At 50.8% G+C, this 281,199-nt stretch overlaps 9 protein-coding genes across 17 annotated transcripts; 5 read left to right on the top strand and 4 right to left on the bottom strand.

Moving 5' to 3' along the window:
- The first annotated feature begins 44,996 nt into the window (after positions 1–44,996).
- Positions 44,997–56,903, top strand: KCNG4 (potassium voltage-gated channel modifier subfamily G member 4). Its single transcript, XM_058528637.1, has 2 exons — positions 44,997–45,752; positions 56,133–56,903. Exons 1-2 carry the CDS (start codon positions 45,003–45,005, stop codon positions 56,901–56,903), a joined length of 1,521 nt encoding a protein of 506 aa, XP_058384620.1. The 5' UTR covers positions 44,997–45,002.
- A 14,855-nt stretch (positions 56,904–71,758) lies between these two features.
- On the bottom strand, positions 71,759–77,811 carry ADAD2 (adenosine deaminase domain containing 2). The gene is made up of 11 exons (XM_058528382.1): positions 77,453–77,811; positions 77,201–77,344; positions 74,213–74,353; positions 73,818–73,865; positions 73,603–73,728; positions 73,369–73,519; positions 73,121–73,288; positions 72,788–73,017; positions 72,441–72,684; positions 72,024–72,144; positions 71,759–71,938 (listed from the first exon to the last, which is right to left on the bottom strand). The coding sequence occupies exons 1-11, from the start codon at positions 77,655–77,657 to the stop codon at positions 71,834–71,836; spliced, it is 1,683 nt and encodes a 560-aa protein (XP_058384365.1). The 5' UTR covers positions 77,658–77,811; the 3' UTR covers positions 71,759–71,833.
- Positions 77,812–82,176: 4,365 nt separating this feature from the next.
- On the top strand, positions 82,177–91,455 carry TAF1C (TATA-box binding protein associated factor, RNA polymerase I subunit C). Of its 6 annotated transcripts, XM_058528374.1 has the most exons (16): positions 82,177–82,324; positions 84,685–84,823; positions 85,953–86,034; positions 86,186–86,283; positions 86,360–86,449; positions 86,545–86,629; positions 86,763–86,832; positions 87,254–87,492; positions 87,614–87,730; positions 87,828–87,945; positions 88,030–88,101; positions 88,287–88,422; positions 88,598–88,741; positions 89,414–89,588; positions 89,678–89,815; positions 89,892–91,455. In XM_058528374.1, exons 2-16 carry the CDS (start codon positions 84,686–84,688, stop codon positions 90,872–90,874), a joined length of 2,685 nt encoding a protein of 894 aa, XP_058384357.1. In that variant the 5' UTR covers positions 82,177–82,324; position 84,685; the 3' UTR covers positions 90,875–91,455. The 6 variants fall into 6 exon arrangements, with proteins under 6 accessions (XP_058384357.1, XP_058384358.1, XP_058384359.1 ...); XM_058528375.1 differs by lacking the exon at positions 86,763–86,832 and having other exon boundaries at positions 86,545–86,618; XM_058528376.1 differs by lacking the exons at positions 85,953–86,034; positions 86,186–86,283.
- A 321-nt stretch (positions 91,456–91,776) lies between these two features.
- On the bottom strand, positions 91,777–115,294 carry DNAAF1 (dynein axonemal assembly factor 1). The gene is made up of 12 exons (XM_058528380.1): positions 115,095–115,294; positions 112,794–112,929; positions 112,203–112,294; positions 110,366–110,587; positions 110,060–110,226; positions 106,975–107,096; positions 102,473–102,639; positions 100,282–100,545; positions 96,065–96,174; positions 94,369–94,425; positions 93,040–93,406; positions 91,777–92,160 (listed from the first exon to the last, which is right to left on the bottom strand). Exons 1-12 carry the CDS (start codon positions 115,228–115,230, stop codon positions 92,054–92,056), a joined length of 1,947 nt encoding a protein of 648 aa, XP_058384363.1. The 5' UTR covers positions 115,231–115,294; the 3' UTR covers positions 91,777–92,053.
- A 215-nt stretch (positions 115,295–115,509) lies between these two features.
- On the top strand, positions 115,510–136,625 carry HSDL1 (hydroxysteroid dehydrogenase like 1). 2 transcript variants are annotated; one of them, XM_058528372.1, is made up of 6 exons: positions 115,510–115,581; positions 123,332–123,392; positions 126,287–126,512; positions 127,206–127,651; positions 127,863–128,090; positions 133,842–136,625. In XM_058528372.1, the coding sequence occupies exons 3-6, from the start codon at positions 126,293–126,295 to the stop codon at positions 133,938–133,940; spliced, it is 993 nt and encodes a 330-aa protein (XP_058384355.1). In that variant the 5' UTR covers positions 115,510–115,581; positions 123,332–123,392; positions 126,287–126,292; the 3' UTR covers positions 133,941–136,625. The 2 variants fall into 2 exon arrangements, with proteins under 2 accessions (XP_058384355.1, XP_058384356.1); XM_058528373.1 differs by lacking the exon at positions 115,510–115,581 and adding an exon at positions 122,469–122,808.
- Positions 136,626–138,228: 1,603 nt separating this feature from the next.
- MBTPS1 (membrane bound transcription factor peptidase, site 1) lies at positions 138,229–193,259 on the top strand. 2 transcript variants are annotated; one of them, XM_058528369.1, is made up of 23 exons: positions 138,230–138,336; positions 150,369–150,854; positions 151,586–151,843; positions 154,723–154,926; positions 156,634–156,744; positions 157,206–157,315; positions 158,515–158,631; positions 159,097–159,164; positions 162,873–162,975; positions 165,067–165,218; positions 168,091–168,252; positions 173,086–173,230; positions 176,444–176,632; positions 177,165–177,337; positions 178,751–178,866; positions 179,408–179,564; positions 180,330–180,454; positions 181,164–181,241; positions 184,002–184,142; positions 186,067–186,198; positions 187,441–187,567; positions 190,851–190,981; positions 192,377–193,259. In XM_058528369.1, the coding sequence occupies exons 2-23, from the start codon at positions 150,686–150,688 to the stop codon at positions 192,571–192,573; spliced, it is 3,165 nt and encodes a 1,054-aa protein (XP_058384352.1). In that variant the 5' UTR covers positions 138,230–138,336; positions 150,369–150,685; the 3' UTR covers positions 192,574–193,259. The 2 variants fall into 2 exon arrangements, with proteins under 2 accessions (XP_058384353.1, XP_058384352.1); XM_058528370.1 differs by lacking the exon at positions 176,444–176,632 and having other exon boundaries at positions 138,229–138,336.
- Positions 193,260–203,155: 9,896 nt separating this feature from the next.
- SLC38A8 (solute carrier family 38 member 8) lies at positions 203,156–224,530 on the top strand. The gene is made up of 10 exons (XM_058528368.1): positions 203,156–203,344; positions 207,148–207,346; positions 210,686–210,827; positions 211,510–211,611; positions 214,277–214,334; positions 218,438–218,552; positions 219,933–220,080; positions 220,501–220,709; positions 222,016–222,067; positions 224,339–224,530. The coding sequence occupies exons 1-10, from the start codon at positions 203,156–203,158 to the stop codon at positions 224,430–224,432; spliced, it is 1,308 nt and encodes a 435-aa protein (XP_058384351.1). The 3' UTR covers positions 224,433–224,530.
- Positions 224,531–230,566: 6,036 nt separating this feature from the next.
- Positions 230,567–260,891, bottom strand: NECAB2 (N-terminal EF-hand calcium binding protein 2). 2 transcript variants are annotated; one of them, XM_058528366.1, is made up of 13 exons: positions 260,673–260,891; positions 258,081–258,105; positions 252,540–252,648; positions 250,449–250,474; positions 250,201–250,298; positions 242,338–242,474; positions 239,651–239,769; positions 239,368–239,447; positions 236,231–236,284; positions 235,234–235,346; positions 232,462–232,539; positions 231,828–231,919; positions 230,567–231,102 (listed from the first exon to the last, which is right to left on the bottom strand). In XM_058528366.1, exons 1-13 carry the CDS (start codon positions 260,889–260,891, stop codon positions 231,074–231,076), a joined length of 1,179 nt encoding a protein of 392 aa, XP_058384349.1. In that variant the 3' UTR covers positions 230,567–231,073. The 2 variants fall into 2 exon arrangements, with proteins under 2 accessions (XP_058384349.1, XP_058384350.1); XM_058528367.1 differs by lacking the exon at positions 232,462–232,539.
- A 1,348-nt stretch (positions 260,892–262,239) lies between these two features.
- OSGIN1 (oxidative stress induced growth inhibitor 1) lies at positions 262,240–273,470 on the bottom strand. Its single transcript, XM_058528365.1, has 6 exons — positions 273,310–273,470; positions 269,093–269,197; positions 267,436–267,572; positions 266,359–266,550; positions 266,035–266,126; positions 262,240–263,600 (listed from the first exon to the last, which is right to left on the bottom strand). The coding sequence occupies exons 2-6, from the start codon at positions 269,157–269,159 to the stop codon at positions 262,652–262,654; spliced, it is 1,437 nt and encodes a 478-aa protein (XP_058384348.1). The 5' UTR covers positions 269,160–269,197; positions 273,310–273,470; the 3' UTR covers positions 262,240–262,651.
- Between the last annotated feature and the right edge of the window lie 7,729 nt (positions 273,471–281,199).

The following is a 281,199-nucleotide window of genomic DNA, read 5'->3' as shown; positions in this document are numbered from 1 at the left end:
GTGTTCTCCCACCACCCCCACCAGTTGTGACAACCAACAGTGTCTCTAGACATTACCAAACGTCCCCTCGTCAGGCGGCCAAATCGCCCCCCAGTTGCGAATGCCTGCACTGCGGTCACAGAGTTGACCATCTCACAGTAAAACAGAGTGTGGTCGGGAGGCTGGCTTACGGTTATTGGTAAACTGTCCATATATGTTACATGCACTTCTGTGTATGTGTGTTATAACTCGTGCGCGCGCGCACACACACACACACACACACACACACACACACAAAGGTAAAAGAAAAAAACCCACCAGACTGGAATAAACTCTGCCAGGAAGCATGAACCTGAGGTTAAGGCATGGAAGTCTGGCTAAGGTCCCCCTCCTGCTTCCCCTGGGTGACTGTAGTGAATTCCTCTGTCTTCCCAAGGCCTCTGCCCCTCATCTGTAAAGCAGCCCCTCGCTCACTGGGTTATTGAACTCACATTGAGGCCAAGTGTGACTTATCAGTAGTGTCACCAACGTCACTCCAACAATCCAGTTCTGCATATATTGCTGTTCTGGGGACTTGCCACTCAAACAGAGCAGGCGAGGACCCAACTGGAGCAGGGTGCAAGCCACTGGTGGATTTGGAGACAGAGCATCTTGAAGTTTCTTGTGGCGTTCTCGCAATTTTTCTGTTTGAATTATATCAAAATAAAGAGGCATAAAAATTAAAAGGGCAGACTATATACAGAATTCTTGCAACCCAACAACAAAAAGACAAACAACCCAATTTAAAAAATTGGGCAAAGGACTTGACTAGGCATTTCTCCAAAGAAGACATACAAATGGCCACCAGGCACGTGAAAAGGTGCTCAACATCATTCATCGTTAGAGAAATGCCAATTAAAACCACGATAAGAGTTCGGCCCGGTGGCGCAAGCCGTTAAGTGCGCATGCTCCGCTGTGGCGGTCTGGGGTTCGCTGGTTCGGATTCCGGGTGCGCACCGACGCACCACTTGGCAAGCCATGCTGTGGTGGCGTCCCATATAAAGTAGAGGAAGATGGGCACAGATGTTAGCCCAGGGCCAGTCTTCCTCAGCAAAAAGAGGAGGATTGGCAGATGTTAGCTCTGGGCCAACCTTTCTCACACACACACACACAAAAAACCCACGATAAGATAGCACCTCCCACCCACTAGGATGGCTAGAATCAAAAAACAGAAAATAACAAGTCTTGGTGAGGATGTGGAAAAATTGCACCCTTGTACATTGCTGGTCGGAATATAAAATGGGGCATCCTCTGTAGAAAACAGTTTGGCGGTTCCTCAGAAAGTTAAACATAGAATTACCATATGACCCAGCCATTCTACTGATAGGTGCATACCCCAAATAACTGAACACAGATGTTCAAACAAAAACTTGTAAACAAATGTTCATAGCAGCACTATTTACAGTAGCCCCAAAGTGGAAATGCCCAAATGTCCACCAATAGATGAACAGATAAACAGAGTCTGAGACATCCACATGGTGGAATATTATTCAGCCATAAAAAGGAATGAAGTCTTGATTCATGCCACACGTGACTGAACCCCCAAAACACAAGAAGTGAAGGCAGTCAGGCAGATCTGAAATGTCCAGGATGGGCAAATCTGTAGAGACGGAAAGTAGATGAGTGGTTTCAGGGTCTGGGGAATAAGGGACTGAGGGGTGACAGCTGAGGGGTATGGGGTTTCCTTAGGGGGTGATGAAAATGTTCCGGAATGAGATAATGGTGATGGTTGCACATCTTTGTGACTGTATAAAACACCACTGAACTGAAAACTTTAAAATGGTTAATTTTTTAATGTGAATTTTACCTCAATAAAAATAAAGTAGGAAAAAAATAAAAAAGACTCGGTGAGCAGAAACGGATGCGAGGTCCCCAAGCCGCACGCAGGACATCGGGGCAGGAAAGCTCCACCGCCAAGATGCCCGCGTGCAGCGGCTGCTTTTGGCTGGTGGCTCGACCCTCTGCCTGCTGACCACTCCCTCAGCCCCGCCTGCCTTTGTGGTCCTGATGGGGGCTCAAGGTCAACCTCAGGGGGGATCAAGGTCAGACGATCCAGGGAGATGCTGATGTTGGCTCCACAAAACCTGAGCCAGGAAAACCCATCCAAGATATCGTTTGCTAACAATGTCACTTAAAACAAAAACAGAAAATAAAAATAAATAAATAAATAAATAAATTCAATAAACATGGAAAAAAAAAAAAGGCAGGTAATAGGCATCCAAATTAGAAAGAAAGCAAGAAAATTATCTCTATTCACAAATGTTATGATCTTATATATAGAAAAGCTATACTTTATAAATATTAGAGTTATTAAACAAGTTCAGCAAAGTAGTAGGATACAAGATAAACATGCAAACACCAGTTGTATTTCTGTAAACTAGCAACAAAAAAACTGAAGATAGAATTAAGTAAACTATTCCATTTATAATAGAATTGTATAGAATAAAATAATTAAAGATAAATTTAGCCAAGGAGATGAAAAACTTTTTACATTAAAACTCAAAACATTTTTGAAAGAAATTAAAGTAGACCTCAATAAATAGAAAACATCCCATCTTCATGGATTAGAAGGCAATATAATTAAGATAACAATAGTCCCCAAAGTGATCTACAGATTCAATGCTTTCCCTATCAGGATATCAATAGCCTTTTTTGACAGAAAGGGAAAATTGATTCTAATATTTATATAGCATTTCATGCAACCCCAAATGCCAAACACTCTTGAGAATAGAAGAACAAGTTTCGAGGACTCATATTTCCTGATCTGCGACCTTACTGAAAGCTATAGTAATTAAAACAATGTGGTTCTGGCATAAGGAGATGCATATAGATAAATGGAATAGAATTGAGAGTCCAGACATCAACACATACATCTATTGTCAACTGCGTTTTGGCAAGATTGTCAAGATCATTCAGTAGAAAACTAATAGTCCTCAACCAATGGAGCTGGGAAACTGGTATCCAAATACAAAAGAATGAATTTGGACCCCTACTTCACACTATCTACAAAAATTAACTCAAAGTGGATCAAACCAAAAAGTAAAGCTAAAACTATAAAACTCTTAGAAAAAACATAGATAAAAGTCTTCATGACCTTGAATTAGGCAATAGTTTCTTAATATGGCAGCAAAAGCACAAGCAACAAAAGGTAAATAGACAAATTAGATTCCAGCTATTCCACTGCTGGGTATTTATTCAAAGAACTTGAAAACACCAATGCGTAAAGATACATGCACCCCTGTGTTCATTGCAGCGTTATTCACAATAGCCAAGACTTGGAAGCAACCTAAGTGCCCATCAAGGGACGAATGGATAAAGAAGATGTGGTATATATACACAATGGAATACTACTCAGCCATAAGAAACGATGAAATCCAGCCATTTGTGACAACATGGATGGACATTGAGGGTATTATGCAAAGTGAAATAAGTCAGAGGGAGAAGGTCAAATACCGTATGATTTCCTTCATTAAGTAGTAGATAATAACAACAATAAACAAACACATAGGGACAGAGAGTGGATTGGTGGTTACCAGAGGGGAAGGGGGGAGGGAGGAGGGTGAAAGGGATAATTCAGCACATGTGTGTGGTGATTGGTTGTAATTAGTATTTGGGTGGTGAACATGATGTAATCTATGCAGAAATAGAAGTACAATGATGTACACCTGAAATTTATACAATGTTATAAATCAATGTTACTGCAATAAACAAAGAATTAAAAAAAAAAACAACAAAAACAGAAACAAGGAACTCTGACCCCAGAAAAGCTGGACGTGGGGACGTGCCCCTCTGCTGATACCCGGCCTGCGAGGTGAGCTGGAGCGTCACAGTCCTTTCCCAGAGGAGACTCGTAACTGTCCAGGGACGTGAGCGTCTCCCTTGTCCCCGCACAGCAGCGTCGCCCGCGGATACCGGGGACCGCAGAGGCCCTGCTGACGGGGCGGGGGTCCCGGGCCGGGAGCTGCTACACAGTGGGACCTGGACACGACGGGAGAGCCACGCCCTCCGTCACCAAGGGGACCATCCCGCGGGGAGACACAGACCAAGAAGACAGGCAGATTGTGCTGATGCTGCAGGGACACGACGTCTGCGACCGTGACCGCGGGGCTCCGCGCCGGGTGGGGAGCCCCCTTTAGAGAGGATGGTGAGGAGCAGCTTCCAGCCGCCTCTGGCCCCGGTCCTGCTGGACTGTAAACCCGGCAGGGTCCTGAGGGGCAAGACGGCTCTTGCTGTATCCAGAGATGAGGGGAGGAATCAGAGAAAAAGGCGGTGGGAACAAGATTTCAAAGAGCGGTCACCGAGTGACGAGGTAGCGGATTCCCCCACAGCCGTAACCACCCCAATCATGTAGTCCCACCTCCCTCACTGGTGATTGGTTCAGGAATGGGTCTGTCATCTGATCTGGACCAATGAGGTGTGAGAGGAAGTCAGGTGAGGTGCTTCAGGAAAAGTGGTCCTCGCACCTGAGAGACATGCAGAAAGTGATGGTTCCTCTGTGTGTCTGGACTTTACCCAGTCACGATGCAATGGCAGGATCTGCAGCAGCCACTTTGCTACCCTGAGGGGAGTCGAATGGAGGGTAAGACCAACACTGAAATGGCAGCATGGAAAAAAAACCCTGAGTCCGTGGTGTCATTGCTGAGCTGTTGAAAATAGTCAATCCTGGAGCTGTCCTACCTGGGCTTCTTGTCACATGGGGCAAACTAATCTTCCTTAGGGTTAAGCCAGTTGAGTTGGAGGTGTTTCTTACTCAATGCCAAATACATCCTGACTGATACACGCCAAGTTCACATCCAGCCTGGCCGATGAGCATCTATGAAAGCAGAGGCTACAGGGCAAAGAGGGTGGGGGAGACATATTTCTTGAGCACCCACTACATGGCACACTTTGTACTAGGCACTTGATGCGGGTCTCTCCTTAATCCACAGACCAGCCCTTTGAGGCAGCTACCACAATGTTATCCCCACTTAACAGAAGAGGAAACTGAGGCTGAGAGGTGAAGACACTTGCTGACTCCAAGGGGCAGGACCAGGATGTGAAGGCAGGCCTGCCTGGGCCCTTGGCCAGCCTGCTTCCCCGGGGAGAAGGCGCTGTCCCCGCAGGGGAGGGAGGCCTCAGCTGGAGCCGAACCTTCATTTCTGCAAACATCCAACATCGCAGAAGAGCTGAGGATGCTGATCTGCCCGACGGCCGGCAGCCCCCAGAGCCAGGAGCCCACCCAGGGCTCCTGGGTGGAAACTCGACTGGGTTCCATTTGACCGCGGGGACACCATTGTCAAAACCCACATGGTAATTCCACGTGAACCCTTCCTTCTTCCTTCCTCCTTCCAGGGGGCCAGTGATTCAGGCCACTTGGCCGGGACTGATCAACGGGGAGAGCAGGACACCCTGGCGTCCTGCTGCCCTTTCTGGTAGGGACCTTGGAGAACACTTTAGTTTGGCAGAAGCTTAAAAAAAAAGAGAGAAAGGATCTTTGACCCTTCTCTTGCAGCGCCTGGTGCAAGTAAATCTATCACTTGGCAAACCCAGCTGTTCCATCATTAATCACAGGGTGACAGGCGCATAAATTCAGAAAGCGATTTCCGCCTGGCTGGGCAGGCAGGGCCCCAGCCCTGGCGGGCAGGAGGGAAAGGTGACAGCCTGCCCCTCAGCCCACGGCCCTACCCTCCTCTCTGTGCATTCCTCAAGAATCAGCCCCCAACGGCTTTTCTAGCTTTTATTTATTTTTCTTATTACAAAGGCACAGGTTTTGTATCAGTCAGGCGGAAAATGGAAGCCACGTTGAATATTTACGACAGAGGGGATTCATGCAGGAACTCGGTTCCACAGGCCACAGAACAGCTGAGAAACCCAGAGAGGGACAGTGAGGTGACCCAGAGATTAACAACGGCAAGACGCCGTTGCCCGCCCCAGGGTGGGGACAAGGGCGGGGGTGGTGTTTCTCAGGCCCAGGATCAGGGTCCCCTGGTAGAAGCTGAACCACAGGAAGGTGGCCTGGTGACACTGGAGCCACAGAGGAGACACAACCACTGCTAGAGGCCCTGTCCAAGGTGCAGACACGGAGGGGGGACATCCTGGCCTCGCCCTTCCGCCTGCCCTCAGCCCCCCATCATGGCCTCTCATTGGCTGAGCCAGTGACACGAGAGCTGGGGACACGCTCCCTGTGGGAGTCAGTCCCTAGGGATGTCCCCAGAGTGGAAGAAGGGGGGTGGGTCCAGGGGCAACCGGGCCCAGGCCCCACACAGGCAGTCATTGCAAAACACTCCCCCACCACAGACACACAGACACATAGACACACATAGACACACACACACGTGCACACACACACGCACATACATGCAGACACACAGACACACACACACAGTGTCTCCTTCATTTTCTCCTTCCTCCTCTTTTCCTCCCTTTAACTGGATCAAAAGCTGATAGAACCCAAAGTGAAGGCAGAATTTTCCACTCCTTTGTTTAACATATTAACTGACCATCTACTGCGTCCCGGGCATGACTCTAGGCCCGGGAAGCCTGCATTCCAGTGCGGGGAGCAGGGGCATCACACCATAAACAAGACACAAATGAATGAACTAGATAATCCCAGAGAAGGGGTGCTGCGGAGAAACTGAAACAGGGACGAGCAAGAGAAGGAGTTGGTTAGGGAGGTGGGGAGGGAAGACCTCTCTGACAGGGGTCATCCTCGTCAAGACCAGAGCGATGAAAAGGAATCACCTGTGCATATTCCAGGCAGGAGACACAGCAGGTGCAAAGGCCCTGAGGCAAACAGGAGCTTGGCATGTTGCAAGACTCATATTGGAATTGACATAGAAGGGTCTCGACTCAGCGGCACAACAAGACACAGCTTCTTTTTTTTTTTTTTTTAATTTTTTGTTTATTGCAGTAACATTGGTTTATAACATTGTAAAAATTTCAGGTGTACATCATTGTACTTCTATTTCTGCATAGATTACATCATGTTCACCACCAAAATACTAATTACAACCCATCACCACACACATGTGCCGAATTATCCCTTTCACCCTCCTCCCTCCCCCCTTCCCCTCTGGTAACCACCAATCCAATCTCTGTCCCTATGTGTTTGTTTGTTGTTGTTATTATCTACTACTTAATGAAGGAAATCATACGGTATTTGACCTTCTCCCTCTGACTTATTTCACTTTGCATAATACCCTCAATATCCATCCATGTTGTCACAAATGGCTGGATTTCATCGTTTCTTACGGCTGAGTAGTATTCCATTGTGTATATATACCACATCTTCTTTATCCATTCGTCCCTTGATGGGCACTTAGGTTGCTTCCAAGTCTTGGCTATTGTGAATAGCGCTGCAATGAACACAGGGGTGCGTGTACCTTTACAAATTGGTGTTTTCAAGTTCTTTGGATAAATACCCAGCAGTGGGATGGCTGGATCATTTGGTAGTTCTATCCTTGATTTTTTGAGGAATCTCCATACTGTTTTCCATAGTGGCTGCACCAGTTTGCACTCCCACCAGCAGTGGATGAGAGTTCCCTTCTCTCCACATCCTCTCCAACACATGTTGTTTCCTGTCTTGTTAATTATAGCCATTCTGACAGGCGAAGACACAACTTCTTAACCGTGCTGTGTGGAATCTTCTTGCTCTACCCTGCACATCAGGACACGTTGTTGTGAAAGCCTGTCCAGGCCTGTGCAGACTCCAGGCTCATATCTAGTTCAGAGTTCTCTTGGACAGGAGGCTGGGTTTGAGCCTCAAGGGGACCACACCCCAGGCTTGTCCCTTCTCTGACCCCCGAGGCAACTCAGGCCCTTTGTCATCCAGGGGCAGCTCCTTCTCCCAGAGACTCTTGTCTCTCATCTTTCAACCAAAACAGTAAAGCCCTCCCAAGCAGATTAACACATGCAAATAGATAAGGAAGAGGGGTTGAAAGTCGTGGTGTTGGGGGCACCAAGTCCGCCAGCCAGAGAATGGGACCATCTACTCCATCCCGGCCGGGACAACCTGTGCCACACTGAGTGGGCAGGAAGCAGGCTCCAAGCAGGAGGAACAGCGGACACCATTCGTATCCTTGGGTCTCCCATCAGAAATGCTCACGGTGGCTTTCTCTGGATGGTAGAATTCGGGTGGATTTAATTTTTACTGATCTAGAGTTTCTAACTTATCTACAATGATCACATATGACTAAGAGCATCGATGGCCCTGGGTTCAGATCCCAGCTCTGCCAGTTCCCAGAAATGTCCCGAGGGACACACGTGTGTCAGCTCTCTGAGCCTCACTGCCCGCCCCGTCCAATGGCATCGTAACGGCACCTGTCCTGTAGGACCCTTGTGCAAATTAACAAAGAAAGCCCACGGAAAGAAGTTTGCGTAGAACACGGCACATAGCGCTTTGATTAAATGTAAGTCATGGTAATCCCACTGGATTATAGGAAACTGGAACGCGAGTCTAAATAACTAACTTTCACGGTGCTTGGGATTTTCAGACACTGCAAAGTGACATCACAAAGGACACTGGAAAAATAAAAAGCTGAGGAATGACCTCATGCCTGCAGATCAGCCGGAAGGAACTGGAAATCAGACGGGAGTGAGGGAATGACGAGCACGTCTGGGACACACGGAGACGTGAGCGTCAGTGTCAAAGGTACCAGCCCCGGCTTGACCAAAGCTGAAAGCTGTCCCCAGGAAAAGCCGCCCGGCAGAGGGTGCCCGGCACCACCCCCCACCACCAGGGGGCGCAGGCGGCAGCGGGATCCCGGGGCTCCAAGGGGGCAGAGAACCTGGGAGGACGCCCGTGGTGAACGCCCTGCCGGCTGCTGCCCACACCTCATTCCTGCAGTTTCACTCTCTCTGATGGGGAAGTTGTGAATTCTGTGTACACTGGGGGTGGGGAGGGAGGGCGTAGGGTGATGATAATTATGATAATAATTAATCCTAGGAATAAAAATAACAATAATCACACTCATATAGTCTTATTCTAAGCCAAGAACGTCCCATACTCACTCAACCCACGCGATGACTCCACGAGGCAGGTGCTATTATTCTCCTCATTTCACCGATGGGAAACTGAGGCTCAGAGGTCACCTGCCAAGGTCACCCAGCTGGTTAATGGCCGAACCTGTCATCAGAACCCTGTCACCTGGCGGGCCCTGTCTGTCATTTGCTGCCCTGACATGTCACCATGGAGATGAGCGCTGAATCACCTGATGGCCCAAACCTGGACCCCACCCCCAACACACACACGGGTACCTCTAGTCACCCCTGCCTTCCCCGACCCAAGGATTTCACTTCTGCACAACTGCCCAGCTCCTGCACCCTGGGGCCAGCCTGGCCCAGCGGAGGAGAAGTTTCCCTCCTGGGGGCTGGCAGAAGGGTCCACACCCTGCTCTGCTCCCAGGGTGGCGCGGGAATCTGGACTCTCTCTGAGTGTCTTTTTGTTGTGGAAGCCTCGAGGCGTGTTGCGTGTCTGATGCCCAGCAGCCCAGGCACACTCACGGCGACTTTCCCTTGCTGGTGCCTTTCCCTCCTACCCAAATGCCCTTCCCCGCTCCTCACTAAATCGTACTCTCATTGTCAGGACCCAGACCCTTTTGGGGTTGGGGAAGGAGGTGGCAGCTCCTGGGGGCCACCCAGCTCCTGGGTGAGGCTCCCAGCCCCACCTTGACCCATGACCTCCCTTTCTTCAACCAGAGCGGCTTTGCTTCACTGGCTTCCAATGTCACCTGCTCACCGCGCGAGGACCCCGCAGGGCACGCCCCGAGTGGCCAGCTTCCGGCACTGTCCCTCTCACTCACTCTCTCAGTCTCTTCTTCCCGCCCCTGGACAAAATTTGGCAGTTTTCATAACTTGTTTGGGTCACTCTTAGTAATGAAAAACCAGCCTCCTATGTATTTTTAAAGCCTGTCCTAGCCCTCTAGGATCAAGGAGCAGCATCTCCAATTCTCGCTAAGTGTGTCTAACAGAAGTCCAGGAAAACTGGTCCAGGATGGGCGGAGTAAGTGAGCACAAGTGAACTTTCAGAAAGAATGAGAGAGAGGGAAGGAAGAGAGGGAGGGAGGGAAGGAGAGAGGGAGGGAGATTTATCCGGATGGGAGTTGCCAACACACGCTGAGAAAGTTGGGTCCTGGGGACTATCCAGTGGGGCCTGGAACTGACCATTAATTATGGAGCCGTGCTGGTGTCAAGGCCTGATGCAGGACTGGCTGACGACGCCCCCTGCTGGAAGCAGCCGGCCGCTGCTGAGGACAGAAGTTGGGTATTTACACTAAAGGAAGAGGAACGCTGTCTAGTTCCAAGCTAGAAAGCTTCGTTAATTCGTTAAATTTCATATTAAAATGAAATTTGTCATAACTTGACTAGAGCTTGCTTGACTCTAATCTGTCACTTCCACCTGATTTGCTAATCAGAATAGCAACAAAGATGATGCCAGGGAAGAAGCTTGTTCAAGGATGCCCATCACCACATCATGTGAGATATGGGCGGGGGGGGGCAGGAGGGACAAATGGACAAATGGACAAACTTGGCTAAGAGAATTAGATATACTTAGGCACTGGAATTCCATGTCCCTATTGAAATGGTGCATAACTCTATTTATTGGCTTGGGAAAATGTTCATAATTTATTGAGAAGAGACAAAAATGAATTCTACAACAGAATGTACAGTATATTTCAGCTTTTGCAAAAAAAGATGTATATTTTTATGCATGTGTACATAGAAAAATGTGGACAAATACCTACTACTATATTACCATTGGTTGTCTCGGGGGGACATCATGAATCCCCCCTTTTTTGCTCTACTGCGCTTTCCCATTTTTCTACAAATGACATAGGTTATGTATATAAAATGAGAAAGTGACTCTTTGATATTGTAAAGGGCTCGCAGGAGAGGAGTTTGACCTACTAAAAGGAATAGAATGTTTTCTAAGATTTTGCAAAATTCTTTGCTTTGGGGCAGTTCCATTATTCACATTTATTCAGCTCCCATTAGGTCAAGGTCTAGAATCAGATCTCCACGCAGCTCGTCATCTGACCAGAGTCACCCAGTGCCGCCTCATAAAAACTGGGCTTGCTCCAAAGCGGTGGAAACCAAGAAAGAGTGAGGGTGGGCCAGCGTGAGTCCTCCCCGTCCTGGGGGAGCCACGTCACATACCCACACACGCGTACTTATGCACACGCACGCACGCACGCGCACCTGAACAGGTGGGCCAGGTGCCACCTCCTGCCCTGAAGGCCAGGGATGCAGCCCCACTGCAATCCAGGTCCAGCACCAGAGCCTGGCCCGTCACAGGCACGGCATAAGAACTGAAAATACAGATTTAATTCAATACAAAGATGGAATGGGATAAACACCCGAACAAGTGGAATACAGGGAATGAAATGGACTAGGATACCTAAAGTAAAGCAGAATGGACTGGCGTGAATGAATGAATGAAAGAATGGGCTGATGGAATCAGATGCATGGACAAGAATGAACCAATAGAATGGAACGGAATGAATGAGATATAACCAATGAATGGACAAAGGTGGGATGGAATGAATGAATGAACAAATGAATGAATTGAATGAATGAAAGAAGATATGGTTGCTGACCTCAGGGGATTCTGGTCTGAGGGGAAGGAGATGTAAGCAAGATTCACAGGAGCGTCTGACGGGTGCCCTGCTGCCAATAGGCCATTTATAAAGGGCATTTAACCCTGTAGCATCTTAGGCAGTGTCCCGTTTAACCCTCACAGTAGACGGCTCTGTGAGGTGTGCTCCTTCATTAGTTCCATTTTGCAAATGAAGAAACGGAGACTGGGAAAGCTTTCGTCAAGTCCCTAGAAAGAAGTGGTTCTGGGTCGGGTTCCTGGAAGCAGACTCCAATGGAGCTTTGCAGCAGGAGGCTTGTCAGGGAGCGCTCTTAGGAGCCATGCAGTGGGCGAGAGAGGAGAGGCAGGGGCACATCTGGGCAGAGGGGCACGTTGTTGGGGATGCGGTCTCAACAAAGGCCTCTGCTGAACCCACAGGGAGCTCTGAAGCTGGGATGGTCCTTCGAGTTGTCCTGGCTTGGGCGAGGGGACTCTTTCTCAACTGACCAGTCATGGGGCACAGGCTATTTTATTCCCTCATAGTTGTGGAGGCCAGAAGTCTGAGATCAAGGTGTCAGCAGGGTTGGTTCCTTCTAAGAACTCTGAGGGAGCATCTGTTCCGTGCCTCTCCCCCGTCTTCTAGTGATGGCCGGCCATCCTCCGTGTTCCTAGGCTTGTAGACACATCACTCCAAGCTCTGCCCCCATTTTCATGTGGCATTCTCCTGTGGGTCTGTGTCTTCACAGGCCATCTCTAATAAGGACACCAGTCATATTGGATTAGGGGCCCAGCCTTCTCCAGTATGACGTCATTTTCACTAATTACATCTGCAACAATCCAATTTCCAAATAAGGTCACATTCTGAGGTACTGGGGGTCAGAATTTCAATATATCTTTTGGGGGGAGGGGGACAATTCAACCCAGGACATCAGCCAAGGAATTTTCCAGAGGGCTGATAGCTGAGCTCTGTGTGTTCCCCGTAGTGCTCCCAGGAGCTGGGGGACTAAGACCTTCAGTGGTGAAGGGGGTCTGGGCATCAGAGCATCTAGTACAGAAACTGAGGCTCAGGGGGTTTCAATTATTTTGCCAGGGTCCCGTAGCTAAAATGAAATCAGGCAAGGACTTGAACCTGGAACTCAGGCATATACTAAGGAGATGGAACTTGATCCTGTGGTCAAGGGGAGGCCCTTGAAGGAGTTTAAGCCAGACATTGATCAAATCTATTTCCCAGACAGCAATCCTGATAACACTGTGGAGAATGGACCAGAGCATGGAGGACTGACTGGGAGGCTGCTGCGGTTATCTGGGCTGGGAGGAGGGGACCCCAACTGTGGTCAGCAGAATAATGCCCCCCAAAGACGTTGGCATACTGATCCCCGGAACCTGTGGATGTGTGACCTCATACGGCAAAAGGGACTCTGCAGATGCGATTCAGTTAAGGATCTTGAGATGGGGAGATTATTCTGGATGATCTGGATGAGTCCAGTAATCACAAGAGCCCTTATAAGAGGGAGGTAGGAGGGTCAGAGTCAGGGAAGGATGTGACAGCGAAAGCAGAAGAGACAGAGAGAGAGATTTGAAGATGCTATGGTGCTGGCTTTGAAGGTGGAGGCAGGAGCCATGAGGCAAAGGATGTGGGCAGCCTCTTGAAGCCAGAAAAGGCAAAGGAACTGATTCTCCCCTAGAGCCTCCAGAAGGAATGCAGCCCGGCTGACACCTTGATTTTAGCCCAGTAAGACCCTTTTCAGATTTATGACCTCCAGAACTCGATATATTTGTGTTGTTTTAAGGCACTAGAGTTGTGGTTATTTGTTACAGCAGCAATAAGGAAACACTAGATGATGAAGGCAGGAAAGATGGGGTTGGGGAGGAGGCGGGCTCAGAGACACTCATCTCAGATCACGTACTTTCCTCCATGGTGCTCACTCTACATATTTCCTACTTGACTTACAGGGCCCTCAGGCCTGGCTCCGTCCTTCTCCAGCTCATCACCTGCCACTCTTCCCTCCCTTCCCCTTCCCAGCCTCACTGGCCCTGCGGTCCCTCAAACACATCAAACTCGTTCCTGGACCACACCAAACTCACAGCCTCTTCACGTCCATTCCCTCCACCTAGAATGCTCCTCTCCCTCTATCAACAAAAACTGTTTGTATGTCTGTCCCCCTCTCATTTAGGTTTCAGCTCAAATGTCATCTCCTCAGAGAGAGAGGCCTTCCAACCAATCTAGCTAAAGCAGCCACCCAGTCACTCTCCTCACCCTATTTCAATTCCCTCTGCTGCACCTGTCACCCTCATATTTTCTTGTCTACTTTGTTTGTTGCCTGTTGCCTACTCAAGAAGGTCAGCTGCATGAGAGAAGAGACCTTGCGTATCTTGTACACTGATGACTCCCCAGTGACTAGAACAGAACCTGAAAGACAGTAGGCATTCAAATATCATGGATGGATGGATGGATGGTTGGATGGATGGATGGATGGTTGGATGGATGGATGGATGGATGGATGGATGGATGGATGGATGGATGGTTGGATGGATGGATGGATGGTTGGATGGATGGATGGATGGTTGGATGGATGGATGGATGGTTGGATGGATGGATGGATGGATGGATGGTTGGATGGATGGATGGAGGGAGGGATGGAGCGATGGATGGATGGGTGGAGGGATGGAAGGAGGGATGGATGGACAGATGGAAGACAGGTGGATGGAAGAAGAGATAAAAGGGTGGGTGGGTAGAAAAATAGGTGGATGGGAGGATGAAGAAATGGAAGGAAAGACGGAAGCATGGGTAGATGGTTGGATGGAAGGATGGATGAGTAGAAAACTGGTGGATGGAAGAAAAGTTGGCAGCGTTGATGGATGGAAAGATAGGTGGCTGGAAGGATGAATAAATGGAAGACTGGGTAGATGGAAGGATTGGTGGGTGGAGGAAAAAATGGATAGATGGAAGAATGTTTGGGATGAAAGAATGGGTGGATGGAAAGACAGAAAGGGTCTGATGGAATGATGGAAAGTTGGGTGATGGAAGAATGGATGAATGGGTGATTGGAAGGATGGGTGGATGGAAGGAAAGATGGAAGGATGAATGGATAGAATTACGGATGGGTGAATGGAGGACGAGTTGATGGATGGAAGGGAGGATACGTGTAAAATTCCCTAAGAGGCGGCTCCCAGATTAAGCTGGGTGGGTGTCGCCGGTGCTCAGCATTTCCCCTCTGTGCTGGAAGGGGTCTGGCTTCTTTGCACCTTTCTAACGAGGGCTTTTGTTGCCAAGTGACAGAAGTCAACAGGCTGTTTGCGCCTCTAATCCTCTGAACCAGGCTCCCTAATCATCTTAACTCGTCAGTAAATATCTATATTTAACGAGCTCCCCACCCGATGCCTGGCTCCCCACGCCCAGCCATTGACTTAGCTGCTTCATCCCAGGGCTTGGTAATCCTGGTTTGAAGCACTAGCATTAACTTCTCCCGCCCCCAGTGGGGTCCCTCTGTGCTCTGGCCTCCTTCCAAACCGAAATAGATTTGCTCACGTCACTTCTCTGCTTAAAACCTTCAGGGAGCAATCTGTGGCTCACAGAACAGGTGCAAATTCCAGGGCACTCAAAGTCCTTCACATCCTGGCTCTAGCCTAACTCACTAGACTAATTTCTCATCTTTCTCTTGGTCCTGTCACTTAAATGCCCTGTGTTGCCATCATATGAAATTCCTCTCTATTCCGAGAACAGATCCAGCTTCCCCTGTCCTCCAAGCATCTGTACATGCCGTTCTCTTGACCTAGCACACTGTTCCCTTCTCTCCATCTAGGAAATGTCCCTCATTCTTAAAGCTCAAGTGTCATGGCATGGAAGCTCCACTGGCCCCTCAAAGACAGCACCTTCACAACCGGAGCCACCATCATCTGCTGCCCAAAGTTGGTCTTTCTGCATTGTCCATGTGCTTGAAGGATCCACCCATCTCCCAGACCAGACCCAGGAGCGATCCAGGATGCTGCCCTCTCCCTCCTCCTTCACACCCCGTCAGATGCCAAGTGTCGGCAACTCCTGCTCCTGCAGCTCTCAAGCCCTCCCCGTCTCCCACCCTCTCTGCCCGGCAGGTCCCAGCCCCCTTCTCTGTGACACGGATGAGGCAGAGGCCTCCACACTCACTGCTGCATCCCCATCCTTGCTCCCTCCACTCACCCCCACTGTGGCCAGCCAGACCTCAGCAGAGCATGAACCTGCTCCCAGCACTGCTCCCTTAGAATAAAACCCCCAATCCTTTCCTCGCCTCACAAAGGCTGTCTGGTCTCCTCCTGCCTGCCTCTCCAGCCCGTGACCACCATCCCCCCAAACTCTGTCTGTTGCTGTATTGGCTTCCTTTCAATTCCTTCAGGCATCAGTTTCTCTCAGCTCCTGACCTTAGCAGAGGCTGTTCCCTCTGTTCAACACTCTTTCCTATTCCTCTGAGCCTGAATGATCCTACTCATCGTCAATATCACAGCATCATCACTGTGTTAACCACAGTAATGGCACAGCAGCTAACACTTGAGAACATTTATGTGCCTGACACAGCACTAAGTGCCTTACAGGCATATCCCGTAGGATCATCATAGCTACCCTATGAAGCAGAGATGATTGTTATCCCCATTTTACAGATAAGGAAACTAAGGCAGAGAGCTCGAGTGACTGGCTCAAGCTCTGGGCAATTGACATCGGGATTTGAACCCAGGCTATCTGACCCCCAAGTCCCCCTCTTCACCACTTCACTCTAGAGCCACCCCAGATGATGCCCCACCTCCCCAGGAAAGCTCTCTCTACCCTCAGTCCAGGTTTAATGCCTCCTCTTCGGGGATCCCACACAGCCTGTTCCCACTCCGGGCGTAGCACCTAACATCTGCATCATAAATCCCATTTGGAAGATTGCCTCCAAGTACGGCCAGCAACAGTCCCTCCTAACCCTGTGTGCGCATGTCACTCCTGCCACCAAGGGGTGTGTATTTCCCCTCCCCTTGGGCCGGTCCGTGACTTGGTTTGGCCAGTAGCCTGCATGAGCCCAGGCCTCGAGAAGTGGGGCAGCTCTTGTCTCCTCTCTCAGAGCCCGGCCACCACGCTGTGAGGAGGTCCAGGCTGGAATAAGGAGGGGTCTTGAGGAGAAATGCCCAGAGAATGAGGCCCCCGTGGGCATTCCAGCCCCGGCCGAGCTCCCTGCCAAGCTCCCAGCTGCATGATTGGGCCTGGGTGAGATGAGCAGAACCATCCAGCCGAGCCCCAGCCACCCACAGATATTGTGATAAAACCACGAATCGTTGTTTCAAGCCCTTGGCTTGGTTCATCTTTCAGCCTCAGTTTCCCCATCTGAAAAATGAGGATAGTGATTCCTACCTGTGAGGTTTGTTGTGAGGATTAAGTGGAAGTACTTTGCAAATGAAGATGGCCAGTTGTTGGTTGCCAGTTTTTAACTTTGGATCAGCCAAGAGGACAACTCTTCCTTCTGGCTTTTCTCCCCCATCCATTGTGACACAAGTCTAGGCCACTCTCATGTCCCCAAACTGCCCAGATGCACAACTCTCTGCTCCCTCCCCTGCCTTGTCCTTCTGTGACCTGCCTGGTGCCAGGCTCTGGTCCTGCTGGCCGGGCACATGGGGATGGAGATTCAGATAGATGCCTTCCTCTCACCCAGAGCAGCGGACCCTGGGGGCCAGTGAAGGATCCCAGAGAAATGGCTCCATCCAGATGTGTATCCACTGTCCAGAGAGAGCCGTGGCTTTGGCGCAGAAGGAACCTGATCCACTTCAATATCTGGCTGTAAAACACATCTCCACTGCATCGTCTAAACTAAAGGATGCTTTGACCCAGAGCTGCTCTCAGGCAGGAGAAATGAGAAACAACGGATATTCTCTCTGTGAAACACTCTCAAGATCGTCTCTTCCAGATCGCAGATTTGATGCCTGCAGGGGCCAGGCGGTGATGTGAACGCACAACGGGGGCAAGTGCAGGACAGTAGGAGTGAGGAGCTTAGGGCAATACCTGCCAGGTACACGGCGGTCATTTCAGTAAATTTTAAATTTAATCCACATACACACGTCCAGAGTGTATAAGTCATACAGGAGATTAGTGGTCATTCGGGGTTGGGAGAGGGGGGTAAACAGGGAGTGACTGCTAGTGGGTACCAGTTTCTTTTAGAGGTGATGGAAATGTTCCAAAAATAGATGTGGCGATGGTTGCACAATGTACTAAAAACCACTGAATTGTACACGTTAAATGGGTGGATTTTTTAATTAATTAATTAATTTATTAATTAATTTATTTATTTTTGTGAGGAAGATCAGCCCTGAGCTAACATCCATGCCAATCCTCCTCTTTTTGCTGAGGAAGACTGGCCCTGAGCTAACATCTATTGCCAATCCTCCTCCTTTTTTTCCCTTTTCCTCCCCAAAGCCCCAGTAGATAGTTGTATGTTATAGTTGCACATCCTGCTAGTTGCTGTATGTGGGATGCCGTCTCAGCATGGCCGGACAAGTGGTGCGTTGGTGCGTGCTGGGATCTGAACCTGGTGCCGCCCGTAGCAGAGTGCGCACACTTAACCGCTATGCCACGGGGCCGGCCCAAATGGGTGGATTTTGTGCTACATGAATTATATCTCAATAAAACCCTTCCAAAAAATGATAGGGATGTAGGAAAAAACAGTGTAGAGCTCGATGAATTTTCATAAGGCAAATGCACCATGTAGCCACCACCCAGATTAGTTGTAGAGCCCACCAGCATCCCAACCCCCTCCCAGGCTCCATCTCATGGACTACGCTCTCCTGTCGCTCTTAAAAGGTAACCATGGTTCTGACTTCTAACAGAGTAGACTAGTTTTCCCTGTTCTAGTCCTTTCTATGAATGGAATCATTCAGTGTATATTCTTTCACATCTGGTTTCTTTCCCACAATAATGTTTGTGAGATTCATCCATGTTGATATACGGCTGAGGGTGAATCATCTTCGTTGCTGTAGAGTATTCTATGGTATGAACAGATGGTAATCAATGTATCCATGTTGATGGACATTCGGGTGGTTCTGTGTCTGGGCTACTCCACATGGAGCTGCCATGACATTCTTCTGGCACGTGTCTCTTGGTGAGAGTATTTATTCTGTTGAGTAAAGAGCTAGGAGGGGAATTACTGGTCACAGGTGAGCATGGGTTCAGTTTACTAGAAACCGCCAGACAGCTTTCCAAAGTGCTTGTTCCAAATTCCACCTCATTCACGTTGTGTTTTAGTAACACTGTGAGGGTCAACCCAAAACACTCCTGCAGGCTGTATTCTGCTTGGGAGCTGCCGAGGTCCAAGTCTGACCACTACATTTTCACAGCCGTATAAATTCCACTTAGGAATCGTCCGGGGTCACAGAGCAACGTAAGAGGGGACTGTATATTCGTGGGCAAGTGGTTGAACTCTCCAAACCTCAATGTCTTCATCTGTAAAACAGGCAATAATGACATCTCTTACGTTGGGTTGTTGGGAGGATCAAGTGACATGATGCCTGGAGAGCACTTAGCACAGTACCTGGTTTCGGAGTGCTCCCTAGATGTGAGTCATCCTTACTGCCGCTGTTGCTGAGCAGGCTTCTCACCTGGGTCGTCCCCTTCCATCAAACCCATTCACACTGGGAAACACTGACCGCTAAAGACGAACATTTGACTAGCATCAATAGTTTCTTATTCCAGACCTTGTATGGCTAAGTCGTAATATCAACCAAGGAGGCCAAGCCCATCACCTTCCTCAAACCCTAAGACACTGCATTCGGATGGCTGTGTTCTGAGATGCCACATCGGTTATAAAACAGTCGTATCAATAACGTGTTCGCTCTTGAAACTGCTTTTGAATCGTATACTAGTATATTGTTTCAACTTGTGTCTTTCCAATTTTATTAAGATCAAGTTAATATTAAAAGTTTAAAAATTATATTTATAATTTATAATACAAGCAAAAAATTTAAAAAGTCTTCAATTTTATTAAAGTCAAGTTTATATTAAAAGGAAAGAAGAGAAAGACAGAAAAAGAGAGAGAGAGGGAAAGAGAGAGAGGAAGGAAGGAAGAAAGAAAGAAAGAAAAGAAGGAAGGAAGGAAAGAAAGAAGAAGGAAAGAAAGAAAGAAAGGAGAAAGAGAGAGAGAGAAAGAGAAAAGAACATTGATCTTGCAGGCTTCTGGAGTTTACAAAGCAGCGAGTTGAGCGGTGGTGTCCTTCTGCTGAAGGTTAACTTGGAAACATGTCATTCCAGTTATATGGTGAAATGGTCTCATGCACCATTAACCACTCGGTGGAGGCGTGGATTTTCCCAGGGCGCTGTTTTTGCCAAGGGGACTGATGGCCTGAGAAGGGAAATAGGAGGCGGGAGGATACAATGTCCCATAAAACCCAGGTTTCACGACCACTGAGAAGATTAAGCATCTGTGCGCCTCATTGTTCACTCCAAACGGCCTCGGGAGGCCTTGTAATCTCCAGGTGAGAGCTGGTGATTTGGAGGGTGATAACATGCAATTGCATTCCAAATGGTCTAGAAAGGAGACGCAGCCTGTCCCTTTGTCTCGTCTTTCTTTTTTTTTCAATTCTCCCTCATTTGAGGCGTCTGATGAGGACTTAGTATAATTAAAGTGATGGCAGGGCCCGGAAGATAAAACAGCTATTTGAGGGAGGGAATTTTTCCAGCTGAGCTAGGAGATCAGTTAAATCCCAGGCTGAGATATCAAATCCTTAACGCCTCCCTAATCCAGAGGCGGCTCAACCCTGCCAGGAGGTGTGTGGGAGGGGCACGAAGACCCTAGGGCGCCGGTCAGGGAGTGCAGATGGGGCAGGGTCCCCGAGTCAAGGCGAGTAACGCAGCAGGAGACACAAATGCGATGCCTCTGTCTCTGCCCCCATGAGTTTTAGGTGCTGAGGCCACCTGGGCAATCCTAGCAAGCCAAATGCACTTTGAGGCAAGCTCTTTCCCCACTTTTTCTGAGTGTTGAGGGTTATCCGACTGCACAATTCTGAGATGGCCTCAGGCCCCCAAATCCCACACCCTTGCCTTCTAGCAGGGTAGTTGTGTAAATAGACTCCTGAGTTCACTTACCAGCTGCAAAATCCTGCAAGTGGTTCCAAGTCTCTCTGGGCCTCAGTTTCCTCATCTGTAAAATGGGAGCAAATGATAAACCCACCTCCCAGGACAGCTGTGGGAATTAAATGAGCACTCTAGCAAAGCTCCAGGTCTCAGGTGGAGGTCATCAGGGCATCACCTCTCACCCTTAACCTTTCATCTGAATGGTGGATGTGTTTTAATTTCTTTAAACCCAAGATGAGTGGGATAACTTCAAGGTTAAAGTCTGGCTCTTCATTCTTCCCAACAAGGCCAGGTTCCCTCCTGACCTGAGCAATTTCTACATCTCCTACTCAAGCTGACACGTGGCCGATGTGCACCAGAACGACATAAAGACTGTTGAGATGTTGAAACCCTTCCATACCAATCAGCAAACAGCCACTCCCCTACACCCCCAGTGCCCCCACCCCAGCCTCCATGATCCCTCCCCTCGGACTCCCCACTGTCCGGTAACTAAAGGGCTCACCCTGGACAGCAGGGGCCTCTGGGACCCTACCGCCCACCAGGTCCATTCTGATTGGTCAGAGCCGAGCTGTAGAGCTGCTGTGCTGGGCTCACCAGTACTCTCAACAGGCATGAGGGCTTTACCATCCCCCATTTGCACAGTGGATGAAATTGGGGCCCCAGGGGGAGGAGACCAGCTCAAAGTCACTCTTCAGTGAGTGGCAGAGCCAGGAGCTGCTGGACTCCTGGAGACCAGGTGGGAACGTGCAGGGTGCTTAGGGGACATGTTGAATGCATCCTGTGCCTTGCCTCCCGACACACACCAACCCTCACCTCTGTATTGAGATTGCCTGGGTTTGAATCCCGACTCTGCCACTTACAAGCTTTGTCACCACAGGCAAGTGACTTATGCCCTTTGGCTTCAATTTCCTTATTTATAACACAACAAAACAAAAACCAGAGCTTTACAACGTCAGTACTATTGACACTTGGAACCAGATCATTTTAGTGGTGGGGTTGTCCTGTGCATTGCAGGATGTTTAGCAGCCTCCCTGTTCTCGACCCACTGTATGTCAGCAGCACACACCCCCACTTTGGTCAGGACCTTCAAAAACGTCTCCAGACATTGCCTAACGTCCCCTTAGGGGCAGATTCATCCTCAGTTGAGATGAACCTACTTTGTTAAAGTTGTTCTGAGGGTTAGTGGTTTATAGGGAGGGCCCGACACATAGTTAGCCACTGTCATTACCTGGTTCATCAGTTAAGATCAGGTTTGCCTGCAAGTAACACTGACCCAAAATAACAGTGACTTGAACGAGACAGCAGCTTGGTTCACTCTCACATAAAAGGCCAAAACGTTAGCAGTTCAGGGCTGCATGGTGGTTCTGCTCCACTCTTCCATCCCTAACATTTGACCTCGTCCTCGAGGTCCAAGGTGACAGCTGGAGACAACAGTATGGAAAAAAAAACCAGTATGGAAAAAAAAAAAAAAAACAGTATAGATAAGGGAGAAGGAAGGAGCAGAGGGCACGTGGCTGCCAGCCATCCCTTAAAATAGATCCCAAGATGCCACCATGATGATCCTCCACTTGCATCCCATTGGCCAGAACTTGGTCACATGGCCACACTTAACTGCAAGGGAGGCTGAGAAATGTAGTCTTTTTTCTGCATGGCCATGTGCCCAGCTGACATTATATTACTGTGGAAGAAGAGAGAATTGGCTACACCAGGTCAAGGAATCTCCTGGGCCTGCGGCAGTCTGGAAGCTGATTAAAGCCAAAGGCTGTCAGAGCCACCAGGCCACGAGGGTGACATAATCCTTGGAACATCTGCTCCGTTACTTTTAATAAATCACTAGACAAATATTAGCAGAGCACACAGGAAATAAACACATAGGCTACTCATCTTTAAAAAGAAATCTTGAGAAATGCTGTGGGGCCGGTACCCTTCATAATCAACTCTCTCTGGCCCCCACCTGCCCTCCATGTTCCGTGTGAACTTATGGTGAGAGGAAGAGAACATGGGACACTGGACCAGGAATCTGGGGGACTCTGCTTTCAATTCTGCTACTCCAGAGGCTGCATGACTTAGATCAAGTCAACGTGCCCTCGAGACCTCAACTTTCCCACCTGTAAACAGGGCCAATATTGGAGTCTCAAACATCAAAATGAGATGTATTTGTGTGCCTGCATTTTGTAAACTCCATAGCAGCACTGTCCAATAGAACCTTCTGTGATGATGGAATGTTCTAGATCTGTGCCATCCAATACAGCAGCCACCAGCAACTACATGTGGCGACTGAGCACTTGGAATGTGCTGGCGCCATAGAGGAGCTGAATTTTTAGTTGCGTTTGTTGGACAGGGCAGCTCGAGTGCACTTGCTGCGTGTGACACAATGCTTTATCCTGCTTCCTCTCAAAGACTTCTTCATATCTCCCATACCCCTCATCCCCTCTCCCTCTTCCCCTTGTCTTGAGCCCTAAAAAAAGCATCCCATCACACCCATCAGGATGGCTATTGTTTTTTACAAAAACAGAAAATAACAAGTGTTGGTGAGTATGTGGAGAAATTGGAACCTTATGCACGACTAGAAATAATGGAAAATATTGCAGCTGCTATGGAAAACAGTATGGAGGTTCCTTAAAAAGGTAAAATAGAACTACGGTATGGTCCCACAATTCTACTTCTGGATATTTATCCAAAAGAACTGAAAGAAGGAACACGAACTGATATCTGCACACCCATGTTCACAGCAGCATTACTCACAACAGCCAAAAGGTGGAAGCAATCCAAGTGTCCACTGATGGGTAAACGAATGTGGTCTAGTCATACAATGGAATATTACGCAGCCTTAAAAAGGAAGGAAATTCTGACACATGTTACATGGATGGACCTTGAAGACATAGTGCTAAGTGAAACAAACCAGACACAAAAAGACAAATATTGTATGATTCCACTCACGTGAGGCACTTAGTCAGATTCATAGAGACGGAAGGTAGAATGGTGGTTGCCAAGGGCTGGGAGGAGGGAGAAATGGGAACAGAGTTTCAGTTTTGCAAGTGAAAAAAAGTCTGGAGGTGGATGGCAGTGATGGTTGCACAACAATGTGAATGTGCTTAATGTTACAGAACTGTACACTTTAAAATGGTAAATTTTGTTATGCACATTTTTATAATTTATGAATATTTATTTGTAAATATATACTTTTATTTATATAATTTGTTTTTTTAAAAAAGCACGCCAGGACTCTGAAACTCATGTGCACTATGAAACATGTCTGGTAACAGACTGAAGTAGGAGACCCTGCCTGGGTCCAAGGAGGTGGGAGCCCCCAGCACAAAGGGTGGAAATCCAGGTGTCTGAGGAAGACATAGGCTTCCGGCCTTTGCTGGAAGAGAAGCCCCACAGGATGATGTCATCAACCACGCTGAGCCCAGGGAGCTAAGAGCAGACGAACCCTTTCAGAACAGGGACCTTTTCCTTCTCCTCTTTGGTGCCATCAAGACTATGATATGGGTCTTAGTGTTAAAAGAAAACAATGTCAAAATAAAAGATCAGGGGCCGGCCCGTGGCTTAGCGGTTAAAGTGCGTGCACTCCGCTGCTGGCGGCCGGGGTTCGGATCCCGGGCGCGCACCGACGCACCGCTTCTCCGGCCATGCTGAGGCCGCATCCCACATACAGCAACTAGAAGGATGTGCAACTATGACAACAACTATCTACTGGGGCTTTGGGGGAAAAAAATAAATAAATAAGTAAAAAATTAAAAAAAAAAAAGAACCCAATTATAAAAAACAAATAAATAAATAAAAGATCACCTCAGGGTGATCTTGCCTGGGAATTATGCTGGACCTGGAGATATGGCTGATTCAGAGGCCAAAAACGTGGGCCGAGTGTGAATTTGACATTGACACCATTTTGTTTGGGATGTCAGGTGTTTAAAATTTCTTTTTAATCAGCTACTGATATTTAAAAATCACAGTTTTAGGGCCGGCCCCGTGGCTTAGTGGTTAAGTGTGCGCACTCCGCTGCTGACGGCCTGGGTTCAGATCCCGGGTGCGCACCGACACACTGCTTCTCTGGCCATGCTGAGGCCGCGTCCCACATACAACAACTAGAAGGATGTGCAGCTATGACATACAACTATCTACTGGGGCTTGGGGGAAAAAAATAAATAAATAAATAAAATTATTAAATTCAGCATATTTAAAAATAAATAAATAAATAAAAATCAATAAAAATCACAGTTTTATATAAAAATCTGTATTTCCAGCTTCTCTTCAAGAAACAGGAAAATCTGTTAGTGTGGCTCCTGCTCTCCCACATGGCAGCAATCAGCTGTTCCTGGGTCATGGTAACCCCTTCAAATGGGGCTCAACCTCCTCAGTTCACCACAATCCCCACCACCATTCCCACCCAGCTAATCTGTTTGTGACCAGCTCCTTCTCCACTGGTGAGGTTTTGCCATCTGTATGAGATGGAACAAGAATTACAGACTCTAAAAATGTCTTATACAGACAGGAAATTTACAGATAATCTAGGTTAAGTCCATTTTACAGACGGGGAAACTGAAGCCCAAAGAAAATAAACAACTTGCCCAGGATTTCAGAGTCATCAACGAGCTGCACTGAAATGAGAAATCAGGTCTCTGGGGATCCCACTCCTACTTTCTAGCCGTTCTCATGGCCTTAAAACACATGCATGTGCACGCACACATGCACACACATGCACACACACTACCCTTGGCAACAATTATAACAGGGGTGAATGCTTACTGATGACTTGTTACGAACCCAAGAGGCCTTCCCTCGCAACATTGCAATGTTGGAGACACTACTTTTATCCTGTTTGGATGACAAGATGACAGAGGCTTAGCTGAGAAGTGAAGCATCTGCCTGAAGCCATACCACTGGGAGGAGGCTGAGCTGGGCTGCCTGTGTGGGTCTGTCCAATTACCCAGTGCTTAACCATAATTGCAAATTCTACCCCATTAGGCACCAGTTACCATCTCACCCTCTAAAAATTACATCAACCCCCGGTGTTTAATAACTTTGAGCCAGGAAGACAATCGGGCTTCGTGAAATTGAGCTCAAATGGAAATCTGGCTTCTCCCATACACAAGGATGAGCATTAGGCTATGGGAGTCCATTCAATCACATCATTACAGTGCTGTCATCATCAATTGATTCCACCACCAACAGCCCACATTCTACCCAAAGCAATAGTGAGTCTCCGTGTAATTTCTGATGGCTGAATGTGTCCATCGACATCAGGGGATTTATTTTTCTTTCTAAATATGTTTGCAAATGGTTGTTTCTCTGCCTCAAATCAATGCATCACAAATGGGAAAAGCCAGAGTCACAGAGAGCCTCATTGAACACTGTCAGCAGGAATGAATAGATCCTTCTATTGAACCGGCCCCAGGGGAACCGTGGACCTAAAAGTCATAGAGACTTTGATCTTGGGTTCAAATTCCTGCTCTAGTCTGTGTGACCCTGGGCGAGGCACTCAAGCTCTCTGGGCCTAGGCATCCTTATCTGTGAGACTGGAGTGATACATCCACATCAGAGACCTGCCGAATCAAGGAAGACTGAAACCCATCTTGCAAGTGTGTAAATTTGAACGCGTTATGCAAATGCCAGCTGCTATTTGTCTCGCATCAAGCATGAAGAGCGTGCTGCCAGTGTTTGACAGTTTGGACCTCCTGGTTTTCAGTCTAGGTTTATTCTCTCTCAAGTTCAAATGTTTTTCCTTAAATAATTAATTTCTCTTCATACTTTAATCTTCAAAGCCCTCAACACCTGCAGTCAGAGTGAGGTGGTACAAAGGAAAGCAATTAAATTCCTACTGCAGTGAGATTAAATTCTGTCCTCACAGCTCAGAGAGCAGACCCTGAAGGGATCAGAATGATCGCTGACCCTCTGGAGAGGGGTTCCAAGCGACAGAGAGAGGAGGCTGGACACTGGGGTTCACGACGTAAGGAAGAGCCACACCTGGCCCTTCACCTCCTCGGCTCGCTTGTGTGGTGGGAGCTGGAACTCTCAGCGCACCTGGGCCAGGTGTGCAAGGGGCTTGGCGCGGGCCGGGCAGGCATCCTGAGCCGGTGCAGTGGGCCATGGCGGAAAGGTCAGCACGCCCACCTCCCCCCGGAGGCTTCCGTCCTTTCTTCACCATTTGCCTTCTTGGCCGCTAGAGAGGGCCCTGGCAAGGGCCCTGTTTGACATCATGTGCTCTGTCATAGTAGGGGCACAGAGTGCTCCAGGGCTGGGACGGCGACCAGGAGGGAGCAAAGGAGGGCCTGGCGGGTTCTCTCTGACACGTGACTCAAAGGTGACAGAGGACAGCCAGGTGTGCCAGGGAGAGCAGGGCCCCTGAAAGAGGTGGCCATCCTGGTCTTCCCAGCCCTAAAGGCCCACTGGCACGTTTATTTCCATACTTTGAACACACACTCTGTAGGGGTATTTTTGATCCACCAGACCTGTGTTTTCCATGGTGATCATGAAAGGCTAGTTTCTAGGGTGTTCCAGAAGGCCCTCTGGACACGTGGTCTCACATCTGCCATCTTTTCAGCCACAGGAAACAGAGGTCATCAGTCATCTGCACCTATCATCCTCACATTTCCTTGTAAAAAAAAAATATTGAATTCACCTTTAAATCATAAAAAACACATTTGTAAATTAATTTTATTGTATTATGTCTACAAAGATGGAGCAGTACAGCAGAGTGTTTAAGGGCATGGGCTCGGGTGTCAGACTCACACCCCTCCCTCACTGCTGTGTGACTTTGGACAAGTTGCTAACCTCTCTGAGCTTCTGTTTCTTCATCTGTAAAAAGATCATATGAAGAGTCCCTATCCCAAAGTTGTTGGGAGGGCTAACTGCGGTCATGATGAAAAGCACGCAGCAAGCAAGGGTTAAGGAACCATTTACTAGGAAATGTGTTGAAAAAATCTGGAAATATGCACAACAAGACGGAAACGGTGATTCTTTGTTCAGAGGAGAGGGTGCATTTGGATTTTTTTTTTATGTAGACATAAATTTTGTACAAATATATAAAAACAACACATGCTCATTGTGGAAAATATAGGAAATGTGGAAAATTATTTGGAAGAAAAAAAAAATCTTATTTTCTGTAACCCCAGGACCAATCCCTAAGGGAGAGATGGTGAGTCATGAATAAATACTCTTGTCATGAGCCAGGTAAGCCCTATGTGGATGCGGAAAAATGAACACAGTGTCCTTTCCTTTGAATTCTGGTCATAGCTTCCAAGCACAGTGCCCAGGAGTCTGGGGGTCAGGAAAGGTCCCCCCACTCCATTCATTCCTTTGACCCCATAAAGGTCCTTCCCTGAACACTCTTACTCTGTGCCGCCCGGGAACTCAGTCCCCCCACAGCATCCTCCTTCTTCTCTGTCATTCTGGGTCTGCCTGGACCAAGGGCCCGGGCTTCGCCAACGAGACCTTCAAACCTGATCACCCACCGCTAAATGGGCCCCTCTTAACCGCCTTGCTATTTCACTAAAAGAATTTCTCTGTCTTCTAGCACTTTGAGTCAAATTGACAAATACTCCTTTGTGTTATCTTAGTTTTGGAATGTGCCAGAATCCCAGGGAAGGGGACTGGGGAAGGGAAAGGAAAAATAAAACATTCCATAATGTTTCTCTTTACATGATTAACACAGATACATTTTTTGTGTGTGTGTGAGGAAGATCAGCCCTGAGCTAACATCCATGCTAATCCTCCTCTTTTTGCTGAGGAAGACCGGCTCTGAGCTACCATCTATTGCCAATCCTCCTCCTTTTGTTTCCCTAAAGCCCCAGTAGATAGTTGTGTGTCACAGTTGCACATCCTTCTAGTTGCTGTATGTGGGACGCCGCCTCAGCATGGCCGGAGAAGCAGTGCATCGGTGCGCGCCCGGGATCCGAACCCCGGGCCGCCAGTAGCAGAGTGCGTGCACTTAACTGCTAAGCCATGGGGCCGGCCCAACACAGTTACATTTTTGAACGCATACTCTATGAGTTCAGGGAATCAGACATTTCCAAACATCTCAAAATCAGAACACATGTTGGAAAAGGAACGTAATGCATGCCAAGAGCACGGATATACCGGGAGAGCTAACCTGGAAAGCGGAGAAAGCTTCCCTGGGAAGAAACAGAGAAGCTGCAAACTTAAGGATGAGGGGGAACCAAGAAAGTGGAGAGTGGGAAGGAAAGAAAGAACATTCTAGGCAGTGGGGAGAGCGTGTGCAGAGCCAGAGGAGGGACGATGTGGGCTTCACTCATTCACTATATATATTAAAAGATAATTCTTTAAAAAACTGAAATCATGACTCTCATACAAATACAAAATGAACACATGTCAAATATTCTTAACTCATTAAAAATGAGGGCACTAGTAAGATGTTCCAACCACTTCAAAGGAGAATTCTAGGAACCACGCACATGTAGAGAATAAGGAATTCTGAAATGAATTTACAAATAGTTGCAAAACAAGTCTATCTGCAGTGCAATGATCATGGCATTCAACTCAACTCAATGAACTTGCATGCCTATGGACAGAACCCATCTGCAATTTTATCCATTTTCTACAACTTACAATTCTAAAATAGCTCAAAGACCACGAAAGTTGGAGATCACCCAGGTTCGGGAACTAGACAGAAGCTCCATCAACTTTTGATTACTTTTCCCCCTTTCCAAGTCTTTTGCAATTTTTCCTGAGACATATTTTTCGAATGCCTTCTCTAGGCCTCTATAGAATTTCATTTGTTTGGGGCATTAGTTGTTGCTGTGAAACCATCTATAACTGCAGAGCTCATGTCTGCATTCATGAGACTTCACCATTCCAAGAAACTCCTGCCTGGAAGGACCAAGTTGCCAACAGCTTTCCCCCAATTCCTTTTATCCACTGAGCCCTCAACAGAGTAAACTGCCCTTTCTCAGACAATTCAAATCTCCCTTCTAAATCTTGCTGTGTACACCAATCCTAAGCTATTTTATTATGAACTTTGCCCATTGAGAGACCTGCCTTGACTGAGACCTGAAATAATCCTTATAAATATTACCGTATTAGTTAGAGTTCTCCAGAGAAACAGAGCCAATAAGATAGACATAGATGTATACAAGAGGAAATTGATGATAGGAACTGGCTCACACGGTTGTGGAGGCCCAGAAGTCCTATGACGTGCTGTGCAAGCTGGAGACCCAGGAAAGCCAGTGGTGTAATTCGGTCTGAGTCTGAAGGCCTGGGCACTGGGAGACTAATGGTGTAAGTCTTGATCTGAGATTCAGAAGCACCGATGTCCGAGGGCAGGAGAAGATGGATATCCCAGCTCCTGCAGAGAGAGAATCGGCCCTTCCTCCTTTTGTGTTCTATACAGACCCTCAATGTAATGGATGAGGGCCGTCTACTTTACTCAGTTCACTGATTCAAATGCTAATCTCTTCCCGAAATACCCTCACAGACACACCCAGAAATAATGTTTTACCAGCTATCTGGGCATCTTTTAGCTCAGTCAAGTTGACACATAAAATTAAGCATCAGAATTACATCTTTGCCTTCTCCCTTCCAAGATTTCCTTTACTGCAGGAAGCAATAAATTAATTTTTGTTTTCTCGGTAGCTTATTTTGGTAATATTTTTGGAGAGTCAGCATCTAAATATATACGTATACATATTTTTAAAACACAAACAAGATTATATATTCTGTTCATGCTTTTTTTAGTCAACAAATTCCACCTTCTCATTCCAGTAAGATTTCATCTCATCTAATATCAAGATTATATTCAAGTTACCTCAATTGACCCCAAAATGTCCAAACCAGTATCTAATTACTGAACAGGCCAAAAGAATATCTAAGACTCAAGATCCTCAGACAGCTTGGGGAGTAGAAAGAGGGCTAGTTCCACCCATCTGAGTGTCTATCCATCCATCCATCCACCCACCCATCCATCCATCCGTCCATCCATCCATCCATGCATCCATCCATTCATTCATGCATCCATTGATCCATGCATGCATGTGTTACCACACAAAAAGGGGTTCTCTGCCTGATGTGTATAAAAAGCCAATTATACCACTGTAATTAGAGAAAAGAAAAGGCTTTATTGCAAGGTCAACCAGCAAGGAGACAAGAGGCAAGGCTCTCAAATCTGTCTCTCCAATCCAGGGCTTGAGGCAAAATTTAAGAGGTTAGGGGGGAACAGGCTGGTATGCAGAAGCACCAGCGGGGCAGGTTTTCATGAGAGGGCTTTAAATACTTGTGGTATGATGTGGAAGGGGCTTCAACATCAGATCTTCCTAGACAACAGACTCCTTGCTTCTGATGAGAGCCCAGCTTTCAAGCTCCAGTCTTTTGGTTCCACGGGGGAGGGAGGATCTTTGGTTCCAGGTATGATTTCTCCTCTGCATGTGCTCTGGCTATGTGACTTGCATTTTCAGGCTTGCCCCTGAAAAACAATGTTAACCTTCTGTTGATAAGATGGGGTCAGTTTGAACTGGTCCTGGAGGGCCCGGGGTTACACGTGCATCCATCTATTCATCCATCCACCCAATGCTGATTGTATGCCCATTCCACGCCAGCCCTTATGACAGTAGCATAACTGACAAACTCCCAGCTCTGGCCCAACTTTGCCCCCTGCAAAGGAGCTAGATTTCAGCCCACCTCCTCAGTCCAGGCCAGCTCTGCTCCCACAATACAATGCTGCCAGGGGCTCAGCCTTCAACTCTTGCTGAGATGAGGAGACATCACCCCTCATCTCCACCACTGTTGCCTCATCTAGACTTGCTCTAAATATACACTTGATAGTCATGTCTGTCCCTCCTATTTACTTAGCTAGGAAGGGTGTTGGGTACAAAAGCCAAAATTTCTGCTGACAGCAAAACAAGTCAAACAAACATTTCTTTCTGGGATAACAAATGTTTTTGTGTTCCAGAAGAAAACAAAGCTTCTGCTTTAAAAAAAATAGGTCAATTATTCTATTGCTTTTAGCTTCTCAATCTTGCCTGACTGAGTACTTACTCTAGAATACAGCGGATCCACAGGCCAGCACACTTTCCTGGTGACCTTCTTGCTTCCCTCTAAGGAAAATGACTGCCCTAGATTTTTCAAAATCTTCATGGAGGCAGAGTGTGTCTGGAGCAAACAGCTCTTAAAAGGTGTGAAAGCAAATTATGAGATTTTTCCAGCAATAAAACTGTGTTTATGCTCCTGATAAAACACACACATACACACAAGACCCAAAATCCCCCAAAGATCCTGATGGCCCCACTGGCCTTCCCTACCTGGGTCTCCAAGAGGCATGTTTTGCTGGAAAGGGCATCAAAATATAAATTTCAAAAAGTTTTCAAAATGCCTCCTATATTAGTACAGACGGAACATGTGTCCTAATCTATTGTGCTCATTAATGAGGGAGCCAGTGGGATGGGAAAGCTGGTCCAAGAAGCATCTGAGGACCTAGTGTTATAGGCACCCAAGAAGGCTGGGATAGATTGCTGGGTGAGAGACAAGATTGGAGATGCTCTGCAAGGCAATGAAACTATAACCTTGGGGTTTCTTTGCCAACAGATAAAAATCACATTCATCCCTACCAGACACAAATTTGCAAGTTAACATGTTCACTTCAGATCAGATTCTGAGCCCTAATGAATAGTAAAAATGGTCGAACAAAAGCACAGGTCCTTAGAGAATTAAACATAAATAACTTCTGGGCTGGCCTCGTAATTGAGGCTAGAGTGTGACATTGAAAGGACATTGAAAGCAAGGCATCCATTTGCCTTACTTTCAAGTTTTTCACTATTTTACAGAAATACTTGCTACCTTGTCCACATGCTGTCAGGTCTACCTGGGACCTTGGCACCTCCCCCCTAAAATTGCTCCGCTCCCCACATTCTGAACTGGGACATGCGTCTCTGCTTCCCCACCTCGGGCACCCTCCTCCTGGAGACCTCGGGCTCTCAGCCCCTCCTGGGTCCCCAAGGCCCCCAGTCCTCCCTGCCTCCCCTTCCTCCATTAGGCCCCTCTGGCCCCCAAGACCCCAGGATCCTCAAGTTTCTCAGAGACCTGCTAAAGGATGGATGATTCTGAAAACAAAGCTTCCAAATCACGAAAAAAACCACAACTGCTATTAATATAGATTTCGATGGTTCACATATTCATCTGTTCATGGGCCAATTTCACATCCAAAATATTTCATTACACTTGAAAACAGTGTGTCACTTTACTGTCTCGTTTTGAAGAGGCCTCTCTGAAGCCGGGAGAGGGTGCTCGAGGAGAGGTACCAATCGCAAATGAAATGAGCTCCTCGCAGCCAAGACTTCAAAGGCATGATAATAAACAAGTATGCTCCCACATCTTTGCAAAGCAAAGCTCTTCAATGTGCGATGGGGGCGCATTTAAGGAGCTGGGTGTGACAGAGATGAGGCCTCCAAAGTAAGCCCACCCGGCCATGGGTCTGCTCCTCTCCCTCCCTGTGCCCACCCGGAAGCTCCTAGCTGCCAACAGTGCAGGCCTGCCGGGCTCAACTGTGCTCACCTCCTGCCGTTTGGCATTTTCACCCCCTGCCACCTTCAACTCTGGAGAGACTCCACTCATTCAGGGTGACATTGGTGAAAACCATCCTGCTACCACGTCACAGGCTCCACTGAGACTCCAGCTCATCCCGTTGTGGGGCCTGGGGGCCTGGCAATCCTTCTGCCAGGGAGCCCCTGAAGCCCAGCGTGTCCCAGCCTGTGCTCCCCAATAACGGAGAGCAGAGTGGGCCTGTCGAAAAGAGGGGACACAGGAGTCAAGAAGTCGCGGGGAATGACAGCCAGCCCTTGGCCTAGGAAGGGCACTGGCACGCCAGCGTGTTAAAGGGCCTGAGTGGATCCCGGGGAGGAGAACCCGCCTGACCCACCGACCCCCACACTTACCTGGAACAGCACCCTTTTCCTTAGAGGCCTTGGAGCATGTGTGTCCAGGATGGCTCATCTGATGTGTGGCCATGAGGATGGGGTGCAAGTACACATGATTCCTGTGGGCGGAGTGGGGGAGGGGGGCTGCGGAGAGGAGGGGGGCTGCAGAGGAGGGGACCCTCTAGGACCCCCTTTCCGCCCTTTTATAGGAAATAACTTGCAATCTGACAAGGTGTTGTGACCCACAGACTCTCAGGCAGGCTGTTCTTTAGAACCCCTGGGAAACCCTAAAAGGGTCTCCTGTCCTACCAGACGCCCTCAGGTTCTCTTCAAGGCTCCTCAGGAGGATCTCTCGGCAGGAGAATCCTGCCTGGCCCCCCCTCACCAGGCATGAGCGTTCCGCCATCCAAGGTGGGTGGGGGACACCAGGATCAGCCCGTTTCCACACCCTGCAAACCTGAATCCCCGTTCCTTCCCTGCCTCTCAGCTGGGACAGGGCCTTCTGGAGAAATCCTTTCCCTCAAGGGCCCTCCCTCCAGGCCTCCCAAGACCCAGAGCTGCAGTGTCCTCCCTCTCAGCCCAGGACCCAGAAGGAAATTCACTGCTTTCCCCACATCCTCGCCTCCTGAGTCACCCTTCATTGCTTGCCTGCCTCTCCTCCCTGCCTCCCCTCCCCAGCCGCACCTCTCTGGAGGGGACTTCTGCTCCCTGGCGGGGTGCTGAGGATGCTCACACTTGTCCTTGCAGCCCCCAGCTCTTCTCTGGGCTCTGGACTCAACTTCCCAAACACTCGTAGTGGGGTTCAGGGCTGACATCCTCTGTCCCCCAAACCTCTCCTCTTCATTGCTTCCCATCTGGGTTACCGCCCCCACCTTCTGCTCCATCACAGACCGGCAATCTTGGGGTCACTGTAGCTTCCTCCCACTCCTTCACTCCCCGCACCCCCATCCTCCACCCAGCCGGTCCCCATGCGTGCCCTGTCAGTGCTCCTCCTGAAACAGGCCCACACCCCTCCCGCATTCCGGGCCTTACCTTCTCCAAGTTCTTGAACTTCTCCAAGCCGCCGTGTCTCTGTCTCTAGACTGGGGGGACCGGGGCCGGCCCCGTGGCTTAGCGGTTAAGTGCGCGCGCTCCGCTACTGGCAGCCCAGGTTCTGATCCTGGGCGCATGCCAACGCACCGCTTCTCCGGCCATGCTGAGGCCACGTCCCACATACAGCTACTAGAAGGATGTGCAACTATGACATACAGCTAGCTACTGGGGCTTTGAGGGGGAGAAAAAAAAGGAGGAGGAGGATTGGCAGTAGATGTTAGCTCAGAGCCGGTCTTCCCCAGCAAAAAGAGGATTAGCATGGATGTTAGCTCGGGGCTGATCTTCCTCACAAAAAAAAAAAAACAAAAAACAAAAAACTGGCGGGATAATTGGATCTACCTCCGACGATCAGGCTGTTGGGAGGGTTAAATCGTGAGTTTCACTCAGTGCGTGGTTCACAGGAGAGCTCCGCGATAAAGGGCACTGGTGGTGTGCTGGTCACACTTTTCAGTGCCCCAGCCTGGCCCTCTCTGAGCTACGAAGGAGAACCACTAGATGTGCTGTCTCTGGACCCTGAAAATTGCATCTGTGAGCGCTGGGAGCTCACCTCGGAGGGAGGGAGCCTTGAGGCTTCTCATCTGCTTTCCAACACCACCCCCCAGGTTCCCATATCTTCTCCGCCACAGGACAAAGAATAAAAAGAGTTTAGGCCCAAATATCACCCCCAGAATACTAGCTAATTGCAAAAGGAAAGCGTTCCCTTATAATTTAGACTTCTGCTGTGGCCGCCTTAACCCAGCAATGCCTCTTGGCAGCAGCGTCCACGGGGGACAGGCAAGCATCATGGTCTCCCTGTGTCCCCGTCTATGAAGCATTGCTGCCAAACTACTTAACCCAAGCACAATCAATATTTTAGACCTCATTTCCAGAAACAGGGAAGAGAGGGGGGCACTTGGGAACAACGGGATAAACCTAGAAGGAGGAACAGTTGACAGGACAACTGGCCTGATCTCTTTAAGGTCATGGGGGTCGGGGAGAAGGTGCTGGGAGGGAAAGAAGATTGTCAGAGATTAAACAAGTCAAGAAGCGTGATCAGCAAATGTCGTATGTGATCCTTAATTGGATCTTGGTCTTTGAAAAACAACTATAAGAGACATTTTGGAGAGATGGAAATTTGATTATGGACTGAATATTAGATTATATTAGGGAATTATGGTTAATTAATATTAATTGTGTTAGATGTGACAATGGTCTTGTGATTATGTAGAAGATTATCTTTATTTTTCTTGATGTCTATGCTGAAGAATTCAGGATGAAATGTCACAGTGTCTGTAGCTTCCTTTGAAATGTTTCAGAAAAAAATATATATTCATATATAAAGACAATAGGACAAAATGCTAGTAATTATGAGCCTAGGCAGTGAATATGGACATTCTTGTACCAATCTTGCAGTTTTTCCACTTGTTTGGCAAATGTCATAATAAAAAGCTACAAGCAGCTGAGGGTGGTGGGCAGGGGAGCTGAGACCCCAGCACATGTTCTATTCTGTAATCCCCCAATCAGAACATAATAACCTTCCCATCTCCTTGGAGGGTGACACCTCCTCCAGGAGAAAGGACTTTCAGCTGTGAGAGGGCAGCTGCCCTGCATTCAAATCAATGGCATATCCCTTTGTAGCAGAGGCTGTCCCTGACAGTCCCCAACTTCTGCAAACTGCCCGAGGACAGACTCGCTTTCTGAAAGAGCTTGCATCTTCCACCGGGGATAATTACATCTTGAGCAATATTTTTTAAACAGAAAGCTGAAATGGCTGTAAGTGGTCCAGACATCTCTCTCCTTCCTTCCAGAAAAGGAAAGTAGAAGGCAGGTGGAAGGTGGCAGGTCAGACCTTCACCGCTGGCTTTCCTCTGTCCTCAAGGACCTCAGAATTCCATGAGGGAGGGAGGGCAGGGTCCAGGCAAAGACACAGAGCAGGGCCCCACTGCAGGCTCAGGAGTGACTGACAACAAATAGAGGTTGCCGAGCTCCAGCAGCCTTGAAAGCCTGGCCACTTCAAAGCCATTCGCTGTGACAATCTGGTCGTAACTGGGAGCCCAAGGCTGAGTCCAGCCCACTGATGTCTTACGAGGCCCTCCACGGCAGCGGTTGTTAAAAAAACACACTTTTTAAATTTGAATATAATATACATACTACGGTACACAAGTCATTAGCACAGACTGAACATACTGTGTGATCAGCCCCCAGATGAAACAGGTCAAACAACATGCCCAGCCCCCAAAACCCACTATACGCCCCGAAAATCATCATTTTCCTGATTTTATCATCATAGATTAGTTTTGCATTGTTTTATATAAATGGAATCATGCTGTATCTGCTCTTTTGTGTCTGGCTTCTTTCTCTCAACATAAACATGGGATTCTCCCGCGTGGGTGCGCAGGGTTGCGATGCGCGTTCTCATTGCTGTATGGTATTCCGCTGTGCGCATGTGCAAGATTCACCTACCCGCGCTCCTGCTCGTGGGCGGGCCAACCCGCGGCTGTTAGAACACGGCTGCGCGGTGACAGGCCTTCTAACCCGCGCTCTCGGTGCGCACGCGTGCGCGTTTCCCGCGGGTGTGCACCTGGGAGTGCAACTGCTAGGTCAGCAGAGGTGCGTGTGCTCAGCTCTGTGGTGCTTTATACGTTGCTGAGTTAGCTGGCGACATTTGGAATTTGGGAGATTTAGCATAAAAACCAGGGTTAGAACTCGTCTTTCCAAGTGTAAAGCTATCTCAACGGTGGCCCCACGTTCCGCTTTCGTGATTCGGGGTCCCCCCCCAGACCCCCCAGCCTGCCTGTGTCATCCTCCTGGCTCCTGGAGGCACCTTGACTTTGGGACTCTTGGTCCGAGTGTGCTTTTACTTCAAGTCCATGATGAAAATTACTGAGATGCCTCAGTTTCCCCAGTGAGGTCATGCTGAATGACCGCAGTGGCCCAACGACTGTGATGAGGTCACTCCAGTGGGGTCTGTGGCCTTGGCTGCTAACCAGATCTCCCTGCTGTGGGGTGTGGTTGAGTCTGAAACAGCTGGAGGCAGGGCAGGGCCCACCCGCTGCTCTTTGTCCAGCCCCCTCTGTGTGGTTCCTCCCGTGCATTCCGGCTCCTCTCCCCGCCTCCCTCCCCTCCAGCCCGGCAGCCACTGCCTTATTCACGACCATATCGCCTCCAGCCAGGTCTGATAAATGATCTCTTTCTTCCAGGCTGGCTCCTCCTCCCCACGGGTACCAGGATGCCTATTAATTTAACTTAAAAAAAAAAAAGTTTTAAATCAATACACGCCCATGGTTTTTTAAAAAATTAAATATCAAATGATATATAGAAATAAGGAAATTTCTGTCTTCCTCACCCCTTCCCCAAACCCCTAGCTTCCCTCCCCAGAGGGAACCCAGTTTCTAGTTTTTGTGTGTGTATGAGGAAGATTAGCCCTGAGCTAATGTCCATTGCCAATCCTTCTCTTTTGCTGAGGAAGACTGGCCCTGGCCTAACATCGGTGCCCATCTTCCTCCACTTTATACATGGGATGCCTGCCACAGCATGGCTTGATAAGTGGTGTGTAGGTCTGCGCCCAGGATCTGAACCTGCGAACCCCAGGCCACCAAAGTGGAGTGCACAAACTTAACCACTACGACACTGGGCTGGCCCTGTTTCTAGTTTTTTAACCCATTTTTCAGAAATAAATACTCTCTGCATACACACACAGACACACACACACACACACACACAGACAAGAACATTCAGTATGATCTGTTCTGCACCCTGCACTTAGGCGTCTTGCTGGTCCTTCCACATCAGAGCGGAGAGATTTTTCTGTTTCTCTTTAACAGCTGCAGGGTTTTCGCTTGCCTGTGCGACCATCATTTATTTAACCAGACCCCTGATGAGAGATATTTCGGTCATTTCCAATCCACTGCTGTCACAAACAATGCCGTAGTGAGTGTCTTTATAAACACATGTTGCACACATGTGCAAGCTTATCTGCAGAATAAATTCCTAGATGTGCAATTGTAGGTCAGAGGGCATCTGCATTTCTTATTTTGATCAATAGTGCCAAATTGCCCTTTAAAAGGGTTGTACCAATTTGCACTGCCTCCAGCAATATCTGAGTGAGCTCACGTGAGCTCGGGAAAATGCGTATCTGATCACGTCACTCCTGACTTCACACACCCGTTCCCAAACCTGGCCTCACCGAGAATCACCTGGGGAACTTGCAAAGCAATCCTATAACCCTGCAGTTCTGATTTCACTGAGCTGGGTGTGGCACAGTCATGGGAGTTTTTTAAAAACTCACCAGGGTGATGCTAGAATGTTCCAGGGTGGAGAACCCCAGCTTTCATCATCAGTGGCTCCCCCAGGCCAGTGTAAAGCCCATAACCCTCAGCAAAGTAGAGAAGCCATCATTTTGCTTCTCACCTGGCTCTCTGCTCTCTTGTTTCACATACTCGCTGCTCGCCCGTCAAGGCTGACCCAGGGTCCTGCGTGGGGAGTGCTCCCTGGGCCTCCCCGGTGAGTGCAGTGATGGACGGAGCTAACCGTCAGCATCTCTTCCCAACACAGCATTCAGGGATGTCATGCTGTTAGCATGAAACTGATTGTGGTAGGAGTATTTACACCACAGTAATTGGCAAACACTACAAAGGAGGACTTTTCCCCCCCAGAAAGCCAGTTATCATTGAACTGTGCATCGCCATGTACTTGTCTCCTCTGCTCACTCACGGCAGGCTGGGATCCGTCTACACCAGCTCTTCTCATGCTGTGTTATCAGGAGACTTGAGCTCCTGTAACAATAAATAATCATGACAATGAAAATAATAATGTCTTATCGAGCGTTTCCTGTGTGCCAAGCACTGAAATCTGTGCTTCCCGGGCAGGAACTCATTCACTTCTTCTAATAACCCTGTGAGGTGAAGACTATCGTCACCCCATCTTTCCTGAGGCACAAAGAGAGAAGGTGACTTGCCCGAGGTCACACAGCCAGTGAGCCACAGCCATGGCAGAGTCGACACCCAATCAATGTCGCATGTATGGATGGGTCCAAACTTCTGGAAGCAGGCGCTGGGAAGCCTGGCTGTACAGACAAGCCAGGACCTTCTCCTCAAGAAATTGCAAGTGTTTCTAACGGCTGGTTTATGACCTGCCTGCCCCTCCCCCACTCAGGACTTGTATTAGTTTCCTATGGCTGCAGTGATAAATATGACAAATTTAACAGCTTAAAACAGCACAAGTTTATTATTTTACAGTTCTGGAGGTCAAAAGTCCAAAATGGTTCTCGCTGGGCTCAGAGACATCTAAATCTTAACTCCCAGGACCCACAAATATGTTACTGACATGGCAAAAGGAACTTTGCAGCTGTGATGAAGTTAAGGATCTTAAAATTTGCAGATTATCCTGGATTATCCAGTGGGCTCACTGTAATCACAGGCGTCCTTATAAGAGGGAGGCAGGAGCATCAGAGAAGAGACGTGAGGACAGAAGCAGAGTCAGAGAAATGCACCCACAAGCCAAGGAATGTGGGCAGCCCCTAGGAGCTGGAAGTGGATTCTTCCTTAGAGCCGCTAGCGGGAATTCAGCCCTGACAACACATTGATTTTTGCCCCATAAGACCCACTTTGGACTTCTGGCCTCCAGAACTGCAAGATAATACATTAGTGTTGTTTTAAGCGACTGCGTTTGTGTGTTTTGTTACAGCAGCCTTAGGAGACTCATACATGGTCACTGGGCCATCCCTTTATCAGAAAAATATGGCAGGTGGCAGTCCTTCAGAAGAGAGTGAAGATGGGCTGGCATAGGCTGTCCTGTGTCCCAGACTTCCAGGATGCTGGAAAGGCACGGGGGCTGGGCTACCCTCCAGGGTTAGCTGAGGTCGAATGTACACAGAAGGGAGGAACACTGGGGCCAGAAAGCCAGTGGCATTAAGCTGAAAAGTGATTGGAACTTTACCAAGCCCTGTGGAAGGACTCAGTGAATGCCTGGGGCACAGGGGCTGGCCAGCCTGGACACCAGGCTAAAGTCAAAGGTCCTACAGCCTGGGCAAGTGACAGTGCTGACAGAAGGCACTGGGGCTGTGAAATAGCACTGGACTGCGTGCGACCTGAGCCTGCCCTGCACTGACTGGCCACGCGAGCTCAGACAATTTTCCTCTCTTCTCTGGGTCTCAGTTCTGTGAGTTATGAGGGGCTTGTACCAGATCAGCACCTCTCAACTTTCCTTTTAAAAAACTTCTTTAACAGCAGACTCCTTTCTTCAAACAAAATCTTTCTTGTGTGACTTGGACTTATGAAGATAATAATCATAATAACAGCAAGCACTTAAGTGGGACTTGCTTCACCCCAGACACTCTTCTAAGCACCTTATAAATGTAAATTGATTTGTTCAATACTCACAACAGATCGATAGGTAGGTGCTATCATCTTCATTTCACAGATGAGGGAATTGAGGCACAGAGAGATTAAGAAACTTGTTGAAGGTCACCCAGCGGGCAAGTGGTAAATTCTTGATTTGAACCCATACATGCCAGATGCAAAGAGAACTGAGAGGCAGGGGGACAGGTTGGGGGAGATTCAGCCAGAGATGTCAAGTTGAGGTAAGTAATGAAGAGCTGGGGGAGGTGGGGAGATGGAGAGAGAGGAGGGAAAACACCAGCATGAGCTGGAAAGACAATTGTGGAGTCCGGTTTATGAGAGGCGCTGGAGTAGCCATGGGGTCTGAGAGAACCGGGGAGTCAGGGGAATGGGGCAGAGCGCCTCCACCACGAGCAGGTGCCCTGGGGGCCCTGAGCGGGCTGAGTGTGGAGACTGGGCCATGTGGGGCCCCGGCATTTGTCTGGCTACGCACATATACTCACTACGGAAAACTGATCAGAGTGGAGCTGCCGTGGTCAGGCAGGCAGTCTCATCCCCCCGTCCTCCCCTTCTCACCCCCTTTCAGGCCCCTAATCATTTCTGCAGAACCCTCGGGTTTCAAGCAATACCATTTGAAAACCACTACCCCAGACCACCTCCATTCTATCGGCTTCTGCTCCTGCCTGGAATTGTCCCCATGGCCCAGGCCCCAGGGAGCCCACTGAGGCCAGCAGCTCTGCCACCTCCTCCAGGGAGCTGTGGAAGGCTCAAACTTGGGCCTTCCTCGCTCCCGGATCCCTGCATTGAATTCAAAGTTTCTGGTAAGTGCAGATTCCAATCAGCAAGGTGACCTTGAGCCAGCCTCTTCCCCAGACCTCGGGACTTCATCTGCAAAATGGAGGTGATAATGATAACTCAGTTTTGGAAGCCAAGAGGCTGGGCCTCAGAACCTCTTAAGGAAATTAAGAGGAGCCAATGCACAATGAGCACCTACATGAGAAGAGGCTTTGCAATTTTAGCCATCACTGTCCTCATTTGACTGGTGAGAAAACTGAGGCTCAGAGAGGTGAAGTAACTGTCCAAGGACACACAGCAAGGTAGTGCAGAGCTGATGCCAGGACAGGCCCTAGAACCGTGCCTCTTCCTCTTCACCCCGACCAGGCAGCCAAACCCACAGAAGCAGCCTGCTCTGTGGCTTCCAGTGTGGCCACCCCCTCCCTGAACCACCTCTCACTCTCATATTTTTTACAGACAAGGAAACTGAGGCTCAGAGGCACTAAGTCACCTGTCCCAGGTCACCCAGCCATTCACATTGGAGCTGGGGATCCAGGTGTGTGTGACTCCAAGCTCACATCTCTTCCTGGTCCATCATGCAGCCTCCAGAACTCCCACCCAGGGCTCAGAGACTGCGCTTCTCGGTCTGAACCTGTCCCAGGCCTGGGCTGATTAAAAGCAGCAAAAAGTTCTTCCTGCAGCCTCAACCTGAGCACCTCTCCGTCATCAGCACACCCCGAGCAGCCTTCAGGGTGCCAGGGACAGGCAGCTGCAGACGCCCTGGCCCCAAGTTGCCCTCTGCTCCTTCCGAGTTACGCTCCTTCTTAGAGGGGAGGGGAGGACAGCTCTCCTTGCCTTCCAAGCGGCTGGCAGAGCGCGGCTGCTGCTGCTCCTGCCTGCTGCCTGGCTGATGGAGAGATTATTTCTAAGCCCTTCCCATTCCCCCTCCTTGCAGGACCACACTGGCTGTCCCCGTGGGACTCGGAGTGCAGAGCCCGCTGCCGGAGCAGGACAGCTGGCCTGGCTCCCCCCTGGCATGAACCCCTCAGACCCTCACCTCTCACAGGGAAAAGGGTTTCTAGGTCTTTCTAAAAACCCCAAGCCAGTCCCCCAGGGCTGTTCTGCAGCTGCTGGAGAGAGAGATGCAGAATGAATGGACTTCTGGTTTCTGGAGGAGGCAAGGGAAGAAAGATTGGAAACCAACTCTGCCAGAAACTGCTGTGTTTGGGATTTTTCTTTTCTTCCCCTTCATCTCCGCCACAAAACTGTCTCTTCCCTGGGCGTCGAGAGATGGGCTCCCCTGGCCCGGCAGATAAACAGCTGGAAACAGGCTCCCTGAGACAGGAGGGTGAGTTAGACTTCGGGGGAAGAAGTTAGGGTTTGCTGTGGGGGTGGGGGTTTCAGGATGCCGCACATACCCTTGGCCAACGTGCTGTTTTGAGTGACTACCTTTCCCATGCTCTGGGAGGTGCCTGTGTACCAGCTGTTTCTGGGGGCGGTGGGTCGCGAAGTTGGGTTTGTGCAGTGATGCAGAAAGGGCAGTTCTGGGGGTTCTAGAAAGAGCCCCAGGCTGGGAGACAGCGTCCTGGGTTGGATTCGGATTTGCTGTGTGACCTTGGATGAGTCCCTTCAGCTCTCTGGGTCTGGGTTTTTGCAGAATCTTGGGAAGGACTCCCCAGATTTCAAAATACTCTTCTCCCTGCAGGCTGTTCATCTTCCTCTGGCTGTACGTTGTAAACGAAGCAATGCAGGCAGAAGAACAGAACGTTGCGTGGTGAGCAAGTGTGAAATACACAGGCTGCGATTCAACTCCTCGCTGTCTGCCGGAATCCAACTGGCTCTGAAATTGAGAGGAACTTTTATTTCCATTCCGCTGCTGAGTTTTTCTCTTGATTGGAGTGCATCTTGGAATGTAAGGTTGTAGATGCTTTGGAAACAGCTCTGGCTAGAATGAATAGCATAAGAAATGGTTGCAGGATGCTGAGGATAAAAGATATTGTGGAAATGATTTTTTAAATGCATGGGCTAAATGTAAAACCTTTATTCTAAGTCAAGCGCCCCAAATAGGTCTGAAGTGGAGAGAGCATGAGAGTCCCCTTCATTTTGCAGCTAACAAGACCGAGGCCCAGAGAGGGGGAGTAAGTGGCTCAAGGTCACACAGCAAGGGTGGCTGAGGCAAGCACCCAGTGAACGTGGAAGAGTGCTGTCATTGATAGCAAAGTCCTTCAAATGAGAAAGCAAACAAGGGGGAGGAGGTGACCGTTGTGGAGCTTCTCCTGAGAGCCAGGCGCTGTGCTAAGCAGTCACGTTCCTCATGACTCAACTTTCTGTGCCTCAATTCCTGATCCGTAAAATGGAGATACTAATGTCTGCCTCATGGGGTTGTTGAGATAAGTTAACATAGGGGAAGTGTGTAGATGGGTGCCTGGCACAACAGAAGCATCTAGAAGTGTTCTTAAAATAGACTTCATGTATATTACTGCATGTAACCCCACTGTGCCCCATGAGGTGGGCACAAACCCCAGCTGTACAGACAGAGCAAAGGGCTCAGAGAGGCTGAGCAATCCAGCTGGGGTGGCAGTCCGTAAGGAGTCAGAACCCGGCAGTGAACCTGAGAGCCTTTTACACTCTTTAGCTCTGTTGTTACCAATTGTCCCTTGCAAGGTTGGAACGAGTCTTGTCATTGGCATGAATGATGCTGAGATCAGAGGGGTTAAGCCACCTGCCACAGACCACACAGCCTAGAAGTGGTACAGCTCTGATTTGTGTAGCTCAGGTCCAAGCTCCCTATCCCAGTCCACGTAACACCCGTTCCAGGGAGATTCTCCTGAAGTATAAGTATGTGGTCCACCAGGGAAGGGATGTCATCTTCTCTTTTGGTTTGCTGATAGATCCCAAGTGCATAGTAGGTGCCCAATACATCTGTGTTGGATGGAAGATTAAAAGAATGAATGATGCAGGGCCGGCCCGGTGGTGTAGTGGTTAGGTTCACTTCAGCGGCCCAGGGTTTGCAGGTTTGGATCCTGGGCACAGACCTACAGACCGCTTATCAAGCCATGCTGAGGTGGCGTCCCATGTATAAAGTAGAGGAAGATGGGCACAGATGTTAGCACAGGGCCAGTCTTCCTCAGCAAAAAGAGGAGGATTGGCAACAGATGTTAGCTCAGGGCTGATCTTCCTCACCAAAAAAAGAAAATGAATGATGCAGATGCAGGAAAGCAAATGTGAAGAAATGTCCGTGCTCTCTAGGACTCTGCCCTGAGACCGATTTCTCCTGTTTTCTTGCTGTGTCCCCTTTGGGTGCCAGGACGTCGCTGGCGATGCCCGTGCCGTCCAGAGACAGGAGCCTGCTTCCCGGGCACCATCTCTCCCGCTCCTGCAGCCCTTTCAGCCAGCTCCTGCCCGGCCCCGGGGGGCCGCCGTCCAGCAAGGGCCTTTACTACCGCAGGGCCCGGAGGGTGGGCGCCCGGGACGCCTCCCCGGCGGCGGACCTGAAGAAGGAGATCCTGGTGAACGTCGGGGGCAGGAGGTACGTCCTCCCGTGGAGCACGCTGGACGAGTTCCCGCTGAGCCGCCTGAGCAAGCTCAAGTTCTGCCGGAACCACGAGGAGATCGCGCAGCTCTGCGACGATTACGACGAGGACAACCAGGAGTTCTTCTTCGACAGGAGCCCCAGCGCTTTCGGGATGATCGTGAGCTTCCTGGCGGCCGGCAAGCTGGCCCTCCTGCGGGAGATGTGCGTGCTGTCCTTCCAGGAGGAGCTGAGCTACTGGGGGATCGAGGAAGCCAACCTGCAGACCTGCTGCCTGCGGGAACTGCTGAAGAGGCTGGAGGAGCTGGCCGAGCTGCACAGGGAGGAGGCCCTGCAGCGCCACGGGGACGCCCGCGGCCCGGCCGCCGACACCTCGCGCGGGGGGCTCCTCATGAACTGGCTGCGGGACACGGTGGAAAACCCGCAGTCGGGGCTCCCCGGGAAGGTCTTCGCTTGTCTGTCCATCCTCTTCGTGGCCACCACGGCGGTCAGCCTGTGTGTCAGCACCATGCCCGACCTGAGGGCCGAGGAGGACAAGGTGAGTGGCCTCTGACCAGCGTCCACTTCTCTGTCGGGCACAGCGCCCGGGGCCCATGAGACGTAGGGCCCATGAAAATGTTTTAATTTCTTTTAAAACAAGGAAGAAATGAATACAATCTAGCATGGATTGTATTCATTTTTAGACCAATACAGTTGTAAAAGATCATTTCTAATATTATTTTTGGAGGAAGAGGCCCAGGAAGGCAAAAGTGCCTACGTCCCACAGAAGTCATGAGGTGGCCCTGCCTGTGATAGTGAACCTTGGATAGTGACAAAGCCATCCCTGGTCTTAGTGGGCCAAGCTGGCCCAGCCCTGCCTCTCTCGGCTCTGTGACCATAGCCAAACTGCTTCACCTCTCTGAGCCTCAGTTTCCTCCTCTGTAAAATGGACAGCATTGCTATGAAGGTTCACGCATTCAGTGCACTCATCCTGTTTATTGGGCACCTACTCTGAGCCACGCACTATGCCAGGCTAAAAGTCCCAGCCTTCTCAAGCCAACTTTCTCGTGGGCATCCAGCTCCAGCTTCCTTGGGGTTACAGAGTAAAGATGCCGATGATGGCAAGATTCTCGGCCCTCAGTCTTCCTGCTTGTTACTTCACTCCTGAGCCTCTCATCAGTCTCACTGGATGAGGAGCTCAGAGATGAGTTGACTCTAAGTGACCACGCCCCAGAGGCCAGAGCAAAAAGGTTTTCTTGCCCACTCCTGCATTCTCTTTCCAGGGAGCTGTGGGAGACTCCAAGACCCCCCAGGGGGCCAGATGGTCTGGGAAGTGAGATAAGAACCTAACATTTTGTTGGGAAGGTTATTGAGAGCTTCAGACTGAGCACTGGATTGTTTCCTAATTTAAAATGTTGCTCCTGTCCTGCTCCATACTCCTCCATGGCTCCCCATCACCCTAACTTATGGAGCTTACATTATAGTAGGCGGAGGGAGCCAATGAACAGAACACATGTATGAGATAGCGCACCCTGAATATGGCCCATCACCATTGTCAGTCCGTAAGTTCTCTTCCCTTAAAGATCTATCCCAGAGCAATATGGTAGGATCAGAGAACTTTCCGGATAGAAAGGACTTGGAGAACCAGCTTGTGCCTCCCACAGAGTAGGCTCTCGATGAATATTTGTTGAATAAAATGTATCTTGTCCAACCTATAAATGTTTTGTCCTAAAGCAAACCAACCAAAATGTTTCGACTTTCAAACAGCTGTTTCCCTATAGAGGGAACTACAACTCCAATCGTAGGCATTTTTTCATTCTTTAGCACGACATCATGGATTTAAGAGCCTGCTTATTCACAGAAATATTTCCATGTGGACTCTGTAGTAAAAAGATTCGGACAACATAAGGGGCTTCCTTCCTGCGTCCCCCACAGGCGCCTTTGATCCTCGTGGCGGAAGGACCCCTGGATTTCCACAAGCCTGTTCCTCATAGGGATTTCCAGGGATCCAGGATTTAGACACTGCAGAGGACAAGATCTTTTCAGAGTCTAACGCTTTGAAAATTACCCAGGGTGTGACCCAGGCTTGGTTTAATGGGGACTCAGGAAATCAGATCAGAGGTGGGCAAGAGGCTCGCAGAGCAGGGCAGCCCCAAACCTGAGCCGGGGAACCAGGCAGCCATGTCTCTTCCAGATCAGAGGGGCTGATACCCAGGGCCAGTCGCATCTCAGTGCTTTGACTTTGTGAGACCACCTTTGGGTGTGCTGCCAGGAGAGAGGCTGGGAGGTGCAGTCCTCAAAAAAGTGTGTCTATTTCAGAGCGCTGGGAGGCTGAGGACGGGCAGTCTTTGTTCTTTCAAGACTGTGTCCTTACATTTACATAAAGAGATGATGTTCTCTCCCCACCTCGTGTGGCTGGTATTTCGGATTTGCCCTCGGGGACGTGAGTCTGACAGCAGCCAGTTCAGCCAGCCAGCTGCAAACGCTGGCCAGCAGCTTCCGGGGGGCAGCGTGCCCAGGAGGCGTGGGGGCCCAGTCGTCCTGAGGGGCCTGGCAGCATCTGCTCAGATGAGTTTATGACACGTGGGGGACAAACACCCCGGGGCTATGACCCACAGAACTCCTCCATCAGACGCGGGAGAGGTAGAGAGTTAGCAGACAGGAGGAAAAAGCAGTTTTCCTTTTGCTTTTTCTTCTAACCTCTCACAGCATCACCCCTTGGAGTAAACTTAGCATCGGGGTGACAGGTCCATGCCGGAGATTGCAAATTAAAACGGAGGAGGGAGGAGGCAGTGCTGTCAGGACCAAGCGCCTTCGGGAGCATCAGACTTTGCTGGACTCCTGGGAGGAGCGCATCCCCAGAGCGATGAAGGAACAACACTTATGCAGCGCCCCCTGTGAGGCTGGCACTGGACAGATGGGCTGACTGAATCCTTGCCACGGCTTTGGGAAGTGGATATTACTACTCCCCATTGTACAGTCGAGGACACTGAGGCCAGGGCAGCGTTATCAACTTCTTAAGCTCATGGCTAGTAACGGGCAGAGCCAGGATTGGAATTCACCTCTGCTTGGCTCTAAAACCTGACCCCTTGTGACCTCCTTCAACACTGGGCCCCTCTGCCTCTGGTCTAGATCTTTGGCTGTGGTGGCACTTTGCATTTTTGAGGCAGCTGGATTTTGTGAAGTGCTTTTCTGTCCGGCATGATGGCTCAGAGTACAGATGACCTGAGTTTGAATCTTGGCCTCCCCCCTTACCAACTCAGTGATCTTTGGGAAGCCACTTAACCTCCTTGTGCCTCAGTTTCCTCATCTGCACAATGGAGATGCTATTGGCCCTTACTTCAAGGAGTTACAGTGAGGATTACAAGAGTAATTCGTGTAAAGCAGTTGGGAAAATGCTGACATAAAAAGTGCTCAATAAATGTGAGTTATCATCGTCATCATCATTCATTCATTCATTAGGAGCTAGCTAACAGGAAATCACGTTTCTCCGCTCATTCGTTCAGCAACAGTTATTGAGTGCCTACTGAGTACATTCTCCTAGGTGCTGGAGACAAGACCAATTTCGACCTTCTTGGAGCTTATATTCTGAGTGTCCCTGCTTCATTTTTTAAATTCGAGGTGAAATTCACATAACATAAAATTAACCATCTTAAAATGGACAATTTCAGTAGTATTTAGTACATTCACAATGTTGTGCAGCCAGCACCTCTATCAAGTTTCAAAACATTTCCACCGCTCCAAAATAAAACACGTGCCAATTAGGCAGTCACTCATCATCCCTCTCCCCCAGCCCTGGGAAACCCCCCATCTGCTTTCTGTTCCCATGAATTTCCCTATTCCAGACATGTCATGTAAATGGAATCACATGATACGTGGTCTTTCATGACTGGCTTCTTTTACCGAGCGTGATGTTTTCAAGGTCCATCCATGTTGTAGTGTGTGTCAGTGCTTCATTCCTTTTTATGGCTGAATCGTATTCCACTGTCAGTATATGCTACAGTTTGTTTATCCATGCATCCAGTGGTGAATGCTACAATTTCCCAGGTTCTTTGCTTCCCTCTGCCCGAGTCCTCTGCCATGCTGGTCAACCCTGCCATTTATCCCTAGTGTCCTTCCACGTGGCCTCAGCCCCTCCCGGGCAGCTCTGCTGGTCAGACGCTTTCCTTCTCTCTGGGGGAGGCTGAAGGTCACTGGGCAGCTACAGTCGAGCACTCGCTCCCCCTCTCTTGACCTCTTTCTTCCTCTTTACTTCTACCTCCACATCCCCAACGGCTGCAGACGGTATCACGTCACGGAAAGGAGCCAGAATCTCTAGTTGGCGAGCCTGGGGTTTGAATCCCAGCTCTGCCGCTCCCTGGCTCTGCCCTTGGGCGAGTCACTCTTTCTCTGTGCCTCTGTTTCCTCACCTACAAGGAAGGACAATAATGACACCTCCTCAGAGGGTGGCGCTGAGGACTGAGTGATCACGTTGACCATGTGCTGGCACAGAGTGCACACTCAGCGTATTTTTACCCCCGCTGTGGGACTCTCGGCCCTTCCACCCCCCCATCTCCAGTGTCCATCAGCCTCCCTCACAAGCTCCCTCGAACAAAAGGGCAGCTGCCAAGTCAGAGGCCAGTGGGCTCAAATGTCTTCTCTGCCCATTTCCAGTGTCCATCCTCATCCATTATCCACGCGTGCATTCAACACACCTTTTCTGAGGGCCTGCTCTGTGCTGGAGACCTGGTGGTGACCAGGGCAGTACAACCCCGCTCTCTACCTGCTGGGTCAGCTTTCGCTCGTTTCTCCTCCCACCTGAGCTTCTGCTCCTGCCCCAGAGGTTTGCTCGAGGCTTTCAAGGATATTGCAAAGGGACATCACACCAGATTGCCAAGTGCCCTCGGTGGTTGGGTGGTTGCAGAACGGAGGTGGGGCTGAGGGTGGGACCTGCGGGCTCTGCTGCTGCTTTCCCTCACGTCCTGTACTGTGGTTTCGGCATCTCACCAAGGTGGGGAAGGAGGGCACAGAGAGATTTTTAAAGACCAGGTGGAACTCTTAGGGACCCCTCATCATTTGGGCTGCAATTTCTGCCTCCCCACCTCCCTGCCCTTTAATAAAAAGCCTCCTGCTGGAGCCAGCCTCTCCTCCACCCCATCCCTCTCTGGGATCATGAATCAGCTCCATAAAGAACTGCCCCGCTCTCTGTAGCTCTCTGTGTTCGGTGACATTTGGTGATTGTTCTTCCTCTTAACCTGTTTTTTTGGGTTTGGGGATTTTTTCCCCTCAGCTGAGTCTCCCTATATCCCGGCCAACAAGAAGTGCTCCCCATTTCCCAGACGGGGCCCACCTTCCTGGACCAGTGTAGTTCTCACTGTTCCTCCTGCCTGGTCACGCTCCCCTCATCTCCGTGCCCCATTCCTCGCCCCGTCTGCTCAGGCCCACACTTGTGTCAGAGCCCCTGTGTCCCAGGGCTGGGGCACGGGCAGCCGGGAGGAGGGAGCCGAGGGGAAGGGGAAGACCTGGGGAGGAGAGACTGTGCTCAAGGCAAGGGGGGAGTGAGGAGAGGATCATGGAAGGAGCATAAAGAAGGGGAGAGATGGCAGAGGGCACAGGCCCAAGAGAGCACTGGCTCTCGGGGAGGGGAGAGGCAGGAAGAGCAATGAGTCAGCACGGCCAGGCACCCGTCTCGTCTCAGAGGAAACAGCCTGGGACCTGAGATCGGGGCCAGAGGCACAGAGGGTAGAATTCACAGGCAGGAGGGAGGATGCGGAGGGAGGCCCGAGCTCCTGAATGGAACCGTGGGACCAGCACTGCGCTACGGAGGAGGTGAGAAGTGGCCGATTCTGGCCATATTCCGAGGGGCATTTCTGTGAGAGACAGAAGGATGTGAGGAAGGCTCCTGAGTCCCTCCCAGACGGAACTTCTGGAACTGGCCCTCTCTGCACCTGCAGCATGCCCGGCAGCCTGTCCAGACGGACCCCCAGGGCCAGTGGCTGTGCCCTCAGAAAGCCCTGCCCGCCCTCGGACCCCAAGGCCCTTCAGAGCAGCTCTGCCTCAGAGCCTTGGGAAAGGGCTCGGGGCAAGGCTGTGGGACTCCGCTCACTGCCTCACCTGCACTGACTAGGCGCGCAGACTCGAACCCTGGTCTCTTTTTTTATCAAGATATAATTCACACATGATAACAGTCATCCTTTTAAGGTGCACAAAGTGGTAGTTTTTAGAATACAGTTGTGCAACCATCACCACTGTCTAATTCCAGAACATTTCATCACCCCAAAAGAAACCCTGCACACACCACCAGCTACTCCTCATTCTCCCCAATCCCACCAGCCCCAGGCAACCACAAATGTACTTTCTATCTCCATGGATTTGCCTTTTCTGCGTGTTTCATAGAAATGGAACCACACAATACGTGGTCATTTATGTTGCCTTCTTTCCCTTAGCATAAGGTTTTCAAGATTCATCCACATTGTAGCATGTCTCAGAGCTTCATTCCTTTTTATGGCTGAATAATATTCCATTGTACGGATAGACCACATTTTGTCTATCCATTCATCAGTTGATGGGCATTTAGGTTGTTGCCAATTCTTGTGCATAATGCTGCTGTGAACATTCAGGTCCAAGTTTTTGTGTGGATGTATGTTTTCAGTTCTTTCGGGTATGTACCTAGGTGTGGAATTGCTGGGTCATATGGCAAATGTCTGTTTAACTTTTTGAGGGACCACCAACGTGTTTTCCACACACAGCAAACTGTACCACTTGACATTCCCACCAGCAATGTTTGGGCATTCTAATTTCTCTCCATCTTTGCCAAACCTTGTTACTTTTTTGTCTTCATAATCATCGCCATCCTAGTGAGTGTGGAACGGTATCTCACTGTGGTTTTGATTTCTGACCCTGATTTTTTTTAACTTTTCACGATGGAAAATTTCAGGCATTTACAAAGTGAACAGGATAATGTAATGAACTCAAGTAGCCATGACTCAGCTTCTACAATGGTCCACATTCTGCCATTCTTGCTCCCTCTCCCTGCACCCTCCCCCCACCTCCCATTGTTTATTATTATTATCATTCATTTTGTTTTTATTTTACAGTTTTTTTTTTTGAGGAAGATCAGCTCTTAGCTAACATCCGATGACAATTCTCCCCCCCCTTTTTTTTTTGCTGAGGAAGATTGGCCCTGAGCTAACACCCATGCCCATCTTCCTCTACTTTATATGGGATGCCGTCACAGCATGGCTTGACAAGCAGTGCATCAGTGCACACTGGGATCCAAACCTGCGAACCCCTGGCCACCACAAGGGAGCACGAGCACTTAACCACTTCGCCACCGGGCCGGCCCCTATTTTACAGTTTTATAGGTAAAATTTACATACATTGAAATATAAAAATCTTAGCTGTACAATTTAACAAATGGATCCACCCGTGTAACTCTCACTCTGTTTAATAGAGAATATTCTCACCACTCCAGAAAGTTCTTTCAAGTTCCTTCAGTCAATCCCTACCCACCCAGAGGCAGCCGCTGATGGTGACTCTGTCCACCACACTTGAGTTTTGCCTCTTCTTGAACTTCACATATGTGGAACACGCAGTGCATCCTCTTTTGCGTCTGGCTTGCTTGCCCCGCATGCTGTGGTGAGATCCGTCCGTGTTGTTGCATCATTCACACCTCTGGGCTTCTCAGGGCTGAGTCACCTTCCTCTTCACTGCAAGGAGGAAACAGAGCTCACCTCACTCCTGCCGGGGACGAGGCCCACCAAGAGGTTGACCAACCACCTCGGTATGCCCCAGACTGAGGGGGTTCCAGTGACCTGGGACTGTCTCTGCTCAGATCCAGAAAGTTCTGGGCAAACCAGGATGAGCTGTTTACCCTATCTACAAGATACAACCAGAAATTTCCTCAGAGAGAGAAAAATAACTTTTTTCTTTCCGTTCTTTCCATTTTTCTTCAAATATTGGCTGGCATGGCGATTATTTCCTTAGCCCGAGCCCCATAAATCCCTACCACCCCAACGCCGCTGGCCGATAACGGGGCATTTTTCTGAGGACCAGTGCTGGGAGGTTGGTTTAAGGACGCAGAGCGCAGCAGCAATGCAGGGGTGACTCTGCAGAGCGCTTGCTGCAGTGAAGGGAGGGGGCGGCGGGCCAGGCCGTGGGAGGAGTGGGTGGTGCATGCCTTGAATATGGGAACGCCAGCACCAGGGGCAGAGGAGGGACCCAGACAGCCTTCTCTGCCTCTCAGGAGTCACTTTCCTGAGCCACTGGGTCTGGCCTGGAAAGGTTATTCCTAGGCCACAAGAGGCTCTTAAGCCGAGGGGGAAACTCCCCGAATGTCATCAACGAAAGAGGCCTTGTAGGGAGAATCTGGCCCAGAGTCTGAAAAACTTGCAGGTGCCTCTGAGTCAACTGGGGGGCTTGCCAAAATGCAGATTCCTGGGCCCCACTCCAGGTTTTTGAGTTTGTGATGGTGATTCAAGAATCTGCATTTGTAACAAGCATCCTGGGGGATTCTGTACAGGGGATTCTGAATCAGCTTTGAGAAATATTGACTCTGTTCCAACCTCTTCATCAGAAACTAAAGCACAGAGAGAGGCAGTGACTACCGCAAGGTCACACAGCAAGTTTGTAGCAGGACGAGATCAGGATCCCAAACTCCTGAGCCTTCCAGGATCCTGACGCACACCCTGGGTGTTGTGGCAAAGACCTCTCAGTGTGCTGCAGAACTTCCTCTGCTTCCTGTAACATCCAGCGATAAGAGAAGGGTATTGTTACCCTTACACCGACCAGGCAGGCTACTGTCTATGACAGTGAATCGTCTCATAAAGACAGCTGCAGTGCCTGCAGGTGCAACCCCTGCCACCTTATGCTTGCATCACTCCCGTTCATGCTGCATCCACGTTCTGTGCATTTCCATTCATCACAATAACTCCCCCAGAGCAGAGAACGAGAAGTCCAGAGGGAACGAATGACTTGCCTGAGGAAGTGGACAGCGGGATTTGAGCCCGGGTCACAGGGACTCTGCACTCAACAGCACCCCCCACCTCCCACCCCTTTGGTAGACCAGACAGAAGTCAAGCGGGAAAGCTGCCTGGCCCTGGCCAGGCAAACAGAGATGGGAACAGACCAGCCGGCTCTCTTTCTCCAGTGGCCAGACATAAAGAACATTTCGGTTGAGTATTCCTGTGGGCCCAGGCACTGGCAATAATTTCTTTTTCCACTTCAGAGCTTTTTAATCCAAAGAAAACTGCAGTTGTCAACACCCTGCTTTTCACTCAGGCAACTGGCTTCAGTCATTCATTCACTCATCCGTCATAGATATATATGTAATATTTAGAGTCAGGCTCTCAACTCCGACTCCATATTAGAACCATCTATGGGGCTTCTGGAAAATTCTACTGCTCAGGCTCAAACCTAGATCAATTAAATTAGAATCTCTGAGGTCCTAGCCTGGACATTAGGATTGTCCACAGCCCCGGGGGTTCTAATGTGCAGCCGAGGCTGAGAACCCCTATACCAGACTGGACAGTCTCAAACTTTAACATGCACACGAGTTACTTGGGGGTCTTGTTAAAATGCAGGCTCTGATTCCACAGGGGTGGGGTGGGGCCCAAGATTCTGTGTTTCTAACAAGCTCCCAGAGGAGGCTGATGCTCTGGGTTCGAGGATCACACTTTCAGCAGCACAGGGGCTGGTGGCACTCTGTCAGAAGCCAGGGGCAAGGGGCGTGACCAACACAACAAAGGCTCGCCCACGGCCCCCACCCGGCTGGAATTTCCTGAGGGAAGCAGACCCCGTGTGAATAGCTGCAATCACGCATCACAGGGCCATACTGGGGATGCGCGAGCCCTCTCCGCCACACCAGCCACCAAGCCCCCAGAAACAAGGTCTGCTTCTCTACTGCTTTACCCCCAGAGCCTAGCTGGGGGCCTGGCACGTGGTGAGCCCTCCATACATCTTTGTTGGGTGAATGAATGAGGGATGGTGGGCAAAGTAGTTACAAAACAGCCTACAGTGGCCGAGAGACCATCTGCTCTGTATGTGAGCTCAGGCAAGTCATTTCACCACCAGAACCATTTCCTGGGCCATAAAGCGAGGTCGTGCTGCCTGCTCACGGCATCGCTGGGGGCTTAAGTGACAGCCCTCGAGCAGTACCTGGTACACAACAGCGGCTTCTTTGGTAAAGGTGAAGGTCGACGGCTATAACAGAGAAGCCCCGAGATAGAATGGCTTGAAACAAAATAGAAGTCGATTTCTCTCGCAAAGAGGAACTGAGGTGAGCCGGCAGCACTCATTCTGAGACCCAGATGTTTTTGCACTTTGATGCTCCATCCTCCCCCGGGGCTTTGGTCCAATCTGCTGCTTCTAAGCTGGGTTGCAGGGCCATCTGGGTTATCGAGGCTCACGGGGGGAAAGAGTGTGCAGGAACTCACGCCAACGTCTTAAGTCCTGGAACTGGAGGTGGCACCCATCACTTCTGTTTACATCCCGTAAGTAGGGACTTAGTAATTTGGCCACACCTAGTGGTCAGGGAGGCTGGAAAGGGTGGTCTCTGATCTAGCTGACCGGCCGTGTGCCCAGCCACAACTTGAGAGCTATGTAAAAAGATGGGTTTTGGTAGACAACTAAGAGTCTACAGCACAGAGCTCAATCGAGATAGATAGATAGATAGATGGACAGATAGACAGATAGACAGATAGATAGATATAGATAATAGAATAGAGAGAGAGACTATAGAGTATATATAGAATACATACAGAATATATTCAATATATGAAATCTATATATGGAATCTATATGTATATTGATGTCTATATATATCTAGGCTGATATGCCGATATCTAGCTATACTGATATCCATATCCATATAGCTATATGGAACGGCTTTTCGCCGTGGTCGCTCGCCCCGTTTCCAGCGCTGTGGCCCGCCCTCTCGACCGTGCGTTTGTTGCCTCTCCAGGGCGAGTGCTCTCGGAAGTGCTATTACATCTTCATCGTGGAGAGCGTCTGCGTGGCCTGGTTTTCCCTGGAGCTCTGCCTGCGGTTTGTCCAGGCCCCGAACAAGTGCCAGTTTTTCCAGGGGCCCCTGAACATCGTCGACATCCTGGCCATCTCCCCGTACTACGTGTCCCTCGCGGTGTCGCACGAGCCCCAGGAGGACGGCGAGAGGCCCGGCGGCAGCTCCTACCTGGAGAAGGTGGGGCTGGCGCTGCGCGTGCTGCGGGCGCTGCGCATCCTCTACGTGATGCGCCTGGCCCGCCACTCGCTGGGGCTGCAGACCCTGGGCCTCACCGTGCGCCGCTGCACGCGCGAGTTCGGCCTGCTCCTCCTCTTCCTCTGCGTGGCCGTCACCCTCTTCTCCCCGCTGGTCTACGTGGCCGAGAATGAGTCCGGCCGGGTCCTGGAGTTCACCAGCATCCCGGCCTCCTATTGGTGGGCCGTCATCTCCATGACGACGGTGGGCTACGGAGACATGGTCCCTCGCAGCGTGCCGGGCCAGATGGTGGCCCTCAGCAGCATCCTGAGTGGAATCCTCATCATGGCCTTCCCAGCCACGTCCATCTTCCACACCTTCTCGCACTCCTACCTGGAGCTCAAGAAGGAGCAGGAGCGCCTCCAGGCCCGCCTCCGCCGCCTGCAGAATGCGGCCACGGCCAGTGAGCACCAACTCCTGAGTGACGTCGACGACCTGATCTTGGAGGGACCCGCCTCGCCCATCGCATACATCTAGCTCCAAACCTCTATGAATACACCCGAACTTCAGCCCATCACCCTCGGCTGACACAGCTGGAGAACGCCAGGATGTAGACCATCGGGTGGTATGTTTCTAGAGCTCAGGAGCGCTCCAGAAGCTGGGAGGAGCTCCAGGACACATGTCTGGTCCTTGTGATTCTTGACCCTCCTGGCCACGATGGTCCAGGCTGACCTGATCCGTGTCGCTTGCCTTTTCCTCTTTCCCTGCCAGTCGCCGAGTGTATCCAGTTTTGCTGGGTTGGACAAGTCTCCCTTCATTCTCATTTCCTTCCTAGCAGAGTCTTCAACATCCCAAGCTGGGTTCCAGATGCCCACAGAACCAAGCCTACAGAATTCCATTCCTCCCCTAAGACCCCCTTTCCTGGGCCACCCACTGCCAGGAACTGGAGGGCCCAGTCTCCGCAAACCTTCTGATCAGATCTCCCCACCCAGCCCTTTCCTGGGTCCAGCAGGGATCAATATGTTCTCCTTCCGCTCACGCTACCAACGGCATTTTCCTAATGCAGCCAGCCACCTCCCCGCCCCCAGCTCTAGAAGCTCTTACCCAAGAGGGCAGAACTGGCCTCTGCGTTAAATCCCACACTGGGGGCTGGTGGCCTGCCATCCCCCCGATGCGCCTGGGATCTGGGCAGGAGCACCCCTTGCTAGCACAGCAGGCCTTCCTTGGCCAACTGGACTCTTGGTGGAACATTCTCCAATTACGCAGTCCTTAGCCTCGACAGAGGCTGCTAACTCCTGCAGGGCACTGCATTGTCCCTTGAGAGAACCGTTCCTGCTCCTGGTTCCTCCAGTGCTGCGAGGACCTTGGCTTTCCACCTTCAGTTAAGCCACTGTGGATGCAGTGTAGCTTCAGTGCAGAAGCGAGGGCAGCCTTAGGATCTGCCCCTTGCCGGCTCCCTGGACCAGGCCCCTTGATGCCAGAGGATGGACATCCTCAGCTTATAGTTAAATGTTTTTATTTATTTATCCATTCATTCCTTAGCAGATTCGGCCCTTTGCATCCCGGGTAGGAGGCAGATGTAGGACCAAGTCGTTGGAGATAAAAGCAGGGCGTGCTGGGACCAGAGAGGAAAAAGCAGTGAATTCTGAGCAGTCAGCTCACAAAGGGCTTCCCAAAGACACAGGAGGGTAGAGTTTTGGGAGACAAGCTGGAAAGGAGGGATGGGATGAGAAGGTGGTGGTCTGTGGATGCTGTGTGGAGGATCTGGACTCTTTGGTAGATGGAGCGACGTTGGAGATGCTGGAGGAAGGAGTGACGTGAACGGACTGTGGGTGTGGATGATGATGATGATCGGATGGGATGCAGGAAGACCAGTTTGAAACAGAGAACGATTGAGCAGCTCAGGCAAGATATGAGGGCCCACATCCTCCACGTTATTAACTGTACAAGGTGGTGCCAAGTCCTGGCATCTCATCTTTTGTTCCCCAGTAGAGCACACCTGGAGAGGTCTCGATGGCACTTCCCATAAGTAACATGGTCACACACAGTTACCACTGGCTGTAAATCTGCTGGAGAAAGTACACTGGGATGCAAATGGGTGAGGAGGGCGGGGACCCGGATCTCATGTAGTTTATGTGTAAGTGCGTGGGCATTTCATCACTGGGGACAGTTACTTGGGCTCATTCATTCTGCTAGCATTTAGCACAGGCCTATTATGGGCCAGGCACATGCCTTCCCTTGACCTCAACGCCTGGGTCAGCATGGCCGCGGGCTCTGGCCCAGGGGAGCAGCCCACACCAGCATCTAGCTTCAAGCTCGCCTTGGCCTCGTGGGGAGCCCTCGTTCCCTTTGACTGCTCCAGGTGCCCTCCCAGCTGCTGAAGGCACACGTCCCCACCCCTCTAGACCCTGAAGAGTAGGCAGGGCACCCCCATGCTGACATTTCACCAAGTAAGCTCTTTGCATAGTGGCACGGTGGCCAGTCAGACCAGGAAAGGCCCTACCCCCTGTAAAATCCACCTGTGACCTTGGCTCCTTTCCCTCTCTGTCAGCTTCGGGAGCTGGGCTAGATCTGTGGTTTTCTGGCCGAGGTTCCGCGAAGACTCTCAGGGCTGCCATGTGGGTGGAGAGCTCTGCATTTCAAGGTGCAACATTTGCAAGGAACAATTTTTAAGAGTGTGCAAATTTCTAGACACCCTCCCCACCCCCCCAGTCAGTGCCATCCACGGCCCCTTGAACTGAGGCGGCAGGCTCACCCCGGAACCAGGGAAGAATCCTCGACAGCCACTGGAAGGCCTGGGACCCACAGCAAACCCCACACGGGTCCTGCCTCTTCCCACTGAAGACCCTTTCTGTGCTGCGCGCCTGGTGCAGTAAGTCCTCGCTCCAGCTCTGCCCGTCTCTGTGACTGGCTTCCACGCTGGCATCTCCATTTTCCTCTCTTCCCCATACCAGGCGTCCGAACCAAAGAGAAATAGGTGTGCCCATCACCCGTGTTACAAGGTTCCATAGTGTCTTTGTACATGCCCAGTGGAAATTCTTTACCAAATTAGAAGTGGAAAATTGGAATTGATTGCTGGCATGTGGGGCTTAATTAAATGCTCTATTTTTTCTCCCCGGTAATGCCCCGGGGGACCGCTCTAAGTTGGGTTAGTCTAGCCTTGCCGAGCAGCCTTTCCTTCGTGCTGATTGGATGGGACAGGGATGACCGGCGAGTTGCTAGGCCGTCTCTTCATCCCCATTAGCTGAAAGGAATCTCGCAATTCCCAACAGGGCTTGTTTTCTCTGAGGCCAGTGGGCATGACTGCAGCCAAAGGGAGAAATTTTCCAGCTGAAGGCAAGGAGCAAATGGCCCTGGACGTCAAGCCGTTTTCATGTTGTGTTGTAGATGTGGCTCCCGGAGGTAACTTTAAAATGTTGGTCCAACATCTCTAGCTAGACAGGGTTGACCCCAAGAAGTGACTTGGGGATGGATGGTTAATTCTTCAACACAAGGGAAGTGGGGCTCCACCGTGGACTGATTGGGGACCCACTGACGATGTTTTGATGGCTTTTAGGACTTGAGAAATTGGTAACTGGAAGGCCCATCAGAAGACGGCCTAAGCAGGGAGTTTCCATGAAGGGATCTGTGAACCTCTGGAGATTACATGCGTTTCAAAGGGCATATCTTTGAAAAAGGGTCCAATGATTTCATCAGATCCTCACAGGAGTCCGTGACCCCTCAGAAAGGATAAGAAGCTCTTGAGTAAATCAACTCCCTCATTTTAAGATGGAGAGACCAAGGCTCAGAGAGGGAAAGCTATCTGCCCAAGGTCACACAGCCAGTTCATTCAGTTAGATCCAGGTACACTGATTCCCAGCAGAATACTCTTTCTAGTATATCATGTTGCAGCTCCTAGGCTCCTCTGAATCAGTGCCCTAGCTCTCAAGGAAAGTATTCAAGATGAGATCATAATAACACTATGCCGTGTTATCCTGAGCAGAGTGAGTAGCGTTGTCCCAGGGCATCTCAGGCACCAACTCTCACCCTTCCTTCATCGTGTAACACTGGACACGGAAATTGATTTCAGGGCCTTCCTTTTTTCTTTGGCGAGGAAGACTGTGGCTGAGCTAACATCCATGCCAATCCTCTATTTTGTATGTGGGATGCTGCCACAGCATGGCTTGATGAGCGGTGCATAGGTCTGTACCCGGGATCTGAACCCACGAACCCTGGGCCAATGAAGCAGAGTGTGTGAACTTAACCACTATGCCACTGGGCCGGCCCAGGGCCTTCCTCTTCTCATTGATCCCGTGAGAGGGTGGAGGAGGAGGTTGTTAAAGTCCCTCCCAGTGTGGACAGTCTGTGATTCTGGAAGTAGAGTTCGTTCTAACAGTTCATAACACAGAGAGGGGCAGGTAAGGAACAAGGAGAGAGAGAAGAAGAAAAACAGACCGTGGTCCCTGACTGTCCACAGAATTGCTCCCTCAGCAAAAACCAGCAAGTAGTTCAAGTTTGAATAAAAGTTCACAGAGATCTCTGCCCACCAGCTGCCCACCACCTTCCTCGTCACCCCCACACTGAGGCCCCGCACCTGCCAGCACCTGGCTACATGGCTCCACGCCCAGCTGCCTGCCTCCCTCTTCTCTTCCTCCTATGGCTCCTATGGAAATGCTAACAATGGGCATCACTTACTGAATGATGACGAGGCACCAGGCAATTGATTTTTTAAGGTTTTATTTGGAAAACATGTCAAATTCACAAAAAAGTTGCAAGAACAAAAATAGTACATAGGGCACCCGAATACACCTTTTTTTGAAACGTTTGGTCTCACTTGCTTTATCATTTGTTCTATTTTTTTATTATACATACATAGTACGTTTTCCTGGACCATTTGAGTAAGTTGACTACATCACGGCCCTTTGCTTTCAGAACCCTAGGATGTGGTACCTGGAAGGCGTAACAGAAGACCAAGGAGTCTTAGCCAAGAGCTTCCAGGAGGGGTCTGTGAACCTCTGAGATGACACGCAAGCAAGCGTGTGTAGGTTATGTGTGTTTCAAAGTGCGAAGTGTCCAATGCTCTCATCAGATTCTCAGAGGAATCCATAACCCCCCTCAGAATAAAAGGCTAGGAAGCTCTAAGGTAAACCAACTTCTTCACTTTAAGATGGAGAGCCCAAGGAGACTTGAAATACTTTGGTGTGTAGATCCTAGGAATAAGGATATTCTCTTACTAAACCACAGTGCAGTTATCAACATCAGCACATTTAACTTGGATGCCATATTTTAACCTAATCTACTGTCTGTTCCAATTTTGTCAGCTGACTTAATAATATCCTTTTCCCTTCCAGAACAGGGCGTGGTGTAGAATCGGATGTTGCATTTACTTGTCCGATCTTTTTAGCCTCCTGTAATCTGGGTCTTTCCACAGCCTTTCTTCAACGTAGATGACATTGAAATTTGGGATGAATATAGACACCCCACTTTAATAGAATGAGCCTCATTTTGTGTCCATCCCATGTCTCCTCATGCTTAGATTGAGGCTGTGTGTCCCTGGCCTGACACTGCCTCTGCGAGGTTGTGTCCCTCTCGGGGTATCATATCTGGGGGTGCCACGCCCCTCATCAGTGACATATGAGCCCTTTATTTGGGAAGTGAGCCTAGGAAATGCTGGCAGGGGAGTGGAGAGTGAGAAAGAGAAAGAGAGCTAGGGAGTGCTGGTGGGGCCTAAAGGCATTCAAATAAGAAACAAAATGAACCCCTGCTCCCATGCAGGCCAGATAGAATATGCCAGAGGCTGGACTTGCACAGACCACCCTGGGCTGCCTCTGTGAGGAGGAGAGAGTGTCCGCCTTGCAGATGAATTAGTCCCCAAGGCTCAGAGCCGGTCTTCTCTCTCCACCTGCCACGAGGAGGGGACCCTCTGATGCCCTTCCCTGAGGAGTGGCCTGCCTCACAGATTCTTAGAGCTCAAAGGACCTTTCCAATCACTGGGTCCAAGCTGCCCGTTTTATGGGTTTGGACACAGAGCCCAGGGAGTGGATGTAATGTGGCAAGCAACACAGTCAGAGGCAGCAAAGCCAGGACAGCCAGCCCAGTGCCCTCAGCTCTGTGCCTCCTGGTCCTCGCCCAGCGCCTGTCTCATCTGGCATTTGACATCTAACCAAGCGGCACCTCCAGGAACACAATGTCGGTTAAAAATAAAACAAAATAAAGGGACACCGCTGTCCCCACGGGCCCCGCAGCTCTTCGGTCGTCTGGAGCGGCCCTGGCGGGGGCCGGGGGCCAGGGAGCCCAGGCCTGCCTCTGCGGCAGCCAGCCTGCTCTGGATGACACGTGGAGAACACAGCGTGACTTTCATCACTCACCTTTGCTGTCACAGGGACAAAGCCGAGGGAAAGGGAACAAATGTGGGCGCCCAGGCTAAAATTAACCAATCTTGCTGTTCCAAAGGCTTCCATTGTCCTCGGCCAATGACCAGCTTGAAATCAGATCCCTGGGGAGCTCAGCAGTTTTACCTGGCACCTTCCTAAGCTCTCGCGCCACCCACCCCCGCCCCCCGCAGCTCCGAGAGAGACATTAAACAATGTTAAGAGGTGATGTTGTGCCTTCTCTGGTGTATGGAGCAGGTCTAGGTCGGGGCCTGCTGGGGCTGACCTTGGGATGTGGGAGGAGGTGGGAGAGACCCCAGGTGAGGGGTGGCAGGGGTCAGGGGTCACCCACCTGGGCCACCACCGAGTCAGAAGTGGGAGGGGCAGTGTTGGGTTCTGGGGCAGTATTTCTCAAGCACTTGCTGTGTGCCAGGCCTTGCTCTAGCCCGGAGGAGACAGCAGTTAGCAAGGCAGAGGCTCGTGCGGACCTGGTGGAGGGGAGCAGCAGAGGCAGGAAGGCAGACCACAGGTAAGTCCAGAAGGAGATGCACAGGACTAGCGTGGCTGTGATAAGTCCAGGGAGGAAGAGGGCAGCGTGGTGATGGGAGTAACCGTATGGGGGCACAGGGTTGCCGAATTTGGACAGGCTTCTGAAGAGGTCTATCTTGGTTCTTCCGGATCTCGGGGTTCCCCCAGAAGCAGACTCTGAGGCAGGGATTTACACGTAGGCAGCTTATCTGGGGGGTGATCTCCACACACACTGGTTGGGGAGAGAAAAGTGAGACAGGGAAGGAGAGGCTGCCAGTCCAGGGTGTGGGGTCAAGCTGCTACCCTGTGGGCAGCTGGAGTTCAGGACACTCCACTTCTCTGGGAGACAGTGACCCCAGGGGAAACGCCCAGGGTTTATTGTACAAGAGTAAATTTCACTCTCATACCAGATTCCCACTCCAGTGTCCTGACGGTAACAGCTCTAAACACCTTCTAGGACACACTCATAAATATCAGTTAGGAATGTTTTCTTTCCAAGTACAAGTAACCCTATTCAGACTCATTAAACAAGCAGACAAACAATAAAAGGAGACTTCTTGGCTCTTATAACTGAAAATCCAGATGGAATTCAGGTGTGGTTTAATCCAGGTGTTCAACCAATGTCATCAATGTCAAACAAGCTCAGATTCTCTGCATCTTCCCCCTGCCTCCCTGGCTGTGTCAGCTCCACCCCCAGGCTCTCCTCATGGCCACAAGATGGCTGTATGAGCTCCGAGTCTCACACCCTCACTCCACCACGCCCACTGAGGAGAGAAGCCTTTTGTTCCCCCAGATTCCCAAGCACGTGCTCTCCTTGAGTCTTACTGGCTCTGAGTTGGTTGTGGCCACACCCCTGAACCGACCACTGTGGCTACACTGATTGGCTTACGTGAGTTGGGGCTCACCCTGGAGCAGAAGACAGGCCCAGTCCCACCCAGACCACATGGCTGAGAATGGGGAGGGCGAGGCTCCCTGGAGGAAAATCAGGGCACTGTTGCCAAAGAGACGGAAATACGTGCTGGGCAGCAAGGCACCTATGGGGATGCTCACAGCACCTACGGGTGGTGGCTGCCTGCCAGCTCCTGCCCCGTCACCTCACAAGCGTCCCGTGATCCTCACACCCACCTCCTGAGGAAGGCACTGTTATCCCCATTTTACAGACGAAGAAACCGAGGCACAGGGCGGCTAGGTAACTATCCCAAGGTCACCCGGCTTTGGTGATGGATTCAGGATTCAAACCCGGCCTGTCTGGCTCCAGACTCTATGCTCTCAGCCTCCACTTCCTACCGCCTTCTGGAAGCCCCTGTTCCACACATGTATATTCCCAAATGGGGTGTGGGGTTCTGTCTCTGACTACAAAAATGATGCTAAGATCCAATTCCCTCCATAAGATAGTATTCCAGAGCTGGGATATTTGTTTTTTAAAAGAAGCCTATCCAATGTCCATCGACTGACAAGTGGATAAACAAACGTGGTGCATCCTCACGATGGAATATTATTCAGCCATAAAAAGGGATGAAGTACTGATACGTGCTGCTATGTGGATGAACCTTGAAAATATACTCAGTGTGGGCCAGCCCCGTGGCTTAGCGGTTGGGTGTGCGCACTCCGCTGCTGGCGGCCCGAGTTCGGATCCCGGGCACGCACCGACGCACCGCTTCTCCAGCCATGCTGAGGCCGCGTCCCACATACAGCAACTAGAAGGATGTGCAACTATGATGTACAACTATCTACGGGGGCTTTGAGGGAAAAAAAAGAGATCTTAAATCTCACAAAAAAAAAAGAAAATATACTCAGTGAAAGAAGCCAGTCACAGAAGGCCACACATCATATGACTCTGTGGACATGGAGAGTCCAGAACGGGCACCTACGGGGAGACAGAAAGCAGATCAGTGTTTGCTGGGGCTGGAGGGTGGGGGAGTGGTGGATGACTGCTAATGCACACAGGTTTCTTTTGGGGTGATGCAAAGGTTGTAGAATTAGATAGTGGTGACTGCTGTACAACTCTGAGAATATACTAGAAACTACTGGACTGTACACTTTTCAAGGGTAAATTTCGTGGTGTGTGAGTTATATCTTAATGAACAAAGGAAGAGGAAGAAGAGAGAGAGAAGCAGCAGAGCCGATGTCAGGTCTGCGTGGGAGCCTCGGGCCCTGACAGCGGGAGGGGAGCAGAGCCAGCCCACCCCCCAGTTCCTCAGGTCAGGGGTCGAGTCAGGGGTCGGGCCAGGTCACAGTCCCATAGAAGAGGCCTCAGCGGTACCTCGTGGGGCACGTGAGGCCCTTTAAGGTGCCGTTGATGGGAAAGGCTGTCCTGGGTTGGGCATGCAGGACACAGGGAGCCCCGGGAGGCCTGGTGCAGGAGGGACCTATCAGACGGGAGTCTTGGCCCTGCTCTGGGTCTCCCGCGCTCCCCGGCTCGGCTAGTTGTGGGGGTCTCAAATGCCTGTCATAAAGCCCCAGTCTCTGAGGCTCTCCCTGTCTGAGGCCCTGCCAGGACGTTATGCACCTTATTTCATTTCATCTGCAAAGTGACTGTGTGAGGGAGGCCCTGTTCGTTTCCATTTTATGAACGAGGAAACTGAGTCACCAAGCGGTGCCACAGACAGTAAGGGCAGAGTCGGGATTCAAACTCAGGTTCTCTTCCCTTCCTGCTGGGCCCCGGGGAGGAGCTGCATGCCCACAAGCTGCATGCACACTCCCAGGGATACTCAAAGCCCTAAGGCAGGGCTCAGTCAACTACCTCTGCCCGCCACCTCCCGTTATTGTAAACAAAGTCTTGTTGAAACACAGGCCCATTCATTCAGGTATTGTCTATGGAGCTGCGGGCTACCACAGCAGAGCCGAGTAACAGACTGTATGGCCTACAAGCTGGAGACACTCACTCTCAGGCTCTTTGCAGAAGTTTGCCAGCCCTGCCCTAAATGGAGGGCACAGGATGGAAGCGGCCGTGACCCTGAACTCCCGCCTGCTGCTCACCCGCGTGGATGGACTTCGTGAGCAAGAGAAAAACTTGTCCTGTGTGAGCCCCTGAAACTGCGAGTTGTGTGTCACAGCAACTGGCCAACCCTGCGCACCAGGGACAAAGTGCTCATTTCCTGTAGAAGCTTCCAAAGGCGTCCTCGGGCCGGACATTCACACCAAATGCTGGCCATTGGCCCTGGCAGCGGTAAGGAGCCTGTCTCCCGCCGCCTTGGCTGGCTTTGGTGATCCGCCACCCGGGGATCAGCAAGTCTCCATGGGGAAAACACCCACACAAACCCAGTGACCGCCTCCCCCAAGGCAGGACAGACGTCCACACGTGATCTTCTCAGCCGACACCTTTCTATGCAATGAAATACTTCCTTTTCATGATGACCGGAACAGTCGTTCAGTCCTATAAATGTGTCTTAAAGCCACCAGCCTCCGCCCCCATCCCATTTCTGCCTTCAGTGACAGGGCCTGGCATGCAGTAGGTGGGCAGCAAATGCGAGTGCCCCTCTCTTCCCAGGAACGTTATTCCCTTCCCTTCATCTATGCAGGTGCCCCCCGCCGTGTGCTGCCACCGTGTCGGCCCCAGGGGCAAGGTGGTGGTCAGCTGGGCTCCCGTCCACAAGGGGGCTGGGCCTTCCTGCCTCCCCATCAAACTTCTGGGACGCAGACACAGATGCTCCCAGGTACTTAATTCCTGCATCTAAGCTGAAGACCCCAAGATCTTTAGAAAGTAAATGAACCAGCTCCAGGCTCCTCCTGGGAGAGCGCTAGGCCAGGCCAGCAGGATGAGTCCAGGATGGAAGAGGAGGACGCTGGGTGTGAGTGAGGCTGCAGAAAGGGGGTGGGGTGTCAAGGATGTGACCCGCTGGGCTGCTGAGGCACTGACAGCAGGACATCCTGATGCTTTTCCCAAATTGATTCTTCATCCCTTCATGACGTCTTCATTGTGCCAGACACTGTTTGGGCACTGAGGGTTTAGTAGGGTACAAAGCAGACAGGGAATAAAGCAGGGTAGGGTGGGAATGCCAGAGTGAGGGGCTGCAATTTTGTAAAGAATGACCAGAAAGGCCTTTCTGAGCCAGGACATTTGAGCAAATTCTGAAGGAGTGAAGGGAGTGGGTATGTGGATCTGTGGAGGAAACGCTTTGAGGAAGAAGGAACAGGAGGTGCAAAGGCCCTGAGGCAGGAATTTGTTTGGTCATTCAAGCGATGGCATGGGGGCCACTGTGTCTGGAGTGGAGAAAGAGGTGAGGTCGGGGACCCGTGGGGGCAGAGGGCGGGGCTCCCTAACGTGGCACTGGACATGCAGCCTGTGTGGAGGCTGCTTGTGCTCCCCTCCGGCTGTGGGATGCGCCCTGCAGTGCCCAGTCCTTCCTCAAGGGGTAGAACCTGTCAGTCCTTGCCAGCTCCATGTAGGAAAGACCACTAACCACCACCAATACCATTCTCACCTGTGTCCTTTTACTAATGGAACCCACCCAAACTATAGCTAGAGTCCCCATTTCCCAGCCACCCCTGCAGCTAGGTGTGGTGTCTGATGAAGTTTGGACGGATGAGCATTGAGCAGAAGTGATGTGGGGAGCCTCCGGGCCATCTCCTTTAAGAGGAGGCTGCCTTCTCCTGAGGTGAGGACGGTGGACAGCCACCCAAGGACCCGTCACCTCTGGACTGCTGGGAGGAATAAACTCGGACGAAAGCCAGAGTGTGCGGCTTTCTTTGTCGTGGCTTCTAGCAGGTACTCAATGTTTTCAACTGGCATTTCACCACTGACCCATGGAGCAGGTGACAGTTTACAGAGCAGAGCGTCTTTCTCTGCACTCATACTAACTTTTCTCAAGGTCTTTTCGAATGCTTCTACAGGGTAGAGAAAAAAGGACTCACAATAAATGGAAATTCTCAAAACGTCTTCAAAAACCGTCTTTTAGAAAGGAGTTTTGATGGGGCTGGTCCGGTGGCGCAAGCAGTTAAGTGCACGCGCTCCTCTGCGGCGGCCTGGGGTTCACCGGCTTGGATCCCGGGCGCGCACCGACGCACTGCTTGGCAGGCCATGCTGTGGCGGTGTCCTATATAAAGTGGAGGAAGATGGGCACAGATGTTAGCCCAGGGCCAGTCTTCCTCAGCAAAAAAAGAGGAGGATTGGCAGATGTTAGCACAGGGTTGATCTCTTCACAAAAAAAAAAAAAAAAAAAAAAAAGAAAGGCGTTTTGATTCTCTCCCTCTAACCCACTCCTGTAAAGAGAAGATCCTATAACATTAATTTCCCGTTCAATGCTTGTCTGTCGACATCTTTTATGTGGGAGACCCACAGGAAGGGATGGAGAGAAACCAACAACAGGCTCACCTCCGGGAGCTGGGGCAGACGGGCCTGCTCACAGCCACTGCTTCAGGACTGCCAAGAGGCCGGAACTGTGCTCGGCCCCTTCCAGGTTCATCTCACTAGGACCCTGCAGGCCACACCTTTGTGACCAACTCTCACTTGCCAGATGGGGAAACTGAGGCTTGGTAAGGTGGTATGGCCCCTTGGCCTCCCAGGACCACACTTCTGCTCAGCTGCTCAGCGGTGAGGACCACACACAGGGAGGGACAGCAGGTGGGGGGTGACCAGGGACCAGGAAAGATCCCCAGAGCTGGGGCTGCAGGGGAGGGAGGAGGGGAGTGATGGGGAAGGCGTCCTGGAGGAAGCAGCGTTGGAGTCCTGCCAGCTACGTGACATCACCTCCCAATCTAAAGATGCTATTGTTGGCAAAACTCCATCTAGAGAGGATCAGGCCAAGAAGACATTAACAGACTCCCCATTTCAAAAGCAGCATTCTTCATCTGCCTGCAATAATAAATAAGCTGAGTCAAAGGAACTGAGGGAATATTGTGTAATGAGGACTGTCTTGGGAGGAAAGGATTGGACAGGCAGATTTATGCAACGCGGGGACAAATCTTACTTGGCAGAACACAGCAGAGTTAATGTCATTTTGAGTAACTTGTTTACCCAGTGATTACGTGATTAATGAATATCAAAAGGCTCATTGCATAAAGCTGCAGTGTGCAATGGCTGGTGTATTTCTGCATCTGGTTGTAGTCACCACTGCAGTACAAAAAGTAAATCAATTTAAATTATCTCCGGGGGAAGACAATGTGTAATAAATGGGCTAATTAATAAGCTTGGGTGTTTTAAAAATCCTCCCCATCCCTGAAAAAAATAACCACGAGGAAAAGTTATTTCAAAGTTGGCCTGAGAAGTTTTTTCTAAAATGATACCTAAGGGCAAATAACCTAGCTGTTCTCTCAGTGAAACAAAAAAACCAGTGCTTAGCTGGCCTTTGACACCCTCCCCCCCTTTAAACGTCCCTCCTCTAACCCACTGCCCAGCCTGCGCGCATGCGCACTTCTCACTCAGCACCTCCCCTCCTGCTCTCACCAGTCTCTCTCACTCTCTCCCAACCACGCCCGCCCCAGCTCTCTCTCAGTGGCAAAGACTGCATCTCCCCGAGTCTGGAGGGAACTTGAAGAATCCAACTGTCCAGGTCTCATTTTATGAGAAGTTGGGAGTTTTGTCCAAGGCCACACAAGCAGATGCAGCAGCAGCTGAGGCCGTGCCTGGGACTGAAGGGCTCAGAAGACAGATGCCTGCCCGTGAACTGCAGCTCCACTGCAAGCGCACGTGCCCTTCTAGAAGTTACCAACTTCACCTCGTGAGTTTCCTCACCTGTAAAACGGGGCGATGACGGCATCTACTGTACAGAGTTGGTGGGAGGCTTAAACACAACGGTCTATGTAACGCCTCGGTGCAGGGCCTACTGGACCCTCAACCCTCTCGGCTATTTCCTCTTCCACCGCCTCTCTCTGAGTCCTCCTAGTTAGCAGTGGCATTGGTGGACAAGGAGAGAGCACCGGCCCAGGGGCCAAGCAGACGGAAAGCCCAGGCCTGCAGGTGGGCGAGCTGGGCGAGGACAGATCACCTGGGCCGGCCTTCTGATTATTTCTCTAGATGAGTCGACCAAAGTGCACTGAGGTTAAGTGGCTGGCCAAGGCCACACACGCCCCAGGGTAGAGAGGTGTCTGGGAGGGAGGGGACTCCATCCCAAGGCTTCAGCATCAGCACCGCCTGGCCCTGAATGTCGGCCCAGCTTCCCGAGGCCCACCTGGGAGCAGTCAGTAGTTCCAAACCCTGGAGTGCTGGAAGTGTGGGGAGCTCAGGCCACAGGGTGTGCTGCCGGCGTGGGACTTACCACTCCTGGCCCTGGCTCCTCAGACCTCAAGGCTGCCTGTGGGCCAGCCCAATGGAACTGCCCCTGCTGGCGAGGGGCCCAGGTCTGCAGATGTGTGCGTGTGTAGTGTACACCGTCTTCCGTTCCCACTCAAGGTCCTCAGAGTGTCTGAAAGCCCTCGCGGACTCCCTGCAGCCCCCTGGAGGAAATGGAAGGAGAACTACATCCCTGGCCCTGGGAGGCAGGCCCTGGCCCTCCCCACAGCGGGCACGCAGCCTCGGGCAGTCACGGGGCTTACCCAGTGGAACAGCCAGGGCAGCACAGAGACAGCCTGGGCCCCAGCTCTATAGGAGCCTCTGTTAGCTTCCCAGGGCTACCATAACCAAGTGCTACGAACTGGCTGCCTTAAAACGACAGACATTTATTCTCTCATGGCTCTGGAGGCCTGCAGTGCTGGCAGGGCTGGTTACTTCTGGGGACTTGAGGGAGAAAACCACTCCCTGCCTCTCTCCCAGCTTCTGGAGGCTGCTGGCCATCCTTGGTGCTCCTTGGCAGCATCACCCCCCTCTGCCTCCATCATCACGTGGCCTCCTCCCCTCTGTCTATCTGTGTGTCTCTTCTTATAAGGACCCCAGTCACTGGATTTAAGGCCTCACCCTAATCCAGTATGACCTCATCTTAACTTGATCACATCTGCAAAGACCCTATATTTCTAAGGTCACTTTCATAGGTTCCAGGTGCATGTGAATTTTAGGGGACACTATTCACCCCAGTATACCTACAAGCCCAGTGGAAGGGGCTCCAGGCCCGACCCACTCGTAGAAACCCTAGAGGACCTTAAGGGGGGGACTGGGGCTGCTGTCTCCCCAGGACCCTGCTTCCCCTGCCGATTGGGGACTACTGATGCCCTGCACCCTTCAACACAGGGCTGCTCAGACCCATGGACTTTGCTCAACGGCCAGCATGGCTGAAGCCTCTGACCAGTCCACATGGGACCCGAGAGCAAGTGCCCCCCTCCTCTACCACACCTCCCAGGTCCAGGCCCTGGGAAAGGAAGGGACGCCAGAGCCTCCATCACACCCAAAGAGGCAGTGCTCCCACACTCATTACCAACAGCCCGGCCCCACGACACAACACAACACAGCCTCCCCCAGAGCACACAGGCTGGAAGACAAGAAGCCAGGGCTGGTGTGACGATACAGTAACTCTGTGAGGAGGGCATCCCGTACCCACTCCTCCCCCCAAAGCCAACCACACACAGAAGCACCAGAAACAACTTCTTTATTCAAGGTCAAATGTGCAGCAGCCCCTCCCCCTCCCCCTCCACTCCCATCCCCATCCTCCCTCCCTAGAAGCGTGCTCCTCCAGGGGGGTCCAGCTCCGCTCAGGGACCTCGGCCCCCTGGAGGTCTGTTTCAGTTTCTGAATTTGCCCACCAACGGCTTGGAGGGCCATGCCCCCAGGCCCTGCTGGTCCAGGAGGAGAGACAACTGCTGGCGAGCCTCCTGGTAGGGCCCAGCCTAGGGCAGGAGAAGAGGGGGGTGGAGAGGGTGCTTGCTGGGGGGCACAGGACAAAGAGGGCTGGTGGGGAGGGAAGGAGCTGACCTTGGCTGCCTCATAGGTCTTTAAGGCCAGGAGGTGGGACTTCCCTAGAGCTCTGGCAGCCTGGCGGAAGGCCTGGAGAAAGGCTGCCTTGCAGAGGCGGGAGGGAGGCCCGAAGGCAGCACTGGAGATGGAGAGAAAGGACGGGAAGATCAGAGGAGGTAAAGGAGGAACGGAATACACAGGCTGGCACCATGCCCCTCACACCATCTCCTTTCATGCCGTGACAATCTTAGGTGTGGCGGGGGGTGTCACGGGGTGGGTGACAGGAGCACCGGCCATGGTCACAGAGCTGGTAAGAGGCTGAGCCGGGATTAGAACCCCAGCTGGTGCCTGGATGCATCCTCTAACCCCATGGGCAGGAAGGCGGGGACTCCTCACCCCAGGCCCCTCTCCAGCCCGCCCGCAGGCCCTTCTCACTCGTCCTTCACACGCCCAGTGGCCACATCCACAACCTCGACGTCAGGGTCCCCCAGGCTCCAGTTGAGGCTCAGGCCATGGCAGGTGCTGGGGGTGGGGTCGGAGGGGGCCACAGGGGGGCCTGAAAACAGGTGCAGCATGGTGCGGGCGTAGGGAGGTGGCAGGCCTGGCCCCAAGATGCTGTCTAGGCTGGGCCGGGCATGGATGGCGCTGCTCAGAGTTGGGGGGTCATGGCAAGGGTCGGCTGTGGGGGCAGAAGGCACACGACAAGGTCAGGGTCCCTGCCACCCTCTCCCATACACCACCCAGAGCCCGCCTTCCACCCTCAAGCCCCGCAGAACCCTCACCCAGGACAAGGCTGGTGGCGTAGACGGGAGGCAGGAAGTGGGCCAGCAGGGCGCCGCCCAGCCCCAGCACGGCCCAGCGCGCCAGCTTGTCGCTGGCCGAGAGGCAGCTCACATGGGTGTCACGGAGTGCAGGTGCCACGTAGCACACGGGCTTCAGCTCCCCGCGGACGTGGGCCTGCAGGCGGAAAGGGGGGCTGTGCAGGAGACTGCCCTTGGAGGGCGGCGGGAGGCTACAGAGACAGGCAGAGGCAGCGGGGACAGAGGACACTAGAGTCAGGGCCGCTCCTCCGACCCACCCTACACTGCCCTTCCCCATCCGGGATCCCCGCATACTAGATGTCGTGGGCAGCTCCCTTGGGGGTGTTGCTGACGTAGAGGTGCAGGAAGATCCGGGGCTTGAGGGCGAAGGGGGGCCCAGGCCCAGGCTGAGGGGCCAGCACGGACCGCTCCTTGCCCTTGGGGCCGCCCTGTGTCGCCAGCAGGAGCTGCCGGAACAAGAACCTGGGAGAGCCACGTAGAGGAGCAGTTGGGGGCTGCCGCATCCTGCCCGGGCTGTGGCGGACCGCCTGTCCGCCCCTCACCTCAGCAGGGCCCGGCGGGCGATGACCACACCGTGGCAGTCGTGGAGCTGCCGGCCCGAGTACTCCAGCCAGCCAGCGCAGCTGCTGCTGCCTGTGCCCAGTGCCACCAGCTCGTAGATCTCCTTGCTGTGGCCCCTGGCACCAGGGACCTCTACAAGGGAAGGGGGCAGAGACACAATGGCCCAAGGCAAAGGGCCCACAAGGGCCTTCTTGGGGGGGCAGGGTCACCCCTACCTCTCTCCAGGATGACTGCAGCCACACTCCCCTTACAGGCATGGTACGGCGAGGCCCTGTCCACCAGGCGGTCAAAGCCGGCACTGACCACAGCTGCACAGCGCTGCTCGTGCGTCAGGATGTCCTCTGTACATGGGGGAGAGGGCGGAGCTGGGGGCCCCACAGGCTGTGCCCCTCCTTCCCCACAGGGGTCAAGTCAACAGGAGCCCACCTACCTACGCTCAGGGAGGCAAGTGAAGGCCTGCTGGGGGGCTCTGGGGGCTCTGGCAGAGAGAGACAAGGGGGCGGTAGCCATGGGTGCCAGGGTCTGCCCTCCTGCCCTTTGTCCTTTGGGAAGCCAAGAAGTTCCACTGGCAGGAGGAAAGTTATCATCTTCCAGAAACCAAAAGTTCCTGGGCTGCTCCTCTAGCAGACCGTCCCCCGGGTGCACAGGCTTAAAAGGACATTAGGGCAGGGGTAGGCTCCCATCCTCCTCCCCAGCTCCCTGCAGGCCAGGTCCTGGTGCCCAGATGGTCTCTCCAGCACCTCTCCCCTACCTGCCCACATGCTCACAGGCATACCGTGTCAGCACCCCAGCTGGGGCTCGGTCACCGGGTGGCTGCCCCCTTACCCGGGCTCTTCAGCTGACTCTGGATGTAGCGGAGGGCAGAGAGAGCCGCCTGCTGTCTGGCCTCCAGTTTGCTGTTGGCGGTGCCCGCGGGGTAGACCACCCCGTCCAGTTCGGCGCACACCGAGAAGGGGAAGCAGCCGTCTGGAGAAGGAGGGGGTCGTGAAGCAGTGCCCTGCACTTCCCCCGTCATGGGCCCTTTCTAGGAGGACCACTACACCTGCCCCACCTGAGCCACAGCAGCTCTCAGCCACGCTTCCTCCTGACACCTGCCACTGAGGACAACCAGAATGACAAGGAGGCGGGACTGCCAACCCCTGCACCAAGCGCTGGTGCATGCCTTGGCATGCCCACCCGTCGTCACTCAGAGAATCCTCACAGCCCCTCTGAAATAGGTGCACATGACCCCATTTTACAGAGGGGGCACACAAAGGGCAGGCAGCATGCCCAGGTGGTGCCAGGACCCAACCAGGGCCACGGTCTTCTCAGGATGAAGCTCCCTGCCTTCCCCCAGACACACTGCCCTATTTCTGGTCTACGTTTGAAAGCTTCGTCCACCAAACACTGTCATTTCAGATGTTACTTATAACACAAAAGAGGCAGATGAAAATCCTAGAACTGGGATCACTTGGTCAAAGGGCATAAGCTTATTTCAGTTCACGGTACTTGCTGCTAAACTGTTTCCCAAAGGACTGCCCTTTTCAAAGAGAACTGCGTTCCAGCATGCCTCGCCAGCACCAAGATTCCTCTATTTTAAAAGAGCATCAAGAATGCCAGATAGCAGATGGGGAAGGAACGCTGACATAGCAAACTCCACGCAGCAGCTGGCACAGTAATAATCAAATCTGGCGACAATCATCAAAGGATGCTAAAACCACAAGGTGACAGCGTTATGGAGAACAGGATTGTCACACCATCCCCAGATGCCCCACCTCGGGTGACTGATTAAGCACAGAGGGGAAGTGAAGACACCTGGTGGACACCACCCTCGTCAGGCCTCCCAGCGATAGGACAGATCCCAGTCCTCCTGGCGGGATGTACGGCCAAGGACACGGGTTACCACGTGTGCTCCTGCCCAATGCATCACCTGAACCCCATCCCAAGGAAACAGACAAACCCAAGTAAAGGATGGTCTACAAAACCACCAGCCCTTACTCTTCAACACCTCAGTGTCCTAAAGACAAGGACAGACGGGGAACTGTTTCAGATAAAAGGAGATTAAAGAGGCATGGCAGCTAAATATACTCGGTCATGCTAGGCTGGGAAAAAATGGCCATCATTGGGACAAGTGGCAAAATCTGAATGTGAATGGTAATTAGGTGATAATATACATCAATGTTAAATTTCCAGAATTTGATCATTATACTATAGTTTTATAAGACAAGGTCCTCATTCTTAGGAAATACACACTGAAGTGCTTAAGGGGTAATTTAACTTCCAGATGTTCAGGGAAAATTAACGTGGATATTTTTATATAAACAAATATACAGAGGGGAGAGACACATACACAAAGCAAATGTGGCAAACGTTACCTGGAGAATCTGAGTGGAGAGTTCCGGGGAGTTCTTTTACACTAGTCTTTGAAATTTTATCAAAATAAAAAATAAAATGACTAAAAACCATGTCTACCCACGTAAATATAAAGGGAACCGTAAGCAGAAGGGAGGGCATTATAATCCAGTGGTTCAGCTCAGGCTCTGAAGCCAGACTGCCTGGGTTCACACTGTGCCCCACAGCTACACCCTCTCTGGCCTCAGTCTTCCTGTCTGTAACATGGCGTGACAGCAGGATACGTCCTTAAGGAACAGCTGTGAGGACTCAGTGTGTTAATGTGTCTGAAGCCCGTCAGTGCCTGGCCCATATCCAGAACTCACGAATGTTAGCTATAATTATCTGTATTGACTCTGTCTTCTTATTTTCTGTATTTTTGATGCTCTGGCATTTGGGGCCTTGACCCTGGAGAGATTGCCCCTCCCAGGGCTAATTCCTAGAGACAGCACATGACTCCTCTGCGGGCATGCCTTTGCTATAGAAACCGACCAAGCCAGAACTCACTCCCCAAACACCAAACTCTCACACAAGCCAATATTCCCCATACCCTAAATCACCCCAGGGCCAGGTACTGGACAACTAGGGACCACCTCTACAACCTCTAACTTACTCAGTCCCTTGCCTTACTCAACCCTAAGCTTACTCAGCATACCCACCCTGCCTCAGCCATTCCTTCCAGAAAAGACGCCAATAAAGGCCCTGGGCTGGGCTCTCCCCAGCCCCTTCTCTCACCCTGGCCCTTTCCCGTGTGGCCCTGTGTGGCGAGCTGTGCCTCCTGTTTCCAGGGATCTGGGAATATTTACTTCTTCCTCCATGACAATTATTTCCATGTCTGCTGTCTTACCACACCTGATTAACACAAATCCCAGTTACATTTTTAATACATTACCTCTTTTTGAGCTGTTCATTTGGGGTTCTCTTAGGTAGTTTTACAAACGCTCCCAACAGCTTGAGAAATGATTCTCTTGCCATCTCCTTAGAAACTGGGAATGTGCTGGCTTAAGGTTGGGAACCTGAATTTAGAACCTGGGGTATTGTTCTGTGTGTCTGTGTCTGAATCTGGGGTGGGGGCACTGAGGACGAGGAAAGGACATGACTACATCTTTATGCAGTGTTGCCTTTAGCAAACTGCCTTTGATAATGTCTTTAAGTCAGGGGCTGGCCCCCAGGTATCTCCCATGCTGGCATGGCAACTGTAATTGCATGTACTTGGTCCTCAAAAATGGTGAGCTGAAAGGCTGGGTCGCTGGGGGCATCAGATGGGGATAATGTTCACCCTGCCATAACCTGCCCGATGAACGTCCGGTGTAGCGATGCTCCCAGCACCACCTGCTCACAGGGAGGTGCGCCTCGGGCCCAGGGCTCAGGCCCAGCTCACAGGCCCCCTGCTTCATCTGGGGTCAGCCTGTGCGCTCCACCATCCAGGCCCCCGGACCTCACCTGCCGTCTGGTCCTCTCTAAAGGTCAGGGAGACGCCCAGACTGGCCGCATACTGCCCGAGCACGGCCACGGCCTGGGCCGGCGGAGGGTCTTTGAGCTGCGGGCTCAGCTGTCCGGCTGCCGCTGCGAAGTCCCTCGCAGGCCCTGCGGGCAGGACAGAGACCCTCGGGAACCTTCCTATCCGGACCCCCCAAGCCTTCCCGAGCCCGGGCTGCCCCCCTTTCCCGACTCTGGCCCCCGCCCAGGGCCCACCGTCCCGCGCCGTAGCCTGGGGCTGCCCATCGCCCTTGTCGTCCTCCGCGCTGGGGGCAAGTGAGGGCTCCCAGGGGTCTGGGCCCAGGCTGGCTGGGGGCCGCCTGGGGCTGGGCCCGGGGCTGATCTGTAAAGACGCTGCCAGGCGGGGCTTCCTGCGGCCGCTGTCGTCCGAGCCCGGGGCCGCACTCGCCGCTGAAGCCATGACAAGACGCGAGGACCCCCAAGGGACAAGAGGCAGGTTCTCACGCCACCCCTGCTCTTTTATACGCCCTGCTGGGTCCGCGTGAGGAGCACGCGGCGCAGCCGACAGCACCCGGCGAGCTCCGCCCCACTTCACTGCTGACCAATGAGAGCCCACAGAGCTGTGGCGGACAGTGCGCCCAGCCAATGGGAAGGACAGTCTGCCGAACAGCAGCAGCCCGGATGTAGACGGTATGGCCGCCTGGCCAACAGCCCACTGCCGGGTCGGGGGGTTGGGCGAAGGACCAGGTCGCTCCTGTCAGCCTCTTATCTGCCCTAGCGAACGGAAGGCCAGGGAAGGAGGTTTGCGGGCCCGGGTCCAGCACCTCACCCTTGCTCCCGTTCTAGGCCACCCCAAACCGCACCCCATCACGCCAGCCCACCCCTAGCCGCTTGAGCCTGGGGGTCCTCATTAGGTAAATGAGAGTGTTCTCAAATGTAGCGGCCCCACAGAATCTCTAGGCTCTACATTTGAAAACTGTTCACTGTAGCCTTCCTGAAGCCAACCGGAAGTGCTCTCGAGCCAAGTTAGCCATTTGGCACTCTGCCCCCCTTTTTTCCTGTCAGGAGGGATTTTGAGTAACTACCACAAGACAGCTATTCTTTAAGATGAGAGACTAGGGATGAAGGAGAAATAACAAAAATAAGATGAAGTTACGGATGAAGACAGTTTACATATGGCCTGCTATGATGCAACACAATTGCTGGAAGGGGGCAGAAAATGTAACTGCGTCTTGTAGGAGCCAGTTCCCCGGGAAAACATGACCGATACTCAGTTCACAGTCTGTAAGACTCGTCACCTTTGTTGCTGCTGCTGCTGCTGATTGCTACCTTTGGGTCTGACAATGCTGACCAGGATTGTGGCAGTGTGGATACTGGAGTGTTTGAGGACGGGTTGGTGGAACTGGGGACATTTGATTTGGGAAGAGCAGGTGTGGGGGACAGAGTAGATTCAATCTCCCGAATGTTTCAGAATTGACATCAGAAAGAACAAGCCTGTTCTTTTCATGTGTAGCCCAGCCAGAGAGCAAAATTAGGCCTAGTAGATGGAACACAGTTGGTGTTCAGAAATGGAATGATGGCTGCACACATCCATAAAGAGACTTTAACAGAGTCCACAAACCCAGAAACTTCACCAACAGGAACTTGCATGAACAAGAGGTGATATATTCGTACAGGAGACTATTAGTAATAAAAAGAAACAAAATACTGTTACATGCACAAAATGAGTGAATCTCATAGGCATATTGAGTGAAAGAAGCCAGACTAAAAAGACTATTTTCTGCCTGATTCTATTTATATAAAGTCTTGAACCGGCAAAATTAATCTCTGGTGATGAGTCAGAATCATGGTTGCTTTCTGAAGGGGGTATTGACTGGGAAGCGGCACCAGGAAATTTTCTGGAGTGATGAAAATGTTCTCTGCCTTGATCTAGGTGGTGGTTATGTGGGTTTATATGTATGTAAAAACTTGATAAGGTGTACACTTAAGACTTCTGCATTTTACTGCATGTTAAGTATACATCAGTAACGAAAGGAAACCAAACAGCTTGTTTAGAGAAAGGAAGGAAGAAATGAAATTGGCCTCCCAGCCCAGAAGCTGGATGGGTGTCTCCTGGGGTGATGGGGAATAGTGGTGTGGTGGGAAAAATAATGGTCCCCCAAAGATATCCATGTCCTGATCCCCACAGCCTATGAATATGTTACATCATGTGGCAAGGGGGTATTATGGTTGCAGATGGAGTTAAGTTTTCTAATCAGCTGAGTTTAAGACAGGGAGATTATCCTGGATCACCTGGGTGGGCCCAGTGTAATCACAAGTGTCCTTAAATGGGCTAGAGGGAGACTGAAGATCAGAATCCGAGAGATGACAGCATGAGAAAGACTCAGCTGGCCATTGCTGGCTTTGAAGATGGAAGGGGGCCACAAGCTGAGGAAGGCAGGCAGCTTTTAGAAGCTGGAAAAGGCAAAGAAATGGATTTTCCCCTAGTGCCTCCAGAACGGAACACAGCCCTAGTGACGCCTTGATTTTAGCCCAGTGAGACCCATTTAAGGCTTCTGACCTCCAGAACTGTATGATATTGTGTTCTTTTAAGCCACTAAGTTTGTGGTAATTTGTTATAGCAGCAATAGGAAACTAATATAAATGGTCTTCAATTTCTTTTGCATACATACTTCTAAAATAATTTTGAAAAATTATATATCACTAATTTTTTAGTCACAAGCTTAAATAGTTACAAAAGATGTAATTTCTGATTTATTATATAGTATAATCATACTTTCAATATATTTTCACCAAAACCATGGAGAGGCGGACTTAGCTTATTCCATTTATGAAAAATGCTCTCCAGGGGCTGGCCCTGTGGCCTAGCGGTTACGTGCGCGCACTCCGCTGCTGGAGTCCCGGGTTCGGATCCCGGGCTCGCACTGATGCACCACTTGTCAGGCCATGCTGTGGCGGCATCCCATATAACGTGGAGGAGGATGGGCATGGATGTTAGCCCAGGGCCAGTCTTCCTCAGCAAAAAAAAAAAAAAAGAAGAAGAAGAGGATTGGCATGGATGTTACTCAGGGCTGATCTTTCTTACAAAAAAAAAAAACAAGAAAAGAAAAACGCTCTCCATGTGCCCTAATTGGCAAAGCCTACCATCGTAGTCAAACCTATCAGCTAAACCAGAATTTTCCTATCAGAAACAGTCTGACTTCATTTTTTCAATTTAAATAAATGTGTTGATATTTTCTCAGAGGAACCATGTCATTTTGTTCCCTCTTCCATTGATTCGATATTTATCGAGTATCTACTTTTCTAGTTGTTTGGGATACATTAGTGACCTACACAGAGAGAAGAATTCCTGCCTTCATAGAGTGACTTCTGAATTCTATTTCTGAGGTAGATAGCTGAAAAGGCATGGAGTCTAACCAAGAGGCTGAAGTCTCAATGAGATCAAGTGTCACAACCAGCAGTATTTTCCTCTTTTTTTCTTTTCTGTTTTAAAAAGACTACTGAAATATTACATCCATACCAAAAAGCATACAGATCATTCAATGAATTTTCACACACTGAACACACTCGTGTAACCAGCACTCAGATGAAGAAACATAATATTGTCAGCCCCCAAAAGCCCCGCCCCCCGCACCCTTCTATCATTACTCCTTACTGAGCCTGTTTTTCTTGGTCTTATAGGGACTCTCTCCTATAGGAACTCTGCTTTTTGGAATCGCCCCTTTGTTCAGCATCCTTCTCAGGCAATACTCCATAGTGGGGAAAAAAGTGATTGTGAAAAAGGAGATGCGAAAGGAGAACCATCTGATTCCGAGCACCTCCCAGATAAAAACCATATACATAGAAGCTGAGAACTTGGAAATTGATTCTTTAAAGTAATGGTTCTCAAAGTGTGGTCTCTGGACCCCCAGCATCAGCATCACCTGGGGACTCATTAGAAATGCAGATTCTTGGATCACATCCCAGATCTACTGAATCAGCAGCTCTGGAGGTGGGGCCCAGTGAACTGTTTTAACAAGCCCTCTAGGGGATTCTGATGCACGCTGAAGTCTAGAACTGCTGGGTTAGGATAACGGTATGATTTATGATTGCACAGTTGTTCTTAAAGTGTGACCCCTCCAGACAAGCAGAATCAGCATCACCTGGGAACTTAGGAAGGCAAATTATCAGGCCCCACCCCAGACTCACTGAATGGGAAACTCTGTGTTTTCTTTTTTTTGAGGAAGATCAGCCCTGAGTTAACATCCATGCCAAGCCTCCTCTTTTTGCTGAGGAAGACCAGCTCTGAGCTAACATCTATTGCCAATCCTCCTCCTTTTTTTTCCCCCAAAGCCCCAGCAGATAGTTGTATGTGATAGTTGCACATCCTTCTAGTTGCTGTATGTGGGATGTGGCCTCAGCGTGGCCGGACAAATGGTGCGTAGGTGCGCACCCAGGATCCGAATCCAGGCCACCAGTAGCAGAGTGCACGCACGCAACCGCTAAGCCACAGGGCGGGCTCCAGAAACTCTGTGTTTTTACACGCCCTCCAGGTGATGCTGATGCCCGCTGGAATTTCAGAACCAATGCCTAAAGCTATACTCGCCTGGCCACTGGGAAAACTTCATGCGCTCCCAGGGGTACCTGTACATCTATTTGTAAAGCCCGCTTCATAGGCTATAATGACAATCAATAGGATTCCTACTGACTCATACAGTGCCTGGCTCATCATACGTGCTCAGTAAGTGTTTGTTGAGTGAATTAATTTAATACTCACAGCAATCCTGTGAAATAGGAACTTAGTTAAGCAGAGGTGGGATTCGAATCCCGGTCAACCTATCCTTCACTTTTGGGACTTGACGAGGCTTGATTTCTACTGCCCGCGACGCAGCCTCCATTCCCATTCCCCCTCCGCCCGGGAGGTGGCGCTCTAGGGCGACCATGGGGCCAGGCTGGGAGGCGGGACTTCCTGTCTTCGAGGGAGCACTTCCGGCCCGGCCGGGAAGACTGTTCATCGCTGCTGTGGGGGCCGCCTTCTGAGGGCGCCGGGGCTAGGGGGCCGCTCTCGGGCTTCTTCGCGGCACGGGGGTCCGGCGAGCGGCGCGCGGAGGTCCATTTCCCAGACGAGCACGGCGAGGCCCGGGCCACGTAAGTGCGCGCGCCGTCGGACGGGAGGGAGTGGAGGGTCCCCCTGCTCAGGTCCATGGGCCCCGAGCTGCGTGGCTTTGGGACAAGTCGCCCAACATCTGCAAAGCGGCTTATTAGCAGCCCCCAGCTCATGGAGTGATGAGGAGCCTACAGATGTGAAGCGTGGTAGCCGCTGCCTGGCACACAAAGCTTGATGCGAGGCCTCTGCTGTTGCCGGGTTGAAATTCTGGGGCCTGGGGTTGGAGTGGGAGGAGGTGGATGGGGAGGACGCGGCCCAGTAGTTGTGTGAGGGGAGGGAACACCCGGATCCCCTCTCCCAACCCTTGCGACAGGCTCGCTTTTTGTCATGCCCAGCCTGGCATTAGTGCAGACCCGACTGACTTCTGCAGCCTTGGAGGTGTAAAGGGGCCTGGCGAGCCGAGGGCGAAGGCGGGAAACGGAGGCTGCCTTGTCTAAGGGCCTTTCTGAGGTCGTGGGCTCGCCCAGCGCCCTCAGCCTGCCTGGGTTTGTTTGAGGCTGTTTGGTTCCTTTCTTCTCTCATTCATTCATTCCCGGATTTGCTTTTTCAGTTTATATGTACTGATTGTTACCATGTAGCGAATACCAAGGTCCTGGGGGTATATAAAGTCTCTTTCCCGTGGGGACTGTTAGAGCGGTTTTGAATCAAACAGTTGCATCTTTAAATATGTAATGACACATTGCAGTGCGTGCTCTGGAGGAAGCATGCAGGCTGTGGTGGGAGGATAGGGTTGGGGGAACGGGGAGAGGCTTCCCTGACTTGAAATCTGAAGGATGAGTAGGATTTTGAGGTGGTAGGAAGGGCGCTCGCATTCCTTGTAGGTGGAGAGAGAGTGTGCAAAGGCCCTGTGGTGAAAAGAAGTATGGTGAGGAGGAATCCAAAGGAGGTCAGTGTGATTGGAGCCCAGGCACAACAGACGAGCTGGAGACGTACGTGTGTGTGCGCGCGCACGCGCGCGTGTGCGCGTGTGTGCATCTCTGACTTATCAGGGGTGCGGCCACCTTGGGAGGCTGGGGTGCCCCTTAACTGCAGTCGGTACAGCCAGTCCTGTGGAAGCCGGCGTTTTCACAAGGATTCATTGATCACCACCTTGGTTCCTGGCACTGTCCTCTTCTGTCGTGGAGAAGGGAATAGCAGCAGCAGCCAGACACCAGGAGCTCAGGAATGAAGCAGATACAGTGGCTGCCCGCGGAGAGCTCTCAGTGTAGTGGAGAAGATAAGACTGTGCATGTGAACCACAATTAGAATGAGGCTGACATGCCGTGAGAAACACGTATTCATCATTTAACAAGTATTGACTGTGTGATGGGGGCACTTTGCGTGATGGTGAGGGTACACGGATGTGTGGAGGTTACAGAATAAGCTGATAGGATGCCGCAGGAGCGCCAAAGGAAAGCATTTCTGCTTACTAAGGCTCTAAAGCTCGGGTTTGCTTTTGGATGCACGGGAGAGCGGTGGTTCAGACCTCGGACTTGGAATCAGAATCCAGCCGTTGGCCTTGGGCAGGCTGCTCTCTCCTGAGCCTCAGTCTCCTGGACTCCAAAGGAGAATAAAGCATGTGGTACCATGGCTGCAGATGCTGGTGCTCAGTAAGTGAGCACCACTGTCATTTTTGTGGTTAATAAAAAAGAGGGATGCTATGGCTGCTTATGCTTCTAGAGCACTTTGTATTTACCAAAGCCCTTTGGGCTAAATTTAGTTTTATTCAATACAGTCAGTGCATTTTTGGAAGGTATGTACTTGACAGTGGGAAGACAGACAAATAAGACTCAGTCCCTGGCTTTGGGGGAACTAGAGTTAGTCTTGGGAGTGTAGCCTGGGACGTAGGGCCTGTAGTCTTCAAATGTGTAATTATAATATGTAGAGCTTATTGGAAGCTGACCCCTCGCCACCTGTCTAACTTCATCCCCTACCCCTCTGCTCCTGTTCATTCTGTGGCCTCCTGGTGCTTTCTCAAGCACTTCCTGCCCCAGGACTTTTACACTTGTTGTTCATTCTGCCAGGAACCCTATTTCCATGGTCTTCATGGTTCTGTCCCTCATTAGGTTCAGGCTGTGCCAAACCTGCCCCTCTTGATGAGGCCTTCCCTGGCTACCATTGCTAAAACCACACCCTCAGCACATTGCCATTCCCTCCCTCCCGGTTGGTTGATTGGTTTTAATATAGCACTTATTACTATCTGGCATTAGGTTGTATATTCATTTGTTCTTTATTATCTGCTTCCCCAAAGAGAAAGTATACCCCTCTTACGACACTTTTCACTCTCCCAGGAACCCTCAAAGCCACTGTCAGATGCAGGTCTCTGAGAAGACCAGTGTGACGCATGGCTCTTGTTTTCTAGGATGGACTTCCCCGGCTCCCTCCGCCCCACGTTGTTTAGGACCGGCCTCCTTGGTCTGAGCAATGTCCCTGACATGTCCTTCATGTGCAGCTGGAGAGACGCACTGACCCTGCCAGAGTCCCTGCCCCAGAACTCTGAGGTGAGGATGGTGGGGAGAGCCCTGGCGGCTCCAGGGTGGGCACCTTCACTTGGTCCCCTTTTCTAGCAGGAGCACAGAGTGGGGTGGCTTTAGCATAAGTCTGCTAAGACTCAGCCAGAATCCCCTTCTTTGGGGTACGTGGGGCGCCCTACCATCCGCAGAGGGTTTAGTGAGCGGGAGCTGTTGGCTTGCTCTTTCCTACCTCCCCCTCCCCCGGCCTTTCATTCCTCTGTTTGTTCAGTGAATACTCATTGCACAGCCCTGTGCTGTGTCAGGCACCTTCCTAGGCCGGGGGCACCCAGCGTGAATAAGTCAGATGTGACCCCTGCCCCCGTGGAACTGAGAGTTAAGTTGAGTGAGAACAGACAGGTGAACAGACCAAAGGATGAAATCATTGCAAAGTGTGGTAATAGCTTTGAACAAAACCAGAAGGATGCTGAGACAGCACAGCGGGGATGAGGCGGGGAGTGGGAGGAGACCTCCTGGGACAGGAGGGACACCAGCTCTTTCCCTGGTAGCCCAAGCCATCCGGCTGCCACTTGGACACAGGCTGGCCAAGGATCACCCTAGGCAGGGGCAAGGGGGTGAAAAATTAAGAGAGACAGCAGAGGGGAAGGGAGTGAAGCAGGGGGCTTCCTCAACGAGGAAGGGCTTCACGTCGTGTCAGCCCCTCTGGGAGCCCAGCTTGCCATCTCTTCCAGCCCCTGAGTGTCTGAGCTGAGCTGTCGAGGCCAGCCCAGCAGTGGGGAGTGGACTGGCCTGTGGGCTCCCGGGGTAAGTGACCACGAGGTCTCCTGAGTGGAAGTGAGAGCCAGTAGGCTCTGGATCAGCCTGGTGATGGCACAGGGGGCTCTTTGAGCGCCGGTGCAGCCTGGAGGTCAGAGTGCAGATTGGAGTCAGGCTGCCTGCGTTCCAATCACAGCCCTTCTGTTTACTGGCTCTGTCGCCTGGAGCAAGTGACAGCCTGCATGTGTCTCCATTTCTTCACTGATAAAGTGATGCGACCATCGTACTAACTTGGCAGGCTTCTTGCGAGGATTGAGTGAATTAATGAGACAAGTGCTGGTGACACCACCTGGCCCAGGAGCACACTCACTGTTGTGTTGTCGTTGTGGTTGTGTTTCCTCAGAATGGGGCGCCGCACATGGCCAAAGGCCTGCTCTGGGAGCCGGAGACCCCTGGGCCCCTTCCCTTGCTGCCTCCTGGTCCCGGTAAGGGTCTTGGTCCTCGGGGCTCCCTCCCAGGCCACTCCATGTGTCGCTTCTCCCCCCGCCCTGCACCCCTACTGGGACACCTGGCCCCACTTCCAGGCCCTTCCCTGCCCCAGGACAGACCTCTTCTCTAACCTCACTGTTCCCTCAGATCCCTGGCACCCGGGTCTGACTGCCCAGGACCTGCTTTTCCGGGGAGGTCACCCGTTCCGCAGACAGCCCCGAGTTGTGCTGGATGTTACTGAACAGGTGGGTGGCCCCACGGGGGACAGTGCTGTGTGGCCTGCAGCTCTGCTTAGTGACCTGGCCTCCTGTCTTCCCACAGCTCAGCCGGTTCCTGTGGGACCATGGGGACATAGCCTTTGCACCCCTGGGGAAGCTGATGCTGGAGAATTTCAAACTGGAGGGAGCACGAGTGAGTCACCCCTGGCTGGCCAGGAGAGGGGACTCCCCACTTCATGTCGGGCTGAGCCCTAGGGTATGCAAGCTTGACAAGGCCTTTCCACACAGAGCCGCTCTAAGAAGAAGACAGTGGTCAGTGTGAAGAGGCTACTCCAGGACCTCGGTGGACACCAGCCCTGGGGGCAAGTGGCTAGTGAGAAAGGACGGGATGGGTAGGCCCAGCTGGTGGTGGGGATGTGGAAGGAGCTGGGACATGGATCCAGGTTTCTGGCACAGTTGTTCCCCACTTCCCCCCATGCAGTCACGAGCCATGCTTTCTCATCTAGAACTCCAACTCCACTACCTAAGAAGAAAAGGGACTTTAAGTTCATGGACTACAGGCATGGTTGCATCCAGGTGTTCAAATAATGTTAATAGGGCTCTATCTCTTTTTATTTTCTCATCCTCTTGGCTTTGCCTGGCTTAATTCCTAGATAGTTTCCAAGTGGCAGCAAGATGGCTCATGATTTCAAGGAAAGAGCCAGTATCTTCCCCGAGGCACCAGCAGAAGTCCAGGGAAGGGTGTGATTGGCTTGGCTTGGGCATCATGCCCATCCATGAGCCAATCACTGGCCCAAGCAATGGAGCACTCTGAGTGGCCAGGTCTGGCTCATGTGATGCCCCTGCGGCACAGGAGTGGGGTGGGGTGGTTTCCCAAAGGAAGAAATTCTAGATTGATAAAAAATGCGTCTACTGGCCTGGCCTCCCTTGGGATGGTACCAGTCCTTCTCCCCATCACCGCCACAGCCTGACCGTCTCGCTCTCCGCTCGTCACCAGGTGTCCCTGGGCTTGCCTCAGCCACCGGCAGCGGCGGTTCTCCATCCTCGGGGGCCCGATCCTGGGCAAGTCAGTGGCGAACCTCCTGGGGGAGCTGCTGTACGAGGAGCTGGTGATGCGGTGGCAGCAGCTGCTCCTGGACGATGCTTTCACTGGGGGCGCGTTGGCCTGGGTGCCTGGAAGGACGCCCCGGGTGGGGCAGCTGGTCTACCCTGCGGGAGGCACCCTGGACAAGCTGTGTATCCTTTCTCACTGAGCAGGATCCCAGCGGCTGCCTCTGGTGGAGGAGGTGCTCTCGGCAGGTCCAGGGGGGCTGGCGGTGACCAGAGCTCGTGCACTTATCCTTAGCGAGAGGCCCAGATTTCCAAGAGGTCAGTCTGACCCCAGCTGGTGACCCCTGGGTCCTCGGGGACCCTGGCCACATCCGGCTCCGAGGACCTGTCCGGCAAGTGGTGACCCGCACTGTGCAGGGAGAATGTAAGGCCCTTAGACACCTCCCTCTGACACTGAGTGGCCCGCTGCCTGACCCTGACCCTGACCCTTTCCCTCGCCTTCTCCCTCCCTCTCCCCTCAGCTCTGCTAGCCGTCCGCTCTGACTACCACTGTGCCCTGTGGAAGGTCAGTAAGCAGGGGCGGCCGGCCCCTCTCCAGGTGCTGCAGGTCGAGAAGGGGGCCACAGGGATCAGCCTCAGGTGAGGGGCTGAATCGGGCTGGTCTGCAAGGATGTGAGCGTAGGGAGGGTGCGGCCCAGCATTAATCACACTTGTGCCCTTTAGCCCTCACCTGCCCAGGGAGCTGGCCGTCTGCAGCCGTTCGGGAGCCATCTGTCTGTGGACCCCCCAGGATGGGTAATGCCCCTTCCCTGTAAAAACCCTCGACCCCAACAAATGGCCCCCCAAGAACTACGGCCCACACTCCCCATACAACATGTCCTGGACCCAGGGCCAGGTTGCCATGGTCTCCACCCCCATCAGCTGGTCTCCCCACCCCCATTAGCCCGTCTCCTTGCCCACGGCTGGCCTGTCTCCCCAAGGCTGCGGCGAGTCTACAAGGACCCTGAGACCCTTGTGTTCCGGGACCCCTCTCCCTGGCGCTGGGCAGACTTCACTGCCCACCCTCGGGTGCTGACTGTGGGTGACCGCACTGGAGTGAAAATTATCGACACTCAGGTGAGGGGCAGGGACCGTCACAGGCACAGCGGCAGGACAGAGCAGATAATGGAAGGGCTGGGGCGGGGACCTCCCCAAGGGCACGAAAAGCAGCGGAGCCAGCAAGTCCCTGCAACTGGCGGGCATGGTGCCCCCTACCTCAGATTGGGAGGGCTGACCCGGGTTTCTCTCCCAGGGCCCGCCGGGCTGCGGTCTGCTGCTTTTTCGTGGAGGGGCGGAGGCATCATGCCAGAAAGGGGAACGTGTCCTGCTGACCCAGTACCTGGGAGAGGGCAGCCCCGAGTCTCTGCATTCCACGCTCCATCTCATCTGTACCCAGGTGAGTGAGGCCGTCTCCCCTCCTCTCCCTCTGCACGTCTCAGACAGTTACTAGAGATGGTCCCGGGACACCTGCAGGCAAGACAGGCATCACAAAGCCCTTGCTGAGTCTGTGGCTGAAACATGCTAACTGGCAGGTGGGAAAGGCCTCTTGGCAGGTGACATCTGACCAGGGCTGTAAGGTGCCACTGGAGATGGAGCAGGTGCAGGAGGAAAGGCAGCAGGCAGGGGGAGCAGTTGGTGCAAAGACGAACAGTCCCGTGTGTTCAGGAAGAGGGGAGGAGGTCTGAGGGTTCCCGCCCCCTCTGGACCCTGGGGTGTTAGTAGGTGAGTCTCAAGTGTCGGTTGCAGGGTCAGGTGAGTTTGGGGAGGGCTGGGTGAGAGCCAGGTGGTGCCTCTGTGATGAGACTCCTCTGCACCTCTCCTGAGAGCCCTTCTCCCAGTGGTGGCGTCAGGATGAGCGATGGCACTGCCCGCTCGGGACATGCCCCCTGTGTGGGCCGAGCAGGTGAAGTTAGAGAGGCGGTCAGGGCCGGGCATGGAGTGCTGTGACCACTCAGAAGTTTGCAGTCATCCTGAGCGTCAGATAGGCACCCAGAGACTTGTCTCATCAGACACTTCTCCCACACCTCAGTCACGTCCCCTCCATCTTGCTTCTTCCTCCGGCCCCCAGTTCTCGCTCTACCTGGTGGATGAGCGCCTCCCCTTGGTGCCGATGCTGAAATGGAACCACGGCCTTCCGTCTGCTCCCCTTCTGGCCCGGCTGCTGCCTCCACCCTGCCCCGGTTGCCCGCGGCCGCTGCTCCTGGGAGGCCAGGGCGGGCAGCTGCAACTGCTGCACATCACAGGTGAGGGTCTGGGCAAGGGCGGGAGGGGTGCGGGAAGGTGGGCAGGGCTGGGGCCTGAACAGGGCCTCAGCTGTCTGTGCTTCCTCCAGGAGAGGAGGCCTCCACACCCCGGCTGGCAGGGCCCCCCCAGTCTCTCCCTTCCAGGAGCGATTCCCTCTCTGCATTCCCCCTGCTGGAGCCCAAGAGTCAGTGGCGGCTGCAAGAGCGTCTGAAAGCGCCAACCATAGGTGTGCTGGGGTTGGGGAGGGAGTCTGGGGAGCTGTACCCTGCCAGGCTTGGGGTCACTGTCATTCCCATCTCCAGGTCTGGCTGCCGCCATCCAGCCCTGTGCCTCCAAGCCAGTTCTGTCGCTCTTCCAACTCTCGGCGGCTGGAGATGTCTTCCACCAGTGCCTCCACCTCCAGGCAGACCCTGGGCCCCCCGGTGACCCTGGCCCCGACTCCTGTGCCCCCACAGCTTCCTGGACCCCCCAGGCCACTGCCTGCTGCAGCCGGTGGCTTAAGGCCTTGCTGGAGGTGCCCCCCGCTCCCCCTGTGTGGGCTGCACCCACCTTTTCCCACCGCCATCTGCTGGCCTGTGTGGAGCAGAGAAAGGTTGAGGGGAAAGTTCCAGAGGGTCTCCGGGCAGCCATGGCCCAAGGGCGGCTCCTGCAGCAGAGGGACCTGGTCTCGCTCCCCACGGCAGAGCCGCCCCCCGCCCCCGAGCCAGGCCCTGAGGACGAGCTCAGTGAGCGCCTGGAGGCAGCCTGGGAAGGCCGGGCGGCTGCCTGGTGGGAGAGGCAGCAGGGCAGGAGCTCGGGGCCCGGGAAACAGCCCAAGCGGCACAAGCGCCGTACACAGCTGTCCAGCACCTTCTCCTCGCTCAGCGGCCGCCTGGAGCTCTCGGACGCCACCAGCCCTCCTCACAGCCCAGACTCTGAGGCCAGGCCTCGGCCTCCGGTGACCCCGCCCTCCCAGGAGCTGACCCAGGAGCACTGGGCCCAGGGTGTCCCCTCCGAGCGGCAGCAGACCCTCCGGGACTATATGGCCAAGCTGCCACTCCGAGAGGACGCCCCAGGAGGTGCCTCTGTGCCCCCCTCCCAGACCTCCAGCCTCCGGGCCACCCCCTCCAGGCAGCGGACCCTCCGGGACTGCGCTGCCAAGCTGCCACTCCAAAGGGACACCCCGGAAGGTGCCTCTGTGCCCTCTTCCCAGACCTCCAGCCTCCGGGCCACTCCCTCCAGGCAGCAGACGCCCATCCTCTCTGGCTCTCAGCCGCACCGAAAGAAACCCCGCATGGGCTTCTGAGGGCCCAGGGAAGCTGCTCCTCCTCCTCTGGGGAGCCCTTCGTCCTGCACCAGCTGTGCCTTCTGTGACTGAAACTTAGGACATAAAAAGAGAACAGTCTCCAGGGTGCAGATCTTTCTACTGTGTGAAGGCCGTCGTGCCTGTGAGGGACATCCAGAAACGACGTGGAGCTGATTCAGAGGACCAGGGACAACAGTGTGACCGTTGCTCTCGTTGTTTGTACTTTTGCCTGAAGATGCTTCCAAAGGGATGTTGCAAAGGCCCTAGCAGTCCTGTCCTCAAGGCCAGTGTTGTGGGTTCCCTGCAGGGAACTGCAGGGTGGTGCTTGAAAGCAGGGGCTCACTGCACACTAGTCGGGCCTCTGTCCCCCGGTGACGTCAGGGTGACAGTGCTAGCTCCTCGCCGTGGCCGGGGACGTATAACGAGACACCGAAGAGCTGCTGGTCCCGGCGCTCGGGGGGTGTCAGTAGCTGCTAGTGGTTGGTCTGTGTGTGTTAAGCAGTGTCTACTGTGATCTAATGTTTTGTAGAGGGAGACGCTGTGGACCCACATTCAGGGACTAAATAAACTTGTCAGCTGAGTGTGGTTTTGAAGGGTCAAGTTTCTTAGACCGGGCAGCATCCCCTTATGTAGCTTTTGATGTCTAATGCATCGAGTTTGCTTCCTCCGACATTCTGTAGTGCTGGTGGAAGATGCTGCTCTCCTGTGAGAACACCACTCAGAATTGTGCAGGACCCCAGGGCCTGAGAGAGGATTCTAATCACACATGAAGAGAGGAACCGCTCTTTCTCAGGGTAGCGGATGAAAGGAATCACATGTGACTTACAAATGAAATAATCCAGTAACACATTGTCTCACGTGGATACTAAAATGTTTATAATGTTCAAATGAGACATTACAGAACACCATTTACCACATATGGTGGGGGGAGTGGGTTATGCTTTGAGAACCAGGAACACAGCGCTGCCCACGCTGGCAGAGGCTGCCAGGGCGGGAGAGGGAGCCGTGCGACGTGGGCACTCGTCACAGCCCAGGCCCAAGCGCTCTCAGGAACCGCTGCTCTTTGGAAGGAAGGGGAGCCCAGTCAAGGGGGTGACCTGCACCTGCTGGGGGGTCAGTCCTGGCCTAGCCGCCGGCTCCCTGTCCATTAGTCGAAGGGCGGAGGGCCCCCCTTGAGGTTCAGTCCAAGCCGAATTCAATGTCCTCCCGGTCCTCTCCCGCCCCGGGCTCCGCCAGCCCCTCGGGCTCCATCTCAGACTGCACTTCATCCTTTTCAGTGCTGTTTCCTAGAGAGTTAGGAAAGAAGGTAACTCGGTTTTCTTGGGAAATTAGTCACCCCTTCATTTCTTCCCGTGTGCAGGCCTTGGGTCAACCACACAAGCAGGCCTTCAGAAAGAAACCTGGCTATCGCCTAGTGTCGGGTAAGAACAGGAGTTGTCGGCTCAGCAGACTCCCTGAGGTGGATTCCCAGAGGCAGCTGCTGAACCCCAGATTACCCCCAGTTTGCTTGTTATCACTTAGCACTAACACATCTCCCTGGGAATGTGCACGGGCCCCCAGTGCCAGGCCAGGCTGATAAGTCAGTCTGTGGCCTCATTTGTCCCACCTAGCCTGGCGCTCTGGACACTGTCCTGCCTGGTGAGCCTCCCTTCCCTGCCAGCACCGTCTCGCACATCATTCATCCCGATCCTGGACCTTCATGTGGAGGACTCACGCCCTCAGGCCAGCTGTTGCCCCCGTTTTGTCCCACGTTCCCAGCCATGTCACTGGTCTCCTCCCTCCCTCAGAAGCCTTGGTCTGGAAAGGCTAAGGATGGGGACAGTGAGGAAGGGGGTGAAACGCAGGCTCCCTAGCCCCGCCTGGACCTGCTGAACAAGATTGCCAGGATCTGCATGGCCATAAGCAGCCCTGGGGACGCCCACTGCCCGCCGGGAATGAGGCGGCCAGGCCTGCAACCAGCAAGTGGCAGCTTCGAAGACGCATCAACTTGGGAACATGATCCCAACCATCTCCGTGGGCTGTCGCGAATGCCCCTCTCCAAGAACACGGGATTCTGAGGGGAAAGGCCCAGTGGGCCACCCACTCTGGGTTTGGGGAGTGGACAGTTCATTTCCTCACTGTCAAAGCTTTTGGTCCCTGTGATCTTGAAAGTAGGGTGGCATTACCTGGAGGAGAGGCCGAAAGTAGGAAACCGTCCCCATCCTCACTGGAAGGGGGTGGTGTGGCATCCCTTTTGCAGGTTGGGGGCATCGGTGATGGCCCTGAAGGCTCAAGGTCGTAGAGCTCCTGGACCAGTGGGCGTGGGGACTTGGGGTCTCTACTTTGCATTCCCAAGTCCCTCTCTGCTGCTTCTTTACATATGTCCATAAAGGGCGTCTTGGTCTTCCTGGAGGTGTCCTTGGAGACTGTGAATATATTTGACAGGGTGTCTGTGGATGCGTCTTCCAGCACTGGGAGGGATGTGCAATCCAGTTCAGAGTCACTGTCATCACTCAAGCTCGAGATGGCTGTAATCTTTGGAAAGCACATCTTCTATTAAAAGAAAAAAGGTGTGTTTGTTTTCACAATAGTCACTCTAAAATGCACAATGCTAATTCTGTGATTTTATCTATCCCAGAATATTCTGTTGCCACATACAATAAAGGCAGAGGGGGCACAGCATTCTGCCCTGGGAGAGTCAGGCCTCAGGATGGACACCACTTGGCCAGCTGTTTCTGAGCCCCCAAAGTCGTGGTGAGCTCTGTAGCCACGTCTGCACTCCTTTCCCACCCTCTGTTGGGTCTGCATGCTGCACCCCTCCCGCCCACACTGTTCCCACTACACCAACATCCTCTGGGTCCCTGAACGGGCCCATCTCTGAGCCCTGGCCTCTGGCTGGCATACACCTAACCCGGCCACCTGGACTCGGCCCCTTGGAGGTCAGGCCTCCACGGGAACTATGGTCCCTCTTGCATGGCTTTCCTTCCTTCGATGATGAGTCCCGCACAGAGATTAGGTCTTACGCGTCCCCCTCCCTCAGGGCACGGGGCTGGCACACATGGGCCCTCGGTCAGGCTGGAGGAGGAGGGTCAGGTCAGTTTGGGAGAACTCCCTCATCATACAGTCTCCCTCCTTCTTCCCTCCCCCTTCTCCTTTCCTTCCCTGTGTCGCTATGGTACAGACATTCATGAGATGAACATTTAAATACATAACAAGGACAGAGAAGCGTTGTCAGGTAATTATGTACAGTACATAGTTATTAAAAAAATCAGTGATAAAATATCTGTCCAAGAAACCTCATGTGGTTAATCTTAAAAGAGGTGAGCAACAGCCAACAGCTGCATCTCCTTTGGTCGGGTGAAGGCACGGGGGGGGGGGGGGGGGGGGGAGGGGAGAGGCGGGAGTGCGTTAGTCACAAAGAGCATTCCACTTCCGAGTGAAGGAGATGCACTTGGTCAGGGGCAAGACCGGGAGCGAGGGTGGAATTAGGCTGCCTGGGAGACGCGTGAGACAACCTTGTCCCGGTCCTCCAGAGATTCGCCCGTGTCAACGTCTTCCAAGTCAGGCAGGTCCTGAAAGAGCAAAGGAACCCACGTCACCAGGACGGCGGACACACCCTGAACATCGGACAGCGAGACAAATGCATCCACACTGTCAGTTAAGCCCGAGTTATGTGCCAGCGAAGTGTGCAGGAGAAGTGAGGAGTGACCCAGACCACTCAAGCAGCCCCGCGCACACTCAGAACACACGCTGCCACTTTGAGGATCTAGATCTGACCAATGAAAGAGATGTGCAAGGTGTGACATGTTTGAGGGATTCCACGTCTTTCTCCACTCTACTTTGTCACTAGAGACACAGCCAGTTCATCTGGGGGGAAATGACGGGGCCTAAACCAAGTGCACCTCCTGTGTACAACTTAGTCTTAGAACTCTGTGTGGTATAAAATGAATATGTTTTGGACTTCCCCCAAACTGGGAGGGCTTTTCTGTTTTGTACTGTGATTTGGGATCTTCATCTGTAGCAACTGGTCCAGCATGGGCGGCGGGCAGCACAGTGTGTGTGCTTAGATGCATGAACTCTGGGGCCAGGCTACCTGGGGTGGTATTCCTGCTCCACTCTTGCCTAGCTGTGTGGCCTTGGGAAAGTTGCTTAACTTCTCTGTTTCTCAATTTCCTCATCTGTAAAATGGGGATGATAATAGTACCTACCTCTTAGAGTTACTGAAAGGTTAAATCAATCAATACAAGATGTTTTTAGAACAATGCCAGGCAAAGAGTGAGAACAGTGTTAGCTATTAGTTGTCCTGTATAAGTCAGTTCTCAAACATTAGAGATTAATTGCCCAGTTTTGTTTCTTAGTTTACACAGGCCCAGAAAACTAGAAACCCACTCTGAAAATTGACCAGGATTTGTTTAACTCTTACTGAGGCACATGCAATTGTAAAGTTAGAAATGAGACACCAGCTTAGCTGTGTAACAAGGAAGCGGGCAGGCGGCAGGCAATGTCGCGAACACAGGTTTAAACTGCAGGCGCTCACTCATGGGTAGAGAAGTAGGCGTCCTTTGGGTGAGCAGAGCAAGCACCGGCTGCCCACTGGGGTGAGATAAAGGTGCAAGGAACGCCTCCCCGCTACTCACCCACCACAGTACAGTTCCTGGGGGTCATGACAAAGTGTCTGAATCCATGGTCCTCATGCCTGTGGGCCAGGGCAGTTTAGATTGTTATCAAAACGGGAAAAGCGTCAGGGACGAGGGGCCTTCTCAAGGCCATGATCAAACACAAGGTCAGACAGCAAGCCGGAGCAGCGGCAGACCGGGAAGATGGCAGTAGCTGCCTGCTGGGCGGCTGCCCAAGGAGGAAGAGAGGCTCTGATGATAAAATGTGACTTAACCATTTTGTGTAAGGCTAGCTAGACAGAATCGCTCTGCAGTGTAACTTCTTTGGGGAAACAAATCAAGTTTTGTAGACGTAGTTCAAGGGAACCATTTGGGCCATCACTTCTCAAACGTGAATGTGCACAGGTATGAACCATCTAGGGGAGGTCTTGTTACAGTGGGGCCGGGCATCCTGCATTCTGACCCACTCCCAGGGGATGCCAAGCCTGCTGGTCCAGGGACCACACGTTGGGGAGCAAGGATTCTGAAGGTTTGTGTCTGACCTGATACTAACTATAAAGCAGACACTTTTCTCCAAATGCAACTATGTACGTACATCGATGAAGAGCTTCTCCTCTGTCTCCAGGTTAATGGTTTCCAAATCTTCAGCTCCATCGAGTTCTGTACCTAATGCACCCTCAGGGGCCACAGTCTGGGGAGTCGATTCTAAGGAACAACAACAAAGAGTTATTCACCTTCGAGTTACTTTTATACATAGTGGTCAGATCGACAAGCCCAAGGTGAAGACCAATTCCAAGAGCAGAGGAAGGACAAAACCCTTCTCAGGTCTGAAAGGCCAGCCCCTGTGACAGAAGCCACTAGAATCCCAGATTACGACACAGTTATAGCTAAGAAAGGAGAGGAAAGCGCTGCCCCCTTTGTGTAACCTAGAGATGACCAACTAGATGAAAGCACCAGCCAGAGAGAGAGGCAGAATACGCAGGAGCCTGGACAAGGCACGATTGAGCGGCAGGGAGACAAGAAAGCCAACAGCGTCAAAGGCCATCTTGGGAGACGGAGAAGAGGCAAGCAGGAGAGGCACATTCCATAGCCCTGGCCGGGAAGGGCTGACCCCCGCCCTGGCTGCCTGTCCCTGTCAGGGCACACGCCCCTCCCACTGCACAAGTTTCTGGGAGACCTGTTCAACAATCTCAGGGTTGCCCGGGGAACGTGGAATTGAGATGGGGTTCCTCCTCCAGGCCCCCTCTTCAAGTTTCCCACAGCTGTATCCTTGGGTCTTGTTCTCTGCTTTCTCTTCAGTCTCATGGCTTCAATTATGATGGTAGAGATTAACGGCCCAACTCTTCTCATCACACGTGGGTCCAGCGTGTCCACCCTGAGTACTCAGTTTGACTCAAAGAGCCACACTGGGCACCAATTTGGAATGAAACAAGGAAGCGGGCAGAGGGCCTCCGTGGTTGCTGTTGTGGATGACCCCAGGCCCCCAGTGGGGCCTGGCCCCTCTTGACCTCCACTCACAAGGCCCAGCAACCGTAGTCTTCTCCACTTGGCCGCCCCACGGCTTCTCAAACTCAGTACTTCTAACGACGACCACACTCTGCTTCCTCTCCAGCCAGCCCTTTCTCCTGCACTCTTGTCTTGTTCGTGGCTCTGTCGTCTCCAGCTTCCCAGCCATCAGAAGATCGTAGTCAAGGCAGCTGCCAGGTGCCTTTGTTTCCTGACGCCTGTCTGCTGAGGCCTGGTTTTGTTCCTTGGGAAAAGGTGAGGCAGGGAAGAGACTACGCTTATTGGGGGCATTGCTTACGTGACTCGTTCAGTCCACGGCAGGGACTGTTTCCGTTTCACAGAGGTGGAAACAGGCTCAGAGAAGAGAGGTTTTGTGGTTCGCCTGAGGTAGCTCAGCTGGTTAAGGGGTGGGACTTGGGTTGCCCTCGGGTGTCTGTCTGGAAACGGCGCCGCCTCACCTGTACACAGGGTGTTTTAGTGACACACGTGCCATCCTTGGGACCAGTTTAGTGACCCCTGGAAAGAAGCTCAAGCTCCTCCGGAGAGGGTCACTAGAGAGAAGGAAAGCGTGTACTTCCACGACGGTTTGCCTCGTGTAACGCTTCCTTCTGCCCGAGACTTAGATTTCACGATCAGGAGCTCTTCAAGCGCGCAGGGCCTGAGTCTGCTCTTCAGGCGGCCTTCGCTGATGCCCGATGTCAGGATGGATCTCAAGGAGAATATCCACAGGAAACATGGCAAAGCTGGTCATATGGTTTATCTCCTAATTTTCTCCATCCTTCCCCAAGGCCTCATGACTAGCAAGAAAAGACTGTTCGATGCAAAAAAGATAAATGGAAAAGTGATGTTTTAAACAGATGGTTTTTATATTTAGATTCGCCTTTCTTGGGGTTGAGTAACTTGAATCAAGGCGGAAGAAGAGCATCCCTGCTCTGACAGCCCAGTTCACCTCTCGGGACTCAGGACCCCCCAGAGGGGTCAGCTCAGGCAGGGCAGCAGCCAAGGGGGAGGGGGCAGAAAGCACAGGCTGTGGGTGGGGGGATGAAAGAAGGATGATGGCAATGAAGCGAGGTGGAAACAAGCTTGGTCTCTGGAGGCAGATCTGGCCTCAATTCCTGCCTCCACCATTTACTTGCTCTGTGACTTGAGGCAAGTTACTTCACCTCTCTGAGCCTCGGTTTTCAACTCCATAAATTGGGGGTAACAATGATAGCTCCTACCTTGTAGGGTTGTGGGGACGGCCAAACAAGACACGGCCTGGGAAGCGTGGCCTTCACTGAGCGCCTGCATGCTGGATACACAGAGAGCTGGCTGTGTCTCCCTCTCCCGACCACAGTTGCTGCAGTTAACCAGCTCCTTTTAAGACGTGCCCTGTGTCTGTTCAGCAAGGCAGAGGCTGGTTTCACTCAGAGAAAACTCTGCTGCTAGGTTAGGTGCAGTTTCAAAGCAAAAAATCACATGAGGGCGAGTGAGTATGCAGGAATACACGTGCAACAACACCTCAATCAGCAGTTCAGAGGATAGTACTTCCCCCACGATTAATACATGAATATCGCGCCTTTTAAATGATAAAACCTGTAACATCTCCAGGGAAAGGTTTAGGAAAAACATGACCCTTGTTTGGAGGAAATTCTCTTCCATAAACCAAGGAACGACCAGGCCCTGGAGGTTTTACAATCCCATCCAGCAAAGTGGAGCCACCGCTATAGAAAGCAGCGCTTCAGCGTTTCCTAAGGCAAACAAATCAAAACAAGTCATGCTTCTCAGAGAAAGCTTCCAGCCGCAGTCTCATAGCAAAGTCAGAAGAAGAGCTGTGACTGACACCCGAAAGGTGTGAGCAGAGCATCAGAGAGATGGGGCGGGGAGCACATCCCCCACCTTCGTTGAGAGCATTGTTCTCTGGTGACTGTGGTCGGTCAAACCTAATGCTGACGCTCTTTTCCTCCTGTGGCCCCTGGCAGCTGGGCATCTATCACCTTGTTCCCTTGTCCCTTTCCTTCTCCTTCCCTTTTTCCCGCCCACTGCTTCTCGCCTCACCTGCCAGAATCCCTGGGAATTCCTGAGTCCCAGCATTGGAGGAACACCATCCCTGAGCTCCTGATGGGGGGTCAGGTCCATGGACTTCAGCATAGACACAAGGTCACATCTCCCTACGCCCCTTCCTAAGGTGCATTTTTATTTCCCATACACATCTTGTTAAAGACTCTAGGCTATGAGATAGATTTTTCAGATATTACTGAATAAAAGAGGGGATAATAAATCCAAATGAATGATGGAGCACTAACTATTTGGAGGTGGCGAGTGGGGTAGAGCCAGTACGGTTTTGAAAAGATTAATTAAAATAGGGCTCAGTTGGGCTAATTGTTGAGGATGGTCTGCTCTGTCCACATCCCTTAGCTGGAAAGATCATTCAGCCATGCCTGGCTTCCTGGGTGGGGCTCTTAGCCCTCTGGCTGGTCTCCTTGGTGGTCTGGAAACCAGGGTTCCTTCTAGGTCTCTCCCAGAGACCTTTGTTCTGGGGGACCTTCTGTTCTGAGCCAGACCTGCTAAACTCCCCAAACAGACTTCAAGCGCTGCTCAGGCTGGAGGCAGAGCAGCGCTCCCCGTCTCCCAAGGCGCTGTGGACTGGGCGTGCTCCAGGCCTGGCTCCTTCTCACCACCCACAGCAGCAGGCACAGTGTCCTGGGCGCGTCCCAGGTTTCTCTGTTAGTCAGCAGGACCTAAGGAACTTGGCTAGAACCTGCCGGGGGTTTCTTTTTCTAGATCTGCATCATCTACTATGCTACCCATAGCCACATATGGCTACGGAGCCATACATGTCTTTATTTTTAATTAATTTAAATTTAAAAACTGAAGCAGTATAAAACAACTCACTTCTTTTAGTAGGAGTACATTTCACTTTAACCTTTGAAAAGTTAGCATCCAAATTGTTGAGATGTGCTGTGTCAAATACATACTGGATTTTGAAGACTTAATACAAAAAAAAAAGTAAAGTATCTCATTAATAATTTTATGTTGACTTAAATGATTGTATTTTAGATATAGTGGGTTAAATAAAATCTACCATTAGTAGTTTTGCCCACTTCTTTTTACTTTGTTTAATATGACTACTAGAAAATGTTCCCATGGCTCCCCTTATAGTTCTATGGGCAGCCCTGCTCTAGATGAGGCGACGTGTACTTTATCTTATAGAGACAGCAGTCAGAAGTGGAAGCCAGCCCCGGGTGGCACAGATGCTGACCCGGAGGCAGCGGCTCCTGGGAGAGCCACCGGAACCAGCACCTGTGTTGCTCGCAGTCCCATTACCTTCCCAGGCAGCTCCGAGGGTTGCCAGCATCGGGCCCTCGGCCGGGAGCGCCCCTCCTGGCTCCGTGTCTTCAGTCTCTCCATTGACATCTGTGGGCAGCTCCTCTATGAGACTCGACTTTTCTGGGAATAGCTCATCCTTGGCCTCGAAGCTTTCCTTGACAAACAGCTCCATTTTCTGCTGCCTTTCTCCGTCCTCCCCAGGCTCTGCCTTCCCCTCCACATAGGCATCCATGTTCTCAGCGTGGTCTGGTGGCAACTCCCCTGAACAAGAGAAGTCCAGAGATGAACTGGGAACCATCCTGGGAGGACAAGGGTGTCTACGCATCCCTCGGGACACAAGCAAACTGCTGAGAATGAGCACTGGGGAAGCTGTCAGGGATGCAGTAAAGGATTACTTAACGGTGGTGGTTGCACAATGTTGTGAATGTACTAAATGACACTTTAAAATGGTTAGTTTTGGGGCCGGCCATGTGGCCTAAAGGTTCAGTTCGGCATGCTCTGCTTCGGTGGCCTTGGTTTGGTTCCCGGGTGTGGACGTACATCACTCATCAGTGGCCATGCTGTGGCAGTGGCTCACATACAAAATAGAGGAAGACTGGCATGGATGTTAGCTCAGGGTGAATCTTCCTCAGCAAAAAAATTAAAAAATAAAATAAAATGGTTAGTTTTAGGTTGTGTGAATTTCATCTCAATTAAGAAAAAAAGGTCAAGGGCCACCATGCTTTTCCATTGTGACTTGCACAGAAGGCCTCTCTCCAACACTGGGGCTACAGCTCCTGCCTGACTCCCCAAGTGCAGGAGCACCTTGCCCCCTGAGTTTATCCTACCCCGCCCCGCCCCACCACCAAGCTCACGCCACCAACATCACTCCCACAACGGCATCTTCTTCATAACCCATGACTTCCCGCCACCTTCCAGGTCAAGGCTGGTTTTCAAGGCCCTTCTTGATATGATCTCACCCAACCCAGCCAACTTTATAAGATTTCCCAATTTACAACTTAATTCCAAACCCAGGTACCTGGTCCTCCTCTTTGCCTCCCCAGGAATACTGTGGGCTCCTTGGAGGAGATGGAACCGTGTCCTCTCCCTCTGTTGGAACCTGTGACAGTGTCTGCATGCTGCTCCATGTGTGCATAACAGTTCGCACCTGAGGTTTGTGTGCAGAAGCCTATTTATTTATAAATGTCCCCCCCGCAATGTACAGAGACAACTTTCTGTGTGCATAAAAATGTTGGATTTAAAAGGGCAATAGTAGTAATGAAAAATCTTAATAACAATGAAAAAATCAAGATGACCACAACCCTCTGATTGAAACAAGGCATACAAGGCCCTGACTGAGCCCCAGTACACATGCTGGCTACTTTTATTGCTATTAATGGCACTAGGTGTGGTACCTATGAAATCAGTACAATGTCATATTGCTTTGATATGAAGTCATAAGATTCATTTGTAGTAGACAGAATAATGGCCCCACAAAGACGTTCACATCCTAATCCTAGAATATGTGACCTCACATGGCAAAAAGGACTTTGCAGATGTGATTAAGGATCTTGAGATGGGGAGATTGTCTGGGTGGGCTCAATGTCATCACAGGATCCTTAAAAGAGGGAGGCAGGAGTGTCAGAGCCAGAGAAAGATGTGAAGATGCTGTGCTGTTGGCTTTGGAGATGGAGGGAGGGTCCACGAGCCAAGGAATGCAGGGGGCCTCTAGAAGCTGGAAAAGACATGCAAACAGATTTTCCCCTAGCATAGTGAGAGGGAAAACAGTCCTGCTGACACCTTGAATTTAGCCTCGTGAGACACATGTTGGACTTCTGACCTACAGAACTATGGTAAGATAATAAATTTCTGTTGTTTTAAGCTCCTAAATTTATGGTAATTTGTTTACAGCAGTCATAGAAAACTAATACATCATTTATTTTGGAAAACTGAGGCTATTTTAACAAATTGTGTTTTCATCACTAAAAGTGGTTTGAAACTGCATGTAACTGTTGGGGCTTTTCGCTGCCCCTGGCAGATGGCTGAGGCCAAGTGCAGATGGATCCGCAAGTGTGTGAGCAAATGGTCAAAACACACACACACACACACACACACACACGCACCCGCAGAGATGAAAGTCTGGTGTTCAACAGCCCCGATTACTAATCTGAATGGAGCACCGGGTGCTCTGTCCGTCTAGAGCGCGTACCTTTCTCTTGGCTTTCTCTCTGTTGTTTTCTCTCTGCAGCCTGCTGCTTGAGCATTGCCAGGGCCTCGATGCTGTCTCTGATCGTCTTCTGCTCTCTGCTCTCCCACTGCTGTCTCTCCTCTTTCTCAGCTGCATATCCTCCCCTAGCCCAGGCCTCTGCACAAGCTCTGTTTAGAAGGATAAATAAACAGAAATCAGAATTTTCACAGATGAAAAGTAAATTCAAAACATATACTCTCTGATCAAACTTGCTCATTTTCCCCAAAATCAAACTAAAGGCACATAGGACATGTGACTGCAAGGATAAAAGTTAATACATGTTCATTTTAATCTTTAAAGTCTAATGGTTTGCAAAGCCATCTAGATATGATGCCAAAAGCACAAGCAACAAAAGAAAAAATAAAGAAATCGGACTCCATCAAAATTAAAAGTAATTTAATGCAAGTAATGCATTAGTGATGCATTTTGCAAGTAAGGCAAAGAAAGCCATAAATAAAGTAAAAAGACAACCCACAGAATGTGAGAAGATATTTGCAAATCATATGTGATAAGGGACTTGTATCTAGAATATATAAATAACTCTTACAACTCATTAATACAAAGACAACACAATTTAAAAGTGGGCAAAGGTTAAAAGAATGAGAAGACAAGCCACAGACTGGAGAAAATATTTTCAAGAAAGAAAACTGATAATGGGCTTGTATCCAAAACATACAAAGAACTATTAAAACTCAAAAATTAAAAAAAACAGACAACACAATAAAAGAGTGGGTGACAGACCGGGACATCTCATCAAAGAAGACAGGCAGACAGGAAACAAGCTCAACTGCATATGACATTAGGAAACTGCAGATTAAAACCAGGTACCGCAATACACCTATTACAACGTCTAAAATCCAAAACACTGTCAGCACCAAATGCTGGCTAGGATGTGCAGCAACAGGAACTCTCATCCATTGCTGGTGGGAATGCAAAACGGCACAGCCACTTTGGAAGACAATTTGGCAATTACAAAGCCAAAGATAACCTCACCATATGATCTAATAATCACCCTCCTAAGTATTTACCCAAATGAGTTGAAAACACATATTCACACAAAAACCTGCACAGGAATGTTCATAGCAGCTTTATTCAGAATAACCAAAAAGTGGAAACCACCCAAATGCCCATCAACTGATGGATAAATAAAATGTGACATATCTGAACGGAATATTATTTTGCAATATAAAGGAACGAAGCACTGACACCTGCTACAACGTGGATGAACCTTGGAAACACCATGCTCAGTGAAAGAAGCCAGACACAAAGGGCCACATATTGAAAGACTCCATTTATATGAAATGTCCAGAACAGGCAAATCCGTAGAGATGGAAAGTAGATTTGTGGTTGCCAGGGGCTGGGAGTGGGAGAGGGGAAGGGGGAGTGACTGTTAGTGGGTAAGGGTTCCTTTTTGGGGTGATGGAAATATTCTAATATATTCACAGAGTTGTACAAAATATATTCACAGAGTTGTACATAACACTGTGAATATATTAAAAACCATTGCATTACACACTTTAAATGGATGAATTAAATGATAGGGGAATTATATGTCGATAAAGGTGTTATATATATACATATATATATATATTTTTAAAGTCTAGTTTAAAAACAGGAGGCTTAAGGGGCCAGCCCAGTGGTGTAGTGGTTAAGTTCGTGCGCTCCGCTTCGGCAGCCCGGGGTTTGCAGGTTTGGATCCCCGACACAGACCTATGCACCACTCATCAAGCCATGCTGTGGCAGCATCCCACGTACAAAATAGAGGGAGACGGGCACAGATGTTAGCCCAGGGCCGATCTTCCTCACAAAAAACAAAAACAGAAACAAAAACAGGAGGCTTAACTTTAGAGAGAGGAAGCAGATCCCTGCTGGAAAAGCAAAGGTACAGGAGGTATTTGGAAATTGTGAGACAGAGTTTTGCAAAGTATACTATAGCAGAAGGAGACCACAAGTCACCAAGACAGAAGATGTCAGAAAGAATAAACTATGTTCAGGTCCACTTACCATACCAGTGGGAAACCCTCAGACCCTTTTATCTAGGAGCAGACATCCAGCAGACACAGGCCAGGCACTATTCTAGGGGCTGGGGAACAGCAGGTCACAAGAGATGACGTGGCTTGCTCTGTTAGAGCTGCCCTTTACGGGGAAGACAGACTCTAAACAGGGAAGCAAATATGTGTCAGAGGGGCCGGCCCGGTTGCTTAGCGGTTAAGTGCGCGTGCTCTGCTACTGGCAGCCGGGGTTCGGATCCCGGGCGCGCACCGACGCACCGCTTCTCTGGCCATGCTGAGGCCGCGTCCCACATACAGCAACTAGAAGGATGTGCAACTATGACACACAACTATCTACTGGGGCTTTGGGGAAGGAAAAAAAAGGAGGAGGATTGGCAATAGATGTTAGCTCAGAGCCAGTCTTCCTCAGCAAAAAGAGGAGGATTAGCATGGATGTTAGCTCAGGGCTGATCTCCCTCACAAAAAAAAAAAAAAAAAATATGTGTCAGAGGCTGATGAGCCCTAAGGAGAGAAATCAGGCTACAGAGACATCAGGGGGAAAAGGTGCTTCTTAGGGTGTTTGGTCAGGGAGATCCTCATAAGATGACAGGTGAGCAGACAGCTGCAGACATCTGTGAAGAGCATCCCAGACAGAGAGAACAGCAAGTGCCCAACGTGGAACAGCTAGTGAGTGGAGGAATTAGGTTCAAGCCCAGGTGAGTCTGATTTCTGGACTGGCGTTGTGCTATACTATAGAAGGCAGTGGGCCTCACTGCCAAGTGTCCGGCTCATACCCCTGTTCGAACTTTCCTGCTTGTCAGTGCTGCCCCAGTGGCAGCCGCTCCCACTGGTTCACTCCTTCCATGAGCCTGGTACCTGCTCAAGCCCACATGTTACTCACAGGTACTCATGAGGACACTGACAACAGTTGTCTCCACTTTACAGATGAGGAATGTGAGGCTCAGAGGTTAGCGAGCCCACCCAAGGGAACATAACTCGCGGCTGCAGAGCTGGACTTTGAAGTCAGCACACTGGCCCTGCTCGCCGGCCCCCGCCACCCCCAGGGCTGGGTGCCTGCAGAACCGGGTGCATCTCTGCCCAACTTCCCAGAAGCAGATCTTGCTTTCTCACCTAGTCGAAGTAGAAGCGCTCACTTCTATTTGAAATATTTGTGAGTTTGACTTAAATTTGTGAGTTCAAAAACGTATTACCAGCTACATTTCTTTTTAAATGTTGTTTAACTCAAAATTCAGATTGCACTTCCCTTCAAGCAGTCCATATTACTGAGGTTTTATTCTAAGTTAGAATGAATAGTGACCTAAATTAAAAGGTAAATTAAAAACACAGATAAAAGTAGTGACAACACACATGGCAGTCTGGGTTCAATATTCCTAATATAAAAGAGTTCTTATGAATCAATAAGAAAAAGCCCCCAAAAGGCAACTGGGAGGAAATCATGAATGGAGTACTCATAGAGGAGGACACATAAATGTTCCACAAAGATGGTAAAAATGACCAACCTCATCAGTTATCCAAAAATGCAAATTTAAAGGAGATAACATCTTCACTCATCAATTAACTTGGCAAAGATTTCTTTTACATGGCTATGTCTCGTGAAGTTATAAACTGTTACAAATTTTCTCGAAAACAAAAAATATTTATAAGCATCTTTATAATTTTATTTATTTATTTTTTCCCCCCAAAGTCCCAGTAAATAGTTGTATGTCATAGCTGCACTTCCTTCTAGTTGCTGTATGTGGGACGTGGCCTCAGTATGGCCGGAGAAGCAGTGCGTCAGTGTGCGCCCGGGATCCAAACTCGGGCCGCCAGCAGCGGAGCGCGCGCACTCAACTGCTAAGCCACGCGGCTGGCCCTATAAGTATCTTTAAAAAGTCTCAAACCACATTCTTTAATCCAATAATACAACTCCTAGAATTCCATCCCAAGGAAATAATCAGCAATAAGGTCAGACTTATATGCAAGGCTAATTATCAAAGGATTACAAAAAAGTGTTAAAAAAAAAGGGAATTTCCTATTATACACAATTATGTAGCCAATAAACCTATTTCCAGGGGCTCGCTCAGTGGCGTAGCCGTCAGGTTGACACGTTCCCCTTTGGTGGCCCGGGTTTGCCGGTTCAGATCCTGGGTGCGGACAGTCACGGCTCATCAAGCCATGCTGAGGCGACATCCCACATAGAAGAACTAGAAGGACCTACAACTAGGACATACAACTATGTACTGGGGCTTTGGGGAGAAAAAAGAAAAAGAGGAAGATTAGCAACAGATGTTAGCTCAGGGCCAATCTTCCTTAAACAACAACAACAACAACAAACAAACCCACACCTATTTCCAAAGACTATTTAATGATGTATGAAAATACTAAAAAATCAGAATCTTAAAAAAGTTTAATATAAAGCATGCTCAACTATTATATATTAAAATGTGATCAAAAGGCTTTTCTTTTCCTTACCTGTCCTTTGGAAAGACTGGTCTATCATCCAGGTATGTTAATTGTTTTAGTCGAACAGTGACTGTCCTCCGATAGTTAGGAACGTGCCTGATAACCGGGTTTCCCATCAAATTCAGTACTCGCTGTAAGCACACAGGCAGAACCAAATTAATTACTAAAAAAAAAAGGATGTGATTAAAATATTTTATATGTGCTATGCTCTAAGAATAAATAAACAGAATGTATTTCCTAAGTGCAAAGGAAGCGCCAACATCATGTCCTGGTGACTTTCTAAGAGAACCCAGAAGGTTTTCATTGTCTTTGTGCCATCAGAACTGTCCTGATTATTGGGCGGCCCTTTCTTCTACTTGAACTTCAGAACCTCAATCTCCCTGTCCTTCCAGAACAATATTGGAAAACCTTTCCGGAGGCCGTTTCCCAGTGCAGTGATTACATTCGTTTTGCTCACCCAATCTCTTTTACTGAAATTAATCTCAGTCTCAATGATTGTTTTCTCTCCTTCCAGCCAGGACCCATTTTAAGAAAACATACACGACAGCTAGACAGAGAAGCAGCAGTGACTCAGGGAAAAGGATGGAAAGCACCCGCTTATCCACTGTGAGGGCCTTTCTCACCAGGTCGACAGATCTCCTGGACGTCAAGTTGGGACCAGGAAAGAGAAAGGGATGCAGCAGTGCCAGCGCACCGCCCTCCCATCTTTAAATAACGTCACCTCCTCTCCTGCCTGTGAAACTCAAAGAAGGTGAATGCTAAGGCAACATGTGGGTGAACCATTTAAAATCAGTTAAACTGGGCCGGCCCCGTGGCTTAGCGGTTAAGTGCGCGCGCTCCGCTGCTGGCAGCCCGGGTTCGGATCCCGGGGGCGCACCGCTTCTCGGGCCATGCTGAGGCCGCGTCCCACATACAGCAACTAGAAGGATGTGCAGCTATGACATATAACTATCTACTGGGGTTTTGGGGGGAAAATAAATAAAATCTTTAAAATCAGTTAAACTGATGAAATATTTTTCGTATCTGAAGTGGTTTTTGTTGTTGGAGAAAATAAATATATTGTAAACTAGTTAATTTAGCATTTCCCAGACTTCATTCTCGTACCCTCTTCACTGTTCTTGTCATATTTTCAAGTGACCTATCCCATGTGGGCTGGGGTGGTGGGAGCAATGTGCCCCAGGGGCAGGCACTAGAGGGGTGCGTGGTGTGTGGAGAATTTAAAAGCAATGCTAAAACAACTGTAAGGCAGACTGCTTCTGTTCTGGGCTGAACTGTGCCTCTCTCAAATTCATATGTTCAAGTCCTCGTCCCTCAGAATGTGATCATATTTGGAGATGGGCCTTTAAAGGGGTGATTAAGATTAAACGAGGTCACTAGGGTGGGTCCTGGTGCAATATGGCTGGTGTCCTGATAAGAAGAGGAGATTAGGACACACAGACACGCATGGAGGGAGGACCACGTGAGGACACTGGGAGAAGACAGCCATCTACATGCCACGGAGAGAGGCCTCAGGAAAAACTAGCCCTGCCGGCACATTGATCTTGGACTTGTAACCTCTAGAATCATTAGAAAATAAATTTCTGTTGTTTAAGTCACCCAGTCTTCAGTACTTTGTTATGGCAACCAAGCAAAAAAAAGAAAGAAAGAAAAAGTATTATGATATAATACAGCTTCACATTGCCCCCATGTGCTGGCAGTTCTAAACGAGTCCTTTTTGACAGTCCACTCTGCAGATTATTCCTGAACTATGATTTGCTTACTATTTTTCTTTAAATTGACACACTTTTCTCTTACTTATCCAATGCCCTAAGCAGTGAACAGTGAACTTCAGGGTTTTGTGTGCTATTTTTAATATTTTTCCTGGTGCACATGACAACACACATACACTAAAGAGCGAGAAAGCCCCCAAAGGCCACTGGAGTTGAGTTGAAGGAGACAGGAGCCATTAGGAGGGGTTGTCGCAGGCCAGAAGATGTGACCATTTGAACATCCAAAATTAAAGTGACAGCAAGGGTTAAACCATACCAAGTACTGTATATATAAATCCATGAATTCATAAGGATCCAGAAAAAGAAAAACTCTTCTTTGTCACCATTAGAGGTTCCTAGGTTCTTGATTCACTTTTCTGAAAATTGATAAATAAAAGGAAAGAACCAGACATTTATCCTGGCCTTTTCTGTACGAACTATATATTAGGCAACCACTAGTTGACGAGGGAAAGTTCTTTGCAGAAGCATTCCAGCTATAAATGCAGAAGGAATAAGAGAATTAGACAATGATCATTGTGCAACTCAATGAAATAATACATCGAAGCAACGTTCATCAGTGGCTGCTACAACTGGAGAAAGATGGATGGGGAACTTCATGATGACTGGATCAGGCTGACAACACCTGATCCCACTCATGAATCTTCAAGTAACAAAAAAAAGAGGCAACCAGACATTACCTGCTCTGTGATTATGTGAGGTATGATGTGTCCCAACGGCACACCTCAGAGTGAACTACTGAATCTGCATCTGATCAAGCCTCTGGCCCCATTATCATTTTACAAGAAATACTGGGTACAGCAGAACATGTTAAATGATGCCATGAGGATGCAATTGACCGAATCCAGAATGTGGTAAACTCCCAGAGGGAGGACCCAGTTTCTTCGACAGATTAACGGGATGGGGTAACAGGGAGGGGGAATGTTACAGATCAAGAGAGATCTGAGTGACAAATCATCCAAACACGATGTGTGGATCAGGTTGGATCTGAACAACCCAATGGTCAAAACACATTTTTGAGACAAGTCGGGAAAACTGAACCTGAATTGGGTATTAAATGTAGTTATTATAATATTTTAGATATAATAATAGTATTGTGATTGTGCTAAAAAAAAGTCCTTATCTGTCAAAGATAACACTGAAGTATTTGTGAGTGAAGAGATATGGCACCTGGCATTTAAGATACTCCAGCTGAATATACAAAGAGGAAATGAGTGAGAAAGAAGGCAAGAAGAAAAGAGGGAGGGAAGGAGGCAGGAGGGTAAAGAGAAAAGAGATTTGACATCTAAAGAGCATAATACAATGCGAGTTGTGTGCGTGTACTTTACCAAATTGGGCATGCTCTCAAGAACGCTTAGGATCCCGGGATCACTCAGCTTATTGTGGGAAAGGTCAAGGACGCAAAGTTTCAAACACTCCTTCAGATGCTGAATGTCTGCCACGGTCTCTAAGTGATTGTGCGCCATCTGGAGTGTGTTCAGGACTGGCAGACAGGCTGGAAGGGGAGGTCAGCAGACGTAAGCAACAAAGGTTAAAAATGATTCGCTCCTATAAGATAAAGCTCCAGAACCTCCCCCAAGGGAAAGCGGGAGACTCAATGGCATATAGAAAGACCCCTCGTGGGGAATTCTTACAGAGGTTTTCAATGGTCTTAATGTAATTGTTGCTGAGGTTCAGAGCATCCAATTTCTGCAGAGGTTCCAGGTTCTCGATTTTATGAAGCAAGTTCACTTGCAAGAAGAGGCAGCGCAGTTCAGTTTGGGCCTCCAGGTTCTCGATTTTCTGTATTCCATTGCACTCTAGCCAGAGACAACGCAGCCCTGTGTACTCTTCCAAGTTCTCGATGCGATCGAAACCTGGTGAGGAGGAAGGCGTGTCCGTCAAGCTCCTACACACTCAGGGGCACAGGGGTCACCCTTGTTTTTGCCTGTCTCCCTAGCATCCACACCTCCTTCCTCTAGTAACACCACTGCCACTTTTCTTTGAGAAACATCCCTCTCCCAGTAGCACCCTATGGCTCTCTGGTGGCCAATCAGAGTCATGATTCATTCTGGGGTGGTCACATTTAGCCAAGTGGGGCCAACTTGGATGAATCCTGGGGAGTTTGCTGGCTCCATTGGAAAGAGGCAGTCTTTCTGCTGGAATTGCCAGCCTGGTGAGGTGGAGCCTAGCACTGCAGCAGCCGTCTTCCCTTCTTAGCTGGGAGTGAGTGGAGGTGAGGGGCCACCTGCCTGAAATGAACCAGAGGAAAGCAGGGCCAAGAAATGGAGAGAGACAGACTCGTGAAGCTACACTGTGAGCACCAGGATCCAGCTAAGCCAGAAGCTGGTGCAAACTGTGGGTTTTGTTTTATTTTATTTTTCAGTTCTATGAGCCAAATTTAAGGTTAGGAAAACAAATAGTTGATAGCCTGACTGCAACCTCATAAGAGATTCTGAGCCAGAACCACCCAGCTAAGTCATCCCCAGATTCCTGGCCCTCAGAAACAGTGTGAAAGAATGACTTGGTTTTAGGTTGCTAAGTTTGGGGGTACTTGATTACACAGCAGTAGATCATAAAAGCACATCTCTCGCCTAGCTCTTCTACCTCCCAGACTATTTCTACTTGGTCTCACCCACTGCATCTTCTTCTTCCCACTTCTTAAATCTTGGTCCCCTAGGATGTGCCCTCCTAAGTCGTCTAATTCACCAATACACCTAGACGTTGGGTGGAGAGTTTTGGGGGAGGCAACGTGGAGGTGAGGAGACCAGTTAGGAGTTGTTCCAAACCTTTAAGGAATTTGTGCTGCTGGAGCCCTTCATGTACCTCCCTGGCAGACACTCCTCCCAGTGGCTGCCTGTCCCCCAGGACACCAGAGGCCTCTTCGCCATATCCACCTCTGTATTTCCAGCACTGGGCATGGTGCCAGGCACACAGAAGGCACTCAGCAAACATTTACTGACTACATAAATGAACACATAAACCACTGATGGAGCACGTAGGCCATCCTACATTTAGTCCAGACTATCATTCTTATTTATCCTGGCTATGAACCTGATCTTAAGTTTATGTGATTCTGGACACCAGCCCTGAGCCCTCGGGGATGCCATGGTTCACACCTCTACGTTCTGAGAGAATCACTCCTCATCTTCTGTTTTCCACGCCGTCTTCAATCCTTCACAGCATGTCCCTCCCCGGCCCAAAGTACTTACAACTAGCTTTGGGTTTGAAAAATTATGAGTCCTTTAGAAAATATTTGATACCAGGGTGCTTCCCTTGTGTCCATAGAGTCACGGTGGCCCCCTTTATGAACTCTGGTCAGGTAAGACATTTTCTTTGAAGAAATATTATTGCTTTTTCCATAAATCTCCACTAAACTGAAATTTCTACTTAAATATAATTTGAAAACTCCAGATGACGCCGGCAAGTAATTTTTTATACCATTAGGGTCTTTCCACCTATCACGACACACCTGCTCCCCCAGAGCCTGACCTTTAAAGTGTAAATACAGCGTGTCATTCAACGCTGGGGTAACATACAGCTTGTGTTGCTTGCAGAGTTTTTGCAGGAAACTTTTAGTCATTCTGTCAAATGAAAAACATGAACAAGAAATTTAATTCAGTTTGTCAGCTGTTTCCAAAAATGCTTTAGAAATTTAGAAAAGAATTCCAAAAACTCTTTACCATATCCATTCCTTCCCCAAATTCCACAACATTGTACATGCCAGATAACTATTTTAAGTTCTTCATTTCTGTGTATGTGGGTAGCTTTCAGGGCCTCACCCAGTATTGTTACTTTCAGCATTCTTAAAAATTGCAATGTATGTTCTAATAAAAATACTTTTAATAGTGTCCTCAAGAACTACTGAGGTGTTTCTCTCCAGGTCTGGCATCCAAGTTGAATAGATTGTGGTTAGTGTGCCACAGAGGCAGCGCCGTCCTGACTCCACTACTAATTCTCAGACACTGGGACACTGTTTAATCTCCACAAGCCTCAGTTTCCTTATCTATACAAAGGGGCACTTACATCCTCCACCTGACTTGGTAAATGTGTGCTATAATTGGCAGCAGCATGCCCACATACCTGGGGCCGCGATCTTCCTTGTTCTCTCTTTGGTTTGCTAAGCAGCCGTCTGATTGGATATCACCACTCTGTTTCTGCTCGTTTTGGTAAGATGTGTCAGAAGGACCCGCACATGTTTCCTTAGAATCATTAATTTCTGTAAAATAAGAGATTGGTTCTATAGAGGTGAAGAAATGTATAAAAAAATTCCCCCAATTTCAACTTGATTAATCACTGTGTGCTTTTAGTCTGGAACACCAGTACTCTTTAAATGTATAACAATTTTTAAAGCATTGATAAGGACTATGGAAATGTCACTTTTAGGTAGATCCTTTATAAAAGCTCTTGTACAGGTACAGAAGGAGACATGAACAAAGATTTTCATTTCTGCATTACTTTTAACAGCCAAAAACTGTTAACAATGCAAATGTGCATCCACAGGGACTGGTTAAATGAAATAACGAATTATTATTCTGCCTTGGAAAAGAATGCACTGGAGCTACACCAATCAATGTGGGTAATTCTCAGAAACATACGGAATGAACAAAGCAAGTTTCATAATAAGCACAGGATACTATGTATATAAATTAAAAGCACACACATCAATGCTATGCTTTGTTTAAAGACACATATATAGTGAGAGAAGTGATTGGAAGAATCCATACAAAATTCTGGAGAAGGAGAGAAGAGAATGGGACTAGGAATGAGGGGGCAAAAGGAACATTAAATTTATCTGAAATGTTTTATTTCTTTAGCTAAAAAAAGACTTCAAGTAAATATGATCAAAATATTAATCATTTTTCATTCTTGGTGGTGATACACGGATGTTTGTTATAACGTTCTCTTTTTTTTCTGGTGAGGAAGATTGGCTGTGAGCTAACATCTGTGCCAATCTTCCTCCATTTTGTATGTGGGTCACCACCACAGCATGGCTTGATGAGCAGTGTAGGCTCACACCCAGGATTCAAACCTGCAAACCCCAGCCCGCAAAGCAGAGTGGGTGAACTTAACCACTACACCACCTGGCTGGCCTCTCTCTGTTCTTTTTAAAAAGTTATCAAAAGAAAAAACACACAAAAAGAAACCAAAATGGTGGAAAAATCTTTGTAAAAAGAAAATGAGCACATTCAAGTGCACTTAATTTTTTTTAAACGTCAGTCAAAACTGGCCAACTCAAATGCACTTAATCTTAAGGGCTGTTGGCTGCTGTGTGTTTGTGTGGTCTATTGAACGAGAGTAAACACTCTATGTGTAGGCCTGCGTCTTACACTTTCCCATTTCACACTGCATACAATGCCCAGCCACAAGAGACAACAAAGTTTCGTGGAATAAATATAGAATATGTGCTCAGTATACATAATAACTGATTGATTACATTAATAACAAGAGCTACCATTTACTAATGGCCCACTGTATGCCAGAAACTCTATAATTATCCCTGTATAATTATCGCTGCTTGCAGATGAGGAGACTGCCCCACAGAGAGGTTATGCTCTGGGCCAACAGCCATAAAGCTGGCAAGCTGCAGAGTTGCAATCTGAACCCAGCGTGAGTGGCTCCAAAGCCTGTGTCTTTCCACAGAGCAACACAGCTTCCCTACAGCTTCTCATACAGGCCTTGCTTGGACAGTTGATGCTCAAATTTGTTGAGTCGGTTCAAAAAACGAAACATAAATCAAGCAGTTTCTTTATCTAGTCACTAAAAGGTTTCCCTTAGGGCCCCAATCCACATGGCAGCAGATGCTAAAGCCTGTATTCTAAGCCCATTCCCGGAGACGTGGGTGAGGACTCACTCGCTGACCCCAGAGCCAACAGCTCATCATTCACTCTGTCTGCCACGGGTCAGGCACTGGACCGAACGCTGCAAATTCAATCAGGATGTGCTGCCCTGACATAGCTTGCAGGCTAGAGGGGGTGAGAGCTTCTGATCTTACATGGTGACAGAGGTAAGGGGATACGTTCAAAACATTAAAAAGTTGGGCGAGGAGAGAATGGTGTGTTGGGTAAGGACTTGGCCTCCAGAGTCAGACTGTCCAGGCGTGAGTCTGTTCTGTCACTGCCTGGCTGAGGGCAATCTGTTTGGAGTAAGTTCTATAACCCCTTTTAGTCTCAGTATTCTCGTCTGTATGAAATGGGGAGAGAAGGGTCTACTACAGAGGGCGGGCGTAATGCTCAAATGTGATGAGCGCCTGGTACGCATCCTTTAATAAGTGCGGACCGCTATTGTTATTATTGCTATTGTTATTGCTGGCCGTGAAGATCAGGTATGCGGTGTTGGCGCAGCCCGTCGCCCCCCTCGTCTCTCTGGGGCGGTGGTCGGCACCTTCCTTGCGGCCCCCTTGGCCGGCGTTCCCGTGGTCACCCGCCGACTCCTCCACGCCCGGCTCCACGCCCGGCTTCTGCGCGCAGTCCTGCTCCGCTCCCCCGTCCGCCACGGGCCCCGAGACCTCGGGGTGCATGTTTACTCCGGAAACACCGAACACCCCGGAGCAGTGGGGAGACCGGCTCCGCGGGCTCGCTACAGCCCCCAGCCCCGCCAGGGAGGCTCCGCTTTCCTTCCCCGCCGGCCGCTGGAGCCCGAGTCGTTGGCCACCCAACGCTTCCCTGGTCTCCCCGGCAACCGCCGCGCACGCGCACTCGGGCGGGCCGGCGCGCCAGGACGCCGGGGGCGGGACCAGCAACGGCTCCGCCCCCGGCGCGTGCGCAGGTCACGTGGGGGCGCGGCCCGCGGCAGCTGCGGCGGCGGTGACGGGGGCGGCTGCCGCGCGGCTCTGGCGGGAGCGGTTCCGGAGACTGCGCTGCCTCTGCAGGTACCGCGCCCCCGGCGCCCGGGCCCCGAGCCCCAGATCCGCCTTGTCCCCTCGGCGCCCGCCGTGGCCTCGGCCCAGCCCCTCCCTCCGCGCCCCACCACGCCCCCCGGGACGGGTGCTCCTCCGCGCCGTCGGCATCCCGGACCCCTCGTCTCTCCCTTCGCTCGGACCCCCGTCCGGAGCCCCCTCTTCCCAGACCCGTCCCCCTAAACCTCAGGCGCCCCTTCCCCAACTCCACCCAGGCGTTGCACCCCCAAAGGACCTTCCTCTTCTGGGCCCGTCCCCTCCCCCGGGACCCGGCAGATCTGGGGCCCCACCCACCCCGAGCCCCTCTCCCCTCTCCCCTCTCCCCCAGACCCTTACGCGGGTGCCCCCACGGGGCTCTGAGAATCAGCCCTCTGTCCGTGCTTCTGTATTCTCGCTTCCGAAGGACTTGGTTTGAGTGGGATTTGTGGTCGTCTTTGTTCTGAATTAGAAGTAATTCAGAATGGGGATCTCTTGAAGAAAGGGCACCGCCGGTTCCCGAGCGGCGGTCGTTTGCTCGGCGCTGCCAGGTGCTAGAGGGGAGGGGTTCTGGAGACCAGTGAGGCTCTCCCTGTACCAAAGGAACGAGCAGCCCAGCAAACCCAAAGCCTGCGGCCCTCTCGGGGGTGCTGGCAGGATGCCCGCCTGGGGGTCTCACAATAGGGATCGCCAGCCAGGGCTCTGGACTTTGGTAGACCTTGATCTGAATTCCCACTGCCCACTTCTTGGCTGCGGGGTCCTGGGTATGTCACTTTACCTCTGTAAGCCTCAGTGTCCCCATCTGTAAACTGGGGATAATTATAACTCTGCCTCATAAGGTTGATGAGAGAACAACTGGGATGATGGCGTAAAGCACTTAGAGGAGTCTTTTGCATAGAGCCAGCTCTCAATTTTAACCCTGACCACTACAAATAGCTGATAGCTAACACTGAACACTATTTTATAGTGGCTAATAGCTGAGGGTTATTGAACACTTCTGTTCCAGGCACTGTTCCAGGTGCTGTATATGTGTGATCTCATTTAATTCTCGTTATAATCTTAGGCAGGAACTGTTATCTCCATGTTTACGGGTGATGTAAGGAAAGCTCAGAGGTGAAGTGAATTCACCTTCACCCAAGACACACAGCTCTTACGTGGGGAGCCTGGATTAGAATGCAGGAAATCTGTTTTCAGAGTCTGTGGTTTTAATCACTATGGTAATATTCCAGAGGCATAGAGGTCAACAAATTAGTACTTTTTAATAGATTTTTTTTGTTGAGATAAAAGTCACATAACAAAATTCACCATTTTAGCCATTTAAAAGTGTACTGTTCGTAGTAGCATATTCACAGCGTGCAACCATCACCACTGTTTAACTCCAGAACATCCTGAAAAGAAATCCCATGCCATTAGCATTCACTTCCCATTTCCCACTCTGTCCTGCTGTCCCTGGAAACCCCACTCTACTTTCTGTCTCTGTGGATTTGCCTTTTCTGGACTTTTCATATAAATGGAATCCTAAGATATGTGGCCTTTTGTGTCTGGCTTCTTTCACTCAGCATCATGTTTTCAAGGTTTGTCTATGTAGTAGCGTATATTTTTATTGCTGAATAATATTCCGTTATGTGGATAGAACACATTTTGTTTATACATTCTTCTGGATAATGGTAATGATAATTGATGGATATTTGGGTTGTTTCCACTTTTTAGCTATTATGAATAATGCTGCTAGGAACAGGGCTTACAGGTTTTTGTGTGAGCATAAGTTTTCAGTTATTTTGGGTATATACCTAGGACTGGATGCTGTTATTTTAATTCTTACTGCACAAATGGAGACCAGAAACTGAGGTTGGATCTTGGATGAAAACTCCCATGTTCTGCTCTGTCCGTTCCAGTCCCCGCTGGTTCAGTTAGTGGTATGCTAAAAGCTGGCAAAGGAAGGTAAGGAAATTCCAAACAACCGTGATACACCCATAATAACTTTGTCAGAGTGCTGACACAGTGTTTGAGAAGCTTCTTAAGTTTTTTCTCCTCAAGAGTGAAATTTGAGCCTTGAACTAAAAACAGTAATTGCTTCTATTTATTAGATCAATATTGTATCCATAGCACCATACCAGGTGCTGTGGAGGAATATTACAGATGGATGTGATCCCAGCCTCACACCATCACAAAGCTGCAGGAGGATTAAATTCTTAAATCTGAAAAGCAAACTTTCAAAAACTTAGAAAATAATATAGGAAAATATCTTTATGACTTGGGGCTAAGATGGGATTTCAGAAATGAAATAAAACATAACAAGCACAAACCACGCAGGAAAAAGATTGATAAATTTGACTGCAATAAATTAAGACATTCAGTTCATCAAAAGCACTATAAAGAGACAAAACATACAGAGAACTAGTATCTAGAATTTAGAAAGAATTCTTATAATTCTGAAAGAAAAAAGACAACACAAGAGAAGTTAGGGCAGGAGCTAGCAACTGGCATTTCATAGATGAGAAAACACAGCACATAAACCTCACAAGAAAGTCAACCTTATTAGTAATCTGGAAATGTAAATTAAAACCATGATGAGATCCCATTTCACAGCCAACCTGGGAGCAGAAAGTGAACTGGTGGACGTTGCCAGCCATTGAGGAGCAGGCACTGTGAACTCACACTCGCTGCTGGTGGGCGTGTAAATTGGTTGAGCCACTTTGGCAGTGTCCAGTTGAAGGCATGGATGTCTTGTGGCCCAGCAGTTCAACTCTTAGGCATATCCCTGTGAGAAACTCTTGCTCGTGTGCCTGGAAGACGTGCACAGGAATGTTCATGGCACCAGTGTTCAAATTGAAACGTAAAAAATGAAAACAACCCAAATACCCATCAGCAGTAGAATGGATATATGAATCTTGTGTTTGTACCATGAGATAGTGTGCAGCAGTGAAAGTGTAGGAGCCACAGCTATAGGAGCGTGGCTGAGTCTCGAGGACAATGTTGAGTGAGAGAATCAAGTCACCAAAGAATATGTGCAGTGACTCCTTTATGTAAAGTTCAAAACCAGGCAAAACGGAATACTGTTATTTCAGAATCCATGCTGGGGTAATAGTACAATATTAAAAATATATATATATTAAAAAAAAAAGCAAGAGACTGATTACATTGGAATTGAGGAGAGAGGTTACCCCTAGGGTGGCGGAAGGGGATCTGATCAGGGAAGAAGCGGGTGGGGCTTCTAAGACTTGTTTTGTTTTTTGTGAGGAAGATTAGCCCTGAGCTAACATCCGTTGCCAATCCTCCTCTTTTTGCTGAGGAAGATTGTCCCTGGGCTAACATCCGTGCCCATCTTCCTCCACTTTATATGGGACGCTTGTCACACAGCAAACCTGCAAACCCCGGGCTGCTGAAGCAGAGCGCGAGAACTTAACCACTACGCCACCGGGCCGGCCCCAAGACTCTGGTTTTATATGTGAAGTGGGGTGGCTACATGGGCATTTCGTTTTATTATTCTTTGAACTGTGCACAATAGGTTTTACAACTTTTGTAGTTTTCTAAATTACAGAAAAATTAGTTTTAGATACCTTTCCTGCCCCCAGGAGGCCTGTACTCTAGTTGGGGAACCAAGATAGAGACAGTTTAAACAGTTAAATAGAACATGGAACAGTGCAGTAAGTGCCATGTGGGTAAAAGAGAGGGGAGCACAGAGGTGGGGTCCTAGGAAGGAAAGGGAAGATGTGTGTGGCCCTTCGTTTACCCCCAGGTCCTGGCGAGTCATCAGTGCTAGGATTGAGCCTGGGAGAAGGAATGGGACTTGAGCTGGTCTTGGAAGGACAGATAGGATTTGAGTGCTGGGAGCAAGGTGCATCCAGACTCTGTGAAAGAAGTAAGATTCCTATGAAAAAACGTTAATGAAAATGAAGTCCATAGCCCTGGGGCCTCCCTGGGAAGTTGGACAGTGCCGGCTGGTGATGGGATGGAGAGGACCACCTCGAGTCTGCCTCTGTCAGTCGAAGATCCCAGTGATCTCTGAGGCTGCTCTCTGGTTCCTGAATACACTTGACGTGTTTGGTTTAAAGGATGTTGCAGGATTTGCAACTTGTCTCTTTAGTGTGCCAAAAACTAGACTGATTGTCTGTCTGTCCATCCATCCATCTTTTCCCATGGCTGCTGTAACAGATTACCACAAATTTAGTGGCTTCAAACAACATGGTTCTTCTCTTACAGTCTGGAGGTCAGAAGTCAGTCTCACTGGGCTAAAGTCAAGGTGTCAGCAGGTCATGTCATTTCTGGAGGCTCTGGGGACGCTCCGTTTGCTGGCCTTTTCCAGCTTCTCGAGGTCCCTCTTCCCTCTCTCTGTCTTCAGGTCCAGCAGCCTCAGGTCTCTAGATCTTACTTGCTCGCTCTCTGGCCCCTGCTTCTTGATCACATCTCCTCTGACTCTGACCATCCTACCTCCCTCTTTTGTGTGATCACATTGGACCCACCTGGATAATCCAGGCTCATCTCCCCGTCTCAAGATCCTTAACTTAATCACCGCTATAAAGTCCCTTTGTTTACGAGGTTTGAGGATTAGACTGTGGACATCTTGGAGGGCCAGTATTCAGCCAGCCATACTGCCTCTCGTTGGGGGTGCTCTAATTGTCTTTTTCTTGTCAGACTTGCTTTCTTTTCTTTGAAAGCATGTTGGCCAGTCTGTTCTATGTTCTTTTACTGTCCACTCCAGGTCTCATTCATTGGGATAGCTTGGCAATGTCTGTTTCAGCCGAGACACTTCTCCCAGAACTCTTGATCCGTGCGGAATTTTATATTCGGCTTGATTGCCCTCTCGCTGCCGAGCTGACTCAGCTAGCTGCAGGCCAGGGCCGTGTTGCAGGCCCCGCAGCGTGCTTTGAAGGAGGCGACTTTGCTCCTCGCAGTTTCGACCGTAATTTTGCTATGACGCTTTTATAGTTGTAATGCTACCTTTAAGGATTTTTTTAGGCTTTTTTTTTTGAGAAGTTTTAGGTTTACAATAAAATTGAGAGGGAGGTACAGAGATTTCCCATATACCCCCTGCTCCCACACATACGGAGCCTCCCCCGTCGTCAGCATCGCTCACCAGAGTGGTGCCTTCTTTATCAAGGATGAGCCTACATCACACATAAAAATCACTGCAAGTCTGCGGTTTACCTAGGAGGCCTTTGAGTGTGTGATGAATCAGCCCTGATGAATATTGCCTTGTGGGAGGAGAAAATGCCTAACAGACGAGAGAGAATTGCTCTTCTTTTCCTATTTTTGGGATAGTTCTGACTATTTTCTTCCACCTGTTTCTCTCTTGTTTTGTTCACTGATGTTTTAGTTTTCTGTAGAGGCAAGAAAACAAAGCTTTATAATAACTTTTACAGGTAGACTGTATAGGGGACCAGAATTTTACTATGTTTTAGTGTTGCTTTCTAAATAATGGATTTCTCTAAGTTTTAGACTAATACCTATCCACAGAAAAATTAACTAGTCAAGCCCCAAAACACGTTAAATACAGCTTCATAACTATATATATATATATCTGGGTAGGCTTCTAGACTTAAATGTGTCAAAAACTCCTTCAAAACTGTGTTTCCATGAGCTTTCCTGGAACTTAATTGTTTTGGGGGAATCTTGATTTCTTCTTTCATTAGAAAGACATTAAGTCTGGGGGGAAGAGGATTGAGAGGGTGTCAGGAGTGGAGAATTTCCTATCATTTTCCATTTATGGTCCTTCAAGGTATGAACAATGAGTGACAATGCCTGGTGTGTCTGAGGAGCAGCAAGGAATCAGTCACAAAGCCACATGCTGTCGGTTCAGGCTTGCTTTATCCCCATCTGGACAGACCAGGGTTCAGGACCCCTCACTTCTGCCTGCTCTACCACGGCCCCTCCCCTGCTGCCAGCTCCCTTCCACGGCAAACCTGAATAGCTCCCTCTTGGGGCGCCAGGCACTTACTCCAGGAGTAAGTCCAGATGCTTGTGCTGGGTGTCGAGGCATTTGCTGCCCTGGCTTCCCCTCCCAGCCCCCTTTCCACGCCTTGGTGCACGTTCTGTGCTGTGAGCACATTGACCTTGTCGCCATTTCCTGGCAGACGAGACCTCTTAGAGTGCTGGGCCCTTGCCTGCTCTCTGTCCAGGAGCGTCTTACACCTTCTTCAACAGCGCACTGCCACATTGCACTGAATTGCTCTGTTTATCTGCGGTGAGTTCTGTGTACACAGGGATGGCGGGGACTCCAGGCTTACTTGGGACAGGCCCTCAGCCTCTGGCACTTAGTCGTTTTCGTCATTGCTGTTCTAATAGTTTGATTTTCCATGTAGACTTGTCTACAGATGAGTGACTGTGCATGTTTAGGCTTCTTGGCTGTATTGTTTATTATTCATAAATAAATTGGGGTTTGAATTTATCAGTCTTCTGTGAGTTTGGTCAGCGTGAGTCAGATCTCTCTCTCTTGAGCCGCCTCTGGGGAATGATCAAATTGCGTTTCTGTACCTCAAGGCTGAAGACCAGACCCAGCATGCTGTCAGCCCTCTGATCCTCTGTGGTTTTTAAAAATACATAGCAGTGATAAAGTACGTTTAAGGTATTTGTCTATGGTGGAACTGTAATGTTAAAATATCGTAATGGTATCCCCCTGACAAGATGGTGAAGGGGCGTCCAGTGGGTAGAGTTGAGAAGTGGGCCAAGCCAGGGTTGAAGACCCTGGCACCGCTGTTCTCGACTCTCCTCTGAGGTCCGTGCGCCTCTTCTGCTGGCCCTGAGCAGGAGGTCCCTGGTGAGTTTTGCACAGGAGGTTTTTCTTGTAAAGGATCAAAGGCGTTTGTTTGGCGAGCCTCTCCTGGGTGGGGGAACAAGGTGGTGTGTGGACGCTGAGAGCTAGATGGGAAACAACAGCCTGTGAGCTGAACTACAGACTGGGTCGTGCGGTTTAATGCACAGACATCCGTGGAGCTCCTGCTGTGTGCCGGGGGTTGTGGAAGGTGCTGGAGGAACGGAGGGGAATAAGATTTGACCTCAGCCCTAGAGAACTCAGCCTGCTGGGGGTGGTTCAAAAACAAAACAGTTGCAACTCAGCGTCTAGGGTGGAAGAGCGAGAAAAGGTCCGGGAGTGTCCTTTCATTCCCTCATGCTCACAGCACCCACCCCACTCACAGGCTGGAGGGGCTGCTCCCAACACCGCAGGACATTTCCTCCCTGCCGCCTCCGCCAGCTGATTAGACAAGTCTGGATGCCTGAGCTCAGGTGGGCCAGCCGGAATCTCCGCCAGGAGTTTGAAATAGAGAGGCCAGGGGGCCTCAGTTGTGTGGGGGTTCAGGGGGAGCGGAGGAAGGGGGTTCGCAAGAGAGCGGATTGAGGCCCGGGTGAAGGCCCAGGCGGACACCAGGGAGCGAGGTCGAGGGCATGGCCTCCCGTGTCTGCTGGCCCGTTCCTGGGCTGTGTGTCCCAGCTCCAGTGTCTGTGTGGAGCACCATCTCTTTCCAAGCTGTTTGAACAGGTTTTGTCCCATTTGATGAAATCTTCCTTAAGAAAAAGGTGCAGGAGAAGAGGCACATTCCAGCCGAGCCTTCCACCAGACGGATGCTCGTGGTGCCTGCCTTATTCTGAGACAGGGCATGCTTTGCTCCCTATACAGGGATTCACGGCGTAAGAACTTTGTGTTTTCTTAACTTTTAAAAACTTTGGTCTTAGTTTTATGTAAAGTTTTCCCAGCTGAGCTACGAGGACAGAGGAAAGGAATTGGTTTCATGTTGGTTTTTGTTCACAGATTGGCCTTAAGAAAAGACAGAGCAGCGTATTCCTGAAGGCCTAGGACTGGCAGAGTGAAGGTAAGGTGAAACCACAGGTCGTTAACAACTAGAGCAGCAAAATCAGGAAACTCCCTTGTAGTCAGGCATCTTCTGCTAGAGGTTTTCCTTCACAAATGTTCCAATTCTTGAAAAAAATTGTGTTTGAGGGGGAAAAAGTTCCCTTTACACAGCTTCCCATTAGGATGAGGTCATGCGTGAGGCGTATCTGACCTCCTCATTTTTAGCTGCAACCTTATCATAGACTCTTCGTGCAGTTAACATTCCCACAAGTATTGCTTCGGTTATCACCCATTAGGTCTTGATATGTGGTATTTAATTTTTCATTGAAAACATTGTTTTAACATCTTAGATATACGCCCACCTGTTATTTAGAAGAACAGCTTTAATATTCCAACAATCTCGTTTTTTTGTCATAGTTATTTCTAATTTTTTACATTTTGTTTGAAAAGTCCTAATGCATACAGGTGATTATTTTTTGCATTTACTTTCCTAACGACCTAGTATTTGATTAGTTATGACAGAAGGCACATTACACTTTTAACAAGTTATTTCAGGAACTCCTACCTTAGGATGGTTTAACATGGAATCTCAGTTTTTTTTACGTTCTTCCTTATAAGAAATTAGTGTTTTGGTTGTTTCTTTGGAGTCTTGCAGTTATGACTCTTCAGGAACTGCAGCCAACGTGAGCACTCTGATACTGTGCCAGGGCAGGGGCAGAGCCAGCCAGCCCGCCTCAGCAAGGACTTTGCCGTGTACTGAGATGGCAGGGCAGGGATCCTTGGAAAGGGGTGTCACGTCACTCCCTCTTCTCTGGCACCCGGAAACTTTGAGAGGCACTCATCTAAAGCAAAAGAAGAATGAGTGGTTTTGAGACAGATGATCCTAACTATAAATGTATTTCAGAGGATTTGAGAGCAACGAGGAATGTTGTTGGCTGCTGTGTGGCAGATTGAACAGGAAAAGAAAGGCATCTTCAGTCCAAACTTCGTTGATCTTGATATTTTAGGAAATCTCAGCCAGTGTGGTCCATGAAGAAAAATTACCCCAAAGGAGCATTTAGTTGTTTTTTTATATTAAGTGTTTGGTTTGTTTACTTAATAAAGTTTATAATGGTTTCACTTCATGATCAGTTTTGGCGTTCTTATTGTAGGAGAGGAGTTTCTATGAACAGAACCCCCAGATATAGCATTTTACCTACAGGAAAGAAGGTGGCCCAACGTCAGTCATTTCTATATTGTTGTTTGAGAAAATCATGTCCCTGTCTTACTTAATGCTACATCAACTTAATTAGTAATATGGTAGAATATATAACTTATTGTTTGGTAGATCTATCCTTGTTATGGGGCATTTAGGCATCCTACTGCCTATCCATTTCTTCAGTTTTCTATCATATTTCTTTTGTATGTTTTGTTGGTTTGTAATTTGGGCTACACGTTCATAGATATATTCACATATGTGTATATTCAACACATGTGTATTCAAATATATATATTCAACAGTTGTTTCATTATTTTATGTGCCTTTTATCACAGTATGGTGTCATTCTTATGACATGTTCCATTTCAGTGGTTAATTTGTTTTCTCCTGCTAGTTCGTTTTTTATTCTGCAAAACTTGGTTGAGCTCAAATTACATTGCAGCGGAGTGGGAGAGAATTCACTCATTCTTACTTAAGCTGTGTCAAGTTTTGCTGCTGTTGTTGGGTATCTTCTTAGTTTCAGAATTTTTTTTCTATTTTAATGTGATTTCTCTAAGAGGGAGCACTCCCAAAAGATTTATATATATATATTTGGCTTAAAATCAGTTTTCTTTTATATAATAAATGCTGTCTCCCTGTGTTTGTGGACGTCTGAGCTCCCTGTAATTTAACTATAGTCTGTTGTGGTCTGTTTGGTACTTTGTCCCTCACAGATAGCGCGCAGTTGGATCAGGCCGCAGTGGCTCCCCGGTCTAGTCTAGGATGCAGTTCATCACCTTGCTCATGTCTGGCCTCTGTCTACCTCTGCAGGCCTCAGTCTACCTCTCTGATAGCAGGCACACAGACACCAGTTCATATGGCATTTAAAATTATGTCATTAAGTGTCGTCTCTTCTCCTCAGTACAATTATTTAATTCATATTTGAATCCTTAGCATCTGTCACAGTCCATGGAACATAGGAGGTGCCTTGTAAACACTTGTTCTGTGGATACTTACAGGAGTTGTATTGAACTTTTCTTTCCTCGAATGTAAGGGGCCAGGCAAAGATAATGGGGTACAAACGATGTTAGCAAGACGCAGGAGTGCTCACTCTGCTGTCATTGGAGAAAACTGTTTCTTCAAGTTTGGGTAGTATCTCTTTTTAAATATACATTTATGTATATTATTTATACATAATATAATTTATGTTAAAGTTTTATTAAAGCTTAGTTTTCTCTCAAATGGATTGTAAGCTCTGTGACCAAGGCCATGTCTTAATGTTACTTTTGTTTCTTCTTGATCTCCACATGGTAGTAGGCCCTCTGTACTTGCTGATTAGGAATAAAGCAAAGAAATAAACATACCTCTCAGCTGTTCTATGAATTTAAAAGTCTGTGCCTGTCATTATACTGGGCTAGGAACTTTTTTAGGGCACAGAGCATATTGTGTTTATCTCTGTATCCACAACATGTAGCACAGTGTCTGAATTTTAGTAGGAATTTGGTAACTCTTGGCAGTTACGTTGACTAATCTCCTTGGAAGAAAAGAACTTTATAAACTACAGATGTTAATGAGATCATAAATTGACTGGATCCATGGGCTTACATGCATTTGAAAAGTTACTGTTATTTGAGTGCAAAATTGTTTTAAGCTCTGATATCTTTCTTCACTCAGACTGTGCGTGTTCCTTTAACTTACTAAGCAAAGAACACCTGTCTCTCTCCCCTTCCCTGCAGGCCACCATGGCTGCCGTTGACAGCTTCTACCTCTTGTATAGGGAAATCGCCAGGTCCTGCAATTGCTACGTGGAAGCTCTAGCCTTAGTTGGAGCCTGGTATACAGCCAGGAAAAGCATCACGGTCGTCTGTGACTTTTACAGCCTGATCAGGCTGCATTTTATCCCTCGCCTGGTGAGCAGGGCAGATCTGATCAAGCAGTATGGAAGATGGGCAGTCGTCAGTGGTATGGAATGAGATTTCAATTCTTGCCTAATTTAAAATCAAAATTAATCTTTCCTGTTTGAGTCGTGTTCTAAGTTGGATGCATTATTCAAGGAGTTGCTGAGTTTAATGTGATGTTTTCATGGGAACATGCTGATAAAAAAATGAAACATCTCCCTTCTGTTATGCATATGTTCTCGTTTCCTTGCCGCCCCCTCTTGGAAGACTGTTCCTGCGGTTTGTCCTCCTTGTGCCGCCCTCCTCCCCAGGCTTGCTCCAGCCCACTGTCCTGCCCCTTGCTTTTCCTTTTTGCTCTCTGTGTTGAAATTGTCCTTAGAAACTGTCACCCCTTTCAGAAATGCCTCCCTTATTTTAAATTTCATTTTAATGTGTCGTCGTATCCCAGGGAAGCGCCTCCTGGCGCTCACTCACGCCAGACAGAAGTCTGAACACAGTTTCCTGCTGTGGCTCGTAGTCAGCTTGGTGAACGCAAACAGCTCCTCCTCCGCCGCTCAGGGCGGCTGGGCGAGTGTTTGACCAGCGTGTATCGTTCGTATTGTTGATTCGACATAGGGCTTGACTGATCAGTATTAGAATTTGGTTTATATCTAGTGTGAATCTTTCTCTGATTAAAACCGGAAATGGGGTATTTAAGGTTCATTTAAAGGTCGCGCCATGACTCGAGCATGCTCAGTTTTCCTGGCTTGTATTGTAGGTGCAACAGATGGGATTGGAAGGGCCTACGCAGAGGAGTTAGCAAGCCGTGGACTCAGTATCATCCTGATCAGTCAGAACCAAGAGCAGTTGCAGATGGTTGCGAAAGACATAGCTGACACCTACAAAGTAGAAACCGGTGTTATAGTTGCGGACTTCAGCAATGGCCGTGAGATCTATGACCCGATTCGAGAAGCCTTGAAAGACAAGGACATTGGCATCTTGGTAAATAATGTAGGCGTGTTTTATCCCTACCCCCAGTATTTTACTCAGGTCTCCGAGGACAAACTCTGGGACATCATCAATGTGAACATTGCTGCGGCTAGTTTGATGGTCCACATAGTGTTACCGGGAATGGTGGAGAGAAAGAAGGGCGCAATCGTCACTATCTCTTCCGGCTCCTGCTGCAAACCAACTCCCCAGCTGGCTGCATTTTCTGCTTCTAAGGTAATGTATTCCTGATTGGAAAATGAAATCATAATGCAATAGGACATTTATCACAATGGTTTGGTCTAATTTGTTGAGCTCTTTGTCAGCAACTCATGTTTGCTTATGCTGTCTTTTTTCTTGAATTGATAATAAGCAAGCCTTGTTTCTCTTGAATTTTCTTCCAGGTTCTTGAAAAATTAAAAATCTTTTCCCTGCTCTGTTTTAACAGGCTTATTTAGACCACTTCAGCAGAGCATTGCAGTATGAGTATGCTTCTAAAGGAATCTTTGTACAGAGTCTAATCCCGTTCTATGTGGCTACTAACATGACCACACCCAGCAGCTTCCTGCTCAAGTGCCCGTGGGCGGTGCCTTCGCCAAAAGTGTATGCGCATCATGCTGTTTCTACCCTTGGCATTTCAAAAAGGACCACAGGCTACTGGTTCCATGCTATCCAGGTAACAGTATGTGCTCAGCTCTTGTGATGAGGTTAATGCACCCTGAACCTTCCTATATGATACATGGGAATCTCATTGAAGCCTAATGCTGAAAGATGAGAATTGCAAATTCTGATTCTTGAACCTGACACCTTTAATGGTTCTGGTTAAATTATTAAATTCTCTTTTGTGAAATTATTATATTAAGAACATTCAAAAGTTTAATCTGCATGACACCTAAGAGATGAAATATGCTGCTTTAATATAAGTGGATGGTAGCAGTATAAAAATACTAAGTATTCATATGAGAATTTCAAAGAAAAAAGATTCTAGTAATACTTGAGGGCGTACTTCTAAGTCAGTAGTGTAATCTAAAAACATAAACCACAAAATAGGTCTGTATTTCATGTAACCATTATGTTAGATAATATCTCAGTATATTCTTGGACTCATTTGTTCAAGAAATGTAGATTTTTTTTTTTTAAGTTTATTGTTCAGGCGTGACAAAGATTTGGGTCTTTAGTATTTTAAAGAATAACTTTGTTAAATATTTGAACATTTGATTCTAAGTATTAGATAAAGAACTCGATTTGTTGTAATAGATTTCTGTTTCTTTATCTGGCATAGTAAGTAGATCTCTCCTAGTTTAAAATTATTTTTTCTATAATATGTAGAGTTTTCTTAATTACCAAACAGATATTTTTGGGATTCTTTGCATAAAGATTATTAAATTTACCATTATGGAATAAATAGATAAGTAAATCAACGTTAATTTTTACTTTCAGCAAAAGATTTGGCCAAAAGTTTCTTTAATAAGATGCAGTTTTATTTCAGTGGTTATTTCCAGGTCCTTAATTACTGGAGTAAAGCAGAGAAGCCTAAAAGTAGTTTTAGAAGCCACGGACCTTGAAGTTCTTGAGAAATGAGGATATAATGAGGATGGCTTCAGATGCCGTAGATATTTTGACTGCATTTATAAAACTCCAGCATTTTAATTACAGTTAAACTTTGTTCACATTGATGAACTTTTCTTGAGAATGTATATTTTTCTGCCAAGAAATTCTGTTAAGCTAATTTAATTCCTAGAGTAGTTTTCTATACAAAGCTGTTAAAATTTTCCATTTTTTCTATTTTCATTTTTATTACTCAAATTACTTTCAACATTATTGATTTTTTTCAATTTTACAACAAAAATTGAAAAAAATTGATTCTCAATCACTGTCTTGTCCAGAGCAGATTTTTATGATAGCTTTTGCCATTGTGACTTTTCTTTTGTAATCATTGTTTTTTGAATGCAGTTTTCTCAGGTTGCAAAGATCTAAATTTTGTCAAGATTTCAATCCTCTGTCAATCTTCAGCCTATAAAAAGTTTACTGTATGAAGTTTGATATGCCAGATGTGCTATGTAAAGTTTTATTTTGTGCTGTTTATTTCAGTTAGTCTTCTACATTATGAATTAAAAAGAATGATAGTATTTGTTTCTTGACAAGATATGGTGATAGGTTGAATATGAGGGGTTGAGGGAAAGGAAGAAGCAAAACACATTCTCAGGTTTTTGGCATCAGGAACTCAGTGGTGCCATTTACTCAGGTAGCAGCGAGAGGAAGAGCTCAGGTTTGGGGAGAAATAATAAGACTTTTACACATCCTGGATTTGAAGGTTCTGGGAATAGTGAAGAGCAGTGGAGTTGGCAGCTGCATGGATGGGAGCTCGGTGAGAGGTGTGTACAGAGTTGAAGGCTCAGTGGCATTTAGCTAGATGGTAAGCTGTGGCATGGGTGACACCATGACAGCATCCAAGGAGGTTACGTAGAGAAGAAGACAACTTGGTCAGCGACTCAAGGAGCTCCAGCATTCCATGGGATGGTGGAGAAGATCAGCAAAGGAGACTGAGAAGGGGCAGCCAGAGCGATTGGTAGGAGAACCTGAGAGTGGATCATGGACGCCAAGGGGAGAGATGGATTTCAGGCGGAGGGAATACTCATCAGTGACGCGTGATGCCATCTGTCCCGGAGCATAAGGACCAACATGTGTCTGTTGGGTTTAGTATCTTGGAAATCCTCCGTGGCCTTAATGAAAGCCGTGTTGGAGGCATTTTAGGGAGCAGCCAGGTTGCAGTGAGTAGGTGAGTGTGGAGAAGATGGGGACGTGGAGACAGATGTGCTCAAGAAATAAGGCCGTGTAGGCTGTGGCGAGAGATGGATTGGGTCCAAGGAAGGAGTTTTGTTAGTTAATCTGTTTCTTAGCAGAGACTCGACTGTAATTAAATGCTAGAGGGAAGGGGCATGTGGAGAAGAAATCTTAAAGACAGGAGAGAGAAGGCACGGTTCTCTGGAAGTAGGGGGTAGGACGAGAGCACAGGTAGAAAGGAAGTGATGTGGACAACTGGAAACACCTAGAAGGCAACAGAGGCGAGAGGAGAGGCTGGATGTCCACTTGGAAGTGGAGGGACTCCTCTCTGATGGCTCCCAGGAGGTGGGGGTCTGCTAGAGTGATGGGGCATTGGAGGCCTGGTGAGGAGGTTTGAAATAGTCGTTGTGAGGAGAGGAGAGTGAGGTGCTTGGAGAAACATGGAGGGTGGCTGAGTGGAGAGGAGGCCCCGAGTGGTGACGGGGCCTAGGAACTGGTGGGGGCGTCAGTCTGCACGGCTTTTCCGCGGCAGCACCCAGCATATTCCGTATTTCTGTGTTACCCTCTTGAAGCCACTTCAAAGTGGCATCTAAAGGAATGTCACCCTGTGTTACTGAGAACATCGTGTGTTAAGTGATCATCTCTAACTTTGTGTTTTTGCTGAGCTTCACAGAGATTAGGGATGCTTTCCTGGGCCTCAGGCTCCTCGCACATGTCCTCATTTCCCTACAGAGGCCGGTGAAAGAGCATTTCTAAACAGGAGCAGTATTAGAACTGACTCACATCTGTGACTTCTTGCTTTTTTGACAACCATTCATATGATGTAACACTTGCATCTTTTGTGTATTACGCTAGTTGTTTTAGTAAAGATTTGCAAGCAGAAGATAGAAAAAAATGATTTGGACTTAAAAAACAGCTAGAAAGGAGTCAAATGTATTTGCTTTAATTGTTAACTAGTTATCAATATTGATTTGGGAGCATTTCTTCTCATTTTCGAAAGTGGCATTAGGCACTGTGAAATTGTCAGCTTCGGAACACTTAGTAAGGTTGAGGGAAAAAGAAGAGCCTTTCCCTTAGCTTTCTGTTTGTGATGCTTCACGTAAAGGGCAGAAACATTCTGGTGTGTGTTTGGTTGAAAAATCAATTAACTTGATATCTTGGCCAGTAAGTCTCTTGCTTATGAATCTGAGGACGGTGCCGCAGGTGATGGGTTGATGGAGAGAGCTCCGGGAATCGGGAGTGGAGTGGGGAAGTCTGGGGCCTGAGCTCCCTGGATTGGCTCACAGTCTGTGCTGAATTTCTACCTTCTGTTGCTGTATTCATTCACACATACTCTGTGTGTGGTGCTATTGGGAAAAGCACATGTGGGTTTAAGGGAGAGGTGGAGCTAGGTGGAAATGAGAACGCCCTGGGGCTGCATGTTGAAATGTGGGTGAGGGTCTGAGGGATCCAGGCTGACAACTGGGTCAGGGGATAAAGCCCCTCGCCAGCCCTGTTTCCCATGCCAGCTGCAAAGGGGACTGTTAATTACACACCTTCACAGCAGCTTTTGTACCTTTGGAATCACTCCAGTTTAAGGATCCAGCTCGTGTTCTTTGGGATCTCTTCCATCCTTTCCGTTCCCATTTATTTCTTACCTCTTTAAGTCCCACCTATCACCATCTCCGGGAAATGTATGGCATTTGCATTTTAATTGCTAATGCAAATATCCAACAAGCTGAACGTGTACATTACTATTGACTTCCTCCTCTTGGCTCAGGGTCCCCAAGTCTTCCTGACCAGCAGTCACTGTAGAGGCGGCAGCGCATCAGGATTGGTCACTGTCAAGTTTTGTTGCAGAGGAGGAGCAGCTCCTTTCTTAGGCCTGGATACACTGGTCAGGAGCCCTGGACTCGCACAAAACCTTACAGAACCCAAAATCCACCCCTCCCCTTCTCTTACACACCCACACCCTCTCTCTCTATCCCCCCCCCCTTCCCCTTACTTCATTTGGGTACCCTTGCAGTTCCGAGTGCCCAGTGACTTGGCGCTCCTTTCCGGTAACTGTTGTTATCTAAACAGGTCCATGAGTCAGCCCTTCAGTTTAATCTGTCAATACCCAGGGGATGAAATTCTCCCCTCCTCTTCCATTAGCTCTTTCCACTAAGCGCTTTCCATCCAGCTGCCCAGGGTGCTGAAACTTCCTTGGGATGAGGCAGAAATGGTGTGCCAGGGACGTCTCCACGTGCAGCGCCCTAGGAAACTGGCAAAATCCACCTCGATGTTGGACCCCCTGCAGTAGACAGTGGTCATGAATGGAAATTAAAACAAACAGATTTTTACATGTTGATACTTTCTCTGCTAAATAAATTCTGAAAAAATATACTGTGTAGGGGGGATCCAGTTATCTAGTCTGTCTCAGGTGCCTGCATGTTTGAGTGCCACCCTACTTACAGGTCCTCCTAAGGGACTATTCACTGACCTCTTTTGTCTCCTTGGGTTTAGAACCTTTTAGGACAGTGGCTCCAAGAGGAGTATCCAGGTATTTTTTTCCATGAAATCCTGGCTCTTTAAAGAGGTCCAAAGAGACCTTAATTATTTCCCCAGAAAGGTCCCCACAGCTCCAGGCCACATCCTGGGCTGCTGTCTCTGAGGTGGGCAGTGGGATCTTCTGTGAACCTGCTGTGAACGACTGTGGCTCTGGGACTGTCATCCTGTGGTTTGTGATACTGGGACCCCTCTTTACCCGTGTGGTTCCCTGGAGTTGCAGAGTGACCTGAGTCTGTTTATTAAGGAGAGGTGGGGTGACTTCTATTATTATACTTCTGTTCAAGGCTAGAGTTTCAGCACTTGGCAGAGGCCCGTCCATCTCCCTTCCTTAACATACAAGGTGTTAGAACTTTTGCTCAGTCTCAGACAAACCTGTCAGCGTGGTGCAGAGTTTCTCCACCTCAGCAGTGTTGACATTTGGGGCTGGATAATTCCTTGTTAGGGGGCCATCCTGTGCACTGTAGGATGTTCAGCAGTGTCCCTGGCCTCTACCCACTAGACACCAGTAGCACTACCATGCCAGTTGTGACAGCCAGTAATGTTTCTGGACATTGCCATCTGTCCCCTGGGGGGCAAAGTGGCCCTGGTTGAGAACCCCTGAGGAGAGCAGCATCAGCAGGACTGCCTCCCTGGATCCCTGAGCCATCCTTATCACATCTCAAGACAGTGTCCCAGGGTCCTGGTGTTTTTGACTCAGTTCTCTTCTTTAGCTTAGCTCCGTCCTGCCCCTCAAACCCCAGTTTTCTCACAGAGTACTACCTTGTATGCGTTTATCTATTTCAGGTGCCTTTATTCCTGGACTAGTTTGTAATTTTTAACCAAATGAACATACTATTCATATCATGTTAAGTAAAGATGGAGTTGTGTTACTGCATGTCGATCTCTCTAGCCTCACTAGAGAAAGGGGGTCGGTGGGTGGTGATCGTGTTTCTGTTCCCATAGTCTAGCATAGGGTCTTAGGGTACTCAATGCAATAGCAGCTAAGGGCCTTTTCCATTTTTGTATTTAATGTGACTTGTGATATTTGTTGGCTTCAGTCATGTGCTGATCTGTGCTCTTTAGTGTCGATGGCTTTGCATTCTAACCTTATAACCTTTTTCTCTTCCATTTTTAGTTTCTCTTTGCACAGTATATGCCTGAGTGGCTCTGGGTGTGGGGAGCAAATATTCTCCATCGTTCTTTACGTAAGGAGGCCTTATCCTGCAAAGCATGAAACTGAATGATGGTTTGGGAAGCTTTGCCAACTCATGGGAACCTGCAGTATTCTGACATTTGGAAGAACACATTTTATTTATCTTCTGTATTTTCTTTTATTACTGGTTACTTAGCATACTGTTGACTCATCATTTGCAAGGCAAACATAATACTCTTAGAGAATGTTGTGGTAAAACCTCAAGGGCCACGTGGATGGTACAGAGTAAATAATGGCCGAGACACAAGAACTGATTGAGGAAACCTGAATTTCGATGCTTTCTTTTCCTAAGCTGTTCAAAAGTTGTGTGATTTATGTTGTTCTAGGAGCTACGGCAATCTGGTATTGAAATATACTTATAATGTGACTTGTCAGCTCTTATAATTTCAGATGTTTTTTAAGGGAAATTATTTCAGTAGATGAATTATAGTATTGGTTTTCAAATGTTCATCAGGAAAGACCGTTTAAAAGTGTTATTTTATAAGTAAGATTGCTGGTATAATTAGCAGTAGAAATATGTGTGTATTATATTTATAGCACTAGTTGTTGACTATCTGTATGAAAATGCTGCTCTTCAACTGATAACTTCATTAGAGAACCATAAATGTATGTATGTTGTGTGCGTCTGGGCAACTTTATTTATGGGTAAGTTACTTTGAAAAAGATTTCTTGTCAAGATGGCTTAATGTGAACCTTATAGGGTATTAAAATTCTAGATTGTTTTCATACTAAACAAGCCTACCCAATTTTGTGCTGTAGGTTTGCCATGTGTAATATTACTTACTGCAGTCTTTTTTTTTTTTTGTTTAAATCTACTATGAAATTAATTCATTTCTAGATTTGGACATGTAATGGTTGACTTTCCGTCATCTCTTGATTTATAATTATTGTGGATAAGTAGTGATTTCTCAGCCTATGACCTTGACCCATTTTATACCTGAAATTTAGCCCTTTAGAAAGAGCTTGTTATATCTGGTTTTCATACACTTTTCTATGTAATATTATTCCATTCCAGTAGGATTATTGGTGTAACCATCAAGTATTTATGGAATAGTGGTTAAAATTTGGGCAAATTATGTGTGTGATATGACGTATCTGTTGAAATAAGTTAGAAGCTCATTCTTGGTTCATGTAATGAATTTACACATTATAGTGAATACTTTATTGATGTGAAGATAATTATGCACAACCCCCCACAATATGGGTTAGCATTGAAACCTACTGTGAAATGTTTTTGGTTCAGGTCCTATAATGGCAAGCATTTTTGAGGACCACATATCTAGTGCTTTGACAGTTGTAAATCACAGTATGATGATATGTACAAATTAAAAATTTGGAGTTTAATATCGTGACACTGATGCAGAAACTAGTAAGTTGATTGGAATCAGAACTGTTACGGAATTGTTTTCTCCTGAGATGATGTTCCATTGTGAGTAGGCATAAGCATGCTTATGTTATACCCGGAATTTTGCCAGTGACATTGCTTCAGTTTTTCCAAATCTGCTTTGGACTCAGAAGATGAGTAGTTAAGTTGAGAAGCCCTTCCACTTACAGATCAGGCCTTCATCACATGAGGGGAAGACCTTCAGGTGTGAAAACTTACACACTCGTGACACCACATAACACTGAAGGTTTTGATGGAGTTAGCGTGGAAGGCTTTTTACCATATTTGACATTTTCCCACACTCAACAATTAATTTAAGGTCATTAAGACTAGAAAACATGTGACTTCATTCCGCATTGACCTGAACTTTGGTTGACGGGGAGTAGGCAGCAGCAACTTTATGTAAAGACACCGTATTCATGTCTAAGGTGCTCAGTGGTGCAGCAGGGTCTTATATTTGTAGATTAGGTATTGAAGCATTGCTTTATGATAAGAACAAGTAAACCACGTCAATGATGTTTTAAAATTCTCTACTTGGCAGGACGTACATAAATATGTTGATCGGTGCAAAGTTAGTGAAAGATCAAAACCAAGAATTTTCCTTAGGTTTTCTCTTTCATCAAATACTTTTTCCCAGAGCTCATTTGAGAGTCGTAATTGGGCCGCTGTAGGATGGGGTTTCCTATTAAGAATGTGGGAAATAAGAACCTTTGAAACAACCTGTGAACTGAAAATTTAACAATAAAAGCAGTTGCTTCTGCTTCCTTTGGAAGAAGTTTTGCTCCAAATGTTTGTAAATTGGTCGTTTGGAATGAGAGATCCATTTTTTCCCCATAGAAACAATCATTAAAAAATTACAAAAATTAATCTATGAACACTTGTGGTAATAATTTATTAAAAGCTGGTAATTCAGCAAGAAAATTGTCCATAACCATGTGTCTAATAAGTCTTTTGAAACTACTAAGTTGATTTCTTGATCTCATTCTCCTGATGGGTTGATTTTGATCATTGGCTTTGGCAACGCGGAGATCCTTGGTGGTTTTGCCACGAGCCATAGTGGTGGGGATGAAAGGTAGACTGTAGAGGGTTCAAGAAAGAGTGGGAAGAAAAAGGGAGACAGCAAGTAGAGACAGCTGAGGAGTCTTTTGTTTCATTTTAACCTCAATTACTTAAAATCTTGTCACATTTGGGAACCAGAGGGTTAGGTGGTGTCCTCAGTCTTGACCTTGTGTGCCCACTCTGTGTCACCGTGTCAGTATTGGCTTAGCTGTTACTCTTTACAATAGCATTTAGTTTGAATAAAGATTTACCTTCCCATGGAATTGCGAATGATTTCTTATACACATAAAGCATGAGTTTAGGAAATTGTTTTAGAACCTGGAGTGGTGGAAAACTGGTACACCAGGATCCTGTGGCTCTCAGCCTTCCTTGGTAGATTTCCAAGCTGCTTCTCTCATGCCCTGGCCCCCTTCAGTTTATAGGGTTCTGAGGAGCTGGCAGCATTCTCCTCCTCCCTGCTTTGGGACTTCACTAGCATGTGACAGGGAAGTTTGCAGTTCACTAGCCTACCCCAGTTCCTGACAGTCGGGCTGAGTATTCAATGGCATAGGGACTTAAAGGGCTGTTAAAAGAACCCTGGCCAAGACCAGTTCACCCCAAATTAGAACAATACAGCTGAGTTTCAGATCAAGTGCATTACATGGTGGCAGCAGGGAGTGCCTAACTTTGAGGATTTACAAATGCAAACAAGTCAAGAATTCTCTGAAAGTTCCTAACCTTCATGCAATCTCAGAATGGGGGAAGAACTTAATCAGGTGTGGGTTGGTCTAGATAAAACCACCACCATCTATTGAACATGTGTGTCACGCCCTGTATGTCTATGTTTCATTTAACCCTCATCCTGAGGGTAGGTATTAATATCTCTTCTTTGGGTGAGGAAGGTGAGGTAAAAGAGCTAAGGTAGAACTTGCCCCAGATCACAAAGCTAGTAGGTGATTCTGTATTTATCCACTATATTATCAGTTTGGTTAAATAATGTTAAAGGGAAGATGAAGTGCTGTGATTTCTTGTCATATTGATGCCAGTCAGCATTATCAGGTTGCTGAGCAGTTTTATCTGACTAGATAGCACATCATTTTTCATTAGCATTACCTAAAACATGCTTCCAGTCCCCCACTTGTGCCCAATGCTAAGTGTGGGCCAGTTCCACATTTAGATAACAGCCCGTGATCCTAGTATCTGAATCACCCAGACGTTTTTTGGGAGGCAGACTTTTCAGAGTTTAACACGTTGATCCTAGTTTCTTCAGAAAGGGTAACCACTTGGTGTCAGTGGTCCAGGCGAGGCCGAGAGGGGTTAGGGGTGGAGCGGGCGGGATATGGGGCAGAGGTTTCGCCTGCCAGGGTGGGAGTCAGGCGAGCACTCGAGTCCCCAGGCCTGAGCGTCTCAGCTGCCGCGCGGGTAAGATGGGTCGAGGTTTGCAGAGTGGGTGCTGGGGGAGCCGCCGAGCCTGGCTCTGGATCAGGACACCTAAAGGCCCAGGAAGAGAGCGCTGGAGTTCGAGTCTCCCGGCGTTAGTGGCAAATGCAAATACTAGCCGGAGGGCCGTTCCGTAGGGCTAGGGGTCCTCCTCTGTCGGACCTGGCCCGGCACGGCCGCCTTCGGGCCCGTGCCCGGTCACCGAGCTGCTGGGCCATCCCACCAGTCCGTTCCCCCGACTCGGACCGGGTCCGAGCAAACTGACCACGCCCCTCCACCTCTCGCCCCGCCCCCGGGCCGCAAATGTCGCGAGACCTTCGTCCATTCTTCAGGCCCGAGCCCGACGGTCCTCGGCGTCCAGAGTGCGCACGCAGGCCACACGCAGGGCACGCACGGCCGGCGGGGTCGGCGCTCCCAACCGTCGTTCTCCCCGCCCCGATCGCGCGGTCTCGCGAGAGTTGGGAGTAAACAGCCCCGAATGGAGACTCGAGGCGTGTTCGCTGCGGAGGCGCCGTTATCTGGGGCCCGCCGGACCCGAGCTTGAGGCGGCCGCAGGTACGTCAGCCGGCCCGCTCCCCGGAGCCGCCGCCCCTCCGACCTGCGCGGTCTCCCGCGTGCTCAGGTGTGCCCGCCGCGCCCAAGGCCCCGAGCGCGGGGGTCTGCGCGGGCGGCTGGGGCCTCCCTGCGACCCTGGACCGGCCGGGAGCGCACGGGGCCGCGGCGCGGGGCGTGCGGCGGAAACGGGCTGCAGACGCCCCGGGCGCCGCGGGGATGCTCGCGGGAGCGCGCGGTCCCTCCGCCCGCCCCACACGCGCCGGGGCTACGGCCGGGGTCCCTGCCTGGCCCCGTCTGCGCGTTACACGGCTTGGTGGCTTGCCCGATTTCATCATTTTCTTTACGTGAAATAAACTTGAACCGAGTGAAACGATATGCTCGGCTCCGGCCCTCGGCCTCGGAGCGTACCCGTACTTCCAGGTCTGCGCCCAGAGGGGCGCTGGCATCGGGTTTTGAATGACCTGGGTGCTTGCCCGTATCTCTCTCTCTACGCGCGGCTCCACTGATTTCGCCCCCGAAATGCGGTGGAAGAAGCTCCTCGGCCGGTCGTGACCCTGAGACTCCGGTTTATTCTCAGAACCAGAAAGCCTTTCAGACCTGTAGCCCTGCCCGGTAATGATTGTGCCCCCGAAGACTGTTATAGATCGTCAGCATCGTTTTAAATAAGATGTTTGTCTCGTGTTTTTGGTTAGAGCCCCTGAGAATCTTGGCCTATTTGCCTACGCAGATGAAGTTAAATATTTACATTTACTTTAGATTCTGAACGACACCTCCAAGTGAGAGGGGCACAAGATCTCAGAGTTGAACTCTGGAGAATTTACTTTCCTATGGCCCTTTAGTCTTAACTATGCTAGTAAGTAGTGCTCTGACTTCAAGGTCTGTTTGCACGTGTGTAAAAACGAGGTGATTCTTCCCAGCTTTGCAGCACTCATTCTATTGTTTGGAAGAGCGTTAAGGTAAAATTTACATACCATAAAATTCACCTGTTTTAAGTGTACTTATTCAGTGATTTTCTTTTGGTAAATTTAGAGTTGTGCACTCATCACCACAACCCACTTTTAGAACATTTCTGTCACCCCAGAAAGAGCTCTGGTGCCCATTTGCAGTCACTACCCATTTATAACCCCAGCCCCAGGCAACCTCTAGTCTACTTTCTGTCTCCTCAGATTTGTCTTTTCTGAATATTTCATTTATTCAGGTGGAATTGTGCGTGGCCTTCTGTGCCTGGCTGCTTTTAGTTAGCATTATGTTTTTAAGGTTCATCCACGTTGTAGCATGTATCAATACTTCCTTTTTATGGCCCGATAATAATCCGTTGTAGGGATATAACATATTTTGTTTATCCATTCATGCAGAACGCTTTTTGCGAATAAATTTTTCTGTTTCCATGTATGATGCAGATGGCCAGAGCCCTTCACTGGAGGTGGTGGTGGGGCGGCCTGAGTGGGACTCTTGCCCATTAGATCTCTCCTTTGCACTCCCCAAGCATCCCTTATCATCAAGAGGTAGTCGTATCTATGAAAAAAAGAGAAATTCTGATGTAGTGCTTGTGGAGCCTTTGAAGCACCTCCATGGGAGCAAGTGGGCTCTCTTCCAGTCGAGAGGTTTTTAGCCTTCTCTTTCAATTCACATGTTCTTTGATTGCATTTTCTTTCATTCTGGTGATAGATAGTTCTTGCCCTGCCAGCTGCGTCTTTTATTTGTGTGGCTGCCATAGTAAGTGCCACAGATAGAGTAATAACAGCTAGGAAGGCTGAAGGCTTAGGTAAACTGCACGTGGCTCCCATTAGTGTTTTAAGTGGGATTTTAGGGAGAGATTTGCAACTGTCTGTTTGAACCAGGAGAGAGTTGAGATATTGATTATATTTTACTGGGAAAACTTGACGACTCCAACCCTTGGTGACTTGAAAAATTAAGAAGGGGAGGCTAGACCTTGTATTTTGTATTTGGGTAGAGGGCCTTGGTCTCTTTCAGTGTTTTGCCTGAGACAGGTTAAGGAGATGGTAAAGAGAGACTTAATTTCCCTTTCTCTGTGGCCTAGTCGGTTTTAACGTGCTGCAGAAGTCTGTTAACTTGATTCTTAATCTTGTCGGTGTCTTTTGCTTAAGGAAATGAGTTTAAAATGAGGATAGTACTATGTTTGGAGGTGCCTCCTATGTGGCTAGCCAGTACTAGCTGACTGAAGGATAAAGAGAATGCGGAGGCAGGAGCAACGTATCTGAAAGAATAGGCAATAAAAGACCGTGTAGACCAAGATTTCTTGACTTTGGCACTGTTGACTCTTTGGGCTGAAACATTTGTGTTCCCCACACCTTCCAAAACCTACTAATGGACAGAATGTGCCAGAAGGAATGGTTCAGTCAGGCTTAAGAATACACCTTTAAGAAGTGTGGTCTGGCATTGCTTAAATGTTAGCCTGTTAAACAATGGTAATACAGCCAAGTATGCAATTAGTTATGAAAGTGGTATTTTTACAGCCAAATTTTAATTGAACTGAATGATACCCTTTCATGGCCTAAACACAATTCAGTTTTCTCTGGAGGTATTTCATTAAAGGTTCACTAAAAAACAAGGCATATCTGCATAATTAGATGACTTTCGGGTGATACAAGTAATTTCCTCTCCCCTGAATTATGTTCTTTATTTACAGAGAAATAATTTCAGGTGTACTTTAGCTAGACCCAAAATTATCATCTTAGTGATATTCTTTTATAATGCAAAGTAGAAGAATCTCAGAGCTGCAAGGAATGTTAGCTGTCTGCTAGACCAGTTACTTGTCCAAGTAATACATTTTCTCTGCTTTGTCTCTCTTTTACACATACATCTCATTAATTCTTACTCCTGGCATATATTATTTGAACTGTTCATTTTCCATTTAGTATTCGATGTCAAATATTCTTTGATTACATCTTGTATTAGAGGTATAATTAGGCTTATTTATGGAAAATCCATACTTAAGTAAATACCATCTTTTAGGGCATACCTTTGTCTGGAAAGATAACCAGGTCTTCTACATGAAGAATTTATAGAAATTAAATCCAGTGAACACTTAGTGGATCCAGTCACAGCCCTAGCTAGGCTCTGTAACTGATGCTACAGATGATAAGCCTGTTTACAGGGAACTGACTACAAGCTTAGCCTTAAGTTAGACAGATTTTTGAAAACAATTCCTAGAAATAGATCCCTTTTAAGCTTTGCTATATGTACAAATAAAATGAAATCTTTAACGTATTTTGAATCTTTGTGCCACTGTCTTACTAGAAAATTTGTTTTGCTATAAAATTTATTTTAAAAGGCTTATTAAAGTATTTAAATAATATATGTTTTATGTAATTATAAAAGTGTGATATTTGCTCTTTGTAAAAATGTAAATGAATAAGGAAGAAAATAACTACCTGTAATCATACCATTGAAAGGTAGAACCACTGTTGCCATTTTGGTAGATATCTTTTTTCCTGTGCATATAGATACATATTTAAAAATTAAAATTTGGATCACACTGTACGTGAGCTGTTTTAATATTTCATTAGCGTTTCTCCATCTTCTTTGGGAAATATATTAGTTTCCTATTGCTGCTGTAACAAATTTCTGCAAACTTAATGGCTTAAAACAACAGGAATTTATTATCTTACAGTTCTGGAGGTCAGTAGTCCAGAATCAGTCTCACTGGGCTGAAGTTAAGGTGTCATCAGGGCTTCATTCCTTCTAGAGGCTGGAGGCAGGTTCTGTTTCCTTCCCTTTATTCACCTTCTAGAGGTGGCTGCACTCCATGGCTCCTGACCTCTTCCTCCAATTGCTTCAGCCTCCTGCCTCCATCATCATGTCCCCTACTACCCCCTCAGAGCGCCTGCCTCCCTCTTATAAGGACACTTGTAATTACATTGGACCCACATGGATAATCCAGGTTGCTCTCCCCATCTCGAGAATCTTAGTTTAATTACACATGCAAAGTCCCTTTGGCTGTATAAAGTAACGTTCACAAGTTCCAAGGATGGGATGTGGACATCTTTTGGGGACTGTTATTCAACCTTCCAAAGGAGCATAATTTGAAATTGCTGCATAGCATCCCATAGTATGGATGAACTGTGATTATTTAGCTAGTCTCCTCTTGGACATTTAGATGGTCTCTGATTTTTCCCGGTTATAATCCTTGGACATCAGTCATTGTATGCTTTTAGATTCACACTTCCATGGAATGAATTTCTAGGAGAGATTTCAGAAAAGCAAGGTACCTACCTCTCAGGAGTGCGGCCTCGGAGCCAGACCACCCGAGTTCCCAGCCCATCTTTCCTCCACTCCCTGGTCACGTGGCTCCAGGCCAGTGCTGAGCTACCTGGGGCCTCAGTTCTCTCATCTGAAAATGGGGGTAGTAACAGGTTGTTGTGAGGATTAAATGAGTTAATACATGTGCCTGCCTTAGACTAGCGCCTGCCACGTGATAAATGCTCAGTAAGTGTTAGTTTTTTGTTGTTAATACTGGATTTATTAGATCAAAGTTTTACATTCATTTTTAAGGCTTTAAATACATACTGGCAAATTACCATTCTAAAAGGTTATAGAGTTTTTTTAGATTCACTAGCAACATATGAGAGTACTCATTTTATTGGGTTGAATCTTAAACTAGATTTGGATTTTATACTGGGTATCTCAATGCCTGTCTGTCAAAATGTTACTTAATTTTTATAATGTAGATTATAGAAACACTGGGGTTAATTTTAACAGAAACTATTACTTTACCATAAATCTTTTCAGGAGTTCTCTCAATTCCTTAGAATGAGAACTACTTTTTTAAAAAATTGAGGTCATAATAGTTTATAACATTGTGAAATTTCAGTTGTACGTTATTATTTGTCAGTCACCATATATATATGCCCCTTTACCCCTTATGCCCGCCCCCAACCTCCTTCCCCTCTTGTAACCACTAATCTGTTCTCTTTGTCTATGTCTTTGTTTATCTTCCACATATGAGTGAAATCATACGGTGTTTGTCTTTCTCTGTCTGGCTTATCTCACTTAACATAATACCCTCAAGTTCCATCCATGTTGTTGCAAATGGGACAATCTTGTCTTTTTTTATGGCTGAGTAGTATTCCATTGTGTGTATATGTATATGTGTGTATATGTATATGTATTGGCTATTGTGAATAATGCTGCAGTGAACATAGGGGTGCATAAGTCTCTTTGAGTTGTTGATTTCAAGTTCTTTGGATAAATACCCAGTAGTGGAATAGCTGGGTCATATGGTATTTCGATTTTTAATTTTTTGGGAAATCTCCATACTGTTTTCCATAGTGGCTGCACCAGTTTGCATTCCCACCAGCAGTGTATGAGGGTTCCCTTTTCTCTGCATCCTCTCCAACGGTTGTTGTTTTTTGTGTTGGTAATTATAGCCATTCTAACAGGTGTAAGGTGATATCTCATTGTAGTTTTGATTTGCATTTCCCCGATGATTAGCAGTGTTGAACATCTTTTCATCTGCCTGTTGGCTATCTGTATATCTTCTTTGGAGAAATGTCTGTTCATATCCTCCGTCCATTCTTTCATTGGGTTGTTGTTTTGTTGTTGAGTTGTATGAATTCTTTAAATATTTTGGAGATTAACCCCTTGTCGGATATATGCTTTGCAAATATTGAGAAATACTTTTAATTTCACTTTGACTATCTCATTCCCATCTGTTGGGATGTTAGGATGTCATTCTATGTAGCAGTCAATGTGTGTGAGTCTGATGTGCTATAAGGTCTGTTATGCACACAGTGGTCAGCACAGACTGAGTCTAATATAAAAGGCTTATAATTGCATCCCCACCAACTCTTTTTAAAATTTAATACTCGCACCCTTCTCAATGCATTCTTAGCAACTGACACTAAATATAGGACTTATTTTTTTAGCATATTTTGGAAACAATTTCAACCTACCAGAAAGGTTCCAGGAACAGTACAAAACCTTTTTTTCCCTCTGAATCATTTGAAAGTAAGTTGCAGACCTGATGCCCATTATCCCCAGATACTTGAGTGGGCATTTCTTGCAAGTCCTTCTTGCATACTCACAGCACAGCCTTCAAAATCAGGAAATCAGTCTCGATACACCACTGCTGTCCAAGCATAGGCAGGCCTCATTCGGGCTTTGCCAGTTGTCCCAGTAATGTCCTTACAGCAAAGGGGGCCCCTTCACAGCCTTGAGTTACAGTTAGTTGTCATGTCTCTTGAGTCTCCTTCAGTCTGGAGCTGTATCTCAGCCATTCCTTGACCTTCATTACCTAGGTACTTATGAAAATTCTGGGCCAGTTATTTTGAAGAATGTCCCTGGCTGTTCTGATGTTCCCTCATCATCTGAGTCAGGTTGTGCATCTCTGGCAGGAGCCCCACAGGTGATGCTGGGCTCCTCATCTGCTTGGTGGACCCAGATCTGTTTGTCTCATTACCGGTTAACTTCTGATGAAGCTTCTCCACCGTAAAGTTACCCTTTTTCCCTTTGTAAATCAGGATTTTGTTGGGAGGCATTCTGAGACTATGTAAATATCTTATTCTTCTTCAAACTTGCAATTTATTTTATTTATATGTGTCAGTGTGGACTCATGCTTTCCTGTTTTATTCAGTGAGCTATAGGATCTGCTACTTTCATTATTTTGATGCTCAGATTGTCTTAAGCTGGCTTCTGTGTCCCTTTGATACATCCCCATCATTCTTTGAGCAGTTCCTCCCTTGCTGGCACAGGAAGATGTTCCAGACTCATCTGTTCTTACCCTGCCCAGCCTAGAACCCTATCTCCAAGGAGCCTGGTTTCTTTTAGTGGAGAATGGTATTTCTCCAGTTCTGGGCACTAGGTGGGTGGGCTCCCTTCTATTGGGAGCATGTCCTTTCAGTAGACAGACCTAGGAAATGTATGTATGTGTGTTTGTATGGATGTATGTACACACACACACATATTTGCGTATATTTATTTCTACATCTGTCTGTCTATATATTGAAAACCTTGGGTTCACACCAGTACTTCCATTTTCAGTCTGATCCTGCATGGTTCATTCAGGTGTTCTCCCTTTTCATAGTTATGACTGCCTTCTCTGACGGTAAGTAAGCTGCCTCCCATTAACGGCAAAATATTTATTTGATCAGATCAATTTCCCTTTGTCACTGACTTCACCCCACTCAGCCTCTGACACCCCTCATCAGGGGCCTCTCCCCTACACACTTTCCTCACCCTCTCAGACTCCATCACCCACATCAGGCCAGTAAGTCTCTCCCACCATGGCCTACCTTCTTGTCCTCAGCTGAGTTATTCAGAAAGGGAAGAAGAAAGGAAAAGTTAGAACTCTTTTTAAAAAGTGTTTCTTTTCATGTGTGTATATGTATGTGTGTGTTTACATACTCTGTGCTTACCTTATGCTTATTGCTACTTCCCTGCTTGCCCACCGCGTGGTGAGCCTATCTTGGAGAAAATGCTCACCAGGTTTGCATTATATGGTGAGAGCAGCAGGCTCCACTGTCGATACAGGTGAGTAGATGTTTTAGACAGGGCGAGTGCAGGCTGGGTCTTTAAAGGCCCAGGAGAGGAGTCACTGGGCACTGGCTGCCTTCCAAACAAACAGGCCAAAGGCACAGAGGTCTGTAGTGAGAGGCTGGTCTTGCAACCCTGCTGTCGCTCACTAGCCTCTAGCTCCCCCACTCCATCCCCGGTGGCCTGTTTGTTTTCCTCAAAGCAAATTTATATTTTGAAGCCTTCTTATTCTGGGGTTGGGAAACCATAGAAACCTCAGCATCTGTTGTCATAATTTTTTACAAGCCGTAGGTCTTTGAAAAGAGTGTCTTCTTAGAACCCAGATTTTAGTTCACTTTTAAAGAATGTAAGCAGGTCAAACAGATCCAGACAAAATAGGGAGTATCTCCTTGTCCCTATGATACCAGGCCTTATCATTTATCCCCATGGGATTTTTCTACTTGAGAGTATCTTCCAGCCACTGGTGGGTTTGAGACTAGAGTGGGCTGGCATTCACCAGTGTGGCCCTTTTTTGGAAGGCGTCAGTGACCTTTTAGTTACTAAACCAGTGGTCTCTTCCAGTTGACCACTGTTCATTTCAGAAATTCTTTTTCACTGATTTTAGGGATCTTTTTGATCTCCCTGTTCCCTTCTGCCCTGAGCCATGCGCTCCCAACTCTAATGCTCATCCTAAATTTCACATGTTCAGAACTCAGCTCCTGCTAGTAGTGTTCCCCAAGCCGGCTTTCCCTGCAGCCTTCTCCGTCTCAGGGGCAAATGCCACCAGTGTTTGGGCGGGAGGCCTTGGTGGTGTCCTTGGCTCCTCACTTGCATGCACTCCCACATCTGGTTGTCAGCAGATTCTGTCACCTCTGCCTTCACATCTGTGGTGTGACCATCTTCATCATCTCTCCTGCCCAACCCTGGCTCAAGCCGCCATCTTTATAGGGGCCTTCCAATTGGTCCTCTGCTTCTGCCTGTGCTCCCTTCCACACAGGAGCTAGAGCCAGCCAGTTAACATGCAGGCGAGCTTGGGTCACTTCTCTGCGCAGATCATGCTTTCCCTTCCCATTCATGATGAAAGCTGAGGTCCTTTCTCTCACCTACAAGGCCCTCCCTGGTCTGCCCTGCAGTTCCCTCTCTCATTTCAATCTTCTGATTTCCATTCCTTCCTCTGCCCCACCCACACTGGCCCCTGCCTTGCCGTGCCCAGCCAGGCATGCTCCATGCCTCAGGGCTTTTGCACTTGCTTTCCCAGTGCATGCGATACTCTCCCCAGATGGCTTGGCCAGCATTCTTTACTCAAAAGGCCCCGTCTCCGAAGTTTCTGTGGCACTCCATCTAAAAATTCAACCCTTCTTTTGATATGTCATATTCCCCTTCTTTTTTTTTTTCTCTCCTTTCAAAATATGGTGTTTATCCCTGGCTAAATACTGTATGTTTTACTAACCTTGTGTATTACCTGCCCCCCACACTGGAAGGGCAGCTCCATGAGGTCAGAGATTGCTGTTGTATTTGGTTCACTGCTCTGTTCCTACCACCTGGAACAGTGCCTGGCTCTTGGAGTAGCTCAGTAAATGAGTTGGATGAGTGGAACAAGTTGCTCAGCAGTGCTCCCTGGCTCTGTTTTCTCTCTGTGCACTTCACTCCCCTTGGTTGCAGAGAGTCTGTACTTCTACTTGTTTGCTGGATGTTCTGCTCAGACTTCATACCTGCTGGGGGTCCCTGCCCCCCCGCTGTATTTTAGCCTCTCCACACTGGCATCTCATTGTCTCCCTCCCCATACAGATGACTTGCTGATCCTGTGTATGGCCTATTTTTCCCTCCTGTCTTGTAGCTCTGCTCAGGATGCCCCACTTCTCCCTCTGTGTTTCCGTACTTCAGCCCTCCCGGCTCAGATTCCACCAGAGCCAGCTGCCGTCCACCTCATCCACGGAAGCCTCCTCTTTACACCCCAGGAAGAAGTCTCAGTGCAGCGTCCCTGGCACTGTGCGTGTGCCTCTCCCTTGGCGGTTTCTTTTCCTGTGCTTTGTTTAGCTGTTGGCATTTGTGGTTAGCTGCTTTCTGGGTACCACCTGGAGGGCCGGGTCCCTCACTTGCTAACAGTACGCGTTTCCTCTGCAACACCTGGTGGTGTCTCAGGCTTAGTTAGCACTCTATAAACTTGTATTATTTAATGAGTGAATTAAGGTAGAATGTCTTATGATATTTACAGGGTCCTATTTTCCAAAACCTAAAAAGTTTTATTTTTCTATTTGGGAGAGAACTGATTACCTGAGGCACTTCAAAATTTAAAACCCCCTAACTTTCTCTTTCCATTTCTCTTTCTTTTAAAGTCAGGCTCCTGCCTCAGTTGTAAGAGACCATCAGCCATCTCTTTCATATAGGCTGCATTATAAGTTCACTGTCCTTACCTTTGTCTGAGTTCCTTTGTAACAGGTTTAATTACAGTTGATCTAACCCATTAGGTCTAAGATTTGCTCATCGCTCACTGATATGTATGTTATATGTAGCACAAATATGTCATAGAGTCTTTAGCTTGGGGCGGAAGAGTTTTAAGAGTTTTTTTATTTTTTAAAAAACTTGCCGTAATTGAGAGACCCGTTTAAATCTTTTAACTGTAAGTTCATTTAATATAACATGAGAACTCTTATCACCAGTGATTAGCTTTATCTTCTTGGGCCAGTAATACTATAATTAAGCGAGGTATGTGCTTCATGTAATTATATTCTGTGATACCCTATCACTGCAAGTGCCAAGTATAAACAAAGAAACCAGGGCTGGGGCCCACCCCGTGGCGTAGTGGTTAAGTTTGGCACGCTCTGCTTTGGCAGCCTGGGTTTGCGGGTTCGGATCTCGGGTGCGGACCTACACCACTTGTCAGCCATGCTGTGGCGGTGACTCACATATAAAATAGAGGAAGATTGGCACAGATGTTAGCTCAGAGCTAATCTTCCTCAAGTGGAAAAAAAAGGGAGGAAGATGGGCAAAAGATGTTAGCTCATGGAGAATCTTCCTCAGCAAAAAAAAAAAAAAAACGACAAGAAAAAAACTGGGGCTTACTCCCAAGCGGATCGCTATCAAATAGATTGGAGTGGCGTAGGTGTCCCCTGTTGCTTTTCTTTGGTCTTTCTATTCTGATCCTCGCTTTTAATTTAATTTCTTTGTTCTTGTGGTTGGCATTCTCATTGTTGTTCTTCCCGTTGATATGGAAATAACTTTTAAAATTTCATTTCTGTCTGATGAACTCCATTCCCCCAACCTTAGTCTCTGGTTCCAGAGATAGGCCCGCTTTTCAGGACCATTTGTTATTATAGCAATGAAAGTCCTAATTATTAAACTTACAAACATTCTTTAGACACTCTACCCCCTTACTTTACTTTGTCAGTGTTTTCCTGTTTATAGAAGCACCTATGAATTGTTCCAGAAACCACAAACTCTTTGTTGTTCTGAAGCACCAGTTTTTGCTGGAAGAATGGGTTTAACAACTTGGCATAGCTCTCTTGAAAGGGGGCTAACCCTTGTCCTCAGTGTTTTCTTTTTAGAAACAAGTAGCAATATATGGCCTATCTTGTTTCATTAACCTGTCTCCCCTTGCTGGATTATTTGTTTCTGGTGTGATCCGTGCGACTGATTTTTCTGGGCATGCTACAGCCAGCATAGTTTTTACTGCTGCTCTGTTTTTCATTGTGAAGAATGATCATTTTTCCTACCATTCAGATATTTTGAAAGGCATCTGTGCCCACATGTCATTTAACACTCAAATAACATTTTTCTTTGGCAACAGCTTACCTCACAGACTGTCCTCTCATATTACTTCCAATAGAGAGAGAATCTGGTTTCACAGCGTATTTAGCAGGTTAAATTTCTTTTAAGTTGAGGCTTGAGGTAAAATAAATTTAATGACGGTAAAAACCCTTCTATGCTCTTTTCATAGAATTGGCAGAAAATATTTCAAAATCTGAAAAGGTGTAGTTTGAGTAATTTTAAAGCACAGTGTCTCTTAAAGAAGGTGTTTAGTACATGACTTGTATGAAAATTAATTTGTTCTTAGCTCTTAATTTTACAGTAGAAAGTAAAGATATTTGCCAAGCTTTTGCCTGAAAAATTGGTGAAATTTATGGGGAATTAAAGTGCTAATTGGGGAAATGCCCTGCGGTTGAGTTGCAAATGATAGGAAAATACAGAATCGGAAGCAGAAGCAAAGCAAAGGACCATAAGCAAAGGATCGTGATTTCTTTTTCTCCCTGGCTGCTAGTGTGCTCAGAGCCGATGTGCTTCATATTCCTGGTGTAGTTCGCCTTCATTTTCTCCATCTTTCTCATTTATTTTATGCTTTCTTATTTTTGAAGCTCCCTTAAAACTTTTTTTTCCCTGAAAGAGGTGAGAGTAACTAAATAAAAATGAAATAATGTGTGTCATGTTTGTGTCTTGCATCCATTTTGCTCATAATTGGGGTATCTTTTTGACCCTCTTATCTCAATTGCACGTGCGACTAAATCCTACCTGGCTGTGTCAGCGTGCTGCTGATGTCTGTGTGTGCTCGTTGTGTTTTGTAGGTCGGCTCCTAGAGTGATTGCTCATCCCTCTTGGACTTCGGTTCTGTGGTGCAGATGGAGTGTAGGACTCAGTTGTCTGGGCCCAAGTGAGAGAAGCCTGATGTCCAAGATGGAGAAGAAACGAAGAAAGAAATGAAAGCCTCTTTTCAGGCCAGACCACAAAAGGCCATGAAATTTAACTTTTATTTACATTGGACAAGACTGTAAAACGAATCATCAGTAATGTTTCAGCTTTTAGGCGAAACAAAAATTAACTTATAATCAAGGAAGAAAAAAGTACGATTTGAATTTATGTGATTTTATGATCATATTCACTTATGACCATGAAGCTTGTCAACATCTGGCTGCTTCTGCTGGTGGTTTTGCTCTGTGGGAAGAAACATCTGGGTGACAGACTGGAAAAGAAATCTTTTGAAAGGACCCCGTGCCCTGGCTGTTCCCACCTGACTCTGAAGGTGGAATTCTCCTCAACGGTTGTGGAATATGGTAATGATATTATTACAAATGTTAGGGGGCCCTCCCCCTTTTTTTCAAATTTAATTTAAACATTAGCTTTTGCCAAAAAACATTTTCTGTCTTTTCTACAGTGAATTTCATGTGGGGTGAGTGCATAGTTCTGGGATGTTACCCCTGCCAAAGTTTATTTTCCCAAGATAGCTGCCTTATGTGAAGCAAGGAAATGGACGTTCTGAATGATTTCCCTTAAGTTTGATCTTGTGGAGCAGAGGCCCTCGTGGCTGGTGAGGGTGGGAAGTCGGGGGATGCCACAGCTTTATGTGCTGAAGTGCAGGTGACCAGCTGGGAAGAGCTAAGCACATAGTCATATAATTCATTCTAAAGTTTGTTATTATTTTGAGTAAAATAAAACTGAGCCTTCACTTCTCTGAATTCCTTTTTCCTATTTGAAAAACTTACATTCATTTCTTTGCCGTACTTTCAAACTTCTGTTAATATTTGCTTTTTTAAAAATAGCACAGCTTTCTGATGTTGAGTGATGTATTCTGTGATGGGGGTTCACACAGATCATTTTAACTCCGAGCTCTGGAAACTGCTGTCCAGGGTGTTGAAACCAGTGTTTTTTTGTTTATTGCTCTTTCTCCTGTGGGTTTTAAGATATATTAGTTTTATATTACCAGAGAAATTTTAGATTATATATAATCTTACGTTATAATATATGTACATAAATTCGTATTTTTATTTTTGGTCGTTGATTTCAGAATATATCGTGGCATTCAATGGATACTTTACAGCCAAAGCTAGAAATTCGTTTATTTCAAGTGCCCTGAAGAGTAGTGAAATAGACAATTGGAGAATTATCCCTCGAAACAATCCATCCAGTGACTACCCTAGTGATTTTGAGGTGATTCAGATAAAAGAAAAACAGAAAGCGGGGCTGCTGACACTTGAAGATCATCCGAACATCAAGCGGGTGACCCCCCAGCGGAAGGTCTTTCGCTCCCTCAAGTATGCTGAGTGTGAGTACCGTGATCCCAGGCTCATCTGTGTCCGTTTCTGTTGCACTTGGGTTTAGGGAGAGTGTATGTATTCACACACGATGCACTCTGCCCCCCTCCCTCTGCCTCCTGACTTCATTGTGAAAAACTTCAAACTGGCAGAAGAGTTGAAAAATAGTGCAGTGAATACCCACGTCCCTTCGTCTGCTTTCATCAGTTGTGAACATTTTCTTGGCAGGAATTTAAAAAACAAAAAAGAGGATTCATGCTATTCTGGTAGAAAAAAATGTGAAAATTGGCAGTAGGGGATGGTAGTGGTCTTTGTTTCTGTTGGAAGTGATTTTCACCCCGGTTGGTCTCGTCTCAGAGCCCTCAGACTTTGAGGCTGCGATGCCCCTTCACATTCTGGAATGAAAGACAACAGCTTTGAGTCTCCTCTCTACTTGCGTTTTGTCTCTGTCAGTATGTATGTTTATTTTTTGTGGCATCTTGCAAAATGCCTTTCCTTGGGTTTCATTTTGTTTTTCTCAGAGCCTCCTGACCATGCGTAGTTGTGCCTTACTTAGCTGGGCTTATTTCAGTCGTAAGCTGCAGGTGTGAGGATGGAAAGAATTTGATTATTCCCTTTTCAGCTCGAGGGCTTATTCTTTCCCACTTGTTTACAACTTGGGCTTGTCGAGATAGAGTTTATCCTCAAATAATAAATTGCCTATTTATTACATAATATTTTTCAAAGCATATGTATTATCAAAGGAAAGTTTTTTTTCCTATTTGTCATAAACTGGGGTTACAAATTGCTAGTTCTGTTATCATTTACTATCATTTCTTTCATTGGAAGGAAAAAGAAATACAATTTGGCTTTTCTTCCTTTGGCATATGTTAGGCCTGAGAGCCTCTGAGGTTTAAAAAAAAACACAGGGGAAAAGGCTACCTGATTTGCATATGTGCCAAGCCAGTTCTCGAGTCAGCTCTGTACTTCATGGGTCTGACTTCTTCAGAGCCCTCTGCTAGTCCAGATGTTTTGTAGTGCTTTTCCTCTTTAAAAAGGAGTAACCTCAAAACAGGAAGATAAAAACAAATCAAACCTTGTACAATTAGCGAAATATTATACATTGTGCCTCTTTATTTCATTTTTTTATCTTAAAGAGCTCTAGAATATATTAGGAAACATAGAAATGCCTAATTTTAGCATAGTAATCAGAATCTCATGGTTGGGTTCCTTTCTATGCACTGCACTGTGGTTGTCAAATGCTGTACTGGACCCCCCAGAAGGAAGTAGTTTACTTCCTGACAGGCCCAGTCTCTCTTGTCATTATCCACGACCTTGTTTGGTAAGCAACTTTTCTCATCCAAAAAAAGGAGATAGTACTGCCTACCTCACAGGGTTCTTCTGAAGATAAAATGAAATAGTACGTGTGAAGAGAGCTGAGCAGAGTTTTTAGCATGTTGTAAGTAGACATTAAATGTTAATTATTTCTATGGTTCTATCGTTAGAAGACTTTGCTTTATTCTGGGCCGAAACCTGCCTCACTTTGGACCCCATCCCTGGCTGTATCTCTTGGGCTGTGAGACAGAGCTAACCTGTTTTCCACAAGATGATACTTAAAGATTTATTTTGAAGATATCCATGGTGTCTTCTAGACAGTTGCTTTTCTCCAGGATAATAAAGATCTTCAGTTCCTTCAGGGGTTACTCATATGACATGGTTCAAGTCCCCTCACCATTTTAATTGCCTTCCTTTGAATACTCTCCGGTTTTTCTAAATTGCTCTTAAGAGTGGAGCCAGAACTGGATTCAGTACTTCAGATGTAGTCTGGTCTGCTCAAGGTAAAGCAGAACAGTCCCCTCCCTTGTTCTAAATATTGTTCTTCAGTTAGTACCTCCAGTATTGTCCCATGCTGTTGACTTAAAGGAACAGAATCAACAGGGGAAGTTCAGTATAGAATAGTTTCAGTTGGACTGTGCAAATAATTACTGACTGAAATTGACATGGCTGTATATTTCTCCAGGTCTCTGTACTTTCATGGGTCTAGCCTGGTAAGACTGAAATAAAAATGATCGTGACTTGCTTTAGAAACAGAACTTCAGTAGTATTACAGATTTACTCTTAAAACTGATTGACAATACAATTTTTATTTATCATAGCATGGGCTTTGAAAGGTAAAGGGACAACTCTTGTATTTCTTTTGCTTTTTTCTTCCATTTAAAAAAAAGTAAGGTATTTACAGTTAGTAAAATTTATGCTTTTTAATTCACAGTTTGGCAAGTTTTGATAAAAGTGTACAGTGAGGTACCCACCCACAAAATCAAGATATAACATAGTTCCATCACCCTCAGAAATGCCCCCAATCTTTTGTAGTTCTTTCGCTTTTTGAAAGGAGACATTCTAATAGATAAGCTTATTGAGAATATTGAGCAATATACAGTTGGTAAAACGTCCTGTTGATGTTTGGCCAGAGACAGGTGTAATGGGATAACTTTTTTGCTGTCCCAGAAATCTAGTGCTGTAAAACTTCATGATTGGTCAGTGGCCATTTTCTTCAACTTTTTTTCCCCCTTCTGGTTCAGTGAGAACAAGTTGCTGATGAAAAATCAGACATTCTTCAGTTTTAGTATCACGATTTAAAAATTATTATTTTATCAGTCTCTCTCTGCCTTACATTTGTTAGAAAATTCCAGATAAAAAACCATTTGGGATTAATATGATATGGCTAAATAATATCCTATAAATATAACTGCTTTGAGACAATCCTTCTAGCAAAGGGAGAGAATCCCACTTCCCTTCAAACAGGATTTTAGAAGGTGATCGTTGCTCTGTCCGGAATGATTGTTTTCCCTGACGGGTGTCGTGTCCTGTCAGCATTTTCTCCCCCTTTGATCTTTCTCTTCCTTGGCTCTAGCTGACCCCCTAGTGCCCTGTAATGAAACCCGATGGAGCCAGAAGTGGCAGTCATCCCGTCCCCTGCGAAGAGCCAGTCTCTCCCTGGGCTCTGGGTTTTGGCACGCTACAGGAAGACACTCGAGTAGAAGGTTGCTGAGAGCCATCCCACGCCAGGTGGCCCAGACGCTGCAGGCAGACGTGCTTTGGCAGATGGGATATACAGGTGTGTGCTGTTAACCCGGAGGCCGTGTGGGTTGTGCTGTCCAGGGAGTTCCCCTCTTGAGTGCCTGACGCTGAAGCCATGCGTCCTCTCGTGTCTGTCCTTCTCACTCTTTGTGAGCTGGATGCAGTCCACTGCCCCTTGTCTTTAACTTCCGTTGTGCTGGGTATCTGTTTCTGTGGTTTTTCTAATTGTTTAATCTTATTTTTTTGTGTCTTATTTTTCTGTACTATTTCTGAGGTTAGAAGGGGTGGATTATGGAGCATTTTTCTCCTGTGACACATACGTGAACAAACACAACACTGCCCACAAGCCAGAGCTGGCTGGCAGTTCAGCAAATTTCTGTAATTCTTAGGGGAAGAGATCAAATTCAAAGACAGTGTCCTTGATTTGGGCAATTTCATGAAAATGAGTTTATCGCTCCAGTGTGGTGCCCTGTATGCAGAATGGCTAAGTGATAGACTACTGCACTTGTTGATCATTTGTTTCAGAAGAGGAAACAATATTAATGTCCATATCCCATGAAATAAAACCAGTAGGTTTTTTTTTCCTTACTGGTTCATCATGGCAGCAAATTCCTATTTTAACTCCCATGAGGGTTTGGACCCTGACTTTTAAATGTAGGCCTGTTTCCCTGGCCCCCAGGCCGTCGTGGTTTGTCCAGGTCCTTTACTCACACCTGCTGGACTTAGAGACCTTCTCCTCCTTTGATTGCCTCAGCCTCCTGCCCCTCAGAACGCCTGAGATGCTGAAACCTGGGGACTGGCATTTTATTCAAATGATTATCTCCTCTTTGTTTTATCTTTTTAAGGTGAAAACTCCTTCACAAAACAGAAACTCTAATCATCAGAAAAGCTTTTTTTTATTCCCCCCCCCCAACCAAATAGTTTCTAATTTTATGTATGGATTTTTAAAAAGTAAGGAAAACTTTTTGATAGTTAACTTGGTGTAATTGACTATTTAACATAGTATTGATACGTAAACACAACCGTCATACCAGAAAGACATTACCTTGGTTACATCTGTTAGCTGTTAGATAGTACAAGTATCTTGTATTTTTTCTACATGTTTTCTAGAATTTCTTGATCTGACAGCATCAGTTGTATGTACAGATGGCTTTTGGCCAGTGTCTGAAATAGACTTGTTATTATAGCAAAGTGCATAATAGAGCGGGTTTTCTTAAAATGTGATTATTTTTGCGTGTTGTTGACAGCTGCTCTCTGCAGTTTCTTGTCGTTGATGAGCAGCATCGAGTCGCCCTCCTTGTCAGGAAAGGAAATAGTTTCCCCCTCCCGTAGGGGTGTGCTTTGTGGGTGCCCTTTGCACAGAAGGGCCTCTCTAAGGAGATGAGGGGATGGAGACCTGGAGGAAATTACCAGAAGGGGGAATCCGTCATAGGTGGAGGAGTAGGGAGGGGTGGTTCCATTCTCGAGCATTGTTGACAGTTGGGGGTTCCACAGAGATTTTCTGAGTACCCTCAAGTCTTGTTTAGCAGCGGATGATGGCATTACCCAGCTGTCCTCTTTTCTTAGTCTTGGCTCAGCCAGGGCCCCTGGGGCATCTGACCTAACTTACGCACTCTGTGCAGGCTTTGGCCCTCGATGACATACCGTTCTCTGTGGGTCCCAAGGAGGGATGTATTGTATAGACAAAAATTTAAAAAGATGATTTCTCCAAGCATGATTGTGCTTGCTTGCTTTTTGGAATAAGGTGCTAACGTGAGGGTTGCTGTTTTTGACACTGGGCTGAGCGAGAAGCATCCCCACTTCAAAAATGTGAAGGAGAGAACCAACTGGACCAACGAGCGAACGCTGGACGACGGTAGGTGGCAGTGTAGCAGAGGGAACACGAGTGATGCGTTTTCTGGTCACATGTGGGCTTTGTACATCACTCCCATCCTCCGTTTCATCAGTTAAGAGTTTATTTTTCCATGTGCTAATGATTAAACCGTCCGTGTACAACAGTTACTTGGACCAACCCAAGTTGTTGTGCCTTTTGGCAGAAACTTTTCTAAATATCTCAGAGGATGTCAGGAAGTAGAGTTTGAGGAAAGGAGGGATGCCTGGTGGAGTAGCACCCCCCTATTTGGGAGAGAGCGGGAGTGGCTAGACCCAAAGTGGGCAGGTAGGTGTGGCGTGGGCTCCAAGTGGACGACAATAAAGAGGCAACAGAGACGCTATGTCTAGGACTGGGAGAATGAGTCTGTTTGAATTGGTGGTTTGAACTGTTGTGTCTCGGCACATTGTCAGCTGTTTTATGACTTTTTTCCTTATGGGCAACAGGGCTGGGCCACGGCACCTTTGTGGCCGGTGTGATAGCCAGCATGAGGGAATGCCAAGGATTTGCTCCAGATGCGGAACTTCATATTTTCAGAGTCTTTACCAACAACCAGGTAAGTGTTTTGAGGACCTCTGAAGCTTAAAGAATTGATACTAAACTGTAGAAAGTAAAATCTCTAGAAAATATGTACTGGTTTAAAAGCAGCACACATCAGCGATGCTGAGCTGCTGCTGGTGTCCTGTGTGCCGTGCTATCTCTCCACTGTCCCTTCTGGGTGGCTTTGTCCTTCTCCCACCACCCCCTTCATTGGCCTCACTTGAATCCCAAAGACCCTGCTCCGAGGCATTGCGCTCAGGGGTTTCTTGACTCCCTGTTTCTTCCTCTCCTTTGGGCTTGCCTAGGGCTCCTGTGCCCCCATGTCTCAGGCACGTTTCTTGTACTTTCGACCTGAGAGACTAATCGCATGTTTGTGTGTTTGCCGCCCCTTCTGGCCTGTGTCCGCCTTGAGGGTCGCCTCTGTAGCCCAGCACTAGCCTTGTTTTGGGTAACGTGGATTTACAACTGTGTTCCCTCTCTCTTCATTTGGAAACTATTTCTAGAAAAGGGAAAGGGTCCTAGTATTTACCTTGACAATTTCATTTTTGTATAGGTAATTCATAGTTCAGAAATATCAAAAGGCAGCATAGGGTAATATCCAACCCTGTGCCCATCCAGCCAGTACTCACCTCATTTCCCCACATCCCATGTGGGAGTTCCTCATTTTCTTGTACCCCTCTTCCTAGAATTTCTTTTGCATATTTAAGCAAATATAAATATGTAGTCTTATTTTAAAAAGCCTTTAAAAAACATAATTCTTAATCACTATACTGATTCTCTTTCCACTGTACGTTTAATGTTGTATTTTGTAAAAATACCTAAATGGTGATACACAAAGTAATTTAATTTGTGTAAGGAAACTAGGAGGAATTGAACATCAGAGAAATAATTCTGTGAGACAACTTTTATTGATGCCATTTATCCTTCGGTCTATGTAGGAATAAAAAATATTAGACCAATACATTAAACTGTTTAGAAACACTTAATAGAAGTGTCTTAGGATAAATCCTTTTATGAGAGGGGCAGTTAGAAGTTTAGGATTTTACCTTGGGAGGTATACTTTAAGGTAAGGGGCTGTACGTTAGACGAGGAGAAATATGCCACCCTCAGAACACAGCTCTCTCCCTGGAATCTAGCTCCAAGGACTTAGCATTTCTGGGTGAAGTAGTTTACATTTCAGAGCATTATCCTAAAGGACTGTTTAAAATTAACTAGGTATCTTACACATCCTGGTTCCTGGATGCCTTCAACTATGCCATCTTAAAGAAGATTGATGTGCTGAACCTCAGCATCGGCGGCCCCGACTTCATGGACCATCCCTTCGTTGACAAGGTTGGTCGTGTTCCTGCACAGAAGGACATTGTGTTTGTTGACAGCTCCTGCTCTTTGCATGCTTGACTTTGCTTCATCTCTAGGGTGCTAGTGGCTCGTCACCTGCATGGTGACAGCTTTTTGAGGACAGATGGGCAATGACGTGAGCTTTAGTGACTTGCATTGGAAGTAGCACATGGTGCCTTGTTGGTTCCTTCATATCTAAACACACAATCTGTCTTTTCAGAACATGCCTGGAAGGCCGGTGTCTGCTTTGTGCTGCATAGGCCTATAGCCTCGATTTTATCTTCTCTAAACACACTAGTCATCAAACATATCCATGCCTGGAATGGGCTAGTGTTACATTTGGAGGAGGATCCCTTCTTTTTTAGGACTATCTTTAGAAGTTGTGGCTGTTTTTGTATAATTAATGTTGATTGTTAAAAGTGGTGTACTTTCATAAATAAATGCTTGCTAATCTTGTAGGTGTGGGAATTAACGGCTAACAACGTAATCATGGTTTCTGCTATCGGCAACGATGGGCCTCTTTATGGGTAAGTATCCCCAGCAGGGATGACGTTAGAGGTGTTTTTTTCCCTGAAATAACTGAAAATCTGTTGTCTGTCTGTCTCTGTATGTATCTATACCTGTTTATATCTATCTAAAACTTTGTACTTTGAAAATGTTCAACATACGAAAAATAGTTGTAGTGAAACCTGTGTTCCCGTTGCTTGCTTCAGCAGTTGTCAACTCAAGGCCAATCTTGTTTCTGTTGAATTTTTTTTTTTTTACTTTGCTGTAAATAGCAATTTAGAGGCCTTAAGTTTTTTATTTTACCCCCCCACCCAAATCAGTCAGGAAAGTAAATCTGTTAGAAATAAATGGATTCCACAGTATTTATTGAGACCCGCTGTGTACGAGGCCCAGAGGTGAAGAGGTCAGTAAGATGAGGCGCCTGCCTTTTTAGGAAAGATGAGGTACAAATACAGCGAAACTAATACAGAGGAGAAAGTGTGGAGTGCATAACAGAGACACAGCCACAACAGACGGGGGGATTGCCGAGAGGGATCAGACAGGAGGGATGAGAGAGCAGCAACACAGGAACGGTCCTGTGTGCTGCTTGTTGTGGGAACTAGAGCAGTGTGAGATGTGGAACATCAGTCACTGGGTCACAGGCAGATCCCAGTTTTTCTCCTACAGATCTGATGTTCATTCCCCAGATAACGTATATAAATAATCTCTTGTGCAGTGGGCTGTCTGTAACCCTCCTTTATCGGGTACCTGAGATGTGTGCAGTTGGGTACTGTGACACAGGGTTTGAGGGAACCACAAAGGAGAAAGAGAAAATATGGAGACCGCCCTCAACGAGCCCTAATACAGTAGAGGAGGGGCACATGCACGCACTCCGTCCTGCCTGTGTGTCTTCGGTGCACGCGGCGTGGCTGTGTGCCTGTGCCTTCAGAAACACTCCCTCACTGCGTTGTGCAGTGACATCCCTAGGAGTGCCTGCTGGGGAAGCAAGTGGTTTTGAGGACTGGCTGAGCTTAGGCTGAACTCTATCAAGTTAATGTTTTTGTAGGTCACAAAACCTGCATATTGGCAGTCACATGGTTCCACTCTAACAGTTGTTCAGTCAGTGATCCTGTCTTCTTGTAAGGTGTCCAGGGTTCTGGATTTTTGTGTCATCAGTAATGTGTATTGTGACTGATAGGTGTAAGTGGCATAAACATATCCTGACTATAGGTCTACCATGAAAAACACCAAGTCTTAAGTAATCTCATCAGGTTGTCTTTTTTTCCTTTTCACGTGTTTCTCCCCTTTCTGGTGTGCCCACTCAAGGCCAGCCTTCATCAGTTCAGAGTCCCAAGTTATCGGTCGGTTTCCTTGGTTTCCCAGCCTTCAGTCTTCCCACGTGGCTGACATGGGGTTGTGGGTGGTGGGAAGAGCGCAGGAATGAAGCAGACAGGTCCAACCTGCCCTTGCAGGCTGGGGGCCTGCACCTCTCTGGGCCGCAGCCTCCTCTCCTGTCATGGAGGGCATGAGACCCACCCTGCGTGTGGTTGTGAGGATGAAATTAGACAATGGAGGGAAAGCCCATGAATACTGAGCCTCTATAAGTGCTGGCTGTTCTTTTTCCTTCCTTTTTTTCTGTTTCTACTGTAAAAACATATATTCTAGCAGTTTTCTTATTCAAGAATCTGCAGTGGATCATTATTGCCTAATCAAATCCACATTATTCTTGGTTTTCGAGGTCCTCAGTGTTCTAGCCTGGAGTTGGCAAACTTTTTCTGTAAAGGACCAGATAGTGACCCTTTTAGGCTTTGTGGGCCAGATGGTGTTTGTTGCAACTACTCACTGCCCTTGTACTATGAAAGCAGCCATGGACATGTGGAAGTGAATGGGTGTGGCTATGTTCCAGTAAAACTTTATTTACAAAAGCAGGTAGTGGGTCTGATTTGGCCTACGACCATAGTTCTCCAACTGTAGCCTGAAGCTCTTGGCTCAGCTTTATTTTCCACTGTACCGTGTGCATCTCCCTCAAATCCGGTCTCCTCCCTTGGTTTCCCTGTAGAAACCATGTCCATCTTGATCCCAGCACCTGTTCCTGCCGCTGCCCCTCCTAGCTTGCCTTTCCTCTGTTCACAACTCTCTTGACTACTAGCTCTTCCACATGCCTTTCTGACTGCTTTGCCACACGCTAGTCGCTCTTCTGAAGTCCCATGACTTCTATGGGTAGTCACACTCAGTGGATTTTAATCCAGGAGTTGTTCTTTTTCAGTGTATTAGAGGGGAACCCTGGAGAGGGGCCCTGTGTCGGTTGTGTCTGCTCACAGAGCCACACAGAGATCTGGCATCTGCCCGCTGCTTCATAGTGCTGGAATGGCATGTTGTCACTGCAGCACAGCTTGTGCGGTTACGGCTCACTGCCTGGACGTCAGTAGGGCTAGTCAAGGGACGGTAACCTGCTCAGAGCTGAGTCATTTATCGCAGGCGGTGCACTGCTCACCCCGCTGGAGTTAATGCTCGCATCCCCACAGGCAGCCCTTGCTGTGAGCTCTCTCAGGGTCCTGCACCCTGCCCCTTCGAGTCTGCAGCTGCACTTCCCCCTTTTCAGCGCCAGCAAAACTTTCTTGCTGCTTTCCCTTATTTTTTTAGGGTTTGAAGCACATGTATTGTAGGGGTTGACAGGTGGAGGGAGGGTGGGAAGGTGGCATTTTTTTGTGTCAACTTCAGTGGGAAGTTCTGTCAGTGACTTCTGTACTAATCTCTGTTCCTTGATTTCATAGAAGTTTATAAACTTTTAACCAATAAAATTGCTGTTGGTGCCTCTGATCAAGCACCTGGTAGCATGTTGATGGCAGGTGTTGACTCAGTGTGGTTTAAAGTAGTTGGTTAAAAGCACTTGCTCCAGAATCTTGCTGCTAATATCGCCTAAGCCAGTTGGAATCAACTGTGGTTATTGAATTGTCAAAGAGTTCATTTTTTTCGTAGCGAAGCTGTAATAGATAAAGCTCAGAAATGCAATTTCATAACTGGTTGTTTTATACTTTCAAACAGTTCAGCTTCATCTTGACTTACCTCTTGATAGTTTAAATGTTTTTGTCGTTATTCATTTTTCTGTAATTTCTTTGCAGATCTAGCACACTTGAGGTATTGAGGAGAATTGCATGGTGTTTGTCTGTGCATCTCTGTCTTGCCTCTGAGAGGCTCAAGATTACAGGGTAATGATGCTCGTTCCCACAGTTCCCATGAGGAAGGTGGAACACCCTGCACAAGAGCAGTGGAAAATTTGAACTTTCTGGCCGTGGCAGATGCAGATGTGTGGATATGCTTCCTTCCCAGAGAAATGTGGAATCTAGTTGGGGAGGCAAGATGAATACACTTGAAACAATTTGAAAGTGATGTGAGAATGTATAAGTAGGTGGTGAATTGGATAGTGTTAAGTCTTGTGAGGTTCAGAGAACAGGAGTTCCTTCGAGCCTGGGAGAGTGAGGGAAAAAGTGAGTCTTGGGGCAAAGTATGATCAGTGGACAGGGAGGGAAAGAAAGAAGGCAGGAAATGATTTGAGGCCAGCACGAAGGTGGCAGTGAGCCTGGCCTTTCACAGGACAGCTATGAGGAGCAGCAGTCCTTCACAGCCGCACACGTCTTGTCACCAAAGAACCTAATACAGTCTTAGATTCTTCTGGGAGTATTTGCCCTTATTTGAATTATTCATTTAAAATTATTTCTCTTCCCTTTTGTTTTTGTGCCTCAATTTAGCACTCTGAATAACCCTGCTGATCAAATGGATGTCATTGGAGTAGGTGGCATTGACTTTGAGGATAACATCGCCCGCTTCTCTTCAAGGGGAATGACTACCTGGGTAGGCTTTTCTTCATTAGTTGAATGTGCCTGACAGAGTCGCTTGTGTAGGACCGTCGGGTGTACCTGTAAGTGCACAAACAGAAAAGGAGCTTGTAAGCTTGACCCTCACATGCACGGATGGAGTAGCCAAGACTGTGGGTGCTTTCCCAGCCATGAGGACCAGAGATCTGGCCCCTCCCACATCTGCTGCTTCACTGTGGCACATCAGGCACGTGCCGGTTCTGAGTGGTGTTTCTGGTTCCACTTCTTTTTAACTTATTTCTGAGTAAGTCACTTTTTAGGTCAGTTGGATTCATGCCCACTTGTCATAACTAGTAGGAAGGTGATCAGTCCTCCTCAGTGCAAAATGAGATGATTTTTTTGGCCTTAAGAAGCAGGAGAAGCCAATGAGAACAGCTTAGTATCAACTCTGCTACCACGGAAATAATTATATTTAGTTGGACAAAATCGAAATAACTCCAAACAAGTTAATTCATTCAGCTACTTGAGGTTTAACTGTGCAGCTAATTCATCTTCCTTTACCCATCAGAACAGAGTTGGATTCAAAATTAGATGCTCCCTCAGGCAGACTTGGGTACTCGTCCCTGCCCATTTCAGTCTTCTGGGTCAGATCATCTCTTGGGTGCTCTGACTCATGGCTGCCGAGCTCAGAGGTCTTGGGGAAGGTCTGGGAAAAGAGTCATGACTTCCTGGGAACAGTGTGGTCTTGTCCACACTGCCACTTTATAGGATAGCCTTCCACTTGAGCCTTGGTACCATGACAGTATCCACTCCCCTGGTGCCCCCTCAGTCAGCCCCGCCAGGCTTCCACACCTCGCACACTCAGACGCCTCCTCCTCGAGTGACGCCCACTGAATTGATGCCACCGTCTAGTGGACCCCACTCTGAGAAAGTCGGTCCCAGGAATGTGTTTCATATCCTTTCGTCTGTGCTCCATCAGCACTCTCTTCGTGCTGCCAAATACTAGGAAGTGATGCCTCTAGCAGTTGATGTCTCCCTGGCCCCTTGTAAGTGCTTTCACATAAGGAGGATGCAGTGTCAGGTCCTTGGACTTTATCAAGGCCCTGCTTTTTAGTGGCATTTTGAGAAGTGTTCTTGAATAATCTACAGAGCTGCAGTTGAACATATTTTTACTCAGTGTCCCACGTATAGATCCAAGGTCCGTTTATGTTTGATTGTCAAAAAAGATTTTTTCACTTCAAATTGGTATACTTCTTTCTTATAGAATATAATTTCCTGTTGTCATTCTCATTTTGCTCCAATTTTCAGGAAATTTAAGAGAGTACTCAGTTAAAATTTTATCCCCGGTTACTCATACATAGTTACATTTATCATTCTAAATGGTTTTCTTATTCTCCCTCAGATGACAGATTGAAATATCCAGGCATATCATATACTTTTTTCCTTGTAAAGGAACATGTTTCTGGGGCCAGCCCTGTGGCTTAGCGGTTAAGTGCGCACGCTCAGCTACTGGCAGCCCGGGTTCGGATCCCGGGCGTGCACCAACGCACCGCTTCTCCGTCCATGCTGAGGCCGCGTCCTGCATACAGCAACTAGAAGGATGTGCAGCTATGACGTACAACTATCTACTGGGGCTTTGGGGAAAAAAAGGAGGAGGATTGGCAATAGATGTTAGCTCAGAGCTGGTCTTCCTCACCAAAAAGAGGAGGATTGGCATGGAGGTTAGCTCAGGGCTTATCTTTGTCACAAAAAAAAAGAGATGTTTCTTTTTTTCTCATTTTTTAATTTTCTTATTTTTCTAATGTATTTCTAATTTTTAAGATATCTAGAGATAAATCAGTTTCTAGTCTTGCATGTTAGCAAAATTAAAAATGCTTTTTAATTGCTTTATGGCATTGCTATTATACTGGTTATTATAAAACACACGAAAAATTTTATTTTCTACATCATCATTTAAGCCTGTTTTCTGTATTGCAGTGAATTTCAGAGTCAAACCAGTATCTTACTAAGGTTACACTACATTTAAATAGCCCGTATTTCTATTTGGATTTTATTCACTCATAACTGCATGTAGCTGTCTGCGCCAGTTTGTGTGCTGTGGGAGAAACCAAGCTGCTTTTATTCATAGGAGCTGCCAGGAGGCTATGGCCGTGTGAAACCTGACATTGTCACCTACGGTGCTGGAGTGAGGGGCTCCGGTGTGAAAGGGGGGTGCCGGGCCCTCTCAGGGACGAGCGTGGCTTCTCCAGTGGTCGCTGGCGCTGTCACCTTGCTAGTAAGGTGAGTGTTGCTCAGCAGAGAAAAGGTAGCAGGAGCTGAGTCTTGGCGTGTCACCCACCAGGTTTGAGAGTTTAGGAGCACGTCACGTGACCTTGCTCCATCTCTGGTTCTTCATCTTGACAAAAGAGGTTGGAGTCCGTTCTTTCATGGAGGGTTAGATGACGTACATGTGAACACTGTGCTCTCCCCGTGGAACACTATACAAGGGCAAATACCGATGACTGTTTCTAGGTTTGAGGTCTGGTTTGGTTTGGTTTGGTTTGTTTAAAGACTTTTTTTTTTTTAAAGCAGTTTTAGGTTCACAGCAAAATTGAGGAAGGTACAGAGATTCCCCATGTATTCTGTGCCCCCATTTGTTTTTAATGCACCGTTTTTGTGCTACAGTTGTACTTGTTATATCCAAACAAGTGTGTTTATCAGGCAGCGAACAAAAAGTAAGCTATTTCCCTACCATGTCCTCCATTTCCTTGGGGATTCACCTTTTAATGTACTCTGTTACCTAAGGAGCTGTGAAAGCAGGCAGTGGGTCTGACAGTCACCACTCCGTTATGAGAGACGAGTTTCTCGATGTAATTTGTTTGTTCTCTCTGTCTCGTTGAATCCCACTTGCAGTTGGAATGGAGCTTAGTGATCGGCCCTTAATTTTGCAGATAGTGAAACGGAAGAAAGTTCTCAAAGGTAGTCGACCGGAATCGATGCTCATGTGCTCTGACTTAGTCGGATGGGCCATGGTGCCTTGTTCTCTAAGTTACAAAAAGATGTCTTTGCAGCTAGCACTTATTTTGTATTTTCACCCAAAATAACTCTTTTTCTCTCTAAGTGAGGCTTTAGTTGAGCTTTTGTGTTGTAATAACATAAAACTTTGCATATTTGAAAGTTATTATACTCCATGTGAATTTCAAAATTAAATTAAAACAGGCAAATGGTAGTAAGGTAGTAAATGTTTTTATATTTAAAATTCTCTTTAAAAACAAGTAAATTTATATTGTTAGTTTAGCTTCTAATGCCAGAGATTTTTTTTTTTTTTTTTTTTTTGTGAGGAGATCAGCCCTATGCTAACATCTGCCAATCCTCCTCTTTTTTGCTGAGGAAGACTGGTCCTGGGCTAACATCTGTGCCCATCTTCCTCCACTTTATATGGGACGCCGCCACAGCATGGCTTGCCAAGCAGTGCGTCGGTGCACGCCCGGGATCTGAACCGGCGAACCCTGGGCTGCCGCAGCGGAGCACACACACTTAACCGCTTGTGCCACCGGGCTGGCCCCTAATGCCAGAGATTTTTTATTAGTAATCCTTGATAAAGGTAGACATCCATCTCTTTCCTCCTTTTCAGAGCCAGAGTCTTGAAAATGTTGGCAGTAGCCAGAGTACAACATTGAAGAGTATTGGAGAATGACCATGTGCTTGTTAGAAACACTGTCTTTCCCTTCCAGTTGTTTTCCTCACCCCCGTTTTACACACACTGAGAAGGAGGGACGGGAAGGCGGACCATGGAGTTACCTGGTTCACTTAGGTTTCTGTGTTCATCAGGAGGAGAGAATTCATCCAGGGCTCCTGCTTCCCCTCTTGTTGATTATGGACACGATAAACACTGGTTCACTTCTCCACCTGCCGCGATTGTCAGCAGGAGTGAGGTTTCAGGCTCCACTGTTGAGCCCATCAAATCTCTCCACTGTCAAATGAGAGGGAGATGAGGTTGTTTCCATTCCCAGCAGCGTCTCAGATATTTTCAGTTTCAAGGAAGCCTTTTGCTTTCCTCCTCTCCCTGCAACAGGTGAAAATGCCATTGTGATATTTCGGAAATACTTCTGTGGCGTGACAGTAGCTCATAACAGATGCCGAGCGCCGAGGAAGTGCCTCCTCAGCTTCCAGTCTTACAGCGCTCTGGAAGGAACTAGACTCTGACCTTTGCTCTTACTTTACCAGCAGGAAGAGGGGGAGCATCCGTGACCTGTGGCTGAGCTTGTAGCAGTTCTTTTATTCTGTTATTAAGACTCCGTCCCACTTGATCTCCTCTTCTCCTTGTGTCAGATTTCCCATCCAGACCTGTTAGAACAATCTGCCAACACTCCAAGACCAACCACCATCATAGAAAATATTTAGGAGAATAAGTTTTTCTTTTTTTGCTTACTGGATTTTTTCCCCTGCATTTAGAGATTAAAATTTACTTGTATTTATAATACATAGATATAAAAAAATCAATGTTTTAATACTAGTCTTCTTAAGTAACTGATAATACTTAAGTGTCGCTAAGTTCCTGGCCAAGTAGAACTTGTGTTCAAGTTTGTCCAGATGCATTCTGATGATGAAACTCGCAAGGTGGCTTCAGTTCTGCACAGTTCTGTGGATTTTATCCACCAGGGTGCTGCATCACACACAGGCCTTCCAAACACCAGGGAAGTGGAGGCTGTGCCTCTCACCTGTCCAGCATCAAGCTCCCTCTCCAGGACCCACCTGTCTTCCTTTCCTTCTCTCAGCCAGGTGACATCCCACATTGTCTCCTTCCCTTTGCCAGCTGGCTTCCCCTCCCCTGAGGAGCCAATAACTCTTAGCTCTTCTTGCCTCCTCAACCTCTAAGGTCTGTATAGTCAAATTATTGGGAAAATATGTGTTTCTGATAAATTTAGTATAAACAGGCACTAGCCCATGAGTCACTGTTCTCACAAGCCATGTAGGAGGTTAGTAAGTGGTCAGTCCCACGGCAGGTGCAGAAATGTGCACTCATTCACTCTCATCTTACACGGTCTTTACTAAAGAAGCCCCCATTAGATACAGACAAGATTGGAGGTCATATATTTGTACAAGTTAGGGATAGTCTTATTTTCATTCTTGTACTGAGAGAAAATGAGTAAATATGTGATTTTCCCCCCAGCACAGTCCAGAAACGTGAACTGGTGAATCCAGCCAGTATGAAGCAAGCCCTGATTGCATCCGCCCGGAGGCTTCCTGGGGTCAATATGTTTGAGCAAGGCCACGGCAAGCTGGATCTACTCAGAGCCTATCAGATCCTCAACAGCTACAAACCACAGGCGAGGTCGGTATGGTCCCTTTTGTTTTTTTATTTTGTGAGAAGATCAGCCCTGTGCTAACATCTGCCAATCCTCCTCTTTTTTTTGCTGAGGAAGACTGGCCCTGGGCTAACATCCGTGCCCATCTTCCTCCACTTTATATGGGACGCTGCCACAGCATGGCTTGCCAAGCAGTGTGTCGGTGCGCGCCCGGGATCAGAACCATTGAACCCCGGGCGGCTGCAGCAGGGCGTGCGCACTTAACCACTTGCGCCAGCGGGCCGGCCCCATGGTATGCTCCCTTTTGAATGGGCCTTTTTCTTCTTCACTGGGCTCTGAGGGTGTTTTTCCTCTGCACAAAAGACTAGCCTCAAAACAGGAGCTGATCACTGATCACACAACACTCGGCCCACAGGGAGAGCTTCACAGCTGCTGCTGCTACTGGGGTGCCGGCTGGCAGAATCTTAGCTGCTCTCCATTTCCTGATGTGCTGTTATTTATAATACAAATGGTTTAAAATAATGATTTCCTACTTTCTTTTTACTTCTTAAAACTTTCTTTCCAAATAGTCTTAGATTTACAGAAATTTGCAAAAGTAGTATAGAAGTTGTACCATTACCCAGCTTCCCCTAGTGCCAAGATCTCAGCTGACAATCATCCAACTACTAAAACTGACAGATGCACACTTACACTGTGCTGTAATTCACCTGCAGGCTTCATGCGCATTCCTCGGTTTCCCCTTCGTGCTCTTTGTCTGGTGCAGGATCCAGGCCCCACATCATGTTCAGTGTCGTGTCGTTTTAGTCTCCTCCAGCCTTCGGCAGTTTGTCTGTCTTATGCTGTCATTCATGACTCCGACTCCTTTAGGAGTGCTGGTTACTTACTTTGTAGACTATCTCTTGATGTAAGTTTATCTGATGTTTTCTCATGATTAGGTTGAGATTTTGTATTTTTGGTAAGAATTTTTTTACTTTTCATTTAGAAGTGATTTTAGATTTACAACAAAGTTTCAAAAATAGTACATGAGGACTCATAAATCCTTCACCCAACTTTCCCTAATGTTAACATCTTATGTAACCGTAGTACAAGCCTCAAGGCGTAGAAATGAGCATTGATTTGTTACCATCGACTTATCTGCAGACTGCATTCAGATTTCGCCCGTTGTCCCACTCCTGTTCTTTCCCTGGTGCAGGATCAGCTGAGCATCCCACGTTGCATTTAGTTGTCGCATCTCCTTGGTCTCCTCCAGGTGGGGACACTTCCTCAATTCTCTTCCTTTTATTACTTGTGTTCATTTGCATCATTTGATTTGAGTGATGTGTCAGTCTGGGCCCTCCAGGAGGCAGACACCAAGATGGGGTGAGACATCCCAGAGATCTGCTGGGAGAAGAGGGACCTGAGAAGGAGAAAAGGAAGGAGATGGGGAGAGTCTTAGGACAGCCGTGCTGATCTGATGCCTGTGAAAAGAAGTGGGAGGCAGGAGGATTGGGAAGGAAGAGCCTCAGATCGCAACACAGGTCTCAAAATGTTTCCACGATGGGGAGTCCTTGAACCAAAGTCACCCATTAGAGGAGCCTGCCCTAGCACCCCTCTGTACTCCGTCATTGACTGGGAGCAGCCTGGGGGAAGCTTGGCCTCAGCACAGACGTGGTGGAGGGTCGGGAGGGGCCTCAGCTGGAGGTGTCTGTTGGCTGTGCTCCTGCAGCAGGAGGTCTGAGCAGCATGGCTCATGGTGCCATCCGTGGCATCTGCCGGGTTTCTCCACTGCAGTTACTGTTCGTCTGTTTTTGACTACCGAGTGTCTTCTGGGTGTGCACTTGGATGATCTTGTTTCTGAACATACTTTCACTCACTAATTTGAGCATCCCTGATGGTTCTTGCCTGCAACGATTGTTACTGTAGAGATTACTGTTGAGATTGAGGATTTTTTTTTGTGAGGAAGATCAGCCCTGAGCTAACATCTATGCCAATCTTCCTCTTTTTGCTGAGGAAGATTGGCCCTGGGCTAACATCTGTACCCATCTTCCTCTACTTTATGTGGGACGCCCCCACAGCATGGCTTGACAAGCGGTACATCGGCGCGCGCCTGGGATCTGACCCGCGAACCCTGGGCCGCCGAAGTGGGGTGCGCACACTTAACTGCTATGCCACTGGGCCGGCCCTGAGATTGGGAATTTTCTGTTTCTCTCATTCCTTTTACATTTATTAATTGGAATTCTGCTGTAAGGAAGAGCTGTCCCTTCTCTCTCGTTTATTTACTTATTCAGTTATTTATATCAGTATGGACATGTGGATACTTATTTTACTCTGGGGATTATAGTCCATTAATATCATTGTTTATCATTTTGCTCAGATTGTCCCAGATTAGGCTACTGGGAGCTCCTTCTAGTTGGCTTCTGTGTCTTCTCAGCATATCCCCCTCATTTTCTGAGTGCTTTCTCACTCTCTGGCTGCACAGTCTGATCCTTCATGCATCTCCAGGCCTGAGCTTTGGTGTCAGTCCTTTCTCCAAGCAGCCCTGGTCCTTTAATTGGAGAGTGGTCTTTAGAACCCGAGACCTGGGCACGAAATGTGCTCGTGGCAGCTGGGCTCACAGTTGTTTCTAGGTCCTTTCAGCAGACAGAGCTAGGAAATGTCTGTCTGTACACACACCATCCGGACCTATTTCTATATCTGTCCATCATTACATAGATGAAGACACAAGTTCATTAATACCTGATCCCACCCAACAAGCTGGTTTTCATTCTCGTATTCCCTCTTCTTATTTGTAGCTCTTTTCTCCAACAGGGGCCTGCTGCTCATTATCCACGGTGTGTTTACCTATTTGTGCAGTCCTGGTGTATACATACTGAGTAGTTTAGAATTGCTAACCCATTCCTCTGAAAATCAAACGTACTGCCTCGAGGGTGGTATTTGTGTACAGTTCTGTTGTCTTTGGCTTACAGAATATAGTCATGCTGTTCTCCAAAGTCAGTGAGGTTAATTCTTTTCTTCTTCCCCTCAGTGTGGTTTCCTAGTCGTTGTTAATACCACTGAGTTCCTTTGTTAGTCTGTGTTTCTTTTGGATTCCCCCCACGTCCTGGTTGATTCCAACTAGTTATGTATTAGTGAAACATATCATGACTCTGAAGTCAGAACTGCACACGGAAGTGCTCCTGGGGAAGTGTCACTCCCCGCATCCTTTCTGTCCCGTCCCCACTCCTCCATGCTCTCCCCTGTCCCCACCCACCCCTGTGGGGAACAGTCTCAGTTTTCAGTTGATCCTTCTTGTACTTCTTTTTGCACGAATGAGCAGATACATAGCTGTTTTCTTACATGCCCTTCCTTACGTGAAGGAGAGCATGACTGTGAATGTTCTTTTGCACTTTGCTTTTTTCACTTAACAGTATCTTGGAAATCACTCTCTATCAATTCATAGAGATTTTCCTTCTTTTTACAGCTGCATAATGTGGATGTACCATTGTGTATTCATCCATTCATCTATATATGGGCACTGAAATTGTTTCCAGTGTTTTGTAATTATAAACTGTTACAATGAATGGTCTGGTACCTGTGTATTTTAGTTTTGTTGGCGCTGTGTCTTCAGGGAAGGTTCCTGGAAGTGGGGTTGCTGGGTCAAAGTTCAGAGCGTGGGTGGCTTTGTTAGCTGTAGCTCTCTCCCCTCCAGGAGGTTGTGCCCGCTTGCATTGCACAGTGCTGTCTGAGCGTGCCTATAGCCCCAGAGCCTCTGCCCGTCTGGTAGGTGAGCAGTGGGGTCTCAGTGGTGTTCATTTGCATTTCTCACGTTGTGAGTGGGGTTGAACACTTTGTCTGTGTTTAAGGGCCATTTTTATACCATTCTTGTAAAGTGTCTGTTCATTTCTTTTTCCCATTTTTCTCTGGGGTTTTTTGTCCCTCGTTTTTAAGAGTTCTTTATATACTAGAGTTAGTGACCCTTTGTCAGTGATATGTACTGCAAGTATTTCTCCCAGTTTGTCGGTTGTGTTTTAACTTTGTGCGAAGTGTTTTGTGACGTGCAGTTTTTTTTTTAATAGCCAAATTTGTTAGTCTTTTGTTGTTGTTGCCCTTGGATTTTGAGTCACAGAAAGTCTCTCTCTGTGCTGAGGTAAAAGGGAAGTTCACCCATGTTTTTTTCTATTACATATTTACTTTCTTTTATTTACTTGAGACTCTCTGATCCGTTTGGAGTTTATTCTTGCGTATGGTGTGAGTATGGATCTAATTTTATCTTTTGCCAAATGGCCACTCATTTGTCACAGCTCCATTTATTAAAAAATCTGTCTTTGGGGGGGCAGCGTAGTGGTTAAGTTCGCATGCTCCACTTTGGCAGCCCGGGGTTCATGGATTCGGGTCTTGGGTTTGGACCAAGGCACCACTCACCAAGCCATGTTGTGGTGGCTCCCGTATACAAAATAGAGGAGGATGGGCAGAGATGTTAGCTCAGGGCTAATCTTCCTCAGCAAAAAGAGGAAGACTGGCAACAGATGTTAGCTAAGGGCTGATCTTCCTCACCAACAAAAAAAACAAGTCTATCCTTGCCCCAGTCATTTGAGATGCTGTGATTTGGAACTCACGTACCCATTGTCCACCAGCCACAACCACCAGAGTTCTAGACTCACAGAAGGAAAGAGGTGTCCCCACACATCCTGTTGTTCGTACCAACAGTCTAGGCAGGCTGGCCAGTGGCCTTCTCAGCGCAGGGAGCATTCCACAGCAAGTTCCTAGACGCTGCCGAGGGTAGCCCTGCGGGCAGGCCCTTGTAAGCTCAGGTCCTCAGAGGCTGGCTCTCCCTGCATAGTTGTGTCGCTTTGCTGTCGTTTGCTACACTCTCTACTCTAACACTTGATTCTTTGTTTCAGTTTGAGCCCCAGCTACATAGATCTGACTGAGTGTCCCTACATGTGGCCGTACTGCTCTCAGCCCATCTACTACGGAGGAATGCCGACCATCGTCAATGTCACGATCCTCAACGGCATGGGTGTCACTGGAAGAATCGTAGACAAGGTGAGACTGCTCTTGGGCTTGTGGTGAACTTAGACATGGCCCAGACCTTTGTGTCTCAACCCTTTCTCTTGACGTTAGAAGAGGAGAAGTTCTCCCCTGCTGCCCGGGGCCAGGGCATTGAAGAGGGCTTTGTTCTCCCCTCAGTCCTATACAGAGAAGGCAGCAGGAGGGAATGGAACCAGTGTGCTACTTTTTGACTGTGGCATCCTGAGTCAGCATCTATCTGCTCCTGAACCAACTCATTACATTTGATTCCTCGTCTTTACAATTTCTCATCTGTAATTAAAGGCCCACTTGTAATTATTTTATTCTTTAATGCGCATGAACGGGCCTTTGAGTTTAGAAGATATTGTCTTTATGTGAATTTTGTTTTTGTAATTTTTTTTTTATATTTACTGTGTAAACGTTCTCACAACAATAGAGGATAGGGAGAGAGAACAGAAAAATCACTTCCAGTCCCAGCACACTCACATAGCCACTGTTTTTTAAATATTCTTTTCCAGTTCTTATCTGAAATACATATTTTTTGTTATCTTTGTACAGTGAGCAAAACTTTAGTCTTTTTCTTTCAGTTCTCGTTATGTTGTAAACATTTTAAAATGTAGCTGTTTATATAAATGTACTTTTTAATGGTGGTTTAATAGTACATAGACTTGTTAAATCATAATTTGCTTACTGTTTCCCTTGCTTGAACAGTTAGGTGGTTTTCAACTATAAACAACACTTCACTGAATTACTTTGCGTATATGGTTTTCTTTTCTTCTGAATTATTTTCTTAACATAGACTCCCTGGTTTGGAATCCTTTGTCAGAGGGTGTGGACGTTATTATGGCCCTTGGTACGTACTGCCAAATTCTTTCCACGAGAAGAGTTACGTCAGCTCAAGCGGCTGCTCGTGGTGCTGCCGGTTTTATGCAAAGGGGTGGTGTCTCCACGGGGCCTGCACTGAATGGTGCATCTTTTTTTTTAATTCCATGAGGTTTTGAAAAAGTGAAGTAAAATTCACATACCACAAAATGTTTTAAATTGTGCGATTCAGTGGTTTTTAGTATATTCACAAGCAGTGATGCAGCCATCACTGTTATCTCGTTCTAGAACATTTTCACCACCCCCAGAAGAAACCCCTGTTAGCAGTCACTCCCCATTCTCTCTGCCCCCAGCAACCACTAATCTAATTTCTGTCTCTATGGATTTACTTATTCTGGACAGTCCATGTAAATGGACTCGTACAGTATGTGGTGTTTTGTGACTGGCCTATTTCCCTCAGCATAACGGCTTACAGGTTCGTCCATGTGGAATCAGTGCTTCATTCTTTTTTATGGCTGAATAATATTCCATGGTATGGATGTGCCTCATTTTGCTTATTCATCAGTTGATGGACATTTGGTTTCTTTCTAGGTGGTTCATTTTTTAACTTTAAATTTAGAGGGAGTGAAATGCGTATCTTGTCTAGTGTGCACTTCTTCAGTTATTTCTGAAGGGCTATCTCTAGGTTTGTTTACTAATTGTATTGCCTCTTGTGTGAATTAGCTTTTCATTTCCTTGGCCCATTTTTCTCCTGCAGTTTGGGTTTTCCCTGTCAATCTGAACAAGATCTTCCTGTCGTAGAGAAATTAACCATTGTTCTGTTTTATGCAGAAAGTTCTCCCAGGTTATTGTTTTCTTTTATCTTTAATGTTAGTGGTGGTTTTTATTTTTTTAGTTCTGTAAAAGTTTTACATCTTCATGTAGTTTGAATTTTCATCTTTTGTGATTTCTGTTGTTTCAAAAATTAGAAACTTTATCCTTCCAGAGATAAAATAAAATGTCAATTTTCTACTAATTTTCCTTTTATTTTTTTTATTTTTTTTTTTTATTTATTTATTTTTTTGTGAGGAGATCAGCCCTGAGCTAACATCCGCCAATCCTCCTCTTTTTTTTTTTTTTGCTGAGGAAGACGGCCCTGGGCTAACATCTGTGCCTATCTTCCTCCACTTTATATGGGACGCCGCCACAGCATGGCTTACCAAGCAGTGCGTCGGTGCGCGCCCGGGATCCGAACCAGCGAACCCCGGGCCGCCGCAGCGGAGCGCGCGCACTTAACCGCTTGCGCCACCGGGCCGGCCCCTACTAATTTTCCTTTTAAGTGTGTTAAATATGTAATTTTTTCATCAATGTTGAGTTAATTTGATATGTGGTATTTAAGAGATGGATGAAAATTAACTACCCAATTGCTAACCAGTGGTCTCAGGAGCATTTATTAAAAATCTCTTTCCTTCCTTGTTGTTTGTGATGCTGTGTCCTACAAACACTTTTTCTTCTTTTTCAGAATGTTTTTAAATATGCAACTTACTTGGGGAGTATATTGTTGCTATCTGGCTTGTGAGGGAAATGAGTAATTTAGGTTAGTTTGAAATACTGGTTCATTGTAAGAGCTAATTTATGTTTCTTCCAGATGTCTGCTCTCTTGCTTCCCTTTCTGCTTCCTCAAACCTAGAGAGACTGAAAGGGCGGTCAGTCGTCTTTACAGCCAACCCAGCTCTTTCTCTGGGCATCCCTTACACCTCTGCCTGCCCAGTCACTAGCTTCAGAACCTGATTGGGGACAGTTTGCATCCATATCATTTTATCTTATTTCTTTTAATTAATGTGATTTTCTTAAATATACAACTAATTAGAATCTAACCTCAAACCTGAGTTTTCATTTATTGTAGTTCTCTATCAGATAAAAGTTCTTTGTCAAACCATGTGTCCCCTTTTCTTTAAGCTAGAGAAAAAATTCTCTTTGAAATTGGAAGCTGTCAGAAATAGTGGTTTCTAGCGGGCCGGTCCGGTGGCATAGCGGTTAAGTTCGCGTGTTCTGCTTCGGTGGCCCGGGGTTCACCGGTTTGGATCCTGGGTGCGAAACTACTCACCACTCATCAAGCCATGCTGAGGTCCCATCCCACATAGAAGAGCTACAGCTCTACAAATATAATATACAGCTAAGATTGGCAACAGGTGTTAGCATAGGGCCAATCTTCCTCAAAAAAAAAAAAAAATAGAAATAGTGGTTTCTAGACTTTTCTAGTGGATGATGCTCTAGACATACCATAAGCTACTTTGGTTATAGGTTGCTTAGTATCTGAGTATAAATTTCATTTTGCCCTATTTAATGAAATATTTCTCAAAAACTGGTGTAGGTAATATAGGAGTTGAGCATGTCACCTTAGCCTTGCTTGTTTTTCTCCTGCAGCCTGACTGGCAGCCCTATTTACCCCAGAATGGAGACAACATCGAAGTTGCTTTCTCTTACTCCTCGGTGTTATGGCCTTGGTCAGGCTACCTGGCCATTTCCATTTCTGTTACCAAGAAAGCAGCTTCCTGGGAAGGCACCGCACAGGGCCATGTCATGATCACCGTGGCATCCCCAGCAGAGGGGGAAGTAAGTGCATGCAGGGGAGGGGCTCATGTTCCTTAGCCTTTCAGGTCACCTGCAGGGAGGGAGGGCAGGCTGAATGCTCGGGGTCTCAGATTTGAAGCACAGTTGACGGACAGCCGTGATCGATAGTTCTGGGGCCTCTGGAGCAGCTGGAGGTTAGAAACCCACTTAATAAATGAGTGATGGTGCCCCCGATTTTGTTGCTGAGCAACAGCAGATAGGACAATTTTCTGCCAGATTTCAAACTCAAAATGATTACAAATAATATGCATTCTCTAAAGGGGAATGTAGGGTTAATCCTATGTAGTCTAATAGTTTTTAGGAACAAGGTGCATTAAATTTTAAGTCTTAAACTCTTAAAAGAATTTGAATGGAATTAATTGTGGTACATGAATGTTCCTTCCTATGTTATTAGAAATTCCTGTGTTCAAATTATTTGGGGTAAGTTGATAAATAGAAGTGACTTTTTAAACCCAAAAACCTGAAAGTTTCTTCTGGGCAAAAGGGGCGTTTCAAGTTTCTTTTATTTTTTCAGTCAAAAAATGGTGCAGAACAGACTTCAACAGTGAAGCTCCCAATTAAGGTGAAGATAATTCCTGCTCCTCCTCGAAGCAAGAGAGTTCTCTGGGACCAGTACCACAACCTCCGCTACCCCCCTGGCTATTTCCCCAGGGATAATCTGAGAATGAAGAATGACCCTTTGGACTGGTAAGCAGCCAGCAGTCCTTCCACAGCAGCACCAAGGGTTGCTGGCCTTCTGGGGAGCAGTCATTGCTCCTTGTTGAACCTGGACTTCCGCGACCTCCCCAACTTTGCAGGTCCTTGTTATGCTCTCAGGGCACCTACTGTCCTTGCAGACTTTCACAGTCGTGCAGTAAAAATTCTTGAACTCGTCCTTACTTGCTCTCTTTCCCTTACTTCCTCTGTTGAATCCGTCAGCAAATCCCATCAGTTCTACCCCCAAAATATGTTCTGAATCCTGCCCTATCTGGCCACTGCCTCTGCTCCCACCCTGGTTCAGGCTGTCGTCATCTCTTGCCTGGCCAGCGTCGGCAGCCTCCTGACGAGTCTCACTGCTCCCCTAAATTCCACTCTGCATGTAGCAGCTCTGGTGGTAATCTTTAAAAAACATTAATTCTATCACGATGCTTAAAACTCTCCAGTGGCTGCCTTTCCAGACTTCTTCACGTGCCAGACTTCCGGTGTGTCCTCCTCAACCCTCCAGACCCTGCCCCTATGCAGCCCCCCACCCAGCCCTCTCCCTGGTTTTCCCTCCAGGGCGGCTGGGTCAACTTTCTCTTGGCCCATACGCCAAGCTCATTTCTGCCTTAGTGTTAAGTAGAGGAGTTTGGACTTCATGCTGAAAGTGGGGGGACGAAGGAGCATTGAAAGATTTGAGCAGGACTTACAGGGTCAGATCTGCTCTGCTCTTTATAAAGACGTTTCTGGAAGGCAGATTGGAGCGGCTCAGACCAGAGGCAGGTGGACAAGAAATGGTGAGAAGTTGATAGACCAAGGAAATGGCCGTGGGCTGGGAGAGGGGTGCGTGGGTTCAGCCCTGCTGAGGAGGTGGACTGTGCAGGCTGTGAGGTGGGGGTGGCAGGTTTCCAGGGGGCATTTGATTAAGTGGCTTACATAAAGTGTACAATAGGAAAACGAGCATGTTTAGGAGGAAAAAGGACGGAAAGGTGATAAGCAGCAGTGTTGCTAGGTTAACTGTGTGTCGACGTCTTAGTTCACTCACCCCGGGTCGCTTGTTCCGGCCTCTCTGTGTTCCCATGCTGCATTTGGGGTGGTTGTTAGCCATTTACGCATATGCCACTGCTGAAGTGATGCTTCAGTGCACTGTACAAATCATTTCGTTGGCCATTTCTTCTTGCCATTTTATCTCCTTCATGCCCGAGCCATGTGCATGATTTCTTATCATCACCATTTTATGTGCAGCCCAGAGAAAGCAGATCTGGAAGGCCGACTTCTTTGCCTGGGCTGGACTCCCTAGGCCTGTGCTGGGGGTGGAGTTGTGCTCCCTCAGAGATGACCGGGTTTCAGAAATGAACTCTAGATAAGCCTTTGTTATAAGTCAAGATTGGTTGTTTTAGTGCCGGCCTTACTATTTTTCAGGAATGGTGACCACATCCACACCAACTTCAGGGACATGTACCAACACTTGAGAAGCATGGGCTACTTTGTCGAAGTCCTCGGCTCCCCCTTCACGTGCTTTGATGCTAATCAGTATGGTGAGCAGCAACGAGGTGCTAGCCAGCTGTTCTTTCTGCTCAGTTGGGTGTTTGTGAAAAGTTTGAGAGGTGAATCACAGTTTAATGAGAGACCAGCAAGGGAGCATGTGCAGGGTCTCCTGGTCCTTGTGGAGGCCCGGACGAGGCTCCCAAGGGAGTGGCGTGTGTTCTGTTTGGTGCTGATGGGTGTAACCTTCAGCTAAAGTGCCAAACTATTAAACTCGGGACAGACAATTGTACGTTTTTACTTATTTTTTTAATTAAAAAAACTCTGGCATTGAATTTTGCTTCTTCTCAAGTAAGTGAAATGTCGTTATACTGGGTGTCACAAATGAGTCAGAGGGCCACAGCTAGCTGGTGTCTGTACTGCTGGGCCCTGATCTTTTCTCTTTCACCCCCTTCTGAGGGGGTCCAGGGGCATAAACTGAAACAGTAGAAGTCCTAACTTGAGATATGGATGCCAGTAAAACACTGTGTTTCTGAAGCAGTGATGTCCTATTGTTCAGAGGTGAGCGTTCTCACACCTGCCTCTGCCCCTCAGGAACATTGCTCATGGTGGACAGCGAAGAGGAGTACTTCCCCGAGGAGGTTGCCAAACTGAGGAGGGACGTGGACAACGGCCTTTCGCTCATTGTCTTCAGTGATTGGTACAACACGTCTGTTATGAGAAAAGTCAAGTTTTACGATGAAAACACGAGGTACTGAGAGGAGCTGGTATTTGGATTAAGACATTTGACTTTTTTGGAATTAAATTCTACCCAGCAAATACTTCAAGTGACTGGCCCGTTAGTTGTGTTTTCGGTTGTCAGAGACAGGTTCAGACACTTGGTTAGAGAGAGCGCTCTCTTCATAGAGTGGAGATGTGCTTGAAAAGTGCTTGTAAAGTAAGTACAGTGCTCACTGATTCCAGGTGTTAATTAAAGAGTTCATTGTCTTTCCTTGTTGATCTTAGATACTTGAGCTGTAAATTTCTGTTTAGTTCTTTTCCATCCTTCCATCTCTCTATTACTGAATCTATACAAATGTGAATACACCGAAGGAACTGTTACGTAAAGAAACCTTCCAGTAAATTAGTTATCAATCAAAGATTCTTAGTGTATTATGAGTGTATCACCCCTATAAAATATTTGGAATTTTTTCTTTAGAGTCTGTGCCTTGAACTTTATAAGCTGCTGTCTCATCTCTTTTCCTTCACTGACCTTCTTGGGGTCTAGGCTTTCTATGCAGTGCATTTGTGTTATATATGGTGCATTTCATGAAATAAATTTAGCTTTGATTTATTCTGCACCTCGGCTGAAGCCTTTATGTTGTAGTATTACTCAACCCCAGACAGTTCCCGCTGAAGCCTTAGTGTGGATGGACTGGATTCTGGCAGGTGAAATTTAGTTTGGTCATGAAAAGATTAAGTGTGAATGGGGTGTTTTAATCCCTTCATTCTCCGTGCCTCCTTATCACTTTCACAGGCAGTGGTGGATGCCAGACACTGGCGGAGCTAATATCCCAGCTCTGAATGAACTTCTGTCTGTCTGGAATATGGCGTTCAGCGATGGCCTGTATGAAGGGGATTTTACCTTGGCAAACCATGACAGTAAGGTTTTGTGTTTGCTTTTTAATAGGGCACATATTCTAAGAGATTTTGAGAACAGGAGCCAGCCTTGTGTCTTTAAAGTCTAAGTTAGAGAGAGAATGATATGATTCTTAAATAAGTAGGGTCTATGGAGAGAACTATTCAGTATTTTCGAAAAGGACATCTGTAAAGCAGGGTGTTAACCACTCTAGTTTTATCCAGATTTTTAAATGAAAATATTCTATGCAAGCATTCCTAATTTCAGTGCCACCTATATGGTTCTTTATATCCTGCATATTCCCAAAATAGGAAATAACCTTACAGGGTCTGATTATTTATAAAATTCTGTTTATGGAATAACTTTGCATATCTCATTGAAGAAGTTTCCCCACAGATTAGTTTTTGGTAGCTAGTTTCTAGAACATCATCTTGAGCATTATTATTACAAATTTCTTCTCGTCCTGACTTAGGTTGTTTCAAGTCTCTGACAGCTGTGACTTCTGAAATCTATTCAGCAACCTTGTATTAACAGCATTTTTTAGCTTGAATTTTGAGGTAATTACTTGTAGTTTAAGTGTGACCAGGCAATAATAGCAGCTCTTCTCTTAAGATTAAAAACAGCTTTAGAAACTATAACATGTCTAAAGAATGCATGTTAGGTAAATGAGTAGCAGTTGATAAAGGGTTGAGTGTTTGTGTGTTGTCGTAACTTTGAACAACTATTTTCCAGTGTATTATGCATCAGGGTGCAGCATCGCTAAATTTCCAGAAGATGGCATTGTGATAACACAGACTTTTAAAGACCAAGGTAAGGAGTGCTATTCATGTGCTTTGTGGTTTTCGTCTTTCTTTTTAAATAACAGTTTTATTACATAAAATTCACATACCATGACATTGACCTTTTAAAGTGTACAATTCAGTGAGTTTTAGTGTATTCACAAAGTTGTGCAAATCACCACCACTGTCTACTTCCAGAACATTTTCATCACCCCAAAAAGAAATCCACATACCCATTAGCAGTTTTGTTTTTTTAAAAAATGTATGGCGGGGCCGGCCCGGTGGCGCAAGTGGTTGGGTGCGCGCGCTCTGCTGCGGCGGCCCGGGGTTCACCAGTTCAGATCCTGGGCACACACCGGCACACCGCTTGTCAGGCCATGCTGTGGCGGCGTCCCATATAAAGTAGAGGAAGATGGGCGTGGATGTTAGCCCAGGGCCAGTCTTCCTCAGCAAAAAAGAGGAGGATTGGCAGATGTTAGCTCAGGGCCGATCTTCCTCACACACAAAAAAAATTATGGCAATATTATTTGTCTGATACCTACTTTTAGGCAAGACTTCTGGTTAGTGGCTCTGGGTGGGTGCAGTGATAGATAAGACAGCCTCTTGCTAATAATTTAAATATGTATAATATTGACTTCTGCAAAATAAGTTGAATTTCCTACAGGAGAGGGGCTGGTGAATATTTGTAGATTTATTTTAAACTACCTTCAAAGTTGCTTGAAATTTTTGTTACTATTTGTGAATTGTTCTGCTTCTGTGATTGCCAGGTAACTAAAATTTTAGACAAATGCTGACCAGGTTTTCAAGTTCTTAACTAAGGAAAAGTAAAGACTATTAATTACAGACTCATCTTTTAAAATTCCATTAAGAATTTGAAAGGAAGAAAGACCGCTTCCAGTTTTGCTGCTGTAACTACAGACAGGTGTCACTCAAGAAGGCAGGTGGTGCCAGTTCTCCCACAGTAGTATCTGTGACCCCGTGCTGAGTGGGCTGAGAAAACCTGGGGAACCACCTGGGCTGCCTCAGCCCTTCCCAAAGTCCTGCCCCGGCAGAGGACAGGCTTCCTGTGGCCTGGCACTCCAGAACTTGCACTGTGCACCTTGTCTCTGTCACCTGTGCTCAGAGTTGTGAGACTGATTCTACGCGCAGCATGACAGGCTTATGGAAATGTACGGGATGGCTCATGCAAGTTGATATTTTGTATTTCAGAATGGAAGGCCCCCTCCATTATAAAGTCTGCCGTTTTCTGTAATTGGAAGTTAGGGACAGTTTTCATTAAATGACAAGAAAGCAGGATTTCTCCCTCATCTGTTTGCAGCTGTGAGGTAGAATTTATTTTTGTATTACCTGGAAGAGTCTTTTTTTCCCTTCATCAAGATAAGGTCAGTCAATAGATAGATCTGTGTTCATGAGGTTATATTTTAACTTTAAGCACATAAATGATCCTCTCTTCCCACTCACTCGGCACAATTTCCTGCGCGTTCATGATTCTCTCTGGAATCAGTGTCTTTCAGGGCGGTGTCATTTCTGGCCCGGTGTACACAGTGGGTGAAAGCAGTGGTCTCATGGGCTTCTTGCCGTCTGCTGGCTCTTCGTTCTGAGGAGGAGAGGAGTCAAAGTAGATTTAAGGGTGCATACTTGATTTTGGTGTTCTGCTAGTCTGAAAATAAAAATTAATTACCTGGAAATCCTTTTTAAGGGGATTTTTATTTTCAAACAGGCTGTAAGTTGAATATCTTTTGGGTACAAAATAGGAATTTGAAAATCTGGGTTATGCTGGATCAGAAAGGACCCTATTGTCAGAAACAAAACTCGGTCAGACCACGAGGCCAAACAGCAGTACCGCATGCACTTTCGCCGTGTCCTAGGTTTTATTGCTCTCTCTTTCCCTCCCAACAAAGGAAACCTTGTTTTCTCTTCCACTCTGTTCCTAGTGGGATTATACACAGGGAGCAGGAAATGCTGCATTTTTATAGCGACAGACATTTTAGATGTCAGCACGGTAAATCCTGGCTTCTGATGGAGATGTGCGTCATCTCCTGGTGCCGAGGAAAGCCCTTGCTTCAGGGGTAGAGACTCTCAATTATGTGACGATGTCTGGCGGTGGCTGTCTGTGGCCTTCATGCATTTTTGACTTCTTGATTCATTAAACGTTGTAAATTGGGCAGAGGTAAGAAGGCTCTGCTGTGGGAACATTTGTATTTGTGAGATTAATGTAACAAATACCTAAATCTAGATTTAAAATATGTGGACATGTTTTAAAAATTAGTTTTGTCCTAGCTTTTAATAAGAAAACATGAAACCTGGGTATTAGTATATATAACTGTATCCATAGAGGTACCTGTGTGTTCAGCAAGAGACTCCTGGATGGCTGCCCCTTGTGTATACAGTCGGAAGATGTAAGCCTTCCGGCATAATAAGAAGGAACAAAAATTTGTGTTTTTAGGATAAAAAGGGAGAAGCGGCATCTTTAGGATTGTAATTACTATGTACCACCATTTCTGGTAAAAACGAAAGAGATTGGATATGGAATATATATGTATATATATATATATAATATTTATACATATATATAAAAATATACATGTAAGTGAAATTGGCTAAAACCCAAATGAATGGCACATAAGATACTGTTTTCCGATCCTAAAAGTTTGCACTATTGTGATTGAATATTAGATTTTGCTGTTATTTTTTATTTGTCACATGGACTAAATGTCAAGTTAAGTGGCAAGTAGAAAGTAATCAATTCTTTACAAAAATTCGCATGGCTGTTTTTGTTGTGTTATTTCAGGATTGGAGGTTTTAAAGCAGGAAACAGCAGTTGTTGAAAACGTGCCCATTTTGGGACTTTATCAGATTCCAGCTGAGGGCGGAGGCCGGATTGTGCTGTACGGAGATTCCAATTGCTTGGATGACAGTCACCGACAGAAAGGTGAGAACTGGTGGGGTGACTGAAAAGCAGAGTGGGCTTCGTGACTTTGACGTACAAATCCTCACTCCCCCTTGTCCCTGAAAAGGCACTGATGAGATGCTGGTAAATGAATAGAAACCTACTCTTGAGAGCCAGGTGCAGCTGGGGAAGTTCCAGCCGCTTTGATAGGTTGGAATATTTTGATAGGTATCTAAGTCTGGACACATTTAATAGCAAAAAAAACTGGGTTTTCAGGCTACATTGCCTTCCCCTCCATGTTCGTCGTCCTGAGGCCAGCGGGTACCAAGACCACTGCATTTTAGTGGAGAGACCCTTTGCCCAGTTTACCTGGTTTCTGCCCGCCCTCCCCGGCTCCCCCTCTGGAGTCTGTTCTCACTGGAACTGCCCTGCAGGTGCCCCTTCTCAGGTCAGACCCACTCTTTTCCTGGAGGGCCAGCACTTGCCTCTCCTGCCAGACTTGGGAATTTTAACTGTTGCGAGCCTTTCTCAGTGACGGGGAGGCTGGTCCTTAGCACCCGTCCTCTTTTTCAGCATCTCTCGATGCATCCTTTAAATTTGGGGGTTTTGAGCTTGGACACAGACTTCATTTTTCTCATTTTGTAAAGGAGGAAATGGAGTGGCAAAAGTGTTCCACCTTTTTGCCTGGTAAAGTGATGACCACACCAGGACTAAAAACCTGGTCCTCTAACTCCCTGGGGAATTGAGGGTGGATGGGGAGGTGGTAAGTTATATCCTCACACTTGTAAATAGTGAGCAGGCTTACCCGGAAGGAGCGACGCCACTAGAGCGTGGCTGGGCGTTGTGGTGCAGCTCGCTCTGATTTGCAGTTAAAGTTGGCTAAATTCCTAGCATTTTATGTAAATCCTTAGACTTTGATTGGTCTTTTTAAAAATCAAAAGTGAAGGTTAAAGTTAGAGTTGAAAGAAGATTAATGTTTTATTTCCACAGAGATTTTCTTTAAGACCTGGGATCTCCTGGTAAGAGTCTTTATTAACATTTTAAATGCCTGAGAGGACTGTCCTGGTCCTTGGACTTCAGGTGGCAGCGTGGAGGGCCTTTTGGGGGCCTTACGCACTCGACCAGAAGTGCTCTTTACTGAGAGAAGTGCCTCCTGGTGTCTCTCTCGTGAGTCTCACTGGGTCCAGGCTGGTGTGATGGGACTTGGAGTGGCAGACACGGGGAGAAGCAGGATGGAAGCAGCGCCCCCAGGTTTAAAGACTTCAGCATCTCGGGCTCCTGAGAGAGAAGAGTCCAGCACCTAGACCCCCCTGTGGTGGCCCCCAAATAACAGACCATTTTGTGCTTTTACACGAGAGGGTCGTTGGGGCCCTCTCACTCAGAGGGTGTGTGTGGGCCCTCTCACTCAGAGGGCAGCCCAAGTTGCCAGACTATGCCCTTGTGTTGACATTGAACCCAGTTCCCCATGGAGTGCACACCGTGGTCCTGGCTCTGCCCTCACAGGGGAAATCTAGATCCTTCCCCCAGGACAGCCTTTGGGCATTGACAGAAGTTTTGGTGCCCCATTCTGCTCTCCCCTTGCCTGAACTTCGCCTTCCGGGCGGTTCTTCTCTCAGTGGGTGTCACGTGCTCTCGCCTTCCTGAATGAACTCCGTTCTGTCCCCGTCCTGAGGGGCCCAGAGCTGAGTGGTGCTCGGGTAGCTTGTCCAGCCCAGTGCACAGTGGTGCTGGCCTGCCTGAGCCCTGGGGCTGAGTGTGAAGCCCATGGTCAGGTTATGTCTTTTATGCTGCTCTCAGTGGGCTGGCACTGACGACGGAGAGTGCACGTTTCTCAAGAGCAGGGGTTTACTTTGACCTAATCATCTCACCTCCCATTTCTCCCCACATTTTGGGGGCTTTTATTTTCCTGTAGAGATTCCTTTAAAAAAATTGAATTCCTTAAACAGCCTGCTTGTTGCACCCACAGACTGCTTTTGGCTCCTGGACGCACTCCTTCAATACACATCGTATGGGGTGACCCCTCCCAGCCTCAGTCATTCTGGGAATCGGCAGCGCCCTCCCAGCGGAGCAGGCTCGGTGACTCCCGAGAGGATGGAAGGTGAGTGGGCCCGAGGGTGCTCAGCAGAGGGTAATTGGAGGAAGCCTGACTCGAGGCTGCTTCAGGAAATCGTCGGGCCTCCCAGAACATGGAGCCAGTTAGCCGTGCCGCTGATTATTTTCCTTCCTGACTGCAGGCGGAAGAGTAGCCAGTGGCTCTGCCCTGCAGAGGGGGCCGTTCACCCGTGCACAGAGTGGACATTTGCTGAGGGCCTCATGTGCCAGCTGCTTCCCCTGCTCTCACCCTATTCCTCACAGCGCCCGAGTTAACGTTTGCTGTCCCACTCTCATGGACGGAGACACTGGCTCCCGGGGTCTGTGGGAGGGACAGCCAGCATTTTTGAGCACTCACTAGGTACCAGGCACCGGGCGGGAGGTGCTTTACACAGATTATCTCCCTGAGTCCTCTCAGAACCCTGTGAAAATAGGTAGTATTCTTTCCAGTTCACAGATAGAGAAACAGGAGCTGAGGAAAGTTAAGAAACTACTCAAGGTCACCCAGTGGTTACGCAGTGGAGTCTGAAGAGAAGGTTCCGTGGTGACTGTGGCCTTGTCTGCTTTGTGTGGGCGGGGCTGGTCTGCAGGCCCTCAGGCCCGAACGTTGTGGTCCTCAGCACCATCCACAGCCATGTAGTGTGAGCCACGGTGTAATTCTAAACTGTCCAGTAGTCACATTAAAGAAGTAAAAAGAAACAGGCAAATTCATTTTAATAAAATACTTATTTTAGCCCATTAGACCAAATTAGTATTATTTAAATGTGACACCCCAGTTCATTTGCTCAATAGCCACATGTGGCTAGTGGCTACAGTATTGGACAGTGCAGATCTAAGAAGTAAAAGAAATTTTGAGGTTTGAAAATACAGATTTTTTTTTTTTGCCTGAGAGTTAAATACTAAAGAGAGAGAGATTTTTCCATGAAGCGTATCTACAGGTTAGAGTCCTCAGGTATAACCTCGTGCACGTATTTATGGTCAGTAAAGGTTGCCCGGTCACTGCCACGCAAACAGCGTGGCTGCTTTCAAGGGAATGGCTGCCCTGATCTGTTCACTCACCTTCGGCAGTGAGCACGTGTCACGAGGGAGGCACCACTCAGGTCCCGCTCCTGAAGCACCTGGAAGACAGGTTAGGAGCGCGCAGAGTGGGCCTGTCGGCAGGAAAGCAGACAAACTAACACGGTCTCATTTTTCCCCTCGTGTCTCCCTCACAACGGTGGTTGCCTGTTGTTGCTGCTGATGCCGCCAGGGAGCCACCTGCACCGGTACTCCAAGGTCCTCGAGGCCCATCTGGGAGGCCCAGCGCCTCGGGCTCTGCCCGCCTGTCCACACCTGTCATGGGCCAAGCCACAGCCCTTAAATGAGACGGCTCCCAGGTTAGTGTCTTCCTGTGCTTTTCCACTCCTTCTGCAGGGTTTATGAGTCATTCTTTTTTAATAAGAGAGGATGGAATTTTACTGACATCATTAGCGAATAATCAAATCTTCTAGCTTGTCATTTTGTGACGCTTATTTAAATTAGTGAGCCCCCGTATTAACCTTTAGAATTATGCTCTCTGGTGGTATCCTACATGAAGAAGTGCTTTGGGTAATTAGCGTTTTGTTAGGGTTGTTTGATTCTGTCTTAAAAAGCTGTGGCCAGATGGTGATGTCAGTCGGACAGGAGTTCTGACTCCTTTGGTTCAGGCTGCGGGAGTTGGGCGTTCCCTGTTCGTGGTGTCGATTCTGAAATACAGACAGGCGCTGTCCTCTGTCGTGCCCAAGGGGCTGAGGCTGCTCGGAGTCAAGCTGGCTTCTCGGTCATAGCCTGGCCCACGGTGTGCATGTGTGCCCTCACCCGTGCTCAGTGCTGTCCCTGGGAAAACCACCTCATTCCATGACAGGGTTACAGTCGTGGCACTTCTGTCATGGTGCCCAGACACTGTTGATCTGCCTGCTTCTCCATCTGTCTGACTCGACCTGTTAATTTGCCTCGTTTCCTTTCAGAAGCTGACACTTGAGTTATCACTGCTGTTTCTGTCTTCAGGCAGAGCAGCCAGCTCAGGACCCTTGTTCTGGGTTTTCTCCATGTCGCTCTTTCTCCCTGTTTCTCTCTGGCGTCCCTGGCCCCCCAGGACAGTATCCTGCTCTGACAAGGAGAATGGGAGCTTTTCCTGATGCTGGGTCCTGGCACAGTGAAGCAGAGGCCGGTGTCCTGAGGGCAGTTTTGGGAGCAGTCCTCCCACTCCCTCTGCTCTGAGCAGGGCTGCTGTGAGACACTGTCTTCACTCAGGCAGTGTGCCTCACGCACACCGGCAGCCGGGGGCTCCCCCATGCTCCCCAGGGAGGCTCCTGCCTTCTCTTCCCCACCAGGCTGCCCACTTGGCTTGGCTCTCAGTATGTACAGGTGTTGATTGGCTGGGGGGAGGAGGGAGGTGTGGCAGGGGACAGGGGGCCGCCGTCTACGCTGTGAGCTGCGAGGAGGAGGACGTCTGCAGGAGAGCCTTGCAGCCTCCTCTGCTTTCCTCTTGTCATGCACAGAAGCATAGGTGCACTGCTCACTGATCATATGTCTCCTGTAGAACAGGCTCAGTAGAGAACAGTAGACTTGTAGAATCATCGCATTGTCTCCTCATCAGCAATTTTCTTCCTGGAACTTTAATTACTGAGTACTTTTCCATTCCAGTTAACATCCCATCATTTAAAAATTTCTGATAAGATCCCATTTATTTATAACTTGCCATTATCCTAGTATTCAGACCAGACTTTAATTCCAGCTGTGGTCAGCAGTTCATACTCAGTGGGCAGTTGGTGTGGGCTCAAGTTCCCAAAACCCAGTTATTCTCCTTGGTGCCATTCAGGACTCTGAGAAACAGATAACGTCCTTGGTCTCTGCATGTCCTCATCAAATAACCCATCAGTTACTGGCCTGGCCGGTCAAGGAAGCCGATAACGTGCAGCTCCTAGGATTTGATTTTCACCATTACTCAGGGATTCCTTCTTAATTCCTCCACCAGCCTTCACCTTTATCTCACGTTTCACATCTTGTTGAAAATTATTCTCAGTCCTCAGAGACCTAGATCTAGGTCTAGATTCTAAATCTCTAAAGGGATTTGAGACAATATCAGGCAGCTACAGACAGCCCTTGAAAGGCCTAGGGTGTCGTCCGCCCAGTGCTGAGTGCAAGTTTCTGGTCCATCTCTGAGAGGAAGAGTCATTTGCCCAGTTCCTCTGTTGGGCGTCAGGTGTTCTTACTTAGAGCAGTTTCAGGAGTGCCACACCCAAGATGAGCCCCTGGGCAAGGTTAACCCTCTGTCCCTCCCTCAGAATGTTGTGAAATTCCCAAATGATAATGTAGTGCACTGTTACCACAATTGTGTAACTAGAAAGCACCATTGCCAGATAATTAAATTCCAGAACAGGACGTCACCTATTAGAATTAAAATATAGCCCCATTTATATTCAGCTACAGGGTCATAAAGCTTAAATGTCATTGATTCCATAACTTAACGTTGTCAGTTTAATTTTCAGACTGATTAAACCTGAAATGTAAAGTTAAATCATGTAAAGTAGAACAAGTTGTAATAGTCATGGCATTTTCCAAGCAGTCGCCCAGCTGGAAGGAGACAATAGTAGTTTCTCTCTTTCCTGCACAGAAAGCCTCTTCACAGACCTGGCGTCGTCTGGCTTCCCGCTGACCTTCCCCCTGATTGCTGATAGAACTGAACATCTTTGCTTTCAGTTGGCCAAAGGAAGAGACAGGCCAACCATTTCCAAATGACTAAAAAGCAGAAAAATGAGGAACTCATGTTTCGTAAACGTATTTTATTCCTTTCCCTCACTTTAGCCAGAATAGTCTTCACATCTTCCATTTGCGTTCTTTATGCTGATCTGGGTGTCCTCCCAAGCTGTCTGATGCAGTTGGCAGCAGATCAGCCTCTGTTCTTCAGGTATAAGTTGTGTTGCCCTGAACAAGTTCTTCAGGTTTCAGAATTAATAGTAACAGTGCTGCCATAGTGAGTCCAGTACGTTTGACAAAGCGTACGTTTGACAAAGCACACGTTTCCTTTCTTTGTCCTGGCCCAGCAGGCAAGGCAGATGCTTATTCCCATGGTTTGCTTCTCCTGACTACTTGGTTACTTGTCTGTCTGCCTGTTCTCCCTCTGATGGTGGTGTCCGTGAGGACAGAGATGATGGCTGGCTCCTGGCACCCATGTAGCCGCCTTTGCTGCATTGGTTTGCATTCATTCCTCAGAAAACAGGCTCAGCCGGCTCCGGTGCCTCGCGGCAGAGACCTCGCTGCACCTTCCAGCTCGGCCCGTGTCCGCTGAGCCCTGGCTTGGGCTCCGCCATCTGCGGGCTCCTTTCAGAGGTTAATGTATAGGTTCCTCTCCCACTGCTTGGTAAGATTTCCAGTTTCAGCGGAAACAGTGTTGTGAACCCAGTAGAACTGACACCTACTCAGAATGTTAGACTCTCATGCATGTGTACTTGATGTTGACTTTTGGTATGGGACCTGAACGGTGTCACTGGAGTTGTTACACAGTTGCCTTAGGTAGGACAGTTGGGATGTCATTGCACTTTTCTGTTTAAATCACTTTCTGTTTCTTGGGTATTGGCTAGGCTGCTTAGGCTAGTACAATTGCTTATTTTTATCTTGTTTTAATTCATTTTCCTGAAGTAATCTTTGGAAACATCAGAAGTTACTCTCCATTGACCTGGACAAAGTGGTATTACCCAACTTTCGATCAAATCGCCCTCAAGTGAGACCCTTGTCTCCCGGAGAGAGTGGTGCCTGGGACATTCCTGGAGGTCAGTTCTTAGGTGCTGTATTGTGCTAAATCATACTATAGTTTGTTCAAGGTCTCCTTCCCTCCCCCAGGAGGTGGGCAAGACAATTCCTGTTTTGGCCTTTCTGGCAGCCATCATGGTATGAATCAACAAGGCCAAAAGCAGGCCTAAAAGATTAACACACCATTGTCTCTCAGAAAATTCTGCCTGTACTTTCAAATTTGAATTTCTTTTATGATGTCCAGGTATTACACTTAAAATTTTTCTAAGACAGTAGCTTTTGCACTGTTGTTAAAGTTCTGCAAACAAACGTGTATTATGCACCCCAAGGGGTGCCTGTCATCTGCTGATTTTGGTCCCAGCCAGTGACTGTAGCCACCCTGGTCCCTAAACCCTCAGCCCAGATTCTCTGCCTGGGCTCACTGGGAAGGGACTTTACTGGGCTGGGATTCTCCATTAAATGCAGGTGTGTGCCCCTTAGGTGATCTGATTTTGTCCCCTCACCCCAGGTGACTTAAGATGTCCCCTCCACAGGTAATGGCTTTTAGCCTGACTAGACCGTTGGGGATGGGTTCTCCCTTACCTGGGATGATAGGTACCAAGTCATCCCAGCAGAGTGTGGGCAGCTTTTTCACTCTGGAAATCCCTGTGCTCTTCCAAGAGTTTACAGCTCCCCAGGGGAATTTCTTCTGGTCGCAGGAATTGAGCCGAAGCTCAGGATCGGGAAGGGGTTTCATGGCCCATGTGATCCAACCCTGGGAGCTTTGTGTGGTGACGCCAGTCTCCTCAGGGCCTTGCTTGCAGGTTGTGGGGTGCATTGATGATGGTTAGTTCTGGAACCCCAGCATTGCTCCAAGTCATACTGACATTGTAAACCAAGGGTCCTCCAGTGGCCACTCTCAGTTTCGGACCACATGTCCTCTCTGGAAGGCTTTCCCAGGAGGGCAGGGCATAGCCGGCTGTCCTTACCTCCCTGCCCAGCCTCCTCCCTCTTCTCCCACTCACTTAGTACAACACCAGCACCCTCTCCTGCCCCCCCAGCATCCAGACTTATCCATCTTCCGTTGTATTTAGGGAAACAAAAAGCAGCTCTGGACACCCCTATTGTAGGTTGTCTGTGACAGATGAAAGGCCTGTCCTGGTCTCTCTCTGAGGTGAACACAGGGGGCAAGAGGAACAAAGACCCCTCTGCACCTCCCACCCACCCCGGAAGCTGGTAACCTGAGCACGCAGCCAGCTGCAGGTCTCTCGGTCATTCTCTCCTAATGGCCTGGGTCACTGTCGCTAAGGTTTAAAAATCGTTTGCCCCACAAGCTTAGCTAATGAAATTAGTCAGCATTTCGTGTCCGATGAGCCCGCCTCTCCTAGGGGAAGAGGCTGTGGCGTACTGACCGGTCCCCCGCTGTCCTTTTGCAGGGATCATGCCTGGCCGCTACAACCAGGAGGTGGGCCAGACCATTCCCGTCTTCGCCTTCCTGGGAGCCATGGTGGTCCTGGCCTTCTTTGTGGTACAGATCAACAAGGCCAAAAGCAGGCCGAAGCGGAGGAAGCCCAGGGTGAAGCGCCCACAGCTCATGCAGCAGGTTCACCCACCAAAGACCCCTTCAGTGTGACATCAGACCGCTGACCGGGAGAGCCAGAGAGAGCCTGCGTGGGCGGCCTGCGTGGGCAGGCGGAGCTGGGAAGTTTCCAGGCGGGCCGCCTGCTTAAAAGGGATCGAGTCTTCAGCTAGGAGTGTCTTAGAGTCCGCTCTGAATGGGCCTCCCCCCGTGATGCTCGGAGGCTCCTGGTACATCTTGATGTGTCTCGTGGCCGGGGGCTGCAGGAGGGCCTCAGCAGAGCTGCCCAGAGTACCACTTCTTCTGGCCGCTGCTCGCACCAAAGACTTGGAGAACTTCAGGAGGCTGCCTGGAGTCTCCTGGCCCGAGAGGGAGTCTGTACTTTTAAACAGTGAAACAACTCTGACCAAGCTAAAATATGCTCGTTAAAGGCTATTTTCTATATTTATTGTTGGGAAAAAGTCACTTTAAAGACTTGTGCTATTTGGAAGCAAAGCTATTTTTTTTGTCAATGGAATGCAATTTTTTACTATTACATCATGAGGAATAACACAGATTCCGTGATCTCCTTTTTGATGAAAGGACAGACTTGAGATTTGAAGGAAACTTGCACAAATCTGTGAAACATAGACCTTTGCTTTATTTTTATAAGTATCAACTGCCATCATGTTTTGTAATTTGGGGTCTTGATTTCACCATTGTTGGTGAAGAAAATTTTCAATAAATATGCATTACCTGTATGAAGCTAAAAAGAATTGTGTAACGCTCTTTTTCCACCTGACCCATTTCTCTTTGATGACAACCTGGAATGGGTTCTGAATCAGCGTGTTAATTTTTTTTTTTTTTGAGATATAATCCATATACTGTAAATTTTCCTTTTTTAAGTGTACTATTTAGTGGTTTTTAGTATATTCACACAGTTGTGCAACCATCACCCCTAAAATTCCAGAACATTTTCATCACCCTAAAACCTAAAGAAACCGCTTACCCATTAGCGGATCAACCTCTGATCCCTTCTCCACGGCCCAGGGCAACCACTGATTTGCTGTCTCTATGGATTGGCCTGTTCTGAACATTTCATGTAAATGGGAACGTACAGTGCCTGGCCTTGGTGACTGGCTTCTCTCGCTGAGCGTGTTTTCAAGACTCCTTCACGGAGTAGCATGGCCGTGCCTCACTCCATTTTATGGCCCACATACCGTTCCGTTGTTTAGCCCTCCCTCAGTTGATGACGGTTGTTGCCACTTTGCGGCTGTTATGAGTAGTGCTGCTCCGAGTGTGTGTGTACAAGTTTCTGTGTGGACGTAAGTTCTCATTTCTGTTGGGCGTATGCCTAGGAGTAAAATCATATAGCTCTGTGTTTAACTGTTTGAGGACCTGACAAACTCTTTTTTTCCCAAAGTGGCTACACCCTGTTACATTCCACCAGCAGTATAGGAGGGTTTCGATTTCTCCATATCCTCACCAATGCTTACCATCTGTCTTTTTAATTCTAGCCATCCTAGTGGATGTGAAGTGGTATCTCATTGTGATACAATCAATGCAATCTCATTTGATTTGAATTTCCCTGAAGTTGAGCATCTTTTCATGTGTTTATTGGGTTTATTGGCCATTTGCGTATCTTCTTTGGAGAAATGTCTGTTCAGATCCTTTGCTCATTTTTTAATTGGGTTGTCTTTTTATTATTGCGTTTAAGAGCTCTTTATATATTCTAGATACTGGTCCCTTATCAAATGTATGACTTGCAAATGTTTTCTGTCATTCTGTTGGTTGTCTCTTCACTTTCCTGATGATATCCTTTGAAGCATAAAAGTTTTTAATTTTGGTGAAGCCCATTTTATCTACTAGGTACCATTTCTAAGAAACCATTGCCTAAACCAAGACAGCCGTTACATCTCTGCCTGTCCAGTCTGTTTTCTGTATGCCAACTGGCTAAACATCAGCCTTCACATCACAGGTGAGGACGAACTGACCGGAAAGGGCGGAGGCCGTGTGGGATCGGAGGTGCTGGGAAGAAAAAGGTCCAGGCCAAGGGACGAGGAGGGAGTCGCTGAGGCCCTGCTCTCCCTGTGACGGGTCATCCTTGGCAGGTCACATTGGTGACCTTGCAGTTTTTAACTGTGCTCCGTGGCTGCTATTGCTTCGAGGGTTTGAAGGGGTTGCTGAGGGCCCTGCAAAGTCTCCCTGTCCCCAGCAGCCCTGAGAGTGTAGGCATTTAGGCACGTGGTAGTGTGTCGTCCTCAGATGTGGGCCGTGGATCTGAGTGTAGCTTCGACATATCAGAACGAGGGGCTTGTGCACTGTTTGCTTCAGAGCCGTCTGGTCCGCCTGCCTGCCCTGCATAGGCGTGGACAGCCCATCTACTCCTCAGCACCATGAAAACCTCGGTCACGGCCCATCCTCGTCCCACAGGCCCAGACAGGTCCTGGGTGTGAGGACATGGCCCCAGCATAAGACAACATGTTGCAGAGGGGACTCCCTGGAGCACCCAGGCCCTGTCTCAGACACAGCACATCTTTTGATCTTTCTAGAGAGACCTGAAATCTGGAGTATGTGAAATTTCCCAGTTTTAGTGTTGACAAATGATTAAACTTGAGAATTTTTTTTTGTAAACTAGGCCAAGTTTCTCCATTGTAAGGACCTCCTAGCACTGTAGGCGATGTGGTTGTGGAATGGCATTCTAGACCCCGGAGCACTGAGCTGGGGCTTAGTCCCCACGCTGGCTGTGGGTCTGGGGTTCACCTGTCTCTTTGGGGACCTGGATACCTCCTCCCCAAAAGAAGAAACTTGGACTGGAGGTCTCTCCTATCCCTGCCCACTGGGAGGGTTCCTGGCCTGGCCTTCGAGGTCTACATCTACGCGTGTTACTTGCCTTCAGGACAGCTCTCCTGCTCCTGTCTCCTTCCTGTGCTGGCCTGGTTGCTGCCCTGCTCGCCCTCTCCGGAGATGGGGTTGGAGGCGCCGAGCGGGCCTCCTGTTGAGATGAGACGGACCGAGCGCTCTCACGGCAGCTACAGGGAGCACGTGTGTACGCTCCGAGTTTGGGCATTTGTAGGGTCGCATAGTTGAGATGGGAGAAGACAGACGGACAGGCATGGATGCCCAGACCGCACATTGACGCTAAGCCAAGAACAGAAGAGAGGTGTGGAGGTACCGAGATTTTTAGGGACCTGTGGTTACTGCAGCTCCTAGATGGGAACCTACATGGGGTAACCTAACAAGGTGATGTTCTGTAGCAACCACGTAAGGACTGTGGTCAGCCTTCGAATAAAGAGCAGCCTCACAGCAGTAATGAGGGCCTGGACACGGACGGGGCGTGCCACCTGCCACAATGGCCTACCTTAATAGAGGTGTAACCTAAAAAGAAGGTGGGTCCTTTCCTGTCTGCTGGCCGGAACGGAACTCAGGAGCCGGGTGCCAGGCCCCCCACGCTCAGTATGACACCTGCGTTCGTTTCTTCCTTACACACACACGCAGAGGTAGGCATTGTGGGCCCGCCTCACGGAGGGAGTGCCTGCCAGAGAGAAGGGCTCGGTTCCTGGCCAGGCTCACACAGCTAGTAATGCAGCAGGTTGGGAACTAAGTCTCTGTCCCTCCTGCTGGCATCTGTATATCTGTGTCTGCCTCACTTTATGGGGACAGCGACACTAGGAAATGACCAGTCATGGGAGGAATGAAGTGGATGAAGGAGCAGGTGAGACTCAGCTAGAGAGAGAAGTCCTCAGCGGGGAGAGCTTACAGAGGAAGGGGATTAAATCTCCGGGAAGAGGGCCGGCCCCGTGGCTTGGCAGTTGAGTGCGTGCGCTCCGCTGCTGGCGGCCTGGGTTGGGGTCCCGGGCACGCACCGACGCACCGCTTCTCCGGCCACGCTGAGGCCGTGTCCCACATACAGCAACTAGAAAGATGTGCATCTATGACATACAACTATCTGCTGGGGCTTTGGGGGGGGGAAAAAAATCTCCGGGGAGACCCAATCCATGGGGTCCAGCGTGCAATGCCTATCCGAGGAGACAGGCCTTGTTGGGTGGTTGCAGTGGGATACCTGGGGCCCACCTGGGAGGAACGTTCTAGAGCAGATGTCACCATTCAGGGCACAGGTGTTGAGCTAGGGCCCTGGCCCTAGGCTCAGGCTGCTTGGGGTCCATTCCGGCTTGTGGGCCTTCACTTGGAGCACGGAGTATAGGGCCATGTGCCTGACACAGAGCTAGCACTCAGTCATGTCCACTCTGGTCAATGGTAGGTGATCTCCTGGTGACAGGTGTGCCTGAAGGCCGTGGATGTGGGCTTTGAGGGGACCTTTCTTGCCCTGGCATGGACCCTCATCCTAGGGAACAGCTGCTTTTTTTTAAAAAACCAAAAACACGAACAACCAATCCACCACGACCGCAGATAACCTGAGAGTCCACGGGGGCCCCGAGAGGGCAGGGCATGGAGGTCGGGCCCCCAGCTCATTCTTCACCGAGCTCGCCCTTGAGGGTCAGGCAGGCGCCCTGACCGCAGGAACCTTGAAGGTGCTGCGTGCGGATGAACCAGAAGTGGGGACAGCGGGGTACCCAGCTGCACCCCCAGTCCGCCTGTTAGGAGACGGGCTGTGTAAGGGTCTGAGGTCTTCCCTGCACGTGCGCTTGTCCATCCCAGGCTCCCACAGGAGCAGGCCCCACGCACAACGACCCTGAGAAAACCTTGCACAGGAAGGGCCCTGTGGTCGGTGAACCTGCCCCGCAGCAATCGCATGCGTTTGCTGAGCACAGGGTAGATAACTGCCGTGCAACCTGGTGTTCCACTGCTAGGTGTCAACCCAAGAGAGTTGGAAACAGGTGTTCAAATCTCGTACATGGAAATTCACAGCCGCACTGTTCACGGTAGCCGAAAGGTGGAAACAACCCAAATGCTCATCACCAGACTCATGGATGAACAGACTGTGGCATATCCATACCATGGAACATTACTCAGCCCTAAAAGGAGGGAAGGACTGATCTCGCTACAACGTGGATGAACCTCAAAAATATGCTCAGTGAGAGAAGCCAGGCACAAAAGGCCACACGGTGTATGATTCCATGTATAGGAAATGTCCAGAACAGGCAAACCCAGAGACAAAGCAGGTTAGTGGTTGCTTAGGGCTGGGGGAGGGGGTGAGGAGTGACAGCTAATGGGGATGGGGTTTCCTTTGGGGGTGGTGAAAATATTCTGGGACTAGATAAAGTAGTGATTGCACAACATTGTGAATGTACTAAACATCACTGAACTGTACGCTTTAAAATGGTGAATTTTATGTTATATGAATTTTACCACCAAAAAAAACACATCTCCCCGGGGGATTCTTGTGGACAGGCCAGGTGGAAGCCCCTAGCTTGGAGACTGGGAGGGGCTCTCCGGCCCTCCAGACCCAGGGCCAGAGAGGGCGTATCCATCACCCAGGGGGTCAGCACCGGGGATGAAGAGCCTGCAGGGGCGGGGCGCCCTCCTCAGGACGCTGTGATTCAGCCTGCTGCTTCCTCCTTTGCATGCGGTGGGCGGGAGGCGGGCCAGCGGTAAGACTGTGCAGACGCGTCCTCGCTGCCAAGGCGCAGTTCCCTCTTCCTTCGCCGGGAGCGGGAGTCCGGATCATAACGCCGGCACCAGCCCCTCATTAGAGGGAGGGGACAGCAGGACTTGGCAGGCCCGTGCCCTTGGGACGTGTGTCACCTGGCTGCCCCCAGCCTCGGCTCTGCGGACGAGACCCCCGCTGTTAACCTGCCTCCACCCTCTCCGAAGTGCCTGCCATCAGAACTCAGGGTGCTGGTTGTGTCCGTTTCCTGGTGCTGCTGTAACAAGTCACCACAAATTAGTGCCTTAAAACAACAGATTCATTCTACAGTTCTGGAGATTGGAAGTCCAAAATCAGGCTCGCTGGGCTAAAATCAGGAGTTGGCAGGGCTGGTTCCTTCTGGAGGCTGCAGGGGAGAATCTGTGTCCTGGCCCTTCCCAGCTCCTAGAGGCCGCCTGCATTCCTCGGCTCATGGCCCCTTCCTCCCTCTTCAGTGCACGTCACTCCAGCCTCTGCTGCCACCATCACATCACCTTCCGCTCTCTGCCCTCTGACCCTCCCTGTTTTAAGGACACTGATCACAGGGCCTGCCCGGATCATCCAGGATACTCCCTCCACCTCCAGGCCCTTAACTTCCTCTCACCTGCCAAGCCCCCTTTGCCCCATCAGTTCACGTGCTCACAGATGCTGTGATTGGGACACGGACATCGTCAGGGACCATCATTCAGCCGACCACGCTGGGCTCCTCTGTCCCTGAGCTGTCGTGTTTTTCCACAGGAGGACTCTGGGTCCCTGGTTCACTGCTGCGGGTGGAGCTGCCCTTACAAGTCCCGAGCTCATGTCATCTGAAGTCCTGTGACCTTCCTCCTTCAGCAACTGGTTCACTCCACCCGGCGTTTATTAAGCTGCCGTCTGTGGGCCAGGCCTAGGCAGCAAGCCGCAGAGATGGGAGGGGGCCCTGGGCTCAGGGACCCTCAGAACTGAGGTTCTGTGCTTCCTGGCATGTTAGCATCCCTTGGGGAGCTTTCTAGAAATCCTGGTGCCCGGCCCACCCCAGACCAAGTTCATCTGAAGCTCAGGGTGGGTCCGGCACTGGTAGTTTGAAGAGTGCCCCGGGTATTCTTGTGTAGCCACGGTTCAGAATGCTGTTCTAGAGGTAAAAACACATAAATACCGGTGATGTAATTTGAAGTGCACTTATTTCAGCAACAATAGCGATTCAAAAAAACCCGCACTGCTCACTTCTGTGCCGTGAGCATGTTCCCACTGAATCCTCCTGATGGCCCTATTGTGACCCCATTTCACAGGTGACCCCCTCGAGGCCCAGGCCCAGATCACAGAGCCCGTGAGTGACGAGGTCACTGTGCAATCCCAGGCACTCTGGCTCCTGAGACCTGCCCTCATCTGTCTTCCAGAATTTTCTAACAGGTGTGAGCACAAAGGTCTGGGGAAACAGCTGAGGTGGATTTCTCCTGGAAGTCCTAACCTGTCACGTGACCCCTATTCTGTGAAGAAGGAGGGACCCTCACCCTTGGTGATGGGTGCTCGCCTGGTGGGGCGATGCTGGAGAAGGGAGACGGCTCCCACGTGCGGGGCGCTGGGCTGAGCCGCCACCGGCCTCCTCCACAAGGGCACCGATGTGCCACCTCGCTGTCTTCACTGCACCAGAGCCGCCACCCACACAGATGGGGCCCCGCGGGGCGCCTCTCCACCACTCGGGAAAGGTCACCCACCCTGGGAGGCCGGCAGAGAGCATATCAAAGCCCTTCAGAATTAAGAGGTTTTCCCATTGAGTGGAATTTCACAGCCCAGTGGCCAATTTCTAAGTCATGCACGTTAATGGGCAGCTAATGAGGGACCCGGCCGGGGACAGGGAGGGGCCCCAGGTTCCCAGAGCCTAGATTAAGGATTACAAAGCAGCCGCCGGTGAGGGCCCTTCATCCCTTTCTCACTGCCCCTGGGGCGGGTTTGGGGGAGAGAGTGAGAGCCCTGTGAATCCTGACTGTGTGAGCCTGGGCTTGGCCTGTGCCCCTACCTGCCTGGGCCACCCCCCACCCCACCCCCGCGTGCCCAGAGCCATCCTTGGGTTTAATGACCCCACTCTGTTCCGAGGTGGGGGTTAAACCCTGGTGCAGCAAGAAAGGCCTTTCCCAGCTGCCCCGACCTGCATCTCCACCCTGGGGAACCCCAGACCCCAGAACACTGAGGCCTTCCCAGAAGCACTGGCTCGTCCCCCTGGCTGAGCCTTTGCACAGGGACTCCCCCTACCCTGAATGCCTCCCCCCACATCCACAGCCCTTCACCAAAGGTGCACAGACCTCTCACCTTCCTCCAGGAAGCTCCTCCAGATATCCCGCCCTCCTGGAGTCCCGTGGTCCACTCCCTCTCCTGTTGGACTGTGGTTATTTGTCTAGTCTTCATCTTGCCACGGTCTGTCCTCTCTCCAGAGCACAGACCTTCTCTTTCACCTCTGAATTCCCAGTGTGCAGTAGGCCCTCAATCAGTGTTTGCCGAATGACTGTCTGATGGAATGATTGAGAACATAATCAGATTCCAGATACGTGGGGTGCAGTATGCTGAATGGTGGCCCCTAAAACATGTCTGTGCTGTGGCGCCTGTGCATGCGACCTTATTTGGAAAAAGGGTCTTTGCAGGTATAATTAAGTTAAAGATCTCGAGATGAGATCACCCTGGATTATCTGAGTGGGCCTAAATCCATGACAAGTGTCCTCATAAGAAAAGGAGAGGATACAGAGACAGGGAGAGGCTGTGTGATGGTGGAGACTGGAGGGATGCTGCCACAGGAACGCCTGGAGCCACCAGGAGCTGGAAGAGGCAGGAAGGATCCTCCCCTAGAGCCTCCAGAGGGAGGGTGGCCCTGACGACACCTTGATTTAGGACTTCCGGCCTCCAGGACCGTGAGAGAATACATTTCTGTTGTTTTGAGCCACCCAGTTTGTGGTGATTTGTTACAGCAGACTGGGGAGATTCACACCTGGGGCAACCACGCGACTTTCCCTTTTCTCGCTTTTCGGGAGTCTGTGTCTTCATCCCTCCATCTGGTCATTCGTTCATTCACTCATTTATTCACTCAGCACCTCCTGTCCCAGGCACCGTCAGAGTTGCAGCGGGAGCCGGGAGGCAGCACCACATCGCAGGCTTTCCGACACACACTCAGGGCTGAATCCCAGCCCTGTCGCTTGCCAGCGGTCACATTTTGAGCCACTTGCTCCGCCTGCCTGAGCCCAGTTCCTGCTCTGTGCAGAGTGACGATGGTGACACCCCTCGGGGTATGGTGTGAGGACTCAAAGGCATGTCCAGCACCTGCTCCGAGGCCCGGTTCACAGTGAGCCCTGTACCTGTGGTGGCGCCGTGAACACTGCCCGAGACTGTGGTCCAGCTCCGAGCTCCTCGGCAGGCAATCCCGGCTCCCTCTCCCCTGGCCTGTGCTGAGAGGCTGGCCACTCGGAAGGTCAAGCATTTATTGAACACTCGCTTGCAGAGCTTGCCACAGGAGGTGACCCAGACAGGGGACTGAGATCGATAGAAACCACATGGAGAAAAAGCCTTTGCGGCCCATCTGGTGTCCGACAGATAAAGTCTGATTGGGTGAGGTTCTGGCCATTGAAGATGTTTAACTTAAAGCAAGATTTCTTAAGAGGGGTCCCCAGACCAGCAGCTCAGCATCACCTGACAGCTGGTTAGAAACGCAGATTCTCGGACCCTACCCCAGACCCACGGAATCTGGGGATGGGGCCTGGCATCTGTGTTTTAACACGGCCTCGGGGGGATTCGAGCCTGGGTGCCAGGAATAAAAAGGCTGACATCTGATTTCAAGATCTGACCCTCATGGGCCTGCATTTTCTGAAATGGACGATTTCTGATACTCTGCCATCTTAGCTGACAATGTATCAGGTCAGGGAGGTGGTCTCTATTCAACATGTGGTCCTGTGGTCCGGGGACCAGCAGCGCCTGCCTCCCCGGACCTTGTGAGGAATGTAGAATCTCGGCTCCACCTGAGGTACTGAATTAGAATCTGCATTTTAACAAGACCCCCAGCTGACTTATGTGCATGTAGTTTGGGGAGCATCGCAATGAATCACCTGCTGACTGTCTGGGTTTTGCATGCAGGAGTCTAAAACCCCTGTAGCTCCCTGCAAGGTGGGCATACAGACCCCCTGTTGCAGATGGGGAAGCGAGGCTCGGCGAGATCACACACAGCTAGCAAGTGACGGACTCTGAGCTCCAAGCTCTTTCCCCATCCCCTCCCTCAGACTGGGGGCCTCAGAGAGACATCCGAGGGAGGAGGCACTGGATACACTGACCCCCGTCTCCGCGGTGAGATCAGGAGCAGGCCTGCCTCCCGGCTGAGCGCCTGTGAACCCTCTGGCAGCCAGGAAAGCCCCGCCCCCGGAGTCTTAAGACTGCCTTTCTCAGGCCAGAAGTCTCAGAAGCTGCAAGTTCTTGGGACAGATGGCCTTGACCTCTTGTCCCTGGCCCCCTAGTTTTTGGGACCTGACCCCAACAGACACTCTCTAGGGCTCCCTTAATTCATGACTCCTTTACCCGCCTGGCAGACCTCGAGTCTTCCTTCTTCCACCCCTCCAAAAAATGCAGCTGAACCACCTGGAGCGAGCCCCTCGTCCCTGATGGCCGAGGACTGTCTCTCGCCTTGAAGTCTGGATTGGGCGGTAAGGACGAGGGCCCGGGTGCTGTCAGCGCAGAAGCCTGGCTAGAGGCAGATGGGGTGCGCGAGGGCGGTGATGGGCAGGAAGGAGTTGGAAGTTTGGAGGAGAAGGGAGGAGGAGAAAAGGTCAGGTCGCCTTGGGGTTGAGTGGGAGGGCAGAAAGTGAAGATAAAAAGGGGTAGAAAGCTAAAGGGGCAGGGGCAACATTTCTTGAGGGGAAGTGGGTGAGGAGCAGAAGTTATGGGGTCAACGGGAGCAGAGGTGCAGGAAGAGGTAGGCGGTGGCTTGGGGACGTTGAGACAGATGCCCAGGCTCTGACTACACTGGGGAGAGAGACCCAGCACAGCTCGAGAATGACACTGTGAACTGGGAAGAAAGTGCGAAGTCTGCTCCTTCTCTCCACCCCACTGCTGCTTCCAGCCATGGAGGGACGGAGCCCAGGAAGCAGAGGCCCCTGGGAAAAGCCCGTCCCCGCGGCCGCCAGCCCCGCTCTGTCCTCGCTGGGCGCCGTCTTCATCCTCCTGAAATCCGCACTGGGGGCTGGCCTGCTCAACTTCCCCTGGGCCTTCCACAAGGCAGGTGGGGTGGCCCCCGCTTTCCTGATGGAGCTGGTAAGCCCCGGGAAGCATTTTGGGGGTCTCCTGGGGCAGGACCCAGTGGGACCCTCAGCAATGCTTCTGCAGCTGCTGTCTTAGAAACTACACGTGTGGGATCTGACTTGCCGTCCGGCTCAGCTCAGGAGGGGAGAGGATAATGCCACCATAGACCTGGGCAGGGGACGTGCTCTATGCTGCTGAGGTCTGCCCGCGGCCAGGCGGTGGGGAGGCCGAGGCACGGCAGAACCCTGCCCTTTGCAGGTCACTCGGGTCCAATGAACCCGGCTTTTCAGCTGGGAAGGCGCCATCTCTGAGCAACCGCCTGGCCAATGGAGTCCTCTTGCCTGCTGGTTTCAGCTCAATAACTAAAGCTGAAATACCGTGTGCAGATCAGATCAGGACCAGGACTGGCTGTGACGCCCCCACACCAAGCTGGGCCAGGCCCTCCTCAGTGTCGGGTGTTCAGCCGCTTCTGTTGGCTGCGTGTCGAGCCTGAATTCCCTTCCCAGCAAGTCCTGGGGCCGAGCTCATCCAACGGGGAAGAGCTGCTGGTTAGCGGCTTCGTTTCACTTGCAAAGATCCTCTCTCCTCAGCTGATGGGAACAGCTATGATTTGGGGTAAGCTCTTTGACAGGCACTATCTCAAATGCTTTTTTGTGGCAGCCAGCTGCTAATGGCCACATTCTAAGCATTTGTGGGCCACCGGGCCTTTCCTGTCCTTCTGGAAACTACCAAATCCTGTCCTGTGTAGTGTCTGGTGTAACCCATGCCACCCACAGTGTTGGCCGAGCGCTAGCTCTGGTGTTGGGTGGCTGAGACAGTGTGGCCTCTGCCCTCAGGAAGCCTGTTCTAATGGGCAGTCATGATAGACATGATATGATAGGAGTCAAAGTCCTGATATGACTGATATCAGTCAAAGACGTGATATGAAAGGAGTCTCAGACATGATAGAAGGAGTCAAAGAAGACGGTTTCCTACGGTGGTAGTACGAGGAGGATCATGTGACAGAGAAGTCACATGACATGGGGGACATGACACAGGGTGGTCAGAAAAGGCCTCTCTGAAGAGGTGACGTTGAGCTGAGCCCCAGCGGAAACGGAAGAGCTTGTCCAGGTGCACGTGAGGGGCAACCTAGCTGTTTTTGGACACGTGCAACAGAAAGGCTACCCTTCCAGACACTGAGGAAGAAGCTCCATCTCCAGCCACAAAGGGTTAATGATAAAGGAGTGGGGCTGGGGTGGCGGTGGGGTTGTGGTCAGGCCCAGATATGGTCAGGCCCAGGGTGGCAGGCGGAGGTGTATCCCCAGTTCTCACACTCTGTGCAGAGTCTCCCGGGCGCCTTGCAGAAATGCAGAAGCTGATTCAGCAGGTCTGAGTGGGCCTGAGACGGTGCATCTCTGACGAGCACCCGGGTGAGGCGGGTGCTGCTGCTGTGGCTTGCACTTTGTGCAGGATGGTCCCAAGATCCCTGCCTTGAGGGGACCTGTACATGAATAAATGGCAACCCCAACAAGGGCAGGAATCAGGCTGGTAATCGGCAACCACCCCCCAGCCTCTCCCCTCCTCTTAGCCAGCACGACTTCTGCCCCGTCCCCTTTACAAGGCCCCAACTTGTAAGGGCAGGGGAAGCGTTGAAATATCCCCACCACCGTTTCCACCCCTGGGGGGCAGTGGCGTGAGGTTGTAGGTCTCCAGTGACCCTCAGAGGCTCAGGGCTCCCCGTGCGCACGGCTCGCTGGCAGAGGCTCCCTCTGACCCCACCCCCCACCCTTCCTTTGGTCCACTAGTATCTCCTGAGTGCCTGCTATGTGCCAAGCACTTGTCTGGGGGCTAAATGATAAGCGAAAGAGACACGATCCCGGTCTTTATGGAGCTTAGAGCCTGGTGGGTGAGAGAGTCGTTGGAGACCCCCATATGTGTGTACAGTTGTAAGTATGTGTCCTCGGGCCGCCGGACCAAAGGACCACACACTGGGGGGCTTAAAACAACAGAAATTTATCCTCTCACAGTTCTGGATGCCAGAAATCTGAAATCCAGGGGTCGCAGGCCACGATCCCTCAGGGGTCTCTAAGGGAGGGTCCTTTCTGCCTCTTCCAGCTCCTGGGGGCTCCAGGCGTCCCTTGGTTTGTGGCCACTTCCCTCAGTCTCTGCCCCATGGTCACACAGCCTTCTCTTCTATCTCTTTTAAGGCCACTTGTCATTGGATTTAAGGCTCACTTGGATAATCCAGGATGACCTCATCTCAAGGTCCTTAATTACACCTGCAAAGACCCTTTCTCATTTAATTACATCTTCACTATTTACATCTGCAAAGACTGTTCCCAGGAAGTCACTTTCACAGGTTCTGGAGGTCAAGATGTGGACATGTCTTCTGGGGGACCACCATTCACCCCACTACAGGCACAAGTGTGCCCAAGAAGCCGTGGTTCTATCAGCCTGAGACGGAGCATGTACCCACCTTGGGGGTGAGGGGAGGGGAGGCTTCCTGGAGGAGTGACCTTGAAGAGGGGGGGGAGAGGAGCAGGAGTGCCCCAGGCAAAGGGGAATGGTGGAGGAGGGGAGCGTGTTCCAGGCAGAGAGACGGGGTGGGCAAATGTCGGCTGGCGGGAGGGAACATGGGTGTTCCTTCTGACTGAGGTTTCAAGTTCCTCTTACACGATTCAGTTAGGTGCTTCTACTCAGCAGCTCTGGTTCTGGCTGCTGGACTAATACAGAACAAATCTGCTCGTGCAGTGGTGTGAGCAGTGTCTGAAGAAGCCCTCCCAGCTTCCCCAGGCTTCTTGGCTGAGCATCTCCCAGCTCATGCATTGTTCTCCTCCACAGCAATGCGGGAGGGGAGTTCAGCCTGGAGACCAAGTCCAGCTTGGGGGCAGGTAGCCATCGGTCCTGGAGAGGCTCAGAAGCATTTAACTATGTGGAGCAGGTGGGGCTCACGTGCACGGACGGGGGAGTGGCCAGCGGCACAGACACTGTGGAGAGCAGTGTGGCAATTTCTTATAGAGTTAAACACACATCTACCCTATGCCCCAGCAATTCCACTCCTGGGTGTGTGTCCAGGAGAAGGAAACGTACATCCTCGAAACGACTTGTTCTAGAATGCTCAGCACTTTATCCACAGTAGCCAAAAACTAAGGACAGCCCAGATGTCTGTCAACAGGGGAGTGGATAATGCAATTGTGGTTCTAGCCACATGGTAGAAGAGCACTCAGCAAAGATGGGAGTAACCTCCTGCTGCACCCGGTGTGGCTGCATCTCACAAACATTATAGAGTGGAAGAAGCCAGATAAGAAAATACATAACAGTGGAAAAATGTTAGGTCAGTGGTTTCTTCTGGGGACAAGATGGGGCAGAAAGTGACTGGGAAAGGACGGGGGGACTTCAGGGGTGTGGTCACGTGTTCTGTATCTTGACAGGGTTTGCACATGTACCTGTGTTGTACCTCTTCCAACGATACACCTTTATACACGTAACACCATATATGTATGTAGACAGGTGTTACATGTATAAAGGAACCATGCAATTTTAGGAGAGTAACTTAAACTCTGGGTCTCTGATGCCTCATTGTCCAACTGGGGCAGAATGGTATGATCCCAGACTCACAGCCCTACAGCCAGCAAGGCCTCAACGATGGCCTCTGCAGCTCTGGTTTCAGGGCAGGGGAGGGGCTGGTGGCACGTCAGGTAGAGGCCCCCAGGCTGAAGGCAGCTGTGGCCTCTGCAGGAGAGAGGCCCTGTGGAGAGTGGTATCTGAGTCCCTGGGGTGGCTGGCTCGGGTGGCGGGCTGTAGGCGTGCCTTGGCCCCATGGTCCTGCTCCACAGGTCTCCTTGGTCTTCCTGATCAGCGGGCTGGTCATCCTGGGCTATGCTGCCTCTGTCAGCGGCCAGACCACCTACCAGGGCGTGGTTGGAGGGCTGTGTGGCCCCACTATAGGGAAGCTGTGCGAGGCCTGCTTCCTGGTCAACCTGCTCATGATCTCCGTGGCCTTCCTCAGGGTGATCGGGGACCAGCTGGAGAAGCGTAAGTACCTGTGCGGGAGTCAGGTGGCCCCAGGGTACGGAGCCCCTTATGACCCCTGGGGCTCCTGGTGGATGAGCGGGACATGGACTCTGGGCTGGGCCCTGGGGGAACAGCAGAGACTGAGACCACCCCTGAGCTCCTAACATCGTGGGGAAGGGAGACTTGGAATTGGTAATTGCCAGCACATCGAGAGTCAGAGAGAGAGAAGGGGGCTGAGGCTGGGATGTCTAGTGGAGTCAACCTGTTTTACAGATGGGGAATGGAGCCAACCTCAAAAAACACCTTGAATTTTGGGACATCAGAGACTCAGCTCCATGCACTCATGGCTTCTAGTCCCCCGACTAACAATTTCCCTCTAAGCACTGCTTTAGCTGCATCCTACCAGTTTTGATATGTTCTACTTTCAATTTCATTCCATTCAAAACATTTGCTAATTTTTACTGTGATTTCTTCTTTGACTCATGGGATGTTTAGAATTGTGTGGCTTAATTTCCAATTATTTGAGAGTTTTCTAGATACCTTTTTGGTTTCTACCTTAATTGTATCGTGGTCAGATTTTGTACTCTGTGCGATGTCAGTCTTTCGGCATCTGAGGCTTGGTCTATTGCCCTCACATGGTCTGCCTTGGTGAGCATTCCAAGTGCTTGTAAAGGATGTGTATTCTGTAGATGTTGGGTACAGTGTTCCAGAACTCTCCATCAAGTCAAGGTGTTCCACAGCTTTGATCAGATCTTTCACAGCCTTACTGATATTTTTTTGGTCTAGTTATTCTATCAGTTTCTGAGTGAGGGGATGTTAAAATCTCTAGCTGTGATTGCAGTCTTGTCTATTTCTCCCTTTAATTCTGTCCACTTTTGCCTCATAAGTTTTTGAAGCTCTGTTATTAGGCAGACACCTGTGAATTGCCCTTTTATTGTTGTGAAATGTCCCTTTCTGTCTCTGGTAATACGTGGTCATGAAATCGACCTTCTCTGCTATGAATACAGCCACTCAGCTTCCTTAAGATTAGTGTTTGTGCAGTACTCCTCCTTCCATTCTTTTACTTTGAAGCTAAGTGTGGCTTGAGATTTTAAAATGTGTTTCTTGTAGACAGCATTTGGTTGGGTCTTGCTTTTTTATCATCTTGACAGTTGCAGACATTTTTTTATTTTTATTTTTTTTGTGGGGGCGAGGAAGATTAGCCCTGAGCTAACATCCATGCCCATCTTCCTCTACTTTATGTGGGATGCTGCCACAGCATGGCTTGACAAGTGGTACGTTGGTCCATGCCCAGGATCCGAACCTGTGAACTCCAGGTCGCTGAAGCGGAGCGCACGCCCTTAACCACTATGCCACTGAGCCGGCCCACAATTGCAGACTTTTACTGGGAATGTCTAGACTTCTAACTGGAATATAATCACTGGTATGGCTGGATCTTGGTCTACCATCTTGCTCTTCTTTTGTTTGTTCTCTCTGTCTCTTGAACCATAGTCCCTGGTGCTGGGATAATGAAATGAAAGGCTTCCATGTCTTGGGAAGCACTCTTATCCCCAAAAGCATCAAGGTTGGTAAATCTGAATCTCCCGGTGGGCAAATGGCACAAAAACCCCCTGCCTGCCAGTGGTAAGTAGAGGTCATGTCATGTTTCAGCTCTGGTCATCTGGTGGTGTTGCTGTGTTGAGAAGGATTCTGAGGCTGCCTTCAGGCTCAGCAGTAGAGCACCTGGAGTGATCAGAGCGTTGGTTAGGGTAAGGCCACCTGGCTCTGAGTGGACTGACTGGGGTAGAGAGAGCATTGTTTGTGTGACTCTGGTTAGGTATTTGGGGATGTGTCTTTCTATGGGCAAGTCCAAGCTTCTTGGGAGGAGGGCTAAATAGAGGGCTAAATAGATGCTTGGGGGCATCATTGCATGTGTTGGGTATAAATGACTTGATTATAAGTGACTGGTGCTGAGGATCAAGGAATGTTCTAGAAAGAGCGAGTTAAGGAAGGAGCGTGTGTAGCCCTGATAAGAAGGGCTTGCACCCCACCCCACACCGTGTGGGGTCTGGCACTCACCAAGATCTCTGTGTACCTTTGGGTGCATGCATTCTCTTGGCATCTCTGGCCCAGAATGCCTGCTTTGCCCTCCCGCATGGGTGCCTGTGTACAATGACCTCAGTGTGGAACTCTCCTCTTGCATCATTTCAGGAGAAACAAACTATTCTCATAAGGCATGTATCTCTTGCATGGCTGGCTTTATTGAGTATTTGGTGAGAACAAACAGGGGTTATGTTACTGCAGTGTGGGTACCCCCACGTGGACCAGGAACCAGCTCTCAGCACCACCCCCTCATGGGGCTGTAGCGGCCACCTTACCCCACGCGATTCCAGCCTCAAGCCATCTTGCTGTCTCTCTTTTGCTCTCCCCTCCCCTATCTGTCTTGCCTCTTATATCAACTGCAAATTCTGTCTTACTGTGGCAGAATAAAAATGGCCTCCGGTTCTTTGCTGTTCCTCCACTGAGACGTTGGTGGGGTCTGTGTCCCCTCCCCTTGAATCAGGGTGGGCTTGGCCCAGCAGAGTATGGCAGATGTGACACCATGCTGGTTCTAGGCCTGGGCTTTAACAGGATAGGCAGCTTCTACCTTGGTCTCCGGGAGCCCCTGGCTGCCATGGACTGGCCTGCCAGAGGGTCCACATGGAGAGACCCCAAGACTACAGGGAGGGCCTAGCTGAGCCCAGGTGTCCCCTCCAGACCAGCCCTCCTGCCAGCCAAATACCCCCAAGGGACCCCAGCCAATCCCCGCGGAGAGAAGCGGCCAGCTCAGCCTGCCCTGATTCCTCACCCGCGGTGCATGGCAATAACAAGGTGGTTCCTCTGGGCCGCTGTCTGGGGGCAGTGTATCGTGCAGCAGCGACAGAGGATGGGGCCCGGATACAGAGCAGCTCGGCTCTCTCCAGCACCAAAAATCCACTCCAGGCCCCATCCTGACCCCGCATGCCCAGTGAGCTCCTGAGCAGAAACGAAAAGGATCCTTTATAAGAACCTAAGGGCCTGGGCTCTTGGGGTCAGACCATTTCGTCTTGTTTGTCACTGGGTTCCTGCCGTCGGAGACATGCTCTGCTGGTGGAAGGAGCTCTGCGACGTCTGTTGAATGAATCTGTGTGGGGGACTCCTTCCTCCATGGTGGCACATAACAGTGTCCCCATCACGCTTGTCATCCCATCCTTTTAGGCTCATGGGGCTGACTTAAGGCCCATGGCGAACCCCTGCCCCCCTCACCCCAGGTACTGAGAGCCGGGGAGCGTGGCCAGGGCTCTGACCGCTGGGTGAGGGCCACGGGGGGCTCACGGCCGCTCTTTCCCTCCTACCCATCAGTGTGTGACTTCCTCCTGTCCGGCGCCCCGCCCTCTCCGCAACCGTGGTACGTGGACCAGCGTTTCACCCTGACCCTGCTCTCGGTGCTGGTCATCCTGCCGCTGTCTGCCCCTCGGGAGATCGGGTTCCAGAAATACACAAGGTACGGGCTGCACACGCTGCCTGGCAGGGCCCCCACCTGGGCCACGTCTGTGGCCGGGCTTCTATCCGCCTGGGATGGGGGAGCTCTGGCACTGGTCTTCCCATTTGGACAAGGGAAAAAAATTAAAAATTACACAAGGAATCAGTATGCATGATAGAAAATACAGATAAAAAAGAGAACTAGCTGTGATGATATGCCTGCCGCTGTGACACTTTGTTATTTAATTATTGCAGACTTTTTAGGTACACACGTGTGCACACCACACGGAGAGAGGCACAGATACACACAGACTTCTTTTCATTTTGTGGTCTAAGGCTTTGCATGTACTGGCGAAGTATTCATACAAGTTTGCAGCATGCCTTTCCCTGTTGTGTTGTGAACAACAGTAGACTTCTCACCTGGGAAACAGAACAGAGAAGCAGGAGGCAGGAACTCGGCAAAGCTGACCTCTGGGCCTGGGAACAGCCCTGCCTGAAATGGTCTTCCCACTGTCCCCATAGTACAGATAAAGAAATGGAGGCTTAGAGCGGTGACAACTTTGCTGACACCTCGCTAGTGTGGGCAGAGCTGCTGCTCAGACCCCACTCTGTGGCTCCCAGGCCCTACCTGGTGGGGCCGGTGTCCCTGTGTTTGTGGTCACTCCCCGTGGAGGCCCCCTAACGCTGCGCGCTCTCTGTGTTAGCATCCTAGGCACCCTGGCCGCATGCTACCTGGCCCTGGTCATCGTGGTGCAGTACTACCTCGGGCCCCAGGGCCTTGCTCGTGAGCCCCGCCCCGCACTGAGGTGAGTCTGAGGGGATGGCTTTGTGTGGCTTCCTGGGGGGGTGGCCACAGGGGATCCTTGGAGGAGGGACACTTCGCCTCCCCACCTCCACTCCATGGTTGGCACAGAGCCCTCCCTCCCCTCTGTGAAATCCTTTTGTGTCTGATGCGGGAGAGCCCAGCGAAGGCTTCTTGCCAGCCTCAGGATGAACACAGCTATTGCTAGTAAGGACCAGGGACAGGCCAAGGAACGTGAAAACACTCAACCCCACAGCAGCCTGGGACTCCTAGGCTGTTGCAGACTGTCCTCCGGCAGCAGAACTGGCCAGCAAGACGCAGGTGCCTGGGGAGAGAGAACAGGGATGCACAGAGGCCGGTGCGGCTGGACCAGCCCAAGCGGGGCCAGAGTGGGGGTGGGGATGGGGGTGTCCTGTGGGGACATGGAGCTGCGGTGAGGACTACGGTTTTGCTGGGAAGCCACTGCAGGGTTTTGAGCACAGCAGAGGCTGGAACCGGATCTGCTGGTGGCAGGGCCAGCTCCACGGACATGTGATCTGGCCAGTCACCAGGGCCCTGTGCCCAGAAGGGCCCTGAACGTGGTTTAATGCCCAGCAGTCGCCATCCTGATACCCTAATCTCCTAGTTCTGGACGCCAGAAGTCCAAGATGAAGGTGTGGGCAGGGCCAGGCTCCCTCTAGGGCAGGATCCTTCCCGTCTCTTCCAGCTCCTGATGGTTCTAGCAATCTTGGGCGTTCCTTGGCTTGTAGATGCCTCACCCCAGTCCCTGCCCCCACTGCCACGTGGCCTTCTGCCTGTGTGTCGGTTTTCTCTTCCTGTAAGGACACCAGTCATTGGATCAGCACCCAACCCACGCCAGTGCAACCTCATCTTCATTTAACTGATTACATCTGCAAGGACCCTATTTCCAAATAAGACTTCATCCTGAGGGTCCCAGTGGATGTAAATTTTGAGGGACACGATTCAACCCAGGATAGAGGGTAATAGAAAGTGGGTCTCAGAAGTCAGGGAACAAAATTTCAAGAAAGTTGGGGTGATCACTGCCAAGAGCTGCTCCTGGGTCATGAGAGACGGAGCCCGAGCATCGGATCTGGCCGTGGAGGCTGCTGGTCGGGCTAGGAGGAGGGCAAAGGCCCAGGTGGATTGGGGTCGGGGAGAGAAGAGGGGATGAAATGGGAAAGAGTTCTTCCGAGAGGGGAGGAGAGGCCTGGGCGGGAGCTAAGGGGGGACAGGGGCCGCAGCACGTGCCGTGCTGACGGGATAGTCCCATAGAGAAGGAAAACCAATGAGGAGAGGACCAGATCCACTGCCGGTCTACAGCCCTGAGTCAGTGGGAGGGGAGACTCCTGCTCTCTGGAGACGTGGCCTGAGGCTGGAGCTCGGATGGCCTCCTTCATAGGAACAGGAGGGGACAGCGCCCGTGAGCCCAGAGAACGCAGACAGGCAGATAGAGCAGTGGGAACGTGGGCACTTTTCTTCCGTGAATGGGAAGCGGGCCGTCAGCCGACAGTGCTGATGAGGAAAGTCAGGGAAGGCGGCGCTCGGCCAGGAGGCGCCATGAACAGCACCCAGAGTTAAGAGTCGGCCAGAACACCACACAGAGCGGGAGACACCACCGTGTTAGTGTCCTATGGCTGCTGTAACAAATCACCGCCAACTTGATGTCTTAGACAACACAGATTTCTTATCTTACAGTTCAGGATGTCAGAAGTCCGACATGAATCCCACTGGGCTAAAATCAAGGTGTTGGTAGGGCTGTGTTCCTTTTGGAAGCTGTGGGTGAGAATCTGTTTCCTTGTCTTTTTCAGCTTCTAGAGGACACCCACAGTCCTTGGCTCGTGGCCCCTTCCTCCCTTTGCAAAGCCAGGAACGTTCCATCTCTCTGACCCTGCTTCCGTAGTCACAGCTCCCTCTGATCACAGCCAGGAAAGGTTATCTGATTTCAAGGATTCATGCGATAGATTGGGCCTGGATAATCCAGGATACTCTCCCCATCTCAAAGTCCTTACCTTTAATCACATCTGCAGAGTCCCTTTTGTCATGTAAGGTCACATATTCACAAATTCCCCAGGATTAGGACGTGGACCTCTTTGGGGGCCACTATTCTGCAACAACCAGGAAACCCTGCTTCTACAGCAGGTACTGTATATGCCCCACTCCACTATGTGTCCCCAAAGGTGCCAGAAGCTGGCACCTAGAGCTGCTTGTCAAAGGAAGCTGGGGCCACCAGGCAGGAACCACTGAGAAGGATTGACCTGAAGATTCTGCCCCATGCACAGCTCAGTCCTCTTAGGCAGCTTGGATGGAGGTCAAACCATCCTTGCACTATTGGGGACTTGTTTGATGGATGCTGCCTGTGCTCCCAGCCTCTAACCTCTTAAGGAACAGGCAGCCTCAGAGGGAGGTTAGGAGTTCCTTTTAGCCATGTGCTGCCCAAGTTCTGCCTGCCTGGAGAATGCCAGGTTACCAATGTCAGCACAGATGTATTTAGAAAGAGCAGCAGTTAACCTGCATCCTCTTCCATCCCCCCACACCTGGTAGGTAGCTTAAAATGTCTTACAGACATGCTTAGTTACATCTTGCTGATATTGTTTAAAACTCATCTTCAAGTTGAAGGTTGTTTTGAGTTTAACTTTTTGTAATAAACATCTGTTCTTGTCTATTTACAGTCCTTCCTCTTGGACCTCTGTATTTAGTGTCTTCCCCACCATCTGCTTCGGATTTCAGGTAACTTAGCGTCTGTGTTGGAGAGTGCGGCATTTGCAGGCTGCGGTCACTCTCTTCTCCCTTGGGAGGTGTGTCTTCCCCATCAGGAGATAGGTTTGAAGACTTGTTCTAGGATGAGACGGGCTGTCTTCTGGAGACTGTGCATGTGGGTTGGCGTCTGGGCTCAGGGAGGTGTGAATTGTGCTTGAACTTGGGAACCCGGCCCCCACTGACAGCAGCAGCACATCTGTTGGTCAGAGGTAGAGTGTGAGGATCCGGGCTCTGTCCCTTCCTCTGCAAGATCCTCTCGGGACTGTCACCATGGCTGGAGACCTAGAGCCACCAGCTAACGCAGGACACATTTACGCAGGCGGCTTCTGCCCCCAGGGCCTTGGAGAGGAAAGATCCTGCGTGGGAGGCTTGCAGGCTCGGAGGGCTGGAGGGAGTGCAGGCGGCTGCACGGTGGTGGGTACGGGAGAGAATATACAGAATTTCTGATAGAATGTCAGGAGGCAGGACAGGTTATGTGTGAATCCAGCAGAGGGGCTTCTGATGTAGCCCTGGGTGGGGCAAATGCAGAGACCCCCTTTGTCAGGCGCCGATACCTGAAAGGAATCTTGGAGACTGTGCGGGGGGTGGCCAGGTGAAGGGGAGGGCGTCCCAGCTACAGAGGACAGCGCAGGCGAGCCACAGAGGGAGAGGGTCCCGGCATGGTTGCAAGCTGCGAAGGGCGCTCCCCACGGTGCAGGAGGGATGCGCTGGAGGGCACGGCTCTGCTCCCTGCTTTCTGGTTGCTCTTGTGGGTTTTCCAGTCTCTGAGCAGGTGGCAGCTGACTCCGTTCTTTCCTTGTTTATTTTGGGAAAGATTTGCCTGTCTCCTAAAAACAACCACCTACCCACCACACCACCAACAAAACCGCCCCAAGTGAAGATCAAGTTCGCCAGGGAAAGGGGCTCAGGACTGACGACAATAGCTCAGCATCCTACCCTCGGCTGTTTCTTCCCTCAGCCATCAACTCCCTCCCGTTTCTGGTCTTCATCTCACATTCTCTTTGAGAACCATTTTTGAAAAAGAATCCTGAAACATTTCCATTTCTCTTCCTCATAAGTGAGTCAATGTATCGCTTCTGGGGCTTAGCCAGCCGCTTACAGGAATTTCTCACATTTCTTCTTGCATATCCAATATTTTGAAAGATCTGAAGTGATGATTTTGCCGTCAACTGTTTGCCTGGGTGTAGTTAACCATCCCTCTCTTTCATGCCCAAACGCCAGATGGTGTGGCAGGCTCGCGCCGGGGGGCTGCTTTCCAGATGCTTACGAGGGGGTGCCCGTTCACCTTTGCCTCGGCTCCCTCGTCCAATTCTCCTAGCAACCGAGGCCTGGCTGCCGTTTCCAGGGACACGGGATGCGGCGGTGGGGAGTTGGGGAAAGATGTGAATTGCAGGGTGAGGGCGGGGCTGAGGACTAGTTGTCGCTCAGACCAGAGGCGGGCTGTCAGGATCTGGCTTGGAGAGTCAGGGATCTGGGCGTGAAGAGAGAACAGATGCAGATGAAGATGACAGGAAGCAGGATGAGGAGTGGGGGCAAGGCTGGAGGGGTGTGCGGGGAAGGGGAGGCCACCTGTTGTCATCAGGAGCTTTGACCTGGTTCAAACACCACCCCACCCCCACGCGTTTAGCAAAAGGGCACCCCCCTTTAGCCTGCACAGAGTTGGTAAGAGGGGCCTGGGAGGAGCCACCCTGGCCGCACTCGTTACTTCTCTGTTGTTGTTGTTGTTTTTAAACAGCTTTATCAACATATAACTCATACAGCGTACAAGTCACTCACCTAAAGTGTGTAATTCAATGGTTTTTAGTACGTTCACAGGGTTGTGCAACCATCCCCACAGTCAATTCTAGAGCATTTTCATCACCCCAACAGGAAGCTCATAGCCATTAGCATTCACTCCCCATTCCCCGCTCATCCTTCCCCCGGCCCCTGGCAACCGCGAGTCCCCTTTCTGTCTCTCTGGATGTGCCTGTTCTGGACGCCTCATACACGTGGGCCCCCCAGCGTGTGGTCCTTTGTGCCTGGCTTCGTTCACTCAGCGTGTTTGCGGGTTCATCCACGTTGTAGCGCGGCGGCACTTCACTCCTTGCTACGGCCGAATCGCAGTCCACCGTACGGAGAGACCACGTTTGTCTGTCCGTTCCTCAGCTATGGACGCCGGGGCTGTTTCCGCTTCTTAGCCATCACCTGCCCCTCTGCCCTGCGTCCCATCGCTGAGCGAGTCGTGAGCCGGCGTGCGGCCAGCCCCCGTCCCAGGCGCCATCCCAGCGGAGCAGTCCTGCCCTCGGGAGACGTGCTTTACTTTCCTGCATAAAACCAAGAGAAACACGACTCGGAGTCTTGGGACAAACAGAGGAAGGATGGCGGGGCGCCATCCTGCCTCTGCCAAGCGTCCTCTCCCCAGGTCTGGACTCAGGAGGACAGGAAGGAGGCGGGAGCACTGATCCTCGGAGTTCCCTGCCCTGCGGCTGAGGGTCCCTGGGGGGAGTAAGCCCCCCTGCCTGGCTGAGCCCACCTGCAGGCCGGTGGGCTTCCGCGAGGTCAGAGAAGTCCTGGGGCGGGAAGCCAAGATGCACAGCGCCCTGAGGCTGGTCTGTGGCGGAAGGTGCGTGTGAGCTCACTCTGGGCTCAGGAGGACTGAGGCCGGCCCCCCGAAGCCCTCCCTAGTGTGTGCTCCGTGAGGGTGGAGCCTGACGGTGTCCCAGACTTGCCCCGAGTGGGACTGAGTAGCACTTGAGTGCCGGAGAGCGGGGTTGGGTGGCGGGAGGCCTTGTGGCTGCTGAGTGGGTTAAAGGGACCGGGAATGAGTAATCTCTGGAGTGTTCTTCAGCTGTGGGCAGGCTCCGTGCTTGACAGGAGCTCTGAGGCAGATGTGGTCCTTGCTGTCACGTAGCGGACAGATGCTGAACAAGCAAACCCAAACGTGCTCACATGGGGGGGTGGGGACACATGGAGAGGAACTTGGCCCAGCTGGGGAGGGCGTTCCAAAGGATGAGTGGGAGCTGGCTGGACCAGGAGAGAATCCCAGGCAGAGGAAACAGCATGAGCAAAGACCCTGAGGCAGTGAAGGGGGACAGAGGCGGACGGAGCTCAGTGAGTGAGGGGAGCATGGCTCTCGAGGAGCCTGGAGAGTGGACGGGAGTAGACGATCAACATGTTCGGTTTTGATCAGAAGAGAGCAAGTGGGCGAGATGGTGGGACCCTGTCCCTGGAGCCCAGGAAGATTCCGGAACCCACAGAGTGCATCGAGATACAGCAGCGCCTCTCAACCCTGGCTCCGCATTGGGGTCTCCTGGGGCTGCTTATAAAACACCACTGCCCAGGACCTGCCCCAGACAAATAAAATCCACGTCATAGGTGCACTTGGCATTGGCCATATGAATTTTATATTTAAAAAATTTTAAGACACTATAACATAGTATATATGAAGTATATAAATCATAAGTTTGTGTAATCCCACATAACCTTCACCCCAAACAAAGTATAGAACATTGTCAGCCTCCCCCCAAAGGGCTCCCTCATGACCGTTTCCCCTTAATAGCACCTACCCCCAACCACTATTCTGCCTTCTGTCACCGTAAATGGTGGTTCTCAACTAGGGGTGATTTTGCCCCCCAGGGGACATTTGACAATGTCTGGAGACATTTTTGGTTGTCACAACTGGAGGGTGCTCTGGCATCTAGTAGGTCCAGGCCAGGGATGCTGTTCAACATCCTACAATGCACAGGACAGCCCCCAAATGTCACTAGTGTTGCAGTTGAGAATCCCTGTCCTGGCTTGTTTGTCTTGTGACTTGAACTTCACGTACATGGAAATGTTCTTTCACGTCTGGGTTCTTTTACTCAACATTATAGCTAAGAGGTTCTTCCGTGTTGAGTGTGTAGTTGTGTTCATCCTTTTTAAGTGCTGTGTAATATTCCGCATATGAATATCCAGCAATTTACTTATGCCTTCTACTGTTGGTGGACCTCTGGGTTATTTCCCATCTTTTGGAATGTTGATACTTTTTAGAACACTCCAGGTGATTCTAGCGCCCAGCTGGCCCGAGTCCCACCAAGTCTCGCTCTGTCTTCCAGTGTCATGAAGCTGCCGTCTCCATCTACTGCAGCATGCACAACCAGAGCCTCTCCCACTGGGCCCTGGTCTCCGTGCTGTCCTTGCTCGCCTGCTGCTTCGTCTACTCGCTGACAGGTGAGGCCCGCCTGGGGTGCCCAGGAGCCAGGCGGGGAGCGGCAAGAGGAACAGGAACATGACCTGTATTTGCAGGAAGCTTACTGTGTGCTGGGTGCCATGCTGAGTGTGTCGAGTATCTTTGCTCTTCCAATCCCTAACACCCCATAGGCAAGTCCCCACTTCACAGTTGAGGAAACAGGCTCAGAGGGCTTCCACGGCTCATCCATGGTCTTCCAGCTAGATATGACAAAGCTGAAACCAAACCCTGGCCCGGCTGTCTGCAAAGCCTCTGCTCTTACAGCTCCCCACCCCCTGCCTGCCCGCTGTCTGATGGGATGGCAATAATGAAGGTCATTGTAGCATTACATCTGGGTAGCAGTCGACAAAATGCTTAGGTGGATGCGACGGATTTGAGCATTCACAAATCTGTGTGAAAGGCAGAAGGTTCTTCAAAGGTGACAAGTGTGGCTCAGAGAGGGGCAGTGACCTGCCCAAGGTCACACAGCACACCCATGGCACGGCCCAGGTCTTGGGCTCAGGCTGACTTCTGGCCAGCCACGTTCCTCCAGCCCGATGGCTCCTTCTTTCATCCACCCACTGGAGCCTCTGACTCGGGAAATCCTTGGGCTGCCACCACGTGTCAGGTGCCTTGGCCGCACGTGGTTGCCGTGGGTGACCTCTCTGCAGCAGAGGAGGTCCCTGTCAGTCTGTGGCCCCTGAGTCAGAGGACCGTGACCCAGTGATTGAGAGTCACCTCCAGACAGCCTAGGTCCAGGGCCAGCAGGATGATGGGACCTCTCAGAAAGGGCCTGGAGAGAGGCCAAACGAGCCACAGCTCTTGGCCCGAGACGGGCATCTCAGGACAGTGCAGGGGACCCGGATGCTGAGAGATGGTGCTGTGCTGGGACATAGGAGTGGACTGATGCTCCGGTCATGGTTCTGCCATAACTAGCTGTGTGATTCTGGGCAGCTGCTCACACCCTGGGTCTTGGTTTTCCCCATCCGGAAAATGGGTGCCCTGCCAGCTGCTTTCTTCAGGTGCTGTTACAAGCGAGACGGACGGGGCACGGAAGGCATCATTGTGGTTCTAAAGTGCCACGTGCTTCCCATCCGTGCTCGCTCCGTGAACAGGCCCTGCACCAACGCTGTGAGCCCTTTGAAAGACGGAGAAGCACCAGTTTTGCCCAGGAAGAGTTTTGAATCAGAACAGAGTGTCATGTAGACTGAGGACAGGAAAGCCTTGGGAAATGGTAGAACGGAGAACTCTTCCAGAACCTTCCGTCAGCTCCTAGGGAAAACCTTAGCGGTGGTAGAAGCCCAGTGCTATCAGCGTGTCGGAGTTGAGGGGGACACGGCGTTTTTCCAGCTCTCCTGGCTTCCACCCTTCCTACCTCCCAGGCGTTTATGGCTTCCTGACCTTTGGGACAGAAGTTTCTGCCGATATCTTGATGTCCTACCCAGGCAATGACGTGGTCATCATCGTCGCCCGGGTCCTCTTTGCCGTCTCCATCGTGACTGTCTACCCCATCGTGCTCTTCCTGGGGAGGTGAGGCCTGGCTCGGTGGGGACACGGTTCGACGCGGGCCGCCGACATTTATCACCATTTAGCATGTGCCAGGCACGGCGCTGGCTAGCATGTTCTGGGGACTGCCGTCATCTCAGTCTCACAGAGGGGGAAACAGAGGCAGAGAATTTAGATAGTTTGCCCAGAGTTGCCCAGCTAGTAAGTGTCAGGACTGGAGCCTGGCTCCTGAGCCCGCACTTGACTGCCCACGGCGTGGCCCCTCTCTGTGGGCCGCCTGATGTGGACTGACCCATCTGAGGGTTGGGTCCCTGGGGAATAAGCACCAGGTGTGGAACGGGAGCCCTGCCAGGTGTGCGGGGCAATCGGGAGGGGACTCCGGGCGCCCGACGGCGGGCGGGCTGGGCCGGAGCCCCTGGGAGCCTGTGGTGGCCTGGCCTCCAGGTCGGTGCTGCAGGATTTCTGGACGAGGAGCTGCTGCCAGACGTGTGGGCCCAGGGCCCTGGCCGACCCCTCGGGGCCGTGGGTCCGGACGCCGCTGACCATGCTGTGGGTCACCGTGACGCTCGCCATGGCCCTGTTCCTGCCCGACCTCAGCGAGATCATCGGCATCATTGGCGGCATCAGTTCCTTCTTCATCTTCATCTTCCCAGGTGAGGCGCCGCTTTCCGGGCCTCCCGCCTGCGCGTGCTTCCCGGCTGCTCTCTGTGGGGAGTCCCTGTGTTGGAGGTCAGAGCTCTGGAGGGTGGGAGCCCCGCGTGGGTAGGACGGCTCCCAGCCCTGTTTACTGAGCCAGGCGCGGCCCGGGGGCCCACACCCTCCTGCATGAAACATCTCCGTGGCCTGCCCTGGACACAGTGACGGGAGTGCCGTCGCCATCCCATGCTGCAGACGAAAAGACCGAGGCCCAGAGGCCTCCCGGGTGGCACAGCTGGTGGTAGCAGGGCTGAGTCGCCCTCACAGCTGTGTGCACCCTCCCACGGCGGCCACTTGTGGCAGGACTTTGTTTTATTTTGTAAACATATTTTCAGTTACATGAAACTCACATGGTTCAAAGGCGCCCCATGAATATCTTCCTCCCACCTTGTCCTCCGACCTTGGAGGCAAACGCGGTTTCTGTGATGGATGGTTTCTTAGGAAACCTTCCCAGTGTTACTGAGCAGTGATGAGAAGTCGCAGTGGAAATGGCTGGAGGGTGATCCTGGACTGGGAAACCCAGGGGGCCAAGGCTGGGGGCGCTCTGGAGGAGGAGGAGAGCTGGCGGCTGACTGGTGCTGAGGGCAGAAGCCCCAGGTCCCCTCTGCCCCTGGCGCTGGGAAGCGCTTCCAGACGTGGGCGGCGTGGTCAGATCGCCTCCCCCTGGCCCTGGTCCAGGTCCGATGGACTTGGCGTGCTGATGTGGAGTCTTAACCACACAGCAAGTCGGACTCAGGCGGGGTCCTGGGTGCTGCTTTTTAGCTCCAGCTGTTTCCCGGGCCAGACAGGACCAGCCAGGACAGGTTTGGGATGAGGGCGATGCCGTGGGAGACTTTGGCAGAGCTATCTGGCTTTGAATCCCAGCAGACCTAGTGAAAAAAGAGAGAGAAAGAAAGGAAAAGATCACAGTGGCAGCGGCCAGCTGTTGAAGGCCTCGCAGGCGTCAGGCCCCGTCTGGCCTTGGCTCGCAGCATCTCATCGCAGAGACGCTGCCGTGGAGGTGTGCTGTCATTGTCGTCTGAAAGGCTGAGGCTCCAGAGGTCAGGGCGTTAGGGGATGCTGAGCGGGGACCCAGGCGGGCCTTTAGCCACCGTGCTGTGCCCCCTCCCCGGGACGTGGGGAGCCACTGGGCCACTGTGGGCAAAGGCCTTGCTGGCCTCTTGGTCCCCGGGGACTGCTGGGTGTGGACCGAGCTCTTGAGAGCTCGGGGTTGCTTTGGGTGCGAGAATGGAGAGCTGGGGTGACCCTGTGTCTCCTTCGCAGGTCTGTGCCTCATCTGTGCCACCGGCGTCGAGCCCATGGGACCACGAGTCAGGTGAGTGTCTCCAAATGAGGCGTTTGAAGGGGCTCAGGGTGGGGAGAAGGTGACGGCCGCAGGGGCCGTGGAGATGCTGCTGTCCTGTGATGCGAAGACCACGGGCCACAGGGGAGGTGTCTGAGCCAGGACTCGGACCCAGGCCAGCGATGCCGGTCCATGCACAGCCTTCCTGTCCGCTCCGAGGGTCCGTGGTCGGAACTCTGTGTGGATCTGGGGTCTTCCTGGCCTCCGGAGGCCCCAGCCATGCACCCTCCGCTTCTCTCAGTGCCTGCGCTCAGAGCCCAGGGAGGATGGGGTGCAGGCTGGTCCTGTGCCGCACAGAACCCTGAGTTATGGAGGCCGTGTGGCTCCCCCGGGTACCTCTGTCCACATGGTAGCAGGTCCTGGCTGGACACCTCCTCGGCGCCAGGACCATGCTTGGCCCCTTTACGCGCGTCTCCCTGTGATGCCGGGCTGCATCTGTCCTGCAGACAAGGGGGCACAAACGCGCCCACAGGCACGCGGCCAGGAAGGGCAGAGCCAGGACTCCACCTGGGCCCACTGGACCTGGAGGGCCCTGCTCACCTGCCTGCCTGCTCCACACTGCTGGTCAGACAAGAGAATTTGGACCATCCCTTTAGTCAGCAGAGTGCCCTCCTCCTCCGGGTCGGCCTGTGAATCAGGTGCGCCTGGCACCCTGTACTTAGCCATTGAGGGGCCAGTCTGACCCCCGCTGAAAAAGAGAACTGTGCACAGACGATGCGTCATACCTCAGCTGGTTCTCAGGAGCCTGAGAGAGTCTGTGTGATTCTTACTCCCATTTCACAGACGTGAAAACTGAGGCCGAGAGGTAAAGAGACACTGTATTAGTTTTCTAGGGCTGCCGTAACAAATTGCACAAACTACGTGGTACAGCAACAAAGATTTATTCTCTCAGTTCTGGAGGCCAGAAGTCGGAAATCAAGAAGTCGGTGGGCTGTGCTCCCTCTGAAGGCTCTAGGGGGGATTCCCTTCCTTGCCATTTCCTCCTTCTGGTGGCCCCAGGAGTTCCTGGGCTTGTGGCCGGATCCGTCCAATCCCCGCCTCCATCTTCACATGGCCTCTCCCCTGTGTTTGTATCTCAAATCTCCTTCTCTTTCATGGGGAAGACTGTCATTGGATTTAGAGCCCACCCCAAATCCAGGATGATCGTATCTCCAGATCCTTAACTTGATCACATCTGCAAAGACCCTATTTCCAAATAAGGTCACGTTCCCAGGTTCCGGGTGGACGTGAATTTTGGGGACCACCATTTAGCCCGGTGCAGACCCCCTTAAGTTACAGCAGCCACGGACTTGGGTCCCACGTGCACACCGGTGCCCCGGTGCTCAGGCATCAAGCCTGAGCTTGGTCTTCAGTGGCGGCAAGCTCCGCTGGTTCCTTTCCTGGTTGGGAAGAGTTTTTCTGGATGTCTCTAAACCTGACTGGGGCGCAGGGCTGGCGCCCGACCGTCGGCGGACCCCCACGTGGTGCATTCGCTGTAGCTCTCATGAAGCCTCTCGCTGCCTTTGTTTTGTCTTTTGATCGGGCTCACAGCATTTTTTACTGATGGGCTTTCAAGATATTTTTAATTTTAGAGCTGCTCTAGGGTCTTCTGATCTGTCAAAGCCGCTCCGCGGAGCCCCGCAGCCCCCGGTCACGTTCCCCTCGCTCTCCCGCCGTCAGGGAGGACATGAATGGCACGGAGTTGCGGCTCTGAGACGCCGCGTGACTAGACGGTCTTTCCGTGACAACGGAGGCCTTGCGGCCTTTGTTAACGGGGCCAGAAAGGTCTCTGGCGGCCCTGCCATTTTGTGGGAATCGTATTATCATCACTCTGGTTTCGTCTCCTCCGGTTACATTAGAAGCTCGCGGACGTGGCCTCGGCGGCCCCGCGTCCCCAGCCGCTGTTCCCATCGTGTGTGACTGAGGGCTTTCTCCTCCCTCCTCTGCCCTGAGAGGAAAAGAAGCGGAAAGGAAGGGAGTTTGCAACTGGCGTCTCCCTTCCCCCATTTCTTTGGCGTTGATAAAATATTGAGGAGGGATGAGGTTATGAAATAACAGAGGCAGTGAGGGTGTTTTTAATTGCCTGGGTACATTATTTCCCATTGTCTCAGAAACCCAGCCCTACAGGTGAGGGAAAATAGTCTGAATTTTTTCCAAATCGGTGACTCTACGGGGCTTCAAATAATAAGCGTTCTGCGTGTGCTTGGCTCGTCTGCGCAAAACTCCAGAGGAGCGCGTGTTGACGTGGCTTTATTGTCTTGGCAGGTGCTGCTTGGAGGTCTGGGGAGTGGTCTCCGTGCTCGTGGGCACCTTCATCTTCGGGCAGAGCACGGTGGCGGCCGTCATGGAGCTCGTCTGAGGGGCGGCCACGCCTGAGCAGGAGGGGGCCTCCACGGCCGCCGTGGTGCGGCTGCCCCTGTCCAGCTGTGGGACTGATGTCATTTTGTCATAAAGATGCTGGAGAAACTGATTCCTTCTGCTTTCTCAGGCTGCTCATTTGGGCTTCTGCTGGCTCAAAGGGTTTCTGGCGCAGTGGTGAGGAGAGTGCAGGGGTGTCCTGGGGCTGCCCCAACAAAGGACCACAAATTGGTGGCTTCAAACAGCAGAAATGGGCTCTCCCAGTTCTGGAGGCCAGAAGTGTGAGATCAAGGTGTCAACAGGGCCGTGCTCCCTCTGGAGGCGCTAGGGGATCTCTAGGCAGCCTCTCCCGGCTTCTAGGGTTGCCGCCATCCTTGGCATTCCTTGTCTGGTAGACGGATCACTCCGGGCTCTGCCTTCATCTTCACACGGCTGTCTTCCCTGTGTCTCTGACCAAATTTCCCTCCTATAAGGACACCAGCATTGGATTAGGGCCCCCCCGAGCAGCATGACCTCATCTTAATGTAGTTACCTCATTAGGGTCTGCAAAGATCCTGTTTCCTAATAAGGTCAAATTCATAGGTTCCATGGGTTAGGACTTCAACTTAATATTTCTGGGAACACAATTCAACTCGTAACAGAGAAGTAGGGGCTGCGGCCCACAGGCCCTGCTTTGGGGTGTCAGGATCAAAGATGCGGGTGAGGGCGTGAGAGCCCAAAAGGAGATTTCAGGTGGCGTCCATGGCGGATGGCGGGGGACTCAGGATGGTCCCTGGGCTGGGGCGCCGGGACCGCTGAGATCCTGCCCCTGACAGGAGATGCCCGAGGACGTGTCCGCCCAGCGCTGGCCGCACAGCCCTGCCCTTGGCCCACGCTCCGAGGGGGAGCCCGCAGGAGAGCCCCTTTCCCTTCCACTGACTGGACCTGGAGAGCTTGGAAGCCAAGTGGGCTGTTCCCTCCCGACCCCCTAGTCCTGGGGTGAGGAGACACACCTGCCGCTGAGGGGGAGGGGACCCACGGTGGGCCCCAGGGCCCGGGTAGGGGAGAGGAGATGGGGTGGGGAGAAGCAGGTGGAGAGGCCACAGGGGCCCAGCCGCTCTGCGTCCCTGTGCTCGCCAGCACTGGACTGGACATCCTGGGTCTTGCTGGACCCAACCTGCTGTTCCTCTGCCCTGGGACGTCCCTAGAAGCCAGTGGTGCCAGAGCCGGGAGGAGTGACATTCGGGGACACCTCCCTCGGGGGAGGCAGGGGGCCTGCTCTGTGTGACCCTGTGAGGCTGGTGGTGATAGAAGCATTTTTTGTTGGTTTTTCCCAGCCTCTCCACCTGCATGGATTTTTGAAATAGAGATATAATTCACACACTATAAAATTCACCCTTTAGAGGTTGCAGTTAGTGGCTGTTAGTAGATGCACAGAGTTGTGCAGCCATCACCAGTACCTGATTGCAGCACATTTTATCACCCCAGAGAAACCCAGCGCCCGTGGCAGTCGCTCCCCAGTCCTCCCTCCCCCGCCCCGGCACCCACGAATCTGCTTCCTGTCTCTGTGGATTTGCCTGTTCTGGACATTCTGTATGAGTGGGCTCATGTGACATGCGGCCTTTGGGGTCTGGCTCCTTTGACTTGGCCTAACGTTTTCAAACTCGTCCATTTTACAGGTGGGGCAACTGAGGCTTGGAAAGTCAAGGCCGCCTGTCCTGTGAGCTGCAGAGCTGGGGTTGAAGTCCATTGTCCGTTTCTTTCCACTTCACACGCCACTCAGAGGAGCGGCCAGGGGGTGGGAGCCAGTATGCCGACCCGGGGACAGGGATGGACCCTCTGTTCTCCTCTACCCTGGCTGCTGCTGGAGACTGGGACCCAGTGAGGGGGCACAGGAGCTCCAAGTGCTCTCTGACCAGGCCCCCACCACCTGCCACAGCCTGTGTTCAGTGGCCGCAGCATCCTGCCCGACAAGGGCCTCAGAACCAGGACGTATGCTGGGGGCAGAACTGCTTTACTGGACCATTTATCACTCCTGAGCTGGCAGCAGGAGGGATAGTCGGTCACTTATTGTTTATCGCCTGTATACTTCCTAAAGTGCTGTGGTGCAGGCCGGGGAGGCTGGGGCTGTGATGGGACCATTTGAGGAAGGTCCTAGAATAATAACACAGCGTGGCACAGTTCAGACCATGCTGTAAAAGGAGGCAGTGTATGAACTGGCTTTGGAGTCCGACTATTGGTTGTGAACACAGGCTCTGCCATTTGCTATCTCAAGATCTTGGGAAGTTTATGAACCTCTTCTAAGAATTGGTTTCTCCACCAGCAAAATAGAGCAGGCTTATGGTATATGCATGCGATGTGGGCTTACTGTGAGAAGTAAACAAAACAAAACAAAACGTGATAATGTATGTACAGCAGTTGGTGGGGGGGGGGGTCCCAAGAAATGGCAGTTTTATTTCCAGAAAACCGAGGTTGAGATTGGCAGGTGAACTCTGAGCTTCCTGGCAGCCAAGTGAAAAAGGGAAATAGGACATGAGGACTCACCTGAAAGCAGGAAAGCACATCAGGAAAGAAGTGTACTGGCACTAAATGCTAAGAAGAGATAAGGGTGGGGCTCTTCAAGGGGTGACAAATATCACCACTGGGGACAATGGTTTCCATCTCAATTCTGTGACAGGTACAGATTGATCCTCATACGACTAAGCCTCAAATCAACCATCATAACACAAGGACATAATGCTGTCAGAGAAATGCAGGCTGGGGTGTCACCCTCTGAGGTCTGACCTAATAAAGGAAGGGATGCGCTGTCTCCTGGACTGTCGTGCTCCAGTACTAAGTGGCTCCCTCAAGTTTCTGACAGCAGCTGGCTGAGGGAAGGGCTGGAGTGTGTCCTCAAGGTCAAGGTGGTATGGTGTAGGGCCTTGAGCGTGGCCTCGGGTCTGGAAGATCTGAGCTGACTGCATGCCCCCTACCCGCTGTGTGACCCTGGCCAGGCCTGTCCCCCTCTGATCCGCCCTTGTCCTCAGGTTGCTCACTCAGGAGAGCCTCTGCCAGGGCTATTCTTAGCCTCGGTGTCCTTCCTGGGCCTAGGTCAGCAGCTGCCCTCGTCCCTTCTTCCTTCCGGCCCTCGGTTTCGGTCGTCTTCATTCTCCTCTAAGATGAAGCTAAGGATGGCGCCTCCCTCCCAGGACGACAGTGAGGACAAGCTGAGACACGCTCGCAAAGCCCTGGGCACAGAGCCCGGCCTGGCTCAGGCCCCCGTCAGTGGTCACACCTGTGCTGGAGTGTAGACTCATGTCTCGAATGACAGCTGCGGACGCGACCAGGTGACAGTTCTTAGTGCAAGCGACCTGTTCTCCTGCTCTGAGCGGGTGTCCTGGGGAGGCTCTGCCGTTGGCAGGTGCCCCGAGTAACCGTGCAGGGCCCCCAGCCCGCAGGCTGCTGCCCCGGGGCCCGAGGAGCGCCCGCCTCCACGTGGGGCTGCCTCTGCGTGCCCCCCGAGGGGGTTTGGGTTTCCAACCGGACAAGCGAGCAGGCGGATCGGCCAGTTGAATGCAGGTGGTGAACTGCTCTGTTTGGGCGGGTGAGTTTATTGGCACTTTTTCTTTTGAGGTGGAATTCACAAAACACAATACTAACCATTTTAAAGTGAGCAATTCAGTGGCATTTGGTGCATTTGCAATGTTGTATAACCATTACCTCTAGTTCCAAAACATTTTCATCACCCCAAAAGAAACCCTGTACCCCCCAGCAGTCACTCCCTACTCTCTCTTCCCCCGGTCCCTGGCCACCACTAATCTGCTGTTTCTATAGATTTAACTATTCTAGACTTTCATAGGAATGGAACATACATATGTGGCCTTTTGTGACTGGCTTCTTTCACCGAGCACAATGTTTTCAAGGGTCATCCTTGTTGTGCCACGGATCTGTACGCCATTCCTTTTTATGGCTGAATACTATTCCACTGTGTAGATAGAGCACATTTTGTCCATTCACCCACTGATGGACATTTGGGTTGTTTCCACCTTTTGGCTATTGTGAATAAGCTGCTGTGAACATGTGTGCACAAGTATTTGCTTAAATGCACCTTTTCAATCCTTTTGGGCATCGTATATACCCAGGAGTGGAGCTGCTGGGTCATATGATAATTCTGTCTTTAACCTTTTGAGGAACCTGATTGGGATCCTAGTGTATTAATCTGGTGCTGTTCCTCCCCACGTGTCTATGCCGTGTTGCACAGTGGTCAGGGCACAGGATTGGGGGCAGGTAGCTCTGGCTTTGGATTTAAGTGTGTCATTTGCTTGCTGTGTGACCTCTGGAGAGTTACTTGCCCTCTCTGTGTCTCCGTTTCCCCACCTGCTGATCACAGGATGGCATAGGCAGCATCGAGGGAGATGGTGCCTGGCACGTGCCTGACTCCATGCCTGGCACTGAAGTGTAAATTAAGTGGGAGCTCTTATACCTTTTAGGGTTGAAATTTGTTCTCCTCAGAGCCCGTTCCCACCCACTCAGAATCTGACGAGGCTCTACGTGTTCGTGGGCTGCAATCAGCAGAGATGCTACGACATGGGGAGGGCTCAGGCAAGTGGGTGTGATGTGTGGCAGAAGTGTAACATGCCCGGCTAATGGAGTTGCTCAGTTGCACCCCAAAGAGCCTCAGCCCCCTGAGAATATTATTTTTAAAACAGCTGAGCTGAGTGAACAGTCCCAGCTTCAGAGTGGCGTGGCCTAGGGGCAGCTCTGTGCTTCTGATGCAGCCAGCAGGACCCAGTGGCGTTCTCATGAGCCAGGCAGTCCTGACCTTCAAAGGGGGAGTCCTCTCCCCACTTCACAGACGAGAAAACAGAGACTCTGAGAGGCTCGTTGCCTTCAGCTCCGAGCTGTAAAGCCGCGACTTGCATCTGCATTTTATGCTTCCCACAAGCCCACGTTGTGTGGCACTAGTTTTGCATGAGTGGCCAGTATCCTCCAACCCTGCGAGGGGGTGGCTGGGAGGCGGAGACCCAAATCCAGAGGGTGGGACCTGCCCTGGGGAGCAGGGACTTCAAGGCTCAGGCAGGTGGGCAGGACGCACTCAGTGGTGACGGCTTTGTAACTACCACATGGCACAGCCTGGCTGCTCCAGGCTCAGAGCAGGAGGCAGGATGCTGCATCTCCTGGGTCCTGCCTCCCTGGGGCTCCCACTGGGGCCTGACCCACTGCTGCCCTGTTGTAGGGCCTCCTCCCGCCCTCCTCCCCAGGCCTGGGCTGCTCCTGGTCACCGTACCCCACCATCCTCTCCATCCTGCCTCAGGAGAGGGACCCACCACTCTCTCCTTCCTAGTCCCAGGAGACTTCTGTGTATGTTGTCTTTGCTGCAGCCAGGACAGGGAAACAGAAGAGGGGAAGTTACAAAGGTTCCGGAACAGGACTTCACCATTATCTCAAGTCCAGCGTCTTGGTCTCCTGGCTTGCGGTGCTAGCTTATTTCCAGGTGTGCAGTGAAGGATTAACCGCCTGGAGAGATCGGGCCTTTGCCCTCAGCTCCTGGGAGGTGAGCTCTAGGACCTTGGCATGTCCTGCCTGATATGAGTGTCTCTGTGAACCCAGGGCCTTGGGCCACACGGTATGGGCCCGATCTCCAGAGGGGCTGCAGGCTGGGATCAGCCACGTCTACACGGGCAACCCCCACTGAAAACTCTGCTCACTGAGGCTCTGGGGAGCTTCCCTGGCTGGCAATACTCTATGCATAGTGTCACACGTTAGTTAGTGCTGGGAGAAACAGGTGCCCTCTGCACAACTCCTTTGGGAGGGGACAACGGGCAGCTCTGCGCCTGAGCCCCTGCCCCATGAGCATGTTGCTGGGCTCGTTTTAGTCTGCATCCTTTTGCTGCCATAACCTGTAACCATGAGCACGATGGCTTCGCTGAGTTCTGTGAGTCCCGCTAGTGAATTATCGAACCTGAGGGTGGTTCTCGGGACCCCTGAACTTTGCAACAGGCACGAACTTATTTATCAAAATACGTACCTCATAGTTACGACCTCCGCTTTACAGAGAAGAAAACTGAGGCTCTGGGCTGACCTGGTCCAGGTTTCATGGCTCATAAGGGGCCTGGGCCCCACGCATCGTGACAACTAGAAAACGGGAAAGCACCACGCAGCACGCGGCGGTTCCCAACCACAGTTTATTTGGTGCCTGTCCGGCGGCAGCTGGTCGCCTGGCAGGGCACTGGCTATGTGGGCTCTACTGCCGTGTGCGGCTCGGCACAGGCCTGGGTTGGGCACTACGGGGGCTGGGCTCCTACCAGGTAGAGGACTGTCACCCAGGACGGGGAGGGAGGGGCGTGTCCCGCTGAGGCTGCGGCAGGCCGGCGCCTGGTCACGCGAGGCCACTCAGCTGGGGAGAGGGAGGGGGGAGGTGGGCTGCTGGCTCCAGGAAGCCTCCCGGCCCCGCTGACCCGCAGCTTCAGCAGGGCCCCAGCGGCTCAGACGCGGCTCTGCCAAGGGTGGGGGGTGTGGGATGCTGGGGAAGGGTTCTCCTTCACTTCCGAGAGCGGGGAAATACATTCTTGTTTGAAAGTATATTGAAAAGACAGCTCGTATACCAAAGTTTCTAGAAAAGAGGGGACGTCCTTTGCAAGAGGGTCAGGGCGGCAGGCTTAGCCGCAGTCCTCGGGGAGGCGGTCAGTCGCGGCCCACAGTGCACCAAGCAGCTGGTGAAGGGGGGAGAGAGACGCACGTGGTAAGCGGAGGTTGTTGGGAACAGGCAGCCCCGCCCGTGTCCCGTGGAGGCTGCAGCGAGGGGCAGGCGACACACCTCCCCGCTCCTGCACCCCGGGCCCCCATCCCCTCCTTCAGCTGCTGCCAGCTCTGTGCCACGCAGAGGGGAAGGCTGGGGCCCTTTCGTGGGGTGCAAAGGTGCTTGCCGGTACCCTCGGTGGTGAATCATGTGCCCGTGGAGGCAATGTCCATCCAGCTGTGAATGTGGGTGGGGGCCTGCCCTGGCCTGGGGGGATCTTCTCGGCCTCTGGCACAGCCCCACCACACGCTGGGCTCTGGGCCCTCTTCCCTGGGGCCCCTGGCCTTCAGTCATGTCTGAGGCTCTCCCCCATCCCCACCGTGTTGTTCTGAGGTTGTAGGGCCACTTTATGTCTCAGGCCCCATCCTTCCATTTCAGGGGCTAGCCTGACGCTCTGGCCCTCCGTCTCCCTGCCTCTAAGCCCCTCCCTGCAGCCCCCGCATCAGTGCCGAGCACTCACTGTAATTCCTGGCAGCTAAGGGAGCAGAAGCAAGGGTCCTTGGAAGATGTGGGCTTTGACCTTCCCTCGACTCAGCTGTCTCTGCCTGGAGACGCCGCTGCTCTTGCTGGAGCCAGGGCCCGTGGCATCCCTGCTCCCCCCGTGGCTGTTTGGGGCCCTCCTCCCCGCCTGCCCTCTACCTGGCACGGAGATCCTGGAGAGGGCCTCGGGCTGGCTCAGCGTGTCCACCTTGACGTGCCGGAACGCCTTGCACACGGGGCTCTGCAGATGCCTGCGAGCAAGGGGCCACCGGTCAGCTCTAGGGGCTGGGCCGTCGGGTTCCGCCCGGGATGGGGGCTTAAACACCACTCAGCCCCCTCGGGGCTTAGAGCCATCGTGGGGAGAGGACCCCCAGCGAGGGGCATGTTTGGGGAGAGAAGAGCCTGGTTCTGCCTTCCAGGGAGTGTTCTTAAGCAGCATTTTCTTCCTGGACTTTTAGCCCTTGGGCAGCAGTTTTCAAGCAGGACCCGGGCTGGCCAGGGACCTGCATGTGGAGCCCAGCTGAGCGTGACGAGGGCCACACCGCACACTGAGAAAGGCTGCCTCCAACTGGGCTGAGGGCATGCGTCGGCCGGAAGCGGCCCGCATTCTGGGTGGTGGACGCTGCTGGAACCCGGGCTCCGTATTACCATCCCCCGCCCCCCCCCCACACACTCTGGGACAAGGGAGGGAGCTGAGAGCCCTGGCAAAGGGGCCGGGGCTGCCCCACCTCCCCGCGTCCCGTCACCTAACCAACTGCCGCGGCCTGGCGCCCGAGGACGTGGCCGTGCCCACCTCTTCCACTCCTCCTCCGTCTCCCAGAACTCGTAGACCACGAAGGTGAAGCCGTCCGAGAGCCTCACGGCGGCGATGCTGTACGGGGAGACGCGAGGCCGGAGTCGGTGGGCTAACCCAGGCCACCCACGTCCCTGCTCCCTCGGCTGCTCTCTTCCTCCCCCCGCCACCCCCACCTTCAAACGAGCCTGGACGGGTGCCCTCAGAGCCAGGCTACGGGATACCCTAAGACCCTGGAAACGTGAGCCTGGCTGGAGCCGGGGTGGCCAGGGGCGGGGGCGTTCCAGGACAGGCAGCCAGCTTGTCACCAGCCCATGGCTGCTCCTGATAACACGCTGCCTTCCTGATCAGAACAACTCGGCCCCTCCAGGGCCAGCCCTCCAGTCTGATCGGTCCAGCGTGGATCCCCACCGCCCAGAGCAAGGCCTGGCCCCTGAGAGTGGCCAATGCATGTTTGTTAAATGAATTATAATGAAATGTCATTTTACAAGGCTTAATATTCATTTCCTCCTGCCGTGCTCTCCTTCATAATCATCTCCTCATTTAATCCTTAAAACACTCCCCCGAGTCAGAACTGGCCCAACCGAGGCTGAGGGAGTTGATGGTCCAGCAGGCCGGACACCAAGTTCCAGGTCACTCCTGCCTCAGCTGTGTAACGGTGACAGGCCACTTGTCTTGTTTTAAATAGGACCAATCCTACCTGGGGTAGAGTGGGGAGCAGGACTGAGGGCCAACCTCCAATTTTACATCATCTCTAACACTGCCCTGATCTAGCCTCTTGACAGCTCTCCTGGCCGCTTCTCTCTTTCAAACACTCAGCAGAACAGAACCCCAGAGCATTCCTCGGGGAGGAGAATTCTGTCCTGGGTGGCATCAGCTGTATAATTACAGGCAATTCCAGGTTTGCCGCACAGGATGGAAGCAAGGACACAGGCAGCTAACGGTGTCATTAGTTCATTACACTCCAGCCTAGAATTACCCGTGGAGCTGTGGGCTTGTGACTCCATGAGAGGATGGGGGATGCATGCCGCCTGCTAATCACACATACCCCGTGGCCCTTTGCCAGACTCAGAAGGCGCTGCCTACAGGCCTTTCCGTCGGCAGACAATGGTCATCAGAGCAACTGGGTGCATCCAAGGCTGGTTACTGCAGCGAGATGAAAGCAATCGTGGTGATTGCGTTTGCTCGGCTGACGATGCACTGATTGGTTTTTCTTGGGTCGGGGGGGTCGCCTGTGGACGGGCACGAGGACAAGCAGGCAGGCTCGGGGTGCAGGGAGGACTCAGAGGGTGAAGCCCTACCGCGTGCCGCCTGTGTGCACAGGAGGGGCAGCTGGGCCCCCTCTCCTTCCACATTCTCCCCGCAGTGAGCGTGCCCACCACGCCCAGCCCGCCCTGCCCAGGTCTCCCCACTTGTATGCACACCTCGACTGGCATCTTGAACTTAACGTGGCCCAAATGGCCCATGTGACTCCCTCCACCAACACACCTGGCCCCCTCAGTACACGGCACCATCCTCCATCGAGTTTCTGAAGCCAAAGAACCTCAGATTCTGCCTTGCCTCCTCCTTCCACAACCCCTCATCCCAGCCACCAGCGAGTCGGGTCAGCTCCACTCCAAAACAGATCCCAGCCCTACCCACATCGTGCCAAGGCCAAGCCCCCTCTCCAGGTGACCACAGAGAGGGGTCACCCTGTTGCACTCTTGTCCCCGCCCACCCCTTCTGCACACAAAGGAGAAAGAACGACGTCTGGCTCCTGCTCACGCATCTCCAACATGGTCCATCTTACTCCAAACAAGCAGGGCCTGGAGGGTGGACAGGAGTGGGTCCTGCCCGCCAGCCCCGTCCCTCTCCCCCCTCGTCACTCCGTCCAGACACACCAGCGGCTTGCTTTTTCTCAAACATGGCACCCTCGCTGCCGCCCGAGGTCTCAGCACAGGCTGATCCCCCCGAGACTGCCCTTCCTCAGCGCGCATGCAGCCCCTCAACCTAAAGCAGCCCCTCCCCGGGGCCCCCTCTCTTGGGACCCTGTTTCCTGGCCTCCTAGGCACCCATCACCACTCGGAATCATCTTTGTCTGCCTCTCTCCCACCACCTGGAATCAACAGTCAGCAAGAGCAGCAACCGGCTTCACGGCTGTGTCCCCAGGAAGCAGAGTGAAGGCGTGTGCTCTGGAGGTGGAAAGAAGCCAAGTGGAGAGCGAGACTGGAGGCAGGACACAGGGGCTACAGCTACGGTCCGCTGGGCACTGGTGGGTGGGCCCCAGACGGGGAGGGAGAGAGCCTGGGGGCTTGTGCCAACAGCCCTCTCGGACCACTCCCAGCAAGGGAGAGGGCGGTCTTTTGTGGGCCACTCAGATGTGGCCATGGCTGCCTGGCTCAGCTCTGCCGAGAAGGAACGCTGGCCTTGGCAGCAGGGACCAGAGGGTGAGGCCCTCGAGGGGCAGCCACAACAGTAACGGTGGCAGCCAACACGGAGTGGGTGCCGATGGCGTCCCAGGTGCTGGAAAGTCCTTCACGTTTATTATTCCATTTACACCTGTCCGCTCCACCTGTTAGTGGTCCCACTTTACAGACGAGTAAGCTGAGGTAAAGGAGAAGAAATCACTCACCCCATCTGCACAGCGGGGAAGAGCCTGAGCCCGGACTTGAACCCAGCTCTTAACCAACCGCTAGGTGCCTCCCTGGGGAATGGTTTGTTCTCAGGGGCTGGGCTGGTCCTGCCCGGCCCTCCACCCAGGCAGAGCCATCCAGCCCCCCTCGGCCAACTCACTGGAAGCAGTTCTTGGCCCCGGCGGTGCCCCGCAGGTACTGTCGCAGGGAGTCCAGGAACTCGCTCAGCTGCTCGGGGCACACGGCCATCTCCTGCCGGACCAGCTGCAGATGCTGCGGGGCCACAGGGCTAGTGGGTGTGGGCGCTCATGGGCCTGGCAGCCCGCTGCCCCCCGGCTCCCTGCCAGTCCCCTCCTCCCAGGAACCCCCCCCAGCCCCATGGGCACAGCCTCCCTGACCTCCCTTCAGAAAGGAGGGGACAGGGCTGGCCCCGTGGCTTAGCGGTTAGGTGTGCGCGCTCCGCTGCTGGCGGCCCGGGTTCGGATCCCGGGCGCGCACCGACACACCGCTTTTCAGGCCACGCTGAGGCCGCGTCCCACATACAGCAACTAGAAGGATGTGCAGCTGTGACATACAACTATCTACTGGGGCTTTGGGGGAAAAATAAATAAATAAAATCTTTAAAAAAAAAAATAAAAATAAAAAAAGAAAGGAGGGGACAATTTGGTCAAAATAAAACCAAAAAAACCCCACACGCATGCACCCTTTTTATTCTTACATAGAAGAACTGGCTAAAAAAGAACTAGGACTTAAAAAGTCAAATGCAGGACGCAGTCCCACAAACTCTGAGAACCGGACAAGGGGGTGCAGACAGTCCCTGTGACGGTCTGGAGCTGCCTGCAAGGCATCCGGGTCCGAGACACAACAGCATCAGTGACCAGCAAAAGGCGTTTCTGATCAAGTCAGTGTTGACATCACTGTCCTGTTGGTCACTTTGCTCCGGGCCAAACTTTTTCTGCTCAAAGCCCTGGTGCCTCAAAGGACACCCCTGGGAGGGGAGGGTGGCCAAGTGCTGGGGCAGCATCTCCCCTCCTGGTAGTCCCCAGGGGCGCTGGGTGTCAGGGACGCTGAGCCACGGCCACCTTGAGTCCTGGCTTAGGCAGGGATGGGGCCACAGGAGAGGGGTGGGGAGGGAGGCCTCGGGAGAATGGGCTCACCATGTTGGTGCCTTCTTCATCCGAGAGGCGCTGCTGCAGGTCAAACCAGAGGGTCTGAAATAGCAAAGCACAAAGAGATGCTGGAGACAAAGGCCACTTCCACCAGGGAGGCCTCCAGGACCACAAGGACACTGCAGCGCTCAGGGCCCCACAGAGCACCAGCCTCTCCACCCCCAGGCACCAGAGGCTCTGGAGTCCCTGGACTGGTGGGAGCTCCCAGGGCTCAGGCTCGCTGGACAGGGCTCAATCTACCCTCCACACACAGCCTCGGCTCAGAGGGGAGCCAAGCAGACGTGCTGCCGAGGGCATGAGGAGGCTCCATCTTGCTGGGGGAGGGATGGTCTTGGGAGAGGCAGCAGTGGGGACTCGAGTCCTGAATCCAGGACCCTGGGGTTTTGCCACAACTGCTGGCACAGCCCTGAGATTCCCCATCAACTTACAGATCACCCTAATTGTAACCCCTGGCACCTCATCTCACGGTCCAAATGAGGTGGTCTGTTCTCGCTCGCCTTCCGCAGGCTCTGGGCTAAACGCTCTACAGACACCTTTTATTTAACCTTCCAGACTCCCTGGGACAGGTGTGCGCCACTGTAAGCTCCAGGGAAGCTGGAACCCTGTGCACGCCGTTCACGACCACGTGCTGGTGTCTAGAACAGGGCCCAGAACCTCGTGGCTGCTCCATGGTCACTATTTCATAGCAAACCTCCCCGGGGCTCTGAAGGCCACACAAGCCGGTTGTTGAGCCTGGGTCTGTACCCGGGGCCGCTCTCCTCTGATACCCAGAATCATGATTCTTCTTTAACTGGGCACTCCAATAAACGCCGCTTCTGTGCCTATCCCTGCCCAGCCTCCCTGAGGACGGCCGAAACCACACACCCAGGTCTTTCCTCTCACACAAGCACGTGTGGGAGGCACACTGGCTGGCTGTGAAGGAAGACAGCAGCAGATGTGCGGGCCTGGGACCCCTGCAGTCACCATCCTGAAATTCTTAATGTTTGAACAAGGGGCCCTGCCTGCTCATTTTGCACTGGGCCCCCTAAATCACGCAGCTGGTCCTGGAAAGTGTATTGCCTTCAGGGACACTCAGGGTGAACTTGGTTTGTGGGTGGCCAAGGAGTGCCTGGCAGGAACAAGCCTGTTTCCATGGTTTGACAACGGTGTCGGTGGGCTCCTGGAGGGCAGGGGCTACATCCGGTTTCCTAGGCTTCTACGGGCCGGCAGGGCCACGCAAGGGTGACGATGAGGGGAGGACGGGGGAGGCACAGTGGCACCCACGTCTGCCCGTCCGTCCCTCTCCCAGACCAGCCACCTAGCGCTCCATCCTCCAGCCGAGACCAAAGCGGCTCAGGTTGGCCCGCGGTGGGCGGGGCCCAGAGCCGGTCCCCCATTGGCTCCTGCTCGCGGCCTGGGCCAATCAGAGGCCAGTGAGGAGGATCCCGCCCCGTCTCCAGGACGCCCAGGTGCTCCTCGGTTTCCAGCCAGCCGGTTGTTAAGGCGACGGGGCACTAAAAATAAGCTTCAAAGAGCCTACCTCTGGAGGCGCCCGCGGAGTTGTTATGACAACCAGGCCTCAGGGTCTGCGGGAGCCTTTTCCACCGCTCCCACCCGCAGCTTTAAGGGCGGAGATCCCACCTGGGTCTCAGCCCTGCAGGTGGAATCGCGCCTCCTCCTTCAGATTCCCCTCTGATCGCTGCTTCACTTCCCAGTGTGTGGGGAACCCGGCCCCCTGCCCCACAAACTCCTCAGAACCCCCAAACCCATCAAAGTACTAATTATTTTGCCCTTTTGCAAAAGATGTAAAAAAAAATTCAAAAAAAGCAGGAGAAATGTAAAATCACCCCAACCCTAGGGCTCCTGGAAACCTGCTATCTTGGTTTATGAGGGCACATGGGTAGTGTGTCCATGTATTTAGGTTTTGGTATCAGAATGTCCAATGATAATTGCTAACATTGCTAGAATTAACTGCTAACTACACAGCAGGCTCCCTGCTAAGCCATTAAGACATCATTTTATTTAATCCTCACAACAACTCTGTGAGGGTTACTATTCTGATTATCTTCTCTATTGTCAGAGGAGGAATCTGAGGCTCAGAGAGGGTAAGTCACTGGGCCAAGGTCACACAGCTGTTAAGTGATATAGCCAGGATTTGAATATGGGCAGTCTGATACCGAACCCATTGGTACACCTTAAGGCAATCTCTTTTCTTTCTTCCAAGAAATAGTCATCGTTATGGGTGTCCCCCCAAAATTCATATGTTGAAGCCCCAACCCCTAGTACCTCAGAATGTGAATGTTTTTGGAGACAGGGCCTTTAAAGAGGGAATAGAGTTAAAATGAGGCCATTAGGATGGGCCCTGATCCAATATGACTTGTGTCCTCGTAAGAAGAGAAGATTAGGACACAGACGTGCACGGAAGACCACGTGAAGACAATGGGGAGAAGACAACTGTCTACAAGCTGAGGAGAGAGGCCACAGGAGAAAGCAGCCCCGCGAACAGCCCGACCTCAGATTTCTAGCCTCCACTGGGAGAGAATCAATGCCTGCGGGTTGAGCCCCCCGGCCTGCAGTTCACGGTTACGGCAGCCCTGGGAAAGTCATACACCCGTCCTGTGATCACCTTCTCAGTCACGAAGCGTCCTCTGAAGACACGACTCAGTAAAGGCTGAGCCATTTCCTATTCTCTGTGGACGTGCCACGTCGTATTTAAAAGATCTCACGCTGCTGGCCCTTCAGGTTGTTTCCAACCTCTCCTGGATGTCCTCGTCTCTCCTTCCCACCACGCTGTGTCTTGGTGTCACCTGCCTGGGCCACCTCACGTTAGAGCAGAGCCGCCCTGAAGCTCTGTGCCCCTGCTGCCCGTGACCCTGCTGACTACTTTCGGCTCCTTGAGATGCCCCTCCTGGCTGCCCACCCGCCCCACCACAGCTGCTCCTTCACCCAGGCACCTCTCCCTGGGCTGTACGATGGACGTATTCCCGGAGGGTCTATCCTTATGGAGTCGTGTTCTCCATTTCCACACTCCACCGGTGATGTCTTCCCAAGGCTCGCTAACTTCTGTCCCAAACTCCAGGCCTAACTCTGCACTCCCTGGGGGCTGGGGAGAGCAGAGCGATGGAGGCAGGGGTCAGTGGCCTTACCTTGTTCTCCAGCCGGCCTATGAGCTCTGCCAATCGGCTGATCTGGGCTTCCAGGCCCTCCTCCTTGGGGTCCGCGGTGACTGGGAAAGAGGAACAGAGACACTGATGGTGGGCAGGGGCAGGCCTGGGGGGAGGGGAGCTCCTAGCCCTCTTAGGGGCTGAGAGCTGCCCCCAGCCTCTCAGTCCCAGTCCCACTTGGAGGCCCAGGACCCATCTGGGCCACTGCAAGAATTCGACCAAGGACCCCAGCCAGCGCCCCCACCCCAGGCCACCGCTCTCTCACCAGATGGAGGACTCTTCCCTTGTTCCGTGGCCATGAGCTTGTGGTTGGGGGCGTAGGGGGGAGTGGGGCTTCCACACCAGGCCTCCACCACGCCGTGGCTGGGTCCGCTGTGGTTCTGTCTGCAGTGAGTGGGGGAACACACACCATGGGGGAGGCTGCAGGGCCCTGACTCCTTCAGCAGCTTTGACAGACACTAAGCACGGACTGTGGGCTGAAACGTGCAGCTTACTCCGTGGAGCCCGTCCCTGGGAAGCGGGCATGGTGGCCTTTGTTCTACGGAGGAGGAAACAAGGCCTACAGGCGGGCGACTTGGCCAAGGCCACGCAGCTGGTGGGCAGAGGCGAGATTTGAGCTCAGCTCCATTCCAGGACCCCACAGCCTGGGTCCTGTCCCAGGACCTGGCTCAGCTCCAGGGCTGGGGCAAGGGTGAGCCAGGCCCCCACCCCACCCCAATGGCTCACAGCTTCCCCTGCCCCTCTCTCTCTGCCTGCCTCACTAGGAGCCCACTTGGTGTTCAGCTCCCTCCAGGGTAGGGGATCCTGGATTTGCACCAGCTAGACAACTCCCTCCCTGAAAAAGGCAGCCCCAGGACACAGTGGGGAGTGGGCGTTAACAGAACAGAGAACTCGGAGATCCTGACCTCAGCCAGGCCCCGCACCCCACACACACAGCCACGCACACACACGTGCACAAACCCCGGCACGCACACGGCCCACCCAGCATGGTGCCTGGCACACAGCAGGGACTCAACAAACGCTCGGTGGATGCCCAAATCCCCACGTGCAGAGATGCTGGAAAACTCACCACATACAAGGACGCAGACACACGTGTCCACATAAAACACACACTCCCATGTGCATGGCTGACACGCCCAGTCCCCAGCCCTCCTCTGCCTTTGGGCAGCGCTGCCTTGGTGCGTTCTGGAATCCGTCTCCTGTGAACCTGAACGCTCAGCAAGCCCCTCTCTCGTGGGAGGGAAAGGCTGGCGGAGCATTCGAGTTGTCAGTCCTGGCGGCTCTACAGCCCAGCAGCAAATTAAACGTGGCCCTCAGACCACGAACTTGGGCTGTGGGAGTCCCCCAGGGGTGGTGGGGTTGGAACCAGCGGCTTGTGCCTGGAACTGACATCCCAGGGCTGGGACACAGGATGACAGAGGACTTGCAAAACAGCTGAGATTTGGGGCGGTTTGAGTTGGGAGTGCATGTGAAGCAGATGTGTCTCCCCCTTGCGACGTGCCACCCCCACTACCAACATCCCAAAGTAAGGAAGGTCCCAACGTGGGGGCAGACAGGCATAACTGCTGACACGTGACAGAACTCGCAAAGTGCCAGAAACCAGCCATGAAAATCCCGCAGCCCTTCTATCTGCTCTGCTGCAGGATAAAACCGGTGACCTTTCCATCAAGATAGTGACAAAAGAAATCTAAGTGACAGCTTCCAGAGCTGTGGCTGTTAACTTCAGGGACCCTCAGAGTCACAAGACTGATCACAGGTGCAGCGTTCTGGGCCCAGCTCCCAGGGATCCTAATCCAGCACAGCGTGGGGCCCAGGAATCTGCATTTTACATTTCCCAGGTGATCTGGCTGCCCATGCTCAGAGCAAACACATTTTGGAAACAGTGTCATCAAATGGCCTTCACAATCATATCTGATTGGGACCAGCCCCTCACCAAGCAAAAACACACATTCAAACCCCCACCCCACAGCAACCAACATCCTGCCATGCGGGCCCTCTGCCTGGGAGCTCACAGCCGCGCATGGAAATTCAAGGCTCAGCCCGCCCAGGGTCCAGACACCGGCTGTTGCCCTGATCCATCCGTATTTCTTTATTTCCCCTCTACCCCAGGCACATCAGCTGTCCCGGGAAGAACAGGCACAGGGCAGTGTCTCAACTTGGGATAGCAAATGCCAGGGCTCGTGGCCCCCGGGGACGGGCACTGCTGAGCTGGAAGGAGAACTGCTCCTCTCTGGACACTGGCTTGGCCCTCGACACAGCGTCCGCCGCCAAAGGTGGGGGGGACCCCGGATGCTTTTCCATGGCTTCAAGAACATGCAAACACAGCCTTAAATAACAGTAAATAACCCTGGGAGAAAACCACTCCATTTCACGGCTCTTTCGATCCTTCTGAGAAAGTCAGGACTTGGGGACCCTCCGTCTTCAACGCCTCTCTACCATCCCCCCCCATCTCTCTCTAACAACAGGGAGCAGCCTCGGGGTCCCGGCTCTGCAGGCACCACAGGTGCCTGGTTTGCACCTACTTCATTTATGGCACGTGACACTTGTTTTCCAGGTGTGCTGACCACATGCAATTTCCTAAATTTATTTCCTGTTTTAAAAAATGAGGAACAGTAGGATAGTTTTAGGTAAACAATAATGTGAGAAGTATGGGGATGCAGCAAACTGATTAGTGTCTAGGAAACAGTCTAAACAGTCTGTCTGTATTGTCTGTACTGCATGCACACCAGGCATTCTTCTAAGCACGCACTGTCTCATTCAGTCCTTACAATGACTGAGGAGGTTGGTATAAAATCATCTCCATTTTTCAGTTGGGGAAGTGAAGGCACGGAGAGGTGCAGCAGCTTGCCCAAGGTCCCCCAGCTCCCAAGTACACAGACGTCCCCACCCAACAGCAGGTTGGCACATGCATGGCATATTCCCACGTGACCCTGCAAGGTCCCATGGACGCACCGGATCTGGCTGGTCTGCTCTTCGATGGCCTCCACTGCGCTCTCCACGGAGCTCAGCAGCGAGTGGATCTGATTGGCCGTCTCCTTCAGGAGGAAGCGCGTCACAAACTGGTCCACGTTGCTCCCACCCTCGTACACCTGTAGAGGGAGGGGAAGGGGCACAGAGGGGAAAGGGGTTGGGGAGGAAACTTGGGTGTGGGTCTGGCACAGAGTATGGGGACACCTGGAGTCGGTGTCTCTGCCTTGCAGTGGGAGGTGGCGACCCCAGTGCCTCCTGCATATTGGAAGCTGTACAGCTCCTGCATCAAGGCAGGAGCTATGAACTCAGAGACCAAGTCTGAGCCCCACCACTTACTAGCTCTGTGACCTCTACAACCATAACAGGAGTCACTGTAGTATCTATCTTATAAGGTCATAGGGAGGCCTGAATGACAAAACGTATATAAAATGCTCAGCACAGTGCCTGTCACATAGAAAGTACCCAATGAACAGTAGCTGCTATGATAAAGATGATGATGTTGATGATGATGGTGGTGGTGGTGGTGGCGGTGATGATGGTGGTAGTCATGATGGTGACAGTGAAGACGGTGGTGATGGTGATGGTTATGAAGATGATGGTGAAGACAGTGGTATGATAATGGTGATGCTTATGAAGATGATGGTGGTGACGATGGTGGCGATGGTGCAGATGGTGATGGTAAGGATGATGGTGGTGGTGGTGGTGATGATGATGACTAGTGGTGTCGTTCTTGATGTGGTTGTGGACACGGACACAGTATTAGGGAAGAAGAATTCACAACCTCCTCTCCCTCCTTCCTCCTCCAAGGAGGATTCTTTGGGTCCTGGGCCTTCATGCTGCTACTCAGAGAAATGAGAGACGACTATCAAAAGTGGCCAGAAGGGTTAAACTGGCTACCCAAAAAAAGGGCCTGAGGCTCAGTCCTCAGGAGGAGGGGGTGAGCGGGGAGTCGGGGAGAAACAGAGGGAGGGAGACTTAGAGGCCACGAGGTAAGGAATTCTGGCGAAAAGACAGGGGAAGAGGATTTTCCACAAGTTCTGCTCTGTGGTGTGAGACAGAGTTTCCCCCTTTGTCAAGAGTCTGCAGCAAAGACATATCTCAAGGTTTCTGGATCCAATTGAGTTTCTTTGGGCTTCAAAAGGCTTCACAGTGAAAGGGAGGAAGCTCTGGCTTAGCCAGGTCACTCAAGGATGGCAACGATCAAAATGACGCTGTGTTGGGAATGCTGGTCCCACAACCCCGTGCTGCTCTCTCGGCTCCTCCGCCAAGACCCCACCCTCCTGAGCCACCTGCCCTGGCACCTTGGAATTCTGCCCAGTCCCTGAAATCAGGGCAAGGAAAATGGGGCTCTCAAGGAGAGCAAATTAAAACATCCATCACTCTGACTGGGAATTAATTAGCAATAATTGCACACGAGAGACATGGCTACAGACAGAGAGACTGATAAATGGAGGCAGAAATGGAAATGGGGATGGAGAGAGGCCGAAAGGAGAGGCACACACAGACAGGGAGGTGAGGAGATGGACATCCTGTGTCAACCACCAGACCAGGACACTGGAGACAGGCCCTGACAGAGAATCAATGTGTAGCAGAAAGTATGTCAGGTTCTGGTGGCCTAATGCATTGCAACTATCGATTATCCTTCCTAGCAGACAGTTGAACCCACATACAATCCAGTGATCAATGGGCTCTGGACACCGAATGGCCAAAAACGAACAAGAAGACAATGTGGTGAAAATTCTGAACACAAAGAGAAAGGCTGCCAGAAGCCATCAAGCAGAAAAATGAGCTCAAGTGTGTTAAAAGCATCCCATCAGTGACTGAGGGTGTGGTCAGGGGCCAATGTGTACCTGGTGAGTTGAATTCCAAAAAAGATAAGTTATTTTCAAAGGAGTAAAAATGTAGCTTTACAGATTTCTCCTCTGCCACAATCGATGCCTTAGCCAAGAGCCCAGCCCCACGATCCCAGAGGGAAAGGATCACGTCTGTAGATCTGTAGGAACTGTGCATTACATGAACAAGTTACTCGTTTGCAAGATAAGAGAGAGATATTCAGCAATGTGCGAATCTCTGAAATTTTATCAGATGAGTACCTTTCCTGCAAAGAATGTCTTAGAATTTCTCCCAATTTCTCATCTAGGGTTGAATTAGAGGAAGGATCCTTGAATAGCGGAGTTGTGAAGAGATGTCGGTGATCACCCATATTGAACATTAAGGTTACAGAGGTCAGGAAGTAAAACATCAATTACTCATCCTTCAATTTTAATCACATTGGATTAAATCAATAAAGAGTGTGAAAGTATGGAGAAAACAGATGAAAATCTCAAAAATTCCTGTAATTCCACAAAAGGCAATAGAAAGTACTTTTTTTTTTTTTTTTGGTGAGGAAGATCGGCCCTGAGCCAACATCTGCCAATCCTCCTCTTTTTCGCTGAGGAAGACCAGCCATGGGCCAACATCCATGCCCATCTTCCTCCACCCTATATGGGACGCCACCACAGCATGGCTTGCCAAGCAGCACGTCAGTGCATGCCCGGGATCCGAACTGGTGAACCCTGGGCCGCCTCAGTGGAGCATGCGCACTTAACCGCTTGTGCCACTGGGTCGGCCCCAGAAAGTACTTTTTTAATTAGTTAAATATAAAAACAGAATTAAGAATGTTAACAACGTGTGTTTCGGAAGTCACCAAAACTAGGTTTTCCTTCAAAATCATCATCGATGCTATAAACAAGCAGAAGGTAAAACGTCACAGAGATGAAGGAAGCATAAAAGATTATGACGGCCATCAGCCCAGAGAGATCAGAATAATAAAGAAAAGCAGCCTAAATTCCCCCTCGTAAAGACACAGTCCCAGATTTGATTAAATGAGATCCAACTGGAGGCACAACTAAACCAAGATGGCAGCCAAGGATCTACAAAGAGAAGGCTGCATGAAGATTCTGCAACCAAACATGATCAAACGAACAGGACAAGCAATATCACTAGGAGGTAGAATTTAAATGAGAAAGTATTACACAAGATACGAAGGGTAGGAATAGAACCACAAAGGCACAATGTACAACAAGGACACGACGTTATTAAATCTTCGAGCACCAGGAGAAGATATTGCTGTAGACCTGGCCATGGGGATTTAGATGGATATAACCACATTAAAAAGCAATTTTGCTTTATATCAAGAGCCTTACACTGCTCATATTCTTTGACCCAGTAATTCTCCACTTCTGATAATCTATCCTTACGAAATAATGCAAAATGTGAACATTTATGTCCCAAGGTTATTATTCATAATAGCAAAAACCTGGATATAATGTAATATGCCCAACAACAGAGGAACAGTAAATAAATTTAAATAAGAATATTTAAAATTATGCTTTTGAACAGTTTTAATAACACGGGAAAAGTGTTTGTAAAATATTAGGTAAAAAGAAACAAAATAAATTTTTATCCACAGAATGACATTAAGTATATTAAAGAAATATGCATAGAGAAAAGGCTCAAAGGTAATAAACTAAAATGTTAACAGTGGTTAGGAATAGTGGAAATTAGAAGTGATTTAAATTTTTCTTTACATTTTTCCCTACTTCCTAAATTTTGCATATTGAATATGTACGATTTATATAATAAAAACATTATAACAAAGGTCTATATGTATCAAACAACACGGCTAAATATATAGAAAGGAAAAACACTAGAAATATAAAGATTAAATGACAAAACACAATTTAGTGTGAGAAATTAGCTCATCATGGTCTCAGAGGACAGATAAATTAGCCAAAAATAAATAGGGATGCAAAGGGCACTGTCAAGAGAGGGGGAAAGTCTTTAAAATGGGCAAAAAAGATGACTGCGTCTCTCGTCTAGCACACCCTCTAGGTGAACTAAGTCTTTCCTTGTTTTGGAGCTACTTTTAAAACTGCAAAATGTAGAAAACTGATGATAATGCAAATAATTCTCACCCACAGAAATGCATATGAATTTTGCCTGGTAGAATGCAATGGATTGCGGCCCTGTGGCTGCAACCAGTTTTGCATTTATTCACAAATTTATTTCATTACTCCTGGTTGCCTGCATACATGGCATGTGTTCTTTGAATTTTCCTTTGAGCCAGCCGTTAACATCTTATGGTTCTCACATTAATCAATGAGTTAAACACAGTCTTTGACACGTGTGCATTTTCTATTTGTACAAGAGACACGATTTCACCTTTTTACAAAGTTGTCTTTTCACAGCATCTATTTCATAACAAAGAAAAGGATAGCTATTTTCAAATTTTATATTCTGAAAGTACGATCCACATTTTTTCTCAAGCATCCATGAGATAATTATGAAAACAAATCAAATAATATGTAACAAAGAAATCTCAATGCATTAAAAAAACAGAATAGAAACCTACCAGTCACTCAGTTTTATCCTAACACCATGAAATGAAAAATGAGTGAGGACACAGATTATTGGAGAACATTGAGAGAGGAAATACTACATATTAAAATCTATGATTGCAGTGAAAGTATCATTCAAAGGTAAATTTTTAAAATTTCAAACTTTATCATCACAGAAACTTTAAGCATTCCACTTCACGTATGAAAAAGACTAGGAAGAACAACAAATCTGAGGAACTCGGAGAAAGAAAATAATAATGGTGAAAACTATAAATACAGTTGAAAACATACCATGAAATTTAAATAAATGTGTCACGGGCTGGTTATTAGAAACAACTAATTAAAACAGGCAAAACTCTGTCAAATATAAGTTTTTAAAATGTAACAAAATGGGACAAAAATTAAAATAAAATCTAAGCTATAACAGCAGATTTTTTTTGAACTTAGTCTGCATGAAGTGCCTGTTTTGTGTCAATGTTTTAGATTTAAAAAAAAAAATCATTAAGAACTTACTATGCAAAACTGATCACAAAAATGAACATGTTCATGTAGTTTTGTTTAAAAATATACTAAAATGGACACAAAAAGTAAAAAACTAAAACTAAGGTTGACCTTAAAATAACTTTCAAAATAATCTCCTCCCCTGTTTTGTACCTCAACTCAAGCCTTATGGATAAATTCTTTCTATTTTTGAAAAGAAAAATGATTCTACGTTAGAGCAGCTGATTCACACACAGAAAATATTCAAAACCACCTCATAATTCATTCCCAAACTATCATCCAATCTCAATTTCCGATAGAGACAGAGATAAACCACTCAGCGAGGGACAAGGATTCAGCAGTGTGATCAAAGAATAATGCACCAATTAGGGCTTATCACAGGAAGCAAAGGATTGTTCAATAAGAGAGAATCTAAAAATAGAATCCACCCCATCAAGAGCTTCAGAAAAATCAGATGATCATTTAAAAATACCAAAAAGGCACTTGAAAAGATTCACCACCACCTCCTAAGATAAAATTTAACGAAAGGAAGGCAAAAATATTTTTTAACAGGCTGAAGAAGATTCTAAAATAAGAGCTGGTATTAATATTATAATCAGTGGAGAAATACTAGAGGGGGCACTGGAACATCGGGAGCAATGCAAGGATGCCTGACATAGCACCAGTGCAGTGACTTAGAGCTTGGGGGCAATTCTAACAGGACCCAACAGAGAAACAGGGGGAACACAGATCAGAAATGAAGACCGTCCCACAGCGGTTAACTGACACCATGACTGCATATCAACAAGAGCGAATGAGTCAGCTAAAACCACTGGGTGCAAGAGAAGCATCCGAAATAACAATCAACGAGCTGCATTTCTACGAACAAAAGTCGGTTAGAAAATACGCAAGAGAAAGAGATGCCAATCCACACGGCCACAACCTACCCCACCACTACCACTGAGAAGGCACCAAAGGCCACACCGAACAGCCTATGCGCACGATTTCTGAGAGCAAAATCACCAAAGCTGGTCTGAGTCGTGTTGGTAGGCGTTAAAATCGTCTCCTTGATGGAGAATTGGATCACATCTCTGAACAGCTACGGCCACAGGCCGGAAAGCAAGGATGTTACCGATGCCTCTGGGAAGCGGCCCCACGCAAGGAAGACAAAGCTGAGGCTCCAGGAGGCGGTGGCATCCGGTGCACCCCCACCGCGGAGCTGGGGCTGACATCCTTGCCTGGGTGACTCGGATTTGAGTTGGGGTCTTTCTGAGCTCCTTTCTAATCCACGGCCGGCCTTGATGCTTTCAGAATATCAAACAACAGTCTACAAGGATGAACGATGAAAGGGAATCGGTCTTACACATAACTAAAATACACTTTAAAACACCAGGACTCAGACCAGCATGACGCTAGGACAGAAACGGAAACGTGGCTGAGTGGAGGCTCAGGGTCCGGCCCAGCTATTTTCGGATAAGGGGAAGAAAGGGATTCTCTAATGCACGGCACAGCGGTAACTGAGTAGCATTTGAAAAACAAGTACAGAATTGATCTCTCCTATGTCTGAGCATACAACAGGAGCCTAATAATAAAAACCAGTAGGCACCTTTGCTCTGTGCCAGGCCCTGTGCTAAGCAGTTCAGAGACCTTCCTTCATTCAGTCCTCAGAAGGACTCTACAAGGTGAACGCTCCCATTTCACAACTGGGGAAACCGAGGCTCAGAAAGGGAAGTGACTGGCTTAGGGTCCTTCAGCCACTTTATCAGCTAAGCTCCCCAGCCTCCACGAGCAGATGGCCTTTTCTGAGCTCCCACAGCTCAAGGTATGGTAGGCTGCACGCTCGTGGGCGTCTACGCGGCCGGCTCCCAACTCCCTCCCTGCGTGCCTTGGTCACTGTGCCCAAGCGGCTGCCCCGCTCCCAGCTGACTGACCCTCCAGTCACCCCTGGGTGGGCCTGGAGTCCCATGATGCGCTCCACACCTCCTGCCAGGTCCTTGACTCAGTTTCCCTCCATTTCAGCCAGCAGCTAAGCTGTCTGGCTAGACTCTGCAGGGTTCACCCTTCTGAGTCTGTTTCCAGAGTCATGAAACGGGGAAGTGACAGTGGCTCCCCGCAGGGCTGCTGTGAGGATTAAACCGAGCGTGTAGTCCCAGCCGTTAGAGGTGCTCAGAAAACTGACTGCACCTCTTCTCTGTGGATGCAGAGAAGGAACACACCCGCCTGTCCCTCAGACGCTGCCAGCCCAGCGGGGGTGCAGACTCGGAGGGGGGAGATGGAGCTCGGGGCATGGGCTGCTTACGCCCATCTGAGCTACAAGGGAGAGGGCACAATGACGCCCAGCCCACAAGCTGGCCCCATCTCCCTGCCTCCTGTCCTCCTCCAGGGCATGCATGAGACCAAGGAGGTGACAGGACCATGGGCAGACTCTGGAGGCACATCAGAGAGCTCTCTCTAGGACACATAGGGAAGCCCTGCACTCGGCGCCTCCCCACACTCCTAATGGTTCTATTGCCCAGCTCATGTCTCCCTGCCTGGACACGCGTTCTCGTCCCAGACACCATCGGATTCCTCGGTCAAGTTCAGATGCGTGAACCTGCCCCTTTCCCTCCCCTTCCTGTCTGGTAACCCTGCTGTGGAAGGGCACGAGATCATCAGGGATGACACCTGTCCAAGGGCCGTGGAGGGCTGGGGGTGACTGCTGCCCCTTTTCTAGGACTCTATCCCAGGACCCTGCATTCCGGGAGAGGGCCACATGCTCCAAACCAGACACCAGCTGGACAGGGCCATTCAACAAGCCGCTCCACTCACTTCACAGCTTATCTCAGCCCCCTCTAGGAGTCCCAGGCAAAGACCACCCAGACACAGGCCCACCCAACTCTTGTCATCACAAATCCAGGCACCCATGGGTGAGGACGCCCTGGAGAAAATCTGGAACCAAACCAGCACTCAGGCCCTGGAACCCAAGGGGCCACCCACAGCCACTGACCTTCTTGGTGTAGCCCATGGCCTTCAGGACAGAGTGATTCAAGGTCTCCAGGGAGGCCAAGACGTCCTCATAGTCCCCCATGTGGTCCACAAAGTAATCTGGGGCAGGGAAAGCAAAGACCAGGGGTCATAGGAGGATTCTGCCCCTCCCCCCGGACCCTCCTGCCAGTCCTGCCAGGGCCCCCCGCTGCCTCTCCCCACCCCCTCCCCACCTCCCCAGTCCTGGTCCCTGCAGAGTCGGACACCTACCACACAGCTCCTTGGTGTCCACATGGCTGCAGAGAGAGAGAACAAGGGAGACTCAGAGCAGGCCTGTCCGGTCCCAGCCGCCCTCCCTCCGCAGCGCTCACAGCCCTGTGTAGCTGGTAGACAGCCTGCGTGCCATCTCTCTTCCCATCGTATAAGCTGGCACCGTGAGCCCCACTTTATAGGCGAGGTTGCAGCAGGTAAATCACGTTGCCCCCTCCAAAGGACCGCGCAGGAACCCGTCTGCACATCTGTCTGACCCCATCACCAACCACCGCCACGTTTCCCCTCCCGGAAGTCTGTGACCATGTCCTTAGCCCGGGGCCAGGAAAAGGGAGGGGAAAGGAACTATTACAGGCTGTCAACAAAACTCTCATGTGACACGCTGCCCCTGGGGACCCCCGCCTGCTGGGTCCAGGGACAGCCCTCCTTGTTCTCGCCCTAGTGCGGGGGTCCGCAGCCCCATTCCCACAGCGTGGAGAAGGATCCTGTCCTTCCTCGGAGGAGGCTCAGCACGAGAAAGCCACCCACGCTGGGAAGCTGCACGCAGCAGCCTCAGGACAGAGACGCAAGGGTGGAGTGCACTGGGGGCTGGCGCAGAGGGACCTGAGCGTTTGTGTGGGTTCTGGTAACCCTCCCTTTCAGGGCCCAGTTCCCTCAGTGAGAGAGGAGGGGGAACCCAGGTTCAACAAGATGCTTCTGGGAAGAGGCTCCTGTGGCCAAATAAATCTGGGCTCAGAGGCCTTGCACGCTCTGCCCTGGAGGTTCCCTCAATTCGCATCGCTCGTTCAAGGTTCTGACGAGTCCTGTGGCAAGGAGGCCTGTTTACCTGTGTTGAACTAGCATTTCACCCATCTTTCTGGTCCGTGTGAACTGTTTTGGGCAGAAAGCCTACTTAGCACCCCAAGGAGTGAACATTTACAGCTCACGCTCTAGAAAATGTTGGAGAATAATCCTAAAGGTCTTGAGAGTTTTGACCTTCTATCCTGGTGAGTCTGCCCTGCCCCCCCCACAATCTACTCTTCAAACTCTCAAACCAGCACCTCCTTCTCCCTCCCCCCAGCTGGCCTGACACAAAAGGCACCGAATGAGAATGAATAAATCAGCGGGCACCTGTCTCAGCCCTTTCGAAGCTCCCCAGGGGGCTGCAGGAACCCTCAGAAATGCCATCTGGCTCCAGAAACAAAGCCCTTCTCTGGGGAGGCTGTCTTTCTACTGGCCTCCCGGAGAAGGACACCCGCTCCACCCGCCCCACCCTGGTCCCCAGCGCCCGCCTCCCAGGACACTCTCAGCCCCAACCTCTGGCCCAGGCCACCACTGCGCTGGGTCCCTTGCAAACGGGCCTGGTGGCAGGTCCTCGCCCAGACCACCTCTAGCCTGTCTCAGGGGACCCCAACTTAGCAAAGCTGCCCCAGCAGCCCCCAGGAACTCTGGCCCTCGTCACCTGGGTGGGCCTGAGGAAGATGACCAGGTGTGGGGTGGAGAGGGGCTCGGGCCTCATCCTGCTTGGGGACCAAGGAAAGGGTGAGGCTGGAGTTAAGGCTGGGGCTGTTGATTCAGAGATGGGCTGGATGTCCAGAGTTTCTGGATGATTCTGACATGCAGGTTAGGGTTATGATCGGGTTGGAGGAAAGGTGCGGAGTTAGAAGCAGGGTCAAGGTCAGAGTTAGGATGAGTATTTGGTTATAGTCTAGTTGAAGATGGGATCGGTGAGGATCATCACAGAGTTACTGTTGAGACTGGGAACAAGCCCGAGGTGTTGGGGTCAGGACTGGATGGAGTTAGCAGAAGGGCCAGTGTCCCCTTTTGTTATCCAGTGCACACTCTGCAAAATGTAGGGTCTCTTCCTGCTTAGCCATGCCTGCTCAGAAAAGACCAACCTGCCAGTGCAGGATCAATCTCCACTCCCCATGCCACCCCGGGGGCCAGTGGGGACAAGTGGATCTGACTCTTGGGTTATCGAGTCTGGGGATTTTCAGGTCTCCCGGCCCCCCAGGGGAGTGGAAAATGGACACTGGCCCCTGGTTGAGAAGGGAGATGCCCCCTCCGCAGGTCGGCTGGACGCCCCTGCTCAGCAACCAGGACGCAGCTCACTTGGTGTTGTCAGAGTCGATGGTGTGGAAGAGATCCTCCAGTTCCTTCTCATTGAGGACGCCATCTGCAAAGAAGAGCTGGAATTCCTCCAGAGACAACTTCCCATCATCTGCAAGGAAGGGAGGAGGGAGGGGGAGCAGCTGGTGTCTAGGAGATAGGACACCCCAAATCCAGACAACTCCCGACCCACAGATCAGCTCCAGTCAGATGATCCCTGCCCGCCCAGCTAATTCCCAAATTAACTAGTAAATTCCAGTTAGCTGAGAACCGCTGACTCATCCAGCTAATTCCCAAACCAACAGGCCAAGGCCTATTTACAGATAATCCCAAACCCACAAATACGACGACCAGCGGCAGCCAGTGTGCTGGGGCTCACTAGGCAGCATCCGCTCCCCGTCAGGCAGGCTCGCTCCTGTGACTCCCCAGACCGCCTGCAGCAAGGTAGAGTTAAGGGAGCACCACTCCCGGAAGAGGCAGGTCCAAAGCCAGGCTGGTGACCACTCTCTTGCTTCCAAACGCCCAGATGGTCTCCCCACACGTAAATCATCTCCACCCCGGCACGCGGGTCCTGACCCTGCAGAGGGAACGACCCCTCTCCACTCTGCCCCGTCCACACGGCACACTTCAGGCCCGGACCTTCGTGTGTCCGACATGGGCCAGCACCAACAGTCGGCACGGAGTTCTCACCGTGCCACAGAGGCAGCCGCGAAGATGCCAGACCACAGGCAGGAGGTGCCCCGCCCTCCTCTGGGCGGGGGGGCTGCGGTTCTGGGACGGGGAGGGGGCGGGGCTCTGGAAAGGGGCCCTCATAGAGGTGCAGGCGACCTGTTCCCCCTTTTCCCTCCCTCTGTCTCACCTCTTCTCCCTCCACTTGCAGTCGCCCAGGCACCAGCATCTGCTGGGGAAGTTCTCACGGGTGGGGCAGACAGGCCACTGAGGGAGGGGCTCACGGCAGAACCAGTGTCTCCAGGGGCAGAACCAGTGTCTCCAGGAGCGGCAGTCCCCAAGCTTCCACCCTCAGCTCCTCCCGCCCGGCCCACCTGCTGAGCACACTCCCGCCAGCTGGTCTCCACGCCCCTGCAACCACCACCCCTCCTTAATGATCTCAGAATGGTTCCTGCTCCTCCTTAGAGGAGCCGAGTCCACGGGGGGCAGAGGAGGTCAGGGAGAAGGGCGAGCCCAGGACGCTTTGAGGCCCCCAGCCACCTACGCAGACCCCCTTTCATTACTTCCAGCCAGTCTGCAATCAAAGCCTCTGCCAGCCCACATGGATGAGAAAGAGACACCCCTCCTGGCTAGGGGGCACGCAGCCAGTGGCAGGGCATGTGGGTTGGGAGCGAGTGCCGGCTGGATCTGGGGCCCTCAATTCCCTGGGTAGTTGCTCTTGTGCAGGGCACAACCTACCCGACCACACATGGCAGACCTACTTGGGCCCAGAGTGGAAGCCACTCTGACATTGTTGAGGCTCTGGAGCTCCCATCTGCTCCCAGCGGCTCTGCGGGGGCTCAAAGAGGGGCAGAAGGACAGCTCAGAGAGGGGAGTCTCCCCTCCTGCCACGGCTGCCCACCGCCCATCTCTTCTGGCCCCATAAGCCGTACAGTACCAGGGGCTGGCAGAGAGGGAGAAGGTGTGCGCGTGTGCAGGGGGCTGGGGCCACGTCCTCGTGTGCCCACGGCTGAGGCTTCAGTGTCGCAGAGGGAGAACGAACTTGTAACTTTCAAAAACAAGAGTGCTCCCGAAAACCAAACAAACAACCCCCCCATACACACACACACACAGAAGACCCAGACACCAACCATGAGAGCACATGAGACCAGTTGTAAATATGCCAACTCGACGTGGGGGCTCTCTGCTTTCTGTGAAAGAGGAGACCTTCCAAGTTTCCTTTGGCAGGACTGGTGACACACCAGGAACCCAGTGCAGAGTCACGGCAGACACACAGGGCTCTTGCTGCGTTATTCAGTCTTTATGACACCCCACGGCATAGGTAGCACCATCGCCCCCATTTTACAGAGTGGTAAACCGAGGCACAGAGCGGTTAGGGGACTTGCTCAGGTCCCACAGCTGGAGCTGGAACCCAGGCCATCTGGCTCCCAAGTCCATGCTCTCAACCCAACCTGGGGCAGGGTCTTATGGGGAGACCCCCAGCCACAGGGCTCCATGGAAAAACTGAGGCCAAGTCTGGACCATCTCCTCCTGCCTCCCTCTCCTCCTGCCTGTCAGGGAACCTCCATCCAGTCTGCACTGAGAAGAGGCAGAGAGAGGCTGGCCAGGCCTCCTGAGCACAAAGCCTCCTCGCTGACCTTCCCTTGGCACATCCCACCGCAGCCCTAACGAACCCGGCTCAGCTAATGAGGGAAGCGGCCTCTCCTGCCCAGCCTCTGCCCACTTAGACGTGGGGCCTGGCACCCCCACCTCCGGCAAGGACCCCGAGTGGGGCTGTTTGTGGCGTCTCCACTAATTAGCAGGAGCTCAGCCTCTGTCGCAGTGACCTTTCAAATGCCAGGAGCCTGCTAGTGTCCGCGTCCTGGAGAGAGGCGCAGTCTGGCACTCCCCCCTCCGCCGGCCGCCACACGCCTCCACGCTTCCACGTTCCACAGCCCAGGCGGGCAGGCCCCTCACGCTCGGCTCCCCTCGGGAGCCAGGCCCCAGCTGCTCCTCCGAGCAGAAGTCTCTGTCCTGGGAGCCACCAGGACGGGCCATCCCCCAGCCCGTGCTCCTGTAATCCCGAAGGCCTCCACTCCAACCCTGAACCCAGGGCCTAGTTTGAGCCCACAGGCTCATCGTCCACCCCCAGGCATCTCGCTCCTGGGGACACAACTGTGTGCGTGTGCTGTGTGCGGCTCTTCCTCTATGTACCTCTCCCCCCACCCTCATCCCTCCGTCCCTCTGTCCTTATTCCCATCCCCCCCACACCACGTTTCCAGGCTGTGCTGGGCTGTCTGAACCGGCCTGCACCGGCCCCCAGCTGAGAGTCTGCAGTCTTTCATCTGCTCTCTCCCAGCCTGGCTCTGTTATCTGTAAAAACGAGGTGACGCTCCCTCTCCCAGTGGGAGCAGAGTGAAGATCAAACGAGAAGGTCTACTGAAATCTGGGTGCACGACAGATGCTCAGTGGCTGCCAGCAGCCTCCCCCAACGGTCAACTCCCTGTGGGGCACCAGGCGGAGCTGACCAACCAAGGCCCACTTTCCAAGGCAGTCAAACCTCATGAGCCCATATCAGGGCTCCCTGATTCCTTACAGTGAGCCCACCACGCCGGGAGCTCCGCTCCCCATCGTCGAGACAGCCCCCGGAGGCGGGTACTAGTATTATCATCCCCACGTACAGATGGGGAAACTGAGGCCCCGAGAGTCTGGTGACCAGCCTGAGTCGCAGAGCTGGTGAGTGGCTGAGCCACGACTTGAACCCAGGCAGTCCCTGTGACAGAGGAGGGCCCCACGTCCTTCTCACCGGCCCGGGAAGCTCCCCTGGACTGGCCTCACACACCCACATTAACCCTGGTGACAACCCCCTACGGCCACTCGGTGGTGGCGGGGAAGACTGAAGGTCCCAAGAGGAGGAGCGAGCTCGGACCCCCTGGGGGCCGCAGAAGCAAAGTCGAGGGTCCCCGCAGCTATGCTCAGGGGGCAGAAACAGCCTCTAATGGGGGAACAGGCGATGAGGACGACACCCCATTTGTGCCTAAAGGAAGACCAGGGCACCACTCACCCATGCACACAAGCGAGCGCACGCGCGCGCACACATACAAACTCTGCAAAGGTTCCTTCACAGCCACACGATCAGAAAGACACACACACCCCCACAGCTCCACACACCTTCAGTAGGTACAGGAATAGAGGCATAGCCCTTCAGACCACAGCCGTGCACACTCCCGCAGCGCACAGGCGAACTCCCACTGCTGCATCCCGGTGACGCACACAGCCGCGCTCTCACCAAAGACTAAATCCCTTACCCGTAAGCCTACAGACATTTACAGAGGACCTACTGCGTGCTGGGTATCAGGCACACGACAGGGACAAGCCCAAATTCCTTCCTGTGAAGATCCCACAATCTGCTGGAGGGCCTGGCCAGCACACGGCGATGACCACGAGCCCCGGGCTGGCCGCATAGTGAAGATGCTAGAGAGAGGCCGGCGTCAGGGACCAAGCCCCTTAACCCCCTTCCCTGATCTCTAACGCTGTTCAGAGCACGATGCCACAAACAATGCTCAAGGGCCACTGAAGTCCCCCCAATCCCTCTCCTTCCTCTATATGGAACTGCTGCCAATGGTCCTTATCCCAAGAGGCCTAGGGGGGCCCCCATCACACCCAGGGATAGGGGGCAAGAGATGGAGACCCCTGGGCACCGACTTTCAGCTCAGACCTGTGCATCCCGCCCTCGTCCTCTGAAGCTTCAAGTTCTCCCTCCAACACCATGGGGGGCAGGTCAACACTAACTCCCAGAGTCAGGGAAGGAGGGTGGTGCTGGGGACCCAGGCCGGAGCCCATGGGAGAGGGACAGGGGCCTGACGCTTTGGGGACCTGAGGGCCCCTGGCACAGGTACCACGTCATCTGTTCCCACTCTGTCCCCAGCCCTGGCCTTGATTCTCAATCAGTATTTTCTCAATGAACAAACAATAATTACCGAGCATAGCCTGCTTCTCTTTTTAAAAAAGTTTGTCACTCACCTCCTCCCTGCATTTTCCCAACAGCCCGGGGAAACAGACAGGGTAGGCGTTATCACCCCACTCTACAGATGGGGAAACTGAGGCCTGGAGAGGGATGGTGCCTCCGTTAAAGTCCACAGAGAGGGCTTGGGGCCCCAGAATAATTACCATGGTATTTATACAAAGTTGTACGGCTGCTCTCTGTTGCTACAGGGAGGCTCACGGGGGCCGTGTAAACTCAGGCCCCCAGCCTTCCTCGTGCAGGGTGGAGCCATTCCAAGAAGTCAGGAGAAGCGGAGTGTCATGAATTCACTGGCCACGGCAATGGGCTGCTCACATTGTTGAGGAGGCTGTGTGACGTGGGGAAAAGTGCAGGGAGTCTGCAGAGGAGCCTTGACTGCCTTCACGTCGCTGGGCAACCCTGGGCAAGTCACCTAACCTCTCTGGGCCACTACGGAGGTGACAGAACAGCACTGACTGCAGCAGGTTGCTATGAGAAGGATGTGTGCAGGGCTTGTGAATGGCCTCGAGTGAGACTGGGGGCTTCCTAAAGGGTCTCTGGGCCCCCGCCTGGCCTGTTCTGGTTCAGCCCAGCTGCATAAGGGTTAATGTACACCAAGCACGTACTATGGCCAAGACATCTTGGCATCGCAGACATCAACTCACTTGTGGAATCCTCATGGCATCCCTACTAAGTAGGCACTGTGGGAGTCCCACTGTACACATGGGGAAACTGAGGTGCAGAGCCAGGATCCAGCCTTCAGACTTCAGAGTCCTGCACTCTTAACCTTTAGGTTTGAGGTAGTCCATGTCTCTACATCTGACCCCTTTCCCTGAAGCATCTGGACAGAGAACCAAGTCCTCATTCAGGGACGGTGGGGGAGGGAAACTCACCATTTTTGTCTGCTCGGCGGAAAATCTGCAGAGAAGAGAGGTCGAGTCAGCCTGGGCCGAGCCGGGCAGGCGCCCTCCAGCGGTTCTGACCGGTAGTGAGACCCCACTCGTCCCCCGCGGGCCTGGGGAAGCTGAGCCTCACCCCCTCCCCAGCGAGGAGACCCCGGCTGGGATCCAGGGGCGGGGAAGGGACGTTTCAGGCGGAGACCGCCCCAGCCGCCCGCGCGGAAGCAGCCACCCACTCCCTTCTGTGCCGCCAGCCTGCCCACGGCCACGCCGACACACACGCACACGCGCGTGGACACGCTCACACCCATCCACACGCCTGCGGGTGGACTTCCAGAGCTATCGGTCCACGTGGCTTCACCCACTGTCCTGTGCTCAGTCGCACACTCAGAATTGTGTCCCATGGGCGCAGCCACACGCCTTACACCATTGCACCCCTCCCAGAACCCCTGGGGAGCCCCGGTTTTCTCCAGGGAGGTTGGGTTAAGTCTGAAGGAAGGGGTCTGCTAACAGAACCTCGAGACCTGGCGAGTGGACCAGCCGCGGGCAGGGCTGGATTATTTTGGGGGTGGGGGAGTGGGTGGAAGTAGGCAGTAGGGAACCAGCTGCAGATGCAAAGTTCTGGCTGCATCATGAGGGGCTGGAGGCAGGGCACGCCTCCCCCCCCCCCCGCCCCCCCCCCCCCCCCGCCCCCTCCAAGCCTCAGGTGAGACCAGATAACTCCTTCTCTTGTTATTTTTGGGACCAGGTAAGCCATGCTGATTGATTGAGGAGGGGGAGGGGGAGGGGGAGGGGGAGGGCCCCCCCATGACCACCCCATCTTTGGTCCTTGCCTTGGTGCCAAGGGAGGATGCCCCCCCATCCTTCCACCAATGGGGCGGGCATCCATTATCAGGCCCCTGGGGCTGGGACAGACTGAAGCAGCAGCTCAGGGAGGGCTTCTGGAACATCACCCCCCTCCCTCAGCTGAACCCCGAGTCCAGGGCACCAGGCGGAACCCACTGTGGCTGGAGCAGAAAGGGAGGCAGTTATGGGACCACTCCAGGCCCTCCTCAAAGCCCCAGCCTGGGCGCCCCACACCCCTGCTCCTGACTGTGAGGTTCCTGAGGCCGGGGTCCCACCCTCAGGTGCCTGCTCTGGGCCGGGGTGTTAAACAAGGGAATGACAGGACCACAGGGATGCGGCTCGAGGAGTCTGCACCAGCCTGTGAGCCCCGACGCCCGCTCATCACCCCATTTCACAGAGGAGGAAATGCAGACTCAGAGCCCACACACCGCCAGCATGAGGACTCGAAGCCCACCTCCCGACTGTCAGAGAGAATCAGGAGGGGTCGGTGCAGGCTTCCCTACGAGGGCAGGCTTGCGTCTCCGGACCCTGTGGCCCTGGGCTTTCAGCGTGAACTCCGCTGGGGTTGAGAGGAGAGAGAGAGGGAGGGAGGGGGAGAGAGAGAGAGGGGGAGAGGGAGGGGGGGTCTAGCTGTGTAAGTGTGTGTCGGGCTGTGTGTGTGTGTTTGGGGGCACTGGAGCCACAAGCACTCAGAGCACAGCTCCCTTTCCCTACCCAGTCCTCTCCACCCAGAGTCAACTACGGTTTCCAGAAGAGAGGAGACCCACGGTCCCCCCACTCATAGGGCCGTGCAGTACACACACACAACACTCCCAGAAAGCCACCACACACACGTGAAGCACCCCATCCTGCGGCCACCCCCACCACAAAAGGACCCTCACTGGGACATGCATGTCCCACCACCCGTGATCTCACTGGGGGGCAGGAACCCCAGAATGAAGAAGTTTCCCACGGGGCGGCCATCCACCCTGTAGAATCTCTCTCCCACCCGGGGGAGTGCGTGGGGGGGGGGTGAAGTGGAGCTTTGAGTCCCAGAGGGGACTGGGGGGGGGCGGTGAATAGAGGGAGGGTGGGAAGGGAATGGGGGACAGAGGGGCCTAGGAGTGCAGTGGGGGTGGCTGGGGGGAGCCCAGGGGGTCCGGGATCAGCGAAGATGGGGGTGGTTTGGCTCCACTGAAAGGGGAGGGGAAGACAGCTGGGGAGGGGGCTTCACTTTTAAAGAGGCTGTGTCGGAGCGAAAGGGGAATACCGGGCTCAGAGTCTAAAGCCAGGACGAGAAAGCCGGCACCTAAAGCCCGGGGGGGGGGGGGGGGTTGTCTCTCAGAAAAGTAGCGACTCGGCAGGGATCCGGGGTGGAGAGGAGGAGGGGGCTCCGGTCTCAGGAGGGGATGAGAGTAAAGAGCGAGGCGCGGGGCTGGGGAAAAGACGACGGTTTGGCCAGCACAGAAGTAGGGGGGCAGTGGCCGGGGCGACGGGCTCCAGAGTCCCGGCTCCGGGAAGGTGGGGGTCCCGAGAAGTGAAGGGAGGTTGGTGGAAGGAGAGGTCGTCCTGGTTCGGGGACAGACCCCGGCCGGGACGTGACGGGCTGGGGGCTCGCGCTCTGGGGCGCAGAGGGGGATGGGTCGGGGTCGTCTGCGCAGGGAGGAGAGGACGCGGGTCGGGGCGGGGACCCGGGAGGGCGGCGTCGGGGTCGCCCCCGAGAGAGGAGGGGACTCGGGGTCCCGGCCAGCGCGTACTCACGTCCAGGATGACGGCGGTGCCCCCGCGCGGCGAGGCGGGGCCGGGGCCGGGGTCCGCGGAAGGGGCGGCGGGGGCGTCGGGGGCCAGCGGCGCCCGGGGCTCGCCCATCCTGGCGCCCACCCAGCGCAGCAGCCCGCCCAGCGCCCGGCCCTGCGGCGGCGGCTCCCGGAGCAGCCTGTGCGCGCCGGCCCTGCACAGGCGCGCCGCCCGCTCGCACATCGCGCCGCGCCCGCCGCCGCCGCCGCCGCCCGGAAGCCCGCCGACCCCCGCCCGGCCCGCGGCCCGCCCCCGCGCGACCCCCTCCCCGCGCCGCCCGCGCGCCCCGCCCTCCCGCTCTCGGCCCCCACGGCCGCGGCCACCGCGGGGACGGGCCGCCTCCGGGGAAGGAGGGGGAGGGGGGCGCTCCGCCCGGACCCCGAGCCACGTGCCCCGTGTCCACACCCCCCTCCCCCCACTCCCGCGGCCAGGCGCGGCGGCAGGGGGCTGCCCGCCCGGAGCGCGAGGCCTGGCGGCTGGACCCCGGCCCGGCCGCATGGGGGGGTGTTGCGCTGCCCAGTAGGCACGGGGTTGGTGGGGGTCTGGCTGCGTGGGGGGCATCCCTGGGGGCTGCCCTCCCGAAGGTCCCCCCACCCCACCCGTGGCGCCGCCGCAGGGGCCGGAGCTCAGGTGTCCGGCGAGCCTGGAGCGCCCTCTGCCGGCTCCAGCTCCCGAGATGAGTGCCCACGCGCGCGGGCTCCCCCATCACTCCCACTGACACCTACTCCTCCCTCCCGGGGGCGTGCATGCTCCCCCAGACCTCCGCCTCCCATTACACAAAGACCGGAACCAGGCTGCGCCCCAGAACATCCTCTTCCCCTCACACTCCATCCATCCATCCATCATCCACCCATCCATCATCCGTCCATCCATCATCCATCCATCCATCCATCCACTGGTCCAAAGGATTAGTTAGGGAGCACCCGATAGGTGCTAGGCCCCAGACCCTGTGCTAGGCGCCGGATTCCAATAATGGGCAAAACAGACTGGGTCCTTGGCCTCCGGGAGCTTACATCCAAGTGGGTGGAGCCAGATACTGGAACCATTTCACAAATAAATAAACCATTACAACTGAACTGCCATAAAGAGGTGGCACTTTGGGCCATGAGTGAAGGATTTGTCCTGGTGGCCATGTGGCCCTGGAGGGGTCTTCGTCAGAAGAGGCTTCCTAGAGGAGGTGATCCTTATGCTGAGAGAGTGGAAGAAGAGGAGAAAGAGGAAGAGAGAGGAGGGAAAATGCCCTGGGCTAGAGACCAGCCTGTGCAAAGGCCCTGCAGCAGGTACAAGCCTGATGAGGAACTGAAAGGAGACAGTGTGGCTGGAACCAAGTGGGAGAGCAGCAGGGACTAGGTTGGAGGGGTGGGAGGGCTGCAGAAGGCTCCCCAGCACCTCGTTTCTCCACACCCTCCCCTCACTTCTCTACATAGCTGTCCCCCACTTGGGGCACCATCCCTTATCTCCCAACCCCCCAGTCCAAGGACTTCCTCCTACATGGCCCTGTGCCCTCCCCCCAGCTCCCAGAGAAGGGTCCTGGGCATCGGGCCCCTCCCCAAGCGTAGAATCCTCAGACACATGAGTGGAGGCAGGCTCTGGTTTTATTTGGGACCTGATTCTGGAACGAGCGGGGCCTGGAGTCCTCCTGGCGTGGTGCTCAGCTGGCCCTGGTGATCCCTGCTCAGGCTGGCAGCTTTCGCCCCACTCACAGGTCTGGGCCTGCCTCGGCCTGTGGCCACTGTTCCTGAGCCCTGGCCTGAGTCCGGGCAGCCTGGCCTCCCCACTCCTCTTCGTTGGTGAGGCCGCCTCCTGGGCTTGTGGCCGCTCCTGTCTCCTGCCAGGAGAGGTCTCCTTCTCTCACTGGGCATCTTGGGATGGCCTGTGTCTGCAGGGCTGTGGTGATCTCCCTGCCTCTTTAGGGCCTGGGTGCGAGGATGCCAGGCCGGGTGCTAGGGCGGCCTCCTGGCCTCCTTCCTCAGCAGGGAGCTGGCCACGGCCAGGGCCCCACCCTGGACAAACCGCACAAAGTTGTCCCCGGCCAGCGGCCCCACGGCATACAGGCCCTCCTGCTGGGTGCTCTGGTAGGTGAAGGGGTCCACATCGATGGGGTTCCTCTTCGCGCTCAGTGGCTGGTCAGGGTCCATGGCAAGGTCAGTGCCCGCCCCGGGGAGGAAGGAGAGGTCGGGGTGGGAGCCAATGAGGACCAGCACCAGGGAGATGCCGAAGACCTTCTGGAGGCCCGTGGGGTCCCGGAACACGGCCTGGCGGTCCTCCTTGAAGAGCAGCAGCTGGTGCTCGGGGAGGCTGCGGTAGCCCTCGTAGGGGCTGGGCAACAGGATGGACTGCTCCCGCATCATCTGGTGCACCTTGTGGTACTCGGGGTACAGCATCTTGGGCAGCTGGTTGAACACCAGGCCGGGGTCGTCCACGGGCCGGCGGAAGGCGTGGATCACCGGGATGTTGTAGTGGCGGGCGTAGAGGACCGCGTCGGCCGCCGACAGCCCTGCCCCGATGATGAGGATGGGGTCTGAGGCCGGGGTCACCATGCCCGCCCGTGTGGCCACCTCCAGGGCCGACAGCTCGTGGTGCACGAAGGGCAGGGCCTCCCCGGGGATGCCCAGCCGGGCCGGGCTGTCCGACGTGCCTGTGGCCAGCACCACGTTGCGGGCGCACAGGGAGAAGGGCTGCTGACTCCGGTCCTCGGCCGTCAGGAAGCCGCTCACCTGGAAGAGGGGGCTGGGGTCCTGGGCCCCGGAGCCACTGGGCTCAGGTATCCCCCACTCCACGGCCGTGACCACGGCGCCAGACACGAAGTTGTGGCCCAGGCCTTTCTTGGTCACGTAATTCCTGTAGTAGTGAGCGATGTCCCCGGCTGTAGCCCGGCTGTTGCGAAGACCTCTGGGGGGAAGGACATGGGAGGGTGAGCGTCAGAGAGTGGACTGGGGTGTGGGGGCCATCAGGCGACTGGGGATGGCCAGGCTGGAGTCAGGCCCTAGAGCCAGACAGTGGCTGTGCCACCCGCCAGCCATAGGACTTGCCCAAGTGGTTTGACCTCTTGGAACCTCAGTCTCTTCTTCTGTAAAATGAGACTGATCAGGGTACCTCATTAGGGTGAGTGTGGGCCTCACCCTAAAGGGGTTCAGAGTGTGGCCTCTAGAGCCAGACGGCCTGGGGTCAAATCCTGGCTCTGCTGCTGGTGAGCTGTGTGCCTGAAACTCTCTGTGCCTCAGTTTCCTCATTTGCAGCATGAGGGTGACGATGGTGACAGTACCTACTTTGTGCGGTTGTTGAGAGGATTCGATGATGATATAAACAAAGAGCTTAGAATAGGGCCTGACAGGTAGTGAGTGACATATAAGAGTCATAAGAGTTGGCCATTATTGTTACCTCGAAGGATTAAATAATACTCCACATAAATATGGTAGGATTCCATTTTTATGAAGTTCAGATAAAATTAACCTATGGAGTTAGAGGTCAAGAGTGGTCACTTCTGGGGAGGGGGTGGGGGCGGGGACTGGGAGGAGGGGCTCCTGGGGACAGGGTGTCTGTTTCTTGATTCCTGGTGGTTGGAAGGCAGCTGGGTCCACTTTGGGACATTGCGTCCCCCAGCATGCACGTGAGCAGTGTGCTTTGCTGTACGTAGGCTATAATTCAGTAAACGAGTGGATTAAAAATAACCCACGTAAAGCACTTTGCACAGTCCCCAGCTCACACAGTAACAGCAGGGATGATTTTATTATTGCAATTATTATTCCCACCCCCTCTGGGGCCGGGACTGTGGGGCCAGCACTGCTGGTGTCTGAGGTCCAGGCTTTGCGTCATCTCAGCTCCTCCCTACGTCTAGCTGTGTGGCCTTAGGTGAGTTACTTTCCCCAACTGTGGATATACTGTTAGGGATGAACTCACTTAATGGGAATCCTGTGTGACGCGCCACCATGATCAATTGTCACGAGCTCAGACCACATCCCCCGTGGCCACTCCAGCCAACCCAACTCGTTAGTCTGCTACTGAAACTGGAACTGTGGAATTTATTTCTGTGGGTTTGTCATTTCTCTTTCTCTGTTTTAGTAAAAATTATTTTGAAGGGCTGTCCTAAGAAGATGTTACATATGGGCTTATTGATAATAATGCACATTGGAAAGAATGAAGCCCCATGACTGGGCCTGGTCTGGGGACCGTGGCAGCACCACGAGGGCAGGGAGCCCATCTGTTGTGGGTTTGGGCTCCGACATCTAAGCACAAGGCCCGACATGTAGGGAATATTCAGTGGAGATACTGGCTCCCTCGGGAATATTAGGTGGCCGCGTAAAGGATGGTGCAAACACTGTAATCGCCACATGCAATGCTGTGACATCGTGTTCAATTTTAAGAGTAGGATATGGAAGAGTCCGTCTACAAATGAAGTTTAAATCCTGTCTGTCTGTTAGCAAACACATCACTAACAAGCCCGGATGTCTCCCTACCACATCTGCAGGGACAAAAGTCTTTGTGTCAAAGAGACAGACAGTGGACCCCAGAGAGGTGGAGTGCCTGGTGGGTGGGGGCGACAGGCCTCCCCTGCGCCCGTCACAGCCCCCGAGGGCAGAGGAAACAGGGCTTCAAGTATGAGGGCAGACGCCACCCAGTGGCATCCTCTGCCCTGCAGCACAGGGCAGCTTTGGGCCTCGTGCCCCAGGATGAGCAGGGGTGGGATTCAGCCCCATCCCCAGGGCAGTCAGAGGTGTGCAGGGTGGTCATTGTGGAGTAGGACACAAGACGGGGAGAAAACATCCCCAGACAGGACAGCAACGGGTAGAAGAGGGGGCTTGGGGTGAGTTGTCTTCCTTTGTCAATTTTCTGTTTTCTAGAGTGTGGTTATGTTTCCAGTGCAAAAGCATAAAAAAAAGGAAGTGTATCCTACTTGCTGACCTAGAAGGAGAGAGATTGTTCCAGGCCAGGCTCAGAAGAGTGAGAGGGGCGGTGGGGAGGCCAGAGGACTGAGTGGGGAGCCTGGGCCAGAGGCATGGGGCAGGGCGTGGGGGCCAGGGGCCAGCTGTCACCCCCTCCCTGGAGGCTGGAATGCTAAGGAGAGGCTGAGTCAGGGGGTCGTGTGGCCGGGGGAGGGAGCACTGGACAGGGAGTCCTGGGGCGAGCCTAGCTCTGCCGCTCACTCCTCGTCTGGTCCTAAACAAGTCCTTTCCCCATCCAAGCCTCAGTCCCCCCGCCCCCGCCCCGAGTAAGAGGATGGCGCCCCAGACGAGCCCCAAAGCCCCTTTAGCTCCAGCCCCTGGGCTCAGTGTGGGGTGGGCCTGGGCCTCCCCCGCCCACCCTGGGCTTTCCAGGGCTGCCTCACCTCCGCTTCCTGCGCATCCAGTCCTTCACCTGCAGGTCTGGGAGCCCCATCCACTGGGCTTGGCTCAGGGTCACCATGGAGCCTTCAATGGACTGCGGGGAACGGGAGTCCTCAGTCCAGGCCTCTGCTAGCCCCCAGCCCACTGGAGGCTGGAGGGCACGGGAGGCCTTGGAGAGAGGGGAGGACGGGGAGGCAGAGGAGGGGCAGGGGGGAGGCAGTGGGGTGGGAAATGGAGGTCTTCACCCCCAGTTAGGGAGGGAATTTCCCGAGACTTCAGGTAGATTCGGCCCCAATCCCCTTGCAACCCCGCCCGTCTCCACTCACATGCCAGGCTCCCCCAGGCAAGTTCCGGCCCAGGACCAAGTGGGGGATGGCTCGCTCCTTCTGGTGCTTCCAGGTGAGGACCGACTCCACATTTCCCCCAAAGTCTGTGTCCGGGCGCAGGAGGGCATCAAAGAGCAGAGCCACAGGGCTTTGGCTGCGGCCTTCGAGGCCTTCGGACAGGTAATCCAGGTCCTGGAGGGGGGCACAGGTCAGAGGGGCCACCGGGGGAAGGGTCCCTGGTCCTGCCTTCCCACCCTAATATTGGGGTGATCAGACAAGCTTGGGAAATGCTGCCTCTTGAAGGAGATGATGCACATCAGCTTGTAAAGGCTCTGACAAGTCCTGTAGCTGTCAGGTACCTGTTTAATTTTGCCAAACCCAGGGTCTCTCAGACTTACTGGAGTAGGAACGTTTTCTCTGCATGTTATACTGAAGCACTAGCGTCCTGTCGAAGGCATTTTGAAAAATGCTGATCTAGACTAAATGCTGGCTTACTCCCTCATCCCCAGCGTGAGGGTGGGAGACCAGGAGGATGGATGCCGCCTGAAGGGGCAGGTGGACGGTGAGTGGCCTCCTGGAAGGCACGGGGCATGGAGGGAGGACCGGGAAGCGCTCTTGAGCAGGGCGTGGTGGGACTGAAATGTCTAGGGGGGTTTCTCAACTTTGGCACTGCTGACCTTTGGGCCAGATAATTCTCTGTGGTGGGCGCTGTCCTGTACATTGTAGGACGTTTAACAGCATCCCTGGCCTCAACTCTCTAAGCTGGTAGTGTCACCACTCCAGTTGTGACAACAGACATTGTCTCCACGTTGCCAAGTGTCCCCTGGAGAGCAAAATCGTCCCCCAGTCTAGAACCACTGTTCTAGGGCAGGAGAGACAAGTGGATATAGAATTTGTGGGTCTCGAAAGACAGCCTTGGTGTCTCTGTCGAAATTTCCGAGGCTGATTTTGGGGCCTCTCGTGTTCCCTGATTGGTCTTGTGTCTAACAAACACGTATTTGTGGTTTGGCCCTGGGAAAGCTGGGAGAGTTTCCCCAGAGTGGGTAGCCCCCTCCACCCCGTGGAGCTCTGGCCCACCTGGTCCAGGATGGAGACCCCCGGCGCCTCGGCGAGCTTCCTCTGCAGCAAGGGGTGCGGGTGGATGGCATCTGGCTTCACGTAGGGCGTGTAGCCAGAGAGCAGGTAGGACAGGCAGATGCCCGAGGGACCATTGCCTGGGGAGAGAGGGCGGGTCAGAGGGTGGCGCTTTTAGGTGCCAGAGACCACCGCCGCCGGGGGCTTTGGTTTTGATCTGACTCATTCACTGATTTGCTCTTCATTCATAAAAACAAAAATGATCCATTTATTAGGCCCTTGGCATGTGCCGGGCTCTGTGCGTGATAATAGTCAATAACAAAGTCATGAGCTACGGTTGAGAGCCTACTGTGTGCCGGGTGCTGCACCACGGTGCTGCTCCAGCAAGGAGAAAGGGGTGGTGGTCCCCGCTGGCATCTATGGAGGGCTGACCATGGGTCAAGCTTTGTGTCAAGGGATTTTAATAAAACAAAATAATAAGAAATGACAGATCTGCTGCTGTACCAGGCCTCAGGAAGCCCCGAAGTGCATGCGTTATCCCACTGAGCTCTCCCAATGACTTCAGCGAGGTACATACTACTCCTTTTTCCCTTTTATACTTGAGGAAGCTGGGGCACAGAGTGGTTAGGTAACTTGCCTGTGGTCACACAGCAACATGACCAACGTGCTGAGATCGCTAGGAACTAGTCCTGTCCTCCCAGAGCTGACAGTCTGGTTGGTCAGACAGACAAGTAAAATATTATAATACAGATTGCTCCACACTCTGGGTGTCGAGCTCGGGGCCTGTGGGCACTCAGGAAGGGTGCCACCTGTGGGGCCACCTGCCCCCAAGTCTGAACGAATTGCACCACTTGCCTGTGGCACTCGGGCAATGAACCTCGTGACATGGCTTCCCTTCCTATCCGTCTTGCCCCTCGTCTTATCTCGCGCTGTTGGGAATATCGCCCACGTGTGGAATACTGTCAGGATGAACCAGATGAAATCGCTGACGGTCAGCTGTTTTTGACTTACGGGAATGGCCATTTCATGTGGTCCAGCCTGATGCTTGCAGGGGGGGGTGGGGCCATCTGTCCCCACTTTTGCAGATCTGAGGACAGGACCCCAGGACCCTTCCACGAGCTCCTGGCGCGGTGCCAGGAGCTGGGTGAGCACGGGGACCAGCGCAGGCTTAGGACCAGGCCCCCCGCCCTTAAGGGACCGTCTCGGCAGGTGGTTCTGTTCTTGCCTCATGGGTTCTGGCAAGGATCATGTGACATGACTTTTTTCTTTTTGGTGAGGAAGATTCACCCTGAGCTAACATCCGTTGCCAGTCTTCCTCTTTTTTTTTTTGCTTGAGGAAGATTGTCCCTGAGCTGACGTCTGTGCCCGTCTTCCTCTGTTTTGTATGTGGGACGCCTCCACAGTATGGCCGATGAGTGGAGTAGGTCCACTGCTAGGACCTGAACCCGCGAACCCCGGGCTGCCAAAGCCACGGGGCAGGCCCCGGAATGACACTTCATAAATTGCTAGGCATGGCACTGGGCACACAGTGAACACTCAGTGGCCAGTTTTAAAGACGACAATTGTAAAGAAAGGCCAGCCTGGCCTTGCCCGGCTCCTGACCTCTGACCCCAAGGACTCAGTACCGCCCCCCCCACCCCCCACCCTGAGCGGTACTCACCGATGATGACGACCGTGAGGGGCTCCGAGCTGCTGGTGCCAAGGTGGTCCTTCCTCCAGTTGCTCATGGCTGTGGCTGGCGGGGGACTCGGGGTTGGCAGCCGGCCTGGGGGCAGAGGGGAGGAAGGGCCACTCCGTGAGCCTTGGGTGTCACGCAGTCACTTCCCAGCTCCAGGGAGGCCTCCTGTGGCCCTCAGGGTCAAGTGCAAGGCGCCCCTGAGGCCTAGGAGGATGCCACTCCCTCTCCCTTCTGCCTCCTCACACTGCTCCGTTCCAGACAGGCCTGTCGCCCTACCCCAACGATGCAGCGTCCCCTCCTGCAGCCTGTCGCCTCCGTCTCTCTGAGCCTCACTCTGCTCTCCCCACCTCATCAACAGGCAGTAACGATACCCAGAGCTTATTATGCACCTTCCACGAGGCCTCCTCTGCCCAACCCGGGGAGCTGTGCCACAGCCCCCACCCCACCATCCAGCCCTCAGGTCTTTGGTGTGGCCCAGTGGACTTTGGGGCCATCACTGGTCCTGGAGAGGTGCTTCCTAGCTGGTTTCCATGGGCCCCTTCCTGGACCTCTCTGGGCCTCAGTTTCCTCATCTGTAAAATGGGAACAATAATCATCTCTACTCCAGAGGGTTGTTGAGGGACGTGAGGTGATGTAGGTGAAGCACCTGCCTGCAGCAAGTCTGCCACTAGCAAAAGACGAGCGCTCGCTGCCTGCTCCGGGCCTGGGCTAGAACAGGTGGAAACTGGAAGCCCATGGCACTGGGTTTGGGGAAAATGCCTGTAAGCCTGTCGTCTCTGGAGCACCTGCGCCCCCTGCTGGCCACAGGCTCAAATCACTCACAGGGGCCCAAACCCGGTTCTTAGAGCTGCAGGGACCCGAGGAGGGTCCAGACCCACCTTCCCCACATCCCCCAAACCCCGCCAACAGGGTCCCGGCCTCCCCCACCGTCCAGCAGCCCTGCTGTCCTGAGGGCCACAAGGCAACATCTGCATGAGTGGGTGAGGGGCGGGCGGGCCTTTAGCACTTATTCTGTAGGGGTGTTTGACATAGTTTTTCTCCTGTCCTCCGCACACTGACCCCATGCGGAAGCACTATCAGTGAATGTCATTATCCCCCTTCACAGATGTGTGAACTGGGCCTCAGAGAGGTCGCACAGTCGCTCAGTGTCATGCAGCTGACTTTAAACCCAACTCAACTGGTGCCAAGGCCTTGTCTATGCACCGTGCATGCCACTCGCCCTGTCCCCGGGGAGACCCCAGGAGCATCACAGGGTCACACACTCACAGTAAACGAGTGAGTGGGTGTGCGTGGGGCAGGACCACCCAGGGCAGCCAGGGATGGGGCCCCAGGTCACTGGTCTTCAGAGTTCTTTCACAGAAGGCGGAAATCTGGATTTTTATGTGAATTCTCTGATTTGGAAAAATGGGCAACTAATTCACATATTTTGAAAAATTTGAACAGGCCAGCATACAACCTCTGATGTGTGCAGAGTGACAAACACCAGCATCCACCACCGGGCAGGTCTTGAGCAGATGGACGAGAGACAGCCGCCCAGACAGGCTGATAAGAGGACACGGGCGTCGCTCCCACAGCGACAACAGTGGACCGTCTCACAGCACTTTACAGTTTGCGAGGAGCTTGCACCTGAGTGAGAGTGTTCGGTGCTCTCAGCAACCCTGAGAGGTGAGCTGTGTCACCTCCGTCTGGCAGGTGAGGAAAGGGAGGCTCAGAGGGTAAAGGATGTCTCCAGGGTCACACGGCAGGACATGGCACATCAGGGACTCCCTCATGGGTGCTCTCAGATAAAAGGTGGCATCCACTGACATAGGGGACACGCGGCGGTCTCCATGCCTGGTTCCCTGCAGGGACCCATGCTGTCTGCCTGGGGAGAGGATTTGGGGGTGACACCACTACCACTAATAGTAATAAAAACAACAGCAATGAAAACATTTCCACACTTCTGTGGAGTTGGCTTAGTGCCAAGCATGTTCTAAACACTTTGTGTTTATACACATTAACTAATTTAATCTTTATTTCATGGGGTTGGAGTACTTATAGTGCTCTTCCAATCACTCCCATTTTACAGATGGGGAAGCTGAGGCCCAGCGAGCTTCTCCAGCCCTGTATAGCTTGCACAGGCCGCGCTGGATTCGAGCCCAGGCTGGCCTGCTCCAGAGCCTGTTCTGTGCCCCCGAGTGCGGTGTGATGACTGCCGTGTGACAGTGTGACAGCTCCCGCCAGAGGCCGTTCCCTGACGGGCTGAGAGTGTAGCACACTCATCCGTCCCAGCTCACCCCACTGCTCTTTCCCAGGACTGGTGGCGGGGAGAGAGGCCACAGGGCCTACTTTCCCAGCTGGGTGGGGACAGTGTCTCACTAACCATGGGCACTGGGTGTGCCTGGTGGCCCTGGGGATGGGACTGTCGTTCCCAGAGCACTTTCTCCTGGTACTTCCCTCGTCTTCACTGTCCCCAGGAATGACAGCAACAGGGACCATGCAACGTCTGTGCTAACAGCTCCTATGCACTATCTCCTTCAGTCCCCATGGCAACCTTTACAGATGAGGAAACTGAGGCTCAGGAGGTGAGGCCACGTCCCCCAGGGTCACAGAGTCAGTGGGTGATGGAACTAGAGTTGGACCCCTATGGGCTGAGACCACCTAGACACCCCAGAGGCCCCGAAATGAGTGTGACAACCTGCCCCCACCGGCCACAGCGCACCCACCCCAGCCACGCCCTTCACCTCCCGTCCCTTTGGACTCTCCCCCCATCCAGTGAGGAAGGCACTGGCAGGGGCCTCTTCACAGATGAGGACTCAGAACTGATGGCCCTTCTCACGCCTCGCAGGAGGTGGAGGCCCTGTTCGCCACCAGGGCTTTGCGACTCCAAGTCCAGTGCTCCCTCCTGGAAGGCTCTGGATGCCACACACATGAGGTCACCACCCAGAAGCTGACCTGAAAGGTCACTTCCTGTGCAGTGACACAGACGTCCCAAAGTCCCAAGCGGCTTAACGTTCTCCTAACCTCGGAACAACACACGCTGTTGATATACAACAGACAATTTGAAAGTTTAACTATTTCCACTTCTTTTACGCTTTTGAGTTCTGTGGAGTTGGAACGGCCGATTTGTAATGTTCACTTTTTGTTTGAGTTCCTCTGGTTGAAGATGGCAAATATTGACTGAAAAAAGTTAACATTAAAAATGAATTCAAATTCACAGAAGTGAATAAGTATAAAAGAAATGGAAACAACTGCGCCTTCAAATGATGCTTCTTTGAAGTTTGTAGCGTTGGTACTTGGCACGGTCACGAAAACCTAACACTGCTTTAGGACTTGGGGACACCTGCGTGGCTGCAGCTGTGGGGCACCTGGCGGCCCTCTGCTCTTGGGACTTTGAAGACCCTCCCAGGTGGGTTTTCCTGCCCCAGCTGCACAGAGGGAAAAGCTGAGGTCAGGAGGGAGGAGGTGTCTTGCCCAGGAATGTCTGAGACCCAGCCCCCGAGCACAAGTCCTGCCCCTTGACACCTGTCAGAGGGTGGGCGAGTCCCCTCAGAGGAAAACAGCACAATAACGGTGTCACTGAGAAAGTGACATGGGGCCATGGCCGCGCGAGGATGTGGAGGTGCTCTGTCGACCCCGTGCCACCTGCCAGTGGTCACTAGGGTGAGCCCTCAGCCCTGGCGCCTGCCCGGTTCCATCTCCTCCCTCCGGAGCCTCCCTGCCTGGGGCCCCGAGAGCTCCAAGGTCGCCCATGCTCCTGGGGCCCCACCCCTCAGCAGCAGGCCTTCTGTGAGAAGCCAAGTCCCTGGGACCCCTGGGCGGCAGCTGTGCGTGGGCACCGCAGGGCTCTGCCTGACCTGAGCGGGAGAGGCAGGGGCCCCGAGGGAAGCACCCAGCCTGGCTGCGGGATCCAGTGGCCTCGGATGCCGGGCAGTTTGCCCGGGCTGGACATCCCTCTCTTTCCTGCCAAGGGCAGCGTCACGTGGGCCGGGTGTGCTGGGACTGCGGGCAGTAGGGCAGCTGCGGGGCTGAGGGTGCCAGGCACCTGGAGATGGGCATGGCCAGGAGGCGGAGGAGGGGCCTGGGGGTGAGGGCAGAATCAGCCCAGGCTAATCAGGACCACCTGGGGGTCCACTTGCCTGGCTCCAGGACCCTGCTGGCCACTCCTGCCGGGGACGTGCCACCGTCTCCCACCCCTGTGCTTTGCCTAGGCTACTCACCTGCTGGGCAGGGGCTCGCGGGAGACTGGTGAGCTCGGCCAGCTGGGGCGCTGGGAGGGCCAGGGGTCACGGTGCCCGCCGCGGGAGCAGGATGCCCAGTGCCCCGTGGGGATCCAAGAGGCTGCGAGAGGCCAGGGGGAAGCGAGGGTATTTCACGGGCTGGGAAGAGGCGGGCAGCGGGCGGGGCCAGAAAAATCACTTTCATAAGCGTGAGTCAGCAGAGGCCTCTGGATGAATGAACTTGCACTCTGGAGGGCGGGCGTCACGCTGCCAGCCCCCGGGCCAGCCTTAAAGGGGCCCCCGCTGGGCGGTCCCTGCGGCAGCGCCCCAGGCTGGCCCCCACCGCTGGGGCTCGGTCAGTGAAGAGGAACCAGGACTCCTGAGTGAGCCAACTGGCTTTTTCCCCTGGGGAGGCAGAGACAGCTTGGCCCAACATATGAGGCGGCCCCTTTAAGTGGCGAGAGTCCCTGTTCCCTTGTCTACCAGGTTCCACTTGGTGTCTCCCCCCCCCCCCAAAAAGCCCTCTGGCACCAGCCTGCTCTGGCTGAACACCCAGCTCTGCCATTTCCTGGGCAAGCTGCCTCGGTTTCCTCCTCTGAAACACAGGGGCTAAGTGACCGACTCTGCCTCCTGGGGGGGGGCGTGGCGTGTGCAGGCCGGCTTTCTTGGTTCCTGCATCTAAACTGTGAAGCCTCCTCCCCCTGACCCCGTTCCGAGCTTCTCTTCGTCGCTATTTTTTCTCTTTAGCAGGTAGCACTGCGCACCACGCATTTTGCTGATTCTTACTTATTTGATTATTTTTTCATCTGTCTCCCCAGCCAGGATGTGGGTTCCATGTGGGGAGGGAAGTGAAACTGTGTCTGCTTTATCCTGTGTCTAGAAAGTGCTCAGCACACAGTAGGCGCTCAAGAAGGAAGGGAGGAAGGGATGGAGCTGGGGAGTATTTGGCCTCTAGACCTCAGTGCGTATTAGCTGTTATTTTCATCATCGATGGCACTGTCACCCCAGCTCCTTTCTTCCCTGGGGACGTCCCTGCCAGCCCCACCCTGTGGCCGGGGGGGCCTGTGGGTGGCAAGTGAGGCACTCTCCTTTCATGCAAAACTTAAAGGGGCACCCAAAACACTCAGTGATCAGGAAAATAATATTTTGATGCAATTGAAAAAAAAATCAAAATTAATGCCAACAATTCAGGCTCAACAAAATATTGAAATTTCAAATAAAGACAGGATCTGTAACAGTGCTGAGCAGAGCCGGACTGGAGCCTGATGCTGAAAGAAAAATCAGAATACGGATGCTGTCTTTATTTAAAACTTTGCCATTTTGTTCAGCCGGGGCTTTTGGCATTACTTTTGATGTTTAGAAATGTTGCGTGAACACCCTCGGTGCCTTAGTTATGGAGTGCTTTGGTGCCGGAGGTGCTGTCTCTCTCCTGGTCCTGGGCCTGGCGGCCACATGGGACCAGGCCTGACCGCAGGGCTCTTCTGGGGACAGGACGTGGGGCCCCACTGAAAGATGCCCCTGAGGACGCAGAGACCTGCGAGGACCTGCAGAGACCCGGAGGGAGAGCCCGTGCGCATGCGGGATGCTGGCACAGGGAGGGGGTGGTGGCTCGGGGTGAGGGCCCTGAGGGTTGGGGGCAGCCTGGGGAGCTGGGGAGAGAAGGGAGACCCTGTGCTTAGGGAAGGGTCAGGCACAGTCAGGTCCACGGCCAAGGGTCTCAAGGGCTAGGGAGACCAGCTGGGGATGGTGGCCAGCGCAGGGCCAGGCCTGAGTTTGGCCCCTCCCTCCTGCCTCCTCTCTCCTCCCTGGGGGCTCCTGGGTGTGCGCCTTTTGCCCAGGACCCCACCCTCAGAAGCCCTGCCCTTGGTTTAATGCTCTGCTGTCAACACCTCAAAATCCTTAATAACTTTTGACCAAGACGTCCCACGTTTTCATTTTGCACTGGGCCCCACAAATCATGTGACCAGTCCGGGCTAAGCTGCACCCTCTGTGTCACGTGGTGGGTGAGAACTGGCCTCTGGACTCAGCCCTACAGGCTGGGCGAGCTCGGGGGAGGCACTGCCCGGCAGAGCCTCATTTTAGCCAGGAGTCCTTTTCTCCTGGGGTCCTCGGCAGCAGTGACCCCTGGGGTCGTGTGACACAGTACATAGCATGGGGCAGAGGGGCAGCGGGAAACCAGCTGCTCCAGGCTTCAGCCCCCTCTGATGCAGGTGTGCTGTGTGACCTTGGGCCAGTGGCCTACCTCTCTGGGCCTCTGTTCCAGCTGCGGCTTTGTTACCAACACTCCCTGACACTCTGTACCTGCACCCACACACACCAGGACCTAGCCAGGGGTTTTGAACACACCGGGGGCCCAGCGACAGCCGGGGGAGCGCAGCTTCTGCGGATGGACGTACCTCTCGTGCAGGCTGCATCTTTCCCCAGCAGCCGCCTCGCTGTCTCCACTGCCCCATCCCAGGGCTCTGGTCTGCTACTTCCCAGTGTTTTAGATGTGTAAACTGAGGCAGAGAGAGACACCCCTGGATCAGAGACTCCCACCGGGAGTGTCTCAGCCCCTGGGGGGCGGGGCAGAGGCTGGGGGTCTGCAGGGGAGAGCCCAGAAAGGAGGTGGGCTCCTCAGACCCCATTTCTGGGTCTGGCCTGTCCCTCCTCCCTGACCTGCCCCACCCCCCGCGGCCCTGACACCTTTTGCAGAGTCTCAAAGTTTGTTGATACAGAGAATTGTGGGCGAGATGTGGACTTTCTTCCCTGTCGTCTGCCAAGAGATTATCAGAGATAGAATGTGTGGAGTTGCTTCTAGAAAGCTCGACTATGACAAAGGCAGATAATGTCATAGGCAGACAAAGGGGCGAAGGTTAGAGGGGGCCATGGAGAGGGGGTCTTTGCAGGGGTATTTGGGGACCAGCACTCTTGGACCCCCAGTGCCCCGACTCTGCCAGACCTGCCCTATCTCCTACGCTGTTATGCAGCTGAAATGTGAGTCTATGCATTCAGGGGTGCTGCCTGCAGGGCTGCAGGGCAGTGGGTAAAAACACAGGCGCTCTGGCGCCTGAATTCCAGATGGACAGGAAATAAACTTGTAGTATAAGTGTGTCCCAGGCAATATTTGGGATATACTTCTACTAAAAATAATGTTCATTGTTTATCTGAAGTTCAAAGTTACCTGGGCAGCCTGTATTTTATTTGGCATAAGTGTAGAATACACAATAGGTTTTGAAGAGTTAGTACAAAAAAAAAGGTAAAATGTCTCATTAATAAATTTTATATGGATTATATGATGAAATGAAAATATTTTAGACATCTTGGGTTAAATAAGATAGAGTATTAAAATTAATTTCACCCCTTTTTTTCACTTGCTTAATGTGGCTACTGGGAAATTTCAAGTCACACACGCCGCTCTGGTTAGGCTTCTGCTGGACCTTGGCGCCTGCTCCTGCAAACGGAGACATTCCCGGGCTTAGCACTAAAAGCCCCACGTGTTCCAGGAGCCCCCCAGTCCCAGGCAAACCAGCACAGTTGGTCCCCCTGGAGCTGCGAGTGGCCGGGAAGTGTGCCTTGGGAGACGCACTTCCCTTCTGAGCCTCAGTTTCCCCATCTGTGCCCTGGTATTGCCAACGTGGGGCTTGCAAGGTTGTGGCAGCTGATCAGTGCAGCCTGGATGCAGAAGGAGCTCAAGGGCAGAGACCTATGGCAGCCCCCCACCACGAGTCCCCCCCCGCAGGTGCTCGAGCTGGGGAACCAATGGAACAGAGGGTGGGGCAGCCTCGGGGTGCTTCCCTGGCGGTCCTGGTATTGAAATGGATTCCCTCGCCCCTATAGCAAACCCACCATTCCTCTCTCCTAAGAAATCCCAGGACCATTCAAAGGGCGGCTCCTGGCCCCCCCAATCCCTGCTCCCTTCCGTTCCGCCTCATCCCTGCTCCTCTGTGGCGGCTCCCACAGCTCTGCACTTGCTGGGCACCTCCAGGTGCCGGGCACTGTGGACAGAAGGTTCTTTACACATGGCTGAGGCTCAGAGAGGCTGCTCTTGAGCCTGAGGTCACACAGCATGAGCGGCAGAACTGGGGCTGGAACCCAGGGCTGCGACTGCAGAGCCAGGGTACCTCCAGGAAAAAGCTGACAAGGAACTATCGAAGGAACGAAGCCTACTTCCTGTCTCAGACACAAAGGCATGGCTGGGAACCCTCCTGAATGGCCCGCTCTCCCCAGGGCCACCTGCTTTGCAAGGTGCCCACACTATAAGGCATTTCAGGGCTCTGTGCATTTGATCCGGACCCCAGTCCAGTGAGGGAGGCATGGTGCTGTCACTCTCCCGTCCTCCAGGTGAGGAAACTGAGGCCCTGAGTGTGAGATGTGGCCCAGTTGTGGGAAGCGGAGGAGCTGGGACTGTGGCCAGTTCTGCCCAGTGCCCGGGATGACCAGACCCACACATGACAGAGAACTAATATTTGGCCCGCGCCTCACCGTTTACAGAGCCCTGCCATCCACCTCATCTCATCGATTCTCCCCATGACCAGGGAGGTGGGCAAATATTTTCAGTAACAAGTTCAGTTTACAGATGAAGAAACCCGGGGAGACTCGCCCAGGGCCACGTGGCAGTGAGCGGGGGAGAGGGGATTCAGACTCCTGTCTGTCTAGGGGCAGAGCCCGTGCTTGCCTCCAGGACAAGGGTGTGACCCGCCCAGGGGAGAGAGCAGCGCTCAGCCCAGGGTCATGACCCTGGAGTCACTGCAGCCCCCGGGGGAGGATGTCGAAGCTGGGAAGGCCCTGCCCCCGCCATGGAGAGAAGGGGTAGGTCAGGAGTCAGAGGAGGGTGTGCGGTGGGCCTGGGAGGAGCGTCTGCACAGGGCTGAGGCCGGGGGTCTCCAGCCACGTTCTCTGCTTCCTGATTCCCCACTCTTCCTTAAAAACCAGGAGGAGAGTTTTGGTGGGGAGTGAATGTACCTGCCACACAGTCAGGGTGGACAGGGGTCCAGCCCGGGGTGTAAAAAGCTCCCACTTCGTCAGACAAACCGGGATTCTGGCTCCATCACTCTCAGCTGTGCGACTTTGGGCACGTGACTTAACCTCTGAGCTTCCATTTCCTTGCCTATGAGATGCAGATAATGGCAGAGCAGTGCTTCTCATCTCTGCTGCACACACAGTCACTTGGGGGGAATTTAAAGATACGCTAACGCCCAGCCCAGCCCAGCCCCAGAGAGTCTGACGCCACTGGGCCGGGGTGCAGCTGGGCACCAGGAGTTTCACGGGCGATTCCCACGTGCACACGGGGCTGGGAGCCTCTGTCCCCGTGGCTGTCAGGGGATGAGCTGAGATACAGCCTAGAATCCGCCTGGCCCGGGGAGGTGCCCAATACATTAGACCCTTCCAGCCTACGGCTCATCTTTTTATAAACCACATTCTTTATGCGATCGCAGGAACCATCGCGAGGTCTAAAAGAGAACTACGTCTTCAGAAGAGCCAGGCCACCAGGATGGCAGGGACCAGCTGGTGACCCTGGTGGGGGCTTCATGAGAGCCCAAAGAACCACCAACTCGACCAACTGGACGGACCTTGACGTCACCTTGCTCATCCACCGTGACTCAGTTTCCCCACTCCGTTCTCACAACATTGGCTTTTGAACTCGTTGGAGGATTTGACGTTAAGCCCCATGGCATTTGGTCTCACTCTTTGAATGCATGGCCATCCCGTGAGCCCGGAACGCCAATCCCAGGGGAAAACCCCCAAGCAAGAACCGGCTACGGTAAACCAGGAGATGCCAGCACCACATTGATATTAATGGCAAAAACCGTGAGCAACTTCGGGCCAGCTCCCGAGGGCAGTTCAGGAAATGGTGGCGAATGCTCAGAGAGGAATACTCTGCAGCCCTTGGAAACGGTGGTTACAGTTACGGCATAAACTCTTTGTGAGAGAAAGAAGGGAAACAGACGACGAATCCACAGTGATGACGGATTGCTGGGGCCGAGGAATCCTAGATGGATTTTTAAAATCTGAATTTCCATTATCTTTGTATAATCAATAATAACAATCATAAGTAAAGACAACTCGAGACAAGGATTTTCTGTGTTTTGTTTTGTTCACTGGTGTATGCCTAACACAGGGCCTGGGGCACGGTAGTAGCTCAATAAATATTAAGCGAATGAGTGAATGAATCTTGTTGCTTTCAGACTTTCCTGATAGACTCTTAAAACATTTTTGAGCATGAATGGCCCCTCTTGGCTTTATATCATATGCATATGGATTGGCATGCCTTCCATATATTTAAATCTTTGATGACAATTTTGAATTGGCCGAGGTTAAAGACAGAGCCCTGTGGTACATCATTAGAGACCCTTCCTCCAGTGGACACGACTATTATTGGCAGAGGGGTGAGTGAAAAGGGTCCTGTCTGTGGAGTCAGAGACTCTGGGGTTGTGTCTCTGGAACTTACTAGCTGTGCATCCTTGGGCAAGTTACTTCACTTCTCAGAGCCTCAATCTCCTCGTCTATAAAATGGGGACAATAAAGCCTGCCCCCCAGGGTAGCTTGTTGCCTGGCACATTGTGGGTCCTCAGTAAATGGTGGATACCCTCATCTCTGCCTACCACCATCCAGACATTGTCACTCTGGGCAGAGTCATTCACGTGGCTCTGGACCTGCTGATTTTCCAAATATCCAGCCCGTATCCGCTCCCTCCAACCCCACAAACATCCTATAGGGCACTGGTTCTCAAAGTGTGGTCCCCGGACCAGCAGCAGCACAGCATCTGGGAAGTTTTAGAAATGCAGATTCTTGGGCCCTGCCCTAGACCCACTAGCTCAGAAATTCTGGGGGTGAGCCCAGCATTCTGCATTTTCACAAGGCTTCTGGGTGACTCTGATGCTCCCTTGAGTTTGAGAACCACTGCTGTCCGCACCACCCTGCAGACCAGGCTGTAGGCCCCAGAAGACAAAGAGGAATGACAATCATCTGACGTGACCACTCCTGGCAGATCTATGCGACGTCCTTGGGCCACTGCTGCACTCTCCCTGCAGGCTCGTGATCTGTAAATAATCTGTCACCCGGGGCTGGAGGTCCAGCACGTGCCTCCCTCATGCCTCAGAAAACAGGGGCTCGTCTGCTGGTCCCTGACTGTGAGGGTCTGGCCGGTGTCCCGCGCTTCCTCCAAGGGCGCATCCGGGGTCCCCAGCATGCTGAGAGCTGGTTTTGCAGCATGAGGAGGCCTGCAGGCCTGTCAGGCCGACCTGTCCTCCCAGCTGCCAGGCCCTCTTAGCTGGCGAGTGGCTCATTCTCGTCCACGTTCATTGTCCGGGACGGAGAGGCCAGGGCAGCCCTGGGTTGCCCAGCTGTTTTCTCTCTGGCACCCGTGGCTGTTGCCCGTTGACCCCGGGAGCAGGAACATGACTCTATTTCTTTTGCCTCACATGCTGCTTAAAAGAGCCTGTTTGCCTCCGTTATCTGCTTTCACAGACCCTTCGGGCCCTGCCTTCCCGGGCAGATGGGTTCAGGGCCTCGGTGACTAATTTACTGTCATGTGAGCCAGACCCTCCCCCAGGGACAGGGCCCGAGAACAGCCCCAGGAGCATTTTGCATGTTTCTCTGCAAGGCTCTGCGTGGGCAGGGGAAGCAGGATTCGAGTCCTGCCCGTTGCTACTGAGGCCCCACACGCCTCCAGAGTCTCTTATAAACCTATAAACTGCAAATGAGCCCCTGCACTCCCCCGCTGCACCACCTGCAGGCGCCCCCGGCAGTCCTCAGGCCCACGCTGGCCGCGGAGCTGGCAGGCAGGCCAAGGGCCCCTGCAGGAGAGGCCTCTTCCACCCCGTCTCTCCCGTTCTCCTCCGGTCTCCCGGGGCACAGACCTGCCCACCAGCCCCGCCGGTCGCCTCCGTGCGCTGCCCGCAACACTCC

This window comes from Diceros bicornis, chromosome 32 (genome assembly GCF_020826845.1).
Source record: "Diceros bicornis minor isolate mBicDic1 chromosome 32, mDicBic1.mat.cur, whole genome shotgun sequence".
Taxonomy (NCBI): Eukaryota; Metazoa; Chordata; class Mammalia; order Perissodactyla; family Rhinocerotidae; genus Diceros; species Diceros bicornis.
Note: the sequence above shows the minus strand (reverse complement) of the source record. Positions and strands in the feature narration are given on the sequence as shown.

What these genes read in the sequence shown, in the direction of transcription:
- NECAB2 (XM_058528366.1), bottom strand. Translation starts at nt 260,891, where the DNA reads ATGTGCGAGCGGGCGGCGCGCCTGTGCAGGGCCGGCGCGCACAGGCTG. An exon ending in TAGGCCGGCTGGAGAACAAG is followed by an intron (nt 236,285 to 239,367) that starts GTAAGGCCACTG and finishes TTGCTATTTCAG; the next exon opens with ACCCTCTGGTTTGACCTGCA. An exon ending in ATGAAGAAGGCACCAACATG is followed by an intron (nt 235,347 to 236,230) that starts GTGAGCCCATTC and finishes GTGGCCCCGCAG; the next exon opens with CATCTGCAGCTGGTCCGGCA.
- SLC38A8 (XM_058528368.1), top strand. Translation starts at nt 203,156, where the DNA reads ATGGAGGGACGGAGCCCAGGAAGCAGAGGCCCCTGGGAAAAGCCCGTC. An exon ending in GGGTTCCAGAAATACACAAG is followed by an intron (nt 210,828 to 211,509) that starts GTACGGGCTGCA and finishes TCTCTGTGTTAG; the next exon opens with CATCCTAGGCACCCTGGCCG. An exon ending in GAGCCCCGCCCCGCACTGAG is followed by an intron (nt 211,612 to 214,276) that starts GTGAGTCTGAGG and finishes GTCTATTTACAG; the next exon opens with TCCTTCCTCTTGGACCTCTG.
- DNAAF1 (XM_058528380.1), bottom strand. Translation starts at nt 115,230, where the DNA reads ATGCACCCCGAGGTCTCGGGGCCCGTGGCGGACGGGGGAGCGGAGCAG. An exon ending in AAGGAAGATCGCGGCCCCAG is followed by an intron (nt 112,295 to 112,793) that starts GTATGTGGGCAT and finishes TTCATTTGACAG; the next exon opens with AATGACTAAAAGTTTCCTGC. An exon ending in ACTTTCGGCCTCTCCTCCAG is followed by an intron (nt 92,161 to 93,039) that starts GTAATGCCACCC and finishes CTAACTCTCTAG; the next exon opens with GAAACAGCACTGAAAAGGAT.
- KCNG4 (XM_058528637.1), top strand. Translation starts at nt 45,003, where the DNA reads ATGCCCGTGCCGTCCAGAGACAGGAGCCTGCTTCCCGGGCACCATCTC. An exon ending in TGAGGGCCGAGGAGGACAAG is followed by an intron (nt 45,753 to 56,132) that starts GTGAGTGGCCTC and finishes TTGCCTCTCCAG; the next exon opens with GGCGAGTGCTCTCGGAAGTG.
- HSDL1 (XM_058528372.1), top strand. Translation starts at nt 126,293, where the DNA reads ATGGCTGCCGTTGACAGCTTCTACCTCTTGTATAGGGAAATCGCCAGG. An exon ending in CTGCATTTTCTGCTTCTAAG is followed by an intron (nt 127,652 to 127,862) that starts GTAATGTATTCC and finishes CTGTTTTAACAG; the next exon opens with GCTTATTTAGACCACTTCAG. An exon ending in ACTGGTTCCATGCTATCCAG is followed by an intron (nt 128,091 to 133,841) that starts GTAACAGTATGT and finishes TTCCATTTTTAG; the next exon opens with TTTCTCTTTGCACAGTATAT.
- OSGIN1 (XM_058528365.1), bottom strand. Translation starts at nt 269,159, where the DNA reads ATGAGCAACTGGAGGAAGGACCACCTTGGCACCAGCAGCTCGGAGCCC. An exon ending in GGGTCTCCATCCTGGACCAG is followed by an intron (nt 266,551 to 267,435) that starts GTGGGCCAGAGC and finishes GCCCCCCTCCAG; the next exon opens with GACCTGGATTACCTGTCCGA. An exon ending in TGGATGCGCAGGAAGCGGAG is followed by an intron (nt 263,601 to 266,034) that starts GTGAGGCAGCCC and finishes CCTTCCCCCCAG; the next exon opens with AGGTCTTCGCAACAGCCGGG.
- ADAD2 (XM_058528382.1), bottom strand. Translation starts at nt 77,657, where the DNA reads ATGGCTTCAGCGGCGAGTGCGGCCCCGGGCTCGGACGACAGCGGCCGC. An exon ending in CCAGGCTACGGCGCGGGACG is followed by an intron (nt 77,345 to 77,452) that starts GTGGGCCCTGGG and finishes TCCTGCCCGCAG; the next exon opens with GGCCTGCGAGGGACTTCGCA. An exon ending in GCCCGCCGGGCCCTGCTGAG is followed by an intron (nt 73,289 to 73,368) that starts GTGAGGGGCGGA and finishes TGGCTCTCCCAG; the next exon opens with GTTCTTGTTCCGGCAGCTCC.
- TAF1C (XM_058528374.1), top strand. Translation starts at nt 84,686, where the DNA reads ATGGACTTCCCCGGCTCCCTCCGCCCCACGTTGTTTAGGACCGGCCTC. An exon ending in TCAAACTGGAGGGAGCACGA is followed by an intron (nt 86,450 to 86,544) that starts GTGAGTCACCCC and finishes CTTTCCACACAG; the next exon opens with AGCCGCTCTAAGAAGAAGAC. An exon ending in TGAAAATTATCGACACTCAG is followed by an intron (nt 88,423 to 88,597) that starts GTGAGGGGCAGG and finishes TTTCTCTCCCAG; the next exon opens with GGCCCGCCGGGCTGCGGTCT.
- MBTPS1 (XM_058528369.1), top strand. Translation starts at nt 150,686, where the DNA reads ATGACCATGAAGCTTGTCAACATCTGGCTGCTTCTGCTGGTGGTTTTG. An exon ending in CAAGGGGAATGACTACCTGG is followed by an intron (nt 162,976 to 165,066) that starts GTAGGCTTTTCT and finishes TTTTATTCATAG; the next exon opens with GAGCTGCCAGGAGGCTATGG. An exon ending in GACTCCCGAGAGGATGGAAG is followed by an intron (nt 186,199 to 187,440) that starts GTGAGTGGGCCC and finishes TGATGCCGCCAG; the next exon opens with GGAGCCACCTGCACCGGTAC.